The sequence below is a fragment of the Brienomyrus brachyistius genome, chromosome 14, assembly GCF_023856365.1.
Source record: "Brienomyrus brachyistius isolate T26 chromosome 14, BBRACH_0.4, whole genome shotgun sequence".
Classification (NCBI taxonomy): Eukaryota; Metazoa; Chordata; class Actinopteri; order Osteoglossiformes; family Mormyridae; genus Brienomyrus; species Brienomyrus brachyistius.
Window position 1 is genome coordinate 14950969 of NC_064546.1, and position 288358 is coordinate 15239326.

At 46.6% G+C, this 288358-nt stretch overlaps 6 protein-coding genes and 4 long non-coding RNA genes across 38 annotated transcripts; 4 read left to right on the plus strand and 6 right to left on the minus strand.

Annotated features, from left to right (window-relative positions):
• Positions 1 to 6959: 6959 nt before the first annotated feature.
• Positions 6960 to 153755, plus strand: LOC125707122 (neurexin-3a). 14 transcript variants are annotated; one of them, XM_048974053.1, is made up of 23 exons: positions 6961 to 7422; positions 12630 to 13727; positions 19435 to 19557; positions 19662 to 19679; positions 20217 to 20246; positions 49819 to 50120; positions 52653 to 52814; positions 56620 to 57058; positions 58713 to 59096; positions 68309 to 68512; positions 70972 to 70998; positions 74444 to 74563; positions 74840 to 75221; positions 75637 to 75827; positions 76078 to 76251; positions 80960 to 81079; positions 115638 to 115819; positions 134646 to 134817; positions 140323 to 140412; positions 141288 to 141595; positions 147422 to 147509; positions 151270 to 151453; positions 151555 to 151693. In XM_048974053.1, exons 2-23 carry the CDS (start codon positions 13031 to 13033, stop codon positions 151556 to 151558), a joined length of 4401 nt encoding a protein of 1466 aa, XP_048830010.1. In that variant the 5' UTR covers positions 6961 to 7422; positions 12630 to 13030; the 3' UTR covers positions 151559 to 151693. The 14 variants fall into 14 exon arrangements, with proteins under 14 accessions (XP_048830018.1, XP_048830013.1, XP_048830010.1 ...); XM_048974052.1 differs by lacking the exons at positions 151270 to 151453; positions 151555 to 151693 and adding an exon at positions 151834 to 153755 and having other exon boundaries at positions 6962 to 7422; positions 147422 to 147500; XM_048974055.1 differs by lacking the exons at positions 151270 to 151453; positions 151555 to 151693 and adding an exon at positions 150229 to 150503 and having other exon boundaries at positions 6962 to 7422; positions 147422 to 147500.
• LOC125707129 (uncharacterized) lies at positions 14961 to 19397 on the plus strand. Its single transcript, XR_007382191.1, has 3 exons — positions 14961 to 16860; positions 16920 to 16978; positions 17156 to 19397. It is a non-coding gene; the product is annotated as an uncharacterized LOC125707129 (long non-coding RNA).
• On the minus strand, positions 96411 to 104868 carry LOC125707127 (uncharacterized). Its single transcript, XR_007382189.1, has 4 exons — positions 104704 to 104868; positions 102614 to 104533; positions 98955 to 99108; positions 96411 to 98796 (listed from the first exon to the last, which is right to left on the minus strand). It is a non-coding gene; the product is annotated as an uncharacterized LOC125707127 (long non-coding RNA).
• Positions 127500 to 148196, minus strand: LOC125707128 (uncharacterized). Its single transcript, XR_007382190.1, has 3 exons — positions 148042 to 148196; positions 133289 to 133422; positions 127500 to 128158 (listed from the first exon to the last, which is right to left on the minus strand). It is a non-coding gene; the product is annotated as an uncharacterized LOC125707128 (long non-coding RNA).
• Positions 153756 to 169763: 16008 nt separating the features above from the next.
• dio2 (iodothyronine deiodinase 2) lies at positions 169764 to 174186 on the minus strand. Its single transcript, XM_048974064.1, has 2 exons — positions 173724 to 174186; positions 169764 to 171717 (listed from the first exon to the last, which is right to left on the minus strand). The coding sequence occupies exons 1-2, from the start codon at positions 173946 to 173948 to the stop codon at positions 171157 to 171159; spliced, it is 786 nt and encodes a 261-aa protein (XP_048830021.1). The 5' UTR covers positions 173949 to 174186; the 3' UTR covers positions 169764 to 171156.
• Positions 174187 to 193291: 19105 nt separating this feature from the next.
• Positions 193292 to 207047, plus strand: LOC125707296 (uncharacterized). Of its 2 annotated transcripts, XR_007382254.1 has the most exons (4): positions 193308 to 196020; positions 196280 to 196437; positions 199160 to 203106; positions 205632 to 207047. It is a non-coding gene; the product is annotated as an uncharacterized LOC125707296 (long non-coding RNA). The 2 variants fall into 2 exon arrangements; XR_007382253.1 differs by lacking the exon at positions 205632 to 207047 and having other exon boundaries at positions 193292 to 196020; positions 199160 to 199455.
• Positions 196506 to 215571, minus strand: ston2 (stonin 2). Of its 6 annotated transcripts, none has more exons than XM_048974337.1 (9): positions 215044 to 215571; positions 213938 to 214090; positions 212073 to 212569; positions 211270 to 211434; positions 210622 to 210780; positions 208436 to 208585; positions 200951 to 202804; positions 199094 to 199296; positions 196506 to 198312 (listed from the first exon to the last, which is right to left on the minus strand). In XM_048974337.1, exons 4-9 carry the CDS (start codon positions 211361 to 211363, stop codon positions 198235 to 198237), a joined length of 2538 nt encoding a protein of 845 aa, XP_048830294.1. In that variant the 5' UTR covers positions 211364 to 211434; positions 212073 to 212569; positions 213938 to 214090; positions 215044 to 215571; the 3' UTR covers positions 196506 to 198234. The 6 variants fall into 6 exon arrangements, with proteins under 6 accessions (XP_048830294.1, XP_048830293.1, XP_048830295.1 ...); XM_048974336.1 differs by having other exon boundaries at positions 211545 to 212569; XM_048974338.1 differs by lacking the exon at positions 212073 to 212569.
• Positions 215572 to 218637: 3066 nt separating this feature from the next.
• LOC125707507 (forkhead box protein N3-like) lies at positions 218638 to 256624 on the minus strand. Of its 6 annotated transcripts, none has more exons than XM_048974725.1 (7): positions 256333 to 256624; positions 255875 to 256113; positions 240327 to 240883; positions 233396 to 233532; positions 228770 to 228837; positions 222289 to 222397; positions 218638 to 221568 (listed from the first exon to the last, which is right to left on the minus strand). In XM_048974725.1, the coding sequence occupies exons 3-7, from the start codon at positions 240867 to 240869 to the stop codon at positions 221094 to 221096; spliced, it is 1332 nt and encodes a 443-aa protein (XP_048830682.1). In that variant the 5' UTR covers positions 240870 to 240883; positions 255875 to 256113; positions 256333 to 256624; the 3' UTR covers positions 218638 to 221093. The 6 variants fall into 6 exon arrangements, with proteins under 6 accessions (XP_048830682.1, XP_048830681.1, XP_048830684.1 ...); XM_048974724.1 differs by having other exon boundaries at positions 255839 to 256113; XM_048974727.1 differs by lacking the exons at positions 255875 to 256113; positions 256333 to 256624 and adding an exon at positions 244832 to 245027.
• Positions 256625 to 261553: 4929 nt separating this feature from the next.
• On the minus strand, positions 261554 to 276207 carry efcab11 (EF-hand calcium binding domain 11). Of its 4 annotated transcripts, none has more exons than XM_048974741.1 (6): positions 276049 to 276207; positions 275712 to 275807; positions 275358 to 275406; positions 273814 to 273915; positions 272361 to 272451; positions 261554 to 262034 (listed from the first exon to the last, which is right to left on the minus strand). In XM_048974741.1, the coding sequence occupies exons 1-6, from the start codon at positions 276205 to 276207 to the stop codon at positions 261953 to 261955; spliced, it is 579 nt and encodes a 192-aa protein (XP_048830698.1). In that variant the 3' UTR covers positions 261554 to 261952. The 4 variants fall into 4 exon arrangements, with proteins under 4 accessions (XP_048830698.1, XP_048830700.1, XP_048830695.1 ...); XM_048974738.1 differs by lacking the exon at positions 261554 to 262034 and adding an exon at positions 271856 to 271991; XM_048974743.1 differs by lacking the exon at positions 273814 to 273915.
• On the plus strand, positions 275252 to 287231 carry tdp1 (tyrosyl-DNA phosphodiesterase 1). Of its 2 annotated transcripts, none has more exons than XM_048974722.1 (16): positions 275252 to 275294; positions 276819 to 277402; positions 278268 to 278311; positions 278397 to 278452; positions 278633 to 278729; positions 278819 to 278853; positions 279946 to 280038; positions 281327 to 281497; positions 281573 to 281651; positions 281735 to 281920; positions 283221 to 283269; positions 283360 to 283426; positions 283621 to 283728; positions 285502 to 285604; positions 285928 to 286033; positions 286977 to 287231. In XM_048974722.1, the coding sequence occupies exons 2-16, from the start codon at positions 276826 to 276828 to the stop codon at positions 287048 to 287050; spliced, it is 1845 nt and encodes a 614-aa protein (XP_048830679.1). In that variant the 5' UTR covers positions 275252 to 275294; positions 276819 to 276825; the 3' UTR covers positions 287051 to 287231. The 2 variants fall into 2 exon arrangements, with proteins under 2 accessions (XP_048830679.1, XP_048830678.1); XM_048974721.1 differs by lacking the exon at positions 275252 to 275294 and adding an exon at positions 276225 to 276329.
• Positions 287232 to 288358: the final 1127 nt, after the last annotated feature.

A 288358-nucleotide genomic window follows, 5' to 3' on the forward strand; every position in this document is an offset into this window, starting at 1 on the left:
CAGTCACTCTGACAGGGCACATTTTATGTTGGAAAGGGCAGTTTACCTTGTGTACTTGTGATACCTCATATACCCATCAATCCATTTTCCATACCTGCTCATCTGGAGTGGTGGAGGGGTCTCCCAGCAGGGGCAGGCGTGGGGGGGGGGGTCGATAAATTGTCCCAAATCTTGCGTAAACGTCTATTATGAGAAGAGGCACTGAGTAAAATTTATCTGTTTTTATTTGCCAGTCTTATTATGGCCGGGAGAAATAGATGGTCTTGTGCAGATGATCTGGGAGTGCATTTCTGTCCATCAGCAGATATAGGTAGGTTACTTTTTCCTTCAGTGGGCTGTGTTCAGAGGAGCAGAGTGATCTGCAGTTGCCACTCCCTGTCAGGTGACCTGTGCAATAAGAGCCGTATGCGTGTGAGTAACTTGTAAGTTGAGCGAGAATGCGGACAGACCTCACTGCATTCTGCATGTTGCTGCTTTTGGTTCTTCTACGCTCTGTCATTGAAACCCAACAGAAAGTTTGGAAGTTCACTAGTTTGTGACGTGCACCTCAGCACCCCGGTGTCAGATCCGAGGTCCAGATGCACGACAGGACCAGCCTCTGGTGTCATTTCTATCTGCCAGCTCCGCTTGGCGTTATCGAAAATGAATAAGCGCATCGATGTCAATGGACACTTCCAAAAGATGGCAGCTTAATTGTTATAATTAGCATGGAGGTGGGAGGATAGCAAGGCACGGGGGCTGAGGATGTGTACCAGCGCCTGGGAGATGTGCCGCAGTGCATGCGAGCTCCCGCTGTGTGCCGCCATGCAGCATGCGAGCGTCTTCATGCACACACCAGAGAGTCACAGCACGACAGCCTTGGCTGTGGTCTGCCGGCGGTTGCATCCAGCCGCGCCAGTAATGACCACATCAGTTATGAGGCTTCCCTCCATATTTGTAACGTGTCACAGTTCTGCTCAGGAGACTGAACAACGACGTTGATCCAGCTTCTTGTGTCAGAAAAAAAGGTGGGATGAGCTTGCCGTAAGCTTTAGAGAGAAAAATACAAACGGTGGAGAATCGACACCTTCAAGGTCACACTGTCCTTGGGAATAAAGCATATTAACTAAGTGGAGATTGACCTGGTGTCGGACTTTGGTGAGAAATCCTGAAAACGCAAATAATAATAATAATAATAATAATAATAAAGATAATTTCACATGCACTGCTGTTTAAGTAGGTGGTGAATAAGTTCAGTGTAGTTAATATTTGCCTGGTTAAAATGTCTACGTTGGTGTACATTAGTTATGGGCAGGGACTGTGTAACCTGGTGGGTTTTACACGGTCGAGGTCATTTGAGGAGCAGAGTGTGATGCCGCTCTCAGTTAACTAGCAAAAAAACGATTATTCATATATTTCAAATAAATTAACTAATTAACAGGATTTATTAATGGTGTGATGTCTGTGTGTTTGACCTCACTGGCATCGCCGGCATGCGCTCGGCATGTATACCGGTATCTGATGACTGCGTCCTGGCTTCTCGTATATTTCTGAATGAAATCTCCTGTGTCCTTTCCCTCTTCTTTCTCTAAACGTAGATCTTGGATTATGGGTCACGTGGGAGTCGCCGTCTGTCGGTTTCTCTGGTTCCAGCGTCTGCACTCTCGTATTGTTGAAAGCGCTAATTCATTTTGCCCCCCCATTGTGGCCCTGTCCTTCCCTGGGAGCCCCATTCATTGGTGGGATGTAAAGGAGCACGAAAATGAGGTGTGATCACACAGTCTGCCTCCAGTGAATTACACTAAAACTGTCATCAAACATATTCATTTTTTGGGGGGGGGGGGGGTTGCTGGCAGAACGCCCACGTTGTGCCATGAGAGCAGTCTTGCGTAGTGCTGTCCTCCAGGTGACGTGTGACACTGTCACTGTGTGTAAGGTGGCAGAAGTGAAAGCGCAACCCCATGGCAGTTCACAGCATTATTTTAGTTTTTATTTGTTTGTTTGTTTGTTTTACCACTTTGCATTGTAACAAACTTTTGAATCAGCTTTAGACTGAATATTTAAGTTGTTCTCTAGTAAAGCTGTCCTTGGTGAATATAGTCCCAGCCAATCCCAAGCTCTTGATGAGAACAGTCCCAACCAATCCCAAGCTCTTGATGAAAACAGTCCCAGCCAATCCCAAGCTCTTGATGAGTACAGTCCCAGCCAATCCCAAACTCTTAATGAGTACAGTCTCAGCCAATCTCAGGCTCTTGGTGAATACAGTTCCAGCCAATCCCACGCTCTTAATGAGTACATTCCCAGCCAATTTCAGGCTCTTAATGAGTACAGTCTTGGTGAGTATAGTCCCTGCCAATCCCACACACTTGATGAGTACAGCCCCATCCTAACCCAAGATCTTGGTGAGTATAGTCCCAGCCAATACCCAGATCTTAGTGAGTACAGCCCCATCCTATCCCCAGGTTTTGATGACCAGGTCTTGGTGAATACAGCCCCATCCTATCCGCAGATCTTGGTGAGTACAGCCCCATCCTATCCCCAGATCTTGGTGACTATAGTCCCAGCCAATCCCACACTCTTGATGAGTACAGCCCCATCCTATCCGCAGATCTTGGTGAATACAGCCCCATCCTATCCGCAGATCTTGGTGAGTACAGCCCCATCCTATCCGCAGATCTTGGTTAGTACAGCCCCATCCTATCCCCAGATCTTGGTGAGTATAGCCCCAGCCAATCCCACACTCTTGATGAGTACAGCCCCATCCTAACCCCAGATCTTGGTGAGTATAGTCCCAGCCAATCCCACACTCTTGATGAGTACAGCCCCAGCCAATCCCACACTCTTGATGAGTACAGCCTCATCCCAATCCCAGATCTTGGTGAGTATAGTCCCAGCCAATCCCACACTCTTGATGAGTACAGCCCCATCCTATCCCCAGGTCATGGTGAGTACAGCCCCATCCTATCCCCAGGTCTTGGTGAGTACAGCCCCATCCTAACCCCAGATCTTGGTGAGTACAGCCCCATCCTATCCCCAGGTCTTGGTGAGTATAGTTCCAGCTAATCCTCCACTTATGAAAGACGCAGCCCCAGAACATCTCCTCAAATAATGTGGTGTCCTTAAGTTCATCATAAAATTGCGGTCAACACCTTGTCCGCAAAGCCACCATAATACCCCTGAGTCAGCTGGCCCCAGCCCTGCAAAACAGATTCAAACTCAGCCATAATAAGAAAATGAAGCGTGGGTGAAACTGCAAGTGCTCAACATCTCAGAACAAACAGGCAGCAGATTGTATTTTGTGTTAAATGAGGACTGACAGCTAGAGCATTGCAACGGTTTGCAGGATGACATCAGACCTGGATCAACCAGTAAGAATTCAGTTTCATCTCCAGCTTTGCTGTGCTTGGAGATCTGGGAGCACATCTGAGTGGGTTCCCGGGGGGATTCTCAGAGGGCGCGTGGGTCTGGCTGTACCTGAATGGACAGGAGCCCCGGGGAGTACCACAATGCCAGTTTTAAGAGAATGAGAATTGATAGCGATCAGCTAGTCTGTTAATCCCATTTGCATACATCTGTGAATGTCCCAATGGTTTTCCTACCATACCGTAAAAAGTTATCCTTCGGTGAAGATGACAGCCAAGAAAGGTGACGTATTAATCACATTCCCTGAATGAATATGAGGAGGATAAGGGCAGTTTCTGTTGTTCCTTGGGGTTTCGGTGTGACGTTTCCCTACAAGGTGACGAGGTGTGAGGAGCCCCTCCTAGATGGCACAGAAAGCCTGATTCTGGTCGTCTTTTACTTTCCCTACAATAGTATATATATATTTTTTTTTAACTGTTATTGAAACAGCAGCAAACAGGCTTAACATAATCCAGTTGTTACATCGATGTTGTCGGAAGAGCTATTAAATTAATTTCTTGTAGACTGATTCCTATCCATGTATCATTTGTAAATTCCCAAATACTGGAATAATATTGAAATTTGTACAGTTGGTACTGTTTTGATCACCTGTCAGTACGTTGTATGTCATCTTTCTGGACGCCTGCTGCACGCAGAAGACTTTTCTTTTACCTTCTTTAAGCCCCTGACAGTTCCCATCCCCTTGTAAACTCGGCCCTCCCTGTAGGAGCGCAAATGGACGAGGAGGGCAGAAGAGGAGGGTCTTTTGGGGCTCGTCGAGGACACCGGGTCCACTGCAGCTTCCACCAGGTCTCCGATGTACTTGTGCAGACAAGCCTGGAAAATGATCTTGTTGCCAAGCAGCAGGTTAATAGTGGCCGTCGCACCCGGCAGCGATTGTGGATGCTTCTCAGTCTCTATGTGTCTGTCGACGAGAGCTACAGGTAGAACTGTGCGTGTGTGAGATGTACACTCTTAGCACGCACTCTCTCATCCCACTGTTAATTAGGCAGCGCCTGAGCACAGGGAATAGAAAAACAGGTTAACACATATTGTCTTCTTGTAAAGGAACTGAATCACCGGTGATCATATGAGGTGTTCAGGATCTGGTCGTTGTTCGAATACAAATTAGAAGCTGTAGCTAGTGCCGTTCCTGCCAAAATGTTATTAGTGTTTTTTTTCTGTGCAGTTTAATTATCAAGGTGCATAAACTACATGCTGTAGTCATAAAGAAGGATATGAAGGAGCCATGTAACAAGCCAGTCATCTCAGTGCTGGGAGTGGCCTGAACTCCCCCCCCCCCCCCCCCCCAAACTATATCAGCGAAAGTACAGTATGCATCTGAGATTACTGTGTGTGTGATGCAATGTGGCACCAGCTCTGTTACTAAATGCCTAAGTGACTGCACACCCTGTGGGACCATATCAACCAGAGCTTTGTGTCTAAGTTGGTTAAAAGGTTCCCTATAAGGCAAGCATGCTGCCATTTCTTTCATTATGGCTTCCAGGAAAACCGCCTGTGTCTTGCAGCTGAGTTTGCTGTGTTGGGCAGGGAAGTGCGTTATTGTCTGCTGCCTACCTGGGTGTGTCTTTGTGTATAACTGTATGTGAAAATCTGTGGGATAAGCCTGAGCGTTTGTGTGTCTGTGTACGTCTAAGTCTGTGTATATATGTGTGTGTTGCCAGGAACTCTGGCGTGTGGGATGAGTGGCACAGACCCAGCCTACGCAATGACTCAGGGGCCCCGGGAAGACTGGTGAGGACAGTCTGTCATGACAGGAAACAGGCCACACACGGTGGAATGGACATTGGGTGCAGGCGTCATGTTCAGGGGGGCCTGAAGGTGGCGTCTCCTACTGTGCTTGGCGGCGACGCTGTGGTCTCCTCAGTGGATGCTCTGACGCTTCAGCTGAATTCCCAGAGATTTTCACAACATTAGTTGGGTAGTTAATATGCAGGGAGAGTGAAGCTGGTTGGTGGCCCTTTGAGTGGCTGGCTTGCTGATTGGTTACTCTGGCTTCAATATGGAGTTAGCGATGATTTAGTAAGTTGACTAAAGTCAACGGAATAAGAAGCCTTTTCTGGCAGGAGAGGGGACCGTCGAATCTCACTTGTCCATGAGAGATAGACCAGGCTGAGGCTGCACTGACTCCAAACTGAGTAAGCGTGGGGGGGTGGGGAGGACTCCCCCAGTGACGAGTGAATGCCGCACGCCGACAGGTCTGGCCAGGCAGTGTGTGAGCACATCGCAGAGCCCGTTATATCACTCTTCTCCCCAGAGAGCACTCTGTACTCTCATTAGCGGAGCTGCTGATCTTTTTATTAGCTCCCCAGTTTAATTAGTCCTTTAACCCGACTCGCATGTCATCTTTATAATCTGCTCTGATCCTTATACTACCAAAGCCCATATGTCAGACAAGGCAGCGTTTAGTGGCTGTTTGCAAACCGTCTGCGGGGATCTAGGCTTACACCACTGAGCGACCATAAATGTTTATCATCCAGCAGAGATGATTGCGCTGAAACATAAATTTGACATTTTTACTGTAATTTCATAGTTTAGATATTTCTGTTGTTCTGTAAAAAGATTTGTTTGCCCATTTTATTTTCATAAATTGCATATAACTTGTAAAATTATTTCTTTTTTACATGGTGAGAATATAGGCTCGGTGTCTGGAAGATGTGGAAACCGCTGTTAGGTAATATCGATTATAGCGCCTTCATTGCATTGTATACATTTGGCAAGACTTCCCCCCGTTGTCATTCTTTGGGTGTAGCTCACCATGTCCTTCTCTATTGCACGGACCTGTTAATGTACATGCACCCGTAAATCACACTTGCGTAAATGCGAAGTTACGCAAAAATACAGAGTTCCATGGTTTACGGAAGCGCTAACAAAAAAGGGCGATAATACAATGAAAATACATTTAAAATTAATCTCTTGCCATGTATTTAATATATGTGTTTGGCATGTATTACTGGTATATTTTGATTTATGTGTTTTGAATGGCATAGGAAGGTATGTCCGATTTACGTAAAGCTTGACTTAGGTAAACGTTTGTTGAACGTATTACTTCAGTCGAGAACTTTATGACTAACCTTAATATTATAATCGCACGAATTTCTACAATATCTAGACGTTTCATGTGTGGATTTCTGTTGAAAAGCCGTTTACAGATGGATTCCGGACCAGCAGTTACGTCTGTCTAGGTAACTAGGCTGAAATCCTATTTTCACCGTTTAAAAAACGGTCTGTTTTTTCCCAGCCCTATGGCTTTAGCAGGCCTCAGCACCACGGACAGCGTCTGTCACACAGCCTCGCAATTTCACATGCATTCCTGCTTTTTAATGCATTTTTAGCAGGCGGTTAATGTGTTAAATGTTAAAGATAATTGCCTTTACTTATTCGGATGAGCGAATTTTTTTCTCCATCGTTGTTGCAGATTCACGAGATCAAAAGAAGCTTCATATACAAACTGAGAAAGACTTTTTCCCTGCCATTGGTCCTAATTAATTACCGCACACCGAAGCAGACGGCCATCTCGTAATTGGTGGCGTTAGATCGACCCTTGGCATGTTTGATGCAGTTATTGGTGCAGTGATGCAAAGGACACCGTTTCCCTGCCTCTGCCCAGCTCCGCCGTACGTATAAATGCTGTTGAGGTGCGTCCTTGTGTTTGACATGAAAGTATGTCAGTCCGGGTTAACGCTGGATCTCCAGGCCTGCGCGGCTTTCACAGGATACGCCTTTAAATGGCGTGCATGGTACTAAAGGGAGGGCGGACCGCGCTGGCCGTGTGTGAAAATCCCGTGATTGCCCGTCAGGCGCGCCGAGCCAAGCCGAGCCCAGCCGAGCCCAGCCCAGCGCTCTCTGTGATGTGCGGCTGTACGCGGAGAGGGACGGCGCTCCGCTCCGAGACCCGCAGCGCTGCTCCGGACCTTCGCACTCATCGCTGGTTTTAAACGCGGACCCAAAGCGACAAAACATGCCATAGGAAAGTGAATGTGGATTATCGTGCTTTTGGATACCTTTGCTGTAACTGAGGTCAGTCTCGTTTTAAGCCGCACCGTCTAGCAGCGAGTATTCCGCTATTATTCCAACTTAAATAAAAGTTGAAATATAACACAAACGCCGAGAGATTGGAGTTTTGAGGAGCTCTTTTTGATTTTGGTTCTTGAGTATTTTTGTACAACCGAAAAATTTAAAGCATTTTCGCAAAGTTCAAGGGAAAAATGTCGTTGCAATTACAGACGGATTTCATTAACCTAATATTACAGTTTTAAATATTAGAAATTAAGAAATGTATTGTCTCGACGAATTGGTAGATTTTTTTCCTGTACTCGACAATTCTCTTTTGAGATTTTTTTCCCTGTAGTATTTTGGTAGTTTAAATGGATACAATTCCTGAGCCAAACTGGATAACTTTCGTGTGCTTAAATATACATATAAAACCGTAACCGTTTGGTGTGCGCTGTAATAATTCAGAGACTTCCATTTTAGTAAATCCAAAATGGGATGTATTACGGAATTATCTCTCTAAACGAGGGTCTTGATAACAGACCATTGCTGGTCCGTAGGAATCGTCTAACGTCCAAAACGGAGCCCGATAAATAATACATGTGAGCTGGTCGGTGCTCCCAGCCCGCCGCCGCGCAGGAGACGCCGAAACGCAGAACACAGTAACAGGGGAGAGGAACCAGCTTTCGCGTGTCGCTCCCGCTTATCTTACCTCTTTTCAGGAGAAACACGATCTACATTTTAAAAGACATTTAAATTTGCCGTATATATTTTTCCATCACCACTGTCTGCTTTCTACTGATAAGATCCCAGTGAATTTTAATCAAGAGCTTGACCCTAATGTTACAAACTGAATACGGCGCGTGAAGCCCAGTGTTAAGGCAGCGTAGATTTGAGGAGCTCGTCCTCAACACTTATTTAGGTTTCCTTTTATTTTAAAGGCTGGTTTAATTTGCCGTCTCAAGCTTAAAAACAATGTTTTAAAACACTTGGCCCGAATTGTAAAACCATTTAGTCGTTATTAATAATATGGTTGCGAAAGTGAAATGACAAGCCGTTTTAAATATTTCGTTACCAGCGTATTTAGAACGCTGGGTGGATATCCAAAGTGTTTACATGCATTACTTCGAATGCGCAAATTTTTTAGTCGAGATGAAAATGTAACATAGATTTATAAGAAAATGTGGCCTGGATGGATTACACCTGATTTCACGTAATAGAAAATTAAACGACGTTTTTACGAGACAGAATGTCCCAGTGGGACGTGACGATCGCAGGAGTGACCGAGCGAGGTGACAGATGCACATTTTCTGGATTATGAAATGGAATATGATGCGTGCTTTTAAAATGCATCATCCGAATAACACACATACACAAACACGCATTCAATGTTGTCAGTAATATGCTACTTCACACAATTCACGTTTTTCAGAAATTTTTCATAGAAATTGTAATTCCAATGCTGTTCATTTATTGTATTTTCTAGAAGCTGAATTAATACTTACTGTTATAACCTATACGAATGATTTTCTAAAATATAATTTTATTAATGGGAATATGTCCTTCTCCAAATTAACAATACATTTTTTTCCCCGCAGTCTCATATAGGTTTGAATCAGACAATTTAGTCTCTATTAAATAAAAGGTTTGTTCCTGTCCATTTTCATCTATGCTCTTAGCTCTAAAATTACGGCAAAAATACAAGGTTCGTTTGGATTTAATTGTAATTTAACGCGCTGAAGGTTTTACTGCTTTTCAGAGCCATCGCCTTTCCACCTCGCTGACTGCTGTTGTGTAATTCTGTACTCTACAAATAAACAGTCTACAAACATTTATGGCCGTATAATCGAAATTTTAAATGTTGTGAAATATGTATTACCTTAGAATTAATTTAAACTGTGTTAGGCCTAAGCTTTTGAATGTGGTAAATCTTCCTTACATAGGTAAAACTAAATATCAGTTTACAGAATTAACGTTGCACTAAATGCTCTCAAAATGTGCGTTTAAAATAAGAGAGAATAAATTACGAAATGTATTAGTATAAAGGCTGTATTTTACGAATGAAAGCAGACGAATACTGTGGTTTAAAATGTTTAAATCTTAGGTTTATTAGCTATACTTACAGTCAGGTTTATAATACATGTAGCTAACAGCTCAGAGGTCTTATTTTTTTTTCTTGCATACCTACAGTGATTAAATATTTTTGTTGTGATGCAGCACAAATAACCAAAAAATAATTGACTCCTTATTTAAATTCGAAAACGAACGCGTTATATCCTTCCAAAAAACAGGCACGCCTATTAGTGAAATGCATTTCGTTTTCGTTCGTACAAAAAAATGTATTTTTGTAATTCTTCGTAATATATTTTGGCTAGTATACTGTAAGTATAGCATCAAGCAAGAACAAATAATGTACACCGTTTAGGGGTCAAACGAAAAACATATATATATATATATATATATATATATATATATATATATATATATATATATATATATATATATATATATATATATATATATATTAATGGTATATATTGCATGGTGCGTTTTAGTAGAGATGTTGATAAAAAGGCAAAACGAAATCTTCGCTACGAACACATATAAGTATACATAAATATGATCATTTAAATTTAAATTAACTGCCATGGTGCATGGAAAGCAGACGAAAAAACCCGTACTCTTAGGAATTTAAAATATTTAATTATCTGGTCTCCCAACAGATTTTCATGTGTAGAATAATACATTTCCTTATCAGAGCTCAGTTCCAAGCGCAGTTATTTGAATATTTTGGCAAATTGTGTTTTTTCCATCCGCTTTATTTTGCAGCTGTTGACTGCGGACTCCGGTCGTGTGCATTTTTAGTGTGTTTGTAATAATGTTTTTATTGCTATGATGGTGTATGTGGTGTAAGAGGTTTAGCGTTAAAAATGCGTGTTTTGAGGTGGGTGCTGTCTGCTCGGCTGGTCTCCCCTGCAGTGCCCACTGGAATCCGTCGCTCTTCTAGGGGGTGGGGCAGGCAAGGCTGGATTTTTTTCGCTGTTCTTCTGAGCACGGCTCGCCTCTGCAGGTTGGGCCGACACCGCAAAGTAATGACGTCACGCGTTGAGGCCGCTGGACGCCTATGTTTTGGGGACATTTTAGCGGCGTACTTCTCCTGCGGTTTGCGGCTGGAGTGCGAGCCGCTCTTGGGGACATTTTGTGGCGTGACTTCCTTTGCAGTCCAGACGGCATGTAATTTAGGCACCTCAGCGAACCCGCAGCTCTGTACGCCCGGTAATTCGTCGGGCCAGCTGCAGACTCTCCTCCTTAATATGTGTGTCACATTTCACAGCGGGCTCTTCCCGCTTTTGTTACGGTCGGGATCCAGATTTGCGGTTTCCTCTGCTGCGCAGTGTGGCGCTGGGCACGGGCCCTGGTCCAGCTTAGCCTCTTCACCTTTCTGTCGGTTTCCTCTTTCGCCAGGGCCGATTCCAGGCATAGGCAAAGTAGGCAGCTGCTTAGGGCCCAATCAGAATAGGGGACCCAGAAAAAAACCTTGGAAAAAATATATATACATATGGCTCGCTCTAGCTGTACGCAGAATCGGCCTAGGGTCCTCAAATTATCTGCGTTGCGGAGGAATTGAGATGATCAGTTTTGTTGTTAGGGGGGCTTTGCAAGTAAAGCTTTGCCTGGAGCCCCTGATAAGTTCAGATCCAGCCCTGCCTGTAACTCTGGTTAAAACATTAGATGGAGGTGAGGTGCCGGGTGCCTGTTACCGAAACTCAGCAGGCCTCCGCTCATGCTCAGTGAGCTCTGCAGCTCTGCAGGCCCTCCTGACTGCGGATGCTCAGGTGTATCCATGGGCCCATTGTCTCTGGACCTGCCTGTTAGGTTTCTCTGTATCATATTACTGTTGGGCTATGAAATAGGAGACCCTCCATTGTGGGGCTTCTTCCAGAGGGAAAGCGAGTGGCGGGAGGCCGGCCGACCGGCCTCCTCCCCAAAAGCCAATATTCAATTTGAAGTGTCAACAGTGGTTTTAGGTCCCAGCGCAAACATGAATTCATGAATATAATCTGCTCATTTAGGGCCGTGTTGATTTGGAAACCTTTCTGAAGGCAGATATGTAAATGGTGCTGATTTCCTGTGTTCCCGTCCTTAAATATTTGCATTGCGCCTTGTGGTTCGCAGAGGTGGAATGGATCACATTTGTCACAAGTCAGTTTAATATGGTTAAGGTCATGTTATAAATTGGACTGTCAGTCCGCAACATGGCAAACTCTGTGCCGTATTGATGGGCAAATAGATCAGATGAAGGATTTTGTTCGCTGTTACACATTGTAACTGAATGTCTGAGGAATCACCAGATAAATATTTTAATAACAGCTGTGCCAATATTGTGCCAGTGCTAATACCACACTTTTGATAATAATGACTTTTTGTCAATGTGTATGGTCCATCCATATAACGGAAATAAAGTCAATAGCAGTCGGCAAATTAGGTACTGTGGAGTTTCATTACCATTTTAAACGAACAAATACTCAGTACTATGGAAAAATATGATGTTAATATCAGCATTTTTCTATTGTTTATAAATGTGCATAAGGTTAGAGAAAGCTGGCTGCAGGTGGGGGTGTGATAATGATTTTATTGTTGCTGTCATGTTTAAGCTGTTGCTTTTGCTGGAATGTTCTCCCTTGAGGACGTCACTGTCTGTACAGTGGGACTGGGGCAGTCATGCTGCAAACGCTTAATGGGGGAGACTTTCCCCTGGACAGGCGGCCATGCATCTGGTCACTGTGTTTTATTTTGCAGTGCATATCCAGCAGAAAAGCTTTAATTTCCCCATCATCAGATAAAGACAGGCACAGCACTATTGATTGATAGCTGGGACAGCCATGAGAATAGTGTGGGTTATTCACACAGGAGATGACCGATAACACACAAGAACCTTCTGAGAAAATATCTGGAAACTTTTAATTAGATTTTGATACCAACAGCTTTAACCGTTTATTACAGGAAAAAATTTGGATGTGCATTTTGTTGTCTGCCTGATCTTCCACTTCATTGTGCCTGGAGATTTCGTGAACTCTCATCTACGAAAAAAATATCCACCACAGCTGGACGATCGCTCTCCTGGTGTAAGGAGAGTGGCTTGGCTTGACATTAGCCTGCAGCAGTTTCAGAACTTGACCAATCAGAAGTAGTAATGTTGGGTCTGTAACTGTTTTCTCCTCTGTTTCCCATAGTAACGGGATTTAAAGGACATCGTGTCAGTCCGTTGGACTGAGGCACCCTGAGGTCAATATGAGGAACGTCGTGATGCCGACGACAGCCCGAAGACCCGCCTCTACGGGATGTGGCCTGGCACATTTGTGTAGCCTTGGCCGTGCAGCCTGAAGAGCAGGGGAGCCCAGGGCGGGCGGGCTGGAGCGTTGCGTCCTCTCCATGGCCTTAGCTCTGCCACGTGTCTCCCTTCCACCATTCTGCTCCAGCTGAAGACTTCTCTCATCAGATCGTATTAGTGACATATTTCTGTGTGCGTGCCGTGGGATGTACATGGGATCTATCACTCTGTGAGCCAAAGCAAATTCAATGGTATCTTACTGTTAAGGATCATAGCTCCCCACACCCACCGGTGCAACCTACAATGAGTTCCCTCTGCTGTTGGGTCACAGTGCAGCTGCTGCTCAGTACTTTGCTAGGCCTGTGTTCCAGCCTGGAGTTTACAGGGGTCCCGGACCAGTGGGCCCGCTACTTGCGCTGGGACGCCAGCACCAGAAGTGACCTGAGCTTTCAGTTCAAGACGGACCTGTCCACTGCCCTGCTGCTGTACTTTGACGACGGTGGCTACTGTGACTTCCTGCAGCTTATGGTGGTCGACGGCAAGCTGCAGTTGCGCTTTAGCATCGACTGCGCTGAGGCAACCATAGTCTCCAGCAAACGCGTCAACGACAGCAACTGGCACTTTGCCACACTCAGCAGGTACAATCTGCGGACCGTCCTGGGGCTGGACAGCGAGACCAAAGTGGCTGAGGTGCGGCCGCAGAGGCAGTACATGAAAATCGTCAGCGACCTCTTCCTGGGGGGTGTCCCGCAGGACATCCGCCCCTCCGCCCTGACGTTGCCCCTCGTGAAGGACCAGCCACCATTCAGGGGACTTATCACAGACCTGAAGTATGGCACCCAGGGCCCGAGACTCCTCAGTAGTCAGAAAGTAGGCCTGGACATGGAAGGCCTCTGCTCGGTGAACCCCTGTGAGAACGGAGGCAGCTGCTCGTTGGTAGATGGGGAGCCGCTGTGCGATTGCTCAAAAACCGAGTATATTGGGCGCTTCTGCGACCAAGGTGAAGTGTTGAACCCACAAGTGTATGTAGCCGTGTGCCAGCCCGGCCTGGAGGCTTCTCATGAGTGTGATGCCCATGTGCTCTGTGGTCCCCATGTCCTGTCTATCCTTCTGTCGCCCCTGTCCCCATCTCTCTCTCCCTCTCTCTCTCTCTCTCTCTGCTTTCTATTTTTTTGTCACTGTTTCCATCTCCTTATCGTCCCCTTTTCCTGACTCGATCTCTGCATTCCATGTCTTTCTTGCCCCCATTTCTCTGCAGCCCTTGTCTCTCCTGTCTCAATTTCTCTGCTTTTCCTGTCATTCTCCTCTGTATTGGTCTCTTTCCGTATCATTCTGTTTTCCCTCTCTCTGTCTCTCTCTTTCTCCTCCATCCCTGTCTCTCTCTGTCTCTCTCTGTCTCTCTCTTTCTCCTCCATCCCTGTCTCTCTCTGTCTCCCATACCTGTCTCTCTCTGTCTCCCATACCTGTCTCTCTCTTTCTCCTCCATCCCTGTCTCTCTCTGTCTCTCTCTGTCTCTCTCTTTCTCCTCCATCCCTGTCTCTCTCTGTCTCCCATACCTGTCTCTCTCTTTCTCCTCCATCCCTGTCTCTCTCTGTCTCCTCCATCCCTGTCTCTCTCTGTCTCCCATACCTGTCTCTCTCTTTCTCCTCCATCCCTGTCTCTCTGTCTCCCATACCTGTCTCTCTCTTTCTCCTCCATCCCTGTCTCTCTCTGTCTCCCATACCTGTCTCTCTCTTTCTCCTCCATCCCTGTCTCTCTCTGTCTCCCATCCCTGTCTCTCTCTGTCTCCCATCCCTGTCTCTCTCTTTCTCCTCCATCCCTGTCTCTCTCTGTCTCCCATACCTGTCTCTCTCTGTCTCCCATCCCTGTCTCTCTCTTTCTCCTCCATCCCTGTCTCTCTCTGTCTCCCATCCCTGTCTCTCTCTGTCTCCCATGCCTGTCTCTCTCTGTCTCCCATCCCTGTCTCTCTCTGTCTCCCATACCTGTCTCTCTCTTTCTCCTCCATCCCTGTCTCTCTCTGTCTCCCATCCCTGTCTCTCTCTGTCTCCCATGCCTGTCTCTCTCTGTCTCCCATCCCTGTCTCTCTCTTTCTCCTCCATCCCTGTCTCTCTCTGTCTCCCATACCTGTCTCTCTCTTTCTCCTCCATCCCTGTCTCTCTCTGTCTCCCATCCCTGTCTCTCTCTGTCTCCCATCCCTGTCTCTCTCTTTCTCCTCCATCCCTGTCTCTCTCTGTCTCCCATACCTGTCTCTCTCTGTCTCCCATACCTGTCTCTCTCTTTCTCCTCCATCCCTGTCTCTCTCTGTCTCCCATCCCTGTCTCTCTCTGTCTCCCATCCCTGTCTCTCTCTTTCTCCTCCATCCCTGTCTCTCTCTGTCTCCCATGCCTGTCTCTCTCTGTCTCCCATCCCTGTCTCTCTCTTTCTCCTCCATCCCTGTCTCTCTCTGTCTCCCATACCTGTCTCTCTCTGTCTCCCATCCCTGTCTCTCTCTGTCTCCCATACCTGTCTCTCTCTGTCTCCCATCCCTGTCTCTCTCTTTCTCCTCTATCCCTGTCTCTCTCTGTCTCCTATCGTTGACTCTCTCTGCCAACCACCCACCTCTCTCTCTTCGCTGTCCCCATCCCCTTCTCTCCCTCTCTCTCCCCACCCTATCTCTCTATCTCGTTCCTCTTCTTTCTTCACTGTTCCCTGTCTTTTTCTCCACCATTACTGTCTTTCCTCATTTCCATCTCCCCCACCCTCTCTCTCTTCTCGTCCTCGTCCTCTAGTTAGCCTCCCTTTTCTCTTTACTCTCCCCATTTTTCCATTTCTAGCTGCCTCGCTTCCTCACCATTACTCATCAGTCTTTGCCTCTTTTCCCTCAAGTTCTCTTTGTCCTCCTTCTGGAGCCTCACTGGCTACACCTCGTTCCTGTGTGTGGACCAGGCACTATTGCTTGCAGTAAAGTTCCTCATTTTTATCAAAGATCAACAGTCTTTGACGTTGATGTGATAACTTGGTACATTTACTTTTCATTGCATTAAATGTTGCATTTCCAGCACCTGCATTTCATGCCTGAAGTTCTGCTATGGTTATCTGGCGATGACTTGTTGCGTGTTCATTGCCTATTGGGTTTGCGCTGACACAAAATGGCGTGTTGTGGAAATATAGTCCTTTTAGTGCCCCTCTTAACAATATTGCATCCACAGTAAACTGCTGTCCATAGGAATGCGGCGTCGTGATGAGTGCTGAATAACCCCTCATCATTCCTGCATGCGTGTCGCTGTAATAACCTGCAGGGCTGCAGTAGAGATACAGCGACTGTCAGCCGTAGGAGGCTGCTGCTGGCCCCCAGTCCCTCTGGAGTTTGCTGCTCTGTCTCTTTAAGAAACCCCTTTCTGGCTCACTAAAACATAGCATGCGAGTTAAAGCTGCGACTTCCCATTCTTATTCAGGACGATTCATTAGAAGCACAGGATCGCTACTTTTATTAAGCTATTTCAATGATATTTAACAGATATTTTGGTCGAAGAGGTGAAATCACAGCTTTCATCGCTGTTTTTACATTCAGAGAGTTTCGCAGTATTAAGTTCTGCTTTAAACCATCGTTTTGCTTATTGCTCTTGCTGCTGTTGGTTCTGCTTTTACCGTTTTTACCTGAATAACAGTATCTTTCATCATTTAATTAGAAGAATTAAAGGAAATATTGCATATTTTCTTCTCCTAATTGACTGTCCTGTTCATCAGTAGCCCACAACTATTTTCTAAAATTGTGCAGCGTGCAAGAATACTAGTGCAGGCTATCCCAGTTTTTTCACTATGTTTACAGAGGGACATAAATGGGGTTCTGAAGCTTTTTTACAAATCCACTGGCATTCATATTCTCTTCATATATTTTTTTATTTCTACAGTACAGAAATTTGAGACCCACATCTAATCATCTTCACTGCAGACTGGAGTTTTCCTGGGGTTATCTGGCCGGATAGAGAAAATAAAAATGGGTGAATGGGCTATAAATGGACAAGGAGAAGGAGAGAGTTTGTTATTTCTGAGAATAATCGAGCAATTAGACTGTATTATTGGTGGCTCATTGAGGTGGTTGTATCTGTGGGATGTACTGAGCTGTTAGGCTCTTCCATTGGTGGCTCATTGAGGTGGTTGCATCTGTGGGATGTACTGAGCTGTCAGGCTCTTCCGTTGGTGGCTCATTGAGGTGGTTGTATCTGTGGGATGTACTGAGCTGTTAGGCTCTTCCGTTGGTGGCTCATTGAGGTGGTTGCATCTGTGGGATGTACTGAGCTATTAGGCTCTTCCGTTGGTGGCTCATTGAGGTGGTTGCATCTGTGGGATGTACTGAGCTATTAGGCTCTTCCGTTGGTGGCTCATTGAGGTGGTTGCATCTGTGGGATGTACTGAGCTGTTAGGCTCTTCCGTTGGTGGCTCATTGAGGTGGTTGTATCTGTGGGATGTACTGAGCTGTCAGGCTCTTCCGTTGGTGGTTCATTCAGGTGGTTGTATCAGTAAGAAGCTGCATGTATTGCTTATGCTGTCCATCTTTGTGACTGGACATGAGCACACATTTGGGTGGACAGTCATTCCCACCTGATTTATTGCGGTTCTGCTTTTTGTCTAGTTTGCTTGACTCAATGCTGCAGTTTTCTGATAGGGGACTTAAACAAAGTGTAAAAGCATCATTGATGGGCTTGGCCTCTGAACATGGGTTCTGACAATCCAGGAAAATAACCTTGTTTACAGGGCTCTGGGCAGGCTGTGTGGGTGACTGAGAAACCTGCCCTGCAGCATGCAGAGACCTTTCCTTGGATACCTGCAGCTGGGAATATAGGCTCAGTGACTGAGAATGCGCAGTAGGCTTCTCGGTGCTCCTCCAGTCTCCACATTGATTAATGATGTTAATTGTTGATAATGCCACTGAAAAGAATGATGATAATGAATACAATTATGAGAGCTGAAAAGCTGCCAAGTCGAGGCACTGCAGTGCCTCCTTCAGACTAAATGCATCCCTGCAGAATGTGTATCTATATCTGTAGGGTTTTGATTACGCTGCCTGGCATCCTGCGTATCTCATTCTCTAGGGAGAAAAATGTATTGTGGCTCCAGATTTTGCTGTTTCAGTTTTGCAGTTGATAATAACCAGTGTAGATCAATGAACGAGCTCGGTTCTAACTGTACTGAGAACACACTGTAGAAGCTGCAGCAGCCCCATTCCCATTGGCTACAAAACTACATCTGACCAGCGCAGATTAGAATAGCAAATATTTGGCGCCCAAGCGCTGTATATTTTGTCAGCCCTTTTGGATTTTGTCAGATTTGTGATGAAAGATGCGTGGACTTTTTTTTTGGCTAGGAATTGTTTGCTGTGTACTTTTAAGCTAAAATAGAACTTTACGGATTTCCAGCAGGGGATTTTTGTTGTCCAGATGCATTACAAAGATAAATCCCAATATAAGAGTCAGTGGAAGTAAATGAATAAATTGAAACAAATGACATTGAAATAAAGTTACGTTATGGGCATGTCACATACAGACTGTACAGTCATTTGGATGATAAATGTGCATAGATCTGTGCACAATTCATATGGTCACAGATGAATTAGTGCCAAATTCAGAGTAAGTATGCAGTATTGCTGTTGTTCCACTTGGGAAGTAACTGAGAGTAACTGAGAGTAAGTGAAATTTCCTGGAAGACTAAATTACTTTGCTTTATTGATCTGTTTGCTCATCTGGGAATCTGCCTACCGATGCCTTTTTATTTCTCTGTGGAAGCCGTTACATAAATGCATAAAGGCAGATGAAAAAGGCAATTAATAGGTGGAAAGGATATAGAAGTGTTTCATGAAATGGTGCCTGAGAGCCTGGCCGGCAGAATTAGGGAAACACAGGAGAAGATGTCGTATATAGTGAAATAATCTTCCCGTAAAACTGGGTCAGAGGAATAGGAGAAAAAATACTTCTGTGCAGATTAAGGAAAGCGTGCATTGTAGCCTGTGCTGAAGATACGAACGGAGAAGCTCAGTGCCCCAACTGGGGCTTTGTAGGTACTGCGTGTTCCCCATGTTCGGAAACGTGGTTGACACTGGTTTGGGTGATAGGTGTATGGGCGTTACCGGATTTTGTTGTGTATTCTTAAAATACCATGAACCACCAAAGAGCTCTCCAGAGAAACAGATTAAACATACTCCATGACATGTAATGAGAATGAACAACCGTGAGAACATCATGTTCGCCCATCGAATGCCTCAGCCTGAAAGCTTCAAGACTAAATTAATATCTAATATATCTCCAATTATGGAGTACTAAAAGCATTTAATGGAGTTCGACTTAATTGGGTTCTTGTTAATTTCCTCTGTTAATAGCTGTTTGTGCCAAGACTGATTAAGGAGCCTAGCTTGCAACTGCAGTGCAGTTAAGCTGCTTTTTAACTCTGGAGTTCAGAGTATTTGGGTTCTGCGAGGCAATGTGAACAGCTGCCCTTTGGGGTCTGGGCTTCCTAGCTGCCAGTGAACTGGCAGTGCAGATAAGCAGTGTGCCGAAATACTGAGGCCAGTCTGCAGTGAAGATGACTGATGTGATGTGGTCTGGTGTTACCCTCCTATACAATCCCTTTGCCCTGGTACGGCCGGCTATCTGCATCGATGCTCAAGCACGGCGTGTGTCTGCCCACGTCGACTCTTCCCACTACTCTTTCCCTGTACTGTTCTGTGTCGTCAGTGTTGGGAGAGTTCCCGTCTGGTTCCCTGACAGTGGAGAGTGGGACAGATGACATGCAGAAAGTTCCCTGCAGGTTGCCTGCGGGCATGCACAGGGCTGGAGCCTCAGCATGCATGATGACAGGTGTGTTAAGTCTTTGCATGATGAGATCCATGCAAAACAGAGCTGGGTGTTTCTAACGTTGGAAATCTTTCCTTCTATTTCTCTCTCTGCTATCATGACAACAGACGTCAACAGTTTTCCAGGTGAGTGTGACAGTCAGTATTTCTACTCTTTTTTTTATTCACTGGAAAATGAAATCTAGCATTCAGAATGGAAACTTTGCTTTATCCAGTAATAATAGAGCTTAAATGTCTTCAGAATAACGCTGCGGAGCTTAAATGCCACATGAAATGGCAGCAGTTTTGGTTTGTTCTTTTTCTGTTACAGAGCAGTAGCATTTTACATTGACATGGGTCACCTGACCAGAAACCTAGCAAAAGATGGATGCTGCATGATTTCTCTTCTATTTTTTGGATCACGAACCAGCACTATGTCACAAATTAAATTTAAAATAAATTTGAAGATTAACTGTAAACTCTAAATACATTCTGGGAGGCTAGGTGATAAACCTCTAGTCAGCGAGCAGGATGGACCTGCTGGATTACGTGACTAACCCTTACCCCCCCCCACGTATGTCGGGTGCCATGCTTTGCCTCTCAGTAAAACATGTGATGTCACAGTACCACAGAGTATTGTGCGGTGTGTCCTGAATCCCTCTGTCTCTCTCTCCTTCCTCCAAGGTTTCTCACACATGATGATGGCCGAGCAAGGTATGCTATCCTTTTGGCTCCTTGTGCTGTCGCTTGTGCTGCCTGTGCTGTGAGTCTTGCTGGCTGCTTCCTCTCTCCAAATGCTGCATGAGCTTTCTCAGACTGGGAAGCTTGGCTAACCGTCATCCCCCAAACAGTGATGCTGAAATGGCTTGCGGGCCGCGCATCACGCAGTCAGGCTTGCGGCTGTCCATTGCGCATTCAAACTTGCTGCCCACGCATCACACAGTCAGGCCTACTGCCTGCACATCACACAATTAGGCTTGGTGCCCACACATTGCGCATTTAGGCTTTCTAACTGCGCATCGTACAGTCAGGCTTATGGGTGTGAATAGCGCAGTCAGGCTTGCTGCCTGCACATCGCACAATTAGGCTTGGTGCCCACGCATCGCGCATTTAGGCTTTCTAACTGCACATTGTACAGTCAGGCTTATGGCTGTGCTTATCACAGTCAGGCTTGCTGCCTGCACATCACACAGTCAGGCTTGCTGCCTGCACATCACACAGTCAGGCTTGCTGCCTGCACATCACACAGTCAGGCTTGTGACCATGCAGAGTCAGTCTTATTTGCTGCGCATAGCGCTGTCAGGCTTGCTAGCCTTGCATTGCACAGTCAGGATTACGGCCGCGCATCACTTCTTTTACGCTGCTTCACTCACCAGCTGCATAAGGCAACAGCTTGGCTTGATAATGCTTGTGTTATGATCGTTTAGTTTGCCCTCTTTAGCGATAAATAAATAAAATATTTGGATCTTCATATTGATTTAAATACGCAGGCTGCGGGCTGGGATTGACCGGGACCAGAAATGGTTCCGTGTTAATGGATTAAGTGAGTGTGGGTTTGCGCTTCAGACGAGGAACGCCTTTTAAGGACGTGTTCACAAACACCTGCACTTTGCTGTCAGTGATTTTCGTGCTTCTGTTCCTTCTCAGAACTCACGATTATCTGTGTTTTCCTCTCTTCTCTGTCACTTCTCATATACGGATGTCATGCATTCCTCTTTCTGCTGGGATTTCTCCATTTCTATAGCTAAAAAAGGTACAGCTCTTTTTCTTACTATTCCTCAAAACGCTTTGCCCACATAGCCCAAACACAGGCTGCTAGTTAATGCTTTTATAGTGTTTGTAATGCTTGTCTCTCTGTATTTAGCACTCTTTCTGGGGGTGGTGCACCGAGGGCGCGGTGATTAAGTGCTAATTAAATGAGGCATAATTGAACGGCACAGACAAAGTGCACGCTGAGTGCTGCCATGTTAAATGGCTGCGCCGAACTCCCCTTTCTGCGCACCTACAGCCCGGCTAACAGCTGCTTCCCTGATGCTGGGACTTTGACTCCGCAGCCCCCGTTTCCTGTTGCGTTGGCGTTAATGGTGCTGGGGGGTCCGCTTTCTTTGTGCTGTTTGTCTTCTCCTCGCCACAAGAGTCTGCAGCTCACTTTCCGGCTGTGTTTTTTTTTGTTTGTTTTTTTGCTTTTTTGCATACGTTTCTACATTCAGATTGATTTCTGTTGCGTGCCGGTGACTCAGCTCCGAGCTCGTTCACGCCAGTGCTTGACCCGGTCTTACCTGCACGGCCCTGATTGCTTGAGAGCACGTCCGTGTCCACCCAGGGTGCCCCCTCTGGAAGGTCAGCAGGCATCTTGCTGAGGGAGCGGGAGAAATAATCATCATGATGAGCCCCATGGGGGGGAAGCCCCTATTTTAGTGCCATTAAGTGCCACCCTGGTAGTAATTTCTTGGCTTCCCCTGTGGAGTAAACCCTAGATTTAGCTATGGCCTGGAGGTAGTCAGGCTCCCTAGAGAATGCACAGACCTCTGTCTGCTTGGGGGGGGGGGGGGGGGAAGGTCTGCACCCTGTCACTGTATACCTGCAATGCATGGTGTGTCCCGCAGGTATGCCCTGGGCTCTCCTGCAATGAAGAGCATGTGTTTTCCTGCACAAGGATTGTAAATGTTCAGCACATGACTGTTGCTACACAGTCGAATGGATTGAATGAGCTGCCCAGTTGTATAAATCCTGGACTGGCTGCATATGCTCGCATGCCCAGGAGCCCTGGGTGCAGGCTGACATCACAGGCCCCATGCGGCCCCCTCTGGGTTTGCCGCCCCTTTAAGGCCCATCAGTGGCAGTGCTGCGAATCCCTGGACATCATGCAGGCTTCTGGTGGTGGATCTTCATTCCTGTGTCTGCCTTGGAGTGAAACAGGCAGCGCGGGAGGGCCACAGGATGCCACGTGGTTGAGTTCATTCCTGCCGTTGGCGTGCTGACTCACCGCTGTTTACCCCTTTAACACGAAGCGGCCAGCGGCCCCGCTTGAGTCTTTCCCTTCGTTTGTGCGTCTTTCACACCCCGACGTGCAGGATCGGCCGTGTCCGAGCCAAACCGCCGCTGTTTTCACAGGAGCCTCTCATTGTCGTTCAAGTGAGCTGGATTCTGAGATGCGAGCAGGTTATAAGAAAGACGCAGGAAAGAACAGCGGCTTTCCTGTTACCGGCCTTTTCACTGATTGCTAAAGCCGCATTTTCTAGAGCCTATTCTTACTTCTTCCTGAGTCAGTATCATACCTACAGCAGTCTGAAAGGCATCGGAATCATACAGGGAAATCAGAGTGTAGAGTGCAGACCTCCAGGAAGGAGAAAGGGGTCGAGGCATGTGGCATGCAGATGAGCTCACACGAGCGCTAATGAATTGTGCAGCTATTATGCAAATTAAATGCTAATAAGCTAATCAGCCTCAGTTCTATTAAGGATGTGCTCTGCTGCTCACCTTGAGAAGACATTGATAATCAAACCCCGATCAACTGTGACCCGGATATGGCCAGCCAGCATTTAGCTTCGTGCATCCTTCTCGGTAGCACGTTTTTTCACCTTTAATGTCACTTTTCAAAATAAAATTCACCTTATTTGTTGGCAACCTTGCTTGAGGTACATAAACTGTGCTGTAAAAAGTTTAATAACAGCGCAGTGGAAAAGGTCAAAGCTGTTCTTTTTCCCAGACAACTTCCATCCCAGTGGAGGTATTTTATGACAGTTTTTTTTCAGTCCGTGAATTTAAGTTTTGTCGCTGTCGAGCGGGTCATGTGAGAGAGACCCTCATCTGTTAAGGTGTAGAGGAGATGCTTTGGGATTTAGAACTAAGTTAATGTTCAGCTGCTGTTCAGAATGTACTTAACACACACAGATTATCCTAAAAGGAGCTGGACATGGGGGGTTTTTAGTGAACCTCTTGATCGGATTCTAAACATTTGTTAAATACACACCTGGCTGGCTCTTTGCGGAAGCCACCTCCTCCTGTGAGTTTCCGTGCTTCTCGGTACAGTTTTGAAATCCCTTTGATGTCTGCCTCGAGCTTTATCACCCTCTCTCTGATCCTCGTGTTCTTGGCCATGCCCAGCTGGGCCGTAGTGCTGATTAACGGAGGACCCTCGGCAGGTATGGTGACCCGCGAGCTGCGTGTGTCACCCAGGATCAGATCAGAAGGATGTCGCCCAGCGTTGGAGGCTTTTAATGTGCTGTGTAATCCCTATGTCACCTGTAGTGAACCCAGAGGCCGGGGCTGTCTTTAAGTCCTGGAATATCGAGTGTTAAGGCCTTGGGCTTTTTTTTACTCTTGTCTAAACAAACCTTGCAAATACTTGCTGTAGTTTTTCTGATAAAGGTACATTTGTATTTAATGCCAGTAGTCAAACAGTACTGTTATAATGGCCAAAGTGACCAGTGATCTGGCAGTCGAGAGCAGCTACTAGTCGCCTGTGAGCTTGTGGTGCAGGGAGCATGGGCCTCCTCCCGGGATGTCAGAGCGGGCCGTACCACCAACCTCCTGCTGCTTCCTCCAATGTTCCTCCAGTTGTAAATGAAATGATACAGGCTGCTTCTCCAGCACTGGAAAGATAACCCTCCTTACTGCACTTGGCCTTTGCTGAAGCTGTATCGCAGTGACCGCCTTGATTTTTGCTGGACCTCTGCTGGCTGCTTCCACAGTCAGAAAAAAGGGTACAGCCCTGGTACAGTATTGTTTCCCAAGGTACAAACAACACGAATGTACCACCAGTAGTTAAAAAATTTTCCTCCATTTTTGTACCTTAAAAGGTACATTTACCTACAGCTAGCGCACAATTGGCTGACCCTTGAAGGTACAGCCCCAATGACAAGTAATTGTTCCCCCAAAGGTACAATTTTGTTTTTGACGGTGTCCAAACTGAGGGAAATAAGGGCTGATCCATTACGGAAGCTTTCATTTTTGGTCTATTGGCTCCAGAAACACCAAAACTTAAGCCTGTATGAGTTTGGCAGATAATAATAATTAAGCGGATGTCTAAATCGAGTTATTTAAGAAGAGCTGTTCAACCGGGCGAGTTAAGACTAAGCTCATTCACAGAACTGCATCACACAGAAATGTACCATGACTCCTAGATAAGGGATGCAGAGGTTTAGATCAGCTGAAATGGGCAGTGTTAGAGTTTGCATTGTAACAGCTGAGGTCATTAAGCCAACGTGATAGACGCAGACTCAGCCCTGGCTTTCCCCGGGGTCTTCGCATTTAAAATGCCTGTTCGTTTGTCCCCCAGCTTATGAATTCCCCTCTATATTAAGTGTCTCATTCTCCCGAGGGAGAGCAGAATTGAAAGAGTCATTTTGATGTTCTCAGAACGAAGATGGGGTCTGCAGGGCCCCGGGCTGATGTTTATTCAGCAGGAGTCTCGTCGCAGTGGCTTGGAGGCCGTCTGCTGGGCTCCGTGAGCCGTGCCCTGCAGCTCTGCATAAACTGCATTGAGCTGGTCTGTCACTGAGGTCAGCTGCAGTGCAGTTGTATGCGAGGAACTGTAGATCCATTCCTGCAGTGCCTGCCTCTGACATGCAGCCTCATAAATGGTTCCTTCAAGGTTTTTACAGTCACTGTTTCTAAATCCATGCTTTAAACCGAATCTTGCCACATCCTGGCAATTCAGGCTATTTAGTTTAATCTTTTGGCTCATCCAAACACCTAAGTTAGGGGTAAAAAATGTATTATTTGCACTTGTTTGACTTGATAATAGGCAAGGTTTGAGTGGGAGGGTGGTTCTGTTAAGAAGGGGTGGTTCTGTCTGGGTGGGATGGTTCTATTTATGAGATGTGGTTCTGTCTGGAAGAATGTTCTTCGGTCTTGGAATGTTTGTTTTCTGACTACGTTGGTCTATTTTATGTGAAAAGCTGCAATAAAACAGGCTGCTTTGTAGTCAGACTCATCTGGCTCAGTGACATATGTTCAATTAACATTTATTAGCATGCCTAAATTACTGGGTTATTTTCTATTTCTACTAGAATTTTAATATTATTTCTTAATTTGTCCAATAATCAAACATGTGAATCCTTATTCATAAATGGCTAGATGAATTTTGCCCCCCCGCCCCCCCCAAAAGCAAAATGTTTTTATTCCATGAAGACCTTTATAGCATTACAATAAATGATTCCATTTATAATATTCTCTTGCCATTTTTCGTTTTACTAAATCACTCACTAAAGAGTTATTCGGTGTGGGCAATTGTTTGACAACAGAGGAAAGATTCAGAGGTGATATGTCACGGTGAGCTATGAAAAGATAAATCTGCTCCAGTCAGATAGGGGCCTTGCTCAGTGATGTCGCAGTGGCGTAACATGCCTAGATAACGTCATCATTGCAGTTCCTTCCTCTTTGAATACCCACACAGCAGTACTAATGGACACTCAGTACTGCCATGTTTCATTCCGGTCGGCTGTGTAAGTGTCATATGGGATGATGACTCTAATTTGGTTTGATTAGGGCCTGTGGGGGGCGGTATGGTGGTGCAGTGGTTAGCACTGTTGCCTTACACCTCTGGGACCCGGGTTCGAGTCTCCGCCTGAGTCACATGTGTGTGGAGTTTGCATGTTCTCCCAATGTCATCGTGGGGTTTCCTCCAGGTACTCTGGTTTCCCCCCACAGTCCAAAAAACATGCTGAGACTAATTGGAGTTGCTAAATTGCCCGTAGGTGTGCATGTGTGTGTGACTGGTGTGTGAGTGTGCCCTGCGATGGGCTGGCCCCCCCCATCCTGGGTTGTTCCCTGCCTCGTGCCCATTGCTTCTGGGATAGGCTCCGGACCCCCCGCGACCCAGTAGGATAAGCGGTTTGGAAAATGAATGGATGGATGGATGGATGGATGGATGGATGGATAAATAACATTATATAAAGTCATTGTTTGCTCATTGGAGTTTTACTTACACAAAAATGTTCTGAGGGCAGAACGAAAATGTATTGTCCCATTGTTATGTGTTGGTGGCTGGCTGGGAATGAACTCTCAGGACAAGCCCCACATGAGGATACGTACATCTCTACTGTGCCTTTGATAAGCAGCAGTTTTGGATGTTAAGTCCTCATTGACTAAGACCAGTATGTTTAAAACTTTTACAAAATGACAGGGGTCATCGGTAAATATGCACCTGCCCTTGGTGTTTTCAAATCATATTTTGAATAATTTATCCCTGTCACTGACCAATGTGAGTGAACCGCCCATTTGCTGAGAGCTGAGGAGTTCTTCTTCCCAGAGCCCTGGGCTGGGGTTGTGTTTATCTGAATGTGTGTAACATATACCCATCTCAGTTGGCTTTTTTTTTAATCAAGATTCAGAGCGGAAATATGTGTAGCACTTGAAGATAAATGTATCCAGGTAGCAATTGTTTTGTTCGAATGGGAAACTGACTGATGAGCTTGATGAGTTCAGCTGAACTCTGCTTCACAGTTGAGTAAAGGCTTGATAGGAGTCCTAGGGCTATGGCGTCTCTCCTTAGTTTGCATATATGAACCTGTCACGTCCGTCTTGTAGACAGGATAGTAAGCTCATTGACAGCAGAGTCTGCCCCTTTTCGGTAAGCTGCGTGAACCTCCAAAGCTGATGATTCACTTCTGAAGCAGCTTCTTGCGTAAATACACACAGATGTGGTCACTTGACGTGCCCAGCTCTTAGACCCTGGGTGACAGAAGCCTTAGGTTGCACCCCACCCCCCCGGCTGACTCCATGTTGCCTTTCCCTGTGGTGTTCATTTCTCCGTAACGTTCAGGATTTCTGAAGGTGTGTGACAGAGGCGACCCATTCCTGTGGGTAATCGATACCCCTGTGGAGCAGAACGCTGCTGCCATGACGACGCCCCCACGCATCCCCCCCACCCCACCCATCGGCATGTGGGCTGCTGAGCAGATTGAGGTGGAGAGGAGAGGAGAGGAGAGGAGAGGAGAGGAGGGAGTTCGGTGACCTTCATGACCTTCAGCCATGCTGGAGCTCATATTGTATTGGCACAAACACTCTTTGTTCCTCTACAATGGCGTCCACCTTGCATATCAGCAGACCTGGAGCTTGTCTCATGCTGGTCACATTTAACCTTTCTCTGTTGTGGAAAATACTCTATTACTGCTGTATGAAAATGTTTCCACTTGTTTCAGAGCTCAGACCACGGTTACCCACACTCAGTGTAATGAATGTCTTCTGTGTGCAATAGAAGTTTCTATCTGAGCTCATGTTTTCAGCAGAACTTCACAGACTGGCAGGAGAGCATTTACATTATCGCTGAATATTAACTAAATCACCCTAAATCACAAACCCACTGGAGCAGGACAAGCTTGATTACTATAATTAGTGGATGGTAATTTCAAAATTAGGAATCGTGTAGTGTATCCTCAGACCTAACCAGATCATTTGGACACTAAATGCATTTTATTCCCAATTGTTTCAATGTCTTGTAAGAGGCGCCCATGTTAGCGAGAAGGCGCCGTGGTGCTCTGCACTGGCCTCTGACTGTCGCATCCACATGCCGCTCAGGTCCATGAGTCCTAATCGGGACAGGATGCGGCTGCCCTGTGTAACGTACCCCGTGGTTCTGAGCGAGACTCGTGTGGTCATGTGACTGGAGTCGCTATGGCTCCGCATCATGTCCTGTAGCGTGAAGCCTACTGCAAACGCAGGGACGAGAATCTCAAGGTGGGTGGTTGGGGTGTAGTATCTTTCAGCAAGAGATTTGAAGAAGGAGGTCCATTTAAATTTATTTACGATCCGAAGAACAGCGAATTCTGTGCAACACGGTACATTTTACAAGACATGGAAATTACGCTGCATGTTACTGTCATTGCTCTTGTGTTTTCTAATTCCATTAGAGAGTCCATTCAGAGAGGCGCCCTTTGATTAGGGGGCAGTCAGTAAATAGAGTGAGTGTCAGCCAAGTACGTACTGCTGGCCTAAAGACCCGCCGCACGTGTGTCAGATTTGCAGTTCGCCAGCTTTGAGATGCGGCCGTGAGTCTCTGGATGAAATGCTGGCTCAGCTCCAGGAGGCAACGCTAAATGCTAGAAGCAGCTAATGCTCGACTCGTAACACCGAGTGCGGCTGAGACTGGCGAGTCACGCTTCTCCGGGCGGCCGCCCTCTCCCAGCAGTCAGGATCGCTCCTTTCTTTCCTGAATATGTGTTTTGCACAGGCCTCAGCCTTATGAGCTCGTCCTCCGGCACAAGACAAATGCAAGCTGACTGAGCACTGCGGGGCGACCAGCCTGGAGGACGTGTGACTGTCTGGGAGCGTTAGGCTCCGTGTGCGGCTGTCTGGGCCGAGTGCACACGTTGTGATCTCGCGTCGTCCCTACAGCGTGGCGCGGGCCATCATTTAAAGGCAAACCGCTGAATTCTCCTATTCTCACGTGTTTGAATGTGTGTGTCTGTCTGCTTCGGGAGTTTGATGTGAATGAAATGTCCTCAGTAATAATGTGTGCTTGTGTTTGAGTTTCACTTTCGGTTTTCCCGTTGTGTTTCTGCTGCGGCGATGCATTGCCGCTTGTGCTGTTTTTCTGTATGTGTCTGCATGTGATCAGTTGCACCGTAGAGTGAATTTAGCCTGAAAATCTCAGTCGCAACAATCAACCTGTAGCAAACTTCAAATTTAAGAGTGTTGATTTTATTTTTGTTAAAAATGAAAAGAGTGGACCGCAGATATGTACATATGACCTGAGTTTTACATTCAAAAGTACAGCTACATTGCAGTGGACTATATAAATTTTGCACATAAAAGTGTAAATTTCATAGTAGGATCTTTATCTCCTCCCCCTTGAGATTTTGGCTTGGTGGAATCTTCCAAACGAACAAAGAGCACCGCTTGTTTCACATGGAGAAGAATCTCCTTTCGTTTAGATTCTGTCGTGATATTTGCAATGACAAGATAATGAGCTTCCTCACAATCCCTTCGATACGAGTGCACCGTGACACACCACTGTGGGGAGGGGCCCTGCCATCTTATCTCTGACATTAATAGACTGAATCTGTCTGGACAGCCGAAAGTCTCTCTGAGCCAAGCGATGATAAACTCTGACGGCGTGGACTGCGTAATTTGGGCCAAAGTATGGGAAACCTATTGCAATTAGCCAGCTTTACCAAAATGCAGAATGTTTCGTATTTTACTAATGAAGAGTGGGACAATGGAAAATAATGACGAACATCCTAAGCTTGCTTTGAATTAAATGTCCAGTATGGGCCATTGTTTCCTGTATGCGGCAGCGTGCTGGCGGGTGGAGAAGATCACTAGCGTGTAACAGTGAGAGTCCCTCTTATCCTTGAGCGATGGGCTTAACCCAAATTACTGCAGTAAAACATCCTCCTGGATCCACGGACAAAAATAGGACATCGCCGTGGATAAAAGCATCAGCGTTAATGTCGTTCTGTGAATTTAAGAAAAGTTGAGCACACCTGTGTAGGGTCGCGGGTGGTAGGTCAGCCAGAGTGTGTCAGGGCCTGGCGACACGGTTGGTCTCTGAGGTACTTTGGTGACGCACGTCTCAGACCTGGGGAGGTGCGGGTTGTTGGTGGCTGTTTCTGCTTCCACAGGGGCAGTGCTGCGTTATTAATAATTAGCAGCTGTCGTGCTGAGCTTTGGTTTGTCTCATTGACTGCTTATCCCATTGAGCTGCTCCTTTTGTTGGGCGTTTGTCTCAGGACACATTCAAGGTTCGATTGAAGGCACGTTTTGGTCTTGTGGAGGAGCTTCAGACCATCTGAACCTGTACAGGACCAACTACCCACGGTGGCTTTTTTATGGGAACGTTAACAGTTTTGTCAAGCAAACAGTGCCTACGGCAACAATGCTTAAGATTATCTTTTGCAATTTAAGTGAGCTGGTTCCTGGCGCTGGGCTTTCCCATTACCGAGAGTGACATTTCATTTAGCCTCTGTCATTCATCTTCCCCAGGTTGCGCCTCCCTTCCGCCCTCCTCTTGTCTGCGCGATAAACTAGTGTGAGCGATGGACTGTGCCTCATGTTTATGGTGCAACCTGAGATACATTTTTTGCTGCGATTCCTTTGGAATGTTTCTGATGACTTTTTAAAATGGCCCATTAAACGAACGTGTGGCTACCGCACCTTAGCCTGACCAGTGACCAGAAACCACAAGAGAAACGCTCTGCAGCCTGCGTGCAAAAACACCCGGAAAATATCATAGTGTTGAACATTCTCCTTTTGATTAGTCTCTAACAAAATTTTGTGACATCAAGTGGTTTGTAGTAAGTGAAGGTTCTTTGATGTTCGTTTCCTCTTGTATATCAGAGAGTAAGAGAATTATTGCTTTCTAAATAGATATTTAATTGCTCCATGAAACCTCAACTTGACAGTGGTGATGCCAGTTAAGCTGGACTCATTTGACAATATGTTGGGTTTATGAGCAATTAGAGAGATGATAAAGAATAAAGATCATCCCAAGAGGCACTACTGGGTCAGAAAGCCTGCAGGCCTGCGATGGTCTGATTGATAGTCTCTTTGTGTCATGGGCACAAAGGAAGAGGCGTGCCCACATGTCACAGGAGGTAAAAGCAGAGTGTCTCTGTCGCAGACGGAGAGGAGTGTTTGTAGCTTTCACAGAGAGCAGTGTCTGCAAGTTACTGGGAGAGAGAATGGTGTCTATGTTACAGAGCGAGTGAGCCGAATCTGTATGTTATAGAGAGAGCAAACAGCATATGTATGTTAGAGAGAGATACAAACAGAGAAAGAGAGAGAATGGTGTCTATGTTACAGAGAGAGAAAGAGAGTCTCTGTTACAGAGAGTGCAGAATCTGTATGTTACAGAGAGAGAGAGCAGCATCTGTATGTTACAGAGAGAGAGAACAGCATCTGTACGTTACAGAGAGAGGCAGAGAGAGAGAATGATGTCTGTGTTACAGAGAGAGAGAACAACGTCTGTACGTTACACAGAGAGTCAGAGAGAGAGAATGATGTCTGAGTTACAGAGAGAGAGTATGTTACAGAGAGAGAACAGCATCTGTATGTTACAGAGAGAGAGAACAGCATCTGTACGTTACAGAGAGAGAGAACAGCATCTGTACGTTACAGAGAGAGGCAGAGAGAGAGAATGATGTCTGTGTTACAGAGAGAGAGAGAAAGGTCTGTCACAGAGAGAGCAGCCTGTATATTTTATATATATAGAGAAAGAATGTCATCTATGTTACAAAGAGAGAGCATAATCTGCCTGTTACAGAGAGAGAGCAGAATCTGTATGTTACAGAGAGAGAGAGAGGGGTCTGTTACAGAGAGGGAAAATGGGAGGTGTAAATTACAGAAAGAGTGAAAATGATGTCTATATTACAGAGAGAGAGGGCAGACTCGGTATTTTACAGAGAGGGAGAACAGCATTTGTGTTACGGAGTGAGAGAATCATGCCTGTTACAGGGAGAGAGCAGCGTCTATGTGTTACAGATAGAGAATGGTGTCAGTCACAGAGTGAGAGCGAAAGTCTGTATGTTACAGAGAGAATGCATCTGTACATTAGAGAGCAGTGTCTGTCAGAGAGAGAGAGAGCTGTCTTTCTCATATGCACTCACATTTTTTATGCATTAGACTTTGACCCTTTTATAGTACCACCAAGGTGCAATATATGTAAAACATCATTACTTTTCAATTGGTCTGCAGGTAGTTTTTGAGACATTAGTGTCCTGTAATTTTGTGTAAAGTTCGATGCTTACTTCCATGCAAAGTTCTTTTATTTGTGGAATGTGTTTTTGTTCAACAGCATCCCCTAGTGGTTGATTAATGAAAGCATTGACTTCCGGACATTCCAGTTTGGTAGCCTCTGTCTGCTTGGGATAATGCCATGGAGCCTGTCTGTTCAGCAAGGTATAACTCAATTTACTTACAGTGCGTAAAGCCCGAATAAATACAGAGGTTGCATATATATCCTGAGTTTGGCAGTTTGTGGTTTGTATGCAGGTGTTCCTGGCTCATAAGAAAGGGCATTTTTCTGGAAGAAATATTAGGCTTTCTTTGTCTTGCCCTCTCAGACAGCTTCAGATAAGATAATGCTGAAAGACGCCATCGTGCTGCTGAGAGGCAGCCTTGCAGGCTGGGATGTGGCTTATTTTCATATGAACGTGTACAGACTGATGTATGTTCTATGTTGTTAAAAAATGACAGGGCAGCCAAGTATTTGAACAGCGTTAAAGTGACCTCTTGGCTGCCATTATTGAGTTTAGCAAACTGAAAAAAATGTGAGATCGGAGGGTTATGTTCGGTGTAGTCCACTGCAATTCTGTTTCGTTTTCCAACATGCAGTGACTGAGTAATGGCGTCACTGGCCAGTGGTGGGAGTCGTCTGGCTGTGTTTATGTCGCACAGAATAAAGTGTTGGGCTCCCAGCCACATACTCTCCAGTCATTGTAAATGTGTCCAGGTTTCTGCTGGCTTTTCTGCTAAGATAATCGCGTTCTGAAAGTCACGAGTGCAGTCGGCCGTGTCCTTCGCCGCGTCACATACTGCTCCTGCATGGCGGCACTGGGAGGAGTCCGCAGAGCTGCGGCTGGACGGGAGTCAGGTGACTGTTTGGCCAGGTCCGCCCCACCGGCACGCGGCCTGCTGAAGTGCGGGGTCCTCCCTCTCCGCTGGTCCTGTCTGGCCTCGCACGTGACCACCGGCAGTGGCCGTGTTTCACCGCAGCCCTTCCAGGCTCCACATGGCGCCCCGGGGGCGCTGGCACGCAGCTCACTGCCCGCCGCAGGGCTTTTCTTGGCGTTCCCCCTCTCTCTCACTCAGGCATCCTCTCTGCTGACTCCCCTTCCCAGCTACATAAGCGTGTCACAGGCGGATTGACTCTGCTGCGCTTTAGAGAAGCATTGTCTGCCCTCGGGTTCACCTAAAGTCTCTCACGGCCTTGGCTTTGGATCTCTGAAGGACACTGGGGTGTGATTAGAGCGTAGGCGTCCTGCAGACCCCATGTCCTGCAGTATAGCTGTGCAGTGTCGGGGACTTGGCAAGTGGAGTTTTGCTGAGAACAAACTTGGGGCACAGTCAATCATGGAATTGGTCTCGTTCAGCAAGGAGGCAACAGATGCATCCTTGATATTTGGGGCGTGGCAAGAACAACATCCGGGGATGTTTACTGTCCTCTGTACTTCTGTTTTTAGTTTTGGAATTGGTGTTCGGCAATGGAAGGTGATATAGAACGGGTAAACGAGGATACAAGAGTGATCAAGTGCGCATATTGATAATCACCACTAGTAACCCGAAGCTACTTACCCGTAAATATGCATTCCTGCTCTTGCTCCCTGTTCTCAGGACCAATGTGAGTAGCATATGACACGGTGTTATTACAGTACGGTTGCTTCAGATGAAGGCACCCATTCCTTGGCACTCTCTCTCTCTCTCTCTCTCTCTCTCTCCCTCATTCTGTCTCTTTTTTTAATTCACCTCCCGGAGTTTCGCATATGAGACAGATGGGCCTTAGTCTGTTCGGTCCGCACTACAGATGGATTTAAGAGATGTCCGTCCTTTTTTTCTTTTTTTGCAATGCTGCACGGGCGCACAGATACCCACAGCACACTAATTACCAAAGTGCCGAAACGGCTTGGTGGCTGGCAGCCGTCCGCGAGGCGCTTGTTTATACTGTGCGTCGTGAAGCTGTGAGCTGCCTTTTCCCCCCGTGCTGGCAGGCAGGCGGACCACACACCCGGGATGCTTCCAAAGATTCCCTTCCTCCTCTAATGCCCGTGTGATTTTGTACATGCCCACCCCATCCCCCCCCGGGCATCATTTATGTGTCGCATCTAGTTATTTTTAAAGGCCTCTCTGTCTCGTGTCGGGGCGCTCGTGCTCGACACGCCCTCGTCAGATTTGACTAAAGAGCACAGTTGAGCTGAATGGGTTTAAAGAGGCCTGAGAGGTGGGGAGTCAGAGACAAAGGCACTCCTGGGTTGTGGAGCGTCTGCCCTGCGCACACCGCCTGGGGGAGGGAGTGTGGGTGGGGGAAGGGGCTGGGGTGGGGGGGACAGAAGTAGGTTACCCCCAGCCAACAATAACCCCCCCCCCAAGCTCTTTATCTGTACTGTGTGCAGAGCCCTGCTGGATCTGAACTGCAGGAGCACTTTACACCTCCTCTGTTTGTCCATCTGCTAATTTGACTGCCCATAATCCTATTGTCTCGTTCTGCAGACACCTTGATCTACGCGTGGTCACTTACGACAGCCGTCTCGTGGCCCGGTGGCCCTTGAGTGCTTAAGCCCCTTAACACTTATCGTATTGCTGCCCACTGTCAGCATGCAAAAAGGAACTGCTCTGATTGTTGAGAATTTACGGTATTAAGCAGTTTCATTTGTTTTATATTCAGTCCCAAAATGGATTCCCTTCGTCTTCTAACTGTACCAAAAACCACGTCTGAAATTCTTCCCATCTGCCTTTGCGTGATCCCGCTGTAGGGCAGTTTGTAACGCGCAAAGTGCCGCCTCTTTCACTTCCCTGCTCTCCCAGTTAGATATACAGGCTCTGTTCCATACAAGAGGCCCGCAATTACCCATCATTGTGTGCGACTTCAAACGCGCAGCAGCAGAACGTCCCGCCATTGTTCGGGAATAATGCCGCTGACATCACGGCACCCCCGATGTCACATCGCTGCATTACCCATGCGCTTAGCAGACTTCGCAATCAGAAGGCATCGCCTGTGCTCGTCTTTCTGTACTGCGGCGTTTTTAGCTGAGCTGTGCTTCTCGAACCTCACCACGATCCCTGCTATCCCTTTCACATTACAATTAAAACGTGAATCGAATTTGCCATCTGGAGGATTCAATTCATAGTAATAAACACAAATTACCGAACGAGTTGTATGAACTGTGAAATTTTGCCTGAGAACGCTGATCCAGAACCAGATTTCCAGTGAGTATTATCTGGTCCTGAACATGTACGGATCTCTGTACAAAGCAGAGGTCATCAGTGACTGTGTGGCGACACGGTTGCTAGGCATCATGATAGCAGTGATGGTGTGCAGTGGGCCATGTGAACACCCTAATGGGGAATACATTATCATCATCCGATGGGGGGAGCAGTCACTTGGGCTCGGCCCGGGGGGGCTTCATCACAGCGGAGCCGTCCGACACCTGCGAGGCGGTCTGCTTACTCTGAATTAGCCGGCAAAATGCTGCAAGCTAGCGAGTAAAGCGAAGATGCTTCACGAACTGCTACATGTGATAATTAGAAATGTTTTTGTTTAAAATTTTGCAATTTTGCAAAATAATTTTTTTTATTTTGCAGCAGTTATTTTCCAGTGTCAAATACCCACAGTCAGGGAAGATCAGGAAAAACCTGAAAAAAATCACATCGAAACACTTAAGACAGATAATCTGTTTCTTCTAATAGTGTAACAGTCACAACCACAATTTATATTTGGTATATTTACATACAGTAACACTTTACATTAATGGCACCTTCATAATGCATTCATCATGCATCCAAAGAACCTTCACTGCACCTTCATAATACATTCATCATGCATTCATAGGACATTCAACGTTGCCTTACATACAGCACAGTGCCCAGACTGAATACTGACCTGCATTTTCCTTTGTCTCAGTAATCTGGCACATTAAATCTCCGATCTCTGGAATGACTCAGTGAGGTGTGAAACACCGTGTGTGTCCATTCCAGGGTTGCCAACCCTGGTCAGCTGGCTGGTCTGAGATTTTCAATTAGAGACAAGTCTGCACACGGATTTACATGTATGTAGCAGTTTTATTATCTTGTGAATAGTCTGTAGGGTTTGCACACTGCCACGACACTTTTCATGTAGCTAAGATCAGGCTTATAATGGAATAATACAGATTTGCCGTAAGACTCCTTGCGTGAGCGTGAGAGTCTGAAAGCGCGTGTCATGTCAGATGCGTGAGACTTGGCAGCGCTGCCATTCTTACTGCAGTTGCTCCGCTGGGCTGCAGCTGACCTATGCAGTGGAGGCATGTGTCCAGGGGCCTTGTGGGGCTGTTCTCTGCCTGTCTGCTGACATACTGCCTGGTGTGTTTGTTCAGAGGCGTAGCTGCTGTAGCTTTGGGAGCCCACCTTTTACTCAATCCCACTCATTTTGCGTAATCCCTACTATATCCCCAGTGTTCAATCCCCAAAATGCTTTAGGTTGAACTTACCATTTCTCTGTCCATAAATGACACATTTAAATAAATTTGTTCACAAAAGTAAAGTATATTTCTTGCTCTTTTTGAGGTGGCTGTTCTAGACCATTAGAATGTTCTTGCTTAGACTGTCTAGCTTCCACAAGCTTGATTTAAAAAAATATATATTATTAACTCTGCCCTTCACCATCTGAAGCAACTCGACCACCCGGCACACTAACGTTCCATCAAGAAAATGTGCTTACGTTTGTGTTTCGCCTGTTTCCAGCGCACAAAATTTTAGCCCACATATATAAATGTAAATAATAATAATAGTAATAATGCATTTATTTCAGACCCAAGTAGCATACATGGGGGGGGGCATTGCCTTGTTGTTATTTCTAAAATTATACATTGAAATGCAATGATTTTGCAGCATTCTTCATCTAAAATACAGCATTCGCCCTCAATTTTCTCGCTGAAACCTACAAAAGAACCCCAACAACTAGGTACCAAAATAAAGTTTTTAAGAGTAAGTTTTCTCAGGAGATTCCTGTCAAAATACCGCAATCAATGGCAGAAGCCTGTGGCGATAAAAGCGAGGATCCCCCTTTCGGCAGGTCTGGGGTTCCCCCAATATCCATAACTGAAAGTGTTAATGGCTCCAGTTTTTTTGTCTCTCCTTGGTATCAAGACATTCTGACTTATTCAGCATAACCTGGGCCAGTTTAAAATTTTTATCTACCGGTACCAATTGTTAGTGTGTGTTGCGAGGGCACAGACTTCCTGGTAATTATTATGAAATTTTTAATCCATCTTAAAAAAAAATGTTTAATAGCCCTCTGTGACACAATTTAGGGATATGAACAATAGAGACGCAGTTTAATTAGAGATACAAACATTTACGAGTCGGATGAAGACTAAAGTGCTCTTTCTTATGGCCGATATCATGGAAATGCATCTGGCAGCTACAGCTCGAGTCGCCGCTGTGAGGATTTGCTGTCTGTGCTCGCACACTTTCGCCGTTCCTCTATTACAGCGATGCTGCTCTGAATTCCCCACTCTCTAGGACCTGGTGAGAGCCTCTTGAAATGGTTGCATAACTAGCACAATCTGGCCTCGCCCACACAATCCATGATGCGGTCATGATTTGGGATGCTGGTGCAGCTAGCAGGTCTGCTTACCAGCGCTGGGGAGCTGCCTCTGATCTGGGGACTGTCTCAGAGGATTGTTTAGCTGATCTATGACGGGCGGTTTGCAGATATCACGCGTGAGCACACAGGGAGGCCTGTGTTTGGCTCCCGATCCCTGCAGGGTAAATCAGGGCAGACTGGCCTATGAGGACCTGGATTGAAGCTAGGATTGTGGGTTTGCAAGTTTCAGTCCTGAGCCTTTAAGTCTCCCCATTTACATTTATAGGAATGCAGTTTTTGCCATATATGTAAACATATTAAAATGAAACTGAGCATGATAAAAAAAAAATTAAAGCAAGCAAACCAAAACTAAACACCCTCAAAGTCAGAATTAATCTCTCTCGGATGATTGACCTGTAGACTTCCATCTTTGAAAACCAGATCCAGCACCCTCTGCAAGTGTATAGGATAGTGTTTCCCAATCCTGTAGAGAGCTGGGAGGGAGCAGAAATGTGAACTCTCTGGGTGGGAGCAAAAACATAGGTCGCCTGTGAGTCCCCAAAGACTAGGTTGGAAAACACTGGTATATGAGAATGTATTAGGATCACTCTATCCTTCTGTGCTACCTTTTAGTGTTTCATTTTTTCTTCTGTCTGACTATAGCAAACTGAAACGTCCTGGTCCGTAGCGGTCATTCCGCCAAACGCGATTTGATGGATTAACCTCTGAGGTGGCAGATTGCGCGCTGTGCTTCCTAAACAAAAAAACTGGAACGTACTCCCTCGATATGAGAGGTGGAGGTCTGCTTGCAGGGCCGGTGCCGCTCCAGAAACCATCAGAGACCACCAGGGACCGTCCTTTTCATCCATCATACTAGATACAAGGCAAACGCAGTAGAAGAATAAGTGTCCTATTATCATAACCAATGAGTGTATGTACAACCTGTCCTGGATTTTAGCACTGAGTATGTAATACATGTGTCTATTCTTTTTCTGTTCTGTTGCTCTGCTGATATGTTGTTTTATGTGGAGGGTTGTAAGTGGAGAAACAATAAAAAAAAAAAAATTGATAAAAAAAAGAAACCATTAGAGACCAATAACAACGTCTCTTGTTTTTGAGAGAACTTTGCGCACAGGCCACGGACATGAACAAGACTCCCCTCCCCTTTACCAGGAATCACATGGCCTGTGCCCCAAAGGCTGTTTTAGCCTTTAGAACAATGTTTCCCAGTCCGGTTCACCTAGACCCTCAGACACTTCATGTTTTGGGAGCTGGTAGGGAGCAAAAATGTGCTCGTTGCAGCTTTACTTACACAAAAATGTTCTGAGGGCGGAAGGAAAAATGGTTGGTTCAGAAAGATAACCAATCAGATTGTAGAGGAAGTGGGTCCAAGCAACTACAGGAGGTGGGACCAACTAATCTGATATCTTGGTCCCACCTCCTCTAGATGCTTGGATCCACTTTGTCTATAATCTGATTGGTTATCTCTCTGAACCAATCATTTTTTCTTCTGCCCTCAAAACACTTTTCTGTATGTAAATCTCCCACAAGCCAAAAACGTGGCTTGTCTGAGGTTCCCCAAGGACCGGGTTGGGGAAACACTGATTTAGAAGATGACTTACATGGAGAACAAAGAACTGGAGTGAGAGTCATGTGCCAACCTAGGGCTGGGACGTCAGCCAGCTGGCCTCGTGCACGTGTCTCTGTGTGTTAGCTTTAAGGAGGCCCACCAGTTAGCAAATTCCTTTTCCCTTTCAGGAATAATTTCCTGTGGCTTTAACAGAATCCATCCAATTTGCGTCACTGGCACTGTAGAGAAATGGTGTGCATGTCGGCGTAGCTTTTTTACCTGTTTATTCTTTGAATGTTTCTACGGAAGCAATTGAGGTTAAGGCTCTGCTCGAGGTGGCGCTGCTGTCGGTGGGAGTGACGCAGGTGTCACGCTCGTGATCCAGGCTCCCGTCTCGAGTCAAAATTGGTCACTCCAGCCAGCTTGAGACTCGTGCAGCTTTTGCCCACGGCTATAGCTGGTTTCAGCTGGCCACGACTGGCTGCCCGCTCCCCTCACGGATGGGAGGCGGAGCCCACGCTCTCCATCTGCCACTCCCGTAAAAGAGAGAGAGTGTGAGAATGATCGCGTGCAATGGCTGAGGGTTCAGGTGTTGGCCCTGCTTTAGGTGCTGGGCAGAGGTGGAAAGTTCAAGTCCAGAAAGTACAAATCCAGACCGAGATTTTGTTTTAACCAGCCACTTATATAAAGAGTCACATTCACAGAGTACTCACCTGGTTGGTTGAAACAAAATCGTATCCTGAATTTATGCTTTCTGCCTTGTGGGGGAGTGAGGGGGTGGGGGGTCACAATCTGCCCCATCTTTACAGACATCCTACCTCTCCCCAAAGTTCTCCCACAAATTGATAACAGCTGCCTGACACATGTCACAGAAATCTGTGGTTCTGCTATTCAGCAGCTGTAAAACTGGTCAACAAGAAGTTGTACCGGAACAGTATTGCAACATATACTGCAGCATATGATATTTTGATAGTATTTCAAAAAGCAACGCTATTCCAGTATTTCCTGATAAAATTTGCCGGGGAGGGGGCGTATTTTCAGATGGTAATATTGTAATGCCTCCTAAGCATAGGCAGCAACCCCCCCACACACACACACACCCTTCCAGTTTTCACTCATCTGCTTCCCTAAAATGAAAGAGTCTAAAGAGGGATGTCTTTATAATGTATATGTGCTGTGAATTCTGCGTTGCCGATGCATTCCTGTTGATTAAAGGGTGTGAAATGCTAGCTGACTTTGCCCTAAATCAATGGCAATGAAAACTATATTGTATGTTTGGCCTGAGCTGACTCTCAGCCCTCAGTCTGTTGTGAAGATCCTGATGGATTGTGGAGGGACTGAACAGTCAGTGGTCATTCTGTGTGTGTTAATTATTGCATTGTGGGGAACTGATTTCCCCTAGTGTGATTAAAAACCTGTTATTTTTACCTTGTGGGGAAATTTTTTTCAGACCTGAGAAGGGGTCACAGATTCTTTTATAAAAATCAGTGAATTTTCTTATAAAAATCTGTGAATACAATAAAAAAAAACTGAAAATGTCAGAAGTGTGTTTGGTTACTTATGGTTAAGGGTAGGGTTGGGTAGGGTTAAGGTTATTATAGTTGGGATTAGGGTTGTGTCCAAAAACATTTATGGAAAGTCCCCACAAAGATATGAATACAAATGTGTGTGTGTGTGTGTGTGTGTGGGGGGGGGGGTTAGATGAAGTAACATTGGGAGATACCTCCAAAATCGATTGCTTCTGCAGTAATAATTAAATCTCAAAATGGATTATGACACGGTGGTTTCCGACGTGTTGTTCAAGTGAAAATTGCGGGATGACAGTAGCTGCCCTTTTTTTAAATGTTATTGTTCCCTGATTCCTGTGCTGTCATATTCACTCAGGAAATTCACCTTGACACTGATTGCGAGTAAATTGATCGGGCAAATCTCCAGAATATATTCTCTTCAAATCCAGTTTCATCATTCGGTCAATTTAGGCTCGTTGTACTTTCCGCTGTGACGCGACAACACTTCCGCTTTGCGAGCTCCTCCCTGCAGGGCCGTTTACTGTAGGATCTGGGTCACGTACATGAACCATAATCCCAACAAAGGCTCGAAGATCCTGTCTGCTTCTGCTGACTTTTTATAGGGCCTTATTGCTTTTCACAGCTCTTTAGACACGAGGAACAAGGGCGTGTTAGATGTACCTCCCTCAATCAATGGCCCTTGAGTAGGTGCTGATGAGCAGATGAGCTGCGGGTGCAGTGGTGCAGTGCTGTGGTGTGTGACTCAGCAGGTTAGGAATCTGTGCTAGCAAACAGAAGGTCACTAGTTCAAATCCTAGTGTCAGTTGAATGATTTTGCCAGTGGGCCCCTGAGCAAGGCCCATAACCCCCAATGGCCATCTGACGTGTATGTTGCACTGGATAAAGCGGTCTGCTAAATAAGATACAATGTAAATGTTCAGCTGCAGTGGAGATGCTCACATTGTCTTTGGTTAGTTACTAATGAGTCAATAAATAAAGCAGCATGACCCCGATGAGTGGAGCAAAGAGATAGATGATATTGACCCATTATAAGGCAAAATGAAATTATTTTCTTATTTTACAATTAAATTGGGGTGATTGTCCTTGCCAAACTGAGACCCTGTGTTACTTGGAACAGCTTTCTGTGTCCTGGTAGGCTAATTTCTGCGTGCTTTGTGTCCAAACCTGCTTGTATCTGTGTTTGTGTGGTGAATGTGCGCCGGTCTGATTATACTTAATTTGTCTTTGTGCCATTTTTTTTTGTTTGTTTTTTTTGCCAACTGGATCCTGTTTACAGTGAAAATGTTGGAATTAGGAGTGTGTGCATTTTCATGGCCGTAGTGATAGTCACTATTTGTAAAAGTGAAAAGAGCATAAACGGGAATGGTAAGGGTGTAAGACATGTCTGGATGGTCTTTGTACGTGTTCTGCTCTCGGTCACTGTGCAGACAGCCGGATTTCCCCCCATTGCAGCTGAAACGCTATCTCTATATGCCACTATCTCCGCGTATGCTTAAAGTGCGTTATGCAAATGAAGGCAAGGAAATAAATGAGGGGTGTGCCTGTCTTATCGGCTCCTAGCGGAGAAGGATGCGTTCGGCTCCGCTGTCCCAACACTCGCGTCTCCACGGCAACCAGAGGCAGCTGAAAAATGGCATCCAGACATAGATGCCCCTTCATTAAATATCAACATAGCCACTGTCAGCAGAGATAATGGCCAATAATGTGGTATTATGTTCTGAGTAAATGAAATGCCCGTGGGACTGGCTGTCATGCTTCAGGGAGCTGCGTTTGCTTGGCAGAGGGACAGTTATTTACCACACTCCCCCTGTAAACCGAAACACTGAGGCAGTGTTTTGCAAAAGGCTGCATGGTTTTATCTACCGATCGCATCGGCCTTCCAGCAGAGTTCAGCTCTACTCCGGAGCGCGTTACAGCTGACACTCTGAATAGTCACCTGTTTAAATCAGTAAACTAAACTAAACTAAAAAGTAAACTGTGCCTCCATTTTAGCGTATAAGATGGAAATGCTATTGAAATGTATCAAATGTCAAGACTGGGCTGGCGATATGTTTTATATTTTTAAAATGATCCCCAGATAATAGCATATTTGTGTCTTGTGTCGACATCACAGAGAAAGAAGGAGCAGCTTATCTTGGTCCTGTGTGTGTTTGTGTCTCTGCCCAGTGGTGGCTGTAGCTTCCGGGAGTAATGTAAAGTCGCGTTGAGATTCAGAAGTGGATAGTTCAGAATCCAGAATCCAGACCAAAATTTTGTTCCAACCAACCAGTTCAGTTCTCTGTGACTGTGACTCTTTATGCCCAACTGGTCGGTGGAAACAAAATCTTGCTCTGGATTTTTACTTTCTGGACCTGAAGTATCCACCTCTGCTGAGGTACATTGCACACACCTTTACAGTGTGTCAGGTCTTATGTGAGCATTGGCGGATGAAGGCCGCCCAGATCCTGATTGCAGGCAGCATCAGCTACTCTTTCAATTAGACATTGGCTGGCAGGGTTTTGTGGTGCCTTCATAGAATGAGAGACTGTTGGTCACGAATGGGTCACAGCTGTTAATCGCTTTATTGTGAGCCAGTTCTGCAATGTGATACAGTGATGAAAAAGGTACAATGAAACCTGCGCTTGGTTTGGGTTTCTTGCAGTTTGTGGCTTAAATCTGTGGGTGTATTTGTGATGGGATTTTCCATAAACTGTTAACAGATTTATAACACCTTAATTTCTTATAAAATGAATGGTTGCTCTTCTGCTGTACAGATTTTTACCATCCTCCTTCGGGTAAAGCTCTGTTGTCATCTCAGCCAAGTACAGTGCACAGTGAAATTAAATTATATGAAATGAAGTGTCTTTCTGGAGCTACGGTGCAGCCTTGATCACAGTATGGGTTTACCGTGTTAGTTTTTGAAATAATTTACCTAGTGCAAAAAATCCTATACATTTGTCAGTGATTTAAAAGGAGGGAAGTGACCTCCCCGGTACAGATTTCCCCCATCCACCTTGCAGTGCTCTTACTTGTAAAGATTTTCCCCATCCACTCAGCAGTGTCTTTGCTTATAGAGATTTTCCACATTCACTCTGCAGTGTCCTCACTTGTAGAGATTTTCCCCATCCACCCTGCAGTGTCCTTGCGTATAGAGATTTCCCCCATTCACCCTGCAGTGCCCTCGCCTGTAGAGATTTCCCCCATTCACCCTGCAGTGCCCTCGCCTGTAGAGATTTCCCCCATTCACCCTGCAGTGTCCTTACCTGTAGAGATTTCCCCCATTCACCCTGCAGTGTCCTTGCCTGTAGAGATTTTCCCCATCCACCCTGCAGTGTCCTTGCTTATAGAGATTTTCCCCATCCACCCTGCAGTGCCCTTGCGTATAAAGATTTTTCCCATCCACCCTGCAGTGTCCCCGCCTGTAGAGATTTCCCCCATTCACCCTGCAGTGCCCTCGCCTGTAGAGATTTCCCCCATCCACCCTGCAGTGTCCCCGCCTGTAGAGATTTCCCCCATCCACCCTGCAGTGCCCTTGCCTGTAGTGATTTCCCCCATCCACCCTGCAGTGCCCTCACCTGTAGAGATTTCCCCCATCCATCCTGCAGTGTAGATATTTCCTGTCACATTTTGGGGATCGCAGCACCTATGTTTGCATTATCTGGGCCTTTGCTCAAAGCCCTCACTTAGTAAACTGCGTTATAACAGAAGCGAAACAAAGCTGAGAAGTTTCACGGAGACCTGGCAATTTGACACACTCCCTGAGGCAGGAAGGGTTCTACTTATAGCGTGGCCTAAACACAGGTGTTACACCACATTTAGCTCTGGTGTTAGTATAGCTTATAACACATCTTTTACACTGCAGTGTATCATAGTAACAGCAATACTAATGTTTTCCTTAGGAAAACGGGAAGAGTACCTAGCTGGTTGAAATTATTGCAGTTTAAACAAACAGAACTTAACCTTAGGAGAAAACTGTTCATGGCCCTGAAACTTAAAAGCAGGAAAATGAACACAATGGCAATTGAGTAAATCTGTAAATCTGTACATTCGGATATGAGCGTGAAGGCTGTGCAGTGCAGGATCGGGTTGGAAAACGGAAAGGAAAGACGTCCGATCTCAGCATGGTCAGGTGAATTTATTAGCTAAACATAAACTGTTGCTAAATGGGGGGGGGGGGGGAGTAGGGTGCTTTCATGAGGTCAGTTTGCGTCTGTGTCATCAGGACCAGTACCAGCATTTCGACACTTCCTGTTAAGTTAACTTTCAGAGTGCTTTCCTGGAATGAATTCACCGACTGGGTATTTAATCATTTTTACCCACTTCCCAGTGGCAATGTCCCCTGCTCCCATCATTGGTCGTACCTGTAATGGAAAATATAAACGAATTAATGGAATGGCACTAATGCCAGAGATCAAAAGAGCCTACAAATTCAAATTAGCTAGCTATGAAATTGCTTCCACTGAATTGTAAAAGCGGAGTGTGTGGTGACCTGCAGCTTTAAGAAAACGGGAATAATTTCTTTGAAGTGGATGGCAGTCAAAAAAAAATCTTTTTTTTTTTTTTTTAAATTCCAAGAAAGATCTTCAACTGTCAAGAATATTACTAGTGAAAGGACGCCCACCTGTCTGTGAAGGGAACTCTCCAATCAGCACCAGCCATGTCCGTTACACGCACGACCTTGTGTCTGTGATTTTATTTTATTGGCAGGCCACGTCCCTTTCAAAAAGCTCTTTGTTGATTGGAGGAAAGTTTGGAACGGTTGCCAGTATTGATTTATTTGGATTCACCTCTACTTGCTCTGGACATGTTTTGGTAAATACTGACACAAATGCCGATCCTCCTACTTTAAAACATGTAATAAAACGTAACTTTTCAGCAGTAGTTAAACTAGTGTGTCAGTATAACCATTAAAACATTTCGGTGTTTGTAGCTGGACATTAAAACTGTTATTCTGCATTTACAAGGAAAGACCCTGTCTGAGATATTCATTCTGCACTGTACATTTTTTTTAGTCCTAAAAAAAAAAAAATCTGCATATTTGCTGAGGGAGATGAGCAGATGGTGACATGTGGAAATCCTGGAAGATCCTACACTGCATGCTTCAGCTCCCCCTGCTGGCGGAAGAGCCCACGCTTTGCGTCCTAGCGGCAGGGTAGACTGAGCGGCATCTCCGCTTCCCTTCGCCCGCCACTCGCGCTCCCCTCACGCCCCTCAAATGACCTTTTTCTGGAATCTTCCCCCCTTAAACCGCCTAAGATCTCAACAAGTAAAAATGTCAATCTTTGTAAACTAACCATCCAGCCAAATTTCAAGGCAATTTATTTCGTAAGTATTTGTTTTCCAAGTAAATGAGCCGTGCACCTTAAAAATTAACTGTATGAGTTGCAAATTAAATACGATGCCCTGAATTAAATATTTTGGAAATTTCTTTGTATCAGTGGCTGCTTCATTCAGGTGGAGGATGGAGAGGGAGTTTAGCTGGTAATTGGAATTTTATCCTATAATGGCTGACAACTTTTAATTTTAATGATAATTTGAGGTGCGTCAACGTGGTCCGACTAGAGTCTAGACTTACATTAGATGCCGCAAAAAAATCCTCTCTCTCAATCAGGGGCTCCTGACTCGCAGGCCGACGCCATGCCTGGTTTGGCCCGTTTGCTTGTGTTTTAGTTCTTTTTTAAAAAAAATCTTTGTGTTTGGATTGAGAGAAAATGCAGAGTAACAGAAAAGACCAACCGCATTGCTGCGAGGCACGTCTTCCTTTCTTCATGGAGGTCAAGGACATGGAGCCCGTCTTTTGGTTTTTGTGTTGTGTATTATTAGAGGGGGGAGGGGGACCGGGGGGGGGAAACAAGGCACCCCAGCCTGTAAAAATGATCACCTGCTTTTCTGGCGTTCCCACTGGGAGACACAGGTTAATTTTCTACAATCGGTCTGCGGGGCATTGCCGAGCGGAGCTGGGCGGGGGGGGGGGGGTAATGGCGGCGGCTGAGAGCTGCAGAAGGGAGGAGCAAAGCGGAGCGCTGGAGCAGAACGAGGACTGCGGCAGCTTTCTCTTCGCTTCCGCTGCAAGTGACTGCCGCCTCTGTTCCCAGCATGCACTGCTCCTTCAGCGTCTCCCGCACTTTTGCTGTGCTTGGGGTGACTTTCTGCGTGTAAAATGTAGTGTGGCGACAGTCTGGGTGGCTGATTGGACGGGGAGGTCGGAGTTGGGGGCCGCCTTTACCTGCTCCAGACTCACAGATAATTTTTCAGTGTCTTTATATAAAATAGCAATTCTGGGAAAAAAAGAGTGGGATTGTGAATCAGTCACATTCCTCCAAAGAGCCAATTTTGAAATCATTTTACCTTTTGCTGGAGTGCAAGGTTGTTTTTTTTTAATTTTGACATTTGAAAATTGCAATTAAGATATTGCACTATAGATTGAGATTTTAGAATAAAGTTTGCAGGCATGGCGGTGTGATGTAATCAGGTTGATTATGCCGAGTGGTGACCTCACAGACTGGCTCCCACGCTCACTGTTTGAATAATGGCCCCGTATGCGGTGTGTGTGAGAAAGTGCAGACAGACCTCGGGGCCATTTTCACTGTGGATCACCTCTGGCCCTTCGAAAATGAATGGAATATATCGCTCCATAGCTTGTACTTCAGAGTCCTGCTGCCAGTGACACATTTACAGATGATGGCTGCCACGGCTTATCTGCAGTCATCTATCACGGGGTAAATTGTAAGGAAAAGGCATTAGAAGGCCATTAAAATTATGGCTTGATAACAATCGTTCTGCCTGTGCTCGTTTGAGTAATAAAGATTTTTTAATTAAGATTTCATATTTCAGCACAATTGCTATCTTTCTCTTACTCCAGCTTTCTTTCCCTCGTTCTGTCTGTTTTTTCAATCACCGAAGCGATCGGGTCCTTTCAGCTTTCCCCGGGCTTTTCATTAAGAACGAGCACAGATAAGACTCGTTTAGCGCTGTGCTCCAGGGTGACCCCATGTGGACACGTGTGGGATTCCATGATGAGCTCTCGCAACGCTCATGTGACCTGGAGCACAGTCTGAGTCAGTTTGTGATTAGCCCTATTACCTGCATCGTCCTTTTCACAGAGACCGTGCCAGTCTGTTTTACCGTGTAGAATAATTCTCATTAAGTATTAAAGAGCATAGAGTTAATGGATATGGTAACATCTGGTGGTGAGACATGGGAATCTCCGCAGTAAAAACAACACTGGGTTTAATGAATAATTGATAAGAACCTTAATAGAAGCCAGGGGAAGCCTGGGAAGACCAGGGCCGGAGATTCGCTGTGTAGCAGTGGTGTACAGACACTCCTCTACTTACGCACTTTCAACTTACGAACTTTCGGGCATACGAACGAAGAGGACAATCCAAATTGTGTTCCTTGGGCCCCCAGTTTCCTGTCCTCATCATCAATTTTTTTTTTCTGCGTGCCAATTCCGCCTAGTACGACATCTGGCCGCAAAGTTCAATATACTATATCGAACTCAGAAGGCAGGGAACGTTTATTTTATCAAAATTAAGAAAAGCTGCATAGCGTGACCAGAACACAATGATCTGAGGATGGCAGTGAGGTCCCTGTGCTTTACAGGAAGCCTCTGCCTCTCGTCCTGAGCAGTCCGACCACTGAGGCCGTTCCGCGGCTGAGTGCTGAGGTCGCCTCGGCGGTGAATGATGAACCTGTCCTTGCCGAGGTCCCTCCAGAGCTCAGCTCACAGCACAAGCCTCACATCTAGGTTGATGGCACTTTACCCTCATCACGCTAATGTAAACGTCCGTGGCCAAATGTTGGGCTCTGCTCCTGCTGTGGCGCTTGGCACGCTGCCGTCTGTCTTTGTTTCCGCGGCTCCCCCTGTGAATGAAGCATTAGTACCCCCAGTGCAGTCTGGTGTAGCAGCTGTATGTCAATGTTACACAAAGCCTCTGGGTCTGCTTTAGGTTTTAGCCAGGAATGGAGTCCCACGTAGGATGGATGGGAATGAGGTGTTGATGCTCACTGCTGTTTGGGTGGAAACATACCCACAATGCACCAGCGTACATGAAGCATATATTAATAGTGTGATTTTTCTGCTCCTATCAACACCAAAATGTTCACAATTAGTTTACACTTGGTTATTGGGCTGACAATCAGCTGTGCGTTCCTTGAACCAGCTGTAAACAGTCATGTATTGCAGTATTAAGTCCTATAACTTAGGGGTTCACAACCCCCGGTTTTTTGAGCGGTACTGGTCCGTGGGCTGTGCTCCACTGGGCCGCGGCACGTTGTTGGGGGTTTTACAGAGGGGGTTTTTAAGAAAAAAAAAATTACGGATTTTCACTTTTTTTACAATCCTTCACATGTGAGCATTCTGATTGCATCTGAAAAAAATGGAAATGGCTAAATAGGCCAATAGCCAGGATTTTTTAAATACCGAGGTCAGAATTGTTAGCCCATCCTAGGTGTGACCCATAATGGGTTGTAGCTATTGGAGTTGCAGTAAAAATACTGAGAACTTGACCTCTGTGTCCTGAATGGTATGTAATCCAGGTATGGATTAAACTTGTGAAATTGCCGACTGATACGCCTTCTCGCATCGTGACCCAATTTTTACCACGCCATCTCAGTCATGACCCTATATCAAGTATAGGATTAAACAATATGATCAAGCACGCAGTGCACTCTGCAATTTACGCTAATCAATGCCTGTCACACAAATATGATTGGATGTTCCAGAGAATTTCAAATTAAGCATCTGTGGTTTGACGTCTTGGTTTCATTGAACGTTCACTGGTTTTGCGTTAAACAGTTGCAGACCAACGCCCTGGGCTGACAATCGTTGTCCTTTTGTATGTCGTCTTTGCAGATTCCACTCCTAATAAGCTTGATTGTTCTCAAACGATTAAGGCCCTGCCCTTGACTGAGGAATGTGTTGATGTTGATCTTGCTTGATGGTGGCTTTAACATGTCTGTTCTGTCTCCATCCACATGCAGCTAGAGATGAGAATGTGGCCACCTTTCGCGGCTCCGAGTACTTCTGCTACGATCTGTCCCAGAACCCCATCCAAAGCAGCAGCGACGAGATCACGCTCTCCTTCAAGACGTGGCAGCGCAACGGGCTCATACTGCACACGGGCAAGTCGGCCGACTACGTCAACCTGGCACTGAAGGACGGCGCTGTGTCCCTCGTCATCAACCTGGGCTCCGGGGCCTTCGAGGCTCTGGTGGAGCCAGTGGACATCAAGTTCAACGACAACATGTGGCATGACGTCAAAGTCACACGCAACCTGCGGCAGGTAATCCTTAAGGAGAGGCTGTAGGTCTTATCGAAGAAGCATCATCGTCGATTAGTGGCCTCAAAGAATAATTAGAGAATGTTGTCTGTGAAACAGAGCCTTCACCCATTTTCAGACAGGGGTGTAAACACTTCAACACTGCCGTCACTTTCTCACAAGCCTAGTCTGGCCTTGCTTCCTCCTCTGTAAGATGGGCTCCTGCTGACACAGCGGAGGTCCTCTCACAGGGTGGTTTTTCATCGTGGACGCACCAGTTGGCGTGATCCTTTCATTAGACCGTTGTCCCCCTCTCTCGAACCTCAGAGCTTTTCGTAAAAAGGTGGAAAGCCGTCGTAGAAAATGTTTGCATCGCTGTTTTTTGACATACAGATTTCTGTGATATTAGGAAGATACAATATGTGTGAACATTAAACATCCGTGTCCTGGTAAAAGGTCCAGAGCTGGTCTATGTTATGGGATTACAGACTGGGACTTGAGAAACGTTTTAAAATCCCGGTGAATTAATTTAACCCTGTTAGTTTCTCTAGCAAGTGATTGGCAATCAAAATGTCCTTGGTGCTACTGGCTGTGGATGAGTGTGTACTGGCTGTGGATGAGTGTGTACTGGCTGTAGATGAGTGTGTACTGGCTGTGGATGAGTGTGTACTGGCTGTGGATGAGTGTGTACTGGCTGTGGATAAGTGTACTGGCTGTAGATGAGTGTGTACTGGCTGTGGATAAGTGTGTACTGGCTGTAGATGAGTGTGTACTGGCTGAGGATAAGTGTGTACTGGCTGTAGATGAGTGTGTACTGGCTGTGGATAAGTGTACTGGCTGTAGATGAGTGTGTACTGGCTGTGGATGAGTGTGTACTGGCTGTGGATGAGTGTGTACTGGCTGTAGATGAGTGTGTACTGACTGTGGATGAGTGTGTACTGGCTGTGGATGAGTGTGTACTGGCTGTGGATAAGTGTGTACTGGCTTCAGGTTTTCTGTTTGCAGCAGAAGTGCTACTGCTTTGGAATTTTGGCTGTGAGCCTTTTTTATCTGTTCACAGTCCAAGTCTCTTTGGTTCTCCACTGCAAGGCACAGTTTTTGAGTTGAACAATTCGTTATGATTTTTTTTTTGGTAACACTTGACAGGGCACAAATAATATAATATTATGGTGTTACCTAAGTATTAATTAAACACGAAATACGTCTTAGTTATATACTGATGTCATGTTAATTCATCATTAATGTATCGCAAGGCATCTTTTATCTCAAGCAGTCACTATATTTGTTACTGTATCTGTTAATTCTGTAAACCATTGTGAACTACTGAAGGAACAACTAATGAATAACCAGTAAAATACTGATCTTATGTTTGTTCATCGTTAATGAATTGTGACATCTCAAGTAGCAGCTGTATTTGTTCATGCTGTGTGCTTCAGTAGTAACTGAGTTATTACTTAGTATTTGTGCTCCATCAGGTAGTTACCATTTTTTTTTTATTTACCATGTACTACCAAGCTAATACCTTAGCGTTGATTTGATTCATGATTTTGACTCTTTAATTTGCTTTCTCTCCCTCTTTTTTTGCGAAGGATTCGGGCGTCAGACACACTGTGGTAAAAAATCTGCACTGTGTGGTAATATCACCTTTTTCGTCTTTCATTTGCTGTGTCCCACGTCCTTCTTCGGCTTTCACTGTAGTTTGTTGACATGACAGGCTTGTTATCTCCTCGCTCTTCTTGGTATCCCCATGTTCTTTAATTCCAGCTGAGGCCCCTTTTTCCAGTCCTTCAACTTCATAACTTCCACCATATTTCTGTACCTCTTTCAAAATGGTCCTCAGAGACTCCTGACAGTTCCCATTTTTGCTCCCTCCCAGCTCCCAGCACACATGAACCAAACAATCAAGAACCCTGAATACCTGTGTTGGGAGCTGGGAGGGAGCAAAAATATGGACTGTCTAGGGGGCCCCAAGGACTGGGTTAAGAAACTCTGCTTTCGAGGATGTCTTTGCCAACAACAGTGTGTGAGGTGGCGGGAATTTTTCACAGACAGGAGTTGTGGCGGGTGTTAGAGTGCACCTGGAGCATGGCATGTCTGAACTTCTCCCTCCCCACCAAGCCTTATTACTGCATGTCAGTTTGGCCCTATTCAGTGCCCCCCCCCCCCCCACCCAAAGCCTAGCAAGCACCTTACCTTACCTTGCACGACCACTCAGGGATGTATCCCTCTCTTCTCTGCCGTTATGGGTGAATTATTTTGTTCTCTACTTTTGGAGAACAGTTACAGAAAAAAGCTGATGTATTCCTGTTTTAATCGGCTCACAGACGAAGCTACCGTAGCAATTTTGTATGCTGTATTCTCATGAACCTTATTATATTCATTTTGAAAAACCGAAAAGAACCGATATTCTTTTCTCCGTCCGGGTTAAATAAAATAGGCAACTGCAGTATTTTGTTCGCATGGCCCTTGACAAATATCTGACCCAGACCGCAACAGCAAGACGACCACATGGGCTGGGGAAACCAGAACCCAGGCTGACTTGTTATCTCCTTCCAGGTGACCATCTCAGTGGACGGCATACTCACCACCACTGGCTACACCCAGGAAGATTACACCATGCTAGGCTCCGACGACTTCTTCTACGTGGGCGGGAGTCCCAGTACAGCAGACCTGCCTGGATCTCCTGTCAGCAACAATTTCATGGGCTGCTTGAAAGAGGTTTGTGAAAGATGGAGCGAACAAGGCATTTATGAGCAAAGAGAAACCCGAAGTCCTGTCTGAATTGAATGTGATGACAGAGACATAAATGTCTCTTACCAAGACTGAGGTTTTTCAGCAATGAATCATTTACTCTTACGACAAACTATTTGCTTTATTAATTCCTTCTGAAATTCCCTCAAACTACAGGCACGTTGTATTTATTTATCAGGTGCCTGGCTGAAATGGCCTGGAGTCTGAATCCCTCTGAGCCCCTCCCCTGTTTAGTAAGAGCAGAAGTGGGCTGAGACCGCTGGAGGTTTTTGGTAGCATCAGTAGGGCCTGTCTGTGCCTTTTTGGGATCAACTACACAAACGAGGGACTCATCAGTTTCACTGCCATTTAGTGACGCGACTGTCCTCCCCTAACCTATCTGCTCCTCAAGGACCGAGAGGCTACATAATCCCACGGTGCCCCCTTCCTCATCCAGAGAGTCAGCTGGAGTCGGCTAATCTGCCGACTGACAGAGCTGCATGGCCTCTTCTGCGAATGAGCACCTTGTGTGGAATAGCTGACACTGGACTATGGTGTTACTGTGGCGCTTTGGTGATTCGTGTCGATGAACGGGCTCAGCCAGCCTTCAGCTCTTTTTCATGCTGTGCCTGGTGGGCAGAGGCGAAACTGGGCAGAGCGTAGGCCGGTGGATGATGGATCTGTGTGTCACTGAGCTGTCTGCGAGGCTGAGTGAGGTTGGCCACAGGCTGGGCACATGGGGAGGCTCCGTCCTCCATGCAGGAGACGACCCGCCTGGGGATCGATCACCCTGTGTTCTTCTGCTGCTGGTAAGAGGGATCGCTCGACTGTGAAAAGAGCGTGCGGTAGCCCGTGGGTGCATCAGCCCTCTGTGGGAGGAGGCGGGGCCCTGTGCGGTGACTTGATTTTGGGCTGCAGTCTGTCTCTCCTCCTGGACAGCCTCATCTGTGCCGTAAGCACTGTCTCTTAGGGCCCTTTGTGTCTGAAAGCGAGTCTGCTAGCAGAGATAACACTCCCTCTCATTCCATGCGGACACACCCAGCCGGGCGGGCCGTTAATGTCACGGCGGGCAGGGTGCTGCTGTGAGCGTGCTCCTCTTTGTGTGACGTGGGTATGAGGCGCTCTCCTCTGTTGTCTCTGTTCTGCTTCTCGTCTGTTTTCATGGAAAGCAACTGCCGGAGCTGGAATGAGAAACGAAGCCAGATCTTTCATATGAGAAGCCTTTGTTTCACCAAATAGTCCAGAATTTATCCATCGATCTGTTTTAGGAGTTTATGCTGTATTGCCTTTTACTGCGGCTTTTCGTTGGCCTTTTGCTATTGCTGCAGCCTCTTCCCTCCACAGCGAATGAGAAAGAGGATTACAAAGAGGGCTGATTTCCCACCCCCCCCCCCCCCCACCTGGGACGAGTGTTCAGAGGAGTGTGTTTGGAACTGCACTGTGATTGTGCATGAAAAAAAAATCATGTGTTTGATACTTTTGAAATAAAACTATCCAAAACCAGAAATATTCCTGGTTTTCTTGTTTTGTGACATCGGCTGAGCGTAAGATTAAGGCATCCAGATAAGGAAGGATGTGGAGCGCCTCAGATGCAAATGATGGCTTTGAGTCCGGGGAAATGGCTGGCTTTTCTGACGCTTGAGCACCTCCATTTGCATAGAGAATGATGCTTCTAGGATACGAACAAAATTGTAACATACGGTAATGATCCGATTAATAGGTCTAGGGGGTTGGCAGCGAAGTCCTGTTCCCAAGGTCATTTAAACCCCTTGAGCACCTCCGGCTAGCCAGCCATGACTATTCCGGCTGGTAGACACCTTTATTTACTATCTGTGTGACAGTCAGCTACACTAAACAAGTGATGGATGCTCATAAGCTCATAAGAGAAAATTATATGAATCTGAAATGTAACACTTTACTTGTGGGGGCACAAGTAACTTAGTAACTTAGTTACCAATCAAATACAAACCATGAAACAATGTAATAACTGCATGAAATACATGAACCGTTATGATTGATTAGTGATGAACGAACATGGGAGTATGTAACTAACTATTATTACATTAAGTAAGAGTGTACTACTGCATTATTTGTGCCCCCTCAAATACAGTATTACCATCTAAAAATAAAGCCAGAATTTTCTGCTCAGGGTCAATGTTCTGTCCATTTAGGGGCGTAGACCATATAGCACTATAGTCATTAATGTTCAAGTTGATTACAAGCTCAAATCATGGTTTAGACCAGGCATCTCAAACTCCAGTCCTGGGGGGCTGGGGCCCTGTTCCACCACAAATGATTCGGCTCAGGAGCTGTGTGGTAATTAGCACAAGGAGTCGAATCAGGTGTGTTAAATGAGGGTAAATCCAAAACCTATGCAGGGCTCCGGCCCCCCAGGACTGGAGTTTGAGACCCCTGGTTTAGACCACTCGTAAATTGTTTGCTATTACGCCTTCTATAGACCTCTTTACAGACTTGTTTGTGGGCTTTCAGAATTGATCAGCAACTTCCGTCAGTCACTTTGTCATTCGTATTATACATTATCAGATTTTAATTACAAAGCCATTTACCAAAGAAAGCTTTTTTGTTGCCTCCTCTTACTTGTCAGTCAACACCATTCCCAGTCCTGGCATAGGCCCTCTGTCACCTTCCTCAATTTCTTTGTAGGCTGCATATGTTTAGCATCTCAGTAGGAAGACGACGGGCTTCCCTCAGACGCTGCCGAATGGCTGGCTTTCGTCAACACCGCCGTCTTCTCTCCTGCCTTTGTTTAAACGCTCAGTTTGTCTGGCACTGGAGTAGCTGAACGGTGACTCTTCCCGAGCTGTCACTGGCGCGAGGCACCATCATTAAGAGGTCGACTCGTGGGAGGGAATGCAGGTGCGAGGAGGTGTTTAATGTGACTCTTTCACATGGTAACATTCTGCCAATTTGCACAGTGCTTCTCCGGTAAAACCCCAAGTAGCCATAGTGGCTGGTGGCTGTTATTTGCTGTCAGTTTCTCTTTTGGGGCCCCTGCACTCATTTCTTTTCTTATCTTCTTTCTTACTTATATGTATATATATATTTAACTTACATATTGGGCGGTGAGTGTGTTAGCCTTAATCTCCATGCGTTATCTGTGCACTCAGTGCAGGACCAATGCTGTGATCGGGTAGATAATTCCACAGTTGGAACCTGGGAGTGCTGATTTTTCCCATCTGCCTCTGCGGGGAAAAAAAAGGCAATCTTGCCGTCCAGCAGTCCTGCTGGCACCTTGGAGGATGTGTTGATTTACTGTCAAATCTTCCGGGATTATCTGTAATCCCAAAGCTACCAAATCGGTCTGGTGACGGCTATGTTCCCAAACAGGACTGCAACTTCCACAGGGCAGCGTGCTCCACATACAAGGCAGAGGGGCTTCTGGGGAGAAAAGCCTTCAATTTTCCACTTGAGTGAATTTCTATGAGCATATTTGGCCAAGACACAACTTTGACGGCTTACTGTTTATGCCACTTAATAGCGCTTCAAGAGAGCTTTTCTAAGATGCGTGTGTTTTTTTTTGTTCAGTTCATTGCAGGTTTCTTGACAAGGGTGTCCGGCTTGACCATCATGAAGTGTGTAGGGTGCTCTATGGTCCTCTTTCTACAACACGACACTGCCAATCATTGGCCAATTCTCAGCAGTGCAAAAGAGTCATACTCCTTAGCTGTGATCTGGTTATTATGCAACAGTGCAGTTGCTGTTTGCATTATATTGTTAGTTTCATCCACTCCAAATATAACCAGTTCTCAAATACGTTTTTATTTGTTGGTAGGTTGTGTACAAAAACAATGACATCAGGTTGGAGTTATCACGGCTGGCCAGGATTATGGACCCCAAGATGAAGATCCAGGGTGATGTGGTCTTCAGATGTGAGAACGTTGCTACCTTGGATCCAATCTCCTTTGAGACTCCCGAGGCTTACATCAGTCTACCTAAGTGGAACACCAAGCGGATGGGCTCCATCTCCTTCGACTTCCTCACCTCAGAACCCAATGGACTGATCCTGTTCACCCATGGCAAGCCTCAGGACAGAAAGGACACACGAAGTCAAAAGAACACCAAGGTGGACTTCTTTGCCGTGGAGCTTCTGGATGGTAGTCTTTACCTGCTACTGGACATGGGCTCTGGAACCATCAAAGTCAAGGCAACAGACAAAAAGGTCAACGATGGCAACTGGTACCACGTAGACATACAACGAGATGGAAGATCAGGTGAGCTTCTTTGATTAGTTAGAACTCCTCGATGCTGCCCTTCATCAATTCGTCAGGGTTGCCAACTCTGACTCATGTGGCGTGACGCTCACACTTTTTGACTCTCACGCTCACACAAGAAGTCTTAAGGCAAATCGATATTATTCCATAATAAACCTAAAATTAGCTAGATAAAAAGTGTCGCAGTAGTTCGCAAACCATGCAAAGTAGTAAAACTGTCACATACATGTAAATGTGCAGACTTGTCTCAAACTGAAAATCTCACACTGGCCAACTGACCAACACTGACAACACTGATTTCATACTTACTGGTAAAATCGATGTGAGGCTGAGTTTTGGCAACCCCGGTCTGAAAGATCTCCCCATGACTTAGTTTTCCTTAAGGCCCAATTTTCAAAACAGTTTCATGCCCAAGGCTCTTAGTTGTTGATAAATATTTTGTTTTATATGATTTACAGACTTTCATGCTTTTTGTCTCCCTTTGAAATTGCCTGTTTTCCTGTTCTTCAGATGTCCTGTCTGTGCCCATTCTGTTTGCCCCCTTCCGTCTGTTCCTCTCCTCGTTCTCTCTCATCTCAGTCTGTGTCTGTAATTCCATTGTTTGTCTGTAAGATTGATCTGTAATGTTGCCTTATAGCGCAAGACGTTTTAAGTCTCTGGGGATATTCATAATGCAGCCCCTCAGACCCCACAATGCAAATAACACTTAGGCACAGATTATTACTATCGATTTGTAGTCCTTGTGTGTAACTCCCCACCTTGCCCTGAGCCTGACTCAGAGATGCTCAGTCCCTTTAGACTATCATCAGAAGCATGAAAGGGGATAATTCTCACTACACTCAGGTACATTTCCCAAAAGCAAAGTTGATAACAAGGTAAGCAACGTACATAGTTGGAACCATGCAACTGAATGGTTCCAACTATGTAAGTTGCTAACAGGAGCTTTTGGGAAACATACTTCTCTTTGATTGTCTCCAAGGCCTATGATAAAGTGATCCTGGTCTCTCTGATTGTCTCCATGGTGACACGGGGCCGGTGTTAAAGTGATCCTGGTCTCTCTGATTGTCTCCATGGAGACACAGGGGCTGTGTTAAAGTGATCCTGGTCTCTCCGATAGTCTCCATGGTGACACAGGGCCTGTGTTAGTGCCTTTCTGCTCTCTCTGATCATCCCCTTGGTGACATAAGGCCTGTGTTAGCGCCATTCTGCTCTCTCTGATTGTCTCTGTAGTGACACAAGGCCTGTGTTAGAGTGAACCTGCTCTCTCTCTGATAGCCTCTGTGGTGACACAGGGCCTGTGTTAGAGCATTCCTGCTCTCTGTCGTTTGTCTGCATGTTCTTTTAGCTCCCACACCTAGGACTGTTTGCTGTGGGAGCTTAAGAGCGTTCTTTCATCTTATACTGTGCTGTCTTTATAGAGATAACAAATTACTGCCTATATGTAAACTGTTTCTCTCTGCAGACCCAGTAGCCTCCCAGAGTGGGCGTAACATGCTTCTGTGAAACACCACGATTCATTATTTATTTTTTAAAAACAGGACCCATTGTAATTATCCCGACGTCAAAGCCGTCTAGCCTCACCCGAGCAAACAGGCGGAGCACCGATCCTTGGATGGCCTCGTCTCTGTGACCTCCTCACTTCTCCTCCCCGCAGGCACCATCTCGGTGAACAGCCGCCGCACGCCTTTCACTGCCAGCGGGGAGAGCGAGATCCTGGACCTGGAGGGGGAAATGTATCTGGGCGGGCTCCCTGAAAACCGGGCAGGCCTCATCCTGCCCACCGAGCTCTGGACGGCCATGCTCAACTACGGCTACGTGGGCTGCATCCGGGACCTGTTCATCGACGGGCGCAGCAAGGACATCCGGCAGATAGCCGAAGCTCAGAACGGCGCCGGCATCAAGCCGTCCTGCAGCAAGGTGGCGGGGAAGCAGTGCGAGAGTCACCCCTGCAAGAATAACGGCGTGTGCCGGGAGGGATGGAACCGCTTCATCTGTGACTGCAAGGGGACCGGCTTCTGGTCCCGGACCTGCGAGAGAGGTGAGTCTGCACCGGCCCACCGCACACAGGTAAGGAGGCGCCCTCTGATTGCTCAGCACTGCACTCCTAGGGATCTTACAGCTTGCTCTATTTGAGTTAGCAGTTTCTACCTGGTCAGCGAGTTGGTTATTTTTCCAGGCACAACAAGTGTTTAGTTCTCTGCTGCTGATGATTTAATAGACATTCTGTACACATGCTGTGATTGGGGGTGAAATTGCAAATTCTGGGTGGGGGGGGGGGTCCCTCAGTTGAGTCGACCAACCAGGCCCATATACTCTGTTGAATCTCCCAGGGTATTGATGCCCGTCCAGCGCCCCCTAGCTGGCTGTTTCAGTCCCACGCCATGATCCCAACGTCCAGTAGTGCGGATTCTATTGCGTCGGTATCCGTTCGTCTTGCGCAGGGCTTGACATTATTTGGGTTCCCTGTCATTCCAGTAATGCTTTGCAGTGCTGCATGCTGTTATGACAGCTGCATTGGATATTGCACCAGAGGCTGTTGCAGAGAACCTTCTCAGCAGATTTGCTTTCTTGTGCCTGATTTCTGTGGTCATTGGGGCTTCATATGGGTGCATCATTATCAAGGTATTGACTTCCCTGTAATGTCGATATCAATAATTACACAGGGAAGAACACAGTGTTTTATTGGCAAGCATTCCTATAAAATGAATTTCTTTTCCGCTGATATACAGGCTTACAGTATAATACATGTGGAATGGTATATGTGGTCATCTCCTTTGCGTTGATACTGTGTTGTGTTGACTTTGAATTTGTGTACCATAATGTTCTGGGGCGCATGATTACGTACTGTGGAGCCACTATTGAGCTTTCCCTTTGCATGCCCTGGGGGCGATCTGCCTGTGATCACTATTGGTCCCTTGAGCCAGGCCATTAACGCCCAGTTCCAACAGGGACCAGCTGACCCTGCTTTCTCAATAAACCAGGCGTGTCCAACTACAATCCTGGAGAGCTACTGCCCAGTAGGTTTTTTTTATCCTACCTGGTTTCCGATAAGCCACACCTCTTCTCGGGTAAATAGCGTGAAACAGATGTGGCTCACCAGTAGCCAGCTAGGATAGAAAACCTCCTGGGATGAGTTTCTCACAACCCTCTTAACGCTACGTCGTTCGTAAGTTCTACGTTAAAACTTACGAACGACACAGCGTTAGAAAGGTGTCGAGAAACTGGGCCCTGGTTAGTAGCTTTTCATGACCGGAGTTGGAGACCTCTGCAACAAACAAACAAAGAAACAAATAAATATGTATATGTTGTTTTGGGTAAAAGTGTCTGCCAAATGATAATTAAAATCTTGCAGTCTTTTAAACGTAGAACCTCATGCAGTAATATGTAACCCGAAGGTAGCCATCTTTCACGCACTAAGAACGCAAGGCCAGGGGACTCTGGGCCTGCGCCCATGCTCGCTCCGTCAAGCCAGCTGTACTGGTTGTCATAATGAAGGGCTTGAGTGTGATGTTTCCAAAATCCAGATGTTATATGACTGCTTTAAAAATATAATTACTGTAAGTATCACATTGTCCTGGTTATCAACATGTCCCAGTAGTTCAAAGTTGGCAGCCCTTTTACTTCCTAAGAGACACGTTAGCCCATGCCTGTTTGGACAAAGTCCAAATCTGCTATTTATACCTTGCAAACGTACTAACCCTCTTACCATCCACGCCTCTTAATAGTTTCTGGATAATTGCAGTGGTCCCCAGCTAGATTAGCGAAGCCTTGGGACCTCTGGTAGGACGCAGCTCCTTCGCCATGTGCGCTTCTCCGCGGTCAGCAGGTTCAGCACGGGGAAAGTGTCAGTTCACGTTGCTCTGTGCTCCGCAGCGTAAGCGAGGGACTGATGAGATATCCGAACGCAGCAGGGAGGCGCATCCTGAGCATATTTTTAGACGTGACACTTGGAAGTATTTTTCTCGGGGTGGCAGTACATGGCAGAACTGATTAGCTTTGAGAGATGTGCATCGCAAGTCGCATTGCTGCTGTTATCCTCGTCAGGCCAGGTGAGCTCGCGCTACCATCACGTGGCCCTGACATCTGGCCGAACCGGCTTCCCCTCTCCTCACACGCTCCTCCTGCCCAGATGCTCGGCCGGTGACGTGCTCCCCGACACGTGCTCCGATGCGTTTCGCTGCTCATGCAAGCTGATCAGCTCCACACGAGCTTCTTCAGTGCTGTGGGTCATCGCGGCATCCAGTGTCGTGTTATCTGAGTCCATTACTGGATGTGAGAGTCCGATGCCGCAATCACAGCACGCCTGTGAATCCTCGATCGTCACATTCCCCAGGGATATTATTATAAGAGCAGAACCATATGCTGTGTTCTCAATATGATCTACTGCACTAGTCGTTGTAAGGACATGTCCTGTATACGGTCAGATGCCATGAGGCGCTGGTTGTTTGGCTGTCGAACACGTTAAACACAGGTGAAAATGATACCTGCGTGTGATATGGAAAGTTCTGGCAAAGCCTGTTATCAGCCCCATGCATCTCTGTAGACACAGCCAAACTGGTGGTTTCAGAGTGGCCGAATGAGTCCTGATATTCACCTCAGGGTTTTTTATAAGTTTGAGTTTTTAAAGCAGGGGATTCTGGGTAGGATGATTCCTGTGTGGGGCCGTCATGTGTGGTTGACCTGTCTGCCCCTCTGTGAAACCCTCACGCAAGCAATTGGGGCATCCTCCCCTGTGTGGGGCCGTCATGTGTGCGGTTGGGCCGGCTGTGCCTGTGTGGTACCCATCCATATGGGTGTACGATAAAGTCACCTCAGCTAGCCCTGGGCACAGGGGGGGCACTGTGATATAGCGTCACTCATTCTTGACTGCTGTTTGACATGGTTTCCTTACAGAAAAGACTAAACAAATGGTAGTCTAAAGGCCCTAGCTTCACTCTTTCTAAGACTCCGTTATGGCAGCTTCTCCGAGTGACGTGGTGCCAGAGACGAGGTGAGAACGTCCAGGGTTCCTCGTGTCTGCCCATCACTTCAGGCTGTGCCTCTTCTGTTTAATTAGCTCAATCTCCACCTCCTTTTACAGCAGATATGGTGAAGTGGCCTGATAATGGTGAAAAGTGCTAATTGGGAAAGCGGGTGTCCACCGGTAGGTCTGCTGAGGTGCAGGCAAGGACAGGCTGGCGTGGGAAAGATGAAGAGGCATCAGCAGATGCCTCGGTGATCGCTCGATGGCTCTCTCATGTCAGTATGTAAATCTGCCAACCACCCACGTCCTCGCCCCAGTGTGGCGACTGCTGTTCTGTGGGTAGGGACACTGGTATCTGTCACTGGAGTGTCCTGCCCAAGGATGCTCCCTTTTTGCTCCCTCCAAGCACCCTGCCAGACAGTCAATGTTTTTGCTCCCTCTCAGCTCCTAGTTGGCTCCCAGTAGGGAGCCGGGAGGGAGCAAAAACATAGACTGTCTGTGGGGAGTCAGGACCGTATTGGGAAACACTGATCTAAGCTGATGGTCAGAGTGCTAAATTTGGACAGTAGCAGATGCCAACATTGCGATGAAAACAGTTCACTTGCTTTGCAATCACATGCTGTGTGGTGTTACTGGGTTACGGACTCGCTTGGTCTCTTTCCCATTTTACATCCCCTGCCAGTACAGTATGCTTGTGGTGATGGTGGCACTGGTTTTGATGCGGGAAATGATTGCACATTATGCCTGAATATTGCATATCTGAGCAGCATCATTCATAGAGCTCATCCCGCTGCCATTCACCCTCGCCTCTCGTTCGTGAAGTTAAATGGGTTACTCAGGCATGCAAATTATTGATATTCAAGCTTGTGTAAAATTATGTAAGACCGATTGATCTCAAGAAAATGTAAAAGCTAATTAATGCATATTGCAAATGATCCCAGCAGTATTTAACATATCAAACAAAGTAAGATGTAATCTGTCAAATGTAATCTGTTGTCTGGAGCGTCACTGATATAGTTTATATAATCTGGCTTTTTCTTAACCATACGTCAGAGAGCAGGAACTTGGCAGTCAGGCTTTTTTGAGATGTTTTGCTGAATGACGTTTTGAAGAGCTGCTGAACACAGGGATTTGGATAAAGACTAAGCTATCCAGCATTCATCTGGGCTGAGCTCTGATTCATCTGTCACTTAACTAGCAAGCAAAGAACATCAGACACATTTTGAGAGACAAAATTTATTCATTAAAAAATGAATGGTCATTGTGGATTGGAAATTTTTAGAGTATTGTATGTGGGTGATACTGTAGTTGTCCTTGCTGCAAGAGACCGTTCTGGAACAGTAACTGACAAGCAGAGAGCCAAAACTGTTATTTCGCCGGGTCTTACGTCTACACTATTAATTATACACCAAAAATGAAGAGCATCTTCAAAATGCAACGCATGTTCTTCTCAGGAGATATTTGGCTTTCCTGTGCCTGCTTTGTGCGGCTGCTCCTTTGAGTGTGTATGTGTAAATTGTGATGGGCAGGCATGGGGAGCCCAAGCCCCCTCACTACTGAGGAGGAATGAAGGCCCAGAGTGAGACTGTGATTCGCACAGTCGTCCCATCCACCTGGAGACCAGAGCTCGAGTCTCTGCACCAGTGGTCTTACAGAGTCTGTCTGATTCTGGTGAATATTCACACTAAGCATGGCCCAGTAACCTTCTACCCCACCACACCATGTGTTTGTGGCATTAGGCGCCGTTTCACGTTTCCACCTTAGAGGACGGAGACAAAAAGGCATCCCGCTTACCCTACACACGCATCTCTTGCACGTGTAACCTATTATTTTTTTTTCTACCTATAGCAGAACTGCTCAAGGCAGCACTTTTCCAGGTCACTCATGAGATGACGGGTAATGCTTCATTTCATTGGTGACCAACTGGTCGATTACCTTCGGCAAAGTAGCAAAATATACCTGCGGTTGGCGGTAAAAAAACACTGACATGATTCGGTAGCTCTCACAGGTGCAAAGTGGCAGCATAGAACAGTTATAACCTCACAGCACCTATTTACTGAGCCTTAACGGTAAACAACCACAGTCAAACAACTAAACAAAACAAGCAACTGCTAAATCTTTGCATAATAGCAGTTAGCTAGCAAGGTAAAGCACTTAAAACACAATTTACCTAATGCAGAAGAAATTGTCTCTTTTCCCAACTGGCATAGACTAGGGGGGTACTGCCTGCCCGCCCCCCCAAACTCCTTCCATGGTTCCTGGTAGCCTGTGAAGTGGCAGCAGCCTCCAGCTCGTCCCATGGGTGTCCGTGCCACATTTCAAGGTGCTGGCCGAAGTCACTGTCTTCTCCACCCTTCCAGTGTAACATGAAAGAGAAGGCCGGTGTCTTCTGAGGGCCTGCTGTGGTTTGTTTCCAGGACCGGGCCCTTTGTTACTGATGAAAGTCTTGGTTGCCCATTTATGTTCTGTAGTGGGGACATTATTACGGTGCTGCTAATCCTGCCTTTGTTGTTATTATGTGTAGGTTACACAGTGTCTCGCCAGCTTGTTTCACTCTGCTAAGAAGGCCATCAGTACCTTAGTGACTGTGGGGTTATTGCCCCCGCAGTGGGTACTGACCTTCCTTAGTCTCATACCTGCGGGGTTTAGCTCCCCTGGAATGACTGAAAGCCTTCCTTAGCTTAAAGGCTGTAGTGGGTAGTAATGATCCTTGGCATGATTTCTTTAGATTTAATTCCTATAGCCGGGTCAGTGCCCTTCATTAGCACAATGGCCTGCAGGTCTCTCCCTCTAGCCTGGTCAGTGCCTTTCATTAGCCCAATGGCCTGGGGGTCTCTCTCTCTAGCCAGGTCAGTGCCCTTCATTAGCCCAATGGCCTGGGGGTCTCTCTCTCTCGCCTGGTCAGTGCCCTTCATTAGCCCAATGGCCTGGGGGTCTCTCTCTCCAGCCAGGTCAGTGCCCTTCATTAGCCCAATGGCCTGCAGGTCTCTCCCTCTAGCCTGGTCAATGCCCTTCATTAGCCCAATGGCCTGGAGGTCTCTCCCTCTAGCCTGGTCAGTGCCCTTCATTACCCCAATGGCCTGGGGGTCTCTCTCTCTCGCCTGGTCAGTGCCCTTCATTAGCCCAATGGCCTGGGGGTCTCTCTCTCTAGCCGGGTCAGTGCCCTTCATTAGCCCAATGGCCTGGTGGTCCATCCCTCTAAGGTGGTCTGTATCCTTCATTAGCCCAATGGCCTGGTGGTCCATCTCTCTAGGATGGTCTGTATCCTTCATTAGCCCAATGGCCTGGGGGTCTCTCCATATAGGCTCGTCTGCATCCTTCATTAGCCCAATGGCCTGGTGGTCCATCCCTCTAAGGTGGTCTGTATCCTTCATTAGCCCAATGGCCTGGTGGTCCATCTCTCTAGGATGGTCTGTATCCTTCATTAGCCCAATGGCCTGGAGGTCCATCCCTCTAGGCTGGTCTGTATCCTTCATTAACCCAGTGGCTTTGGGGTCCAGCCCTCTAGCCTAATCAGTGCCCTTCATTAGCCCAATGGCCTGGAGGTCTCTCCCTCTAGCCTGGTCAGTGCCCTTCATTACCCCAATGGCCTGGGGGTCTCTCTCTCTAGCCAGGTCAGTGCCCTTCATTACCCCAATGGCCTGGAGGTCTCTCCCTCTAGCCTGGTCAGTGCCCTTCATTAGCCCAATGGCCTGGAGGTCTCTCCCTCTAGGCCGGTCAGTGTCCATCATTAGTATAGTAGCCTGAGGTCCATCCTTCTGGGTTAGTCAGTAAATCTGTTTAGCTTAATGGCCGTGGAATCACTAGATTCCTTTAACAGCTGGATAAACTTCCATGTTTCCAAAGCACATTTTCGATGAGTCAAAGGTGCATTTGCTCTCTTAACGCCTTTTATTTCATCCATTTAATGATATAAACGTCATGGTCTGTTTGACGTAAAGGTTTCCATCTATGGCCTCTGCTTCCACCTTGTGGCAGCATGTAGAAATTTTTTGTAAGAACAACACCAGAAAGTATGCGGAGAAAGGACATTTGTAGGTCAAAGGGCTTTTCACACTACTGCACATTTTTTTCAGCACGGTGTTGTATCATAAGTGCAATTTCCCTTATAATAAACGGAATCACAATTTAAATAATTCTGTTTTGCAACTCTGTTTGGACGCTAACTGCACAAAGTAATAGTAACATGTAAACAGGCCGCTGTTTTGCCAGTAAAATCATTTTCAGCTTCAAACTTCTTATTTAATGTCATACTGAACTATAGGGGTTTAGCCTGGAGCTGAGCCTGTTACTGCTGGGGATGCTGTCTGCCTGGCGACAGATGTCTGGTGTGTTATGAGGAGGGGAAGCACGGGCATGGAGGAAATAGGGAACAGGAGAGCGGTGCCCAGCACGGAGCAGTATTATTAGTCACAGTGACCCAGAAGAGCATATCAGTCCGAAAGCTTGTTTCACATAGTGTTCATTCATTTCTCTTAAAGCCTCTATTTCAGCTGATCGTGATCCCTTTGTGGAGTGCCAGTCAGACATGAGCCTTGGCGTATTTCAGATCAGAACGTCCCACACAGACAAATTCCCTGGGATCCTCTGAAATGTGGTATCTAGGTTCTATATGCTTGGGACTGCGGACTTGTTTGCGGTTGATGCGGATATCGAGTGCCATGCAGTGACTGGAGGTGTTGCAGTATGTCGATGTGGGGTGGTTGCATGGAGGGGGTTGGGGGGGGGGGGGTGGTGGATCCTGCCCCCCCATGATCCCGGATGCGACAGCAGCAGCTGGTCGCCGCGCTGGCAGGGGCCCGCCTGGGCTGAAGACGAGCTAATGGTGCATAACGACATATTGATCTGTGTGTAATCGTACAGTTTCTTTCAGCTCTAGCATGGGCTGCAGGTCTTAGCAGCAGTTTGCACAGCTGGGTTAACTAAATGAACATTTCTGTTGCCTGGATGACACTCCACGTGAGGAGCAACATCGATTTGCTGCATTCATTCACTTTCCGGTTCACAGCTGCTCTTATCTGCCGCCTATGTATAAAATAAACACATTCTTTTTTGCCCTGTTTGTAATGTCTGCTGAGCTCAATGGGATAATTAAACAGTTTCACATTTGTGTGAAAAGGACTGATTGGATGCATTCATTGGTGGGGTAGGGAAGGAGTGATACAGTCTGTGTGACCCACCCTGAATGGCTGATGGGAGGGACCAATCCCAAATGGCCAGTGGGAGGGGCATGGGATAAATGGCCAATGGGAGAGCTCGCTCCTCTGTAGAGAGGCCATTTTATATGGGGATCTCACAATAAGGCCTTGTTGGAAGGACTGTTCCTGGGGAAGGTCGTGTTTGGATGGGTTTTCACCTGAGCATTTTCCTGATATGCAGGGTGATCAGAAAGCCTGAACTGGACATTGTGTATCTTGATACAGCAAAAGATAAATCCTTGCTAGATGACCAGCAGACATCCAGCAGCCTCTCTTGAGGTCTCATCTGGTTTGCTCTGCCACATCAGATATTCATTCAAGTATATAAGCCTTTATACTAGTGTTTCCCAATCCGGTCCTTCGGGGACCCACAGACACTGTTTTTGCTCCCTCTGAGCTCCCGGCCAGACACTCCACATTTTTGCTCCTTGGGAGGGAGCAAAAACAGTGTCTGTGGGTCCCCGAGGACCGGATTGGGAAACACTGCTTTATATAATTTAGAGGTCAGAATGGACACGGTTCCGTTTTTCTTACGTTTTAATGATTGTGAAAGAAGACCAACTAAAAGAGAGTCATCAAGGATGTGAGTTATCTTTGTTGATGAATATGCCTATCAGTGAAGAGCACATGCCTGAGCAAGAGATTTGCTCAGAATGAGTCATGGCTGTTTTCTGTGATGCTGGAGAGTATTTATAGAGAATTGATGGCTTCCTCTGACAGATGGGGCGACGGCACGAGAACAGCTCTGCGTGGCTCTGTGGATCCCAGTTTGTTTAGAAATTATTAACAGTTTTACACTAAATAAATGAAAAATATGTTTCTCCAACGTGACAGCAGGTTTTGTGGTAGTGGCAGCAATCAGGGATCCTGAGGATAATTGCTGTCAAATGATTATTACCTTGAAAAACAGTGGTTCCACTGCATTAATAAATAGGCAGATTTGAAGCTGCATTGGTGATTATTATGGGCTGGCCTTTTCAATCAAGGCCCAGATCTGGGAGTATAACAGAACTTACGCTGCCCCTGAAATGTCCTTGAGTATGTGACACCCTGGGTCTCCTGTCCCCCACCCCACTTTCCACCTTCCAGAAGCTTCTATCCTGAGCTATGACGGCAGCATGTACATGAAGGTGGTCATGCCCATGGTGATGCACACGGAGGCGGAGGACGTGTCTCTCCGCTTTATGTCCCAGCGCGCCTACGGTCTGCTCATGGCCACCACATCGCGTGACTCTGCCGACACTCTCCGTCTGGAGCTGGACGGTGGCCGTGTCAAGCTGACGGTCAACCTAGGTATCGTATGCCAGCCGAAACCCCTGCCGCCTCCCCCCAGGGGAAGCCCGCGGCACCCCCCCCCCCCAGCCCCCCCCCCATTACCATCTCTTGCTCCGCCTTTTCCTTTCATTTCAGCAGAGACACTGTGCCTTCTTGCAGTCACGCGTTATTCATTCTAACTGCATGGGCCTTTGTGAGCAAAATATGGCTATTATTTCTTTAACTGAATAACCAATACGCAGTAACTGTATATTTTGTCTTTTTAATATTGTTTATTGCTACCTGTACTGGCCTTGAAAAATGTACTGTTTGGGCCATCTTTTGGATAGATATATCCATCTTCATATTTTGTAAATGATATGAGACAGTCACAGTACCAGTAACAGGATAAAGTATGTTTCAGTTTAACAGCCGTAGTCCGGAACAGGGCATGATCTTCATAAAGAGCTAGCCTTGTACAGTACCTTATCATAGGACTGTTTTACTGCTGCACAGTGCTGTGACTTTCTGAATGTTTACCTCTCTTTTTCCTTTTCCCATTGTCTAGCTCAGTCCGTACAAGCTGATTTCTTTTGTTGTTTTCTGGTTGTTTTGATCGCTGCTGTACTGTTCTGGATACACATCCCCCTGTCCCATCCCTAGCTCTAGATGACATTTCCATGCTGTCAAAAGATGGTATTCACCCCTTCAAAGGCCCCAAGCCTGCGGCCCGGATGGCAAACAGCCCGAGAACACAGCTCTCAGCTTCACCTGCAGCTGGCGGCACACAAGGGTCTCTCCATGAAAACACACATATGCGGGTCTCTCCATAACAACACACACATGCGGGTCTCTACATAACAACATGCACACACAGGTCTCTCCATAACAACACACACGCGGGTCTCTCCATAACAATGCACAAACATCTCCTTCTATGACAACATGCACACACAGGTCTCTCCATGACAACACACACATGCAGGTCTCTACATAACAACATGCACACACAGGTCTCTCCATAACAACACACACGCGGGTCTCTCCATAACAATGCACAAACATCTCCTTCTATGACAACATGCACACACAGGTCTCTCCATGACAACACACACACACAGGTCTCTCCATGACAACACACAAACATCTCCCTCCATGACAACATGCACACACAGGTGTCTCCATAACAACACATAAACATCTCCCTCCATGACAACATGCACACACAGGTGTCTCCATAACAACACACAAACATCTCCCTCCATGACAACATGCACACACAGGTGTCTCCATAACAACACACAAACATCTCCCTCCATGACAACATGCACACACAGGTCTCTCCAGGGTAACACATACATCTCTCCATGACAATACACACGCATCTGTTCATGACAACACACACATAATTACACACACACACACACACACACACACAAGTGTCTAGAGAGTTTATATAAATAATATATACTCTTATAGAAGGCAAAGAGCTCTTTTCAGAAATTTGTCATATATTTAAAAATGAACCATTTATTTTCGAATTACCGTGTGACACTTACCTGAACACCTCTCTGACACACGTTAAAAAGACGTTTTCCGCACTGCTTTGCTGTGGGTGTCAGTATGTTAAACATCTCGGTACACTATAGGAAGTGACCGGCAGCCATGTTGCACCTTTCGGTTCCGTCTGAAACGGCTCCTTAAACTGCCTTTTTGCGATATTCACAAGCACACACACACGGCGCCTTAACGCTTCTCCTGGAGGGTCCAGTGGCCACTGCACGGTGCTGGTGCTGACTGGATCGAGGCTGTTTGCTCCCACTTTTCTGTTGCGGTTGACGACACATGAGGAACCGAGCCGCATGGATCCGACCCAGACTGACCCCACAGAGCGATGCTCCCGTGGTCTCATGTCAGTCCCCCTCTTGCTGGGTTTTGCCCACCCAGTAGGTAGTGGCTATTTAAATACACCACTAAACTAGAGAACAGTAGTCTGTCTTGCATTCTTATAAGACTCATGGCTTCAGCAGAAATGGTTGGCAGCAGCTTCTTGCTAAATGTCAGACACAAACCTTTGGTGTCCTGCTTAGTCAACAAGCTGCTGTCTGTCCTTCGGGGCCTGAGTCTGGGTTGTCGCCAAACCCTAATTGACCTTTCTGCCACCATTCTCTGGGTTGGAGTTTCCATGCACTTGGTTAACTATGAGCGGCCATTTTATACTTATACAGAACACATTCTCTCTCTCTTTTCCCAAAAAAAAGCTCATGTAGCTGTGGAGTATTGTGTTTACGCTACCCCAGGTCATTGACTATAGGACACGGCATGTCTGTGTCTCACATTGGACATCGATCTGAACACCACTGGATGGCTATGAACATAAGATGGTCGCTCTAATGCATGTGGCCGTCCCCGGAAGGGTGGAGTTCTTGTTATTGGATGTCTGCAGCTGTAACCTTGAAGGATGCGATTTCATCTTTCATTTATTCTTCCCCATCTAGACTGTATCAGGATAAACTGTAACTCCAGTAAGTTAATACTCAAGTTTCATTTTGTTCTTAAATAATGAATCTAACAGAATGTTTGGCGTGCTGCCCTAATTCTGTGTTGAGAGCGTGTGCGTGTGTGCGTGTGTGCGTGTGCACGAGTGTTACGGGCTCAGACTTATCGTGTATGAGAGTTAAGAAGTCCTAAGTAAAAAATGAGGAATGATGGTGACTCGATAATCAAATGTAAATCCGTAACGTAGTCTGCGATTGAGAGCCCGGCCAATTAAGTCAAGAGCGGAGACCTGGTTTTGGGAACATGGCCATGAAGGCAGGGTTCCTGTCTGAGGCTTCAGCTTGAGGTGTCAGGGGTCGAGCCCAGTACTGTTGTGCCCTTTGAGGGTTGGCGCCTGCTGCATTATTGAGTCACCACTCATGAGATGTTGAAGCCAAATAAAGTTCGCTCTATATGCACACAGAGCATGCTTTAACAAACCACAATGAGTTGAAAGTGAACAGGATTCTGACACCTACCAATGAGAACAGGCTGCTTAGCGCCATCAGTAAAAATATGAAGAGATCAATGTTTCTGTGCTGGGCTCTGTTTGCATTGGAGTATGTCTTTGCAAGCCCTGGTACATATCTTTACCTTCCAGCTAAATGATACCACCACATGGTTTCTCCCTGTCTATTTAAGCATTCTGATGTATTTTCAACAAGCATTAACTGCTTTTACTCATAAATAGGTCTTTGAAAGCCTCAGCCGCATGATTGACTCCATGAAACGGCGTTACATCAACGGAGTTAAAATATCTTGCGAAAAGCATACATTTGTTGTAGGAATGTTATGTCATCTTTTTTCAGTCTTGAGGAGGTAAGCACATTTTCTATACTTACCCTGTAATTTTTTATTAATTAGCTTTATTATTAGGGCCTTCAGTTTCAGTATTTGACAGAAGTATGGCTGATAAAACGTGATATCTTCAGAAGATGTCGTTGATGTGTCAGTCGTGCACAAGACTTCAGCAAATGTGAGTGATCTTTGGCAATTATAGATGGATCGACACACACAAGTTATGCCACAGTAGGCTGTACAGGTTTTAAACTCATACTGAAAGGGCAAGAATGAAAATAATCACTATGGAAAAATGTAAGCATCTTTTCAATGATGCAATGTTGTTATTGCAGTTGTGTGTCACTTTAGCATGGAGTGATTCATTGTCAATGGCTCAGTTACTCAAACTGAGTCTGGCCTCATTTATAGTGTGTAGCGTGAGCATGACCTGTAAGCGTGATGTTTATGTCACTCACCTGCATTTCACTCTAGACTCTTTAGCTTGCTTAAATATTCTCAGGCAGTTAGGTTTTGGGTTAGTTATCATACTTTCCTTTCAAGTATATGTCTTCCCACATTGAAGACTCCTGCTTTCAGATTTTGCTTTTACTCTGCACTGCGCCTCAGAGTTATGCGGGAAAAACTGCATCATACCGATATTGACGGACCACTCAGCGTGGTGTTCTGTGGTCAAAGTGATGGATGACTTCTGTATTTTCCCAATAAAAGCTTTCTAAAATGCCAGGTAATTGGTAAAGAGAAACTCACTAGAAAGCACTGGATTTACTTATCAGGATGGAATTTGGAGAGCTGCAGCGAAAACGGCAGTGCCTTTAACAGCACAATGATGCAGTGTTATTGATGCAGTGTAATCCTAGTGTGCACCAAGCATGTACCCACGTATGAGAGCTGATGAAAGCAGGGAGGAAACAGATAATTTGGAAACAGGAAATAAATGCTGTTGTTTCATATTAAATTTCATATTAACCAAAATTGACTCTATGTCCTCTTACCTTCCAGTAATTACATCAGATTTGTGTAAAAGTAATAAGATTTACTTCAGTCGTCATATTTTCCTGATGGTATGTCGCTCATGAAGGACTTGTAGCTCTTCAGGACGTACACCTAGCAGGCCAGATTCTTATCGTCTCCGGCTGCCCACTTTTGTTTTTCTGGTACCCATGAAAGACAGCAGTTATCAGTCAAAGGGCAGAATGCAGACAGAGAGGATGAATGAGTGAATACCTCCCAGTTGGCGCTTTTGGAAACATGAGCTGCCTTAATGATGTAGGACTGCGGGCCGTTTGTGTGGATTGAGTTAATGTACGGGTTGTGAAAGCATGTGTCTGGTCCGCAGCCCGAGGCACTCGCTCCCGCCAGCCCCACGCAGCTTAGCTGGCTCCACCGTTTCAGCCGGTTTAATTATAATCAGCTTCCTGAATGCCCAGCTGAGATGTTTGATTAGCTTGCGCACGACGCGGAGAGGTAACTTGCAGCAGTCTCGTTCTGCATTCTGTCGCGCGTCGCGCGATTGCTTTTCCAAGCACGCTCTGCTGTTCCGCGGCAGACGCATGCTTCCGTTAATGGCACTCTCCTGCATCCATAAGCGGAATTTGCCCCGCTTTCGGCGCCACACTGGCAGCCATTTTAAATGCACTCTTTCTCCACGTTTCCTTTTTATTGTGAGATTTTCCAGTTTGAGGCGGCGGACTGAAGCGCGGCTTTGAGTTAATGGAGTGTTAATGGGGTGTCACAGTGCGAAATCAATCTTTTTTTCTTTTTTTTTTACATTATAACGCCGAGGACTGCCAGTGTGCAGAGCCTGAGAGTACAATAATGCACACATCAGCTCAGCCTCAGCTACTAGTCTTACAGTGTTGGGTCTGACACGCCCTTACAGCTGTGCACGTATTCAATTCCATATTTGACCGATTGCATTGACGTTCGATCCATTTTCATTCCTTGCTGCGACACATGGCATAATGAACTCAGATTAAGCCAGTTGAAATAAAGTTAATAAACTGCGCACGTAACTTAATATCTCACGTCTACAGTAAGAGTGACTGTAATGACCGGTCAGTCTGTGGATTCTCACACGTACGTTGTGGTTCGTAGAGTCCTTCACTTTCTGAGTCTGGCGAGAGCTTCCCGAACTGTGGACACCACCACCATTAAGTATTCCGGAAACATCTGAAGGCAGGCTGCTCTTGGATGGCATTTCAAAACCTTGCTATGAGTAAAAGCTGATTGTTTGCTTGATTGATAGCAGTATTCTATACTGCAAATTTTACAAGAAATATAACAGCCTGGGGAAAAAATGTATCAAATAGGCAGTATTTTGTTACATATGCATTTTTATATTTTGAAATAGATGAATGTAGCCCCTTTTGTTTGCAAACTGATTGTGTACTTCATATATTTAGTTTTTTCTTATGTAACCAAACCTTTGTTTCAAAAGAATGGATGAGATAAATTGGATGTGTAGTGAAGTTTAAAATAAAGCATTCAGACATCACTGGGGAAGCCTAATACATTTTTAGACATGATAAATTACTTGAATGGAATTTGAAGCTTCCTACATAGAAAAGAGAAGCAAAGGTTTGGTTTAACCAGTGGGAGGAAATTAACTTTGTTACCAACCATCATCCTCAGGCAAAGGCCCGGAGACCTTGTATGCTGGACAAAAACTCAATGATAATGAGTGGCACACAGTCCGGGTGGTCCGGAGGGGTAAAAGCTACAGACTGACAGTTGATGATGACATGGCAGAAGGTACTTCCCCTGTTTTTAAACACGCAGACCACACCGTTGGGTTAAATAGGCGGAAGGGTAGCATTGCTGTGTTTAAGCTGAACTGTGGAAGTCATTTTTATTGTAATAAGATGTAAATGTTGGTGTATTACGGTAAGAAAATGTCTTCGGTAATTATGGCTGCAGAGCAGGCTTAGGGTCGTTTTCTGCTGAGCTTCCCTCTCCTCAGGTGCAGAGCGGGCGACCTTTGCTCTCTGCGAATGTCACAGCCCAGTTTCCTGTTCCTCTCGGGCTCAGGTCAGATGGCGGGTGACCACACGCGCCTGGAGTTCCACAACATCGAGACGGGCGTGATGACGGAGCGACGTTTTGTCTCCGTCATCCCGTCCAGCTTCATCGGCCACCTGCAGAGCCTCAGGTTCAACGGCATGCTCTACATCGACCTCTGCAAAAACGGCGACATCGACTTCTGCGAGCTCAACGCCCGCTTCGGCATGCGCTCTATCATCGCTGACCCCGTCACCTTCAAGACCAAGAGCAGCTACCTAAGTCTGGCCACTCTACAGGCCTACACCTCCATGCACCTCTTCTTCCAGTTCAAAACTACCTCCCCAGATGGCTTCATCCTCTTTAACAGCGGGGATGGCAACGACTTCATCGCCGTAGAGCTGGTTAAGGGGTAAGCGAACCCTGGAGTCGTACATGCACTCATGTGCTGGGTCTGTTTTACCACTAACAGAGAGCTGAACTGTTATTATACCTGATTTGGCAGTTTACCAGTGTTTTGTCCTGTTTCGTGGAAATGAAGGCTTCTAACTGGAAAGACCTGTTGTTTCGGTGAAAGAGAACAATTTGCTTTGATTTGTGCTGCATTAGAGCTTCTTGTTCACAGAATGAGCCCTGAGAGGCTGAGAGGAGCTGACTGCCTGTGCACGATTGTTGCTGCGGATTTGTCTTTTTTTTGTCACAGCTAGGTAACACACACACTGCCCACCAATGCCTAAGTGTCGGCTGCGGGCACGGACGAAGGAGAGCTCTCAGTTGAAGCCATTAACGCAGCGAGCGGGAGTCACAGTCGTTCTGTCGCCCCACAGGTACATCCACTACGTGTTCGACCTAGGCAACGGGCCCAACGTCATCAAGGGCAGCAGTGACAGGGCTCTCCATGACAACCAGTGGCACAACGTCGTCATCACCAGGGACAACAACAACATACACACGCTAAAGGTGGACGCCAAAGCAGTGAGTCAGGTGGTCAACGGTGCCAAAAACCTCGATCTGAAAGGTAAGTCCAGGTGCCGAGTGTCTACCTTCTGTCTCGCTTGGCAGAATCCCGGTTTATGTAACGAAGAGCGACAGCCATGTTGTAATAAGGGACTGGCTCTTCGGGCTCACTCAAACTTTCCAGATACATGTAATTTTCACTCTTCCTTATGAGAATTCCTGATGGCTTCTGTTGTTTACAAAACTGTCGATTATCTATGATATTTCTTGGAGGTTTCACGGGTGCATGCTCATCCCTCTCGGCCTTCCAGGAGACTTGTACATTGCTGGCCTTGGACCCGGAATGTACAGCAACCTGCCCAAGTTGGTGGCTTCCCGGGAAGGCTTCCAGGGCTGTCTGGCCTCCGTGGACCTGAACGGCCGGCTGCCAGACCTGATCAATGATGCGCTGTTCCGCAGCGGGCAGATCGAGAGAGGATGCGAAGGTACACCCTCGTCCAACTCCAGCTCTGGGGGGCCCTTCTACCTCATCAACAGTAGCCGTACCTCCCATTCATTCATGCTCCAGTCCATCATACTAACTTTGTTTGTCACGTACCTCACCCAGTCAGCTCACTGTTAAACAGCTTCGTATAGCGTGTTTTCCTACTGGCCACATTGGTCACATGACGATGATGTCACCGGGTGTGTTCCCGGTTTGCTCAGCTGCTCTTCATGAGAAAACTGCACTATGAAGACCCCTCTATAATATTTTTTTCTGTATGGTATGAATATTTAATTATGCTGTATTTAATTATAGTGCTTTATTTATCATTTTTATCCTAGCAGTTTGTTTCTGTGTCTATGTACTAAATGTGTATGGTGCTAATTTTTGGGGGTTAGTCTTAAACATCATTACTCATGAAGGGATGTTGTGTTTACCTGTTTAGGTTTTGAGCAGTATAAAGGTATGATGTTTTCCTGTCTGATTGGTCATTTATTTCTCATTGTCTTGGTTTCATTAACATGTATTGTTTCTCAAGAATCCCACCCCCACTCCTCGCCTGTAGATACGCCCCTTTCAAAGTAACAAAGGAGCCGATATCTGGGGGGAAGCAGGCAGGGGGGGCCATGTGACCTGCTGCTGTACAGCTGCATTGCCGACTGCCGTCCTGACATCTCATGCCACGCTTCAGCTGCCTGACTGATTTTAGATACGATAAGATGTACAGCTGAGAATCCGACATTTATTTGCTCGTTTCTTAGTCTTCTAAGCACGACTGAGAAGGTTATTGACCTTTGCGGATTTTTTTTTATTTCCACATTAACATGCCATCACTCACGTGCTCTGCGATATTCGTTTTTGATCCTGTGCACGTTAGTTAACTTCTCAGTGGCCGCTGACCTTGTAGAGCTGGGTATGTCGATAACCCTAACCTGGCTTTGTCACGGAAGCTCATCTCCTAACAAAGTTCCTGCGGCCTGCTTGGATGTGCAACTTATCATTTTACCTTCAACCATACATTTTAATTTTGTTCACGTTGCTTATACTTTTACACAATTTTTTTTTTGTATCATGTTTTAAAAATGTCCTGTTCTTGATTTTTCAGTTGCTTTTGACTGTTGCTTGGTTTTTTGGCATTCTGTATGTGAAAATTGTGACATCACTTTTTAAATACTGTAAATGATCTTTACATTTTCCACAAAAAAAAATAAATATTCCAATTACGTCTTCCTTACACTTACCACGTTCCAGTGTTTCCCCAGATAATATAACATTAAGTGGTGTTCCCCTTTAGTAATCACCAATATATTACCAGCGTGCAGATAGAACCAGTAAGAGTTTGTGTTAAACAAGGCTAAACTAAAAGGTTTCTGTCTGCGACAGCTGGTAAGGAGTCTCTGGCCGCACGGTCATCCAGGGAGTGAGCGTGGCTGCTGAGCCAGCAGCTTCAATGGCAGATGGGCGAGCTCCGTGTCAGATACGGTTACATGGTGCATGGAAGCCTTAGCGCCACGAGAGGGCGGTGTTGTGCCAGGCAATACGCTGCTGGTGCGGTCTGCCTGCAGACGCGTGTCGCCATCCTCAGTAAGCACTATGGACTTTGCTGTGTAAAAAGTAAGGCACCCGTTATCTCTATCTATTATGGTCTTGAAACCGTACTTAGTCTGCCTTCTTCACTATTACTTTGTCTAACGTAGAGAACTGACGATTAACCTTTCAAAAACAGAACGTCGCTTCAGTTAATCAGAGAATATATGTGGATTTTCACATTTTGAAATAATAAAAAACTGTTAGATATTGCTAACATTTATGCCTTGTATAGATGTTTTTGATGGTCACCCGAGGGTAAAGTTGTTTCCAAGTCTTCATCTGGCGTGTTTCCCTGTCCATCTCCACCGCGTCTCTGGCGCATGACCGTTAGTAAAGTTAGCGCTTTACTAAACACTTTCATTATCCACCCACTAACCTCTCTATTCCATATCCTTTTCTATTTATTTATTTATTTTTGCCAACAAATTTGGTTTCACCAAATTTCACCAAACAGACCCATAACGTAGAAGAAGGTTCAATTCCGTTGTGAAGTGAGCAGACTCCGAGGACGGAATGATTCACTTCTTAAAATCACTGGGATTATCCCACTATGCCATTGAAGGGAAGAGGGTGTCACCTCTCAGGCGAGAACTCTTACAGCAAATTTATATTATTCCATTATAAACCTGAAATTGCCTACATAAAAAGAGTTGGGGTAGTTTGCAAACCGTACGGACTATTTACAAGGTAATAAAACTATGCAAACTCATCTAGAACTGATCATCTCAGGCCAGCCAGCTGACCAAAGTTGACAACCCTGCAATAGGAATCATTTAAAGTATAACACGTTATGCTGTATTTAGCCACCGTTTTCCTATTCAGGCTAATGTCTACAGGAGCTACAACTTGATAAGAATCTTACCGCATTGCGCTTGATGGGAAGCTGTGCTCAGCACACTTACCTAGCGGCCTTGGCAGGATCCACCCCGGGGAAAAATGTTTCTTACTGAACTATGTTTCCCTGTCTTTAAAAATTATAGACAGTTTACTATTGATGAGATGATTATCTGCACTGACGGAATACAACTGCTGACGGATAAGGCTCACATAGTAAACAACACAACAGTTGCAGTTTTAAAACGAAATGAGTTTCAGTAAAGGAGTTTTACCATTTTGTGGCAACTTAACCATGGTGAAATAAGTTTTATTATTCGAAATGGATTAATTTTGTCAGTACGCATCATATCAGCACAGTACTGTTGGGAACAAGTGTTCCCTTGTTAGACTGTGTGTTCCATCTGGGTCAGCGATGCACCAGTTATATCGGCCAAGTTATCGGTATCGGCCTATACAGCAACAATCTGCCATCGGCCTATGGTTGAAAATGAGCCAATATTTACCGCTTATAATTCCCTTTAAAATTGTGTCTATATTGCTTTGCACATCCGCGTACTAAATAGTCAGAATAATGTCTTGCTGTGTAGAATTATTTTAATGTTAGAAACGCAAACATTGTTCTGCTAAAATTTCGAAAGGCGGATCACAGTTTGCTCACCTTAAGGCGAGACAGCGACGAGTATGATGAATTTCTGGAAAACAAATCCGTCCCAATAAAGAAGGCTGCAGCACTACCGATTAACGGTAGTTTGTCAGCAAGGAAAGTGTATGACAGCAAAAGTCAGTGCGAAATCCAAACACATTATTCTGAAACTGAAGTGTATCACACGTGATGATCAGCCCTTTTCTGTTACAAATATATAGGTTCAGTTATAAAATATAGTGCTCTGGGACTGTTGTCGTATGCCAGAGTTGGTATTTTCTTAAAAATAAATACTTATTCATATTTTTGAATATGTAATTCATTTACCTTTTAATTTATTTGTCTGGGCTGTCCCTCTAAACTTATTTAAGCAGAACCTCCCAAACGATTGGTATCGGTGTCATCGGTGAAATAATCGTCTATTTGGTATCGGTCAGAATTTCCTTAGCGCATCACTAATCTGGATATCACACTACTGTTATGTGCTTTTTTTTACTTAGAAGTAGAATAGTTTGCTTAGAAACCTGATTTCAGCTTATCGATACTGATAATACCGATGACTTTGTACTGTAAGTAAGCATACCTTATCATGGCGTACCAGGAATATCATTAAGCTAGAAGGTAAAAGCAGATTATTTAATGTACTCATTCCAAACTAAAGAAAAAGAAAACAAGATTTAAAAATCAGACTTTACCTTTCAGGCTTAATACAGAAGTTGATGAGTTGATGTATTAGTTAGCTGTGACAGCAGTCTGCGTGCCCAGCCTAGCTGTGGTCACTTCCTCTGCGATAGTCTACTTGTTGCTTTGCGTAGAATTTTACTTCCCTAGTCATTTAGTAGTGACCAGTTACCAGAAGAGTTACCAGTGTTTGTCACCTAGCTAGCTGCTAAAGTCGTTCAGGAATGTCAGTGGCAGAAAAAAAAGTAAAAATATCACCCTCACAACCAGCAAAATCCCTTCAAAATCATGTGGACTGCATTCAGATTCAGTGTTGACAGAATGGTTTTCTGATGGCATGGAGATGTAAACATGAATCTGAAGTGAACAGCAATCCCTTGTTCCCTTTATTTGTATATTATCACGAACAGAAGTCTGCAGAAAAGAAAGGGAAATTTGTCAAGAAGTGAATCATTTTAACTTAAAAATATCATCTGTTAGACAAAAGCTATTTCGGCCCCCTGACATTTTGCTTTAAACGGCCCGTTCTACCCTTGTTGGTAGCTGCAGTGATATTCGCAACACCCACAGGAGGCATCTTCCACTCTTGCTGTGGCAGCTTAGCTCACCCGCTGTGCTACATCTTAGATGGGTAGGCGGGATGTCAGGTGTGGCTCTGCAGTGGGAAGGAGCTTTCTATCTCCTCTTTGGAAGCTTCCCTTTCTCTTGATTTACTTGCCAAACAGCTCTGAATACCGCCCCTGTTACCCCTGTTCCTGTATCTAGTGCATCCATCTTGAAAGCGCAGTGCTTTCTGTAGTGTAAGCAGGACTGAACTTCCCCTCAGTTGGAATGCCTTTGAGTGACACGTCTCTTACCCTGCACATGCATGTACTGCTGCTGAGTCGAGCCGCATGCTGCCCAGTTCCCCATGCAGCTGTCTCGCCTGCTCCCACAGCTCTCTGATTTTCCATCTTAGGCCCGAGCACCACCTGCCAGGAGGACTCGTGTGCCAACATGGGTGTGTGCATCCAGCAGTGGGAGAACTACACCTGCGATTGCTCCATGACCACCTACTCCGGCACACACTGCAATGACCGTGAGTACGCCCCCTTCTGGTCAGAGCAGACCCACAAGTGTGTTTAATCATGCTTTTCCACAGTGATGTTATAAAGCAGGGGTAGGCAACCCTGATCCTGCAGTGCCGGTATCCAACAGGTTTTCAATCCTACCTGATGAGTTACTATCTGCCTGAGATCAGGTGTGGTTCATCAGAGACCAGGGAGGATGGAAAATATGCTGGATAATGGCACTCCAGGATCAGGGCTGCCTAACCCCTGTTCTAAAGCAGTAATGGCTATGAGCAGACCTTGGCTGCAAGTGTGGTAGGTACGTTCCTGTTAAGCTCTGAAGATCTGAGCAACTATTCTATGTGGTTGAAGTCTGACATCAAGACCTCAAAAGGTAAATAATGCTTAATCCCTCAATACAGTTTTGTTTTACTTTGTTTTACAGGGGCACAGTCATGTGAGCTGATTGCCTATTGTTGTATTTATAGATGTGTTATATCCGTGGACTTGCAAGTACTTCATTAGAAGTTCTGTTAGCCTGATGTTACTGAGATTTCATCCAGATTCCCTGCTGTGTGCATCTAGCCTTGTGAATCCAATCGTATGCTTTTATTTGCCAAGTATTTGTGTATCAGAATGCTTTAAATAGCCACTGTTTTCTGTCCATTTCAATTTTACAAAGTAGATGAGGTGTATTTTGTCAGCTCTCACCCACCACATTTCGTGACTATGTTTGTCCTTTTGAAATTTTGCTTTTGTGTTGTTGGATAATTGAGGTACCAAGGCTTGGATTGTCTCCATAAATGAACCGCAGTGATGTCACCTCTGGTTATGCCTTCTTACTGGACAGTGATTTATTAAATTGGCTGGGAGCTTCTGTGAGGGAAAGCCATCGGCTTTCTGTTGCAAGCACACTGTGTCATGCGTGAGCTCTGGGGCAGCCCGTCCCAAGTGGCCTCTGCGTTGGACAACAGCCATCTACTCTGTGATGCAAAACCTGACCTTCTGGCGGTTTAAGGCTCCCGGGTACAGTTTTAAATTTGTTCTTCCCGATAAGCCTACGATTTCTCTGGGTCATTCTGCGATTTTGACACTAGGTGGCAGTGTTGCGTCGCATTCTGCGTGAAGAGCACATTGCTGGATTGCTGCAGAAATCATCATTCCTCCAATTTAAAAGCTTTAAAGCAATTTCTTCAAAATGTAGCGTTTTAGTAGTATTATTACAGTTATTAACATAGCTTTCAGCTGAAATGACTGCTCAGAAAATGGCTGGACAGCTTATTATTTTTGCTATATTTTATATTTAGCTTTTTAATTAACGCTTTTACCCAAAGCCACTTAGACTGTGGTACAGTTTGCCCATTTAGAAAACTAGCTACTATATCAAGGTTATAAGGTCTTTCTGATAGTGTAAAGAGAAGGTCTTTGCTCTTTGTTGTAGCAATGTGTATTGTGAGAGCTGGTATATTTTGATTATATAAAACTGCTCTTCGGTTTAAATCTTCCATAAAATGTCTTAAATGATAAACACATCTGCAAACCATCTGAACTTAGGGCAGAAAATTATATTTCACATTTTTAAATATTTTGTGTTTTCCCTTAGATAGTATGAGAGGTTGTCATTAACATCCTTTATATCATGGCGCTCAGGGCATGAGTTAAATTGCTAACGTGCGTCTAACCTTTCACATCGCTTCAGCATGTCTGAGCGGCGCTGTCCATGAGAAGATGCACCAGCTGATCTCGCCACAGCCCCTGTAATGGAGTAAATCCCTCATTGTCCTGCCAGTAATCCGCAAGGTTCAGGCCTGTGTCTGGCATCCCGGACGATGCTTGTGATAACCTGTCTCTAGCATATGCTAAACAGAGCCAAAAGGAAGACGGTTGCAAGTCGTTTTCATTAACTTGTATTTCCTGCAGTTTTCACCACATCATGTTTGTGCTTTTTAGTCAGCTTGACCTTCTCAGGGGCCCCAGGCAAACTTTTATTTGGGAGCTTCCCCCCCCACCAACCAAGAAAACTGATCATCATTTCACTTCCTCCGCAACGCAGGTATTTCACAGATCTTTGGTGTCTGCCTGTTCTGCCTACAGCTAGAGCCGGTCCTCCCACCCCATAAAATCACCAGCTGCGGCAGATTTTCGCCTAGATCTTAAATTAATTATAGCTTTGTTTGTCAGATCATCTCAGGTTCTGTGAAAATACTCCTGAATTTGGAGCATGGCCCTGAAACGCAGCCAGTGATACCACAAACCACTCAGGCTTCCGCCGCTGCACTGGCTGCTTGCTCTCTGGGTCCTAAACCAATGTTCCCCAATCCGGTCCTCGGTGACCCACACACAGTCCACATTTCTGCATAAATGTGGAGTGTCTGTCAGGGAGCTCAGAGGGAGCAAAAACATGGTTTGACTCTGGGTTCCCGAGGACCGGATTGGGAAACACTGTCCTAAACCGAAACGCATAGCGACAGGAATCAGGTTCTCCTGAGGTTTATTAGTCTCTTGGTTTCTCAGAACTCAGTCTTGGTGAGAGAGTTTCCCATAGACGGAGGATTACAGGTAACCTCCCCAGTAGATCCAACTAAGGCACAGCTTCTGATTTGGGTCATACCTGGTCCTGGAAATGATCGTTTTCTCCGTGGAGGCCTTTGATTGCCAGGAAAGTGTGCAATCTCTCTCCTCCGTGTTGATTGCATCATGATGACCTTCATCGTATCAGCAGCTTGATGTTGAGGGTGCAATTTTACAGACTTCACATTCCTGCCCTAAATCATAGGCTGCGAGAGGCACAGCTGAAGTTCTGGGTCTCAAAGTGAGCTGAACACTTAAGTACTCAGGTGTGGCGCCTTTGGGTAAATGTGTGTGGTTTTTTTTTCAGTCCACACACACTTCCGGTCAGTACTTTCTTAATACAGACAGTTATTTTTTTCTGGTATCATTGTTGTGGCTCTAAAATAAAACCAGATCGGATTACCTGAAGCCCATTTTGTTCCCTGCAGCCTGTTGTAGAGCAGAGGAAATGGTCTCGCATTACCTAGTACCTTCCTTCGGGCCCCTGTAATCTTCAGGTTATAAAAGGGGACTCAAGAAGGGGCAGCAGCATCATCATTTAAGTATCTTCATACATAAGTGGAACCGAATGTTTAATGTGCTAGTAAGTTGAACAGCTGATTTATACCTAAAAGTTTATAGGATTTTCTCTAATGGCTGATTGTACTTCTGCCTGGGAGGCATGTGGGGATCTCCATCATTGTGGCAGGAGAGTTTAAGTAAGCATCGCTGTTTTACCGGAGACTATGAGGATGCATCCCTCACGATGATGCGAAGTTCGAGCTGCATATCTATCTTTGATGCAGCAGGTGTCATATTCCCTGACTTTCATGGCATGTAACATGTAGTGTTATATCTGAGTAAAGTTCTTATTTACTGTTACTTCAGAGTGTGGTATTGGATGGCGGATATGTAGTATATTAGACAGGGTCTGTCAGCTGAATTTAGGATCTGCGTGGGTTGCAGTTTCCCTTCTATATGCTGTATCTGCGGGGGGGTTGCTGTGGGACTCAGCGACTTAGCAGGCTGTGCCTGGCATCGGAAGGTCACCGGTTCAAGTCCCAAAGCTGACAGAGTGATTTCACCACCGTGCCCCTGAGCCGGGCCCCTGAGCCGGGCCCCAATCACTCCAGTGACTGGCTGGCCCTGCTTTCACAAATCTTTGATGCTGTACAAGCCACACCCAGTACTTTTTTTTCCCATATTCTTGGGTTGTTTTCTGCAGGAGTGTGGTGATGGTGGCTATGTGAATGGGGGCTAGTAATTAACTAGGGCCAGACTGTAATGTGAACTAGGAAAGATCTCAATTAGTCATGCGTATACCCAAGTCTGCAGCACTTAAAGAACGTTCCCTGGATCTTCAGGATAAGACGCAGAGGCGTATGCCTCCGAGCTACGGATTGATATGGTTATAAAGACAGCTGTTTCTGCGTGGCACCTCCTGGAATATAGTCTGAGAAGATGGATCACTGATTGGTGGCTGTTCATCAGCGCTGTGCCACACTTGTGATGGCCCCGGCGGGGATGATGAATAAGCCAGAGAGGCAGCAGTCCAGCAGACTTATGGAGGCGCGTGTGAAGGATGGATGGATATATGGCATGGATATATATTACCGCGCCTCGGTTTGTGGTCCGTAGGACGGACTGTCACAGTAGGCGTGTGGTGGTGCATTTTATTGCTTTATTCTCTCTTTATGGAATGAAAAAGCAAAGCACTGCATTCACTTGGGAGCAAAGTCCTTTAGGAAAACTGAACGATGGATCCGCCTGATTTAAAATCTCTCAGCCAGACAAGCGGCTTCATTATTTGTCAGGAAGCTTATATATGAGTCAATGTGCTGAGTGTGTGTGTGTGTGGGTGTGTGTGTGTACAGTGGAGCCCCAATGTACAGTGACCAGATAAGTGTATTCCCAGATATCAATGAGGTGTAGAATCAATGCAAATAGCTACTGTACTGAGAGCTCTGTAGTTCTAAGTGAAGCCTCTCTTACCAGTGCAGTGACACCTGACAATAACCATCTCATGTAAAAGACAGTTTGGAGTGAAGAGTACCAGTCTGCAAAATTAAGAACAGTGCCTGTCAGTCTGGTTACTCTACCATCGACCTGAATGAAAGCCTTTATATGCAGATTCGAAGTAATTCTTCAGCATGGACTTTTCAGTCCTTCGAGCAAAGTGCTGTTTCATTCCACAAAATTGAGATCCTTGAAATCACCAAGGAAATGGTGCGTTCAGCTTTTCCCAAATATCTTTATAGAGGCATTTAAGATAATGAGATAAGACATTTCAGGAAAAAAAAAAATCTGGGAAATTCCAAGATGATGTGATACACATGGCTTGAGACCTTTGCTCTTAAGCTTCGTGTCTTTCAAAGATGACACTGCGAGCAGTAAAACTGCCCCAAGCCTCCGAAGCTTGATGGCCTGTGAATTCTCCTTTCTGGTCCCTCTCGGAGTCCAGCGTTGGAACCGGATGAGGTGCTGTGCACTCTGAGGGCATTTTCGAGCTGGATTGACACTGTCATTCAAGGATGAGACTGAGAAGTGCTCCCAGTCTCTAAACTGGTGCCTTCCAACCCACCGCTCCCAGCGGGGACGCGGCAGACTTCTGCACTTGGATTATCGTCCCCTTTTTTGTTGTGCCCGTCACTCGACGCCGTGTTTGTCTGTCCTGGGCTCGGCGGGGCACTTTGCCTCTGCATTATGGCAGTATTAAAATGGCTCCTGGAAAGACTGGCAGGATGCTGAGGAGACATTAATTATAGGGGACAGAGACCATCAATCAGAGGTGTGACAGAGGTACGGAGAGGCTGTTTTGCGCAGTGTCTCTGACAAGGCTGCACCCCTAGCACCAGCCGGCGCTGCTGGAGACCCGCTGAGAGTGAGGAGCCGCGCAGCTAAATTAGGATGCCGATATAATTAAGATAGATTAGGCTAGGGTGTTATTATTGCATTGCCTATGACAGGGAGAGACCAAATGTTCACAGAGCTAAGAGCTCATGTTGTGTCCTGATGTTATACAGTATAAGCCTGTCTGGAATTGGAGAGGAAGATCAGGGGCCGTTTCTGCTAATTCCTTCCTTCTACGCTTTTGTTTTCCCTTTGATTTACACTGCCAGCTATCCTTTGTCATTTTCGCTTAAATTTAATGGCCGCTCTTGGATGTTTTGGAACCTCTCGGCTTTATGTATAGCCGGTGCCTTTAAGCGTGTGTAAGGGAAACCACCCGTGCTCAGTTTCTTGATCAGCTCTTCCTCGCGTGATACCTGTCCTGTTTCCTTGTCTAAGGCAGCAGTCGAGCTGCTTTCTACCGCTCAGCATGTGGCAGCGGTCTTCCCAAAAGTGGGCGTGAATCAACACCTGCACTTGAATCAGTCCCGCTAATTGCTGTCTATGAAGAAATGATGGCCATTCATCCCTGCATGCAATTAAGATGAATGTTCCCTCAACGAAGGAGTCCCGCATTCTGCTGCCTCCCAACTGCATGCTAAACGCCCCCCACCCCGCCAGTTGTGTCCCCGATTGCTTGAGGGACAGGGTTTTAGATACCATGGATCAAGGTGCCCAGGTGTGCCCCCACCCCCCCTCCAATCTCCTGTGGCTGGTGATGCATGCTGCGAAGCTTTTACATAACGGACGTGATGTTTTTCCATGGCAAACGGAAAGTCTCCGAGATCAAGATCAGCTCGTCTTGTGAGCTGATTAGTGCCTGGTGTGAAGCGCATGTGGCAGCCAATCAGCTTTCCGTCACAACCCCTCCTGTTTTTAATGGGTTCCAGTCTGTTGACCCCATGGATCTAAGGCTCCCGGGACTCCGTGTCTGAAAATACGTGATATAATCAAGCCCAAATCATTAAAGTAATTATAGGTAGCAGCTTATGTGGAATGGACATTCAGGGGAGACGTAAAATGGACAAATTCAGCCCGGCTGAGTGCTTATTTCAGGTATGTTGTGTGTATTATTTCATCTTGCCCTTCTCCTCTGGTGTCCTTTACAGTATGTATTAGTTCTTCTTATTTCTTGAATCCCTTGCTGTCAGAGGTCATACCAGCTAACGGTCATGTGAGATTCCTGCAGCGCAATAACCTTACCTTTGTGCTTAAGAGTAGCTGACTTGGCTCTGAATGTGATACGAAAGGTTCTTTTCACATGTTTTTCACCTTTTGGCCTGCTGTCAAAAAACATCAACAGACCCTTTACTTCATAGACCTCAAAAGAGAAAGAGTCCTGGCCAGGTAAAATCACAGCTTTCACATTCAGTAAATCAGGCAGTTCTGACTTGATTTCATCCAAAAAGACTTTCAGATTTCATTTCAGAATTTCTGACTGCGGTGCGTTCTCGCCGCATCTGGACGCCGTCTGTCAGACATGTGTTTAAGCTGGTTGTTTCGCATGCATTCGACTGACATGGCGTGTGCATTTGCCCGCTCTGGCCCCTGTGTCCAAACGGACTGCCTATCTGTGTCTGTAGCGCTCCTCTGCTGCTCCGGGGTGTGCTTTTGGTCGGAGCCCGTTCCCTGAGGACCGGACCCTTTTGTAGGTTAAACCTGTCGCCCGAATGACACCAAAGCTCCAGGGTGTAACTCTCTGTAATTGCAAATTTTAATTTGCGTACGTGTTAACCTCGAGAGTCCCCTGGCTCATTTTCAGACCTCAGGTTGGCACGGTGCGGGACTGAGGGATCTCACTTTCATAGGCCTTCCTTGTCAATCGCAATGAAGGCCCAGACCCGACATGAATAAATTAGTGACTATTAATGTTGAATACAAATCGCCTTAGATGGACGCTACCCCTAATGTCACTGTGCTGGCTGCCTTCCTGTCCGGCGTGTGCGTCAATCGTGCGTGTGGTACCAGTTTGGATGAGCTGGCTGCTGACCGAGGACTTATCCAAAGAACCTCACTAAACTCAGGTTGTTTTCCATAGCAGGTGAATCCTAGGTGATTTGAATTTTGATTGCGCATAATGAAAGTCTCTCTTTACAAACTGATTTAGAATCTCGTACTGAACATGTTTCTTTGTTGCAGCTCTTTGTTTTATCTCTTGGCTGAGGGTTGAACAAAGCAGGTTCTTTGTCTTGTTTGGTCCAGTTTAAGGTGGCTAAGCTTGCAGCAGGTTGTGGGAATAGTGCATGAACGTGCTGCAGCACCTGTCTCTGGGAGCGCAGAGTGGATGCGTCTGTCAGTGTCAAACACCGGGTTGGTGTCAGACTGCTTTCAGGTAGCGCTGCAAGAGACAGAAGAGTGGCGAAGAGCACAGACCCTTTAATGTGCTGTCAGACTGGACGGTTCTACAGCTGTTGTGCACGTGTACTTTGGTCATGTCACTCATCTCCTACCCTTGATGCAGGATGCCTGGCACCTGACTCTCAGGCGAGGAAGGAAGGTTTCTGTCACTATACTTCCCAGCTCGCACAGATCCTTATCTTTATTTTTTATGTAGATGATTTCATAACTGATCTCATGACTTTAGGCAGACCATATAAACCTTCTGTTTTCTCAGTAGAATCTCCATCCAATGCTCCAGCATGGACTGGACATTCTGTTAGCAACCAGAAGTAGTTACACACTAACACAGATGCAGCATTCAGGCATTGTCCTCCTTTGTTTCTCCTCTGGCTTTGAGTGATGCTTTATTATTCTGTAACTATGCTTGTCTAAATTAAAGTCAGGAATAAACCATTGTGGCTGTTTTGGGGGGGGGCAATATAGGAAAATGGGTTAGAGTTAGCCTATGGCTAAAAGTGTTTAGAATGAAGACAGCAGTCTTAAGCCTGCGTTGAAAAAAATTGTCGAAGGTACCTTCAACGGGCAGGTTTAACATAAACTCTCTTTCCCTTTCTTTGGTCTGACAGGAGCCCACTGACCTTGGACAAGCTTGAGAACGCTTGTGAGGTAGTTCTGACGTAGTGACGGCTGGAGTAAAGCCCAGAGCTGCTGTGAGCAATAACTTATCACGATGAAGTTACCTTTGTGATATACCACAATGGAAAAGTGTGCCTTCAAATATCTGAAACTCAGCACTGAGTATCGCCCAGCCGTGTGCTTTAAGCCCTTGTGTGTTGCTGCACTCTGGGAGAAGCCTACTTTCCAAGCCCAATCCCCCCCAGGCGTTCACTCCCTGGGCCGTTGGCGTTAGCAGATTTACCTACAAATTAAGAAGTGGCTCCCCAAACGATCAATGGTATTTATTTCAATTATGTTTACAAAGAAAGCATCATGATAATTTGGCGTGCCATTCGGGTCGCAGACTCCACCCTTAGTTGTGACAGAAGCTTTGATGAGATAGCTACAAGCCAGCTAATGATGTTGGGTCTGCTGCAGACGTGGATCAATAGACTGCGCTGAGCTAAGAACTGGGGCAAAAGGCTGCGTTAAAGCTTACAGCGGGCCAGTTAGAGCTGCTGCCCTGACTGTTTGCATCAACGCTTCGTTTCCTGCTGGGGCTTTTTCGTGCTCAGATTTCCACAGTATTGAGCCGGCCGATTGAGGGTCTCCAGTCCATTATGCTGGCATTAGGTCACTCCGATGGGGTGGAAAGGACCTCTGCATGCAATTTGCTTTTTAATCAGCTCGTTTATTTCTGTCGGGATTGCCGAGCGAGTCGGGATCTGTGGACATTATCGGCTGCAGACGGCTGTTTGGCTTTTTAGAATAAATGCCAGCTGAAAAGTGTTAAATGTCACCAGCCATAAAGATATTTAATTTGCTTCATGCTCACCGGAGGTAAATTCCCGGTGGGCTGCGAGTGCCTTTGTCCTTTCTCCAACCTTCCCGTTCTGTTATTTAAGTAGCTTGTCATTTTAACAGCTGCAGATGTTTTGCGGCGTTCTGAAAATGCACGCCTTATTCTGGAGCTGTATTTGGGGGAGTGATTTACACACACCTGTTTGGCTCAGAGTAACGCAGGCTGAAATGTGTTTGTCACAGAATGCCACTGAAGACAGGGATGAGGACACATGGTCGGACGCATCTCTGTGTGTATAGAAGCACGGGTCTTCTTTGCCTTGGTACTACTTCCCAGATCATAGTGTGTCTCACACACATCAGAGGCGTCAGAGGGGCATGAAGATCCTGACAGATTCATTGGGTCCAGCACTTTATAGGGGCCCCAAAAAGTCCCATCAGGGTCCTCAGGCCCCATAAAATTTACTGGGGGGACCATAACGGGGTAACATTTTCTCAGGGGCCCCAGAATTTCTAGCTATGTTCCCGGTCACACACACAGGGTGAAGGACAACCCCCCCCCCCCTTAAAAAACATGGTTGACACAGCAATTCCACCTACTCATCTCTGAGGAAGCGGATGACTTTGTCGCACACAGATGCATCAAACATGCAGCCAGAGGCTTGACAAGCAAATACACAGTGTGACAGAAACGAGTTAAGATCCGTCCCCAGCCGTCCCTGTCGTACAGCATCGGTGTCCATTTAGTCCCCGGGAACTGAAAAGCCTGTGAGTGCTTATGGTTTTTAAAAAATAACCAACAGAATAGTAGAAATCCCTGATGGAGCCACGTCTCTCTCTGCCTGGGGAGAGACTGCGGCGTCAGGTGGAGTCGAGCTCTTCAGGTAGCTGCGTGGATCGCTGAGGAGACAGCAGCTCTATTTTCTACATCAGTGGGCTTTATTTGAGCCCTGCTGCGTCCCATATCATCCTGATTGATTCCACTCGACCATCATTATGCACAGCAGACCCCAGTGACGGGCAAGCATTCCCCAACTGCCCAGTGAGATCACTGGGGCGTGCCTTTGTCGAAAGATGAGCCTCATCTCAGTTTTTGGTTTTGTGGGTTGAGGAGGGAAGCAAAAGGGTGAGGGGGGGCTGCGGAAGGAGGACGCACACTGGAAGTTTGCCTCGGATGGAAAAATAAGCAGGTGAGGAGTGCCTACTGCAGTGCTGATACAGTGCGATAATGGCCCAGCTGACCTTCACCTTGAGCAATTCCGCCGAATGCGCCGTAACGTGCCGGAATGCCGCGTGAGCATCGAGCAGGCGGCCACCTCTCAGTTCTAGCGAACGTCAGTCTGGAGGCAGGGCCGAGAAACAGCCATGCATCACAGCGGACAGGTCATTGGAGCAGCACTAGGCCGTGTCTGACTGCTCGGAGATTACAGAGGCTAATCATTTGTTAGAGCCATGCTTTATGTTAATGTGGCAGCTCGTGCCGTACGTTTCTGCTGAGAGAGGGCCTTTGTGGTGCTTTATTCCACTTTAATGGAACTGTTGTGTTAGTATCTGCAGCAGGAGCCCTGATTCAAGCCTTCCTGGGATGAGCTGTTTGTTATAGAGGACGTCCTGGCATTATTTACGGAGTGTGTTTGCTGGAAAGGACGTGGGAGGCCGAAGAGAATGGATGCGTCTTCTGCGCATTCAAAGATAAAAAGGTGACGTGGGGGGGGGGGCTTCTCCTGGAAACTGTAACTGAACACTGTAACTGTGAATGCTGATGCAGGACTTATCACGTAAGAATGGCAGCATCTGGGAAGAATTATGAAATGAACCCCTTATCGAGACGGAAAAATTCCGGAAATGCTATTAACAGTGGTATCTGTCGTGAGCCATGTTGCGCTTCACTGCCCCGCCCGCCCGTTACAGCACTGCTTATACTGGAGTGCAAGCTGGCATCAGCGTACTGCTACAGTGAACGTTGCTTTCCCCCCAGTCCGCAGTGTCGCCTCTCTGTCTCTCACATTGTCAGCTTATGCCGTCCTATCTCTGGGTGCCCCTCAAGGACAGAATACTTTGCCAAGTAATGGGAGATAAGATTTTGTGATGTTTCAGGTTCCTTGCTGAGTCACAGATAATTGGAGCAGGAGAGTTATGGGCAGTAAACCAGAATGCCTGGATATCTTAATGCAACTGGCTCTGCTAATAAACGGAATATATTACTGGCTGTTTGTTTAAGGACAGGGATGGTGCGTCAGGGAGCTAGTTATAGTGTGACCAGAACCCCGAGCTCCTCTCTCATTCCTCTTCTGTAGTTTAGCTTCGCCCGCAGCTTGTTGAAGTGACATTGCTCAGCATTGATAATGCATTACGGGACAAATAAGTCATGAAAAGAACCCAAGGATTGCTTCCCGGATTGGTACATTGTTGGGGAAATGCGGCATTCGGAGCCGCGTCGCTGCGCTTCACTGAGCTTTTTTGTTTGACGCAGGCAGCTTCGCAGAAGCTTTGTCATTATTTGTTAGCAAATGATGTAAGAAGGGCGGCAGGCCGCCGCGACTCTCCGCCAGCCGAAAGGCTCCTCCAGCTCTGTAGGCGACGGAACGCGGCTCCTCCTGCGCAAGCGGCAGATAAAGGTCATTCGCTCTGGGAATGTTTCATTAGCCAGTCACCCCTTTAGCTGCTCACTTGAAGTGGGAGACCTCATTACGGCGCCCCTTCGCCTTCTGTAAAGCGGCTCCCCATGATCCGTATGCATATGAGGCTCGAGAAGCATTTAACGGCAGGAAATGCCAAAAAAAATGAGCAGCACGACTTTTTTTCGTGCAATTGGGTTTGTGCACCATGCGTCAACCGTGGGCTTGAATTGTGCCTGTAAAGTATGAAATTGGGGAGTTTCTGAAATAGGGTCACAGGAGTCGGGTGAGTATGAAAATGGTCAGGCCTGACAGCTCACTGCTGAAGTGGCCCTATGTTTCTTTTGGGCGGAGGGCCTGCCTGTCACGGCTTCAAACTGCTCGTTCCACCATCGCTCATTGGATTCCTTTCACAGAGACCAGGCGTAAGATCGACCCCAGTGTATCAACCAATCAATCTTTATTTATATAGTGCTGTTTTAACCATGGGGTTTTCAAAGTGCTATACAGACATTTTCGAAAAAGAAAAATAAGGAAATCAAAATAAGTGCACAAGAAGTTAAATATAACCATTTGAGAGCACTCTTCTCAGTGGATGACTCACCGTGAACGGTCTGGTCTTTTTGAAGCAGTGTTGTTTGACCTAGAATTGACCAGCCCAATGAGCAGGTAGCAAGCAGGCAGGTTGGTATGTACTTCAGCTTGTTGCAGGTCCAGAGTGACATGAGCTTTGTGTTCTTTTAGAAAAGATCAAATGAAGAGCATGAGCTATGATCTCACCTCACAGGGAGGCCAAGAACAGCTCAAGGCAGAACAAAAGTGAAATGTTTGAAAACCAACCGTCAGCTAAGGACTCGCACTCCATGTAACTCTGGAGACTTGTGGGAAGTTTCACCTCCAGATCTCCGAGTGTGTGTTCAAAGACCAAATCGGGGCCTGTGGTTCAGTACCTGCTCTTTATCCAGCAGTGATTTAACATCTGGACTCGCCCTCTGCTGTGAAAAAATCATGGATATTCATTGAGCAAATGGTGGGTTCCATTGATAGATAGTTAGATAAATTATCCCATATTAAATCTGACTGCCCAAACTTTGCATTGTACAGTCCGCACAAGCCAATTAGCTGTGGACAGCTTAGACTTAGAGGATGAATTTCCTAGCTGATTTTAACAGCCAGTTGGTCAATGGATGGGCCCATTCCCTGTCAGTCTAAACAGATTGAGATGAAAGTAACAATCTTCTCCTCAATCAGATGCACTCCGTAACCCTGTCTTCCTATATCTGGGTCATATTTTGTGGTCAGAAAATGTCAGATTGCATCGTGGAAAGAGCACTTCGGCTTCTGTTTTGCTACAGTTGGGGTGTTGGAGTACAAATCAATAAATGATCTACTGGATGTATTCCCTGTACCTCCCCTAAATGACTCTATTAAAATCAGTCCAGAAGACTTTTTTTCTCTTGCGATCCACACGCTGACTTGTGCGCCTCAGAGGCCTTTGTCCTGGTCCCGCGTGCATACCTGTTCAAGGATGGCAAAAGGCAAATCAAGAAAGTGCACCCCAGGTGGAAAGGCAAAATATGTTATCTGTGGGCTTTGGGTAGGACCTGAATACTATGGAGGACTAAACTTAAGTGTAAATAAATATGTAATTTACAGAAATTAATTGTACTAGATTCCACCTCTTTAACCAGTCCTGCACTGACCGAGTTTAGGACCACCTACCTTATTAACATAAGGAGAAAGAAATATAGAAATTAACAAGTGAAGGTATGTGGAAATACAGAAATAAATAAATGAGTGTATAATACAGAAATGCAGAACTAGATAAATGAATAAATGTAGAGCTAGTTATGCTATTTTTTCATGACCAAGATGTATGAATGTTTTTTATTTGTTTTTAATTATTTATTTATTTATATGTATGTCTTGTTTAGTCCTCTCTAGAATACAAGTCACTTGGGTGCAGGTGAATAAATAATGAAATAATGAAAAGAGTTTGCAGTGTTTTTGACACTATGTGTAGCCTCTGTCAAAGGGAGGCAGTAAACATTCCAACCCTGAGAATTGAGTTTGATTTATTCTCAGTGTAAAATGGTTCATACTCTGTTCTGCTTCAGATAGCTTTACGAGATCATTGCAGGTTGCTAACTAGAAAAGACACGGTCTTTGTTGGCTTTCTGGCTGGAGAAGGGTTCTGTGCCGGGATTAGCGGCTCGGGAAAGTGTACCACGTCACACTGGGTTTTAGAGAAGTCCCTCTTTTCAGGGATTAAGTGAAAACAAAGAGGGGGACGGTTTACGGGACAGGATTAAGGAAGGAAAACACCTACAATGTTCATGGATGAGACTTAGGGTGGGAGTGGAGCACTTAGGCTAGTTTGTCAACTGGTTTACTTTGCTGTGTTGTTCTGTCAGCCTCTAGTTGACTCTGTATGTAGGCAAGCTTGAATCAGGGCTTTATGTAAATGTATGTACAGTATCTGCTGTGGGATGATTCATCAAAAGCAGCCATCGGTATGTCACCTGACTCCCATGAAGAACAGTGCCTGAGCTTCCCCCAGTCTGACGCCCTAAGATATGCCTGGCTTGTAACATCCATCCATCCATTTTCCAAACTGCTTATCCTACTGGGTCGCGGGGGGTCCGGAGCCTATCCCGGAAGCAATGGGCACGAGGCAGGGAACAACCCAGGATGGGGGGGGCAGCCCATCACAGGGCACACTCACACACCATTCACACCTATGGGTGTAACTCTAATTAGCCTCTAAGTTACTCTTAGTAACTCTAATTAGCCTCAGCATGTTTTTGGACTCTGAGGGGAAACCGGAGCACCCAGAGGAAACCCCACGACGACATGGGGAGAACATGCAAACTCCACACACATGTGACCCAGGCGGAGACTCGAACCCGGGTCCCAGAGGTTTGAGGCAACAGTACTAACCTCTGCACCACCTGGGTTGTAACAGAGTCACGCAATACTGTTCAGAAAATGTGTTGTGGATTCTTCCCTAGAATAGTTAATAACTCCGTAAAGGTTTTCTTTTTCCCCTTCCGTCTAAATGTAGTGTCACCATCCATAATCTCAATGGGTCTAAATGGCCAGCAGTCTAGGTGAGCCTTGTCAGGGAAGGAACTGCTGTTCATTTACGAGGAGAGAGCAGCTGGCCCTACGCCTAATTAACTGATTGAAACTCGATCCAATCCGGTTTGACTTCAAGGTGCCATGATGTAGCAGTTGGGTCAGTGGTTTTCAGCCAGCAGCTGTGATATACAGTTAAAGTGGAGACAGTGTTTAAAGCTGATGGTGTAACTAAGATTTCAGGTGACATCTCAGAAGGGTCATTGTATTCTTAAGTGTCTACCTTTTACATCATGTCTAAATGATAAATCTGCTAATGCGACACATGTGACCTCCACTTGGTGGTCGGGGACAGACTTGTATGCTGAAGGATGCCAGTCTGATCGCTAGTAGACCTGACAGACTTTAAACACAGTGCAGGCTGAACAAGCGCGAGTAATGCATCTAATGGTGATAATGGTCTTCACACTTAGCTCAAGTGTCTTCAGAGATAGCAGACTGTTCTTAGATCAATAACAAGGAAATTTAATTTATATAACGCCTTTCACCAACTCGCGGACGCTTTGTAGAGGGATGATAAAAACAAACAAAAGGGTAATTCTTACAAATATAATAATGGAAAAAGCATAATCACAAATAACATGGGCAAGAACAGCAGATGAACTCAAACCATGGTAAAAAAAAAATTATGCACAACAGTCAGTGATCAGGAAAGGTGGGCTAGTAGAGTGAGAAAAAGGGACTTGAGTAGGGGTCAGCTTGGGGACTGCAACCCCTAAATGCCTGAGAACCCATGGTGGTAAGTTTAAACCTTGGGACCAACAACAAAACAGAAGATGAAGATCTAAGCCTGCAAATGGGAGAGTAGGGCTGAAGTAATTCCATAAGATGGTGAGGAGCATAGCCACGTGGAGGCTATGAGTATGTGGGCATGTCATTCAAGTTTACTGGGTACCTGGATAATGATCCTTCGCATAATTACAGAAGGGAACCTTGAATGGAAGCGAGGCGTCTTCATCCCTGGCCAATCAGAGCTCCTTCACACGCCTGCAGGCTGACCTTTTCACTGCAAGGAGAAGCCTGTTCCTCTTGTTCTGCTGTTTTTCTTCAAAAGTCCCGGCAGTTTAAAACATGGCTGCAGCTCAGCATGATGCACTTGTGCCGCGCGCCATCTTTGCACGTGCATCATTGTTTTGGGATTCAAAGTCGCGGCATGTTTAAGCTTTAAGGACAGTCAGTCCTTTAAGGACACACAGCGCCATGTGCAAACAGTATATATTATTACTGAAGTTGTTCGATTATGATTTATCTTTCACAAATTAGGATGGAGAGATGACGGGACATAGCCTGCTTATCAGAGTATTGGGGATTGGCTGTGGAATGAGAGGCGAGGAGCCCTATTGTCCTGATGAAAATGAAGGGTTTAGTGGCTGCCAGGGAATCTCCATCCCGTAACCATCTCTCTCTGATACCGCTGAGCTTCTCGGCTCTTATGAAACAGGAATATCTGTTTCCTGCTCATGTACCCAACATTCATATCTGTTAGAGGATCTTAAACACTAAGACCGTGGATTTTGACAGCATTAATGTACACAATATGGCTACGGTGAGTAATCCTGCCGCATGATTAAGATTTTTAAGCTGAATTTGCTAGGAAATAGAGCTACTCTTTTCAGGACAACAACTGGGTTGCCTGATTTACTGAGAGGATTTTTTTTTCTCCTGACTTTACCAACTTTCTCCTTTGTTTAAAAACCTTTAGTCAATAACTGCTAAACAGACACCCTAATCCTGATGTCACTAATGGAACTAACTGGGTGAACTACTAACCAGAGGTTATGTGGTTAACCAGGAGGGAATTTGGGATGAAAAACACCCTACTGGGTACATTCTGTAATGGTGATAAATGTTTCAGTGAGGAACTATGATGGGATTTCCTGGAAGTGTTTTAATTATTTTTTTTTTTACATTATTACTTAATTTGTTATTAAACAAATTGTTTCTAACCTGGGGACACTGAAAGGAAGACCCCTTTGTGTCTGTTGGCCTGCTAGAAATGGCCAGCTCACTCTACAAACAGGGCCCTTAGATCATTTAGTTTGAAGGCACCTGCAGACAGTGGCTTCATAGTACCAAGAAACACTCCAAGGAGATCATGCATAAGTCCCTCCTAGGCATAGTTCATTTGAAGCCTGCAGTCTAGGTTATTTCTCCTCTTCCTCAGGCCTAATTCACAGTAGAAAGTCTATGGCCAGGCTGTGATATTGTTCACTTGTGGTAGGCTCCAGTCTTTTTAAACCCCTGACTTTTCCATTGGGCCTATGATGTCACATCGGGGAACAGGAGAGTGAGCTTCAGTCTGCCACTCTGAAGAGTATTCCGTTGTCAAGAAGACGGCCTCTTTGGTGTGCCAATGATTGGTGTTGCCTTCCAAGATGAAGGAGGGATGCAGAAAATGTAGGAAAACAATGGCTGCGTGGGAGTCATTAGAGGACTCCCCAGTTCCAAACACACCTTCATCCATCCCTCTGACTCACTGTTTGCCTCACGAGCAGGGCAGGCTCTCTGAAGTCTGTGAAGTAGCTTTCTTAAGTGGAGCTCTGTGTTGTGAGCATCTAGTTACAGAAATGAAAAGCAAAGGATTCGACCTGCGAGGGAAGGAAGCGGCGTTGTTCTGAAACCTGCTCTCCTTGTTGTCTTGCCTCTGCGACTCCTAAACTCCACAGTTGTCTCTTCTCCCAGTAACGCAGCAGTTGCAGTAAAATATGGGTAGATGAAAACACAATTACACTCCTACATATTCATGAATGTACCTGTGGAAGAGCATTCGAAATGGAAATTAGTCCCCAATTTTCCATGGTATGACATTACAAGACACATTACTAGGAAACCAAGACAAGTAAGTACAAATTCTGGTGATTGATTGAACTTGTTAAATGTCTAAGGTAAAGCTGGCTGGGCAAAATCTCACCTTCTAATTGCAGGTATGGTTCAATTGAGTATTTTTACATTTCGTGCTAGAGGGCTTTGGTGAAGAGTAGCTGGCAATGGGCTGGCGTCCATCCTGGGTTGTTCCATGCCTTGCACCCGTAACCTCTGGGATAGACTCCGGACAACCCGGTACCCTGAATAGGGCAAGCAGTTTCAGAAAACAGAAGGATGGATGGAATTGCCGACTGATGGATTAGTTTTTTTTGTGTGCGTGTTGGGCTGACTATACTTATCTGGTAAGTGAATCTTGTGTCTTTTGTGAGTGAACAGTAGCAGCTTGTGGTATAATTTCCTTCAGTGCACAAAACCCCGATTTCCAGCATTGCGACAAACACAATCTGTACCTTTCAGCTCCACCCCAGAGTTCAATCTCAGGATCCCAGGGCTTAAAGTCTTTATTAGCTAGGTGAAAGGTTTGATAAACACACCATGGTATCAAGGACTGTTTCTGAGAGACTGCGAATGGATCATCAGTCATTTGAGGGAGAGTTTCTAGGTGGAAGGAAGCCAGTTGGCTAACTATTTGGAGGTAGTCCAGTGCAGGTTTAAGGTATAAATACTTTTGTGCCAGTATTGAGAACAAGCCTTTATTAACCCTGTTTTGCTCTCTACACCCCCTACCTGAGAAATTGACTTGAGTGGTTTCAGTGCTCCTCGCGCACAGACCATTTTGTGTGGTGGTACCGTAACTGTTTATAACAGTACACCGTTTCCATGGTGATCAGAGGACTAACTGCAGTGGACTGTGCTTTGCGATAATGGCTTCTGGATTGACATAAACGCATCATCTCAGTCCCTGGATAAAGCCAGTAAATGGTGTATGCGGCCTTTCGATCTCAACTGGCTTCACTCCGTTTCCTCCAGGGCTTCTCCTGCCATCTCACCTCAGACACTGTATCAGTGCAGGGGCTTAAAAATCCTCATGTCATGCAGTAGCAGCGTCAGGAACTTGACGTGTGTGTTGGACCTCACTGGCTCGTCTGGTCCCTGACATGCAGGGCTGACCTGTGTCCCTCATGCTGCTGGTCTGGACTCTTCTCTCTTTCCTTTTCTTTGCAGTGCACGATATACTGTAATCCTGCAGTCTTCATACCGTAACAAATATATCCATGGAGTTTGACTCATTCTCTTTCAGTAAATGCTGGTGGTTATATTGCATTTTTTTCTGGGTTTATGTTCCCTCAACGGATCATTCATCAGAGTCAGGAGCAGCTGCAGTGCTGAAAACTATATTTGAATGCAGTGCTGTGTTTCGACGCAGAATGATACTTTGAAATGACACTGAAGTCCTGGAATCAGTCTGCCACATTCACTTTTTTTCCCGCTATTTTAGCACTTTCTCTCGTACTTTCACTGTTCCCCGCTCCAGCTGTTTCATTTATTAATTCAACAAGCTGCGATTTGCAGAGTAAACGCCCTCACTCTTCTGGGCTGGCGGCTACGGGCTCCCAGCGTGAGGATAATGGTTCTCAGGTGAAATGGTTTATAGCTGGTCTGCGGTCAGCACGGTCATTACTGCCCTCTACCCTTAAAAATGAGAAGCTACTCATTTCCTCTTTCCTTTGTAGCCGAGAAACAGTCCACAGCTGTCCTGGTGACTAGATCCCCCAAAGCGAGTCAGGGAGGGAGCTCTTTACTGCTCTCACAGTTTTCTCCAGGTGTCTAATGAGACTGAGTCTATGCCATTGTCCCTGATTAATCTGGCCACTCTGAGGGTGTGGCTGACTTGTGCATCTGATTTGGGCGGGCTGGTGTCCCCAAGCTGCCCTTTGAGTGTATCTGTGCTTGCCCTGTGATAGACTGGCATCCTCTGCTCCCAGACTCACTGTAACCCTGCTCTAGAAAAATCTGCATGGATAAAGCTGCCAGTTTGCCTTTTAACACAGCAGGATGCGAATACTTCACTGCCTTCCCAGTTCATTTATCAAATGCTTAACATCCTGTCATTGTTGATTGACAGTTTTAAAAATTTTATTTTTGGCAATGGCTCTAGCACACACACGTGAATGTCCCTGAGGGGTTAGGGTTAAGATTCCACACTCAGCGGTAACTCAGGTAGCAGCCTCACTCATGCTGTAAGCTCCCTATGGCCTCTTGAATAAACGGCGCGCTTTCTGCCTGTCATTGAGGCATTTACGTGCAATTAGCGTGTCAAACTTCAATTAGATTCACACTGATGAGGATCCTGGAGTACATTAATTATCAATGAAGCAGAAGTCAGACATCTTTCGTAAATGCTTACTGGAGTCCTGCAGTGCAGGGACTCTAGGTAGGTAGGCTAAAGCCCACCTCCAGATTGTCTAAGACCTGATTAAATTTGGGGAGATTTCAGAATAAATAGGGTGTGTGTGGGCAGATGGCTGTCAGGACGTGCAGCACCTGGCCATAGTGCCACTTGTCCCATGAGAGCTTAGGCTTGAAAATGATGAAAGTGGCAAGAACACCCAGAGTGAGGCAGTGTGGCACCAGCTGGCTATTGGTTCGTACCCTAATTAGTCTGTGACCATAGTTATGGTGTATTTTAACTATGCACTTTTTGCAATTATGGGTTAAAGATGAGTTAAAGATATTTGGTCTGGGTTTATTTCAGATGGCAGTTTATTGCACTGTTAGTGTCTTGGCTCCAGGTTGTTCTCCTTCGAGAACTTCGCTATAAAAATGTGACTAACTAGCTACTGTCCATCAGAGTTTGAGCTTGGCAGAAAATCTGCATCATGATCGTGCTTTTTTCTGGAAAGAGGAGCCTCAGCTCTCCATCTGGAGCATTAAGGTCCACATCTTGGTCAGCCTGGCGCAGGCTGCATCAGCTTGGTGCTTCTCTTTTGGGGCCACATTTGCTTCCCGCTCTCTCCTTGATGGACCTTTTGCTTATTTACTTGTCTATTCCAATACAAACGTGCTAATTACTTGATAAGTCAATGCTGACTCTTGACTGTTATTTGTTGGATGTGGCTTATTTAGTGTTGGTGTAGTCAGTGTTAGTGTTGGTGTAGTCAGTGTTAGTGTTGGAGTAGTCAGTGTTAGTGTTGGTGTAGTCAGTGTTAGTGTTGGAGTAGTCAGTGTTAGTGTTGGTGTAGTCAGTGTTACTGTTCTGTGTTCTGCCTGGGCTGGCTGACATGTTGAACCTGTCTGCAATCTGTTCAGCTTGTACCAGCTCAGCAGGGATTCATGCACTACTAATGGTAGATTCAAGCAGCTGGAAATTACTGGGGTAGATCTCCCACGTGGCCCTTTGCACTCATGTCCTTTTTACAGTGAAGGGCGTTGTTGAGGGGTGTCTGCATCTCGTGGAACCAAGACATTCATGTGACACATCAGAATGATTAATTCTCAGGGTAAAATGATTAATGCATACGGTTGAGTTATTTACAACAAATGTGCAACCAAACACATACATTACCTGTGAGATGCACAGTAGGACGTAATGATTATCCTGCACATATCACCTCTTAAGCACCGTTTTCGTGCAAAGGCGAAGTATATTTAATGCACAGGCTCCTTCACACCGATTCAGTATCGACATCATTACAAACTGGCACCAGTTATTTATACTGAAACAGCTTTACTTAGTGTCAGCGTCACTGTCAAATGTGACACAAATATATTCCTACACTCATTATTTAAGCACAGCCCATTTACCATAGGTGCCGCATGTCGACTTTTCTTTCATCGTGGTGGAACTGGGTGAGAGAGAGAGAGACTAACTTGGGACATGAAGAGATGGTAGGCGAAGGAGGTGAGGAGAAGACTGACAGGAAATGAGGGGAGGGAGCCAACGTGCGCAAAGCAGAGATGCGAGGACAGGGGACTCAGCAGACAAGGTAAGACGGATGGCGGTGGAATTAAAAGTGGTGGGAAACAGTGTGTGGAGAAACAGGAAAGCAGTACAGTGTGAGATGGACCAACAGTGCAGGGTCAGAAAGCGACACAAGAAGCTGGACAGGAGGGGCATGTACAGTAAGAGATCGAAACTGTAGCGAAGTTATCCCCCTCGGTGCGTGCTACCCTTCAGGAGTCGTGTGACTACACACTGCGGCAAACTGGCCCCTGCTGCTTATCCCAAGCCTTGTCACTTCCCTCGTATCATTTATCTTTGTAGTACACCTGCCTTTTTTGTTCCATAAATAAGTCTGAAATAAGATCCTTCAAAACACCCATGAAAATCCATGGACCAAATGAACGTGGATCTGCTCAGGATACAAGATCAGACAGACTGTGGCGTTTGAACTGAGTCCCACTTGAATACAAAACCTATTTTTCTGCTATTTGCTGCACAGTGTCTCAACCAAGCGACAGAGCTGTAGAATACAGCTGAGAAGCCATACCCTGTACGTTTTGTAACTATGCTATAACATCTTAAAGTGTGCAGCCATATTGAATTAAACCTTATTAGCAGGGATAGTATGAACTAAAATGTAGTATCAACTTCTATGAGAGGCTGTGCAAATCCAGGCCTTTCTGAGACTATAACCTCGACCAGAGTTTGTCCCATCTTTCGCCAGCAGGGGTCAGTCTCACTTGCACAGATTGCTCTGCTGTAAGGTTCAACGGAGCGCATACAGTAAATACTTTAAGGCTTTTAGTTTACTCATTACATTCAAATTAGATGTTTTTTAGACAAAATTAATCAATAAAAAAAAATTTAATTAGTATCATTAGTACATATCTGGACTTTTCCCCACCTGTGTAGGTCAGCTACTCATCCTCAACCAACTCCGTCACAGATGCTGTTTGATTTGAGCTCCCAGGCATCACTGCTAAGTGATCTTTGATGTTTGAGTGGTACTGAAAGGAAGCAGTTCTGCAACGCCCTCCACATCCTACAGCACTTATAGTCTTATGCTCAGCAGACAAATGAATTTCCAAGCATCTCTCATCCATTGTAAGCACCAATCAGGTTGTGGTCCGTGGAATTCCCCACTTTGTGAGGACATAGGCCTGTTATCAACGCTTTCTAGTTCGGCGTTCTGCTGCTTGTCTACCTTGCCACCACAAGGGGGTGCCGAAGCTGGCACTGCAGTCTCACACCATGTGCAAGGAAGGGCTGTTGCACAATACCCTCACCCATTTTTACTGGGATAAAATTGCACACTGTCCTGACATTTATCAAAAGGGGCGCAGCTGATGTTAAGCCATAAGCCATATTTATTTAAGCCAAAGTTATTAGACTACTCAGTCTACAACAGAAATTTGTGCAGTCATGAATTTTAATTAGTGCATGGTTTTAAATGCTAGTTATAATAAGTAACAAGCACAATTTATTCTAAAAACATCCTTTTCATTTTTTTTTAGTGCAGAAATTTGAACTTTAGGGTAGCAATTTTTTCTGTATGGAGGAAGTGACAGATTCATCATCTGTTTATGCAGCTATTCCTACAGATGAGATGCAAGAGCAAGAAAGTGAGTTTGAATGAAAGCACAAGCTCTGAGTCATGGACTCTTTGATTAGTCAGCACAGGTAGAGCGAGGGAGCTGACCAGCCTCTCTCACGTAAGATGGGTCTGCTGGCGCTCTCTCTCTCCGGGGGAGAGCTTCCTCATTATGTGTCTGAAGACCGACCTGGAAAATGAAGGCACATTGCTTATTTATTGCTATATTGTATGAGCTTCTATCTTTTTCTTAGTCACATTACTTATTCCCAACTTTTGTCTGGTTTAGTCACATGGAACAGAATCCACAGGATCGACGCATACTGTCGGTTTATTTCGTTATCTGTGAAATCGGCATACCTTTTTATCTGGCCTCTTCACATAGTATGTTTGCTCTAATAGGACCTAGGAGAAGCTCAGAGCCAGACAGTGGGAGAGATCGTGCTGTCTTCCATTAAAACATTCCCCTCAGTCCTGCTTTGCTGTCGCTGGAATAGTGGCAGTATATAAATCTGATTCCTGTGAATGCCTGAATGAGCTCCACGAATGAGACTTAGCTTTTTAGTTGTGGCTCTCTCTCTCTCTCTCTCTCTCTCTCTCACTCACTCACTCCCCCCGCCCCCTACAGCCAGTTTAACAGAAGGCTGCTACACTGCAGTCTTTCTGCCTCCCTGATTTGCTCTTCCCTCCGAGCATTTGCATAGGCCAGCCTATTTCATATCTTTTTTCGTCTTTCCCCCCTCCACACTATCCCGTTCTCTGCTCACTTTGACCTGAGTCGGGTGTTTCTGTCATCCGTTTACCTCCCTCGCTCACCTTCACTGCCAGCGCTTCTTTCTAGGCTTGGGGAGTGCAGTGATCACGGAGTTAACCAGACCTCTGTCTGTAGGACAGGGAAGGAGGGAAAGGAGGCACGGCGTGAGCCGATGCTGGCTACTACCCGCACGAGTGCATCAGACAACCCAGCGAGGAGGGCCGTCTGCTTTAGGGGGTCTCCTCGGGATCTAGCAGGCTTCCTCTAAGGATCTGACTTGCTGAGACTCATGGGGGCCGATTAGAGTCCTCTGCTGAGTAGGAAGCCAACTCATCGTACCAGTAGAGGGACAGCGTGGGAAGTCCAGCATCTCTGCTTTTCACCAGACGGACCATCAGTTTGACGTTTTGGGCCCCGTGTGATCGCTGGTGGGGATCACGAGTCCCGCCGTCATGAGCATGCTCTCCTCCATGCACCCTGTGCCGTGAGCCCAACTGTCATCTGGGCGTTGACCATGCGCCCCCCGTGCCGTTTCCACTGGACCCCCTGGCTATGGTCCCTGACCTTGGGCTGGATGGTGGGCTCCACTTGGATATCTTCCGCCAGTGGCCGCAGGGAGCTGCCCCATCTGGAAAAGCAGCTCCGGGGCCAACACACCTCATCCGCATCAGTGTCTATCTACCGCTTTCCTGCATTGCTGCGGGGCAACCACGGTGAGCCCCTCTCCGGCAGCCCAGCGCGCAGAGTTGCTCACAGCACCAGCAGCTCAGCTCCGGTCTTTAAAGGGTCTTGTTGCAGTGTTCCAGTGCGCAGGGGATCAAGAGGGAATTAGTTTACCAAGGAGAGCTAGTCTGGGTGCTCTACAGCTCTGCTGAGGGAGATATAAAAATAAAGCTTTTTTTGTGTGAGGGGACCTTCTCTGTGCTGAACCCCGTGAAGCATTCTTCTTGGGCGTGAAAGCAGTTGCTTCCCAGTTCCACAGTTCTGCTGCTTTTCTAGTTTATTTAAACTCCTATCAGTGGACTGGCTTTTAAAAGATGCAAGGCACTGCATCTGGTGTCACAGTGACACATTCCAGGTATGTGTTGTTTTGTAGAACATGGCTCCACTGCTTGTAATGGGAGCAGGGTGGCTGCAACATGTCAGCTGTGGAGTGTGGTCTTTCCAGGAAGACTTCCTGAGTCTTTTCTGAGCTGCTCTTAGACAGGTGGGACGGGTGGAGCAGCATTTGGAATTGTCTGTATGTAAAACACACTAACGATGTCAGGAAAAGTCGCAGCTCCAGCTCATTTGTTAAAGATTTGACTGTCTGTAGGCACCATGCAGGTAATGTTATTAGAGGGCAGTGGTTTGGCTCACAGCCATAGGTGATCATATGCTTGGAGAGGACTCTCTGATTCGCAGCCAAGTATGAATGTGTTCTTGGACGAGAGTCTTTGACTCACAGCCTTGAGTGACCATTTTCTTGGGGAGGACTCTCTGACTCACAGCCAAGTGTGATAGGGTGGTTGAGGAGGACTCTCTGACTCATAGTCAGGGGTGACTGACAGATGTGAGTGATCATGTTCTTCATGAGGACTTGATAGACTCTAGTCATTAAAGTCATGCATTTTTACTGTATATGTAAGGGCTCCATGCTTTACTTTGTATTATTAATCTGGCCATAAATTTGCTGGACTTGTGTCCTCCGTGTCTATAGTGAACAGAGTGAATTTTCACCAGTATCTGGTGTGTAGGGTGTTTTTTACTGGAGTGTACGAGGTTCTTTGTGCAGGACAATCTGTTTTGCTCAGGGTACGGTTTGTAGCGTCCCATGTATGATTACAATTTCCATTGTTTTCTGCTAGAGGGTACAGTGTCTGGTATGGACTGCCCAGCAGCCCAGAGGCAGCCGGGTAATGCTCTTCATCAGTCAGGTTATCCTTTCGTATCCAGCAGGTCCAGCAGAGGCTTTGGTCTCGTTCTGCCGGAATATTCTTGAACCTCACCTTTGGTGAAGATTTCCTCTCCTGCACGGAGTGGATCTGGCTGCCGAATAAGTGACCCGTGTGTGCTTTTTGATCTCTGCTCTGCCTGAGTACCTTCACGGTATCTGCCGCAGTGCTTGGGGTTGGCACTAATAAGTCACTTTAAGGTCTGCCAGCATGGCGCTGAAATGACTGGGTAGTGTTCTGAACAAAGGTGTGAGGGTAATAGGGAGGAGTGGGTAGGCGGAACAAAGGCTGTTTGATGCTGGGTGATGTCCTGGTTGGGACGCCAGCTGAAATGCTCACTGGAAACTGTGTAAAGCTACGTTCCATCGTCGTTAAATGTTCGATAGTACAGACTCTTCACCTGCAGTGGCTGGTATGGTGCTATCTGATCAGCAAACTGCAAACTGTATGCAGTCACAGTCATGGTGACTCATTCAAGCCAGGCCTCAGTCAGAGTAGCCTTCCCGCAGGAGAGGCACCCGGGTGAGGGGCTTGTTGTAGGGTAGGATACAGGGCACTCTAATAGGAAGAGAGATGAGCTGACCTGTATCAGCAAACAGAAGGCAAGCTGAGCACATTGCTCCGTGTTCGCTTTCATGCAACCCCCAATTCTGCCTGAGGGGGGGTGCAGCTCCCATCTCGTTGCCTTTTCATTCAGAGGCTTGTCTGATGCCCGAGATTGCAGAGCAATCTGTAGTGTACAAGGGTAAACTGACAAGCTGCCTCCGAATGTCAACATGAGGAGTACAGGTCTCTGGTGCCCTTTGGAGTGTAGTGCTGGGGCAAGTTGCAGGAACCAGCCCAGGTCTGACCCCACAGGCAGAAAGAGTAGCACACGAATTCAGCTTGTTAACCCTGTCATGTTGCGATTGCAGAAAGAGCCAATGCTGACATTAGAATTATGAGTATGAGATGGGAGCGGCGGCCCTGTGCTGTGCTGGCGATGCTGTGAATGGGCTGGCTGTGAGTATCTCATAAAGCTCAAATCCCCAGAGGGGACTATAGTCTGCTGTGTTTGGGAGTGTCGGTGAGGAAAGACCTGATGATGCGGTTCCACATTAATAACCACGCTGGTTTTGTAGGTTTTTCAACACTGAAGCCCTCACTGAATTGAGGTCCACGAGGACCTGCATTTTTATCCGAGAAGTTATCAGCCTCTTTTACTCCCCATGTAGAAAATGAAATACTGAGCAAGGAAATGGGCAATTGTCGTACAGTATGCATGGAGTGACAGCCCCCGCTCTTCCCAAACTTCATCCTGCACTTGAAGCATCTGGTCGCTCCTCCCCACAGGTACAGCTGATAGACTGTGTAATGTGTGCCGTCTTCGGGCATCGTAAGCCACACATCATGATTACGAGGTGCCTGCTTTCCGTTCAGAACCAAACGTGTGCCTATCTGTCTTGATGCTGAAAGTCTGTTCGGTGACTTGATATTAAATTGAGCTCTGCTCTTTGCTACGTGCTTCTCTGAGACTTAGGGGATCTAGACTCTGCGCCTTTTGCAGGCGGCAGTTAGCCTGCGGTTCATTTACCATCCAGCTGGGTTATTCTAACACAGCTACTATATCACAGTTGTCAGGGATTAACTGATGTGACGCAAGGACCATGTTTAATACATGCGAGCGGCTCCCGCAGCACAGTGACCTGCCTTGATCTTTGATGGTGACCTTTTGGTAGAACAGGCACCCGGCAGGCGAGATGTCAGGATCATACGTGTGCGGTTTTCCCGCTGCTTCATGTCCTTTGGGTGTGGTACACAGCAGAAGGTAGTGACGCGCATGCAGAGAGACCGTAGGCAAATAGAGGGGGTTTGCCACGAATGAAAAGTCCCAGTTCGATCTACTGAGACAGACCATGACTGTTTTACATGCTACTGTGCGATGCTTCAAGACTGACAAATATTGACAAATAAGAAAGCCGTGCTGAATGAATTACAGGGTGGTTTCCAGTCTGCATATTGGATAATGTCATTTTCTGTACTGTTTAAATGACATTTCTCCTCTTTACATACGTTCTCCAGATGGAGAGATTAATCCGACTGAGCAAAGATAAACAGGCATGCCAGAATTTAGCTCGGTATCTGAAATGTTCTCATCTTAGGAATTTTATTATAGGAATACTTGATTTTTAAAGGTACTGGATGTTCGTGCAGGAAATTCGTTTTCTGTAGAGTCAGGTATTTAATCTAAAAGGAGGATAATACTCGAGATGAAGTAATTGGTGTTTTGATGGAGTGTATTCAGTTTGGAAACACTGGCTGGTGTTCCCCCCCCCCCCCCCCCCATGGAAAAATGGGAGCTTTCTGAATAGCACTTCAGCAATCAGAGCCAGCAGCCGTCTTCTTGTTACAATGAATTCTTGAAAAGAAATCCATGTGGGAGTCTGAGGAATCTGATGTTTAATAGATCCCAGTGTGTAGCAGTAGGTACCTGTTTAGCTTTGAAATCCCCTTGTTTCTGATTTCTTACTGTCTTTAAAGTGCCATGACAGGGCAGGCAATCCCGTTGGCTCTGACGAGTGTGTAAATGTCTGCTGCAGGCCTTTGATACTGGTGTTAAGGTAATCTCACATCCATAGGGACACTCGGGGAGAGATCAAGATCGGCGTCTGTGTTTGGACCACACTGATTTACCACATTCACCAGTTGCTTGTCCCTGATAAAATTTCCATACAGAGACCTGTTCTCATAAGCCTGATCTGAACCAAGTGTTGGCTACTCAGTTTGTACATCATGATGTTATGGGCACGGGGGGGCGGGGGGGTATGGAATGTGGAACCAGGAGCATGGATGCAGGCTAACCAGGTTGGGGTGATGGAGAATATGGCCGCGTGCTGGTGCCCGCTGAAGAGCTTGATGTGGTGCTTTACCTCACTCTGCCCAGCACATAATGAGCATGGACGGCCTGCTCGTTAAGCCTTAGTCTCCCTCCGTCTCTAAATCCTCCCCACCTCTGTTGTGCTGAACATGATTTGTAGGAAGACCATTAAGTGTTCTGTGCCTGCTGAGTTGAGCATTTCTGAGGACAGCGCTCATTGTAGTATGTGAGAGCTGCTGGTCGCTGTTCAGGCTCTCCTGACAAACCCCAGGCCTCGTGGAGAAAAGACTCAAGCTTTTCTTTATGATGCACAATGCTGTCTAGTGTCAGTCTGTTCTATTATAAGGCTACACTTGTAATTTACCGATAATCATTGAAATTCACTGCAGATATCTTGGCTGCGACGCCCTATTGCCAAGACTGTATCTGAGACAGAGGTATGGCTCACCAGCTATTGCCTACTGAGGCAGAATAGTCCCAGGAGGGAGGATGTAACAGTGAAGTGGCAACTACCTACTGAACGGCCAACAGCCCCCATGCCCAGGAATGTGAGTCGAGGGCAGAGTAAGGAAGGGATACATCTTCCCACCTACTACAGTATGCAGCATGAAGCCCCAGTGGAATCACACAGGAAGAAAGTCATCAGATTTTTATATTTGGTTATTTAACACTGTGGTTAAATCAGTTTTCAGGTGAAATGTGGATGGAGTGATAATGTGAGATTTCTGTCCCCCCTCCTCCGCCCCACACACCTTACTTTCAGGTTCACAGCTTTACACCTGAATGCAGCAGGAAAGCACCCTCATTTATTTTCTTTTGACCCTCAGACATTGCATATTCATGGCCAGCTGTTAGACACGATACGAGGTTTAAAAAACAAAAAAAAAACAGACAGATCAGCGGAAAAGGTAACAGCGACACTGTCTGCAGTGTCCTCCCTGCATTTGAGTTTATCTAGCACAAACTAGTCACTGCTTCACATCAGTCTGGCTGGAAGACAGTGCTTTCACAGATGAACAGAGCAGCACACAGGTGCTCATACCCGCATGGCTGGCAGGTTTTTGTTCTTTGGGGGCCCGTCATGGCAATCTCTTGATGATGTTTTTCTAAAAGAGACACAACAGCACATCTCTTCTTGGCACTTATACTAGAAACCACCGAGTTACAAGTTAGTACCTTTAACCGTCAAATGCAGTCTGCTGCTTATTAAATACAACCCGCTCAACTGTTCTCCTCTGAGAAACCAGAAATAGCCAGTGACAGATTTCCGGAAGGATTTCGAATGGTTCTCGAAAAAGGAAGCTGATGTAATGCTCCTGTTATACTCAGTATTTTACTGAGGATTTCAGGAGTTGTTCTCAGAGGAGGATGGTAATTGGCATGTTTTCTTTTCCTGGTTCTTCTGCTAGTGACTCTCTGCATGCGAGTCACTACCTGATAGATCTTCTGTTGTTCAATCCGTCGTGCCATAAACGCAATGAAGCATTGAACACCCTCTTCCAGTTGATGTTGATTGGGCTTCATCTTGAGTTGAAGTGTGTCATAAAAAGCTTGCCATGACCTCACCTCTCTTCCCCTTTTGTCCAAGAGGTAGTCTGACCTCCTTATATCCGCTCTCCAATCAGGGCCATCGTGGACCTTTGTACACTGCCTCCGTGGTGTTCCTGATTGCTCTGATCCATCAGCGTTGCAGGTGCTGATACCTGATCCATAGTACTTTGTGTGGCCCAAACAGTGATATGTTCTAATAACAGAAAACTCTGTAACATGAGCATAAATGCAGCTGATGGTCTGTACCACAGAGTTACTCACTTCAGTTCATAATGTTACTTTTTTGCATCGCAGTAGCAAGTGCGCTGTTGGGTCTGGTACCACCGCTGCCCGTGTCACTTGATTTGCAGCTGACAGGAGCCCAGCAGGCACACAGTCCGAGTTGTGAGCCCACCTGACAAATTTTTGGACTTGTGATGTAACTGAGTGTTTGCCACAAGGGACAGAGTAAGGCACACACCGTTACTTGGGTCAAACGTGTCAGAATAGAGAAGTGGGCTTCCTGCTGTCACTCACGCTAATCTCCTGGCAGGCCACAGTGCGAAAGGAGCGAAATGACAGGTACAAGCAAAAAGCCCTGGAAATACGATGCTTATTATGGAAAATGTCATGCTCTCTATCGGGCTTACGGCTATAAAAACCAGCATCTCCCTTTTGGGGCCATTTCTGGAAACTTCATCGCCTCTGCTAGCTCCTCTTTGCACATTAGATGTGATCCCTGTTAGGCAGGCCTGAGATGTGAGTGGATGTAGCTCCTTAGATCAATATTCCATGTCATGTTGTTTTTAAAGACTATTCTAAAGAGAGGATCAGGGATTTGTGTGTAACGGGCATGTTTACTGGAGCAGCCCAGAAGGAGCACTTTTCAACATGATGTTATTATTGGCTTCCTTCCAAGGTGTAGTTAGCTCACCTACCTTGTATCCTTGTGAGAAGTCTTGGGATTACAGGGGAGTCGTATTTCATGATTATTTTTTCCCTATCTGTATATTTGATGTTTTGGTGCTCATTTGTACGTGGCAGGATCCGGCCAGTGGACTGTAGGGTTTCATTGTGTCACAGTCCCGTGTTGTCAAAAATCTGAATCTGACAGATGAGTATAAGAATCACTTCACCAATTCATACAGGCACACAATGAAATGAAGGGCTCTTTGTGCTGACTTGACAATGGCCATAAAGTTCATAGTATCTCCCTCAACAACAAATTATATTTTTGCAAGCAGCATTTGGCAGGGGGGGGGGGGTTGTCATGGGAACAAGAGGGCCAAGGGTGGTGCCATGTCTCCCAAAGGCCAGGAAACCAGAATAATCAGGATAGATGACATATTGTAGAGGGACAATGAACATTAACAGGGATAGTATAGAGCAGCACATATTACACAAAGCATACATCAGGCTCTGACTTTGCACCAGAGGATTTTACAGAGAGCTGTCCTGAAGCTGAGCATGTTTTTCTATATGCTACCCTGGGTGAATCCAGTCTTGCCCCCCACTGTAACCTTGTTCATTATTCACTTTCATTTCATTGGTTTTATTGCTACGTGTTACTTTTCATTCTTGTCACCCAGTTGTCTTTCTACTTTATATGTTCTCAACATGACATACTTTGAGTAGTCATAGCTAATGCTTATTTTCCATCTTTTTCCTCATCTGGCAGTAGGTTGTGTGTGAATTTCACAGTGATACTAATTCCCCGAATGGGATTTTTGTCCTCTTCCAGATAATGTGCTTTTAGGCAGTTGAAGTGGTATTCACTGAGGCAGAGCCAATGAAACGGTTCATGGTACCATGATCTCACCGGGGCCCTGCGTCGGCATTTTGGGATGCGTCCCACCTGTTCATTCAGGCAAACATGCCGTAAGCACCAATCTGACGTGGGCACAGCCTGACCACTTCTCTTCTTTGTGGTGTTTAGACTTGTATTGACAGTAGAAGCATTTGAGGGTGTGGATTGGCTGCATGCAGCAGCCATGTGATATAGGGAGCCGTCATGCTGATTTCCTAGGGTATCATGAGGCTTATACTTCCGTAATGTATAATAATTAAAACATAGGTATACAATATGTAACTGCAGAAACACTTATGTTTCACTGTACTTGATGGGGGTGTGAGGGAGGGGGGCACAAGGTGATGCCTTTATGGTCTTGCTGGGGCACTATGGCGCGTTCCTTGAAGCTGTGTAGAGTGAGGATATAAGCAGACGCAATGTGGGTTTAGGTGTGAGATGCGTTAGATGTGTTATTAGTGAAACTGTGTTTATTGATTTACTCTGGCTTGTAAGTGACCCAGTTTCTGTACAGCAGTCTTCAGTCATGGTAAATGCATAGGGATTCCAAAGAGTCCGGCTCCCAGGGTCTGTCTGTGTCCCTGTTGATCAGCTCCTCTGGTCCCTCCCCTCAAAGGCCCATGTTGAAGCCCTACTTTAATCATTCTCTCACTCGTGGAGCTTTTCTGTTATCGCTCAGCTGATAGATTTCTCTCTGGCGACTTTCCCCTTAGAGAATAGCACGCCCCCCCCCCCTCCAAGACTCCCAAGCTCTTTAAAGTTGGCTGTTTGAGATATAAATGGAAGGATGGGAAACTGATAGCAGGAGCTCTGGCAAGCGCTTGATCAAAGTGACCCAAATATACTATTTTTTTTCCTGCATTCAAATGCAGTGTCTGCCTGATGTTTGACGTCCCCTCCTGGTGAATATCCACAGAAGGGGTGTGGGCAAGACGACAGTGCTGCTATCACTGCCTGCCTGGCAGTGATGTCTTTATTCTATGTGTCGGCTTGTGTGATTCGGTTTCCCCTCAGCACTGCTCCATTATTCATGCCGTTATACAGGTTCGATCATAGGCTGGTCATGAGTGAGGGCTCCTGATTCATCCACATGCTGAGCTTGTCACTGGCACCCCGGGTCACCACTGGCATTGGTGCGCAGTGAGGAAGCAGCTCAGAATTAATGTCATCATTAATAAACCAGGGGCTGTAAACATGACATCAGACAGCGTGCCAGTGTAACCATCGCTGCATGTGTGCCAATCCTGCGGGGCCATGGGTAGCAGCCAGTTGGGCAGAAGCCCCACTGGCCGTGGCACTGGGATGTGTGGAGACAGCAGGCAATAAGGCCTCTCCATGCACTCAACAAATGTACAAGATGGTGTTGACACAGCTGGTGGGTCTGTCAGACCCTCTGCTGCTCCGTTGTAGCCTGACGGACACAACAGTGGGTTTCATCTGTCTGCACCCTTTGCTATCTCTGCAGCAGTCTGCTCCTGCATTAATGAATTCAGCAATTACACTGCAATTTATCAAGAATTAAATCCAAACTATTTGTTGTGAAGGAAAAAGAAGGATGCAGGTGAAAAGATTTAGTTGCTGAAAGTTGGTGTGTTTGATTGTTGTGTTCCAAACCCTTCACACTGTTTTTGGCTGAAGTTGGAGCAGCGTACCAGCTGATTGGCTCAGACTCAGACTGCCGTTTTCTCCCCTATCCCCTATTCAGATGACTGGCTCAGAGATGCTCACATGGGGCCCGTGTTCCCCAGATTGCTGCCTTGTCCCGAGGTCCCGCTTCTTTATTTCTGCGAATTATCAAGTTTGCTTGACACATGCTGCTGTTCGCAAGGTTGCTGCTTACCTTCTCAGTGCCATGAGCTTTTATCCTCTTCATTTGAAATGGTGACAGAAATCTGCTGTTATGTTTCTCTGACCATCTTCTTTGTAGACGAATGTAAATCCCTTTTTAACCTTAAATTACAAGGACAGGTTGTGTTGGTCAGTTTAAACAGGGGATTTGCTCACTGAGTTGTAGTGCATACGCCCTTATTTGGCCGTTATTTTAACTGAAAACTAAGGACTGGGTTTTCCCCCCAAAACCCAAACACTTACATTGTGTAAGTTCTTGTAACTTTGTATACAACACTGCCGAATGCTGTAATACGTGCTTGGGGTTAGCGGGAGTTATTTTGCACACAAACACGGTCTTGTTTTTTGTTTATAGGTATAAATAGCAGAGAGCTCAGCATATTCTGCCTGTTGTATTGTCTGTGTAGATTATGAGACGCAGGCAGACGGGCAAAATGACTCAGATGCAGCCACCAATATAGGACTGGGAGGTGGCATGTCTGCAGACAGCTTCCAGTCGTCCTGCTTTAATGAAGCATCACCAATATGGTTTCTGACCTGGGCTTCTGTCTGGCGTTTCTCCAGCTGGCACCACATTCATCTTCGGCAAAGGCGGAGGGCTCATCGCGTTCACCTGGCCTGCCAATGACCGCCCCAGCACTCGCACGGACCGCCTGACCGTGGGCTTCAGCACCTCACTGAAGGACGGCATCCTGGTGCGCGTGGACAGTGCCCCCGGCCTCGGAGACTACCTCATGCTGCACATTGTGAGTAGGCCACGTGCTCCGTGTCTTGTCTGCACCGCTCACACTCTCCCGACAAATCACCGCGCCTCTAATAAAGCCGAATATAAATTGCTCAATTAGTCGACCCTGGCGGATACTGTAGAGCGTGGGGAAAATTAAAGGCATCTTAAAGTAGGGCTATGAACCAAAAATACTCCCCAGGCTGCTCACCGCTAAGCCTTTCAGCCTGCGATTCTTTCTCCGGGGCTGCTCTCCGGGACCTGATGGTTGTTCCCGAAGGGGTTCAGCTTGGTGGGATGTGCAGTGTTTTCCTATGAGCAATACTCTCTGAAAAACTGACCTTGTAGGGATGTCTCAACAAAGTACATGTCTCCTTTTAGTGAGCTAAACTGAAGTGTAAGAATTTTCTTATATATTTTTGAGTTGATACAGGGGTACTCCGGTTTCCCCCCACAGTCCAGAAACATGCTGAGGCTAATTGGAGTTGCTAAATTGCCCCTAGGTGTGCATGTGTGAGTGAATGGTGTGTGAGTGTGCCCTGTGATGGGCTGGCCCCCCATCCTGGGTTGTTCCCTGCCTCGTGCCCATTGCTTCCGGGATAGGCTCCGGATCCCCGGCGACCCAATAGGATAAGCGGTTTGGAAAATGGATGGATGGACTTGATACAGCTAGTTCTGGAATGTGCAAGTGAGTCTTTACACATTAAAAGGGGAGTGAGTGTGTAGTGCATTCATGTGTGTCTAGTAGACTGTAGGATCACTGAAATAGTCAGTGATCTGTGGCAGTAGCTTTATGCACAATTATCAGCTGAAGCACATGTGCACAGCAGCCTGCCCTCCACTCGCTTGGAGCTGAGAGGGAAACTGTTGAATGTTTTACTCTTCACATGTTTTGTTTCATTAGGGTCCTGCTCCAATCTCAGTATTGATCGCTGGTGTGTTCATAGTCCCTGCTTCCCCAACCCAGATATGTTCCTTATTAAAGATGCATTCCCACTGAATTTAACTATGGTCATTCCCTTATCAGAAAAGAAAAATCAATGTGAGTCAAGAAAAAAACTTTGTACAAGCATGTAAACTTCAAGGCTAACAGAAAAACGCAGAGGACCAGCACTGCATGCCCCTCTGGCCTTGATTTTGAGAAGGTGTCACATCCTTTCTTCCATGTGTGCCAATCTCCGGTTCAGCTGTAAAGTTGGTGTTTGGGTTCTGCAGTCACACTGTAGTATATAATCCGCAGAGTGGCTGTCCTCAGTCTGCTCTGTTCCGTGGGAGCCATGCTTTTGTGGTTTTTATTTAGACTGAAGAGTTTATTTCCTGGTGGCGACATCCTATTCTTTTGAAACGGTTTTGACTCCATCTGACCCCATCCAACAAGGTTTTCTTAGAAACTCTGAGCTTGCTTTTTTTAAAATAAATGCAACTCCAGGCTGTCTTAACAGGGAACCATGGGGTCCCATTTTGTAATCCACACCCTGCTACTTTTCTGCTAAAATATGCTTTAGTCTGTTAACCCATGGAAGAGACTCACATTACCCTGTGACTGACATTACTCTGTGATTGACACTACTCTGTGATTGTAGAATTACTCCAGACATGGTGCACCTGAAGACCTTTAAGCCTGGTGTAGGAGAGGTTCTGGTCTTAACTGATTGTTCTGCTCTGTGAGCCCAGGGGCCCAGCCTGTTCCCTAGGCTCCAGGCTGCCATTTTCCAAGTGGACGTCCATGCTTTAACATTTGTGGGCTAAGCCAGGAAACCCACTGAGGGACACCTTGTTGAAGATCCTGAGCGCTAACTAAATGTCAGCGATCTTAAAATGGGTCACCTAGAAAAGGCACTTAGCTTTACTCTAAGAGAGTCAGAGCATGAAAAATAAGACCTAAAGATGCACTGGACTCATATACCAACTGTTTTGAAAATTGGCTCGGCTCTCCTTAATTTTAAACCGGAATATTTGTGGGTAAGTCTGTGGAGTATGTTTGATTCCCTCATCCGCTGAGGACAAGATGGAGGCAGCCCTCTACTCAACAGCCAAGCCACGCATCTGTGGGAAGAAGTCTTCTGATCATTAAGAGCAAATGCCTTCTTTTCTCTGGTGGCCAAGCTGCAAGCCGGTGCATAATCAGGGTGGAGGTGTAATGCTCTCTGGAGCTCCCCTCGGTGGGAGGCCGAGGGATTTGGGCACGAACGTGGTGTACCGCCTTAATTGGTATGGCCCGCCGCTATATCTGTTCTCAGTCAGGCCTTGCAGACCAGCCTCTATGCCAAAGTATTCAGCTAGAGCACCAAGGCCATTTTCAGAGAGCACTGGGGTGCCATCAGTTGTGTGTTGATGTTTCCATGCAACAACTACTGGCTTATTAGGGTTCTCTCCATGTGCCCTGGCAATATGGTTGGCAAACAGAAACAAAATTTCCCCAAAGGTAATCCCACTCCCCAGGTTAAATATATTAACATATTAGTGCGCATTTCTTTAAACATCTAGGCACTGGCGCAGTGAGTTGTAGTTCTTGGTACATGCCTGCAGACTGAAAATTTTATAAAAGTACACGTTTACTATTACACATTTTTTTGCCTGACAGTGAAGAGTGTTACATGGCTGAAATGTAAGAGGTATGTGGCCAAAACTGGCCACCGCATGATACGTAGTTAGGCTGCGTTTCTCAAATAGGTCCATGTCCTTTGACACAGTATGTGGCATAAGAAGATAAATCGTCTATTATGCCGGAGGCTGGGTTAGGATAAGGTTAAACTTGCATGTTTGGGTCAAATAAGCTTGGTTTGCAAACACACAGGGACCGATTTGGAGAGGTAATGTACTGCATGATGGCATTTTTGTTTGTTAGACTGATCTGGAATGACTGCGTGATAAAGGTGGGAGAGGTTAACACAGAGAAAAGCCCTGCAATGGTCAAAGCATTCCACATGGACCCTCTGAGTCCCCTTGTGGCCACATTCACATCCGCACCTAGTGTGTGAGGGTGGGATGGCGAAACCCTGGACTAATCTGGATAAATTGGAAGGATTCCTTCACACCTCAGTGAAACTTGTTCTTTCCCCAACCCCTGTGACCAGCACATACTTAAAGTACTTAGCTAAAAGCAAGGGACAGAATAAATGCATTTATAATAAATTGTGTTTGCAATAGGAATGCATTTTCAAAATTAGGTGTCTTACAGGCAGCGACTTTCAAATGAATACAAAGGTAGGGAAATGAGGTCAAGTAATGTATGTAGTTTTGAAGATGAATCATCCTGCCATCTAAAGGGTGTCCATGCAGAGGGAGAACCTCTGAGATCTTCCTGCCTGTATTATTCGGAGTTCAGTTGGACAGGTCTGTTAGAGGATCGGGAGGTAGAACTATGTCGATGTCCTGCTCAATGTTTTTGAATATGTCTGTCCAGAACTCAGATAATCGAGGGGCAGAGCCAAAAACATAGTTCTATCTCCTAATCCTCTAACTTATTATTAAAGTCGCTTTGAAATGATAAGGCTGGATGCTCTCTCCTTACCATTAGTTACCCACAGGTGTATACTTGTTTAATAATAAGGTGGGGGGGGGGCAATGGTGTTAACCACTACCCTACCAAGCCCCCCACAGGTTGACAGACAGCTCATGTTGTAGACTGGAGATCTGGCATTTATTACCACCCTGCATCATTACAGCAGTCATTAACGGTAAAATGAAGCTGAAACCAGCAACCTGAACATACAAACAAAACACTGACCGAGGTTCACATTTCACTCAAACCTGGATGTGCTATCAATAAAGAAATCAATGTATGTAAAGAAATATTATGGCCAATATCTATAAAACGTTGCTTGGCACGAAGCTCCTCAAAAGAGGGAACGCAGATTAAGATGTAAAAGTCAGAGAGATCTCACACATCTGTCCATAAAACAGCCATTGCTGAAGTGGGGGTGTGCGCAGCAGACTGAAACATGGCCAGCTGGAGGTGGCGGGGGCTGGTTTGGGAAAGTCAGCATGTTATAATCCATGTCTCAGAGGGAGCGAGCCTGGGAGTTCGAAGATAAAAGTGCTACTGGTCCATTTGGCACACTGAAGAACGTGCCATGTGGGGTCTTTAGGCGCTTCAGCGACTACAGCAGCACGCTTGGGCACTCGTGCCTCTAAAGCCGGGGGGGTGGAGCTCATTGTGGCCAATCAGCGGCCCCGCTGCGCCCCTCGGACGTCCCCCGCTGGGTGAACTTAATGACACTGCCCCTACTGCGGCTTTTAAAAATTTCATTAATTTAATTTCCTATTATAACATGAGTGTCCATATGGCACCTTTTACCCCATCAGGTTATAAGTGACAAGTGGGATGGTAAATACATCCATCCATCCATTTTCCAACCCACTTATCCTACTGGATTGCGGGGGTCTGGAACCTATCCTGGAAGCAATGGGTACGAGGCAGGGAACAACCCAGGATGGGGGACCAGCCCATCGTAGGGCACATTCACACACCATTCACTCAGGCAAAGTAGTATCCCGACTTAGGCCCCCCCCCCAACTTATTATTAAATAAGTATGAGAGCTGGTTCAAGCTTCAGGCAGAGTAGTATCTGTTATTGCGTCACGTCACCTGGCAGATCATTACCTTGAACCCTTAAGGGTGGTTGGTCGGAGGATGGCGCAACACACTGAGCGACCGTGCCTGCGATCGAGGAGGTCGCTGGTTCAAGCTTCAGGCAGAGTAGTATCTGTCATTGCGTCACGTCACCGGGCAGATCAATATCTTGAACCCTATCTTTAAGGGTAGCTGGTTGGAGGATGGATGGTGGCACAACTGCAGGACTTAATAATAATATACAACCACTTAAACTCTCATCTTTTCCCCCAAACTCATAGACATGCCAAGGCTGGGCTTGAACCTATAGCCACCTGGTCACAAACACAGAGGCTTAGCCCATTAAGCCACACAAGCCAGTAAAGAAACTCACCAACTTGGTCTCCTAGTTTATCCTGAAACAGCACCTGTGGGTAACTAATGGTAAAGAAAGAACATCCAACCTTCTCATTTCAAAGAAAAATAAGGGTGGGAGGTGGCTTGGTATAGAGTTAGAAAAGGTAAGTATCCACACTTAGCCCCCCCCACCAACTTATTATTAAATAAGTATGAGAGCTGCAGGACTTAATAATAATATACAACTCACATCTTTTCCCCCAAACTCATAGACATGCCAAGGCTGGGGTGAGCTGTCTGTCAACCTGTGGGGGGCTTGGTAGGGTAGTGGTTAGCACCATTCCCTCACACTCCCAGGGTCAGGTTTCAAGTCCCACCCCAGGTATAACACCATGTCGAGGCTAAGACAGATAGGATGGGGTCTGGATCAGAAACCACCACCATCTCCCCCCCCCCCCCCCCAAACATTACAGTTAAAAAAGGTAGATGGCCGCCCTAAGCCCCCCCCCCCCCCCACACCTTATTATTAAACAAGTATGAGAGCTGCAGGACTTTCTGCTTTGAAATAAATGAAACAGAAGTTTCTTTGGCATGTTATGCTTGACTGATAGGATGACTGTTGCAAACACCCCATCCTCATATAAACTATTAAAAGTGTTGAGCCAATTTTTTTTCTGGCCATTTAAGAAAGGCAGCTAAAGTTTTTTTTATACCTTTAGACATTAACAAAAGCCATTACTGTCTTTTCTTTAAAATTTAAAAGTCTATTTTGTTTGGTTTTTCGTAATAAGACTCGTGAAGACGAAGTTAGTATGTTTTAGGGTCTGACTATACACATCACGGTCCTATACTTTCACCGACCTAAAGTTAAACTCTAAAGGCCCTGACCACCAGTGTGTGAATTTCTATTGAAGTTTAATGGCAACCCTTATCTCTCAAGCCATATGGCCCCCTATCAGCAACACGTGGCATAAGCATGTATGATACCATATATGGACATAACCCCTCGACCAATCCGAATAAGGGACCCCCCCCCCACTTATGACGTCAGAAGCTAAGCCAAATTAAGCTCCGCCCAAGGTACCAGGTAACATCTCTGGGGTATGCAGAACGGGGTATGTGGAACGTGGTGCTGAACCTTCAAACACTAAACAATGTTGTTTTGCCTGCAAGAGAAACCTGCAGATCAGCGAGCCTTTTAATCACATGAGGACGGATAACCAGCGACAGGAAACGGGGTATATCAGTTATTCCTCTGTATGCTAGATAAAGCTGTTCTCCTGGACTAGTCCATGGATCAGCTGTGGTCTCCTAAATTCATGATGGAGATGAACAAAGTGCTCTAGGCGTAAGGCCTATACCCCAGACACCGTATGTGCTTATTGGCATGCGTTGAATTTGGTGGGACTGCTCTCCCAGATCAGGAAGGACCTTGTGCTTTTTGTACAGTCCCACTGCTGAGGCACTCTGTGTTTCTGAAAGGGCAGCTCTTTGCCAGAGCAGTTCAGGTGGATAAAGCGAGTGTCTCAGAGGTGAAGGTGAACCAGGTCTAATATCCCCCCCTGCCAAGCAGTTCACCCCTGAGGCCGTGGTTCTATCCCATTATCTCTGATTCATGAATCAATACTCCAGTTTAATATTAAAACTTCTAATTCCTAGAGCCCCCCTTCACCTAGGCATGGTCTGCCCAGTCATCCAACTCCAGCCCCAGGGGAGAAACTGCCCATGCCGCCTTTCTCCTAGTGATTAATTAATTCAATTTAGCCTGAACTGTAATTCTGTGCTCCCTCCTACGGTTGCTGTGGGGCTTGAGCGAGGTGCTAAACGGCAGACAAAGTGGTGCAGGACGATCATCCGGAGGTAAGCGAGTCGGTTTGGCGCAAAGTCACAATGTTTCAAGTTGAGCATGATGGGTCCTGCTAGGAAATGAAAACACAAGCATCCGCAAATATGGCAGCAGTCACAACCGGTTGGGCTATACTTGGGAAACACGTTGAAGCTGGGAAGAGCAATGGCTTCCATGCTTGTTCATAAGATTAACTTTTTTGGCCAAGAACAAATAAAAGGCAATCATATTGGTCAGTGTGTGTATAATACACATCAGGGGTAACCCTGATATTTCGAAAAACAAAGTATCGATATCATGTTAATAATACACATACTGTATGATATTTTCGCAAATAATTTAGCACTAGTAACTATCTGATTTACCAGGTGACGGTACTGCTCCTTAAAGCCTATTTCCCAGCAGTTGTTTCATTTGTAAACTTCGAGGTGGCAGAGCTCATAAAGGGCACAGAGACCAACTGCAACCACCTTATATGAGGGGACATGTGTCACACACACACACAATAATAATAATGCACTATTAAGTACTAAAACACACAACAATGCAGTATATTCTATCAACCTCTGTTAGTTACATCAAACTAAAAGACAGACTTACTGTACCCTATTTGATGAGTGTAATGACCCAGACGTTAACTTAATCTATTTTATTAGCAAAAGAAGTGGATTTTTCTGTGCACATGTGGTGTGGTTTTTCCCTTTTCAAGTCAAGTCAGATAAGCAAAACATGCTATAAAAATATGCTGCCGTTTTATGGTAAACCATATTGTTTACATTTACAACAAAATAATGTGTCACTTTGTTGTTTAGCGACAACCGATATTAATGATTCCATTGAGTAGAAAAATCATTTTGGTTGTCTGTGCCGTTTTTGGATTAACACTATTACCTAAATACCCCAGATCTTAAATATTGCTTTACATTTCCATCATTTAAATTGCTGGAATTTGGCGACATAGTATTTTGGTGGACTTATTGCTTTGGTTTACTCTGAACTGAAATATGAAGTTTGGTGTATTTTGCATTCATTACAGCCACATTTATAACACACCAAAAACTAAATAACATTTCCAGTGAACCTGATGTTGTTAAAAGAAATATTGATGGTGACACCACAGGGTTTCATAAAAAGATGAGATGTTAGACACCCCAGTCTGCCAGAAGTGCTGATCGGCAGTAAGCACAGAAGGGGGTTTAGCTCTGGTTGACTTTTCACCATCCATTAAGCAGTGTAATTGTTCCTTTTTCATGCTTTTCTATGGTTTTACTTAAAAACTCTCCACCTCACTACACTCATATTTTTAGTGCAATTCATTTGCCAAAGAGGAGACAAAAACACACAAGCAAATTTAAATATGAATTTAACTGGTAACATTATTATAAATATTTTGTTAAAATTTTCTGTTAGATATTGTGATAATATCGTTGTTGTGAATTGTTTTGGCCACAATAATTGGGTAGTAAAAATCTGATGCTGTGATAGCCCTAGTACATATACAATATAATGCATGTACTGTAGGGCTCAGTGTTCATTAGTAAAACTTCTAGTCCTTGTGTTACACGCCCTGTGTTGTTTCTAAAATGCGACTTGCAACTTTAATGTTAATCCTTTGGTGCCCTAGTGTGTGTTGCGGTCACATGCGTGAGTGTGCTACAGAGCAAGGCGTCCTCCCTATCGATCATCTCAGTGGTCACGCATAGACCTGACAGAGTCGTGTGGGACCCCAGAAGCGTGGCTTTGTTAGTTCTTAGTAGAGTCTGTTTTCTTCGGCAATGTCGGACCAGCTAGCTTCGTAAAACAATCCGACTGCGTTTTTCTCTTTTCAGTTCCATCTATAAGACATAGCTTTTTTTTTTCACAGGGTCTTTCAAAGTTTCAAAGGTTGATGCTCTTAAAAATCAGAATGACCCCCAGCTCCTTTCTGGTGAAGGAGCATTTCTAAAGCTCGGTGGTTAAACACAGGGGTTCTTCTGCTGGCCACCGTGAAGTTTGATTTCCAGGGTGAGTGGACAGGAAGGGTTCTGGGGATAAAAGCCCTGTATGCCAAGTGGTCCACAAGAGCCTATTACAGCTGCAAGGATCCAAGGGAAACTGTTACTGGAGTTGAATATGCCGCCTCTTTGCCTTCCTCCAGTATCAGCCTATTAAATGATGAGGCATTTTGACAGGGCCAATTACAGGAGAGGTGGCCCAGGGGAGCTGTCTGAGGTACCGTTCAGCCATCTCAACCCTCAAGGGGGTCACATCCCTGTCTGGCGCTGCCGAGGTGTAGCTGTCCTCCATCATTCCCCTGCTGTCTGGCTTTACCCTGGACTTTAAGCTATAGAAAAAAATGCCGTAGCCATAGAAGGTAAGGTAATTGGCACAACTTTGTTTGCAAGGAATAAAAGGACCTTGCACTGAGCCATAGTCCCCTTCAATAAGAGGAGCTTTAGGAACACTAGCAAACGTGTTGGACTTGCGTTTTGGGGTATCTCCTGTGCTTCACAAGCTGCCAGTCCTGTGACTGGGGATGGCATTCTCTTTGTAATTAGAGGTCTTGGTGACCTCCTGTGCTAGGGCCTTTCCTCTAATATGGGAGCCACTTGTAGGAGCACTGAGGCTTGCATTTAGTAATCCTGGCAATCTTTGGCAGGAAACATCTGTCGAGTGTAGGTCAAAGGCTTGAAAGATGATATTTGTGAAGGCCAGTGATATTTGACAGCGGGCTTTTATAATTGGGAAGCCTTAGAGTGATACCACAGTACTGACAGAGTAAATGAATGAATCACCATATTGCTGTGACCTGTAGTCAGCAGGGCACTGACACTAAGCCTGTGGCCAGTGGCTCATGCATGTTTTGTCTCCAGGTCGTCATATTGGGAGCTTAGTGCTAGCTAACTTCAGGGCTTGGGTGACTGGCAAAGAGACACCTACAGCTGCTGGGGGCCGGTCGCTTTTGGGTGAGGAGGAGGGGCTGCCTTTGTTATCCCTGTACAGTCGACTCGTCTACATCCATCATGTCTATAGAAGTTTTGGGGCGGGATGGGCCTTTTATCTCTTGGAGGCACCTTGTTAAAAAAAGCACCTTGCAGCTATTCCACCAGTGACTCACTGGGGATCATTCTGATGATAAAACCTGGCCTGAGATTTTTATAGTGGAATGTGGGTAGCCTGTTAATTAAATAAACTAATTGAATTTTATTAATCTATTTCTGTATATGTTATATTAATAGGACATGGAGGAGCAATTTAGTCTTTATGGCCGTATTCAACATGATTGCAACGTGGGGGATTTTCCAAAATTATGTTTTTCCTTTGGTTGGTTCTCAGTGTTGATCTGCAGACCACATAGCACTGAATAAAGGGGACTGTGAGCAGAGAACTTCTCTTATGAGAAAGCAAATACTTTTTGAGGAGACACATTTTCTGTTTGTAATAAGTAAATGGAGGAATGTTGAAATGCAAATCTCTAGCGACTGTTTACTGTGAACAGTAAGGCTTTTCCCCCTGGAGGCAGCAGGAGCCTGTAGACTCCCTGCCTGGGAAATTCACAGTGAGGAAGATGGATCTCAATTCTGAGCGTGCTGAGATGGTGACGGCTGAGCTCTGTGCTGCTGCCAGCCCATGCTAACTGCTGCCCTCCCACCTGGCCCCGAGACGCAAGTGTGTCAGAATCTGCTTCTCTGATTTGCCAATGCAAGGGAGTCTACTATATTTAAAAACTAAAAAAAGAGGCAGTTACAGCCATAGATTACCTCTGAGCAAAGAGGAGTGGCAGCATGTGTCAAGCTGGCCATTGTCTTCAGCAGGAGCCAGAGTTGTGGCAGTGAGGACCATCAGTGTAGTAATCAGAGACTGCAGTGGAGCGACAGAGAGCGAGGAAGCCCACCTCTGTAGAGCCATTCATGTGTGAATGTGACTCGTTCAGAACATTTAGATTGCATCTTACTGGCTGCCGTCCTGGTTCCACACCGTGTATTAAAGCGAGCCGTGGAAGCTGACGCGCTCTCCTGCCACCTTCTATTCATGCCAAAAGGGATTGGGATTCAAAGTCTGCAGGCTTGATTTGAGACATGGAGAAAGGACAACCTGTAGTGTGACGCCACCACACGTGTAAGTGCAGAAGGTGGTGAACAGCACCACTCGGGGGGGGGGGTTCATGGTCGTTTCATCCAATATTATGCTCAGCTATAGGACTTTAGTGAATGGTTAAATAAAAAATTGCACAAAAAGGATGCCACTTGTGGGGCGGCATAGTGGTTAGCACTGTTGCCTCACACCTCTGGGACCCGGGTTCGAGTCTCCGCCTGGGTCACATGTGTGTGAAGTTTGCATGTTCTCCCCATGTCGTCGTGGGGTTCCCTCCGGGTACTCCGGTTTCCCCCCCACAGTCCAAAAACATGCTGAGGCTAACTGGAATTGCCCGTAGGTGTGCGTATGTGAGTGAATGGTGTGTGAATGTGCCCTGTGATGGGCTGGCCCCCCATCCTGGGTTGTTCCTTGCCTCGTGCCCATTGCTTCCGGGATAGGCTCCGGACCCCCCATGACCCAGTAGGATACGCGGTTTGGAAAATGGATGGATGGATGCCACTTGTGAGGCAGGCCTGCATTTAGCCAAAAGTACATGAATCCGAATCCAAAGCAGATAAAAATAAGGTAGTCCCACATCACAGCCAAAGGGCTTGAAAACTGGACCATCTGCAGTTGTTCTAGAGGCAGTTGTGTGCTATGTACCTGACTTAGAGTTGCTTTGATTTTTACATGTGTTTGTTCCACCTTGCGTAAATATGTCATCCATTGTGGTATGAATGCATCTGTTTCACTATGGTTATAGGGTTAGCAAGTTGAATGAAGGCGAGAACCCAATTTTGGGGACTACATCCAGGCTTAAGGGTGAGGGTGATCATCTCCTTCTTGTGATCTGGATGTCATGTTGCCAGAGATGGATTACAGATCGGCTGCTGTGAACAGCTGGAGCAGAAAGACACTATTTCCTTAATAAATTGTTTGCACTAGATGGGTTTGTAAACATACCTCCCAATTATACTCTCAAGATTTGAAAGGTGTAGACTGAATGAGAGGATGATTACTAGTGTAGATGATATTTTAATAAAAACTGTAGTCACAGAGTAATGTGTATTAAATACCTACAAAACAACAGAGAGTAGACTTCAGTATAAAAGTTATTGATGGTTTAATCTGCGCTTGTGAAGATAACAGTCATGCTTGCTTCTTGTGTGACCCCTTAATCTTCCTTGTCTGCTTTCTTTCTTTATTCTGTGTTGTGTGAGGGTCTTTTTTTTCTTTCTTTCATATAATCGATCGTATTTTTTTTTTTTCTGGTAGTTTTTTGTTGTGCTTCCATCCCTGGGCCTGTGAGACAGATGAAACTGCTGGACCCCTCTTGAGACTGTAGGCTGTTTGCCTCAGGCAGCTGATCAGCCTTGATGGCTCTGAACTAGTTCCATCCCTTTGAAATCCCCATAATCCTCTGCTCAGCCACGGTTGTTTTCCCTTCATCTGAAGCTGCTGGGTGCTGTGCCAGGGACAACCTTGAGATGTTTCACTGGGAGCACTGCCTGCACTGAGGTGACCGACACGAATCCCCCTCTGTGGGTCTGTTGAGAGAGAATGTCAGCGTTATTCTCAAACTTCTTCAAAGCAGAGTGCCATTGAGCTGCAGGTTTGGACATTGTTGGTCAGAATGGACCTGGGGCCTTCTGCTCTGGCCACATTAAAGCCCAGTTTGAAGAAGGATGTGTCTCTGCTCCTCATCCTCTAAAGCATTTCAAACATTGACTCTCTACATCCTCTTATGGGTATACTGAGTTATACTGGGTCCAGGGGGGGCATTTAACATGGGCGCCTGATGGGATGAGAGTGAACATGGGGGGGGGGGGGGTAAAGGGGAGAGACAGCTGTTTTGAGGAGAAACAGGTTTCTAAATCTGACATCAGGTCACGAACTGCAAATAGGCTACAGCTGCGGACAGAGTCGGGTATTAGGTTTGGGCGTGTTCACTCTGCCGAGAGTGAGTAGCCTTGTCATCTAGCTTCGACCAGTTCCAGCATAATGCCACAACACGTAACAATGCTGTGAGTGTAGAATTACAGAAGGTACTCAATGAAATTGAGCTCCGTATGAATAACGGTAAGGTTACATGCTGTCTGTCGATTACAATGAATACTTGTAAGGAAATGAGCTGAATTTACACTGTGAAGAATTTGTTTATGTAGCAGGTCCTCTGCTCCTCAGAGACTCTCGCTGCAGCAGGATGCCGTTCCACTTCAGAAAAGTCCACCCCGACGTTTCACTGTTCTAAGTCATATGATGTAAAGTGTACGGAGATACATAATTCAGTAAATACATTGGTGCTTTCATGAACTGAGGGAACAGAGATGACAGGGTGACCTTGGCATGCCTGTCTGAGCAGCACTTTTGGGATGCTGCTCTTGGTACCGCAAGTGTGAACAGTGTGACACAATGGGAGACTGGCGGGAGGGAATTTTACCAGGCAGCTGTCCCATGTCTCTCGGGGGTTTGGCCCACCTTAGAGTCAGATTTCCCAGAGGCTGCGGATGTTTGGTGCCTTCATATCTTACCTGTCTCTAATCACCAGTCACGCCCTCACAGCACAGTAGATCTGGCACTTCTTATGAATGCTGGGGAGGGGTAGTGTGTTTAATATTCAAGCCTCGATCTCGTCCAAATGAATAGCGGAATGGTCGCTATTTTATTCCCTTAATTACTTTGCTTGTATTCACCGGCACATTAAATTAAATATCTGCAGAGAAGATTCCATTTGATGAACAAATTGTTTCAGTTTAATTTGTGCAGTCCCAGGTGGAGCTCTGTGCCTCTGTCTTCTGAACTCCAGACTGTGTTTAGCTTTTCCGCCAGTGAACCGCAGATAACAGTCCTCCTTTATCACAGAAGAGGCTCCATGCATTATCCTTGTGTTGTTTTATCCTCCCTTAAATTAGTGTTAGAATCTCATAATCTAAACAGAGAACTGTTTCAGAATGATGCCATGCTGAAAAAAATTGGGCCACTGATTTAACTGAAAGACTGTTGGTCCCTAAAGACAGGCAGCTGTTGTATCCAGTTGATTGACCGTTGAAATACAACCACGAATAAATAAAAGTATATAAAATTAAAAGCCATCTACTGCCCTGCTGTCTGTCTGCTTGGATAAGAGGAGGCATCTTCTTAATGATGCAGTTGGTCCTGGTCCATTGGGAATTCTGTATTTGATTTGGAGTCAAAAGAATTGCTGGCCACAGTTTGTAATAAGCCTAATCACAGTTTAGGAGGTGGGATTCCTCCATCTAACACAAAATCCTGTCAGTGGTGATTTGCTGTTATGTGAGTATTTTGATCTTTTAAAAGCTGCTGATGTTTTTTTTTTTGTCCCCAAGAGCCCTGTACAGTCGGCCCTCGTTTATCGCGGTTAATCAGTTCCAGACTCTACCGCGATAAGTGAATTTCCGCAAAGCAGGATTCTTTATTTATAAATCGAATATTTTCGTAGTTATATCATAGAAAACCTGTTTACAACCTAAATACGGTTTTTAACATTCTTAGACATGAAATAACATCCTGTAGCGACCATTACTGTTATGATTGGTGAACAAGGAATAAGGAATGGGGAGACGAGGAATCAGGATTGAAGGATTAATTTGGAATGACTCCAAATGCAGGACACAGGAACACGTAACATCAAAACGTCAATGACAGACCTGTGGTTACAGACTCTGACGTGGACGTAAATACACCGCACAAAACATACTGACAGGAAACAGCTGGTAACGATCAGGGCTGCACACGTGCTTAATGAGGGGGCGTGGCACACAAGAGGATCGTACAGGCAAGTCATGACAATTACACTCGTATTACTCTATATGTTAGACAAAATAAGAGAAAATAAGACATATTAGACGTTAAATATATAATTATTATTGTACATTTAATTATAAAAAGCAAAGATGCTTCTGATGCGTAGTGATCATTTTCACTGTCTCGATCAACTTTTTAATTAATATACAAAAAAACTGCGATAGAGTGAAGCCGCAAAAGTCGAAGTGCAAAGTGGTGAGGGGTGACTGTAAATGAAAAGATATTACACACCGCTCCATCATTTGTATTGTGGCTAACAGTACGTGTCTGATATCTAGCAGCAAGTGTCATGATGTTGGAAATATCACATGCGCCTCCATCACATGACAGTGCTTGACATAAATTCTGTCTACCTGTTCATCATTGTTTTTAAATACAATTGCGTAAACATCTGTAAACATAACCTCAGAGTTTACTCTAGGTAAACAATATGACCACATAGCTGTATTTAACATTGAAGTTCTTGGCCAGTGTTTTTATCAGAGATGCTCACAAGTCATTTGTGTCATTTTTTCAAGTCCAACTCAAGTCTCAAGTCTTTGGTCACAAACCCAAGTCAAGTCCTTGCAGCTTGCTACAACAAATAACATCATAAAAATATAAAACTTAATACCCATTTAAAATCATTTCCCAATCAAAATAATATGGACCAGAGTAAACCGCAGAAAAATGAAACCCTGTATGCAGGGGTTACATAGCAAAGCCCTCACCTCTCAAAATATGCTGACACCAATGTTTATGCCTTCATAAGGGTCCAGTGACCAAAATCCATCATCGTTCTTTTTCCACAAAACAAGCTAAATTGGGCAAATACTGCAAAAACTTCTAATGTTTAATTTATTTTAAATTAATTTAATTTAATTTAAGTTATTTTCTTAGTAATTTTAACTGAGGGAGATCAAATAATGGGGGAAAAGCACATCATTGTTCGAGCACTCTCTAGAAATGCAATACTTAGAAAGTGCATGCAAAAATACTGACTACTGCGTTTGCTAGCCACCCAGTACTTTTTGGCATATAGATGACCAAAAAAATAATAATTTCAAGCTACTGCTCATGAGTCCCAAATTTCGAGTCTCAAGTCTTTTGAGAATGAGTTTCAAGTCAAATCTCAGGTCACTGTGTGCCTCACTTAAGTGCAACTTGTTCAAGTTACAAACTCGAGTCCCTATCTCTGGTTTTCGTGACTTTTGACGCCACAACTGATCCCAGTGGGAAATGACTCATTAAAGTCATTGCAGTTTATCTGCCGACACTGATCTGGAGTCAGAGCTCCCGAGTTTATGTATGGATCAGAGGTTAATTTTCACTGGCACTTCTGAACAGTGGACTGCCTATTTAATCCTCTGGAGTCGATGGCACCTTTGATGCCGCGTATCTTTCTCATGTATTCATAACTCGCTGAAATCTTATTGTAAAAACATTTTTAAAAATCCGTAATCTGTCTTCTTTTTAAAACGTCCATTGTCGGAAGTATTAAAGTTTTTAAAATTAGGTTAAATCAGCAAAAAAGTAAACCATGTCACCTTTCGCCGCCCCCCACCTGAAGATCGTTATTCGCATTATAAATAGCCACATTTCCGTGTATTCAAATCGCATTCGCATGGTAATTTGATGAACAATCCAATGGTGAAACACGATCCAGAAACACCCCAACCAGCGCCATAAAGGGGGGGGGGGGTGACCAGGTGTAAATGGCTCATCCTTGTGCATGAAAGCTGCTACATATTCAATGAAAGGAGCCCAGAAATAGTGACATGAGCTAGATTTTTCTTATTTATTTATCCAACTGAATGTTGCAACTACACCATTTAGTCATCTTCATGTAGCCAAGACTTTGATGATCAGATATCTGGGATCAACACAAACTTCCACTATTGCTTGGTATGTACTTTTATAATGTTTCTGCAAGTGTTCCAAACTGCATTTTGCAATGTCTATACTTTGATGTCAAATTACAAACTTCACATAAATCTGACATATTTACAAAGTACACTAAGATTAAGATGAGTTTAATGCCAAAATCAATGTATAAGAAATAATTTATTTGCCATCAATTAAATTTATGATATTGAATGAAATATGTGACCACGCCCAGTCAGTGAAAATGTGTTCCCTACCCTTAGACCTCAGAGGGTTTAGGCAGCTCAGCTACCTAAATTAAGCAGAAAGCACCATCTTATTCTGAGTGCAACAAATGCCACAGTTAATCAGCATGCTCACCAGGGCCTGGCCTGCTGGCTCTCATAAAGGCCTTCAGTTGGTCATTCTCACAGCTCACTCAACATATTCTACAGATATTTTAATAAAAGCTTAATGCCGTGACATCCCCCATGATTTACATTTTAGAAATTTACAAATATTTCCACCTCTGTTCTGTTCACCAAAAATCAATTAACAAACTGTTTCTGTTCTTACCATTGCAGTGAAATGTCTCAAACTGTGTAAGGTGCAGTTAAAACTGGCTGTGTATCCAGTGTATTAAATATTATGCTTTTTTATGCTGTATGCCGAAAGGTTTCATTCATCTGTGTCACTGTAAAGGCATCAGATTTATAAAATTTATATAAAGTGCCTTGTAATTTTCTTATTTTTTTCTTCACACCTTCCAACTTAGGCCTGTTGGTGACTGATGTATCACGGTTGTGTAACGTAGCATGTTTGAATTTATTGTATGAATGGTTTGCCAAGCACAATGACATAGTCTGCCTGCCTCCTGGCGGCCCTCAGAAAGAGGCCTTATCCCTCAGAATTGGGCCTCATTTACAGGCTGTCGACATCTAACTGGCATAAGCAACGTTGGTCTGTTTCTACGACAAGTCTTCCAAATGAACTTGAGACCAGTGCCTTACCCACATCGGCGCTGAAAGATTTGCAGCATGGTGATGTGTAACTTTCATGGGGCACATTTACGACCCACTGCTGCCCGTGGCTGCAGGACGTGATGTGCAACATGGGGGCCATTAGCCAGGTGGTGTCCGAATGGCTGAAAGGCAGGAAAGAAGGTGGGACATAACAAAATCTCCAGACCAGCCATCACAGACAAGTTCAAGTACACTTGAAAGGAAGCACAGATTTTAAGAGGGCAGTTTGAGTTACCAGCCTTTTATGAAAAAAGAAATCTATAAAACTCTGTGAACACATCCTTTCTGGTGCCACTGACTCACTGATTCACATCCCGATGGGATACACTGTTTTATCACTCCACAGACACCTCCATATCACTTAACATGAGTGAAGAAGAAATGCTTTGTTGGAAACCTTTCTCAAGACCTAGACTACTGGAAGAATAATGATGAGGTGCCATCATTTTGTGTCCTTCTGTCTTCTACAAACACAACTTTAGTACCCAGTCCAAACCGAATGCAGTGAATGACAATGATGTCTGTCTTTTGTGACTGAGAAAATTTAAAAGTCGTACTGCACAGATGTTCTTGATTTTTAACAGGTGTCCAATCCATTTTTTTTCAGTGCATGTTTTTTTTTTGTTTAGTATAATATTTCTCTTTTGAAACAATCTTCCACGATGGGTTGTACAGTATAAAGGAGTCTGAAATACAACCAAGAAAGTCAATGGAAAATTTTGAAACATAATGAATTTTAGCCTCGGTTGAGCTGCATTAGCTGTGGAGAACACCTAGTCTGTATCACTGTGTATCATTTTACATAACATCTGGTCTTCTTGCTGCAGTTCAGCGTTAAATTTGACCTTATAATAAATTACCAGTTACCTCCCGCCTTGTGTGGTGAGGGGCATTTCTAAGCGGTGTACTTTTTGGAAGGTCAAATCCACAGCCAAGTGGTTGATTGTGAAGTAAATAATTGAAATGAAAATTTCCTAAATGAATGTTTTGATTGGCTATGTCTTTTGCGTTCTCTGTGAATACGTGGGGGCGGACCATTAATTTTCCTTATCGCTGCTGTTTTCTTTAGTGCCATTGATCAGGCTTGCATTTTCTGCCTCATTTAGATCAATGAGGCAAGTTATTTGATACAAAAGGCAAGTGATAAGTGATGAGCAATTTTAATTAAGCAAACGAGTTTGTCACAGGTCTCAGGGGAGCACATGAGGGTCCTCTAGGGGGAACAAAGGCGAGGGTCAGAAGTGTCATGAGGCTGCAACCTGTGTGACCTTGAAATCCAGACACATGCGGCTGAAGTGTTTGTAGGGTATGGCTGCTGGAAGTTAACCTGTTTCTACCTTCTCAGGAGCAAGGCAAAATTGGCGTCACCTTCAACATTGGGATCATCGACATTAGCGTGAAGGAAACTGGCGTTCCGGTGAACGATGGAAAGTACCATGTGGTGCGCTTCACCAGGAATGGGGGCAACGCCACTTTGCAGGTGGACAACTGGGCCATCAATGAGCACTTCCCAACAGGTGAGCCGTCACATGCTAGCCATTTCAGCAAAATGTTGTCAGTCTGGCCTGCTGCACAATATATGCTGCTAATCCACCATCAGAACCGAAACAAATACCCATCTGAAAAGTTTAATCTCACCACTCTGTTTCAGTCAAGAAATGACCATAGGTATTAATTAGCAGAAGAAGCTTTCTTTCTAATTTTCGGATCACTCATACAGGCCGATGAGGTATCAGATGGCTGTTATGGCTCTTTCTGGCTGAGCAAGGACTCTCCTCATCAGTGTGCTGGGTCCTTAAGCCTAGTTCATACTTTATGCCATCATGGACTCTTGTGTGTATTTATCCGTGCATGAGAACACTGATGATATTCCACCAGACCAGATGTTGTCTTATTGGGCTGAATGAAGCTTTGGTCTTTTTGCTCTTTCAATGATGCTAATGTATATATATGCAGGTACTTCCGTACCTTGTCACATTGCTGATCACCGAAGGTGTCCATAATACAAGAACTCTTCTTCTACTCTTTCTTTATTGAACTCTGCTCTGTGAAAGTCAGTAATGCCACCTACTGGAAACACCTCGACATGCACTGTCTATTTCCTTGCGCATGCAAAGTCGACACTCACTGACACACGAAAAGCCTGCTAGACCCAAAATCTTGGCTGCATGCAAACAATCCGTGTGGACACCCATCATGGCGAAATATACATCAGTTGCACACTGTGCAGATCGTAACGGCACATGTAAAACTGAAATATGAATTGGAATTCAGGGATCCGATCTCCTCACTTAATGTGCTCATTTATACTGTGAGGAGTCTGTTTTTGGTCAATAACCAGCCCTTGTTTCATGTTCTCTGACATGAAGAGAGGTGCAGAATGTAGATGAAGACATTGCAAATGGGCCCCTGTGATTAACACCTCGTATGAAACTTCCCTGACTGTTCCTGAAAGCCTTGAATGTGACCCTGTTTCTAACATAACATTGTGCAGAGAGTAAGTTCTCTGTGCTTTAGTTATAGAAGTGTAACTGTAGACACAGTAATCTGACTTTAAATTGTAGTTCGTGGTTATTCGCATATGTCAGGGCTGTTTCACATGCTGCCTATCAGGCTGCTTGCACATCAGTCACCAGCTGTACTGCAGTCTCACGTGTCACTGCAAAGTTATGAAAGGCCTCAGAGTGCAAGCCTGTGGGCCATGGGGAAATGCCTGAAAGCTCAGGGATGGCGTGTGGTGCAACATAAACACTTTGCTGTTAAGCCGTGCATATGTCTGTTTGACGATTACGTGTTTATCTCTAAAAAGAAGGTGCATGTCTTTCAGGGTCAATCAGTGAGATCGTACAGCTTGTGAGGTTTCACGGTGAATAGTGCCACTTTGATGCTTCTGAAAGTGTATGAATCGGGAAGTGCGTGAGTCAGGAACTGCTGCTGCCTAAGAAGAGCCATAAACAAGCTTGGATGCAACACTCCTTCCTGAAGTGTCTCTCCAGAACCACTGGAAGCGCCGCCTGGTCCTTCAGATGACACTACCTTGACCCTCTGTTAGAGGCATAGGGAAAGCTTCACGAGTTCTCCTGTCTTTTAGTGCTACAGGGGCTGCTAACAGGTACATGACCAGTTATTTATAATCAGTGGAATGAGACATCCAGCAGAGTATGTGACTTGATGGAAGCCTTGTTTGACCTCTCAAAGCATCATGTGAACAAATCTACTGACCTTGGAGAGTGGTAAACGAGGCGCAGCGATGTCCCTCGATACACCACGTCTCTAGCATCGTTTTAGCAGCGTCAAACATCTGTGCCCCGTTTCTGGTTCGTTAGCATGTCTATATCAGTGTCCCCCTGCCAGCCTGGCCTATTGGGAAACATTTGAGTCTCAACTCTTTAGGTGTCTGTGGATTGCAAGGGTGGCTCAGCGGAGCACTGCGGCTTTCAGCATGCAAGCCTTGTATGCTGACCCAGCCCATTTCCCTTGCAATAATGCAGCATCAACTCTTTTAATATACAGCCTGTCATACAAGAATAGCAATGAATTTGTATTCTATTTCCGTGATCCTTGCAGGTGGATTTCTGGAAATTAGTAGATACAGGAGCTTGTGAAATATATACATTCAAATTGTGAGAGCTGTATTCACACCGGATGGTGAATTTATTCGATACATACGTCAAGAAGATTGTCATCTCCATTTAATGCTGTTCCCACCCCCCCAATGCAGTTGAGTTCAGATGCACTCTGACTCATTGGGTTATCATCCTTGTGCCACAGCCAGGATGAAGAAAAATCAGCTCTCCCCCTACAGGAGTACGATGCCGCTCCTGGCATCCTGTTTAAACGTTTGACATGAGGTATAACAGCTGGAGGGGAAATGGGGGCCATCCTTGCCAAGATACCTGTTAAATGTGTGCCATAATTGAGTGTCGTTGAAAAATGGCAGTCGGCATAATTGCCAGTTTCCAATTAACAGTAGCTCAGGCTTTCAAATGAAGTGCAAATGAATCCCGGAGTCAGGCAGTGTGCAATCAGCCAGGCTCACTCCAAAATCACATGGGAACATATGGGAGCGTGCAGATGTTCCCCCTCTTTGTGAAGGCAGTATATGAAGATGATTCTGGAAATGCCTCTGAAATGGGGGTGCGAGTAGGAGTTGTCCTCCCAGAGGAAGGGCAAAAACACCAATGTGGACACAAAGGCGGAAAACTGACCGGAGCCCACTGTAGCTTTGTATTGTTTGACTTGGACTTTGCAAAAGATCTCAAACCCTAGCAACACTGGCAGTGGAGATGTGGCCATCCACATGTCATGTTTGATGGATATACTGTAAGTGATGTTCCCTGTTTGGTGCACAAGTCAGACTATGAGTCTCATCTTGATTTTGTGAAGTCCATCATCTTCAGCCCCATCCGTGCTGCTGAGGGCTTTGATCAGTCAGCCCTAAAAGACGCCTACGGTCATTTGAAGGAGAAACACGTGTACATCATGCTGAGCATCTCCTCTCATTGGACTTATTTGTCTCTTTGCCCCAGACTCTGTACCTCACCCTGCCTTTGTTTTTCCCCACCTTGTATTATATGAAGAAGCCTGGGGAATTTTTAAATGTCTTTGCACAATCCTGGGAATACCTTGTTTGCATGGAAATTTGGAACCATCCTATAGACACAACATCCCTTGAACGCCACACATAAATTAGAGACAATCTCTAGACTGGCACCTCATGGAAATGAAAGGAAATAACACACTCAAGATTTCTCAGCTATTTCCCTGGTATTTAAATATTTTGATAATGCACAAACATCTCCCTGCTTGGCATAGCACAGAGATGCTGTCTACCCGCTCAAGTTTGCAGCAGCCGGCACTTACAAGCGCTGAGATGCGCCTGCCGTTATTCCCAGCGGAGTGTCACTAAGGTAACCAGCCTGCTGTGAGTGATGGGGCCCAATATCATTCAGCTTCAGAGATGCTGAAGTCTCCCCAGATCTGTTGCCAGGTTCCTCTATCATGCTGTGGTCTGGGGTGCAGTATGACTGTATGGTTTGATTTGATTGGTCTCTCCCAAATAAGGTCTCCTCATCCTGTACAAAGCTGAGAATATGTACTTTTAGACGGGCTTTGTGGCAGCACAAGTCATGAATAGCAGAGTGTTTTTCACGATCGGGTCTCGGCAAGGGTTCTGGGCAGCCCTGCCTGTCAGATGGTACAATTTGCATGCCAAGCAGATGTCTCTGTTTAGACAGGGACTGCTGATCCAGGCGGATGTGTCCATCTAAATGAGGGATAGTCAGTAAATTGGGACTGTATATATGGAAAAGGGTAATAAAGCAGACGTGTCTGTTTATATGGGAAGCGGTAATCAAACCGCATCACTCTCAGATGATTAACAGTAATCGAAGGAATGACGTTCATCACAGAAACAAATGGCTCAGTGCCAATTATTTGGGAAGTATAAACCATATCAAGAGTGTGGAGCAAAAGCTATATGGCCGAAGGACATCCGGCACATATAGTTGCCACTGATTGAATTTCAGTAGTGAGATGGCTTCCTCGTGAAACCTGAGCAAACAAAAAGAGTCGGAAATGTGACGGAAGACCCCAGCCTGTTGTGGTAACGCATACACCTGTTCCATGTGTGCCTACAGGCTCTTGATGTGTGGTAAAGGGCGGTCGGTTAACCCCCACCATTTCATAGCAATCAAACACAAAATATGTCTGCAAAAAATGCAGCCTTGAATATGTAGACATATGTAAACTGCATGAAAAGCAGCCAGCTTTGTTTATAGACCTGCTATGTGTCTGTACTTCAGAATTTGCCTCCACACGACCACACAAGATCCATCCCTCAGCAGCAAAACATCTGCCCTACGCACCGATCGCATCTCCCTGCATAAGCGACAGCTCGCATGAAGATAACATTTTAATACCAGGTGTGATGAAGACGGCATCCACCTGTCAGTCTGCTTCTTCCAATGGCGAAACATAGGTGATTGTAGCCTGTAGTCATGGCTTTGCTCTTTTATGCCAACTCTCTAGCAGACTGTCAGTGGTTTGAAAATGGCGTAACCCGACAGCGCAAAAACCTCCTGCAAACAAAACCCCCCAGGCATCTGCCCGGCCCCTAGGTGCCCCTAGGTCTCCTAGCAGGGTCGGCACTCCCAGCACAATCACATCACCATATGTCCCTTTTGAAACCAAATCAAATCTGCACCTTTCATCTGACCTAGCTGTATTCCCCAGACGGCAAACACATATAGGTTCAGGATCAATCCACCATTACAGACACGTCTTGTTAGCAAAAGTATTTAACAGACCTTTTTCATACTTTGCAGGCACATTGTATGAGTGAAGATCTGGATCTAGTCAAATTCTTAGACAAATCACACAAAAACAGAAGCAGGGCCTCACAGTGGCAGTAAAGAAAGTGCAGCCACTGGCACGATCTCATTAGCACGTTATTTCTAAAAGTATTTGTCATATCTTTCTCAACAGGAACTTTGTATAGGACAAGGTCTGGAACTGATTTCATTCTGAGACAAAACGTACCAGAATTGTTGCAGTGTGACTTGTGGTGGCACATGAAAGGACAGACACAGACCTGGTGAACCTAATTACACTGAAACGAGACACGCAAAGTTGAACTTTTAATATTGTTTTTTTTTTTTGGGAGAAGTAGGGAGAGTGTTTAGGGGGGCTATAGATTGTAGAGGCTGGGGAGGAGTGTGGGACGAGTAGGGATTAGATTGGGGGGGGTGCCGGGTCCATCTGGGGAATATGTTCTTGTCGTTCAAACAGCATCTAGTTCTGTCTGTGAAACAGCAATGCGGAAGTATAAGTACGACTGACAAGATAGCAATTTACATAATAAACTGAGCTCAATACATTAAGGATTTCTGGAAATGTGCTGTGGTAATGTTGAGACGTCAGTGGTCTTATACAGTATATGGTTCTAACCTGAACTAAAACATGGTTAAGCATCTGTTCACATAAAATTTGCTGGAGTTAACTTTTTCAAACTGTTTTTAAAGGCAACAGTGATATTGAGCGTCTTCAGATGGCAAATAAGAAAATCCCATTCAAATATACCCGGCCAGTTGAAGAATGGCTACAGGACAAAGGTAACCTTCAATTTCAGAGCCGTTTTTTTCTTTCTGTTGCTTTCGACTAAGGTGTATGAGTCAGTAAGCGAAAAAAATGTTCCTTTACATATAAGTGAATGTGTTCATTTCTGCTCTGACTGGTATTGTGACTGTCATTCCTTATCACACTCAGAACCATGGCATGACAAATTGATCCTTAACCTCAGTCGAAGGGACTCTAAAGATACACCATTCTACCTATTCCTTCACACCAACACATGCCACATTCTTGTCTTATGGATTAACCCATACTCTCTATCTATAAAATTGTGCATAAACTTGAAATGGAGTAAGTCCAGGAATCCCGACCAGAAAGTATAGAACACTGGAGCATTTCGGTCGGTACCACAAAAGTACCAAAGTTCAGTACTCAGGCCTAGTCCTGCTACTTTCAGCCTGCAAGAGGGGCTACAGTACCTTGACTTAAAAGAGTACATTAATTAGTGCTTAGTGACAAACTTTCAAGTCCGTTTAACGATCCATACAACACTGAATGTATGCCAAGTGCCCTTAGTGATGCTAAACGCATGAATGTTTGTGCCATTTTCACATCATGCCAGTAGGAGTTGTCCTCCCTGGGGAAGCTGTCTTGACACATAAAAAGTAGTGTGTGAAAGCATGTGAGATGCTGTATTTAAGCACCGCTGTGTTGGACTGTGCACTGTGGTCTGTGCTATAATCAAAAGACCATGTTTCCTTTCAGAGCCGTACTGTAGGTAGTCATCTTTTCTCGCTTTTGATGCTTCAGAACACGCCATAAAGTGATATTCCATTTACTTGCCATCTTTAATGGGGGAGAGGCCACAGCACTGTCTGAATCTCTGTCCAAAGCTGTCACTTGCTTTTCCCTGCAGGCCGCCAGTTAACAATCTTCAACACCCAGGCCACTATCACTGTAGGAGGAAGCGACCGCGGGAGGCCGTTTCAAGGTCAACTGTCTGGTCTCTACTACAACGGGTTGAAGGTGCTGACCATGGCAGCAGAAGGCAACCCCAACATCCGGACCAATGGCAGCGTGCGCCTAGTGGGCGAGGTGCCCTCGGTGCCAGGCTCGGGCACAACCACCTCTATTCCACACGAGATGTCCACTACCTTCATCGAGACCACCACCACCATGTCCACCACCACCACACGCAAGCACAGGTCCTCCCCCACCATCCAGGTACGCAAAGTTCACTAAAGATTCCTGATGTGAATAGCTGGGGGGGTCAGGTCCAGGCAAAGCTACAGAGCTGCGTTTAAAGTGCTCGGGTAGCACATATTTGCATTCCCATTTGTTTAAGGTCAGACTCTTTCCTACAGCACAAAGGGCGCGTCGATCCCATTTAAGATTTAGCTCACCCAAGTCGCTCAATTCTTGTGCTTTGTTGAGCTTTCCATGTGACACATGCTGGATGTCATCTTATTGACTGTTTTGTGCACATTGACTGTTTTTTGTGCCCCAGTAGTAACAGTACTGAAGTTGTGTCTCTAGTCTAAGGGTCCTAGGGACCTGCTTGACACCAAGAAAACTTATGCAGAACTCCACGATGGTCAGAAACCTGAGGGCAGGACATTACAGAAGAAGTGGACTCAATTGTCTCGAAATAACAAGCCCGTCTGTAACCTGAGATTTACCTTAACGGTCACTTAGTCCACTGGGTTTAGTCATCTGTCTCAGAATTGAAAGGGAGAGGAAGTTGGAAGGTGACTCTCAGGGGTTTTCCTAGAAGGCCAGGATAAGGAGAATGGCTCCTGGTGAGAAGACATCATTAAACTGAAAGGCAGAACAGCAGATGGGAGGGGGTGGGGCTGAGCTTGTGTCTCTGCTTGGTTGGTTCCATATGACATTACTCACATTTGGGGATGAGTTTGTCAGTACATTGTTTGCTTGGTTTGGTTATTCTGTGGTTGGACCTCTAGCTTGTAGCTCTTCAATTAAGAAAGGTGGTTTTGGACATATCACTTGTCTCTCAAGTGGCACAGGTCATCCCAAGTGGGGGGGGGCAGACTGTCTGACACAGGGATGTATTCTTTTGGCACAAACTGGAAACCTTCCCTTCAATGATGAAAGATGAATGCTTTCATCAACCTCTGGGAGTCGAAGTATATCTGTAATGTCACAAACATTCTGAAAGGATATGTTCTCTGGGAATCCCCATACAATCACTGGAGTACAGTGAAAAAGACACTCTCAGTGATGACCTAATAGGTCAGGACTGTCCTTTGGTTGAGATGCACATGAACCAAGCATCTTGAGATGATCTACAGTATAAGGAACCAGAGTCTCTTGGGTTTTTTTGCACATGCAAGCGGTATGTTCCTGGGGCTCTGCATGCATATCGCTGACTTGGTGGGGACAGCTAGAGAAGATTTGTTTTCTAAAGGTTTAATGTCACGTGACTCACGTCTGGGATGAGCAAAAACAAGGCAGAGATAAATGTGCTGGCCTAAGTCTCCAAACTGCCATCACTGATGCCACAAGTCCTAAGGTGAGTAACTCTGAGATATCACAACAAACATACTTTATTGGATACAAAGGATGTACTGGCAACAAGATCACTAACAATGTCCCTATAATCACTGTAGACCTTGCCTGAAATCAGTATGATAAAGAGAAATGTAACCATGTTTGAATGTTTTCTGATAGTAATACACAGCAGTGACCACCACTTTAGTTTAGTTTAGGCTGGCTTACATCCTGGAGGCAAAATGAAGTATCATACCTCATCAGGTCCCGACAAGGAGCCAAGTAGTCATCACCACTGGATCACAACGGACGTCATGTAAATGATGGTGCGATGTGCTGTGCAGTATCTCTGAATAAACCATTGATGTGTGCATCTCTATACAGCCCTACAGCCCCATTCGGTTCTATTTTTGGCATTGGCCAGAATTCCACGTCTATCAGAATCGCCACGTGAGACGACAAACGACACACTATCATCTGTGGTTTCCCTTTGAATATCGTGCTTGTTTGTTCTTTTTCCTACAGATCAGATGGCACCTTTCGAGCAAACCCTGTTTTGAGTATGACTGATACATCTACTCAGTCCATGTCACACTGATGTGGCATCCAGGAAAGCTCTGTCTTACTCTCTACTCCATCTTTACTTACTGCCTCACGATAGTCAGCACAGTGTTTACTGTTCTCTCTATAATCCCTCACATTCGAATGTTTATCTGTGCTACTCTTGTTATGAGTTTGTTTTTTTTATTTCTTCAAAGTACAATCCAGCTGCCAATGAAGGAACTGTAAGCCTCACCTATTGGTTGCGGCTTTTGAGTACTTTTCATGTAACTTCTGCCAAAACTGTTGAATTGCCAGAATGATTTTCATTTCTGGTGCAAAAGTTTATAGGCATGAGATACAACTTGTTTAAACATGTTAGTTGGCGGTGCTTTATGTTGGTTGGTTGTGTTTTAGTCGTTGGATCAGTTAGACAAACTGGGTCTTGGTGGTCTCTTGGGGAAGAGAATGTGCAGTCAGCAGGGTTCCGTGGTAGCTGCTTCAGGCTAATGCATACGCATTCATTTTTTGTTATCTCAGGATGTCAGAAAAAGCCTGAGCCTCACAGTATTTTGTGAACTTTTATTTGTGAACAGTAGGAAGTTTTGATTTTGACAAGACATTTCTGTCTCGGCACCCACATTTAGGGCTGACTCTGCAAAAGTTGAGCCAACACAAGTAGCAGGAGCTGACAGGGAGACGTCATAGGTGATGGTACCTGAGGGTAGTTGTACTCGTTTGAGTTTTTTTTTTTTTAGCAGTGATCGTGGGTTCTGGTTCTAGATTAGTCATCAACATATGAATTAAAAAAAATGATTAGCCACCAATATGAAATGGCTGATTTTCAGTCTTAATTATTCGACTGGTGGCCTTTAATTTGGCGAAATACCAGTTTTGATTATGGTAGTGGTCATGCTGTTGGGGGAATGTCTCAGCATGGGAGGTGTCACTTGTTCTGTGTAGCTCTTATGTGGTGTGTTGTTAGGGTGTTGGTGTGTTGTGTAGGGATTCTCTTTTTATTGAAGTGGTTGGCCAGACTTCAGGGAAGAGTGTCCTGCATATGTACTAAGGGCAGGGGACAACTGAGGAAGTGTATGCAGATTTGGTATGACACCCAAAACTAACATATTACCTAGACCCAGTAGCCACCACACAGTGCACCAGCACAACATCACCAGCTCCAAGTCCACAATTAAACTTACACTGCTGAACGCCAAAAATCATCAGACATAGACAGGAACTTACAGCTAGACAAGCATCCCCAAGGCACCCAGGTCTTCAAGAGCCCAAACTACACAGAGGCCGCCAAGACCACACAAGGCACCACCCTTGATCAAGGCAACTATACAGCCATCACCTGCTGACCAACCCTAATGTCCTGCAAAAATCACCACATACAATAGTTACTTTGCTGACTGTGCCTACACACATGTACCTAAACAAAGACCAGCACAGAGAGGTCAAACTCCACATCAATACACCTTCAATCACAAAATACCTTCCACCTCTCACACCATCATACTCTTCCTTACACACAGCCATACCTCTCACATACTGATATTCTTACACAAAGGCATACCCCTCGGACACCGTATTAAATTTTCCATCACACACTGCCAAACTGTATTACATGCACCATCAACCTCTCCTTCACGCAATGTCACGCTTGTCACAGTTATCACACACAGACATACTCTCTTAGACAGCCACATTACAGCATGCCTGACAAGTATGACTGTGTCACGGACACTGTAACAGACTGTCTGACAAGTATGACAGGTTTTAGCCTACGTGGCCCTCGCTATACTTTCCGCTGTCATCTTCTGGGAACTGGAACTGCAATATTTTTTTTACACTGCCTCATTTACCAGACACAGTTTCTTAGGAAAACTCACCAAAACATGCCAAAATACAGACAGAGATTCACAAAAGCCGATCCTAAATCAAGCACCAACCCTTAATCTGGCTGCAACCTTCTTTATCTTACTTTTCCCCTTGCCTGATCCAAACATAGGAGACATCTAGAGGGCCTGTACTGTAGCAAAAATGCCCACACGTACACTTACCAACTTATCTACATGACATTCCCATCGCTTCCTCTATTACAATTTTGGATCAAGAGATATTCACTGGGGCGGCATGGTGGTGCAGTGGTTAGCACTGTTGCCTCACACCTCTGGGACCCGGGTTCGAGTCTCCACCTGGGTCACATGTGTGGAGTTTGCATGTTCTCCCCATGTCGTCGTGGGGTTTCCTCCGGTTTCCCCCCACAGTCCAAAAACATGCTGTGGCTGATTTAACTTGCTAAATTGTCCATAGGAGTTGGTGTGCGAGTGTGCCCTGCAATGGGCTGGCCCCCCATGTTCCCTGCCTCATGCCCTGCAGTAGGTGCCTCGTGCCCCCCAGTAGGATAAGCGGTTTGGAAAATGGATGTATGGATGGTCATCACTATCGAAGTATAGTGCTTTTTGCCATGTGACATGTAGGGGACTGGAACGTTTCTTTTATTCATAATGGGCAAATGCATTTTCTAAGCTGGAAAACCTTGGGAGTTTGTTACAGCCATACTTGCCAAGTCATCACTGTGGGCTGTTTGCCACAAGGACGATGGTCTAACTGGTCCGTCTTCCTAGAGGCACGCTGAAACGGGATCATTTATCTTGATGGTCACAAGAGGAAAGCGGGCCAGCTAATATAGGACAGCGATACATGGCAGGTTTCAATTATAGATTCCCATCTCCAGGCTCGGCACAGTGGAGAGGAAACCGTGGGGATGGATAAGGGGTGAGCAAACTGAAAAGCAAAGCAAATTACGACTCATGGGATGGGGCAGATGACAGGTAGACAGCACCTTCCTTTGAAGCATGGTCACAGTAACTATACACTTAAACCCATCCTCCCTTTTGACATTACTGTAGGTTGAGGGTGACCAGAGTCTGACATCCTAACCACATTCTCATACTCGTGCCCAAGGTGGACCAGTGTGAAAAGCCTTCAGGAAGGAGAATGCAAAAGCAGAAAGTGGTTCTTCTCATTGTGCTGTCTGTACCTCATCATAATGAGATAAACTACTTCCGTCAAGCAGAAGGTATTACAGTATCCGGTCCTGAACCAGCAAGCTAAGGGACAGCTATTTCCATCAGGCCATCAGACTACTGAACACTGACCACTATTACTTCATAGACACATCATTGACATTTTTTCGACACTTCGACACTTTATGCTCTCCATACCGCACATAATTGCCTTTTTTTCGGACCATTCTCTGTAAACCCTAGAGATGGTTGTGCGTGACAATCCCAGAAGATCAGCAGTTTCTGCAATACTCAGACCAGCCTGTCTGGCACCAACAACCATGCCACGTTCAAAGTCACTTAAATCACCTTTCTTCCCCATTCTGAAGCTCAGTTTGAACTGCAGCAGTTCATCATGACCATGTCAACATGCCTAAATGCATTGAGTTGCCACCATGTGATTGGCTGATCAGTAATTTGTGTCAACGAGCAGTTAGACACGTGTGCCTAATAAAGTGGCCAGTGTGTGTGTGTGTGTGTGTGTGTGTGTGTGTATATATATTTATATATATATATATATATATATATATACACACACACGCACACACACACGTACACACACATATATTTTGTATTCATATTCATTCATGTGCATATTTATTTTATATATATATATTTTGTATTTGTATATTTTGTACACCACTACTGCTTGTGAAGCTGGCACACAAGAATTTCACTCACATGTACTGTACCAGTGTACCAGTGATGTGATGTGACAATAAAAGTGATTGATTGATTGATTTATTGATTGTTGACGTAAATGTGAGTCTTTTGGCTCTCTCCCCTCTCCGTGTTCCACAGCACCAGGCCTGGCTCCACACTTATCTTCACCCTCCTCCCTCTATGAGGTCAAACAATAATGACCAAAAGAGGTGTTACCCCAGGGCTCGTCTCTAGGATCAAACATTTCCTCTCTTTCTGTCAGACATCAGATGACATTGTATCATCAGCCGAGTGCTCCAGCGATGACGAAGACCTGGAGGAGTGCGACTCGGGAAACGCAGGTGGGCTAGGTCAGTTTCCCGTCCGTTTCACCTACCACAAAGGAACCGCGCCGACGGCATCGGCCCTCATGGAAAGAGTGTAACCGACTCACCCACCGACTGAATCTCAAAACTAAAATACAAAATTAATGAACAGACATGACATTGGGTTTCGAGGCAGTCTAAACAATGAGCTACACTCAACCATGGGGTGTTGAAGCGGTCAACACGGTCGCGGACCGATACCGATTTTGTCTTCTCTGCACCTTTTAGCCACAAGAGCTAAATCGGCGTCGCCGCATGCTGTGTTCTCCGCACGGATGCTACAAAATGTATCGCGCTGCTCGGACTATGACGCGATACATTTTGACACGACAGATATCGTATTTTCCCTTCCCCTTTTTACAAAGCGCTTCCGGCACAATGACACACAGGGTAACGGCACTTCTCAAACTCCATTTTCCTCCCCCTATGTTTAACTTCGGCTTGTAAACAAACATCTTAATAGAGAACAGATGTCATCGAATTTCTGTGTATGGTGTCTCCCCTTTTCATTCCTTACCTTTTTTCCCTTTCGAGAGAAACTTTCCTCTCGCTGTTGGTCCAGTTATGTTCCACGCAAAATATGAAAAGGAAAGAAGAAAAATCGAGGTTTAGTGTATTGTCACCCCGTAAACTGCTTTTGAGAGGACTTGGGTACAGCTAACAGAAAGTACAGGGATGTGGGGGGGGGGGGGGGCGGCTTCAATTTCAACAGCAGAGATGAACAAGTGAACCCAGCCAAAAACCAAAAAGGAGCCTCATCCCGCCTGGGTCTCGCTTGTACTGTATGTGCTTTGGCCTTGCAAATGCAAACGGCTCAAAAAGTCAATGCAGTCTCACCAGCAGCCCCAGGCTCAGCCCAAGTACTCTCAAAAAAAAAAAGACCGTACCCTTTTGTAGCCCTCAAGTTTCTGTATATATATATGTTATATATATACAGAGACATTTGGGATCGATCGATCATCCGAGTGGTCGCATTTACACAGAAATTCACACCGCCACATTCTAACCCCACGCCATTTGACGGTGAAGGCTACATGATTTTGTTTCTATGTCTGTCTGCACAAAACACGCATGCCTGTCTCTCGTTTCCCTTTGGTTTATTTTAGTCCTCCTTTTAACACTCTTCACGTCTCGCCTCATTTTGCACCGCATGAATTTCTGGTGGCTGAAAACATTCTGCGCCTCCGCCTTTTCTTTAATAGTCTCCGTGCCGTGAATGTTTCCAATTTGATAAGCAAAGGCAACAAAATCTTTTCTTGCCATCAAACCCTTTCTGATCACTCCTATTCCAACGTAAGAAAGTTGTGTTAAAGAATGATTTTGAATCTTGCCCCCACCTCAAAACATTTAATGCAGATGGCATAAAAAGAATTTTCGTGCCACACAATGTTCTGCTTCCCTCACCATTCGTTTGTCATTGCACAATCCAGCAGAAGCCAATTAACCCCTCTGGTGCATGTGCTGAGCCTGGCACCACAGAAATGTCTGTCCATCACAGAGTCTTAGTCTGTTTGTTACTTGTTGGATCTCCTGCCTCCCTCCCTTCACCAGCCACGATGGAATTCCAGGGGATGGCCAGTGCTAGCACCAGAGTGTATGTGGTATCCTCACCCTTTTATCAATTAAAAATAGTCTTCTGGAACAAGAGCCACAAGTACAGAGCAGGGGGTCACATAATAACCATAGACCTCACAGGCTTCCATCTGGGTGACACCTCATCTGAAGAGTAGAGGAACCAAGAGAGAACAGAAGAAAATACAAAGTCAGAGGCTATACCGTTTACTGAGTTTTAAGTTTTACCCAGTCTAGCATAGGCCTAACCTGAGAACGGACTAAGGAAGGACTAGCCCAGCATCCAATTCTGTGGCACTCTCCTAGGATTCCTCTGGCTTCTCCCCACGGCACTCGAGCAAAGGCCACGAGAACAGAGACGACAGCCTGGGCAACAGAAAGAATTAGCCTGAGCTAACGTCACCTGCGGCCTTTGGTCAGGCCACCGCTCTGACCTCTGTGACCCCTGCATGCTGTACCTTCTGCTTTCCCTAAACGCAACTTACTCGAAGTGTCAACGCGTCGCGCCACTAAACGATCCGCTTCCAGCCAGTTTCCCTGACTCACGTCCAGGCTGCACGCCCTATATGTGTTTCAAAGCTACTAACCAGACAGACAGACGCATGACCGAGGTGACGATCGGCCAGACCGTCCCTCTCGACTGCGCCTGTTTCAGTCTGTGCATCCGGTCGTTCGTCTATGACAGTGTGTGAACCTTTATAGCGCTTTACTCTTTCTTCATTTGGCACCTTCTAAATTGATGTCTAAATGACATATTTACTATCATCATTGTTATTCTAATGAGTTTCTGTTTTCTGGAACTACTTTGGGCATGGTCACGTGGGCTCATTATCAGCTCCTTTCAACATAAGGAATATAACGGGACTAAAAAGAATTGGTGGGGTGGGTGACTGACGAGATAAAACTTCAAAAAGAGCCCACAAATGACCAGCACAGAAAGTGGTTCCAGACATGGGTTAAGCTTTAGACTTTTTAGATTTTATCCTGAGAGATAGTCAGAGCTGATTGAGCGACGACGGCCTGAGAAGTTGCAGTTTAGGGTTGGTGAGCCGTCAGTGTTAGATTTGTGTTTTCTCTCCTCGATGGGCATGTATATGCTCATTGTCTGTATATCCCCATCCCTTCCTTACAGCCAAAAGCTCTAATGCCGCCCGAGCGCCTCGTACCGCCTTTACATGGACATGGCAACTGACTTACACATTCAGCCCCCTCATCCTCATCTCCTATGTAGTCTGTTCATAGGTCCGACTCTCCTCACAGCTGTTGGGAAAATGTACAGCCATGCATTCATTCGAGACGAACACGAGCGAGTCAGTCCACTAAGCAAAAACTTTACTATTATCGCAATCGATTTAAAAAAAAAACAAAAAACTATGTAGATATCTATCAAACAAGCAAAATGTTCTAGATGATGTACAGTTTTTGTAAAAGATATTTATCAGAGAAAGAAGGCACAAGATGACAGAATATGGGTCACACTATTTTTCACGTCACGTGGTACGGCTGTATGTGTTGTCGCCTCCCCGTACCACGTATCCAATGACGATGACAACGACGACTCGGTTTCGCGGCGCTCTGTCTAAACTGAACTGCACTTGTTCACGAGCATTCTCACACAACTTTCTTTTGTAAATTTTCTTTCTTCATGCCAAAATCATGCGGGCAATTTGTTGATGTAAGTTGACCGAAAACTACCTGGTATGTTCCCTTGCCTCCGCCACTTTTTTGTTAGTCTTTTAAAGGTTTGCTTTTTTAGTTTTTTTTTTTTGTTTGTTTTGCTCAAAATTTGAACCTTATTACAAAGCCTTATTATTTTAGTTATACTCTTGCCTTCTTTACTTTGTGAATGCCCATTTTCTATAATGTGAGTGCCTGCTTCATCTGTGTTTATCGTTCTTTTCTTTTATTCAGTGTGTTTTTATTTAACACCATTTACTGCCCTCTGTGATGATTCAAATTACTAATGTACGCCCATGGGGCAAACCCTCTTTCACATGTCTCAGAGGGCAGTAAGCAAAGATGGCAGCTAGCCCTTGGATGCCATTTATTTATTCCCCTATCTGTTCGTCTGCTTATCTGCCATTTGAGTTGCTGTATGTATGCAATGTGTGAGGACTCTGGTTCCTCTCCACCTCACACCCTAACGACACTTTCTCGTCTCTTTCGTTCCCAGGAGGAGAGTTGTTAGTAATCCCCATAATCGAGCCCTTAGATGCCGGTCCCCTAGCTAGCCGTGCACCTTCCATCCCCCTCCCCCTCACCGTTACCGAGAGCTCCAAAGCGTCCACCGAGGCGGGCTTACCTCGCGTGCCGGACCAAGGCGCCGACGATTACCGCGATGGCTCGGTGATATCTGGGTATGGCTCAGGGCGAGCGCTCGACTCTAACCTACCCCCTACCGATGATGATGATGATGGTGACGATGAAGATTTTTACACCACCTTCTCCTTGGTAACAGATAAGACCTTGTCCACGTCGGCCTTCGAAGGGGGCTACAAAGCTCATGCGCCTAAGCGGGAATCCAAGGACTTTAGACCTAACAAAGCCGCTGGGTCCGGTAGGACTACCACTACCATGGCCCCCAAAGCCCCTGCGGGCAAAATGAATAACCCAGAGCTAAAAGCCCAGCCAGACCTAGTGTTACCGGCACCTCCCCTGCCCACTTCCCGCCAGCTAGACAGCACAAAGCCGAAGAAGCGCCTAATAACCTCCCCCGTGTTCCGTGATGTACCCACAGCAAACCCCACGGAGCCGGGCACCAAGCGCGTTCCGGGGGCTTCCGAGGTGGTCCGCCAATCTAGCAGCACCACGGGAATGGTCGTCGGAATTGTTGCCGCAGCTGCTCTGTGCATCCTCATTCTCCTGTATGCCATGTATAAGTACAGGAACAGGGACGAGGGATCGTACCAAGTGGATGAAAGCAGGAACTACATCACCAACTCGGCACAGAGCAATGGTGCTGCTCTCAAGGAAAAGCAGCAAAGTGGAAAACTCAGTAGCAAGAAACAAAAAAACAAAGACAAAGAATATTACGTCTGAGAAAAAAAAAGACACACGCCAAGCGACTTACGCAAAGGAGCTAAAGGAGTCGGCAAACTCGCCCTGTAACATAAAGCACCCTTCCTTACCCACTTACTTAAACTACCGCCAGCGTACTGAGAAAGCCGATAGCTACCTTAGGCATTGTCAATATCTTCTATTGGGCCCGAGACGTAACCCGCCAATTGGCTTAGATTACTTTATGGTTCCATGATTCAAGTGACTATTAGAGGTACGTCATCCTTGGTGTAAACCTCATTTGTTGTAACCCTGTACAAAGAAACAAACGATGCAAAAAAAAAAAAAAAACTTTGGCTGTTTCGAGCATGTATGAGACATGTAGCGCCGGTAATTTCAAAGTGTGGGTCAGGAAAACAAAAAAAACTTAAACAATCATTGTAGAAGAAGAAGAAAAAAATGACTTTTGCCATAACAAAAGATGACTAATTTGTATAGTTTCTACATTACTATAAAGTGTGGTGTCTCATTTTTGCCACGAGCAAAAATATATCTATCTATCTATATATACACACACAGACATACTTAAAGAGAGCAAAGGATATATAGAGATATATAGACAGATCGTCTAGGCTCAGACAGTACGTAACTGGACACAACGTACGACCGGTATAGTGCCCGATCGCTCAAGCGTGCCACATGCCATCCGCGTCGCTACATGAAACCACCGGGCCAAATAGACACGACGGAGTAAACAAAAGGTAGATTCCTTTTTTCGGGCGGGGCCATTCACGCCTACGTCTCCCCCCCCCCCCCCCCCCCCCCCGTCTCACTGCGACGGGAACGACGTCCGTGTCTACCGGAGGACCGTGACGACTGGCAGACGGGATGTTTCGGCGAATCAATCTCATGTGAAAAGTGTGAATTTTATCTGGTGTCACAGTCGACTGTGTCAAACAACAAATTTGTTTACATATTTTATTACATACTAGCTGTTGTACTTTGTAGGTAGATATTGTACATAACATTTGAGTTGTAATTTTTTTAGTAATTTTATTGTACAGACGACTGATCGTTCCGTTTATCGGTGTATTTCATGAAGAAAAGACAATATCTATCTACGACTTATCTGATACAAAGAGACTTTGAAGCCAAGAAGAAAAAATAATATTACAGATAATAAAGACACATATTTTATAATGAAAGGAGAAAATAAATCATTATTGTTAGGGATAGAAAATTATTCTTTCTTTCTCGCTGATGTTTCTAAGTCGCATGAATATTTGACTACTGAAAGCTGTCCGACAAATACAAAATGCCCTTAATTGTATCAAAGCTTCCTTGTTACTTTTAACAATGTATTTATTTTTCTTTTCAAAAATATTTAGAAAACCACACTAAAGAGCGAGTATTACGGATGCCACGGTGCACTCTGGGCATGCCGCTCCTATCGGCCTTTCTCCGTCATTCCGTCTACCGCTCGGCTGTCAGTCTTCTCCCTATAGCGTTTTTTCCCATCTGTCTCCCTACCAAATGATGCGTGCACACTGCAAATGCTCGCTTTTGTTTTTTAACTGAATTCAAATCCATGTATATTTATTTTTGATTATTTAACTTCTTCTGAGCCCAGCATCTATTCAAAAATAAAAAGTTTTAACATCAGTGTACAAAATCCCCTAGTCTCTGTGCGTGCGCGCACACACACATGCACGCAGATGATACAAAGCCTCCCACAACACGCCACCAGTAACCATTGGTTTTTGGCCTCATTACACAAAGATTAATTGAGGTGCCTGATGTGGCTGCCTTGTGTTTACCATGTGGCAGACCAACCTCCACAGTCTGACTGCTATTGGTTTACATTCTCTGATAATTAATTTACAACAATATTCCCAGAAAAAAACATGTTTAACACAAAAGGCCCATCTCAGCTCCAGCCACACAATCCACACGCCTCCACAGTCCCAAAGTACAGTACGGATCACTGGAATCAGTTAGTTTCCTCCTGTTTCACAATAATTTTAGCTAGCTGTAATCTTGGCTTGCTTTTGTCATCTATTTTAATAAACAATACCCGAGGAAATCAAATGACTCACATGCAAAAAAAAAAAAAAAATGGTCTTAATGCCGTCTCCTCACTGTTTACACTAAAGGCCAGAATGTGACTACGAATGAGGTCAATTATGCACATGGAGCTTTAAAAATGTAAACATTTACTAAAAAATTACAACGGAGAAAGAAATACATTTCACGTGTTTGCAGACAGACTGCAGAAAGGGACTACTTTCTTTTTTATGATAATTTTAAAAAAAGGCAATAAAGTAATAAAAACGTAACTGACCATCTACAATCAGAGACTGGCTGTATGATATTGACCAATAAGCATTAATCTGTTTTAAATGATAACACAGGATAGGCCATCATTGATGTTTCCTTACTGCCAACGGTCATCGATGTTCATACCCGTTCGTTAACCTTAAGGCTGGCTACCCCGCTGGGCTACCAAACAGATTTATCTATAATTAGGATAAATAATGCTGCTAATGCTGTTGACTAAACTGCCCAAACGTGAGTCAATATTTACTTACATGTCATACTAAAATCAAAGAGAGCAGATACTGGGTTATTAGAAGAACTATTCCCCCTATATGCGCTGTGCTAAACACACTCAATACTCAAAACCCGATATTAAGGGTACAGTCTATACAAGCAAGCATGTACTGTGCCGAAAAGAAAATGAAGCCAACTCTACGAAATGCACCGGGGACAATGAGGCTCCAAAGCTTAATGGAGGCTTGACAACTACTCTTTGCTATAGACACACCTCTTCTGAATAAATATACACGAGGTCCTTTGGTCGAGGAAAGTTTACCACAGCAAATGACTACCGCTCATATTAACACCCATCAGTGGCACTGGCTTCTACAGACTTTGCCTTGCGCATGGTGCCCTACCCATCTCACTGTCACTGGAGGCCTAGGTTCCCATTCAAGCTCATCTTTCTTTGGTTACTCTTGATAACCAAACGTTACTCCTCATTCATTTTCATTTTGCATGTCGGATATAAATATACACATTATTGCACACGAAAAAAAAAAAAAAAACAACACAGACTCTAAACAGAAATATGACATTTTGAAAACTTGTCATACAAGCAATATCTGATAGCAATAAAGGCGTCCATCAGATGTTACCTGAAGGATAAATTTCACAAGCTTCTCTGGTGTTCCGCAGCATGAAAATAAAGTGAGGACATGATTGGAATGACAGGATCCCTCGAAATGTCAACATGTCTTATTCTGGTAAAAATCTAACAGCAGCCCTGACATGCAACACCTTTCAAGACCAACAATTACATTTTATGTAGCGTCTCATATTCCACCTTATACTTTGTCACTTTTGTGCGCATTCAAAAAAAGCAGGTAAGACAATCCTCTTCAAATTGTAGTGATCACCATAACTCTGCATCTTTCACTCTGTGGATGACGTCATATCCTCCCAGAACCATCACAGAACATACCAGAGCCAGGTGTGAAAGCTATCACAGGCTACTGCAGGGGAGAAACAGGCTGTGCTGTTCCCACTAATCTCTCAGGTCCTTGGATCGCTATACACTACCAGACACACATGGCTCCACAAGTCACCAAAGCTTCTGAAGAGCAGGCCTATGCCTATCAAAGTAACATAGCCACACAACTTGCAAGAAAAGTGTCAGACATATGTGCATTAATTTCCCAACCAATCAAATGCTAACAGAACCTCTTTATATACTGATACAGAAGAATCCTGCGAAAGGTTTTCTGACAGACAATATTTGATGACTGTGAGTGATACTCCTACAAACAGTCTCCAGCTGGTCTAAAAAGCCCTAAATACTGTAGGTGAGCCTTATACGCAGATGTATATGCAAGATGAGACAGCCCCCTCCAATGTAAAAAGCCTGTGCACCAAATAATATTCTCCAATCCAGTTTAACTGCGATTAGGTTATACTCTGTCACAAAGCAAAAATGGGATTAATTCTGAGTTTGGGTATGACATGAGAGGAGAAACCATCTGTGGGGATGAAGGCAAGCAATGGATCTGGTAAAAGCAAAGCACAATAGCTTATTACAGGGGTGGCTGGGTTATTGACCCAAAGTGACAAAGACCAGCCAAAAGAGGCTCAGACGAGCTCATTAAAATTCTACCGATGGCAGAAAAGTCAATAATCCCTCCACAAGCGACAGATGAGTTTAGCTACTCGGGAACATTCATCACAGCTGCATTTAATTTCTTTGTATATCTGTTGGGCCCTCTTGGTGGGGAGCTGCTCACATGGTCACGCTCCATGCCTGTTATTTACTCCACATTTCAGATGACTTGAGAGGAAACTCTGCTTAACATACTAAATCTCTAAAGACTCACTTTAGGTTCCCGACACTGATGTTCTAGAGGCCACCGTACAACGTCTTACTAAAATTAGTTTTGACTACAAAATCCTACTGAAAGTAATTCCATCACCGATGTGGCAACAACAGAGGGTTACTGAACATATAACCCCAGCATCACCTATATCTATATGCCCTACAGCACTGAAATGGAGTAACACTAACACAGTACAGACCCTCACTCAAACAGGGAGAGAGGAGTGAAGAGGGGTTGCTGGTCGTAAAAGTTGCTGACTGGGGCTAGAGGGTGGCAGTAAAATTTCCTGACTAGGTGGGGCGAGGTTGTGGTGGTAAATTCCTTATCAGCTACTTTTAATGCTGCTAAATAGCAGAACTACGGATTTCTGGGACTGCACGCTAATTGAGGGCATCAGGGAACTGCTGTCAATTTGACGAAGACTTCTGGAATTTCCAAGAGAGGTAAGACGTCTGAGTAATTCACATTTAAATGCATCTGTTGACCTGTAGAAACTATCCATCTGCCTGCTTCTGTTTAACTGTTTGATTTAAAATACACCTACTGTATATACCATGGCCTCCTCTAGTTTGTAAATTTCTTATGTTCTTTATGCATGGAAAGTGTCCCTTGTTTTCTGGATTTTTCTTTGTTTCTCTCGGCTTTGTGATCTGGCCAATTTTTTACGTGAGAAATACGAGATTAGCAATATTAGCAGACTAATTATTCCAGCCACAGATCAGTTAATTGTATACCTCAAGTCATCTGGATCATTGTATCAACGCCAGTTTTTGTTACGTGAGTTTGGGTACATCTGGGATTCACTAAACTTTTTGACACTATTGCAGTTTAAAACCACACGTTTAAGATCTTAAAGAAGAATGTCAATTAAAGTACAGCACTATAATGGTGGGTAAGTGACCCACTAGGGGGCAGCCACTGCTGCGAAGGGCAGGCCTGATCTGGATTGAAACTCATATAATGCCAAAGGGTTGTTACTTTGGAAACAACGGGCTCACTACCTCCTGAAATGTATATGTAACAGACAACCATAACGTCTTTACCCCCTCATTTTCTGAAAGCCAGGATAAGCTGCTTAAATAAACTGCTTGAATAAGACTAAAAGCATTAACATTTTCGACTGATGCCATGTGTGGTATTTATGTAGGTCATGTATGTAGAAATTTTTTTTATTTTACTTGTCTTCTAACTTAAAGATGTACTAGGAGATGAGTCACAGAGCCACACTTCAGTGTGCATGGGGGGTGGCCCACAGACATGTGATCCTTCACCTTCACCTACCAGCTGGTAAAAATGTGCATGAGGCTGCTTAATTAAGTAGCGGGTTTGAGGTCGGTGGTGACCCTTTATCTGGGTTTGTTTTGGCCGGAATATAGATGGAGCGCCTAGGTAAACATAAAGGTGCTTGCATTCAGAAGGTGTGCTTGCATTTCCCAGGCTTTGAATTCATAATAGGGAGAGGTAACCTGTAAAAAATAGTCAGCATATGTTTGCTGACAATGTTCTCTTTCTGTCAACTCGCTTTGGAAAATTGGATCGTCGGGGAGTGTAGCGTTTGGCTAAGTATTTGCAGCTAATCACCTGCAACCTGTCTTTCAGTTGAGGGATCTGCAGTTCATGCTCAGTAAATACATTGCCCTCCTGTTGTCTTCCAAGAGATAGCAGCTCATCACTGTCAATAAAGAATGTTCTTATTAACTGGCATGGTCATTACTGGAACTGCTGTGTAGTTAGGTGTGGATTGATATGGCCAAACTGTCACATCACATCATTTTTGGTTATGATCACATTTAGGACTGTGGAATTTTCTCACCACCCAATAAGAAGGATGGCACTATCATCTCTGACCCCTTTCCTAATCGAGAGACTTCGGGACTTGACTTTCATTCTTGCCCAGGACATCAGCTTGTCCATCCTTTTCTGCAGCCTCGATGCACATGGCACTATCAGCAGCAGGCTAGTAATATCATTCATGTAGCTTCTCAGGGGGGCAGATTCTATCCTGATGGCAATCATACTCCTCCAACTTGTCTTGATCCAAGGAGTATTACCTCAAAGGCAACCACAAACAGAATGGGGGAGATCGAGCATTTCATGGTGATTCCTACCTCCAAATGCTGCCATCCGCTTGTGAAGTTCTGGAGGGCAAAGCCCATCTGCACGTCCTGGAAGTAATTGGAGAGGCCTCTGATGCTGACAGGCTTTTGGAAGAACTCTGCAAAATAATCAATAAGTTTGTGTGGCATGGAGACATAAGCATTTGCCAGGTCAAGCCACACAACGTGGGTCTTTCTTTTTCTGTCTAACCTGTTGAAAGTGTTCCACACAGCCTGGGAAGCCTGGGACCCCCACCTTTTGGCAGTTGATGTCGAAAAAAGCAATTCTCCGTGCCAAAATGGAGATAACGACCTTTCCTTCAATGTTGAGTTAGGCAATACTCCTGAATTGGCCGATTTCCCTTGAGTCCTTTTCCTTGGAGATGAAAACCGCCACTGCTCTTCCCCACTCCTACAAAATACATTGCTTTTTCCATGCAACTTGCATGACGGTCCACATCAGCTTCAAAACTATGGGGCAGTTCTTATATAGTTTATAAGGTATTCCATGAGGCCTTGGGGCTGCTGATGATCTGGCCTTTCACAGTACCTCTCTGACTTTGCTGAGTTTGTGGGGGGGGGGGTATATGTTGAATTAGGATATAGATGAGGTTGGGTGAAGCACGCATGCTGGCAAACCTAATGGCACATTCCTTGCTGGGTCACCATGCTACCACCTGGTGTCTTCTTCCAACTTCCCACTCTTTGCTTCCTCTATCAGCTGCCTAGTGTGCCCGAAGGGATTCTTCTAGAAGTTAGTTTGTTCCTTTTCCTTCCTCTTCCTGTGCTTTCAGATGCGCTCAGCTTTCTGCAGGCTGGCTAGCCTCGGCTTAACATCCTCCCACAGTGCTTTCAGACCTTCCGTCTCTCTCGGTGTTACCTTCATGCAGTTCTTTCTGAGTTGTCATCGATGTTGCACCAGCTGTTCTCCCTCTCTCTCGCCTCCCTTTCTGTATTAGAACAGAGGTTTTCTTGGTGGTAATTATGCCAAACCTAGCGTTGCTCTCTTGATAGAGAATATGTCTGAATAGGTTAAGCCTAGACTCTGTGCCCCTCCCACAATGATTTCTGCAGAATCTCACTAAGGCCTGCGTCCAATTTCTCCCATACTATTGCCTCATTGGCCACCTAATCTTATCCCTCATAGCTGGTACTTGCTTCTCTGATATTCTTGGCTCTGGTCTTTCAGAATAAGCAAGTGCATCTCCAAAGTGATTACACAGCAGATGACTCACCACTGAAGGGCCTTCCTCCTCATCCGACTGCCTTTCCTCACTAGCAATGGGTCCTTCCACACTGAGGTGTTCTACCTGGCTTCTGGTCACTCTTGTCTGCTGATGGCCTTTCCCTCCACATCTCACTTTTCCCTAGTGAATTTGTAGTCGACTGAATGTAGTGACCTTTTTCCCACCCGCATCCACATATCCACAACCTCTTCACATTGTGTGCGTTCATTCCTGGTGTTTCTATGTGATCCATTCATTTAGGCCTATCTTTTATCTCTCAGAGGGCCTGCAGGTCGACTTCTTTTTCTAGACTTCATGGTGAGAGTTGGGTCTCTCAAGAGAAACTAGTGGGTTTGCAAATTACAAGAGGTGCACCGATCCGATATTCAGATTTGTATCAGAACTGATCCACACCTATTTGATGGATCGGGTATCGGCCATGTGTTTCCGCGCAATATCAAACTAAAAGCTTTTTTTGGAATTGATCCTTCCTCATAAGCCACACCGCACACTGAGTATTCGACGTATGTGACCCATCTATGGACTGTTAGTTTTTTACAATGTTACATGAAAAATAAATATTTATAGCAGTCTGACGGTATATAAAATGTATTTGTTTTTAAGATAGCTGATTAAAAAAAGATCAAGTTAGTGATTTATATCTTGACCCAAAAGCTAAGTTGAGATCCATTGAGATCAGTGGAGACAGGCCTAACTGAAAAAAGGAGAGAGACATACATGCAGCACTTAGACGTTATGCAGGCTGACATTCCTTTGTTTCACATTGGTCTGTTTTTGTTGTTGTACTGTTGCAGCCTCCAAATAAGCAGATATCACGTGATAGGCACTTGCCAGTTCTGTTGTTACAACAATAGTGTTAAGTACTACACTTGTACATTTTGGCCATTCATTGGAAGCTTAGTTTAGTTGAACTTATACCTAGTCAACTCCTTGACATCGCACATGTTTGTAATGCACTATTTACCTTACTTGTACTTTGCTTTGGACAAAAGCATCTGCTAAATAAAAGTAAACATAAGTATAGCGCTGTATTGTGCTGAGCTGGCCCATGTTCAGGCTGTTTTGAGGCTTGATGAAATGTGAACGTGAACCCATAACTGTTTGACGGGGTGTGTCTGCACTTCAGCACCTGCCCAGTCAAGCCTAAGTCATTCTGAAAAGGAACAGAAAGCAGTCAGAGGCAGGGACGGGGAGTGGCGCTGCCTGTCCTGAGCGGTCCTGCACAACCCGCCGTGCTTACTGGTACCGTGGAACTGAAAGAGAGAGTAGAGTGAGTTTTAAAACTTGTCTTTGTTCATCAGCATAGGAACGTGCTGACACAGCAGAGGCGGACACTCCAGGAGAGCCGAAGCTGGCTGATTAAGGGTCGAGCACTGATGAAGTGCTGCCATTTCCAAGCAATGACTAAGCTGTGCTGGAGGCAGGCTTCGGAGGTGATTTACAGGACTAGGGAGAGAACGGCTTTTGAATAACATAACGAGATGAAGGGGCTTCTTAGTTGTTCTTTCAGCTAGTCCCCTTGTTGCAGGGCTCCAGTCAAAAAAATTACTTTAGGAGCCACTGGCTCCTAAACCCAAAATATTAGCCACATAGTTTTTTAGGAGCCATAATCTGCATTACATGCCAAATGTGAAATAAATAAAAAATACTTAAATGGCATATTTTAACTCTGGTCACACTGCCTTTTCTTTCTCCTATCTGAGATATCAGATCAGTCTACTGTTGCCTTCTGCATTATTATACATAACAACAGAAGAATAAATAATATGGAAATGTGCAATATGTAATATGTAAGGAAGATAGCTCAGCTATTTAACATGAAGTGCACACAGAAGCACTGAACAGGGTTGCCAGCTCTCATGCATCTGGCGTTACACACTTTCAGACTCTCATGCTCAGACAAGAAATCTTACGGCAAATCTATATTATTCCATTATAAACGTAAAATAAGCTACGTCAAAAGTGTTGGGGTAGTCTGCAAACCATGAAAACTATTGAGAAGGCAGTAAAACTGTTACATGTAAATGCGTGTGCACACTTCCGTTGCACTGATAATCTCACGCCAGCCAGGAGACCAAAGCTGGCAACCTTGATTTAAATAATAAAAATTCGGCTGGAAAGAAATCAGAAAAACCAAGAGGTGTTGCTTGCCTTTGTTGAAATATACTTCAACCGTAAAACTCAATATAAAGCTAACTTTCTCACGGTATCATAGTTAGGGTTTAAACCTGAAACCACTGTTGAGTATACCTCCCTCTCGCTTGATGATATATGTCTGTATCGTTTAGGTTTGTACTTATTAGTGCATAAATAAATTCCATCTTTTGTATTTCAAATGTGCACGGTGTAGTTATTAACGGTAAGGGAGAAGCGCGGTGTGTTCTCCCAAAAGTCTATGCCTGCCGCCTTTGCGAGAGTCAGTTTTTTTCCCAACCATCGATTAGTTTTTTCCCCGATCCATCCCCCTTCCGAGGCTCCATACTCTCTGCTACAGTTGGCAAGATGGCGTGAAGAGTTTCCAACGCAACGATTTGACAAAACCCGCCAAATCTGTCAACACTGTTCTGGATCGAGCCATGCTTTAATCACGTGATAATATAGCAGGAAAGACAGAGGTGGGTTAAGAGTGCACATAGTTAAAAGCTGCCGCTTCTCTTGCTTTTTTAGTTTTTACTTTTTCTTGGACTGTGAAAGGCAGTTGCCACTGGTGACTGATATGAAAAAACTAGTCGCATTGGCGACCATTTTAGTCGCCATCTGGAGCCCTGTGTTTGTAATTTATACCCTGGTGGGTGACAGTAGTACCATCAGTGAAGGGCGCCGCTAGGATCAGAGCTCTCCAAGTAAGAAACTGTCATAATGTGTTTTAACAGGTCAGGCCAGAATACCACCAGAAAGAGGTTAAGTCACCTTTCTATCTGTATGGTCTCATTCCTCCCTCTGTATTTCAATGGGGGTCTATACTGTCTCATTCCCACCCTGTCTGATTGAATCAGGCTGTGCACAGTCTCACGCCTACTTTGTCTGTGTTTGAATGAAGCTATGTACTGTCTCACTCCTACTCTTTTTTGAATGCGCGTTTGTACTCTCTTACTGCTCTTGGCGTCTGTGTTCAAACGGCAGTCTGTAATGTCTTACTCCTCCACATCTGTGTTTGAATGCAGGCCTGTACTGTGCAATTCCTACCTGTAACTGCTTTTGTGTGGAGTATGGTTCACCAACCATTTGTGCAGATTAATTTCAAAAACATCAAATATTACTGCCAGTACCTTAACATCAACCTAACCCTGCCAGCAGTAGACATAGGTAGTACTAACTTTTAATATCACTATACACACACATTATATTGCTTGGATATGTCATTTTGTCTGTATTTTAAAAAGCAATGTTACTACAGTACAGTGCCAAAACAAATACCGTGGCCACCCAATCCTATCCAGCACCCCCACATCTGCCTCCCTGAAATCAATGCACATAATGTGGAATGTCTGATTACTTTGGAGTATTGTTCTGAGCACACCCAGTAAACGTGTTATTAGACCATATTTACAAGCACATTCGGAATTAAAAAAACAATTACGATGGTGATAACATTACAGAAGGAAGCTTTGGACTTTTTTACATGTCGGTAGCATTTTGTCTGTCATTTACGGCACTTACTGCATCACATAAAAACCTTGCGCTGGGTTGAAAATGCGAGGGCAAAAGATTATTACTTGGGCTGTCGATTATTTTTAATCGCACACTTTTTAATAGTTTACAGCATCAAAAAAAGAATATCAAATATATTCTGTATAGAAATTATATGAAAATTCTTTGCTCATACTATTGTCCTATTGGAGTACCAGAATTAACGCAAACTGCGCATTTGTTTTGGCATCAGCGGTAGTGGGCGGGAGTGGGTTCGCCTCAGGCACCACATGGCCTTCGACCGACCATCCAGACTTTCTGAATAAAATCCACAATCAATATTTCATTCCTTCGCATCGAGAAGCAAAGAAATGATGTCACTCCAAGCCTCCGGTGCTCTCCACTGTGAGGCCCATCTAATTTGAGATTGACCGCTGCGATGAAATCTGCCGTTTTATTGATATCAAAAATATTATTAAATTGATTTCTTTCACACATATTCAGATAATTAGTAGAAATTGTATGCATAACGGCAATAACCTTACACAGTGTTACTAAAACCCCACAGAGTATAGAAATCACTGAAACAATTACACTGTTCATAACTGGAAAAAGTAACTGACTGGCAATACATTATATCATCCTCACATCACTGCAGTTTTGATATGGTACAGTGAGCGGTGGGATTAAGTGTCAACCCATCCACATAAACAGCTCCCAGACAGGGAACTGGAACCTGTGGCAGCCAAGCAGGTCTGAGGATGCTGTCAACTTGTCACACAGCGGGACAAGAAGAGGATCTACCTTTACGCATTAACACATGACACAATCATCTGTTTCTCTTGCTTCTATTATGAAGGTTGCAACCACCACAAGTTAGTTATTCTAGTGCTGTTGTCCTTCACCTTAACCAAATGCAAGCCGGTAGCTGAAACGCAAGCAGCGCTTTCAATTAATTCAAGAAATAATTCAAGGAGGGAATTCAGTAAAAAAAATAATAAAATAAATAAATAAACTCCACTGTCAGGGCTGACACGACTTGAATTGTGCAGTTAAGTCATTTTTAAGACTTTTACATTGAAGAATTCTTGGAGAAAAAAGCTGTCACTGATTGCAATTCAAAATTAAAGTTTAGGATTCTCCAATTGTGCCAATCGCCAGGAGAGGTCTCTGTAGATTTCCCAGGGCAGAGGACCCAAAATGGTAGATTTTGTGACTTCTATGCAGTGCTGGACCCCCTGAATCTGCCAGGGTGTCCTCTGACACCCCTGGGACTCTCCTCTGTGGGATCAGTGAGATTCTTTCAAAGTTCTGCACAATCAATGAGCAAAGAAATTATTGTTGTAATCATATTTTTCTTAAAGAAAAAGCATTTCTAATAAATACGGTTTCGTCATGTCAGATTATCCTGTCCAGCGCATGGCGCCCTCTAGGGTTTGTCTGGGAGAATGACAAAAAGCCATCTTTTGGAGAACAGCTCCTAGCAACAGCAGCTGAAGCCTTTCTGGAATTAAACCAAATTCCCGCAGTAGGACTAGAAAGGGATTCTGCCCAAATTCCGGCTTTGCGGTGTGGTACCACAGCTCTCCTAAACATGCCGAAATGAGCGGGCAGTGAAGAGCAATTCATTTACCAGGCTGCCACTTTTAAGATATCCTCTCTCAGAGGGAACTTGCAAGGGTGTCCCCATTTTCTTAACATTGCACCCATTTATGGAACTGGGCTCAAAACAAACAGGCATTTAAATATTTGTATTATATTTCTATTGGCCCAAAATGAAAGCAATGGTGTTCCAGGGGCAGTCCTTCTGTTCCCAAGAGTAAATGAGGACGGCGAGCCGTTCATTTCCCCAGGCAAACAGTATGGTAAAGAGCAGCATAGCACCAGGGAGATTTGAATCTCCTGCTAATTACTGCAATGCCACGTCACCTATTGACAACACGCCCCACCAGGCCCGAGCCTGTTCCGGGAACACTGACGCTCAGCTGTGGGTTCACTCATGGATCACGGCCTCCTCCTCAGGCACAGCACAGACCCCGTTGCTAAGCACACTACAAACGCACTTAACATTTGTCATGTCTAGGCTCTCATCTTCAAAAAAAAAAAAAAACTTACAATTCGGCCTTTCCAACAACACCATTGATAATCCGTAAGGTATTTTTATGACCTCACCAGGGAGGAATAATTTGTTATAAAGTATTGCTAATCAGTAAATGCAAACATTTGAGATAACATTGCACCATTCCCTTCTTAAGACTGAGTCAAAGTATTTGACAACACAGTGCCTAAGAATCTGTCCAAAGCATCCTGTGAGAGCTTTACTATAATACTCTGAAATAAAGTCACCACATTGCTTCCCTCAGGATAATGAATCACCCCTTTCCTTCTGTGCCCCGTATTGCCTCCACTCCCATAATATATTTGAGCATCAGAATATTTATAAAAGCAAATAAGTCATAAACACTCCACACATGAGTAAACCGGTAATGGCACACGGCCTCACGCTAGGAGCCGTTACACACAGACAAAACACATTTTTACAAGGCGTCCATGCGCATAGCCTGTAAAACTGAAGGATTAACACATTCACAGTTTTCACTGTGGCTTTTCACTTTCAGAGTCTGGGGGCCTGACAACTTCCAGTAAAAGCCTGGTCAGGACACAAGGGACAATCACAGTAACACGTGTCTGCTCTTCTACTCCTCTCCTCCAGAAACTCCGCAGCTTCCCCTTATAAATATACCACCATGTCACATCCTTATCCTACTAACATTCGCATCAGAGAAACTTGTGCCCAAAGGTCTGTGGCCTGTGCTGTGTGTTGGAGAAGCTTGGCACAGATACCACCACTAAATGACAAACGGCATATTCAGCTTGAAATGATGTGTGATGACATTATTATTGTGGTAAGTGGTGTTCAGACCAGCAACTGAACAAAATGCATTTTTGGACACATTCGGGAGTCAGGGCTGTGGGCTGTAAAAAACATTATTGAAAAGGCCGACATATCTGAGTACCACCCATCTTTGAGAGTACGTGGGACAGCAACACAGGCACTGACTTTTATGAAGCTTTCAGCTTGTACGCCCTCTCTCTCAGGGCCTGGAAGACACAGTGCCATTCCAAAGTGTAAACAAAGCCAGCATTGAGCCCAAAGGCTTGCATTTGACTCTGCTCATTTCAGCAAAGGGAACCTTTTGTACACCTAAATCTCTGGTGTCAAATCCCACTGCCTTAAATATGCCTCCTTGCCCTACATGTGGTGATTTGCATTGTCACAATACAGAGAGCAGCTCAAACTTAGGTGCAGTTGGACATAGTAGTTAGGCAGAGGAAATAAATACACTCCCATTTCATCGTTTTAATTGACCAGATATTCTTCCTTGTTCCAAGAACTGTTGCATTAACCCAACAGGACAAAATGTAATTTGGATAATGTTTGCGTGTGCAATATAGGTAACTTAATATGAACCACAATAGCAGGGGCTTTCATGGGTAGCAGCAAAAAGGGAGACACTGAGGTTAGAATACAGAAGTGAGGGTTAAATCACACCAAACAGTGCACTACAAGTTTTTAAAGGCACGGCTGCATAAGCAAAGAACCGGCCGCAGTGCATTAACCATTAAGACACAGAAAATATGACGATGACCAAATGCAGGTAGAAAAGAGATGAATAAAGTGTTTCCTGTACCCCTCGCCCTAAGTAATATGTAACCCACATTTCTTACACTGTGTCCCGGCAGACTCCACGTGTTGTGTCTTTAGCTTCGTCTCAGTTTTGAAAATAACAGATGCATCCCAGCTTTGTAGGGGAGCAGCTGTGGGTAGCGCAGGCTGGGATTCAGCTCCCATGACAATAATCAAATGAGCCAAACGCGTCAAGAGAGAAAGAGGCTGACAGACGGATGACACCAGTAAAAATCTCCAGCGCCATTGTCAGTTTACGGCGATGGTTATCAGAGGGGAACTAAAATATGACACATCTAACCAGCATTATTTGAGAGGCAACTGACACTTAAATTCGCAATAACTACTTTATTTTATATATATAAAAAAATAACAGCAAAGTAGTTCAGCCAAGCAAGCAACCCAGGCAACCATTGTTTCTGGGAAATTTGCTCGTGATCCCAGTTGAAAAATAAAAAAAATATATATTGATTTTTGTTCATGCAACCGATCAAGTAACAGTATATTACATAGCCTTGTATTACAACGATTGAATGTATTGCATTAGTTTTATCATTCAATGCGCAAAAAGCAATACCTTGCATTCTTTTCTATAAAACATCCACGCCGTTTACCCTTGGGGTCTGCCAGTACCAGGATTGCACTACAGCCGGTTAACCAAGATAAACATGGACGATGGCCGCTCGCTGCGGTACTCCTCCTCCGTTAATGCCGCTTATAAGGCGAGGCGGACTGCAGCAGGCAGGTGTCCATCTCCGTGGCGGTAACCACGAAGGGACACTATCAGCAGCCACCTGAGTAAATGGACCCAGGGGATGTTTGGTCCGATCACACAGATTGTTACCACTGCTTCACACAGACACACACCAGCAGACTATCTACTCAACCAGGAGGAGAGCCGCCACAGACCACCTCGTAGTCCCTTTTACCAGAAGTTCTTCACCCAGCGGCGGGGTTTCTTTCCACTAGTCAAACTGCCAACTAAGCCGCTTAACAGCACCTCACCCGACATTTTAATGAGTTCATTTGAAAACTTTGCCAGCCAGTGCCGAGATCAGAAGAATATTAGGGTGCACCTAAAATGAGTGAGGAGGCACGTTCCGTGCAATCATGACGTAGTCATAAACAGACTGACTTCCACTGGAGGGTTTAGATTATTAATCTGAGTGCGCAACCTTGCAACCCTGGGTCTGTCGCCAGCTCCTCCACCACCGCCTCGGCTCCGCATGGTTAACACCAGCAACACGCGATTTACGCGTTCCGAAAACTGAAAAACATTTCACTTTGATATATGTAACATTAGCTCAACAAATACAACAGCAGGAAAACCAAACCAAGTCAATTAACAGCCCCGCTATTTTGAGGTCAACAAAGAAAGAGAGATCTAGGGTTGCAAACTCTCACGCGTCTGACGTGACACTCGCGCTCACACACTGAATATTACGACAAATTTAAACCACAAACGTAAAATTAGCTACACCAAAAGCGTTGGGGTAGTTTACAGACCCTACAGACTATTTACACGGCAATAAAATTCTTTCATACACGTAAATTCGTGAGCAGACTTGTCTCGAATTGAAAACCTCACTCCAGCCAGCTGACCGAAATTGGCAACACTGGGGAAGCAGCGCATCGTACAGATTATTCTCAAGTCTGTCACCACAAATCAGCCTAACCACGAGTAATGTGGGTGCACGGTGATGAGTAATGCAGCCGTGTGAAGTGGCCGCTTAAATGAAATTAGAGACTCACCACACTCTGCCTTCTCGCGCCATTTAGGCTTCCCGCCACACGCCTCTAACGGCCAACTACATCCGGGCGCTTTGCCACGCACTTTACGTCAGGTGCTTCAGGATCACTACTGCAAACTTTTTTATTATTATTATCATCTTACACTCTAATATTTCATCCTAAATGTATGCCTTCGATGCGACCCCCGGACACTTTAAGAAGAGGATCAAAGTAATTTTGCCCCCAATTCTCCTAAAGTTTTGCCTGAGCAATGTCCCTGTTAGTGGCCAGGGGGTGGCCAGTAGCCTTCTCGGTGCTCCATGGCGAGGGCACAGGGTTGAGCTGCTTGTGATTCTGCACAGTACATGCCTACCGCGCTGTGAAAGACTCTCCTGGCCTGTGCCGGTCTGAACCTCCTTTTCAAAGCCAAGGCGAACATGTCCCCGTTGGCAGCATCCCGCCTGGCCGTGCTCCGGTCTTTCCAAAGACGGAGACGAATCTGTGAATGAGGCCTCCGCAGCGTGCATTCACCAGTTCCGCTTGGCTGAGCCACACTCAGCCACAACGAGGGCTCTGTTCCCCACGCCGCCTCCGGGCTGCGCTGCCGCGCGCTCACGGCTCTCTGGCAAACGCCAGGAGTCTCACGTCCGCATGCAATGGCCTGTCTCGGCACGTATGTTTCCTTTCATTTTAAAGGGAAGAAAAACATTTTTCTATAGTGCCGTCAGGCTTGCGTGTGTTTCTCATCTTTTTTCAGTCACGCACTTAATCGTCTGATTCCAGATGCACATCATAAAATAAATAAATAACATTCCTCTGGATGACTCCAGTAGTTGACTGCCAGCTAACACACAGGAAGCACAAACTACAAGTCAGCATTAAAGTTTTGTTTTTAATTTCTTTTTCTCAATTTAAAAAAAATGCAACTATTTGCCCAATACAATACAAAGATGGTAGGAAACAGGCATTTCTGGATCTCAGAGAAGGACTTTTAAATGCGCTTTTGAAATGCAAAATCGCATATGGGTTCAAGTCTGGACAGGGGTGGTGTGGTATCGCATCCGACCGCTGACAGAGCTTGGTGCCCTTTCATCAGTGGTTTTCATTCTCACCCCGGCCCCATCCAAACCTGAATCGCCATCTCCAGACAAGTCTTCCTCACAGCAGGATTCTAACCCAGTTTTGGATACAGGCCAGCATGACCAGCTTGCAGCTTGACCAAGATGCTTCCCGGAAACATCCGATGGCATAGGGCCAGTCCTGTAAGGTGTCTCTAAAGCTGCTAACTCTCTATATTAGCATTTGTACCCAACTCCATATATTCCCCAATTGTGTACTAACAACAGTTCATTTTGTAAGCATTTGGCATTAATGTTTTTCGGCACAAAAGAACAGTGTACGGTTACGTAGAAATCCTCTTACATTCAGATTCATGTCACACAATGTTCCAGAACGACGAGAGCCAGCAGCTTCCCAGGAAGAAAGGGGCTGACTTTCCATCATGTGCTCTGTAATCCACTTTGATTTTGTGCTGTTTTTAAAACACAGACTGCCCTACAGTTCTGAACATAACCTAGGTCTCCTTCAAGTTGTCCGAAAGGGGCTTCTTAAACAGTGTATCGATGTCCATTAATGTGCAAGTGCAACAATGCACAAAGATGAGCACCTTAAACATCTACAACTTTACAGGACAATACAGAGGATCGTCATCTTAAATAACAGTTCTTATTTGTACAAAAACAGGCATCAAGGCGTAAAAATGACACATTAAAAATCTCCGTATCCAGAAATAAATTAATACCATTATTATAAAAGGTGGTTACCTGCAGGGGCAGATTAATGCATTGGCTATCCTAGGCTGTAGCCTAAGGCCCCAGCAAACATCAGGGGCCCATTTTGGGAAAAATGGAACGGTTAGTCAAATCGGCAACACCTGAGTGTCCATGCTGATCTCAACCTCAGGACCCCAGATACATAATCCGCTCCTGGTTACCTGTGCTTTCTTCCTCTTTTAAGTAATTTGGTTTTGTTTTGTAGGGGATGATCATTTACTAATATGTCGAAAGGTTGACAACCAAGGTGCAGACCACATGCCGGCAGGCACCCACTGGACACTGGCATCGGCAGTTCAAGGCCAATTCATTCATATGAAAGTTATTAGGAATGTCGGCCACTGCCTAGGTGTTCCAACTGGAAGCTTCGCCGGCAGGACGTTCAACTGGCAAGAAGGTGCGTTACTTTTTCCATGTGTGTCGGTTTCAGAGTCTACCGCTTGCCATAGCTCTGCTCCAGCCAACGTCTCACATCTTTCAGGTGATAGAAAAATGGTCCCTTTCCACCCAGATAGGCAATTTTCTTCTGCTGCACGATGCAGACCCTTTCAAAGGATACTCCATAGGCCACGTTTGCATTATTGTCCATACAGTCTGTCACTAGGTGGCACTGTGGCGGCAGTGCAAACTGCTCCAGCAGTGCGCGGGCAGCCAGCATACGCTCCTCCAGACTGCGGTGTTTCCTCACCTGAAAGGCATTTGACTCCATGGGGGACACCGCCCAGCCATCTGAGGGGTGGGCCTCATCGATGTATACGACAAGGAAGTCTGCCACATCCGAGAACTCCTCCACCAACCGCCGAAAGGCCGGCAGGTGGGTCACAAAGGGGGGTCAGGAGGCAGAGCCGAAGTTGACGATCAGAGGGCGGTCAGACGACTCAAAGTCAAGCAGGTGGCATTCGTCGTCCATCCTGTTGCCAATGCTCCGCCTCTGGTCTGACGAGCCGGGGACCTTCACTACCTTGGAGTTTGGGGCCTCACCTCCCAGCTTCACCTGAACAAAGAGACCAGTGACAAGCTCCTTTCAGTATGACATCTTTCAGCTGCCTTTGTTCATCTAGAGTCTTTAAAACACCGGGGAAATGTTCATTCTCTAATTCACATGCATTTCCAGCATCATCTCCAGAACAAGTATGTTCAAGTGCATGAAACTTAAGGCTTAATAGCACTTCTTGCAACCACAGCAACTTTCATACAATGATACATTCTCAAAGTCCGAATGGTTTCACGTGAGGTTTAGGTATCAGACAGAAAACAAGACTTTAAGCTCGAACAGTGTCCAAGGTTATTTCTGCAACGTCGATAACTGCCCACAACCAATGAATGAAATGCGGCAAGACATCAGATTGAACGTCACTTTTATATATGCGACTGATAAGAGATAAGGGGTCGCCAATAGGAGCTTGAGCATTTGTCGACAATTAGTGATGCTATTGGAAATATTGTTCGGCATATTACAGATGTGGGGACAGCCCACTGGGCATCAATTCAAGCTAAAATTTTCTCAATGTGTTAGTCCATTAGTTAACCATGTATTAAAGGCTGTGATTTTGGACTTACAGATAAGAATAGACTGGTAACATAACCATGGTGATGATCTTGTTACTAGATACTTGGAATTACAGCCTCCTTGACATCTGCATGCTTTTGATATATCTGCCTCACTTCTACGTTGGTATGAACAAAGGCATTTGCTAAATAAACAGAATTGTAAATGTGATGTAGAAAAACAAATGAATTACGTCTACTGCCCATTTCAGTAGAGTCAGCAGTACAATGTCAATTGATGCTACTGTTGGTAGCGTAGAACTTTACAATCCATCTACTGAACGCTTCCATTAAATTGGCCATTTTCCACTGGAATGTGAAGTGATGTCCTACCAAATGAGAGCTGTATTTCACAGAAATCTTGAAAATGCTGCTTTTTAAAATCTTGGAGGCAGGATGAGTGATGTAGTCTGTCTGATGACATCCACACACCAGCACACACACACACACACACAAATATCTGTGGTGACCCTTGTTCTGCAGTAATGGAGACTTCTAGTGATGGCTGTCCACACTGCCATATCTACACATCTAATACTCTTGTCCTTCCTCATCATGATGAGCCTAGATTGACAGTATAATTCTGTTATGACCTCATGTGGCAGACTACCTTAGAACAACAGTACCAAACCAGGGTTCTAAGGACCAGAACCATAAAAAAAAAAAAAACATCATAAAAAAAGTTAGAAAAGACAGATCCAAGAAGAGATCCACAGTCATGGTACAGGATCATAAATACTCCATTTGAATACTTGTGACACTGAACCCCCCAAATCCATATTTAAGGGACATTTAACGCAACATGGATTTATTTCCTATTTACATAAAGTTATTTAAGGTCAGGGAGACTGGCTTTACAGTGTGGCTAAACAATACATAAAACATGTCGTTTAAATGTCAAATTCTGTTGAAATCAATAATTAGATGACGGGACACAGATAAAGAACCTCGAACACTGTGACATCACTAATTCACATAAAAGGACATTTAAGCTCCCTTAAACTGCCATTGATGCCGTCAAGCTAATTCCATGTGCACGCCGCGGTGAAAGGTGAATGCTAAAATGCTCCTTTGACAGATTTCTGTCTAAAAATAACAGCGAAAAGAGCATCAGTATTTGAGTTCCTAGCACACGGGGCAATGGCCAGCTGGTCCTCACACTAAGTAGTATCAAAGTTCAAGTCAGTGCGACAGGTGGGGATTATGCTTAAGAAAGGCATCCATCTAAACGCGGATTGCCTTCGCAGACAATTACCAAACAAAACAAGAACGTATCGTATAAAGTGTATTCTACCGTTATGTTAACAATTAGTAAAAATATTTGTTTTAATTTCTTTATTTTTATACTTATTGTGGCCAGCCCGGTGAAGTCTGTACATACTCCGCGAACTTATAAACGCACACGTGAGATGCCCGGGTAGATCTGAAACCTTTTTTTTAACGCATGGTTACCTGCTTATAGGCATCGAGAAGGAAACTGTTCCACACAGACCGCAAGCCGGCAGGAGTCAGCATGCGATGCCACTGTCCACCGGCGGCGGAGCCGGAGCAGCTGAGGAGAGACACTGCACGCTTCAGCAGCACCACCGAGTCATACAGCGCCAAGAAGAGGCAGTTCGAAAAGAAGCCCGGTAAGATCTGCAAGGTTACCAGCAAGTCCACACTTAACATGCCCATTTTCACCCGGCCCTCGGCTCACACACGTCTGTCCTTCTGAAACTTATCTCTCCGAACCCATCCTGCTCATATCCGTATCTTCTCCGCTGTACTGTAATCTACTCAATGTTCCCGTTCAACGACCCTCTCAATAATCAGATAGACGCAGTTGCCGCCCCCCCCGGCTATCCCTTCCACATTCCTCCGGCAATTATCGGGCTGCCCGATGAGAGCCCGCAGTCTGTCGCTGCGGTTTATATAGCCCGCATCATCGGGCTGTGTAATAAAAGTGGGGCTTATCTGCCCTAAGATCATGACGTCAGGGCGAAGGCTTCACTCGGGACGGGCCAGCGGGGAGGAACCTCGCGCTCTGCCAAAGGAGCCCTGTCACACGCCACGTGCAGCTGCTCGCGGGGGGTGAGAGCGCCGGGCACGGCTGGCCGAAGAGTGACACATCCCGACTCACTCTCTTCACCCACAGTCACCCGCTTACCCGAATAGCGTAATGCGTGGATGATAAATAACTCCGGGGTATAATTGCGTCGACGCAGAACATACGGTAGGTTCAATGTAAACTTTAGTGAAACAACTTTAAAACAAAAGTAAACTTTTAGACCTTCAAGTAGGCTGTGCCGCTATTTATTTATAAAATTTCCGTACACCGCTACAAATAATAGTCTCAGTGATTAGATTACTTTGTTGTCTTATTATCTGAAAACATTTTTTTAAATGACAAAATGCTGCCGCTCCCAGGTTAGTAATTTCAGTGCTTGCCCGGGTTATATTCCTGAGCCTGAGATCACTTACACCAGCCGCAGAAGCGGACTGGGCATGCCTTGCCGCTGACCGCGCCTGACGCGTTTCCACCGCGGAGTGCGGACCAGAGCCCTGGGACACTCCTACCACACCCGAGTATAGCTTCGAACACGGACTGACTTGCGTTGTGCCCGTGGCCCCGAGTACCATCAGTAGTTTCAGATACATTCATTTTAGCAGGGGTGTTGCTAGGATCTTAAGACATCAGCGCAATCTGACCCAGGGTCGTCATCATCGTCATCATCATCATCATCATCATCATCATCATCATCATCATCTCTCTCTCTCTCTCTCTCTCTCTCTCTCTCTCTCTCTCTCTCTCTCTCTCAAGTTACTATGAGCATACTTGTTATAAACACCTGAGCTAAACCAACCGTTCGAGGCTCGTTCGGTTTCATTCGGGGGTTTCAGCCCCGAATACCCTAGGCTTGTGACATGAATGAATGAATTTTAGTATGTAGCAAGTTCTCCATACTTTCACAAATCAAGATAAAGTCCATTAAAACATTACAAAAATATCAAGACTATGCGATATCTTAAGTGATAGATAGCAGTTCTGTCTGCATGTGATACTACCTATACGATGGAGAACACTTTCTTGAGAAAACTTGCATACAGATCGCATTGTCTGCGGTTTTATCACTCAAAGGGTGTTATCTTTGAGTGGGCAAACTGCTGTGGCAGGGTTAGGGTACAGACAACATAGCTAGATAAAGCAGGAGGGCAATCCAGATTAAATCATGTCACAGATGTGATGCTCCAGGTTGAAATATTACCCAGTCTGGATTTAAAAGCCGTGCATGGCAGTATCGAGAGACTGGGGCACAGTGACAGGGAGATTGATCAACATGCGCTTTAAACAAACTATTTTTAAATAAATTAATAGAATGAACAAATTTGGCAAAACATTTTCAGAGACAGGGGGAAGGTCCTATGTAGGAGAACCAGGCTGTGCCACCTACCAAGAGATGTGATCGCCCCAGGCCTTGTGAATCATCGCCTCCACATTGCCGGCACTCCCTTGGTTTACCGTTGCTAGTTCACCAACCCTTCTTCAGACTGGTAACCATTTCTGTTAATGCATTCTTTACATACTCAACATGGCTATGCAGGTTTCCCCACAAAATTGGTATAAACGCATGTTTCCAGTCTGCTGTCAGGTGGGCGTACGCTTGGCATTAGCTGACGGCGAGCACATTTTCCAGAACACCCATCTCGTATGCCATCTATCATTACATGCCATGAGGTTTCGTCTGGTACACTTCAGACACGACATGCCATGGAGAAAGAATGCCTTGCCTCTGCCTAACAAGCAAACTTCAGCTCAGTCATTCTGCATTAACTTCTAGGCATTTTCTGTTTGTAGGTTAGTCTTTTTCTCATCCTTACACATGTTATCACACGTTCGGACTTACATAAGTGTCCTGCTGGGCCAGGATGGGTTGGAGTGCAGGTTGGCCTTCTCTCCATGGACCCCTAAGACTTGCTGACACTAACTGCCCAGGGGAACACGCCACAATTAGTGCGTCAAATACCTTATATGACACCAATGGTGCTGTGGATCCTCACTGTACAGCGTATTCTGCTATTAGTAGTGTTGTCTTTTTCCTCTAACTGCAGTGTTTCGGGGTGTGAGCCTTCTGCCCACATGACCGTCCTCCTAAGAAAGATGGACTCACTGCAAGTAGCTTTACAGGTTCTTTGGTTCCCTTGATGTTATCAGTTCGCACCAAAAAAAAAAAAGTATGGCCTCACACACCTATTGGCAGAAAATAATCTAACTGCTGCTGTATTTAAACCCTTTGCTCAATGAGTAAAACTTGCCGGTGGCCCGTGTTTCATTAGGAAGCACCTTGTGGACGACCCCACCCTGCGGCGAATCAGAAATGGCCAGTCGCATCAGAGCCGCAGAAGTCGGCGTGCAAAGCATGTGCCGGATCAGCGGTGCGCATGCAGCACCAGTGTAAGGTTAGGGAACGGGACTCAACATGCGATATTTAGAGAGAGACCGTTTCCTTTATGTGAACACTGTATCAAATGTCCATCAAAATACAATAAAGTGAGATTTCCGTGAAACGACATTCCAATGGACATTTTTGCAGGGGTGTGAAATTTTAGGGTAAGTCCAGTAACTCCAGGTGCTAAATAAAACAAAACACCTAAGCAACTTGCCTTTTCATGACTGGTGTTCTGTAAAGTACAGGATTAATCTACTCAATTTACAAGGCTTCGATATCAAATGTCTTCATGAAATGATTTAAAGGTTCCTTCATTCACAAATTAATTCTTTACAAAACGATCTCAATATTTAAATAACAGATTCGCATAATGAGCACTGAAATATTCCTTCACATTGACTGTTCACCAAGAGCAGTCTGTACTATGAAAAAGCCCATTTCTTGCACTGGGCCATGCAGGTGAGACTGGGAGTTTCAGGTAGTAAACCGAGGAGCACCACAGACACCCCTGCGGGGCCCACATCATTCAGCCTCGGTTTCCTCGGTGCAAGTCCAAACACCGTGCTGTTTTGTTGTAAATACTTTATCTGTTTTTACTGTGTTTGTGGAAATATCAGCAGAAACTGCCATCTAAAAAGGCATTAACACCACATAAAGTTCAGCTAAGCAAACACTGGATTGATCATCCCCTTAAAAAGCTCAAAACAGTATTGGGGGCATCGTGGGCCTATTTTTCCATTGAACTTAATTTCACCCTTCGCTCGGTATTCATCTCTGAAGCCAACCAGGTTGCCCGGCAGCAAGGAGCGCTAATGTGTAGGGTCACCTAGCGGTCCTTCCTTCCACAATAGGTGTGAGTTCAAATAACGCCAATGATCAGATTGAGCCTGAATAATTGACGTCTACTGTTCCTTTCTCTGTGCACAAATCGTCCATCATAAAAAGAAAGGTAAATTCAGTAAACGGGGATCGATGGTTACATTACATCCACGAAGACTGGTTACAGGCCCACTCTCAACAGGGTTCCTGTAAGATGAAGAGACGTCATGTAATATGGAGCCAGAGAAGACTGTGTGTGTCCAGCAGGGTGTGCAAGATGGGTCCTCGCTGACGCAGGACCAGTCAAAAGGTTTTGTCTGGCTTCCATCCTCACCTATCCCACCCTTCCCCCGGCAGTCAGCCGGGCCTTTCCGCGTAACGCTGGCAAGCGGCTCCCAAACCCACTACCCGTCTGTTTTCAGTCTGCCTCCTTATCAGTTAGACAGTTCAAGCAAACACGCTCGTCTGCACGGAGGGCCAGAATTCCAGGGGGATCAAGTGCCACTCCGGAACCGTCGGTTCAGTCCCGTACAGAGGACGAGTCACTGGACAACGGGAGTCTGGGACACGTGTCACCACCATCTGAGGTGTGGACGGTAGCGGAGGATGAGAGTGCTGGAAGTACCATGTTCCAGTATGGGAGCCGGGATTTCTGTTGCTGACAGGGAAAATTCAGAATTGAATTTAAACTTTACAGGCCTTTCAGCAACAGAAACCAGGAAGTGATACACAAGTGACGTCAAATTGAAAAAAACTGTGAAGAAACAGCAGAAGAATTTGTACAGCAGGTGTCATGAATTTGCAGAGGTGGTTTAACACAGCTAAACAGGCAGGTTACTTTAATTATATATTACTAAGATGGAGTTCAGCTGCAATGACTTAATTCTTATGTACCACTTCATCTCACGAATGGACGACAGTGACTCAGCGCTAACATGTGAGATGACATGGATCACCAGGAGGAACGACACACAGAGAGCAGTCCAGATACTTCAGACAGCTGCTCAGAAAAGGAACAACCACTCCCCCACCCCCCCCCCATTAACAACATGTCAGTAAATTGTTTTTAAAGGATAAACTGTACTATCCAAAACAAAATGCTCCCTGGAAAAATAAATAAATAATTTCTTCCACAATATTCCTTAAGAGTTCTTGTTTTTCCCTGTGAGCAAGAAACAACATCTGTGATGAACAATGACATCAGAATTTGAAAACGTGTCTCTCATCACTTTTTAGAGTTCTTTACCCATTTCCTCTCTAAGGACAAGAATGTAGCTCGAACATAGCCATTTACCACAGACCCTGCAGGTGGTCATTGAGTCATATGTCTGCATTTAATATTCTTGGCGCATACAGGCACCAAGGGCACCGTGGAAGGCTTGCCACTAGGCCAGTCAGGCAGCTGCAGATTCCCTGACCCCCAGCCTGTAACTCGCAGCCATAGATATCAGAGCTGTGGCCTTCACACAGCTGGTTCCGTGACTCAGACGCAAGCTGCCATCTTGAGGGAATGATTAATTACACAAATGAGCCGGCAGGTGCCACAGCTGCTCTTACGCAGCCCCCAAGGATAGGAGCAGCGAGTAGTCAGCGTAGACGCTACTGTCAGACTGTCAGGCAGCAGTGGGCAGACTGCAAAAGCGGCTGGTCCGTCACACGGCAACCAATAGACAGACAAAGAGGACGTGCGGCCACAGGTGGATCCAAGCTTACTGACCCCTCAGCCCCAGGCCATAAAGATACTTTCAGGAAGAGCAAACATGGTGTGTTTGAAAGCCATCCAGGTGCTTCACATAGTTTGCACATCAGCCCCTGTGAGGCTTGAGGTGGATCGGGACCAGCCTGTGGGCATTCGCTTACGGGGATAAAGTTGAAGGAGAAGTCTGGCGGACACTCTGTTGTAATCTAAACATAGATCTTTGCTCTCCAGTCAATGTACAAACAAGGAACACGCTCTCTGAGTTCTTGAAAAGATCAAGTGTAAGCAAGGAGCAGCATCAGTTTGAAAGCCCCGATAATGAGCTCTGTTAGGGTGCTCTTCTCTGTGAGCTTCTGAACTGAGGAGAGCACCACCACAAAATGGAAGAGCTCTCCACCATGAGAAGTACCTAGGGGCGGATAACGGCCCTCAACCACACACAGCGCTGGATTACTGGCTTGTGTTACAAGGCTACTCTTGGAGCACATTGTAGGCTCCTCCCAGGCTAGAGACAAATGGTACCGTCCACCTTGTCTATACAAGCAGTCATTAAAGGCTAATTACTGGAAATGCAATGAAGGCAAAGTGTCTCGGTTTTACCAAAGCTAATTATGGCTAATTACAGTGGTGGCTCATTAAAACGGATGCCCTTTGAATTAATGCATTCAGACAGTGCTGTTTGCAGATTCACACGGCTGCTTGTAGGACAGCTTATCAGCATTTCAACATTAAACTGACACAAATTAGAGGCCATAGTGCATAATTAAAACTGATAAGAATCAGTCCACCTGCTCCTAGTTCCCCGCGTAGGTATAACTTCATGTTGTTTTCATTTGTTTCTCTCCGCGGATCAGCTGCTGCAGTTTGTGTTGTATCTGTCACATTTCTGCCTTGGCTCCTGAATAGGGAATCATCTCAGAAACCTAAGACTTGCTCCTCAGCTCAACCTTTGTCACATGGTCCTGCCCACTGTCCTGCCCAGACAAGAGTAACTCCAGTGACAAGCCACTGGAATATTTGATTAAAGACGGCACAAAATTAGACCGTGGGGATCATGCTAACATGCCACTCCATCGCAAAGCATAAATCACTGCCCTCATGTACAGTACTGTGCAAAAGTCTTGTTTAACGCTATTAATCTGGGTAGTGAGTGCACATTTTCTTAGAACAAAAAATATAATTTAACATAAGAACATATGAAAATTATGAGTAACACAATAAAAACTAGTAAAAAAAAAAGTCTTCTGTTCTCCAAACAGTTACTGATATCTACTTGGACAGCTAGATGAACACCACTTCAGTTCCCAAACTTCTCCTCAGTGGCACCCGAACCATTCTACGTATTTATTAAATATCACCACCAGCTCGCTTAATTAATTAACATAATTAGTTAAAAAAGTGAATGAGATATTGAATAGATATATGAGGTGGGCTAGTGGTCAGGTCACAAAACACACGGGTGTGTTGTATGGTTGCTGGAAATAATAGGGTTATTTTAGCGGAGGTTTTGAAATGGCGAAGCTGACACACTTTGCTAGGCGTAACAGCATAGTTTTACACCAACATGACAGTTATTCAAACATAGTTTTTTTTTTGCCTGCCTAAGACTTTTGCACATTTTATAGTTCATTTGGGTTAAACGAAAGCATCAGCCCACTGTTTTAGCAACAAGACTTCCAGACATTCTCCATAGGATTCAAGTCAGGCTAATGACCAGTGCAGAGGTCTCCAACCTTTTTCACAGTCAGGTCAGGTCAGGGTGGGAAGCATGCACTGGTACAGCGCATTGCCGCACCTACCACATGATGAAACATCTCAGGATCCCAGGTGGCAACCCCACAAGCCGACACAGAGTTGAGTACCACCCTCCGGAAAAGGCCATCTATCTGCTACAGCCAGGTATTACAGGGGTGTCCCCTTGGCCTAATCTAGCCTCTCGGGTCCGCAGCAATGAGGATCCTGCGATCACCCTCAGAAAATTGCGCCACATGGCTGTGACTGACACTCCCTCACAATGTAGATAATGTGCCTCATTTGGGACTCCCTGAGCAACCACTCGTTCAACAAGTCAAACTAGAGGTACCCAAGTACTCCCTGAAAAAACAGAGTACCAAAGGAGTCCAGTTTCTGTCTCCGGTCACTGGATAGTGCCCATGTCTCGCAGCCTTACAGCAAAATATGCACCAGTATTCTAAAGATTTGAGCCTTTCTTCCACTTACAAAGACATTGGGAGTGCCACACATTCCTTTGTAACCATGACCCCCCCATGCTCTCCCAATCCATCTACTGACTTAATAGGAAGAGTCACCAGATACAGGAATGTTGCTGCCGAAGTCAGTGAACCTCTTTACACTATCAACATTCCCTCCATTGACAGACACCCTCCTGTTGGCTGTTTTATCATGGATACTTACAGGCCCCGACACTCAGACTCCTCATTTAGTCTCTCGAGAGCCCCAATCAGAGCCTCCATTGACTCTGTGAAGATCACAGCATCGTCAGCAAAGTGAAGATCATTGAATCTTTCTGCCCCATAGCCACTGGACCCCACAACCCTGCCCAACACCCAGTCCATGCGAGTATTGAACAGAGTAGGAACAAGTACACACCCCTGATGAACCCCAGAAAAAACTGGGAAGAACGCAGAGGTTCTGCCTCCACTCTGAGCAGCACCCATAGTACCAGTACCAGGCCGGCCATGATGTTCAGCAACTTCAGAGTATCCCACAAAGTCTCAGGATATCCCCCGGGGCACGGGGGTTTTGAACGGTTTATGAAAATCGACAACGGCTGCAAAGAAACTCAACCGATATTCACATTTCTTAACACAGATCTTTGCTCTACAATCAAAGTGCAAACGAGGAACACCCTGTCCAACTTCCTGAAAAGATCAAGTATCAGTGAGGACCTGCATATGTGTGAAAGCTCAGTGCCAGGATGCAGTTGATGGTAGACTTCTTAGGCGTAAAACCAGACTGCTCTGGTCACTGGCAGGTGAGCAAGCGATCACGGATCCTTTTGAAGATGATCCTAGCAAGGTCCTTACCCGGCACTGAGAACAATGTTATCCACTTTAAGTTGATGGAGTCCAGGCAAGAATCAATCCCTTTCCAGATAGTGATACCAATGTCCCATTTTCCCCATCAGTTGGGATGACGCCCATCTCCCAAATGGAACAAAGACTGCTTGCAATCTCAGGTGGACAGAGTTGCTACCCACCTGAAGAAGTTCGCTCCAGGTACCACAGATCCCTTCCCTACCATCAGCTGGTTCGACACCTATGCAGTCTCAGTGAGACTGGGTAGTTCACAGCTAATCAGAGGATCAGCCTCAAGAGCTGTGGAGCCAGCCCCTGTCCTTTTGTAAAGTCAAGGACCATGGACCCACCTTCACCATGGTCACCAGTCCCATGGGGACTGACACAATCCTCATAGCCAGCCCTGTTTCTGCCAGTGGTTGCACTGAAGTATCCCAAAACCAGAGAAATGTCACCTCGTGGGCGACATCAATCACTGAGTAAAGTTGTGAATAAAATGTCTCCCTCACCAGTGTCAGAGAATACACTGAGACAACAGACAAGACACCCAAAGAGTGCCTTAATCTGTGTCTCATAATATGGCGCTCATTGAAAGGCCTTACATCAGACACCCTTGGGAGGAGCCAGTCCACAACAACAGCAGCTACTCCCCGAGTATGGCAGCCATCAGAGTGACTGGACCAATAATAGGTGTACCCACCTAGAGAGATTTGGCCACTCCCCAGTCTGTGTACCTCGGAGAGTGCTGCCACTGAGATGCGGAGTTTACGAAGTTCCTCTGACAACGAGGAAGATGGTCATCATGCTGGAAAGACAAGATGTCCCACAAGCCTACTCAGATCGGCCCACTCAGGTTAGGACCCGAGGTCCGCCATGCAGTGGCAGATGCCTCAGCATCACACGAAGTCCCAATCCCCAACAGGCCCGACTCCATTGGCTCTCCAGCAGTTTTGATTCTTCCAGGGTTGAGGCTCCCAAGGGCTTTCCTCCATCCCCTTCATGGCGTGTGCAGCCTTCCTGTGGGTGGCTGCAGCAGAGCAACTCCCACGGAAAGCAGAAAAGAGTTTTATCTGCTTCATTGGAACTCTGAGAAGTTTTCTGCAGTTGCTGGACTGCCAGTCCAGCCACCAACCCCCAAATTTTCCCCTGCAAGTTGGACAATCACTTGCAGTGCCAGACGTCATACTCAAGGCACACAGTGAGACCTATTTTTGCCAAATGAAAAAATTGCAATCTGAGTAGCTACCAGGGGGCTGTCGATGGTAAAAGCCACCAACTGGAGGGATGGAGGTAATATTATTTATGCTTTTGTGTCCAGTCTTTAGTGAGCCATGACATTGCAGCACTCACAGTCCAAGACAAAGTCAAATACAAAAAGATGTCTGATTTCTAGTGTTGTGTGGGCCACTCATCGGCTCTGTGTGGGATACTAATAGCCATTGTTAAAGACATGGCCTGATAAAATATGGGTTAGGGTTTTTTTAACGTCAAAACAGCATTAAATTAAAATAATTTTACTTAGTAATTAATAGCACGAACAAAAAAAGGTTCACAAAACCTACTTGAGAATGATGTCCAGATGAACAAACGAAAGCCTGCTTAAGGAATATAGCAATCAAAAGAAAAATGATTTACCTGTCCGACAGTTTTCTCTGACACAAAACAGCTGCCAGATAACTGTAGAACTATGTGATGCTTTGGACCATACAACCTAATTCAGATCAGATGTGGGTGGAGCAGTTGTAAAACAATCATCTTTCTATTACCAAACTGAAAAGAAAGTAATTAATTATCAACACACCACAGAGGACACAGCAACAAGGTGTGTCCTCTGCATTTAACCCATATGTGACATAGTGGAGGGAAGCTATTATTTAGCACCTGAGGAGCAATTCCTTGCACAGGGTACCTGAGTAGGACTTTACTGGTCAGGGATTCAAACCAGCAACCTTTTGATCACAAGCATACTTCCCTAACAATTAGGCCACCCTGCCCTGAAGGCATCGGGCGTCAGGAAACAGAACAGCTGGGAGCACGGTAACAGGAAGGCCACCAGTCAGGGAACATGCTCACAACCCACCGGGCCCGAAGGAGACCCGACGAGACGGATGTGTTTGTCTGTGAGATTGTTGGTCCGCACGTGGCCCATTTAAATGGGGGTCAAACACTGGTGTAAATTTTCTGTTCCATGTGAGATTCTGTGGCTGATAAAAACACAAATAGCGAGTATATAGTACTGTGATCCCCTTCTGCCAGTCTGCTTTTCCTCCGGTTGTCGAGGTCATCAAGCCACTCCCACGGCAGAGTTTAACACGTCCAGGACAGCAGGTTTTCCAAACCTCCGAAGTGTTTCCACATGGCCGACCTGCTAACCAAACTCTTCCAGGTAGAGCCATGATTCTTAGAACACTCCGGTTCGGTGAACTGCTTTATTTTTAACAGAAATGTGCTCACAGGCGAGACAGACAACTGCAGTGTCTGTGTACTCAGTAAACTGTTTGCTTTACTTTAAAGGACAACTGGATTTCTGGTTAAATCCCCTCTGGGACAGGTGACCACTTGTGAGTCTCACTTACAAAGAGCCCCCCGCAACCCCTCCACCTGTTAACCACAGAGCAATGGGCCTGTAAAATCAACCAGCATGGAAGATCGGGGTGGTTACCCTTGACATGTTCAAGACCACGACGCTCCCCTATAAGGAACCGCCCCATGCAGAGCATATGCAAACTTGTCCTGTTATAATGAACCAGTTCAGAACATCCAACTTTTGGAAGTTTATACCATAGCAGAAGCATATCAGTTACCCTGAAAGTAATAAGACAGCAGTGACCAGAGGATTCTGGGATTTGAGCAGGCCAAACGAGACACAGTCATGGTGCTTCACATTACGTCACAGTCACAACAGAAGCATCCTAAGTGAAACTGCCCCACCCCCCCCCAGACAACCTGCAGCAGTTATGTAACATCCAGAACACCACGTGCTGCATGATGTATGAACATCGAGGCTGCATACATTCCGTAACATTATATAACCGAGAGACACTCGATGCCAACACTCAAATACACAGGGCAGACAAACATAACACTAATGGCTCCTGGCTACAAAACTCTATAGGTACTCAAAATGTGTGTGAACTCAAGAACGTCTACTAGTGTGCTTTTCTTTCGTATCATCAAGTAATTGAGCAAAAACAATCTGAAATGAACAGAGAATATCCACCTATACATTGTCAAAAAAAAGAGTACCAATTTGTACTTGAAACTGGGGATGTACCCTCAAGGGCCTACAAGTTGTAACCTAGCTGCAGGTAAATGTACCTTTTAAGGTACAGAAATGCACTGTGAGGAAAATCCCCAAGGTACCAACAACATGAATGTACCCCCAATCGTACAAAAATGTTTCTCAAAGAAATATCTGTTTCTTAAAGGGTACAATTACCTCGATCGATAGGGTACAACTGGCAGACCCTTGAGGGTACAACCCCAGTGACAAACAAAGGTACAAATTGGTACTTTTTTCTGACAGTGGAGAGACATAGCCTGAACACAGTAGATCTCGCATGAAGAGATTGGGTCTGAACAGCATAGCATTTTGCTATGACTACAATAATCTGTACCAAAGATGGTCAGTCTCCACTCTCTTTAGCCTTCCTTTACTTCTTGTGCCATTCTGAGTGCCCTTTCCTTTATCATCTCTTGGTATATTTGAACTATATCTGCTGGTGCTTCAGGTACCGACTTTCAGAGGCATTTACAAGGTATCTTATCTCCCTGATATAAGAAAAAAATCTTAGTTTCTATACTGGTGACAAAGTTGCCTGGCTATCGCTATTGAATGTGGCAGAAAATATTCCCTTCCATAGCCGTCAATTAGCTAATCTTCAGATCAAACACGTAGGAAATTCCTCCAGCACTACAGTCTGTGACCTAAAACTCTACTTGGACAAAACTAACCCCTCTGGAGACGTAATTCCCAAATCTTAATTCCAATGAATTTGACAAAAACAGCTAATTGAAGCAAATCCTTTTAGTCCAAAATTATTCCACAAAAATAGTAGGAAACATTATGACCAAACTCTAAATCTGACTGTTGGACTTCAAGGAATGTACCCAGAAGTTTTAGCAATTTCATGTTCTGAGAAGAACCAATCGATGCACAACCGCGTGGTCGAGATGGACTGTGGGACAGGTCTCCGTTGCCAGCCTCAGTGAGAGATCCACGCTGAACCTCAGCCAATCACAGGAGCCACAGTTAGCACCTGACGGCCAGTCAGCATTCGAGCAAGAGTCCCCCCCTGGACCTGTGGGCTTGCCTGTTCTCCTGCAGCACAGCCTGTTCCCTGTCGGCCCTGAAAAGTAACCGACCCATCAATACGCACAGCAGGACTCCAGAGCGGCGTAGCTTCCGCCATTTCCGGTGGCCACATGGAGCAGGAATGCCGGCATTTTCTCGTGCACTGAGCGCGCTTTCAGCCCGTTACTTAAAAGCATTAAAGAGCTGAATGCACGAATGCGAGCACACAAACAGTATGACAGGACACGGAGTGCCACGTAACACAACGGGCTAGGGGGGCTTGGCAGGTGCCCGCACCCCCTCGCTCCTTTCTCTCTTTGTCCCAGGCTACCCGACACGCCAGTCGTCCCTGGGGGTAGTCTGCTTGGAAGAGGCTTTGCTTGAGCCTAGAAGACATCGCGTCCTTGTCCCCTCACAGCCAGTTCCACCCCTGGCCCGCTGGAACACTTCCGCCGTGCGCCACGTCCAGCGCCAGCCCAACACAAACATCCTGCCCGACCGCGGTGCGTTTTCTGCCCGAGATCACCACACAAAAGGACGATAATAACCACCACCACCACCCCCGCGGATACTGGGATCATGTTATTCAGCATCAATAAAATATGTATTTATCTGCTTTCAGAAGAAGAAAGCCCACAAGCCCTTTAATAGCTGCTGATGGTTCTTGGAGCTGCCCGAGCCCCATTGTCACAATGGCCTTCTGTTTTCGCCATGGGAATTAGATGATGTCTGCCGTTGCCAAAGCGCTTCTCTGGCAATGAATCGCCTTCTTGTTCCTGTTTTGTGTGAATGTTGTAATGAGGGGGGGGCTGTCTTCCCTCCATGTTTTCAGCCATCGTGGTCGTAGCTTCCCTGTACAGGCGCAGCCCTTCATTACTAGCAGCGTTGGGGAAGTTACTCACAAAACTAATCCATTACAGATGAGGGTGAAAAGTTCAGGTCCAGAAAGTACAAATCCAGACAGAGAACTCAGCTGGCTGCTTGAAACAAAACCTAGGTCTGGATTTGTACTTTCTGGAACTGAACTTTCCACCTCTGTCTGTAATGGAGTACTTTTGTGAGTGTCCACGTGTGTATCCCACACATTGGTAATGGCACATGCTTTATCAACAATCACAGACTGCCAGGTGAACAAGCAAGCACGAGGTGCACAAGACACACTCAGTGCACCAGGGGGTCCCCATAGTGTCCACTAGTTATTGTAAATTTTTTCTCATCATGTGCCCTTTCACTGCTTTGACTCGGCTATCAGTCTTAGACGGATGACCATTTCCTTCCTGTCAGTTTAGCTATATTCCACCAGGACATGCCAATTCGACCAGATTATTCTGCCTGACTCTTCAAAATCTGAAAAATCAGGCGGGTTAAATGCAACCACCCTCCACTCACTGCCGTCTCACAATGTATGTATGTGTGCTCGCGTGTGTATATTAACTTAATTGCGTCCGAAATAGGTCAGGGTCGTCTGTCGCTGTACACATTACTATCTTGGTAACCTTTGTCTAGACAGTTTGGGAAAGGATCCAGGCCTCTCTGTGGCTGTAAGCATTCTCCACACATTATGCAATGTTACACAGTATAGCAAATAACAGAGCGACTTACGCTGGGTGCACTTTCCGAGGGTGTTTGGCATGGGCAGGCAGACACGTCTCTCGCAGACGTCCTGCTAATCCAGCGGATGGCGCTGGGAGGACCCGAAGTCCTTAAAGGGGAATTCCACCCAAAAGCATCTTTCATCACAAGCAGGTTTGCAGTGTATGCAAGTCGAATCAGGACCTGTCTCTACTTTCATCAAGAAGCCCGTCTAACACATTATGGGTCGATCACTTCAATGGTCGATAGGGTAAATTATACGGTGATGTTTTTAAAAAGTCTACAAACATGCAATAGTTTCATGAACTATATGGTCAGAAGTGTATGTGAACCAGCTTGTCGTACATCTCCTTCCAAAACCAAGAGTAATTAACTGTTACGGTAGCCTCGACTATTTTGGGAAGGCTGTCCATTGGACGCTGGAACTTAACTGGGGGGATTTGCTGCCATTCAACTTGGGTATCGGTGCTCAGAAATGTGCCAAACTGACTTGCTGGAAAGTGTGGACCCTGCGATGGGGCCAAGTGCAAAGTCACAAACCTCACCTGTACAAGCACCTGTTGCTGGAGATTGTAGGGCCATGTGCTTAATTATATATCTGTGGCAGCAATGGGTTTGGCATAATTAGGCCATTCCTGTAATCAATAGTATCCAGTCACTTTTGGACACATAGTGCATGAAGTAGGTGTCATTTTTAAACCATTTAAGCCTGCTCCCCTTAACCCTGCCACTAATTGTTTTGATCTCACATCAGCTCTGAAGAAACGTGGGTCACATGGCAATATCAGATGGACAGAGACCACCTGGAGATTACCTTGGGGACAAGAACGATGGCCCCCTCACGTCACTCAGCTCTGCCATACCGTAATTACCGCTAATATATTACACTCATCATCTCCAGACAATTACCTTAATACTGCTGCTAAGTACAATAGTTTACCTAATTACTTATTAAATAATGGCATCACCTACATTCAAATGTAAATGTCATTAAAATAAGTGTATTGGTATCTATGATATATTCATAAAATACAGATTAGGATAGTCTAATCTGTACAACATCCTGTTTGTCTGTGGAAGTCCAGGTGGATTTTTACAGTGTTAAATATACATTCAGTCCAATCTTATAATTGCTACATAAATTAGCAAAGAAAAAAATGTGATGTTTCAAAATGGTACGATCCACTTCCACTCAGGATGCAGAGCACACTGCTGTACACACAGATCCTTCCACTATTTTATCGCCATCTGGGGGATGCCTTTGCTAACCTGGTATATTTTGCAGATCGCGATCAACCATTCGCCTATTTAATATGTGGTCCTCGCAAGGATTTTCTTGCCATGGGCCATTCAAACCCTGTGGAGGCCAAAGAGGACATAAGGCTGAGGTGTGTGATCTGGTGACTCATACAGAAACCGCCTCTCTGAGGGGTAACCGTGTCTTTAGTGTATGACAAGGGGTGAACGATGATTTAAAATCGGCCCAGGACCTTGGGGTCCCCCACAGTAAATTTTGCCGACCGGGGATGGGATTCCCCATGATAAATCTTACCGCCCCACGTCCCCATTGGTCCACTGAGGAAATTCTTGGCATTGCCAGATGGCCCGTCCAGCCCTGGAGGGGCAGTCAGTGGTGCCGAACAGAGCAGACAGGTCAGGCAACGCTAGCAGAGCTGCTGTAGACCTGACAGTAGACTTGCTCTGGGGAGCAATAAAGTCACTGTCCCATACGCCACAGGGGCAATGGCATTCCCAATTAAACCATGGGAAAGATAATGACTCATCGCCTTCTGCTTGTAGGGGACAGACTGCTGGCAGTGGCCCTAGGAGACAGAAAGGACAGGGGGAAGCCAGTGGACAGACAGAGCATCAGCACTGGCTCCACAGCAGCACTGCCAGCCAGAATGAGACATCAGAAAGGTTAATATTGGAGCTGGGCAGTCAGTGGGGCTGCTTTATCAGCTGAACTTTTATTTATTGAAAGCTGGAGAGTCTTTTGCGGAATCCTACATTCACGGAATCCGATTGTACAGCCTGGCACCTTCAGAAGGGTGACCGCTCACAGCCTTCCTCCCAGCAGCCATTATCATCAGCAGCAGCCCTGCACAAATGCAGCCCTGCTCCACCTAGCACAAATGCAGCCCTGCTCACTGCCAATGAGAGAACACACACACACACACACACACACACAGGCGCAGTTCAACCTTCACGCCTTCAAACGGCGACTAAAAACCTACCTCTTTCACAAGTACTTGAATTAGCGCTCTCAGAATTATATTTATTATTATTATTATTAACAAATGTATTACTTGCCAACAGAGTTTTTAGAATGATAATATTTTTAGCCAGGTTCTATTGAATCCGTATTGAAATGTATTCACTGATGAGGCTTCTAAGCACTGATGTAAGTCACTCTGGCTAAGGGCGTCTGCCAAATGCAGTAAATGTAAATGTAAATGTAAATGCAGGGTTGGGGTTAGGGTCCATTCATTTCTGTGTTTCTATTGGCATATCCCTAATCCTACCTATAACTGTAACCCCTACCCAGCCATAACCTCAACCAGCAAAAAACTCTTCTGGCATTTTTAGCTTTTTTTATTGCATTCAGATTTTTCTAAAATTGAGTTTTATATTGTGGGGACTTGAAATATGTCCCAAAAATCTAAAAGAAAACAGGTTTTTCCGCATTGCAGGGAAATTTGGTCCCCACAATGTAATAATTATAAGCAAACACACACACACAGACCTTTGTGGGGACTGCTCATTCATTTCTACGGGAAAAATGTTAATGCTATCCCTTAAAAAAAACTCTTAAATGAACCCGGTCAAACTGTTAGAGTGAAGATATCAAGCCGCCAGGTTCACACACTCGTGGCATGTGGCAAGTCTTCAGCAAGAAGGAGCCACATGTGTAGCTCACGACAAGCATAGGCAAAGAGTGTGACAGTGCAACACGGCAGTGCGACAGACACTGCAACCTGGATGACCACTGCAGAGATTCACCCGCTAGGGTGTTCTCTTCACAAGAGCACACGGCTGCTCACCCAGCTGGCAGAGACGCAGCCAGTCAGGCAGCCAGGGAACTGGAAGCTGACCTTCCTGCCTATTTGGTCCAGCTCTGGCGAAGGACGCCATTCTCCAGCCCCTGCTGAACTGGAACTGGAAGCAGTGAGACCAGTGCACCTGTAGACAGCTGTCAGCTCAACATCTGGCCAACAAACAGATCTCCTGCTGTCATGCAGCACTACTGGGAAATGTCCGATTTGGGACTGGCCAGACTGGGGAAGGGTAATGTCAAAGGCCTTAATATACCCTGACCTCGACCGTTGAACAGGATTTGGCAGTGTAATGATGAACAACGGCACTATCCTAAAAACCTTCTTGGCATTACACAGCGAGCTTTTTACAAACCCTTTTATAATTTCCTCTGGGTGAAATACATGCCGTATTATGTAATATTATAACATCAGAGTGCTTTGCTGTATCCTCCTTTCTTTCAAGTTTGTTACTCTTGGCTTTATTCCCACTTAATGGTTCATTCCTCCTCCAATCAGGCAACGATTCGAAACTGGGGTACAGACACATTCCAGCACACAAGCAGGGGTCTGTGTTAGTGGCTTATGTAACCCTGAGGCAGAGAAGGCACGGAAGCAGGGGGAGCAAGGACAGCCATCTTCATTTGTCTGGAGCTCTCCACCTCATTACGGCTCCCCTCTGCACTGACTGTAAGCATGTTTCAACCCCCCAGGCTATTTCTGTTACTGTTAGTACCATTGGCAGTGTCAGATGGCCAGGGACACTTCTGCCCCCTAGTGGTCATAACTGAGCAGTTAAGTCACCTTTGAAAGTATGACTGCATTACTTGAGCATAGAGTCACAGTCACAGAGAACTCAAGTGGTTGGTTGAAACAAAGGCATGGTCTGGATTTATGCTTTCTGGACCTGAACTTTCCACCTCTGTTTAAAAGAAATGACAAGTATGCATGCAAAATACAGAACTGACCTTCACAAATGGTGCTTTCTTGGCCGAGCAGATAGGTCTGTCATGTTCTCCAGAGAGTAGGCGTTCCATCTCCCTGATCCTGGGCACATGCACATGGGAATTAGACTGATGATCTTGCTTCCATCCAGGTCTGACCATATGGAAGAGCAGCAGAAGAGGGATCAGCTGGGACACATCGGTCCGTTTCCATCAGATATCCTGTCACACCAAGTGCATGGAAGCAGCCCTATATGATCAAATCAAGCAGCCCATTATCTCAGCTCCCTCCGGAGCCTGGCTGCACCATTTCTTAGCAGCAAAGTATCTGCATTAAGGGATTACGGGTATCTCTGGCCAACTTGGCGACTCCGCGTCGATAATCTTGTGCGAAAATAGCAGAAGGTGTCAGGTAAAGGACAAGCGGTGTTGATTTTTAACTTTAAAGATTGTAAATGAAAACGGCCGGGCTAAGCTGGCAGGGTGAAGGAGTTTGGGTTATTAAAACCAAACAAAAGCTAGGCTCTCCTCTGATAGGCGTAGCGCTGAACCTGACCCAGTAAGAGAGAGATCTGGAAAAAGAAACCGCAGGGGGTCCCAGGCCGTATGACTGCCTCATAGCAGCCCAGCACCGACCCCCATCGGGGGGCCGACCCTGAGGGCCAAGCGACCCAAATTCCCTGGTGGCAGAATCTGAGCAGAATACCAGGCAGAGGAAAACGTGGCAAGGTCATGCCGTAAACAGCAGGCATAAAGACGAAGTCAGAGAAGGACTAGGATGCCCCAGAGTGGGCAGTCACCAGGATGAGGTCCGTAACGGAGCCAAAGCAGCAGCAACAAGGCGGAGACATCAGGGCGGACACTGTCACCTTTCTGCAGTGTGGGAGCGAGCTGTAGGGAGATCACATGACCACCCTCAGGCTCCCATAAGCTCTGTAATTACAGTGCGCTCATCTAAGAGCTCCGTCTGCCCCGGGATGGCTGAGAGTCAGAGGCACCAGACAGAAATGAGCAAACTGGCAGCATGCTCTTCTCAGCCTGAATAAGCACTTTAACCAGCACAGACCCCCCACGTCTTCGTGCAGATGCTCATGACCTAAAAAAAAAAAAAAAACGCAACAAAAAGCAGAACCTGCTTACGAGGGAGCACTTTCAGGAGCTTAAAAAGTAAGCAAAACTCTCACGCCTCGGGGGTCCAGCTCGAAGCCTTTTACAAAACGATACAACAGACGTCCTCAAACTTTTTTGGACGAAGTACCATTTTGGATCAAACCAAAGCAGTCAGGTACTTCATAAGTACCACATAACAGAGAATATGAAATATATCTTAATAAACCTGGAACGATTAATTGTTTTTATCAATTCGATTCAAAAGGTATCATTGTTGACACAACAATGAAATATGTCCTCTGCTTTTAAGCCATATGTGAGATAGCAGCGGACAGCTAATCCAGCACCAAGGGAGCAGTACCTCACTCAGGGTGCCACAGCTTTACTTTGCTGCTTGGGGATTTAAACCAGCACTTTTTCAATTACAAGAAGCTGCCCGAAACATTCAGCCAGCACTGCACACCAAAATGCTCACACCTCCTCCTCGGGAAATCAAAGCAATACAGTTAAAGAGGATGTACAAAAAAAACTGACAGAATCACCCCCTGGGTTATGGGCCCAGCACACTTCCACCGTACTACTACTAACAAAGCCTGAGTGCGAAAGGACTCGAACCCACAAACTTCTGATCCAAAGTCAGATGCCTTATCCATTAGGACACACAATCAGCACATCATAAAAGGTTTTAAATTTCTACTTTTTTTCAGTGCACACAACGAAGTACCATGTTCATCTTGCACACCGCATGGGGGCACCACAGTTGAGAACCACTGCAACATATTGTGTAAATAGTTTATTTCCTCATGCAGGAAGGCACAGAATGGGTCAGAGTAGATTAGGTGTCCTGGTTGAAAGAGGGTGGACCAGTCTCTCAAGGTGTCCATAGATAGCCACAGGTCCCACTGCATGTGCTCTGAAACGATGTTCTGCTTGTTCGGCCAAGTGCTGATAAACCATACCCTACTCTACTATGTGAGACAGGACATGAAACAACTTACCCTTTAATCCCGTCAAGACAACAGTATTTTTCAGGAAACGTAGCAACTGATTGACAGAGCCCAGGACACGGCTGGGGTCACATGCCACTTGCTCCACCACAGCCAGATCCACCCCCACGCTCAGATTTGGCACTGTGCTTAAAAGGACCGCTCCCAAGATGTAACGGACACACTCAGGCATGCAGTCTGGGTAAAAATGCAGGCCGACGGTCTGCTTATATATGAACAGGGATAGCAAAGCAAAGCTAATTGCCATTCAGAGTCTCAGTGACTTCTCAAAGCACCGGGTCAGACCCTAATTACTGTGTCCCTTACAGAAATACTTCGGTCAGCTGGCTGGCGTGAGATTTTCAATTCGAGGCAAGTCTGCGCACCCATTAACAGGCATGTAACATTTTTATTACCTTGTAAATAGTCTGTAGGGTTTGCAAACTACCCCATCGCTTTTGATGTTGCTAATTTTAGGCTTATAATGGAATAATATAGATTTGCCGTAAAATTTCTTGCGTTTTAGCCTGAAAGCTCGAGTGTCATGCGTGAGAGCTGGCAACCCCGGGTCACCGTGAACTGAACGCTGCAGATGCCTTTAATCTCGTTTACCGCTTTCGTGGATAGTAAAGTAAAATAATGAGATCTGAAACTAATAACACAGTGCAGTACACTGGATCCGGAAAAGCAGTATTTGGAAACGTCTTTAAAATGATTTACGTGGCATCCTAGGGACAAAACCACACGATGAATTATTCATTATGCTTAGAATCTTTGAAAAGCACCGTCACCAATGAAAGCTCCCATTTTTGTCCAAGTGAAATGCGTTTGATTGGAAAAATGAAAACCACATGCAAAATAAAAAAAAAAAACGGCAGAAGATCAACCTCAATGGAATTCAAGCATTTTATGAGTACAGATCAACCAGCGCGTTTTTATAGATCCTGAACACATCGATTATGCTGCCTACAGGATTCAAAAATAAATGCTGCCCCCTTGTGGATTTATATTGAACTAAATAGGAAAGGATGGATTATTTAAAAAAACAAAAAAAAAACGATGCGTTATTTTAGTGACTGCAATCCCATATTGTAAACCATTTATTCATCGTTTGACTCATTTCTCTAACTGCACACTCTGCCTTTGCTAAAAAAGCCTTGGTATCGAACCTAAAATAGAGAGAACAGAGGCCGTTCTCAGCTTAACCAGTGGTCAGGTAAATAGGGCAAATATGCTGGTTATGAAAACACAATTAAATTGAGAAGGCAGATCCAAACATCTTAGGTAGAAATTATGCCAATGCACACCCACGATTCTTAAACAGGTTTAATTAAACTCTTTTAAAGAGCACATAGAATATTCAGAAATCAAGAACTGGCCTTCAGGCAGATCGACACAGCAAGTCCAGGCCGCATACAAGCAGATCTCTGCACACTAATGCAATCCGGGCCCGTGGCACTATCAAGGCAGCTGGCCGGCAAAACGGTGGAAGAAGCAGTTGCCATCTGTCAAAGCCTGACGAGGTGCTCAGGGGGGGCCGGGGTCGACTCCAACTGGAACTGCTGCAGCTGGATAACATTCAGCGCAACACAGGGCCCTCACCCGCAGCGGGATCTGGCCTGCACACAAAACCACCGCCCATTTGTCCCACGCTTCTACATGACAACAAGAGGCAGGTTTAGCCTGAATGAGGATGTATGGTTTTTAAAATAACACCTACGGCACCGCAGCTCAACAGGAGGACTCTCCATGTTGGCTGGAGCGGGGAGAGTGGTGATTCATCAGAGAACATCTGGAGAAGGTACACTCTGTCTTAAAATGTCTCTCTTATTCTAGTTGTAACCTTAGTCTACAAAAAGAGCACAGAGTGTTCCTCTGTGATATAAACAGCATGTGCTGTTGTAACCTGTACTGTTCATTAATGAGAGTTAATGATTTCATACTGATCCCACAGATTGAGGCAGCACGGCCATACATAAAAGTAACATTAATTAAGCCTGACCTCACTGAGCTGCTTGAAAGATAACCTACTGGTTTGGGTTCTGCGGCTGGATTTGCAGGTTGTTGTGGTGCCTCCACAACATTGCAGTGCTCCACTCAGTCAGGATGCTGAAGACCCTCCACCGCGGACCTGTACAGTGTGGGCTTAGTACAGACATCCGATCCTGGACAGGGGAAGCACCCGGGGTTCAGCTTGGAGTCACTGAGAGGATTTAAGGTGAATTGACGAGGGTGCTGGGTCAACACGGGGGACAGAGTCAACACAGGGACACACACCAGCCAGACTTACGTGAGAAGAAGTTCTCATTTATTTACGTGTACAAAAGAATGGCTTTTTCAGCAGATCCATAATCGCAAGCGTGGGTGTCATCCAGTGCAAACTATTTTAGCTCCACTGTGTCACCCCACCCATACAGCACATATGCAGTGAACACCCCGGGGAGTCACAGAAGGAGTTACACACACACGATTCTCGTCTGCAGAAAAGAACCACAACATTACAGCATCTCAGAAAGCCACAGAAAAGCAGAAGTGCCCTCAGGATTAACAGACAGTATCGTCTATTTCGAAACCACAGTAAGGCTACAATCAAATCCTCTTCCCAGTCCAATTGCATTTCAGCGATTTCAATCTGAAATCTAAATGACAGCATTTTGCCCAAAAAACGAGCCCTGGCCAACATCAGCTCAAGCAGTCAAAACAAAGGTCTTTCTCTTTTCGATTTTTGACATTTACATCATCAGTATAAAGGAAGTAGAGCATTAAGCTATGAGATGTGAAAACGCTAAGAGTTTAAAGTGAGACATCACCTTTCCTCAGTCATCCTCCCATCCCACGTCCGGAGCTTCAAACCCCATCTGTCTACCGTCATTCGTATCACCTCATCCGTGACGGAAGTGACAGGCATGATCTATTGGTTTTCTGTTCGATTGTGTTTAGAGTTAAAATTCACTATTAGTGTTCAACGTGTCAATCACTTCCATTTTTATTCACAAATGCTCTTTGCAGAATATTTTTAAATAATATTTATTAGCTTGCATTAGATATCAGTAGTTTTAATGCACGCAGTATATCTGAATTTAGCAGAAAGTTACAGTGAGGAGCAGAAAATTAATCCAACAGATATTTTCCTGCAAAAGTCCAAAGATGTCACACTTCATGTAGCTAAAGAAGTAATTATGTAATAAAGATTTGACATCAAAATCTTTATCAAAACAACTTAGTATCAAATTTTTTTGTAACTTCTTTCAAACGCACCCAAAATGAATAATTTTGGGTACTATGCTAGACCCCTTTATTTCCTGCTCAGAAGACAGGAATACATTCATTTCATCGGGTTAGACAATACATCTTAAAAAAGTTTGCATTGCTAGGTAACAGTTTAAGACCTGCCGGTGACTTGGCCCCGAAACATGCATCATTTAATCCGACTTCACACCTGGTTTAAAGCTCTAAGGGAGTTTAGACCCGGCCCCTTGCATCACTAAATAATTTTGAATTACATGCGATTTGAGGCACACGTATTTCAGCACACCGCAAATAAGGTGCAATACATCATTAAAACATGGGCCAGCTCCACATGTTGAAGGGTGCCTGACACAGGCAGGCACAGGAGAAAACTTTCAGCTTGAAAAACTTCTAAGACAAATGACCCAGCAGACTTACTGTACTTTACCTGACCTGTCAGTTTTGGTCAACTAAAGGTTCCCATATCTGAAGGTTGTGACACAATCTGTGGCAGCCTTGACGCGGCCAGATGGGGGCGCCATTTTCCTGTGAATTTATAGGAACAGCAGGAATATTCCTGAAATATTGTTCTCCCATCAGCCCACAAGCCTCTCTGCTGCCAATTGTTACGTAACCAGTGAAAGTTAAAGCTCTTCTTACGACCACTGAGTCTAAAAACACAAGGTTAAGGAGAGATTAAGGCCAATATCTGTCTTGTACTCTACAGTAGAATAGAGTCAATTGTCCAGAGTGCAAACTGGCTTTTGATCTTCCAGCCTAAGAGTCCTCATTGCAGAGAACATTCCCCAGGCCTCTCCGTGTGCAAACCATCCAACTTGGGGGTGTTTCTCTGCTCCATTTCCACCTGGAAGAGGAGAAGGTGCAACAAACATCAAGCCCTTGCTCCAAGCGCTTAAGCTTCCAAGCTTATTAATCATACATGACGATTTAATATGCTTCTATTTTTATTTAGTAGACAATGTACAAGAAAGGGAAGTAGCACATTAAAAGCATACACACAGTCATGGAGCTGACATAGGGTTAGATGTGGCTTGGCTGAGCCAACAGTGGATGCCCAGCTAGAAGATAATAGCAATACTGGATATGTTTAACAACACTGCATAGCACTGGAAGTCACCGTGCTGTAGGACATACTGAACCGTGTGTGCCTGTGCTAACACAGCCTTTGCACTGCACCGTCATGTCGGTGCAGTCTCCTCCCATGTATGCTGTCAACTATTTGCTACCGCCCGATTGCTGATCACGTGGCAATTTCCAAGTTTGCCACATACGCAGTGAATGCCTCTGACCATAAGATGGCGCCAAAACACAGGTTTCCACTACATTTCAAGTTCCTTAAATAAAAGTACCTGGAAATTACTGAGGCTCCTCCTCTGAACAAACTAAGAAGAAAGATACTGATCTCAAACACACACTCACACACATTCATACATACAGTACATACATACAAATATACACCTTTCAGATCCTGTTGTATGTGCTATATGTGCATAGATTTAATTCTAGAAGAGGAAGTGAATTGAAGCTTTAACTTTCGATGCAAGATTTTATGTTGTAGCACTTTAGAAGGTGTTGACGGCACCTGGAAGGTGTGGTGTTATTAGGAGGCAATATGCACACACTACCTGGTACAAGAAGTGTGCCTTATAATTGACCCACTTCTTGACGTCAGTTCTATCTCCCACCGACAGAGATCGCACAGTGGTCCTGGATGCTGAGGCAGCTGGCATGTCAAACTCCACTTCCAGGTGGCGGTGGAACTTGGTTGGGACCTCCCAGTCAGACCCCAGCTCCAGACGACAGAAGAAGGTGTGGGGGTGACCCAGAGCTGGAGAACATTGGAGAGAAGGGTTACCAGGATCAAGGGCAGGGAAGCTGGATGGTATAGCTGCACAAAATGACGCTTCATGAACCATTCGCTGTATTTTCTGACCCCACTAGATGGAGCTCTCTGCTCAAAAAAAGGGCCCAAAGCAAACCAAGAGCATATATATAGCAATATAGCAAATGCTTCATGAAGTGTCATTTCGTGCATCACTACTGGATGAATGGATGCCCTGCGTGCATCTCAGTAAGGAATCAAAGTCTTATTTTAAGGGAATGAGGCCAAGTGTTGGAGAGATACAAATCTACCAGACTGTGCTGGGTGAGATATTTTTGGTAGAAAAATACCAAGCATTCCCGGGTGCGTTACCTGGAGGACAGGAACCTACTGGCCCAAAGTTAGAGTGAAGAACAAAATATACGTTAGGATATTCTAACGGAGTAGAATATACTGGGTCAGTTATACTGAAGAGCAGAACATACTGCTTGGGATATCCTAACTGGACAGAACATATGGAGTCCAAATGCACTCAACATGACATCTTGTTCCTTTATGTTCCTCCATCTCCTATGGCTGTGAGGCAGCCATTAATGTGCCTGCTGGTTTATATTTCAGGTCATGAGATTCAAGGGTGCCATTATATTACAGCGCAGATCCTCAAAACTCACCAGCAAAGTAGTCAAAGGTGACTTGTGTAAGCTTCCAGGATGGCCTCATCCTAGGCCAATCTGATGGCCGACATGTCGTCAAGCGAGATCGTGGGCAGTAAGTTAAGTGCTAGACGACACTTGGACTCTCAGCAGATAAGCTGGAGATATGCAATCATGCGCGATCAAAGTACCTCACAGATGGTGAAGAACATTTTCTACTTTTTTTTTTTTTTTACGTGGAACTAGAACGTGAAACGTAGGCCTCACAGGATATGTTCTGCCAGGAAAGGCATAAAAAAAAAAATCTTACAAAAACATAGCTGCTAATCACACTCAGGAGTGAACCACCAATCGGCAAAAAGTTGATGAAGGGTAACAGTTGCCTTTTGTCCAATCACACACTAGACCAGGGGTGGGCAATATTATCCAGAAAGGACCGTTCTGTATGTGGGTTTTCACTGCAAGTCCTTAATTAGATCACTAATTAGAGGACTGATTGGCTGAAGAGTCCTCACACCTGGATTTGAACAGCTGACCTAAAGGTTATCCAAGAGACCTGCATACACACCGGCCCTTTGCGGATAAGACTGCCCACCCCTGGACTAGACCCTGGCCTTTTGCCTGTCTAATCACACAGCAGAGGCCTTGGCCCATTGACCTGGAAGTAAAAACTCACAAGGCAGTGATTTATGTGAAACTGAAGATTAGAACCGGTTCAGGGTAGACTGCTCCTCTCCTTCTTGCTCCATCAGTAACACAATACATCGTTGTCACTACTTCATTCATAAAAAAAAATTACAACAAACCATCCATTTTCTGTATCCTCTTATCCTAACTAAGGTCGCGGTGGTCTGGTAACCGTCTTGCATTTTCACATGTATCCTCTGATTTTAAGCACACAGCACTGTAACCTTGAACATTACTGGTGACTTCATGAAGACGGACCACTGTAGTAAGTAAACAGGGTGATCAGCATGGTTTTAGCAGAACTGGTTCATCTGCCCTACCTGAATTCTTATCAGGGAGAGAGTTTATCCTCCACACCACAGCCCTGAAGGCATGCTCATATTTGGCTGTCCCCAGCGTGACCCGCATGGCTGGCTCCTGCCCTGATGTGATGGTGGACCCAAAGTTGGCCCCCTTGTTGAAGCGAGCTTTCAGAGACTTCTCGCCCCCCAGGCTTTCCCGCCTGAAGTTCTTGGCCCAGAGCTGGGGGATGGGATAGCGGATCATCACATTCTCACAGGGGATCAAAGTGAGGGGATCCCGGTTGGAGGAGAATCCAGTTGACATTGCCAGCCAGGACTGCAGCTCTACCTCCGCGCCCTTGACGCTGGCCACCGTCCTCAGAGTGAAGGGCAGGCTCTTCTCAGCAAAGAGCGAACAGAAACGGAGCAGCTCGAACCTGCGACCTGCCGGGGGTGTGAAGGAAATCGTTCTGGTGCTCGTGAACTCTTGCTTGTCTGCGCTACTGTGCAGCCGGCAGTCTCGGAGTCGGACCCAGCGTGTGGTGGTGTTGGGGATGATGTCATGCAGGGATACCACCTCGTTCCCTTTCACCTGGACGTCGTTGAGGCCAATCTTGCAGGCTGGTGACCCCGACGCAAACGCCAGCACATAAATGTGGGTCATCACCAGCTGCTGCACAATCCTGCCATCGGCCTTGGACACAACACCATGGAACTCATCTCGTACATCCACGAAGACCTCCTCCTCCTGGTAGGATGGGGAACTGCTTGGAGACTCTTGTTCCACAGGCAGCAGCATCAGCACATCCCTCAGGGCATGGGTGAAGCTCAGGAAGTCTGAGTAGTTGACGGTGCCCAGTTTCACCAGCTGATCCTTGGCAGGGGCATGCACCACGGTTACCTTGGACTGGATCTTGCGTTTCTCCTTGTAGGTGACGTGATCGATGCTGATAGTATGCACCCGGTCACTTTCGTTGTAGCTCTGAAGCTTATGCTCGGAGAGCTCATGTCGGCCGTCTAGCTGAAACTCCTTGAAGGGCTTCTCCAGACCCTTCTCATAGAAGAGCTGCAGCCGCCCGGCGTCAGACACCTTCACAAAGATGGGCCCCCAGTGCCGGGACGACATGATGTTCTTTTTCTCTGGGATGCGCAGCATCATGGGCCAGCCATCCCGTGGGGTCATGTGGGCCGGCTGATACGGTGGCTCCTCCAGCTCCCCAGGCTCCACAGGGTCGTCCGGCAGCAGGGCGCTCTCCTGCTGATCTGATTCTACCATCCACAAGCTTTGCCCACCTCTCTCAGAGGGGGGCCAGGGCAGGACACCTCCTCTAGCTGGGGTGTCCAGCTCAGTTGACAGGGGTAACAGGGATTCCCTTTTAATATCTGCGGTGCTAGGAGGGACTGGAGGAGAGGTGCAGGACTGCTGGGTGTTCTCTAGATAGCAGCCATTGTTCGGTGTCACCTTGGCTTCTACTTGCTCCTGGAAAAAGTCAACGAAAGGGTTGATTGGAGATGGCTGCACATGTGATAGACCCTCGTCCAGGAAGGGGTTCTTCATGCTGGGCAAGCCAATGCTCAACGGGGGACCGTCCAAGGCGAAGAGAGGACGGACTCCTTCCGGTGTCAGGTCCAGGAGGTGCTGTATTGCATCTCGGGTCTGGACAGAAGGGGGAGAGGCTACGGGGTTCCCATCGACCTCCGACGTGGAGCTGTCATCGTGGTTGGACTGCGGCAGGCCGCCAGGACGGCAGAAAATAGGTCCGTCGTCATCGAAGGTCACCCAGCTGGCAAGGCGGGCCACGTGGCTCTCCGATTGGCCGTTCACGTGCTTGGGGGCCGGTGGCCAGTTCTGTGATTCCATGTCTATGCCCTCATCTTGGAAGGTGGAAGAGTCTACAAATCAAAGACATGGGCATATTAGAAACCGCTATAAACTAACCTGGACAATAACAATTTTCATTGGGAATTAAAAATGATAATCATTATTATTCTCCTTATACGCTCTGGTGCCCCCCAGCCACTACTTGCTGTGTTTGCAGGTTGCCCCCCCCCCCCCCTTTGCCGGGCTGGGTGTGGCGCACACACAGACTGCCTACGCGACACGTGAACCAGACCAAGGCATGGTTCATTTTGGTTCCTGCGCCTAGTGCCGATTTTTCGCTGACTAAGGAGGTCCTTTCAACAATATGTGGGAGGTAAGCACACTGGTGTTAAGCTTTACTCAGAAATACAGCATCCAGTAATGTGCCCTAATACCAGGCTGCCTCCTGTCCACTGTGACAGGACTTAGAACTTAGAAGTAATATCAGAAAACTAAAAAGTCTCTGCAATCAGTCCTTGAGCAGCCGGAAAAGCTCTTCATATTCCTCTAGAGCAGTGGTTCTCAATCTCGGTCCTCGGGACCCACTGCCCTGCTTGTTTTCCAGCTCTCCCTGTGTGTAGGGCAGGGATAGCTGGAAAACAAGCAGGGCTGTGGGGCCCGAGGGCCAAGTTTGAGAACCACTGCTCTAAATGAATGTGGCTCACTTAAGTGCGCCATGTCATATCACAGACATAATTACAAGTTCTGCATGTTACACATGTGGCTTCATCTTAAAAAGGATTGGGAGTTTTCACCCAATCCCCCTGCGAAAACACCCTTGTTCTGCGGTGCGAGATCAGGCTGTTCCTTCATTTGAATTTAATACTTTTTACCAATGGAGGGGAAACATCTTCACCTGTTGCTAGGCACCGGCATTCCGCAGCTCGGCCCCGAGATCTCCTGCCCTGGCAACAAAGCATGACATGAATTCACTGCCAGGACAGGAACAAAAGGGCCAGAGACAGGCAGCTTGAAGCAGGGCCGAGCCGCGCGGATTCAGCACAACGGACGACTCTCACGGTCCGCACACAAGCATTAGCTTCTGGCATGTTCACAAAGAGGAACAGAAAGGCCAGGCATTAATATTCAGGTCACGCGACGCCAAGCGGCTGGAGACAGCCACGTCTCTGTGGCTTACTGGGGGGAGATGTCACCTTTCTCATACACTTCCAACACACTGTTTGTCATCCAAACATGCATTCAGCTGTGCTTTGCTCTCTGCTCTGTCGAAACATGAAGGTTTTGCACTTTGCAGAAGTCTCCCAGAATTCTAAATGGCAATTTTTCTCGAGAACAACAGATTTCCTAGATCTTACCAAGGAAACACTCATGAGGTCTCATGAATAAACTTCTCTATCCACGAGCGTCACCGTTTGCTAATCAGCCAGGAGAAAACAGGATGTCAGCGATATGCCGACCACAGAACATGTCGCTACCCGCCGTCCAAAAGGAGGCCCTAACACGTTGCGAAATTCCAGGGAAGGAGAAGCTGTCGCCTTCTCAGCCGTGGTGTGGGAACAGAGCGCCAGAGCCCGCACTTGTTCATCCTGACCTCCGCTGGCTGGAGCGCCCCCACCCACTGACATCAGGCTGCTGTGTGTTTCATTGGGGAGGGGAGAGCTTTCAAATGGGGCAGCCACACCAATTTACGAGCCACCCAGGGAAAAAAAATAAAGAAAAAATGAGCATGTTGCTAGGCACCGCCTTCTCTCCAGAGGGACAGACTTAAAGAGAAAAAAAACCCCCAAGATTAGCGTGACAGCGGCGTGCGGGGCCCAGCCCAGCCCAGACCCGAGCCTCAAGCAGAGACATGTTGGCCGTCCGGCTGGCTGGCTCGCTCACTGTCTCCATTCAGAGCAAAACGCATCAAATGATCAGGACGGCTCGGGGGCGGGGGGATCTCGGAATGCTGTAAACGTCTCATAAACTCGCAACCTCGTGTTGCCAGTTGAGTCGTGTCCACACAGGATGGCGCTGCAGTAAAAACACAGAGAGATTTCAAACGCATGACTTGCTTTAAATGTCGACTGCTGTTGGGAGTCCATCAGTAGCTGTGGGCTGAGTCTGAATACAAAAAGTCTGCAAAGAGAGGAGCTGTCCATTCAGCAGCCTCTCTGAGGGACCAGACGTCCCATTCAAGCTGGGTGTCCTGCCCACTCCATGCCCCGCTACATCTACAGCTCTGGTCCAGGCACTGGTCCGCTCATGCTTCCCCACAAAACCCTACCCCGTGATCCCCAAACCTAAATCGAATTTGAGCAGCTTTGGGTCCCCCGGCTCACTGAAAGCAGACGGCAGGCTTACCCCCGGAGCTGGTGGCACGCGAGGGGGCCGTCAAGGCTTGGACAGAGTGCCCCGACGCCACGGTGCTGGAGGGGGGGTCATGTGACTGACTCAGTGCCCTGCATTGCTGAGCAGGGACATGTCAATGCCTGTCTGCTACCAGCCCCGATCCTGACCAGCATGGCCTCCCGGCACGGGAACCCGGCGAGGAGCAGAAAGCAAGGGAGCATGCTGAAGGGGGGGGGGGGGTGGGAGGAGGCTAAAGAAATCACTAGAAAAACAAACCATGGGGGGGCTGGTATTACAAGGTGAGAGGGGTTTCCGGCGGGCTGCCCAGTAACAACACTAACTGGAATTTATAATCAGACTAGGCTGCTGTGACACGATTAATGAGGTCAAGTGTAAGTTCACACGGGCCAGAGGATGATGGAAAGTTACGAACAGACCGACAGGCTCCTCCTTAAACCATGATTCAAGATTCTGTCCCACATTGAAGCCTCTGACCATGTTACCGCAACAGTGACTGAATTCTTTTTTTTGGTTTCCTGACAGAATCCCTTAAAAACTACTTTTCAGATTCCGGACCCTTGCCTGGGCAGCGGCTACATGGAGACACCATAACAGGCCGCGCTGAAAACGTGAAGACAGGAGCTGGCCGTCGAGATGCGTGACGGGGGCCTTTAACTGACAGCACAGGTGTGGTTCTGGGCTGGGGGCAGGGGGCAGCAGGGGGTCACCCTTTGATAAACATTGTGACAGCCGTACTGCAGGGCTGCAAGACCGATCCACAAGCCTGCTGGCCTCCCAGGACATGGCATGTGAGCACAGAGAGCACATCTTCTCGGCTGAACCTCAGCGACTCATGGGGGTTTTGATAAACAAGCTCAGAGCCACCAAATCCCACAGCCGCTTGATATTCCTGCCGGCAATGACTGGCAGCTCAGGACCACACGCCCTGGCAGGCTGGAACTCAGATCCAACACCAGCTGCCGTGTCCCTTTAACAGCGCCATCAGGCCGGCTTCCGCAGGCCCGCCCTGGGCCGCTCAGTCTGCAAACAGGCATGGTTCCTCCTTCTGACACAACAGGCCTGATGACAACATCCTGAGGCCTTACCGCTTCCAGCATAAACACTGGGCTAGCCTACTGGTCTGAGACTCACTCGATGACATCATCTCAGAGGGGATCACAGCACAGCTGCTGGGTTCTCAGGCCGCAGGAAACACGAGGAAAAGGGGGGGGGGGGGGGGCAGGTTCTGATGGATCCACACCCTCAACCCCAAACCTAACCCCTAAATCCAACACAGAACACATCATAACAAAACAAATGCTGTGGCTCCATTTCCATGGCAACATCGCTCTACGGCAGCGAGAGTGAGGGGAGGACATAGGAGGCCATGAGAAACACATCCAGCAACCTGCAGTCCTGCAAGTCCTCATCACCGGGTCACCAGGGAGTTACCTCAGGACCCTGCTCTCTGCATCATGGGACTAACAGTCACGTTTTAGGGTGCATTTCCACTGCACCAGGTACCGTTCTTTTTGTACTTCAAAATGCAAAATGTGGCTGTACTAAATTATAGGGCTGGACAGTGTGAGATAATACTAACATGGCATATTAGACATGTGCGAGAGTCAGCCGGTGTGAGATCAGGCTTTTCCATGCCTTCATACTGTACGGACATTATAGGGCGCGGGGTGTAAGTTTTACTAAAACATTTTTACTTTGCCACCAAAAACAAAACTTAGCAAGGCAGTGCAATTTTAATGATCGTTCATTTTCAAGATTATCTAATGCAGGAGTGGGCAATCTAATCCACAAAGGGCCGGTGTGTGCAGGTTTTTGGGATAACCTTTAGGTCAGCTGTTCAAACCCAGGTGTGAGGACTCTTCAGCCAATCAGTCCTCTAATTAGTGACCTAATTACGGAGTTGCAGTGAAAACCTGCACACACAGCGGCCCTCTGCGGATAAGACTGGACGCCCCTGATCTAGTGTATTGTTGAAAAGTCTAAAAGTCTAAAGTTCAGTTTAAAGTTTACTGCCGCTGATTTTGCATGAGCTCTGCACCTTCTCAGCCAATCGTTATTATTTTCATTCATGCAGTTTAAATCACTCAAAACAAAATCACAGCCTGACATCTGAACTTTTTCCAGTGTTGCGGCAGCTCTAGAATATTATAGGAAATACTTGTTAATTTCTTGTCATGCCATGCAGATCATCGTCTGGTTCTTCTCACCAGATTGTAATTACAGCTTGGGTTACTTCATTCGTCCATGAATACTTTTACTGTATTACTAATTTTTTTTTATTATTTTAACTTTGTTTATCATTGTGTTCTGGGTTCGTAACTTTTTTCAAGATGCCCGTTGTATTGTGTTTCAGAAGCAGGCTATTTGCATAACCAATCAAAAATAAACACACGGAGTACACCAGAAAACCAGTGACCCCTGTTTCAATCCAAGGGGTCGATGTGGACATAGTGGAGGACTACAAATAACTCGGAGTTTACACTGACAATAAACTGGACATGGTTAGAAACACAACTGCACAGTGCAAAAAGGGCCGGAGCCGTCTCTATTTTCTGAAGTCCTTTAACATCTGTCAGACTATGCTCAGCATTTCCTATGACTCTGCGGTGGCCAGTGCCAGACTCTACACTGTTGCATGCTGGGGCAGCAGGCTGAGGGTAGGACTCTCTAAAGGGAGCTGGACTCTCTAAAGGTGGTGTCGGAGAGGCGGATGTCGTCCAAGATGGACAATACCTCCCACCCACGCCATGACGTGCTGGCCAGTCACCGGGGCACGTTCAGCGAGAGACTAAGATTACCGAAAATCACCGCTGAAAGACACGATCTGTACAGCCTCCAAGTCCAGTTCAGGTATGGTGTATGCGTGTATCAGTCTCATCACTGACGTCATTTGTGTTTCATATTCAGGCAGGATATTAATTACACTAGATGCGTACAGTGCCTGAGTTCAACTAACTGTTGTTAGTCATTAAGCAGGCCCAGGCATGGTTAATCATGCTGTGCCCGGGTACAGTAGGAGCAATCACACTAGTCAAACGTGCTCGGGCACAGTACGGATCGGACAGTGCGAGTACACCCTTAATCAGCATGTTGGTTCCTCCGCTTCGGCCCTATCCTGCCCACGCAGCTCCCCCGGGTTTTTCAGCACCGCCTGCGGGCGAGGCTACCTCCCGTGAGCGACCGGGGGCTGGTCTGCCAGGACTGTCACATGCTAAGTTTACCGCCCACGAAGCCAGATGAACTCCTTCAGCAGGTGCACAGTGACGGTCTTTGTGTAGCAGAGAGAGACTCTTACCAAAGGAAGGAGGGAAAGTGTGTGTGAGAATCATGGTGGGTGGGGGGGTACTCACTGGGCGAGTGTGTGAGGGAGGATGTCTGGCTGGGCAGGGGGGGCAGGTCTCCCAGCGAACTGTGGTCTTCTGACTGGCTTGTCCCACTGCTCTCTGAGGGGGGGTCGCTGCTCCAGAAGCTAGGTGAGGAGCACACGCTGTGTCGGGTGCCTGGGGTGGGGGGGGGGGGGGGGAGTACAGTGTGAAACAGCTGCCTCCCACAGGGCTAGCGGAGGACATTCTTTTCCCACATGGACACAAGAATCCAGTAAATAGGCTGAAGGAAAAGCAGGGCATGTGAGGTGAGGCGGAGTCATCGAGATGCCATGAGATCAATCAGCTCTCTGACACCCACAGTTCCGGCTGCTGAGCCATCTGTCAGCCATCGTCCCCAAACAACAACAGACACTGGCGAGGTATGAGAAACCTGCCCAAATTGCTGTTTATCATGGAGTCCGATTCATGTTCAGCCCTGCTGTCTCATTCAGTCATCAGCAAACCGACGCTTGTGTTACACGGAAGAGCTTCACATGAAGAACTGTCAACTCAAAGTCAACACCAAGATTTCTCAGGGTGTGGCCTGCAGAAAGACAACTATATGACTATAATCCATGACCAAGCTCCAAGCCAGTCAGGCAGGACAGCATGAACATCCATGAACATCCACACTGAGTTCCTCCAGCATGTTCTTCACTCTCCCATCTCCCAAACTCATTGTTAACGGCCTAACAGCCTCTTAACCATGACAGCACACACCCACCTCAGCTGACTGACTAGCAATGCAGTTTATTGAGATCTCCATGGCAACAATGTACTCTGCCTCTCTAACTGTGAGTAGAGATGGGCGGTGTTGTTATCACCCTGCAGCGTAGTTGCTAGGGTCCTGGACAAAAGATGACCACAGCTCTTACTACTACGAACATCTACTATTTCTGGCTTTGCATAATTTCTGCACTAAATGTCTGCTGCTACACATCTATACCATATTTATTCTTCCAGATGCATCTATATCGCCATTTCCATACTTATACTGACATATTCATATTTACACATATTTATTTTGCCTTAATGTCCTATGTCCTACGTGTTTGGCCTATATCCTGTTATTGTCCTATGTCCTAAGTGTTTATCCTTTGTCCTAAGTGTTTATCCTATGTCCTGTTATTGTCATATGTCCTGTTATTGTCCTATGTCCTAAGTATTTGTCCTAAGTGTTTATCCTATGTCCTGTTATTGGCCCATGTCCTGTTATTGTCCCATGTCCTGTTATTGTCCCATGTCCTAAGTATTTGTTCTTTGTCCTGTTATTGTCCTATGTCCTACGTGTCTGTCCTATGTGTCTGTCCTATGTCCTACGTGTCTGTCCTAAGAGTTTGTCCTTTGTCCTAAGTGTTTATCCTATGTGCTGTTATTATCCTATGTCCTAAGAGTTTGTGCTTTGTCCTAAGTGTTTGTCCTATGTCCTGTGATTGTCCTATGTCCTAAGTATTTGTCCTTTGTCCTGTTATTTTCCTTTGTCCTAAGCCTGTTATTGTCCTATGTCCTACGTGTTTGTCCTATGTCCTACGTGTTTGTCCTAAGAGTTTGTCCTCTGTCCTAAGTGTTTATCCTATGCCCTGATATTATCCTATGTGCTGTTATTATCCTATGTGCTAAGTGTTTGTCCTATGTCCTACGTTTTTATCCTAAGTCTTGTTATTGCCCTATGTCCTACGTATTTGTCCTATGTCCTGTTATTATCCTATGTCCTAAGTGTTTGTCCTTTGTCCTAAGTGTTTATCCTATGTGCTGTTATTATCCTATGTGCTGAGTGTTTGTCCTTTGTCCTACATGTTTATCCTAAGTTTTGTTATTGCCCTATGTCCTACGTGTTTGTCCTGTGTCCTGTTATTGTCCTATGTGCCAAGTGTTTGTCCTATGTCTTATTACCATATGTTGAATTACCCAGTCTGTAGTAGGAACCATGCAAGTAAACATCTCATTGTACTCAATGATTTTACCAGTACAAATGTCAATAAACCTTTTGAATTCTTGAATACTTTGAATCCCAAGGTACCTGGTTGCTCAGGGGGTTACTGAAACCACGCGAAGTACAGCATCATCTGCGCTGACAACTATTACTCTCTGTTATGTTCATCACAAGATGAAAACACCTGTTCGCAGACGGAATCATTTTGTGTTCCCGTGGTATTCTGATAATGTCTCACCTTTCACTTGTGGTTGTGAAGGAACAGTTTGGGTCATAGGCCTATCCTCAAATTGGGCCCAGACAGTCTGCCGTGTGGACACACCCACTGCAGTCCTGCCCCCATGTATGAGGTATGGGGCTTCAGTGGGGCGGGGCTTCACTGCACTGCCACCACCGTCTGAGAAGGTCAAAGGGCACAAACAGGACACCATCAATAACACAGTCATTCATCTTGCCAGCTTCAGCGCTGCAAAGACGCAGTGTCTAAAAATAACCTCTTGGACTTTCTGTTGCCAATATATTTCCCGTATTATTTCCACAGTCCCTACTGCTAAGTTATTTTGATGGGCACCGTCGTGTCCCCAGCCGTGTCAGAAACACGGGGAGACCGATTGTATGGAAGAGAGACGGGGTCTGTCCTGGGAAGCCACGTGTCATTTCAGGAGCGTCACCGTCACAGGTCCCAGCCTTGAATACACAAAGGACTTGAAAGGAAATCCAGCCTGGCTTTTTTTCTCCCACTCACGTTCACTGCATTCATTTCCTGAGGCAGGAAACGTGCCGTAATGGGCGAAGAGAGCAAAGTCTAAACGTCTAGAGCAATACCATGCGAGACAGGCTGAAACTGGCTGCAGGTGTGTCAGGTAACTGAGCCCCGGGGCCATACCTGGGTGGGGCTCCAGGCCGGGAGGGCTGGGGTCGTCATCTGTAAATACCACCCAGCCAGGTCGGGGTGTGGAGACACTGCTGGGGATCGCCATGGAAACAGCAAGGGAGGGCCGGCGTGTAAACTCAGGGACGACAGCTCAGGCGCAGTGTGTTGCTGGAGAACCTGAGTGCATGGAGAAGAACATGGCAGCTAAAGGAAGCCCACCACCGTAAGCCATTCCTCCAGCACCAAAGAGGGGGGGGGGACTCGAAACACTCAGATCAACTCCTTACTTAAGTCGAACGGATAGCTGGGTCAGTCTGTGACCCAACACACTCAGGATAGAACCACTTTCAGGCAGGATATGCTGTTTCGGAAAGAAGATGAAGCCTGAACCAGATAAGGAGACCAAGAATCCACAAAGCCCATGAGAGTCTATGCACCATGTGACAGGCCATGTGACAGGCCATGTGACAGACCATGTGACAGGCCCCACGGTCCCACTCCCTCCATGCTGATGACTTCCATCTTCAGCCATGGAGCAGCATGTTCAGTGGGAGGATCTGGCTCACTGTGGCAACGGGAAGCTGCCACCACACTGCAGTACACATTTACAGTATTTGGCAGACGCCCTTAGCCAGAGCGACTTACATAAGTGCTTTAAGATGCTGGGATGAATTTTCCCGATACTAGCTCAATAAGGACCCAAGCTATGAATACCATCTATCCGAACACTGTTGAGAAAGTTCAACAAAAATTTTTTTTTGTACACATACACACACACATACGGAAAAGAGCTGAGTAAGAATACAGAGTACTACTTCAGGTATTTCTGAAAAAGGAAAGTTTTGAGTTGTCGCTTGAAGACAGCCAAGGTTTCCGCTGTTCGGACATCAAGGGGGAGTTCATTCCACCAACTAGGTGCCAGGACAGAGAAGAGCCGAGATGTGTGTCGTCCTTGTGCCTTGAGGGGTGGTGGGACCAGTCTAACAGTGCTGGAGGATCGGAGAGATCGGGGTGCAGTACAGGGTGTGATGAGGTCTTTTAGATAGGATGGTGCCAGACCATTTTTGGCTTTGTATGCGAGCATCAGTGTTTTGAATTTGATGCGGGTGGCTACAGGAAGCCAGTGGTGAGAGCGTATCAAAGGAGTGGTGTACACTGAGCCTTGCGCCACCAGGCAGGACGATGATGAATGCAAGCAGCACGTCAACTGGATCGCCAGCAGCACTTGGGTGGCACGGAGCCGTCAAACGCAATCCACGCACTGCGTGCTTAGGCCAAACCCGGCACCTTTTCTCTGTGCATCACTGTACACCTACAAGAACAGATAAAGAGTCATTTCATTTTCCATGTCTAAATAAAGAACAATGGAAGTGCCCCTCCACCATGGCGAACTGGCAGGAAACACAGAATCCTAAGAGGAAGCAGTCCCTGTCTTTCAGCGTCCCGCTATGACAAACCGTGTCTCTTTTCCACACATGCTCTCATCACCAAGTTACAGACCCGGATCACACTAATCATACCTTCACACAGAATCAACAGGGCTTTCCTCATGACACAACATGTCCAACTACCACATTTACCGAATTTAAAGCTAGGTCTGGATTAACTCTACGACACCAGGCATGAGATTTTTCAGCATGCTCTTTGTGTAATTCAAAGTATATTCAAGACGGACACAGGTCGTGTTTTTTTATGAACAAGACGCGTCACATCTGCAGTTCGCTTTAATGAAAGAGTGTATATTCTCCAGGTTTCCACAGGCCGTGGGACTTTATCTCTGCGGGCGCAGGGGCAGAACACGCAGCGGAACTGCAAACCGAGAGCTGCCAGAGTGCCTGCATTTTTATAGATTTCACTCTTTCCTGTTTTATAATCGTCACCGACTCCTTCTCAAGGCAGCAATGCTGTCACCCCCATTACCACAACGACCGTGTGCATGTTCGTAAAACACTGTTAACACATAGGGCCTTAGACTCTGCATTTAACTCTGTCATTCTCAATAACAGCGTAAAATCTATATGCTTTAGACCAGGTCCACAAAGACAGGATCATTCTTAGCTGCAGTCTGACTGTCACCCCCCCCCCCCCCCCCCACCGCCGCCCCAGACGGGCCCCGCAGGCAGTTCAGACCGAGGCTGCAGCCCACAGCCCTGATCTGGTGGACACACTGCCAGAACCCTCTCTTGGTCCATTCTCACTGGTGGCCAAAGGAGGGCGCCATCTGGACTCTCAGGTAACCTAACCGTCTGACAGCTGATCATTGCTGTGCTCCTCCTCACCTGTGGAGAAGCACACTCCTCCTGTTCTCCTTTTCCCATAGGGGTGCAATGAACTCTCACATCTTGTTGAGCCCAACACTGATTGGGTACCAGCTTCCTTAATGTGAAGCAGCAGTAACACTAGGTTAAGGTGACTTAGTCATTCAGGTGACTTAGACCGGTGCAATGGGGGATGGGTGGGGGATAAATACTGAACACACATTAGGTAAAGAACTCACTGAAATTAAAGAACAAGGCTGAGCGCACATAATGAAAGCTCACATCTCCACACCCCCCGCCCCCCGAGGGCCAAATCAGCAGTCTTACTAGGATACAGCTCGTATTTTGTCAAGCTTCTCACATACAGCTCAAGATCCCACTACAAAGAGCCAGATGGTAAACTGTCAGATGAAGAGACAGACCTCTAACTCTGAGGGGTGTGTTGACGTGGATCCACACAGGGCGAGTGGCTGGCTCGAACCCGGAAAACAGAGCAGGAACTGAACAGGACGTTAACGCGGCCGAAGAGAATACAGGCGGATTGTGTCCTGCTGGGACCAGTCCAAGCTGTGACTCTGAAACAGAGCAAACCATGGACGGTGTGAGACCATTACTAAACACAAATAGAATCCCAGTCTCAGCCAGAGAACCCCCCCCCTCCCCTCCCAGGAGTGGCCCCCACATCCCTACCATGTGGAGGGCAACAGCTGAACAGTCCACTCAAGGAGCACAAACAGACCCTCTCCTCTCACCTACTACCAATACAAGTTAACACCTCAACATGTGGTCACACCACGGAGCAGCAGCAATCTCAGATGGTGGACAACTCTGAGATCACCCTAACCCTGACTGATCACCAGGAAACAGTCGTAGGAGTAACACCCCACACACCTATCCATTAATCTTAAGGGCTATCCCTATGCTTATGAGGGCTGTGCAGAAAAGTCAGCATTTGTGACACATATTTAACCTAGGCAAAGTACAGGTCCACTCGAATTCACACAAAGGCGTTGCCTACAGATATGCTTTCATGTGTCAATATTTAGACACCTACTGTTTAGAGTTTAGCGCACTAGTCTTATAGTATATTAAACAAATTCAACCAAGTTTTGAGACTAATCACACTTTGACCAGTAGTGACGCAATCCTACCCCAAGTACCATCATGAAACTGTGACACCCTTACCGTAAGACTCCCCTCCCGATCACCCACCTCCCACGTCAAACCATCGCAGGCGCCCGACGTCCACAGGTAATACGGATACACAGAAACATCCATCCATCCATTTTCGATACCGGTTTGTCCTTGCACGAATGTACTCCTGCATGTACCTCGCCGCCGGCCCAGTTAAAGGCGATGACCGTACGCACATTTCCCTCGAGTTTTCTAGTTTGTAATTCGTCACCGATTAAAAAACACGTACGTATGTTAAGCGGTTAAATGCTCTTGGATGCCGGTTAAAGGTGCGGATTTATGCATAACTATAGCGATGAAAATCCGCGACACGTTTTGCAGCGATCGTAAATACCTCAGGCAGTATAAGGCGCTTTCGGCTCCACCGCTTCCGAGAAGCGCAGCACCCTCCGCATGTGAGCTCCGGCAGAGCGCCGGGTCCCGCACTGTACGGACGCACTAGGCGCACCGAGGCCGGCTAGGCATCGGCAAGCCCGGCAGGCAGAGAGGCAGTTCCCCTGCCCGACTGATTCTGGCTCAGATTGTTGGTCCACCGAAGCCCAGCTTGATGTTACGGCTGCATGACCGGTATTCCGGAGAAGGCTGGGTGCACGGCGGACCCTGCAGCGCTATAAGCCAACAGCTCAGTCCTACAGCCCGACGTGTGACACAAATGTGCCCGGGCAGGTTGCTCTGACAAAGTCTTCACATCAGCGAGCTTAGGAGACACTCTAACCAGCCTGATACGATATTTATAAAATAAACTCAGAAAAACTTCAATCCGGATTGATACCATAAACGACACTTGTCATCCACACCCAGTCCGCCCCTAATTTCTTCAGTTATTCCCGTAACTTTTATATGAAGTAGCTGGAGGTGGGGCTGAACTTGTCAACAAAACTGGGATTTGAGAGTGCAGTTCGCTGGTTAAGCCCCAGGCGGGTATGGTCTCTATCGCCACCAGCTGGAAGTGTAACAAACTGCGGGTAGAGTGTAATACGGCGATCCAATTAAATAGTGTGATCACCAACTATGTAATTATAAAACCCATAATCCGAATCTTTATTAACATTTCACGGTGACTAAACCTCCATTGATTAAAAACAGGACAGTCGGTTGGCACGACAAAATTAGATAACAAGGAAAAATACATACACGAGTAACTCATTACCGTTTTGCTAATATCTGAATGAACATGTTTGTATATATAAACAATACGAGATTGCAGCATTTAAAATACCATGCAAATCCCAGTATTGAATGGGCAGACGGGTAATTACGTGTTTCCTACCAGTAGATGGCAGGAGAGCTCATGAAATGGGAAAAACCGGCCATTCCATTAGAGACGCCTGGTGTGTTTAACGCACACAGACACAGTCTCGATATCGTGTGTCAGACATTGTATGGACGGTAACATAACCCAGGTGCAAGGATATTCTCAATGTCACTGTGCCGTTATTTAGAACTTTATCCAAACTAATGTTTTCTCTTTTTTTAGAACCACATGAGCTTACTGGCTACTGAGATATGACTCGGGGCTTCGTTCTGCATGTGTGTTTCGTGATTCATGCAAGTTGTAGTCCCTGTGCAGATCGTCACTGTACACGGTGCGCCGAGCAATTTTGTGCGATATCAAACCTGCCCAAGGTCCAGAAGTCTTCAACTTCAACCCAACTTGACAATGACAAGCGGCTTGTGGCTTAGAGCCTGTACAGCTGCATCTCCCATTTTGAGAAGGAAAGATGGAGCTTCTGATTCGGCACAAAACCCAGGTGTCTGGGAAGCCTGAGACATCCAGTCAGCGGGGCCCTCCAGGGACAGTGGTGTCCCTCCTATTGGACTGGCTTCCTCAGGTGCTGCAGGAAAATGCTTAATGAGAGATAAAAGGGTGTTACCATGGTAAACTCGACATGTGGTGGCTGCAGTTGGAGGCTCCGTCACCGAACGTTAATTTTACTGCAGGCTGATTCACAGAGGTGAAGACTGATGTGACTTGCGGAGGGAGTCACACTCAGCAGATCGGGTGAGGGGGAGCCCAGAGGTGGGATTGGGAGTGCACACAGCGGGATTATTCACACGCCACCACGCCCGTCCTTATCGAACACAAATCCAGGTCTGCGGACCAGCCAGGCCGAACCATCTCGTAAACACGGGCTTGTGGGTATAAAATTTGTCACTCTCACTGACTTCGAACCGCCGGACAGTACACTGGCGGATTTGGGCAACATGGGCAGCCACCAAGGGCGGCTTTTACTGGGTGGGACCCAGAGTGCCCAGAAAAAAGGAAAAAACAAATGGGAATGGTGACGTTTGCACAATTGGTTCTCGTTCTCGTTTTCACATCATGTCAGCGATATCACCCCACTGTGTGGGTCAATTAACTTTGTCAGAGTGGCTGCACGGATGGTAACTTGTGATCTAGGCAGGTGACCACTCAGCTGTTCGAGATGGGGTGGGGGCGGGGCTGGGGGAGCGAGGGGATCTATCAAATAGTGCATCTCTAACTCCACACAGTACTCATGCAATTAGTCAAAACTATTTTAAATTTTATCATCATTTATTTGTGTCATTCCAAATATCTTAATTAAAATGCAAAAGTGCCAATTTTTTGTTTTTTGGCAGGGGGTAGGACCACAATTTTTGTTGCCAGCTGGGGGGGGGGTGGAAGGTGGGTATGCACAGGCTGCCGTACAAGCTAGAACCACCGCTGGGATAGCAGATGCAGGGCTCTCCACACAGCCACACTACGGAGTGAGGATCCTGCACACGTCTCACCTGTGCTCCCTGCACCGCCCACAATGCAGATTCTAATATTTCTTAACCCCCCCCCCACCCCACTGAATTATCCTCACAAAAGAGATGAACTGACTTGTGCTGCAAAGTTTGAAGAATAAGGCCGGCTATCTGCGGCAGGCTCATATCTGGTTTGACAGAAATGGGACAATTTAACACCAGACTGCTGGGTATCTGGATGGCCATCATCTCACAGAGCTCTGCTATCGATCTGCACAGGTGAGCAACACCCCGACCCCACGCTGCCATGGAAACCTGGCTTAGCAGTGCACACCGGATGCTGCCGGACAGCAGCCCCTCGGCCAGGTCAGCCTCCTCTCCTTGCCATTTCGCTCCAACTCACCAGAGGCTATGGTACTTCATGCCCTCTGAAAACATGCTTTTAGAAGGTCCCTCGCAAGGCTGAAGACCAGGACAAACAAGAAAGTATGAGAGAAGACAAGTTAGTCTTTTCCAAGCTGAAAAACAAGTGCACTTTCCTGACGAGCTTGGTCAGTGCTCCAATCAACGGTCTCCTGATGAGGGCTGCACTGCAGGCGTACAGTGGCACCTGGACGAAGACACAACTCACTCCCACACAGGAACCTGCACTTCAGAGCTGATTTAGGACAAAGAGCAGAGGGGGATACAAGAAACGCAACAAAACTGTGTACATAATGCGCTTAGTTAAACAAGCCTGGAGTCAGTGCAGGGGGTCTAGACATTTCCCAAATGTTGCTGAGCAGGAAGGCAGGTAATATTTCCATCTTCATCATCATTCATGCCTGGCTAGAGACCCTCACCTGATCATATGAGACAGTGAAGGTTACTGGAATACGAGCACACACAGAATCACGCACACAAGCCACATTCTACGTGTGGGTCACGTGTCCTCTCTGTTTCTGTTGCATAGCAACCGAATTAAGCAAGGGTGTGGTGCTGTGTTGTCTGGAGTTATTAAGATGTGCATCATGCTTATAAAAGGACTGGTGTGTCAAGAATCCAAGTGATATGGATGTGGTAAGCGGACAGTGAATTTCAGAATGTGTTGCATCTCTGGCCCGGAGCCCCACACCCCAACCACGCCGTCAGGAACAGGTCTGGCTTGTGATATCCACGATCATCAGAAAACTGGACTCAATGGACACACGGTCAATGAAGAATGTGCACCACGATGGACGTCTGCAACTTGGTCTTTTTATTGCAACTGGAAGACAATACATCACAGAAACTTCATGGTAGGTTTCAGAAAAATAAAAACAAGAACTCTTTTTTTGTCATAGTAATGGACAAAGTTATATTTACATTAACTGATGAAAGGATTTGTCTTTGGCAATATGGTCACATATCAAGGAATTATAGAATGCAGGTGACAGACACGTGGGCCGCCCACGTGCCTCCAGACCGTGTTTGATTAACGAACACAGAGCGAAACCAACCACTGCCTTCTCCTTTCTGAAACCCCTTAAGAGTTACCTCTTAAAAAGGAACACGAGAGTGAGTAAAGAAACTGGCCTCTTTAAAAAAAAACAAGTATATACAGTTAGTCTCTCAAACTCGAACCCATTTCCTACCACGCGAATGAAGAAACGAGTTTGTAGCGAGTTGGAACACGATACAAGGCAGTGAACAGGATAAACAAGCGACAGCTGCTACATAGAGTGAGGCATGTGTATGTGAAGAGCGTCCTGACAGCAAATGCTGCGTCAGAACCCGGCATGTACCTCCAGCACACCCAGTGTGATCCAGTTTGCCCCACGTGCTCTCCCGGGACCGGAGTTGGACTCTTAGAGCGTGAGAAGGTCGAGATAACGCCAGGGGCATCTTCTGATAGTCAAGGGGTGGTGAGGGATACCAAACCACCTTCTGTACCTTCCCCAAAAGGTGGAACACCCTCAACAGGTGGGATGGATACTGGTTTGGAAAATCTGACGCTTTCATGAGAGAAGCAGGAAGTGTCCTCACAGGGATGACACCGATGCTACAATGTGACAAGGATTACAGGCTTTGGCACTGCACCTTAAACACGGAGATGGGCCGCACGTTTCAGCGGGATCGGGCCCCCGGGGTCGCCCAGACGCCACTCGGCAGAATCGCGTCACACGCTGCTACCTGACAGGAAGTAATACTGGGACCTGAAGTGCTACAGCGCACGTGGTCTGAAGTGGCACGGATGAGAGGAACAGGAAGACCACGAGACACGGATGTCGCCTCGACATGGAGACACGAGCAGAGTGCAGGCAGGTCATGGGGACACTCCACACGCACGCAGGCCGAAAACAGCCCCCCCCACGGACGGCGAAGGAGGGCCAAAAGCGAGCAAGACGGGGCAGTTTCGTAAACCTCCCCAGCCCTAGTCGAAATTTTAAGTCTTCATATTGCAGAGACGGTTCCCAACAGTCAACGAATGTCCCTGAAGGTGTGAGCCTGCTTCAAAACAACAACTAGAGGAAAAAAATAACGATAAAAAACACAAAACCATCTAGGCCTATGGGCATAAAAATTAGAGGCCAAGCCTTATTTTTTTCTAGGATCTATATTTATATGAAAATAATTCATGCTTCATGCTAAATACATTATTTACCTTACATGAATAAAAAACTGTTTCTTTTAGTTTACAGAACCCATGCAACACGATTTGGAAAATCCCGCTGGCTACATTGCTTAAATTAGGAAGGGGGAAAGTCTAGTGTAACTTTTATACAGCACTGTCCTGACTGCGTGAAATTGCTTATTACGTCATGAGGGCTGGAAACGCAAAACAAGACCAAACCGAAAAGAAAAAAAAAAAAAAAAAAAAAGTTACTCCACAGTTACTTCGACATTTTTGTTGCTAAAACTTGGCAGGTTTTGCTGCACATTTCTAATACTCTCATCAAAGTCTGGCTGCAGTTTAACTGCAGATAAACGGGGAAATGTCCCTGTTTTGTATCACTTGATTATAATTCACCAATTCAGTCGGTAAAAACAGGCAGTTTTGAAGATGTTTTGATGAGTTTCATTTTGGTTTCTTTTTCCCCACGTAATCATCTGGAACTACAGCTAATGGCTTTAACAGTGACCCCCCCCCCCCCCCCCCGCCCAGCCTTTGTAGTGGACGAAATTATGGAAAACTGGACCCAGGTCACCAGTCGCAGAGTGGAGCTGCAAAAGGCTCCCATCCCCACAGCAGTTACCGCTCGGGATTGTGGGAGCGTGACCACAGCTGTTGGGTCAGATCTTGGGGATTAAGGCCTGGAGGGCGGCGCTCTCCTATGTCTGCATGTGGGTCTCTCAGCCACAGTAGCCATTGAAGAGGCCACCCACAGCTGCAAAGCATCCTGGGAGCGGCTGCTGTGGTGACAGCTGGTGACAGGACTGCCTGTCCCGCCTGTACCCGTGCCAATCAAATTTGGGGGGGTGGTTGCTTTTCTCTCCGGTGCCTTTGTTTCAGCCAACAAAAACGTGGTCCTACATCAGCTGAACGTCAGTGAAGGTTTTCATATGGCTTTAATCTCCTTTAAAAAGTAACAAAAACTAAATTAAAAACCCTCAGACACAGTATCTAAAGGATAGGAAAACAAAGTGATTCTTGATATTGCCACAAATCATTAGGATTGACCTGATGTCCTGAAACACAAGCTAGCAGTAAGGTCAGTTCTTCAGGGACTCCTTCTGGCCTTTGGCGGCTCGGTTGGTGATGTTGTTGAGACAGGCGCGCACGCCGGCCAGGTGCAGCAGCGAGCCGGCCGCCTCCTTCATCTCCTCGTCGTCGCTCTCCGGCGGCTTCTCCGTGTGCCTCTTCTTCAGGGGCAGTGACTCACTGGGGCAGCGCGCTCTCATTCGAGTCCACTGCTGCCGCTTCTTGTGCAGGGCCAAGCCGGCTCCTTCCGGCGGTCGATCCGCGGGCTCCTTCTTGAGCCGCCCCCTGTCCTCGTCATCCGCGTCGCTGCCGGCGTCGCCCCGCGGCGCCCCTGCCTGGCCGTGCGGACAGGGGCTCCCTCCCTGCGGGGGGTTGGAAGATTTGGCGCTGCTGTAGGTGTGGTCCTCCTTGGGGTCACTGCTGACCAGTGGGGAGTCACAGGAAGGCTCGCTGTCGCTGCATTTGCGACAATCATCCAGGACCGACCTACGTGAGCACACATACATAGTCACACACACACGCACACACTCACACGGTCACACTCCCCTCTTACCCTCATAGTGCCATGACCCGCCCCATCCGTGACGCTGTCAGCCTCTTTCAGCCCGTCTACATCCTGCATTTATGACTCAAACCCCCTGTTGCTACACAGCACAGTCAGGGAACTCTGTTTAATAATTAATGTGTAAATGTACTGCCTCCTGACACACAGAGGGTCGACTTTTTCCTGCCTTTACACTGAGGGAACATTCAGAGGATTCAAAGGGCCAAGAGCTGGTCCATTACCCGACCCCAGGGAGGGGAGCGGGCCAACATAGATGTGTGTGTGTGTGTGTGTCTGTGTGGGGTCCAGGTATACATTATGTTGTGGGGACCAAACATCCCTACAATGTGATAAAAATCTGTTATTTTGATGTTGTGGGGACCATTTTTTGGTCCCAACAAGGGGAAATTCAATTTTCTAAAAATGTGTGACTGTAATCAAAAAACTAAAAATGCCAAACATCTTGTGTTTTGTTTGGTTACTTATGGTTAAGGTTAGGGCTGGGTAGGGGTTAAGGTTGCCATGTTGGGATTAGGGTTTTGCCCACAGAAATGAGAGTCTCCACAAAGCACAAAGATATGAGTGCAGGCCTGTGTGTGTCCCATTCTCTGCATGGTGTTAGAGAGCAGACATGGAGGTGTGGAAGAGGCTCTGCTGCTGACCTCACAATGGCTGTCCTGGTCCCAATGGGGTTGATGGGAATGGATCGGATTCCGGGAAACAGACCTTGGCTCACTATGCGGGCTCCGTTCTGGATCACTCCCTGAGGAACTGGAGGGAGAGAGAGAGAGGAAGGCAGACCTGAATCACCCTGGAAGGTCTACAGTGCTGCCAGCTGTACGCCTGTGTGAACCTGCAGGGGGCCAAGCAGCATAACAATCATCACCACCACCATCACACACTTTGCATTTCCTAAGTCCACGTCCCCGTCCCCGTTTATCACTGATGAAACTTCAGGAAGACGCCACAAGTGTGATGAGAAGATTTCATAATTTATCCCCTCGTTTGGCAGTAAAATCACTTTCTCGGGGTGATAATGGACAGATCGCACCCATAAAATACAGAGGAGCCAAAATAGGATTCCTCTGGGCCCAGGAGTCGAATGGAAACGCTCCATGAATCTCTGAGCAGAAAAGATCAGCCGTGGTCCACCGGTGACCCTGCGGGGCTGAGCTGGGTTTTGCCTGGAATATGTGACTGACAGAGCCAGTGGCTGGATTTCAGAGGCCCTGCGGTGACCGAGTTGGAAATAGATCCCGCCGACTGGACCCACCGAACAGGAAGCCAGGTCGTTCCGGACAGCTCCGTTATCATTGCCGAAATGCCGCGACTCCCTTCACCTGCTAAGTGAGAGATATCGACGGTGCTCCGAAGGTGAAATTGACCATTAAAGCATCAGAGATTGGCTGGATCGATGGCTCCTCCGCGGCGCAGGGCGGCCGGCATCCGGGCGGCTCCAGTCTGCTCCCTGACAGCAGGTTCCAGACCCCCACTAACCTGCTGCTAGCAACACGGAGGAGGGCAGGGGCCAGAGGCTGGGTAGCAAGGTGCTCCATAGAGTGCGAGGAGCTGCCCATCGCCATTCAGTGCTGCTTCAGGAAGACGACCCTAATCTCAGACAGATGGCCAGGCTAAAATACCACACGCACACACACCCTAGTTACTCCCTTTGGAGTTTGGCACACTTTTTTACGCTCGTCAAGCAGCAGCACTGTTTCCATGGAAACCCTTCTCCTGCCGCCTTGGAGACGATATACAACTCATGACAGCCGCTGAAATGAGCCGAGAGAAACATCTGCCCTGGTGGGGTGAACGGCCCCACCGTTCTGCCTTCCACACACCCCTCCCCGCGCTCCCTCACAGTCAAGAAGTGTAGGTACAGGCTGCGTTTTATGTAGACCGCCTAACTGGACAGTGAGCCCATCGTAGACAGACCTCATGGGTAATAAGCACTGTCCACTGAGGCGTCCAGTGAAGCCTGCAATCCGAGCACCGTGAATAAAGGGCGAAAGCCGCCTGCTTTTAGGGGCCAAGCAAGGGGAACCTGAGTTGTGGAACAGGTGCTGAACTCTCTAAAGGTCTACAGGGTCAGACCCTTGCAGCTGAGGGGAGAAGGGTGGGGGGGGTGGTAGCTTAGGCTCAGCCCACTGACTGCCAATCCCTCTTCAAAGGAGGGAGGAAAGCAGCACTGTGCCCTGAGCCCCAGCAGCCCTCTCTGCTGTCAGGGTGGCACTGCTGGCCTGCAGGGCCTGACAGCCAACCGAGCATCACCATGCAGATTGGACTCCTAAATGGTGGGGCATCTTCGAGCTGCTGGATGTGGCTGGACAGAAATTCCTCCCTTTTGCAATTATGAATAATTTATGGACTGCTTCAATTGCAAGTCCACAGGTGGTGTTTTATTCTAACCGAACATCAATTTAGGACTGGGAGTGGACCGAAGCCACGGGCCCTATGGCTGGAGGAAGGGGTGACTCCTGCTGAAGCACTAGGTCAGCATGCAGGATGCACAAGACCAGGCCCTGAAGTGGGTGGGCACTCGTAGGGGTCAGCATCACTGGGATAGATAAAAGTTAGCCAATGGCTATCACAGGGTGTCCAGGAAGTGACACAGAGGAAAAGGGACACATGACCAGTAAATCTTGAGGTTTATAATGCTGCAGGCGCCTCTAGCCTTGTGGACACGCTGGCCCACGTCTTTGATCTCATCCCATCTTCTACACATCACTCTTTTCCTTACCAAGAGGCAGTCAGGAGCAGTTCATCAGCCAAGCCATATTCTCTGGGATTTTAACAACTCTGAGCTATTAGTTATGTTCTCCCCAAACAAGCTTGATGGGTCAAATGGCCTCCTCTCATTTGTAAAATTTCTTTTCAAAACAATGGAGGATAAATACAAATAACTAAATTTTGTTAGTTATTTGTCACTGGGGGGGGGGGGGGGGGGGAGAAATCGATGGCGATCAAAACAAGACACAACCTTTTATTTATATTTCACTTATATGACCCCTGACATGTTCATGACTCTTATTAAATCTGGCCAGCAGATCGATCTTTCGTTTTCCACAGAATAAAAAACGGTGTAACATTATCCCGCTAACAAGTGCTGGCAAGTTTCACTGCCAGCACCGGCGACATTAGACAAAAGTATATTGGTCAAATTTTCCCATGCAGAAATAGAGAGGCGCAAGCAAAAGTGTATTAATTGATGCATTAAATGTAATTCGGGTACAAAAATAATTCCATCTGCTCAGTTTTTGCTCTGCTACATCGCTTATCCCCACTATTTCGCGCCACGTCCAACTTTGCATCGATGCTTGTGGTCAACCAATCAGCAAGCTATCGCAGTAAACACCTCTCCCCAATAGTTTGTGTTTGAACGAAAAGGTACCCAATCTACCATAGGTATGAAAAAAACGGTTCTGGAACTGCCTCTGAGGAACTATAATCAGGCCGAGTTCCTACAGTGTTAACACAGCAAAAGTTCCTGGTCCTGGAAAAAGGTTCTGGCGGTGTGAAAGTTCCTGTCATCACATCTGACTTATTCTCTGGGGGCTTTGGGCAGGGATAATGTAAAATGCTTGCGACAATGTAATGTCGTGAAGATGTGCTATATAAATCAAACTGAATTGGAAAATGTTATATGTTATTGTTTCGGAGGCCCCCGGGCCAGATTGGGGACCCGGGGTCCAGAGGCAACACATGTGTCACACAACTGAGTCACTCTGTAGCCACGAGGCCTTCACAGCAGAGCAGAGGTCAGAAAGGAGCTACACGTCCTGGCAGACTCCCCGAGCTCAGGCATGGAGCCAAGGGTCCAGCTACAGTTACAGGGCACCACGCTAAAGGAGGGGTAAAGTCCACACCAGGGTGACACCCCCAAAACCACGCCCTCTGCTCTCCCACCTCCCCTGTCAGGGACATGTGACCTTCAACAAATACAGTTGAGCACAGTGACTTTGTGTTTCACTGATATTAATTACCCAATTACACTGGGAAGCCTCCATCACGAGAAGTATGTGATAATGAATAAACATTAATCATACAGAGCAGCCTAAATATAACTCCGTCAGAGACACTCTGTGCAAAAGAGTATGTTTGGCCCCCAGTTATTATACACCAAACGAGCTGATGCCATCGCGCACACACACACACACACACACACACACACACACACACACACACACAGAATGATCTTTCATCACACACATACAGTATGCCCTCATACATGATTATTGTGCATGCATGCACAGAATGACCTTTCATCCCACAAACACACACGATGGTCTGTCATCACACACACACACACACACACAACAAATGACCTTTCATCACACACACATAAAACATAGAATGACCTACTGTTATCACATATATACAAAGAATGATCTATGTTATTGTTCACGCACAGAATTAAGGTTATTACAGAAACGCAATGTGATCTGAAGTTCACACACACACACACACACACACACACACACTTTCAGAGGATAAATGTGCAGGTGTGTGAATGTTACTAGGAAACCAGCACTCTGGGGTCTGTAACTCTGAACACAAATGGGATTCATCAGCTCCTCCAGGCTATGGTGTCTCTGGGGATCAGGGAGAGCTAGATCACATCACATTACTGGTGGGGGGGGCAGGATGACCCCCTCGCTTAGCCCGATGGGAGGTGTTGTGTGTCCACGAGGGATCGATATGGCTGTCGTGGAATTAGTGATAGTACACTCAGGATAGCAGCGTGGGTCAGTGCTCATAGACCAGGCGGGGGGGGGATCTACAGCAGCACGAGTACGGAGCAGCATGCGCCGCTCCGCTCAGGAGAGCGGGTCCGGTCCCAGGCGGGCCAGAAAGACAGTAGAGCCTCCCAACAAAGTCCTGGAAACAGCACAGGCTCCATGACTCCATGCTGAATGTCCTCATCAGCGACCATCCATGGGTATAGCGAAATCAGACGACGCTCGTTAGCCTGTTAGCCCATGCCCCCTGCCTGGCCTGGGCCCTAGTGCTGGCCCCCAGCACTGGCCCCCTCTGCAGCCAGAGCCAAACAAATCAGGTATCGAATCAGCATAAGCATGTGTCCAGGGTTCCAGAGCAATAGACTGGTGGATTCACAGAGTTCTCCCACAGTTACAGAAAAGGCAGTGAGGAGAGCAGGGCTGGGGTGCTGAATCTGCCAGAAATGTCCCGTTTCCCAGCAACCAGATGCCCCAATAACACACACACACACACACACACACACACACACACACACACACACACACACACTACTGTCATTTCCATATGATTTCACATCCCCAGATTTTGTACAGGAACATGACTCTGCTCCAGTAGGCAGACCACAGAGACAATGTGCTATAACAACGTATAGTGCATCAGACAGCAACAGCGAAGAAATGTTAGCAAAGGTTAAGGAAATGTTCCTTTAATAGAGATGGGAAGCTTCCAATGACTGGGCAAACCATTTATATGAACTGAGCTTCAACAGGACAGGTCACATTACCCGGTTAACAACCTTTAAGAATGTCTAAAGTAAACCCACATTACACATAATACATTTTTTCAGAAGCTGAAATCATCCCAGAGACCCCTGTGAGCTTATGTACAACTAGCTGCCTAGTTAACGGTAAAGACCCTACATCAGGGGTAGAGTACGGGATGCCACGTGCCAGCAGGAGGCGTACACATACTGGTCTGGAGAGCCATCTGTCTGTCCTGCATCTCAGACCATAAGATCACAAGACAATCAGGAAAAAAAGGTCTGTCACTCCGGAGTCCCCATGGAGTTTAAAGACAGACGGTATTTTCCCACCATGCAGACAGACAGACAGGCAGGCAGGCAGGTAAATCAGCAGTCACAAGTGACAGGACGACTCACCTGGGCTTAAAATACAACACGAGTAGGGTTAGGGATGGCAGACAGAGATAATCAGGTCAACGAGGACTCCTGAATGGCAAACGTACAACCACACTTTGTTTAGCGACTGCCTTAGCGACCGTTTGCAAATACTACAGTAATTTAAAAAAAATTAAATAAAAATTTATTATTATTTTTATTGTTATTTATGCACGCTTTTACTGCAAAATGTTCAGCCAGAGCGAAATCGGCTTTGGAAGGTCACGCCTAGGCTACGGCGGTTTTCGCTTAACGGCTTGGTCGTTGGACCAAAACTCGGGCGCTAAAGAAAGGCTGGTTGTATATATCAGACCTCATGTGCTGCTGTTATTTTTAAGAATCACCCTACAAGCCCACAGTCATTACGCGCAAACCCAGCCATGCTGACCAGCCCAGGTTCCCCGTTCTCTGGGCCCACACATTCCTCCAGCAGGTCACTCTTCCCCACCTTCTCCCACTTATTTTCCTGTGTGTCGTTCTTTTGTTTCCACAACAGAGCAGGGAGTTCCTCCGCCAGCTCTAATTCCACTGTTTAAAACAGATGCTTTGTCCCTGAGCCACTACCCATAATGCCCCTGTTCCCCCCTGCCATACACAATAGCCATATTAAGTTCTGCTTGCTAAATTACTCACCCAGAGCCGGAGCCTGGAATACTGATGAACTGATCAAGTGACAATTAAACAAGTGTGATCTGTACTGTATACAGAGCTGTGCGCGCTGGCCGCTGGAGGCTCTCCGTACGGCAGACAGAAAGGCATTTCACAGGATCACACACAACCACAGCCAGGACATTAACCGCACGTGGCTGCCAGAAGCAGGAAAATGTGCATCTGTTAAACCAGGAACCTATAATGCAACCGCTGCTCTAATCCCCTCAACCATCTCGCCAGGTGTTCAGCCCCTCTGCTGGGGGAAGGAGGAGCCCTCAGGGGAATCTGCCAGCCCAGCATCCAGCAGCTGTATGTACAGTGGGTCATACTAGCCTGTTCCAGGGCAGGCCGCCATGGGACAGTGCCACTCAACCATGCCACTCAACCTGCACCACACCTGTACCAAACATATTTCAGTCAACCTGCACCACACCTGTACCAAACTTGGGGCAATCTACCTGTACCAGTCTACCTACACCTCCCCTGTATCTAGCCATCTGTATCATACCAGTGCTAGACTATCTGTACCCCTCCGGTACCACACCTTTACCAAATCAGCGTCAGTCTACCTGTACCACACGCCGGTTTCACTTTACCTGGCAGGAGGACTTCTCCATTTTTTCTGAAGAAGGGACTCCCTGGCCAAAGAGGAGGGCTGGACATGCTGGAGAGAGAAAGAGAGACAAGGTAAATCTGGTATCAACACTGGAACCTCTTAAAACGCCAGGACGTTCAAGGGCGACCTGCAGGACAGCCGCGGCCCAAACACACTCGCAACTGGAAGACATTTCCATGCTGCAAGAGCCCTAAAGTCGGGAAGCAACTTTCCATCATGTCACCTGTAGTTGCAGACTCTGTTGTGGCCCCATCTTAAATCTTCTTATGGTGTATTAACTCTGTTTCTGAAGCCAGCCTTTGGGGACCCCCAGACAGGCCTCCCAGCTTCCAGCACACCTGTACCAGGTATGTGGAGTTCTTCACTGTTCGGTTAAGGTATGCACAGAGCTGGGATGGACCGTCTACGGCTTCCCAAGGGCTGGGCTGAGAAACACTGGGACTAGGAGAGTAATCAGCAGTCTGGCTCATCAGAAACCAGGCTTTTACCTTCAGGGAACATGCCTCTCTCTGTCACATCTGCAAGCCAAAACAGGGCATCGCGGTCTAGTTAAGAGCACCGTGCGTAACAGCTGAGACACGCAGCCCGCAGCAGTGACGGGGATCGGATTCCGACCGACCGATTTGTCAGGTCAGACAGGAAAGCCTGATCACAGGGCTGTCACTTCCCGGCCCACTGATACTGTAATTACACAGTTCTGAGGGTCTTGTCTGACTTTTGCTGAGAGCGATTAATCACGCCTGAGCCCCATCTCACCAGGTACCTGGGAGGACTGATATCTTCATTAGCATATTAGTTGCCTAGAAACCAAACGTTTAACTTTTTCCCCCCCTTGCCGTTTTGGGTGCTATGAGCACACCTGATCCTCGTTCAGCGCGCCACACGCTGCTGTGTGCAAGCTTAGTAAGAAGAGAGCAGCGAGCCAACTGCTATCCCAAACTCAGAAGTGTGCCAGTGGCTTACAAACAGGGCTGTTTAACCCTACACCGCTGGGCCACTCCAGGCCCGCCTGCCAGCCCAAACATCTTTTATTATTCCACACGCACATATGCCTGGTGTCGGGTTACGACTATGGTATGTGTTGCCATGGACACCACATGCTTATAATACAGTGCCCAGTTTTTTTTTTTTTTTTTCCCAACCAGCTGTAAGGGCCGAGAAGTACAGCCATAATTTTTTAATTTCCCTCCCCCACATTCCAGCATGAAACAGTACACACTGGAACAGAGTCAGATTATAGGGCTGAGCTGCCCAACTGAATGACACAAACTCCACGGGGCTTTTGGAAAAACACCAAAACAGCATCTGACAAAATCTGCGCCCCGAAGTGCAGCGTCGGCACGAAGCATGCGACTCGCGGAGCGGCCCACCCCTTAAAGGGCCGGCGACACACGGAGGCAGGCTCTGCCAGGAGCAAGTGTGTTGGCGTACGTGAAATCCAGCTGACAGGAGGCTGCCAAGGGCCAGCCCCACAGACGCACTTTTCTGGGCCAGGATGTGCCACCTATTCACAACTGGATTGGTGGAATATCTCAAGTGTGACTGTAGAATTATTGTCCCAATCACGCAACCCCCTTCTCTGGCCTGCTGCCTTCCAAAGTGCACCACCCCCGAATCACAGCCCACCAGCTCAACGCAACCCCGGTGCACTTTTCACTATCCTCATACTGGGTCCCTCACCCGGAGTGCATGGCTCACAATGACGCCTTTCTCAAGGTCACATGGTCAGCGGGAGATATTCCATAAGCAGGAAGGTTACTTCACCTGCGGCTGACCTCTGCTTACAATAAACCGCAAAGATTAACTGGCTTAGCCATCGCAACCAGTGAACACGCATGTTAGGTGGCATTTGCTGTCAGGAACATGGGGAAGATCAGTGCCCCAGCCAATGGGAGGCTGACTGTGATATGTGTGCATCATGACACACAGAGGATTGGCATCCTGATGTAGGAGGTCACCAAACACAATGGCGGCTTAGTACACTAAGGACAGAAAGGCCTTGTCTGTCTACTGACCCATGTAATCTACAACAACTCAGAAGGTCAGAGGTTCAGGATTCAGAGGGACATCAGCGAAAGAGGAGAATCGGAAGAACTCCTATGAGCACGTATAGGGTTAGGGAAGGAAGAGGAACACCAAGGAGAAGCACAGGAGGGGTACGAAAGAGGGAGGAGCAACAGTGAGGAGCAAGACAGAGATATAAAGACGGAGGAACAAGCCAAAGGGTACAGAGGAGGGAGAAGCCCCAAAGAGGAGCAGGGCAGAAGTATGGAGAAGGGAGGAACATCAAGATGGGGCAGGGCAGAGTAGAAAGGAACAAACAGGAGCAGAATTTTGTACTGTGGAATGAGAAATGGTCTCATGTATTATGAGGTGAATGCATTGTAGTGCATAAGTGAAGTACAGCCAACAAATGTTGGGGAGTATCCAATGCTTGGATTCAAAAGGAAATATTTTCCATTGGACAAGGCAGCGTCTACAGAGTCTCAGACATACTTTAGGCAGCAGGAAACTAGCAACAAACACTCAGCACCGATGCCCACAGGGGCAAAAGGAGAGACATCCAAAATGCACATCGAACTTTTCTTCAGGACACCCTTGTCCCAACAGTGGTCAAACCAGCACATTTAAAAACACTGCAGTCCAATCTGGTCCGAGGACAGAGAGTAGAACAATGAGCTCTTCTGCGACCCTAAATCTGAGCTTTAAAGGTTTTTTTAAGTGACTGTGAAGTTGTCTTTGGCTGGGGGCCATGCTTAGAGTCTGCCCTGAGTGCAGCCCCCTTTCAGGCAGACGATCCAGACAGACGCATGGGAGCGCGGCGCTCTGAGCGAGCCCTCGGCTCCTGTTTCCAGGGGGATGGAACCGGCGTCACGGGACCTCGTGGGCTGGGAGAGAGGAATGCAGTGCGGAATGGATACGGGTAGCAAAGCATGCCGCCGTACTGCCCTTCAGAGAGCTACTGTAGCCACGGCAACAAACAAACCAATCAGAAGCACAGAAATAAACAGGCATATACCTTTATTTGCAGATTAGATTTTGTATTTTTTTTTTTGTTTGTTTCTTAGACAGCAGCGCCTGTTTGACATTAGTCAGGGTTACTCTTCCACACTGAACGCTTGCTTGCCCTTTCCTTTCAGAAGCAGGTTTAAAAGGACGCTCCCGGAGCCAAAGGACCACCAGTTGTCATCTCCAATAATTCACAGACCCACTGATTTTTATAAAGATGGACAAAAGCAGGTACAAAAACCCTAAAATAAGCTCCAAGCCATCTGGTGTTGCCATGGAGAGCTGTGTTGCCAGGGTGATAGCGTATCTCTCTGCGCTAATGGCCTGTCCTTTTGCCAGGCAACAAATAGCCCTGTGATGCAACTGCACCTGTCTCAGCTATGTGTTACCATGGAGGCATTCCCGTTGCCGTGGCAACCATCACGCTAATCACCTCACAAGGGCAAACATGCAGCAGTGAACTCCTGAGCACAGCTGCTGTTGCTGATCACCCCTAAAACAGGCTGGCCGAGGCACACGGGGGCTGTAAGTGGCCCTGAGGGGAACTTAAAGCAGGGCGCCACCTGTCAGGGCAGCAGCAAACATCAGCACAAAGCCAGTCCCTGTCCCTATCAAAGCACTTGCAAATACGCATATACTACACACAAACTTTAACACAGCCATATAGAGGATGCAAAAAGTACATTCATCTCACCATACGAGCAGAAAGACAAAAGATCAGAACTAATGATGAAGGTGATGGTCTAGAGGGGGTCACTGTTACGACAGTGTGTGATGAAGATGATAAAAAATAAAACAAGTCGGTGTGACGAGATGATGATTGAGATGATGACGATACAGGTAATGAGGGACAGGCCAGTGTGAGGAGCTGATGAAGAGGAGAGTAACCATGGTACAACCCGACTGGCCTCCAGGACCTTGGGTGTCTCGCAGATCTGCTGCAGATGAACTCTTCATTAGACTCTGGCACTCAACTCATGCCATCTGGCCTGGTGGGGGCAGAGAGCCAAGTCATCCCCCCCCCCCCCAACCGCCAATCACTGCTGCTCTCTCACTGGAAGCCCACAGCCAGCCAGGGCACCGCAGCAGGCAGAAGCACGTCTAGTCCTTCTGGAAATGGACCTAGCAGGACTCATCCTTCTTCTAAGGTTAGCAGAACGCGTCACCTTTAAGAAACTGTCAGGAGCCTCAGCCTTGAAAGGACGCAAGGCGAGCTTAGAGCTGCAACCTTGAGGAACTCCCAAACAGCTCTTCCCCTGCTGTTCATGACTGCTTGAGAGACTCAAAGTGACATAATGACTCAGACCTACGAGGCAGAGAAGCAGAAAGCAGCACACGTCAACTAATTCAAGCATACAGTGAGCCCAAGTTTCTGCACAGGTTCTGGTGGGAAAGCGTGTAGAGAAGCATGTCGGACCCTAACCCAGCACAGACCTGCTGGGTAGTAAAGCTTGGAATGGCGTGTGAATGAGCCATGTGGCATGTCAGGGTCAAACAATCCCATTCTTCAGTTCTCCTGCCCTCTCAATTAAGGCGGAGAGATGATTATACCATCTGCCCAACTGTCCTGCTTTGCTACCAGGAGCCTTCTGCCTACCTTTGACGTGCCTGAGGCGAAGCGGGGGGCGTGGCCAACACTGGGCTGTAAGGGAGGCAGGGTGTCTTCTTCAGGGCCTGGATCAGATTCTGCCTGTACTCCGGATCTATGCACCACAATGAGCCTTTCCCGATATTCTGTGGAGAGAGAGAGAGAGAGAGCAACAGGGAATCAGGCACCTCAAGAACAGCACGACGATACCGTATAGTGGAACTGAAGGAGTCTCACTTGGGTGACCTCGCTCACCTGCTCAGATGGGGGAATCCCACTGTTGAACCCGAGCAGCAAAAAGTCCCATCAGCAAACAGGCTTCACATCCACCGGCCGGCTGTGTGGACAGCGTATTCTCGCACCTAAGTGTCCACCTGATGCGTCCTCACACCTACTGACATTACGAGAGTCTCTCGAAGCCAGCTCTTCCCACGGGAGCTTCCCACGCCCACGTGGGGCGAACCTGCTTCATCAGAATTCCGTGTCATTGACAGCAGAGCCGCGCCGGCCGGGATTCCCCGCACCCCTCCCCCCCCCAGCCCCCAACAACGAGCGCGGTGTGGCAAGTTAATGATTCGCATGCCAGTGAGATAAGAGTCCGACTGTAATTTGGAGTCCAATCAACAGCGTTTCAGCTCATTTTGACTGTGAGGGATAACAGCGGTAACCCTAAAAACATCGCCGCAGTGTGCGCGGAACGGTGACCTCACTGGCCTTGGGCCAGTGCAGGCCCATGAGTCGAGACAGAGTCACTGTATCCTGCAGCAAGACAATCAAATTCATCCAGAATCAGAAGCAACTCATCCTCCTTCTGGGAGGACGAATATTGTTTTCAAATCAATAACGATGACCTTCGGAGCTCCTGCCCTTTCTCCGATTTCCTACAGTCTGGAATTCCTTCGCTGATGTACACATTCTCTACCTCTCTGCACCATCACTCCCTGTCCAGGATTTTCCTTCCTCTTGGAAGAGAGAGGTTCTGCCTAAGGACCTGCAGGATGGCGGGATTCAGTGGACAAAGCTACAGAAAACACCACCACCACCCCCCCCCCCACTGCTGCCACAGAACACATGTCCAGAACAGTACGACCTTGGAAAAGACCTCAGGTGTACTCATCTACTCTGTGTTACACTGTCAGCATGACGTGCTCCTTATTCTGCTTCAGCGCAAACATTTCTGGTTCTGCTCGGTGCTTCCTGTGCAGAACAGCACATGGACCTCCTCCTATTTAAGGCTCGTGTCTTCCAAGAACTCAACAAGGCTTCAGCAACCTCCAAGGAGCCATCAAAGGTGAATATATTCGTGGGCTAGAAGTTTAGAAGCGCCGTCACACCGTGTCATTATTTATATTTCCATCCATGTTTCCAATGTGAGCAAGATGGGCTGAGGTTCTAAAAACATCCTGTAATCAGGACACACTGGTGGGCTCCCGAGCGCCCTCCCCGTTACCCATCTCAACATCCTAGCAGCAGGGGCATCCGAGTGACGACGGCCTCAAGATGGGAGCCCCCGTCGGAGGCAGAGGAGGGTGAGAAAAAGGAAAAATACTTGGATTACACTGGTCGCCAAGGCAACAGGCAGCAGCAGAGCACATGGGAGCTGTTTGATAGTCTTGGCAGAGGGATGCTTCCTTCACATTGGAAGCGGGGGTCTCAGAAGATGCCCCACTTCATCACCATCAAGACAGTTAATCCTATCAGCTCCCATGCAAAAATAAAAGCCTTCCATTACACAGACTCTCCCTCCCCTCAGTCCCGCAGTCTGCCTGAAAGGACTGTGAAACATGGAACTGGTGAGAAGCATTTGGTATAAGCTGCCTTTCAGGAGGCTTTGACATGGGCAAAGGACCGGTGTGTGTGTTTAATTACAGTATTTGTCCAGCAAAAAGAGGAACAAAGAGGATTTAGAGCTATGAGACCCATCCTTCTGCTTTGCAGTCAAAGCAGATTCTTTCTGCAAGACCTCCGATTTAGGGCCTCTGTTAACTGCATGTACACTCTGAGGACAGACCCCTTAGGGATCACCATTAACTACACGTTCGCTCTGCCAGTGGATCCCTTTAAGGGCTTCTGTTAACTGCATGTACACTCTGAGGACAGACCCCTTAGGGATCACCATTAACTACACGTTCGCTCTGCCAGTGGATCCCTTTAACGGTCTCTGTTAACTGCATGTACACTCTGAGGACAGACCCCTTAGGGATCACCATTAACTACACGTCCGCTCTGCCAGTGGATCCCTTTAAGGGCTTCTGTTAACTGCATGTACACCCTGAGGATGGACCCTTTCAGGACCAACCCCTGTGGAAACACCATTAACAGCATAGACCCACCATAGCCTTGCAACCAAAGGCAGTATCTAGGTTTGGGCACTATCTAACTCAGGGCTGTCACATCACCTTAATAATCAAAGTAAATCTACCAATTAATAAGAAGATTTATCAAGTAGTATTCACACACACACACACACACACACACACACACAGAGAAAGAGGAACCAACCCTGAACCAAATACACCACCGTGCCACCTTCAATACCAGACCTGCGCAATGTGCGATTTTAATATCAACATTGCATGTTATGCACATGCAACTGTCACATCGCAAGGACTGCAATAGTCAGCTGGGTTAAGACAAGTTACACCAAAACATTTTTACTCTGTCAGTGGAAACTTCGCGAGCTATTTTAATGATGATTCCTTTTGCACAAGATCTGCATGCGCTGAATCAATCATAATCACTCGCCCTTGCTGTCGGACGCACTCATAGAAAGTGTGGCACGTTTGTGACCAACTTAACTGAACGAGTGAGGAAGAGAAAAGCAAACAACTAGTCACCAGAAGACATTCGCCTTCTGCTGTATGGAAATATTTTGGATTCTATAGACTTAATACTGAGCACGGCTTTCTGACAGTTACTGCAACTCACGGCAACACAACCAACTTATTTGACGTACTCAATTGGTAGATAACTTATTTGACTATGCATTATTTTGGGTAAATTTTCAGCCCTTTTTTTGTTTCATATAATCAAAATATTTAATTAAAAAATAAATTAAATATTGCTATGTGGACTTATTTCAACATCATTTAGCCCTACGCAATACACACATCACATTAAAAAAATAAGGTTTATACACAGCTGTCAGATATATAAAATGGTTATTAATTAATATTATTACATATTTTATTATGCATTATGTCAGACGATGCGACTAAATGACAAGGCTAACCTAATTTTAACCGCGATTATCTTGAGATAAAGGAATCGTAGAACGTAATTTAAGCTAAATGACTTGACTCAGTGATGACAAAGATAGGGTAGGATATTCCAAGATGCTAAAGGGCACGCATCTTATAGTTATCTATGGTTAACCTTGCATTACTGGGTGAATCCACGAATGCCTTCTTTTAAGCGGTTGCATTGCAGTCATGCTGTGGTGCTATTTAAGTTCTGCTTTGCAATACTGACAGACGCATACATTTTTATTCACTTTTCATGTGAAGAGCTTCCACATAACTGAGGCTTTCATTCTTTATTCAGACCCTAATCCACCATTCTCCATCTTCCTTCCACCATATTGCCAAGTAATGGAGAAGGCACACTGAAAAATTATAATAATAATAATAATAATAATTATCATGACAGCTCTAATCTAATTCTTTCATACCATTCAGACATTATACCATGGTAAACAGTATTGCGACAGTATTTTCGAAAGCAACACAATTCTGGTATTCCGAAATCTTGGTCATAAAATACATGATACATCATGCCAGTTGGGGGCTGGGGGGGGCATTTTTTCATGATGGACCCCACCCCACTTGGATCATTTTGTCGTCAAGAGCTCAAAATACTGCGGTACACCGCTTTACCGTAGTACAATCCCAAGTCTAGTGGTACTAGAGTTAGGCAGGTACCAAGACAGGAGTCCTACTGGGACTCAAACCGATTACCTTCAGGCCACTAAGCTGTGTCCTTAACTACCAACAACCTGCCTGTCTGCATTTTTAAAGGTAGCAACCCAGCTAAAATTAGATGATGACGCTTCAAAGACAAGAATAGTCATGAACAAGCAGACAACTGTGGGTACAGTGGGGCCGAGGCAGGGAGAGGAGGCAGAAGCTCTGTCGGTGCACAGCGCTCTGTTTACCGCCAGGCAGCTGCAGCATGGCGAGAGATTTTCACAGGCAATATGGCGTCCCCCGCAAAGCCGGCATACGGCGGGGAGCACTGGGCCGACCACACTGTCGTGGGGGGGTGGCCTCCTCACGCCATCACATGCTTCACACAGCTACTCATGCACAGCTTAGATTCTGTGGCTTGTGGTTCAAATACAGCACACACTTATCACCACTGGAGGTGGCTCCCATTCCACCAACTACTGAGCATCCAGCAGAGCGACCCCTGCAGGGCGACGGGCTGTTTGCACTGGCCGTGACCACGGTATGTCAGCAAAGCTGCTCCCCTCAAGTAACGTCCAGCAAGAAGACAGCAGGTGGCAGCATTACGAACAGGGGTCAGTACTCATTCAGTCAGAACCAACCACAAGCCCGCTGCACTGTTACATGAACAATAGGGCGGCGCTCTAATCACCTTGAGAAGCAAGTCCAGTCGCTATCCAGCGGGCCCTAGCTAAAAAGCATTAGGCCACTCTTACCATCTCAAAGACCACTTTTAACTGAATGGATGTCTGATCCAAATACCAGCACTAGGTGACACACACTCAGATGTGAAGTGGTCAGACTGCCCCACCCAGGCTCAATGTGGGGCATCCACGGCTCACACTAGGGGCTCCACCTGGACACCGATAAAGAGGTCACCCTCAGCAGGATGATCACTCCGCTTGCTCACTCTCCCGGCGCCTTTCCGTCCCCGACGTGTCAGGCAGCGCTCCATCTCCATGGCGACCGCACAAATAATCAGCAGCGTCCCACGTGCCGCACGGCACCGTATTCAGTCCTGGCAGAAACGACGATGACGTGACTATCACGTCACGGCCCTAAATTATCCAGAAGCACGGAATGCGACGGACCGCCCCACTTGCCGACGTGCGGCATCATGCGCGGGGGCCCATGCGGCAGAGCGAGACGGCGCTCACCGATCCGCCTCAGCGATGCCGAGCCGATGATCCCGAAATGGCAGCGGGGTGTTTGTAAACAATGCCATGGAAACAACAGGCCTGCCAATGAGCGGGCGGCGGAGTGCAGCAGCAGCAGTGAACCGGCTCATTAAAGCTTTTCAAACTCACCTTCCGATGTCTGGGCTCCATCCTGCAGGAGAAAAGCTCCCCTGTCCCTTTTCCAGGTAACGCCTCACCATTTCTCTACAGCCAAACCAACGCAAACTGGGCACCTGTGTCGTGTGGGTTTCCTGCCCCATCTGTCCAGTGATGTACTAGCATCCTGCTCAGGGTGGCACCCCAGCCCAGTGCTACGCGGGACGATCTCCAGCCACCCTCCCACCCATCCCTGACCAGGAGAAGAGGTAGGAAGATGGGTGGATATCAAGTATGCCTCACACAAGTGATCTCACTGCCAGTTATAGTTAGACCACGCATTTAAAATTATGGATCCATTAACTGAGTGGTAATTTACACAGCCTGCAAAGGATGTGACCATATGCCAGGTACAGATTTTCCTGTCACTGGAAGAGCCTTTGCTTTTCAGCAGGAATGTGGTGGACAATGCCAAGTGCAGAGCCTCAACACCGACATGCTCTTGTGCTGAGAAACTGTGCAAAAGCTGGAGGGCTTGGTCCTGAGAGGACGATGCCAAACGGACTGAGCAACGGGGAGGGGAGACTGCTCCAGTGGCTTCACATCAGCCTTATCCTGAAACACATACACGCTCAGGCATTGGTGTCCCTGTTGCCACGGCAACTGCTTTCTTTCCATGTCAACTGCAACCCAGTTTCTATGGAAACGCATATACAAAAAAAAAAAAAAAACCTTCGCGCTGCAGCCGAGGACCAGATGGCAGTGAACTGTAAGAGTCACGTGATCAGCTGTACCGCTCAAACCGGCGCGTGCGTGCGTGCGTGCGTGCATGCATTTGGACACACATACAGTGACACGCGCGCACACGCACACAGGTGCACATAGTACCACTGGAAACGTGCTGAGGTTCCTCCTGCTACAGCCCTGACTGCTATTAGGTTAAATCCTAACGCACTGCACTCCTCACCCTCCACTGAGGTAACCCTCACACCTCAAACTCTTCTCTCTGGTTGTGATTCACTGGTGCTGCATGCCTCACACAGGCTGCATTCCTATGGTCTCTCCATGTCTCACATAAACCTTCATATGGTCCAAAAAAATTAAAAATAAAAATCAGCCACATAAGACAAGCTCACCAAGAATACCGTCCGATTTACATGAGGCAACCCAAAACCAATCCTGACCTACGCAAAAAAAAACAGGCCCACTTATTTCATTAAAGCTTTGAAAAGTAGGTCACATCTTTGCACATGTACTAAAATGGCGTTACATTCAACAACATCCTTTCATACAGAGAGAATAGAAAGCTTGAATTTGCTGAAAAAACACACTTATCCCTGCCAGGCCAGAGGGCGGATCACTCCGGAGCCTCCATAAAAGTGACTTTACTCAGCGCACCTTTCAAAAGCCCCGACCTGTCAACACACTGCATCGCACTGCGGGTTTACACCCAGACACTCTCCTGTGGCCGTTTATACATCCAAGCTTTGAACAGGAGCGGCTGAGGTTAAGGACATCTCTCCAAGGTGCAGGAGCAGCCCTCCGTGAAGGCATGACCTTTTCCTTGACTGAGCTCTGAGAACCGGCATACAAAGACGCACCTTTTCAACACAAACACAACAAAGAGAGCCTGATAAACTACATGTGAAAGGGCCAAATTCCACAGGAGCTCAACTGCGCCGACCCCCACCCCCACCCCACGGACCACACACATGGCCTCACCTGACTTCGGTCCTTGTCCACTTTCTTGAAACACTTATTGAGGGATAGGTTGTGGCGGACAGAGTTCTTCCACCCTGTGGGGGCGCTGGCAAAGTACGGGAAGTGCTCCAGGATCCAGCTGTAGATGTCCTTGACAGGGAGCCGCTTGGAGGGCGCGTCCTCGATGGCCATGAAGATGAGGCAGCTGAAGGAGTAGGGCGGTTTGCAGTTAGGGCTGTGCCTGGCACCATGGGGCGGGTTGCAGGGCACGGGGGAGGGTGGTCCGTCGTCCTCCAACTCCTGCAGTGGGCTCACACTACGCAGCACCGGGTCGCCAAAGCTGTTCAGGAGGTTCTTGCTCTCGTGCAGCCAGTTTAAGTTGGTTAACTCCTCATCGTCCATGTGGGGGCGCTCGGGGCGCGAGGCCGCCAACCCGGCTTCCATCTCCTCGGCCTCCTGTGGGGTCCTGGTGAGCGAGCGTGTCCCGCGCAGGGGGCTCAGCCCGCTGGCCACGCCCATGCCGGAACATTCCGGCTTCTTGCTGGGAGGCATGACGGGACCCATGCAGAGCTAAACACCTGTGGAGAGGCAGATCGTGTGATCAGCACAGCTGGGTCAGCCAAGGTCAACGGGGTTCAACCAAGGTCAACCAGAGCTACCTGGGGTCATCCAGGCTTCAAGTTCAGCACTTCGAAAAGGCGTGCACTCGCTAGGTCGTAATGGTTTCAGAGATAATGTCACCCAGCTAACTACCTGCTAGTGCTCCTCCAACAGCCCGGCTTTGACCCCACTGGGTATGGCACAATCAGGGGATTACTTCAGCAACCACGTTAAATCACTGTCATCATTGTCAATATAATGATCCTGAATAAACGGAAGGGGTTCCTTCAGGGACAGCAATTAAAAACAATTGTGCGGGATTCATCCTGCAATGAAGCTGAAATCTTTGACTGTTACCTTATGATTCCACTGGCATTCTGATGGATTAGCAGCTGTCATGGGCTCTCTGGAAGCCGGCCTCACTGTCTATCTAATTAAACCAGTCGTCATATGCCTTAATCCCTCCATTTCCCTGGATTTGTTAATCACGGCAGCTACTGAAAAATATCCGCCTGTGATAAAACTGCTCAGTGCGGCATCGTTTCCGGACAGAGGACAGCACAGGGTTTTATATAGCGGCAGGATGCGACGTCCGCTAAATGAAAGAGCAGCGAGGGGTGAAAGCGCGCGGCGCATGAAGCGAAGCTTTCCCCGTTCGTTTGGGATCGACGACAGCACAGACGCAGCCCTGACACCGACGTGAGCCCGCCTCCATCATACAGGCCCGCCTCCACGAGGTCCCTGTGCTAACGGGACGCTGACTGTACACCTCCATAGGATGACGTGCACTTCACAAATGACAAAGGCCTCATGATTTATTTACGAAAACAAGCTTTCCAATACATTGCCACCAGTTAAGGCTTCAGGAAGGCTACAAAGAATAATAACCCATTAGATAATGGACAAGGAATTAAGCATTTTTAACATAATACAGAAAGTAATGAAAACGGTTTCATGTTAAATGAGACCATGTTTAAAATATCCTTAAGCAAAGTGATATCGTTAACCCAGGCATAGATCTTTGCAGAAAGCTGCCGATCCAACATTGTCTCCAAATGGGAGCTGTGGTCCCGTGAGTCCTTGAAATTATATTATAGCTGACAGTAAAGTCATTTAATTGCACAGTTGCTATGACAACACTTCACTCTGTTTGGGCCTAATTTGCTTAACTGCCAATTGCATCCCCTAGGGAGCCCATACATCATTCTTCTCCAGTCCTTTGTGCTAAACAAACTTACAAACACCACCGCAGGAGCACCCCTCGCCTCTGGAGCCCCAGACCGTGGTGTACATGTAGGTCCGTTACTGATCTGCGCTTCTAGTCTACCTATCGCTATTAAACCCCTACGTGGCGTTTCCATCCCGCACATATTAAAGAAATGCCGTTTATTGACACAGGCAGTTTGGCAATGCGGCCGCGAAGCGTCACTCTGCATTCTCCTCGAAGTAAAAGTGCAAGCTCAGAGAAATTAGGGAGAGAAAGGAGCAAAGCGCAACCCCGAAAACTTTGTTTCGCAACATCTGACGTTTCCTGCATCCTGCGGAAGAAATGGCATGGCGCTGGAAAGCAGAGCCCGGGGCTGGAGTAAGGGCTGGGGAGCGGGGCGGACGGACCTTCCTGCCACGCGTCACGGACTGCGAGCCCCTTCCTGCACGCCCGTCAGGCTCGGCCGGCTTGGTCCGGACCACGGTGCTGCCCAGTGTGTTAAAACCCACTAAAACCATGCGAGACTGGGGACTGTAGCGTGGCATTTCCAAATGCCTGAATGTCACGACCATCAATGTCACATGGCGTAATGAAAACAAAGTGTACGATAAGCGATCGTTACGGAAAGGGTAAAGAAATATTACTTTTATACACGCGCACGCACGCACCCCTGCAATATCTCAGAGCCCAGGCATCTCTCGGTATCCTATAGCATGCCGCTTCTAAAAGGACGACCATACCGTCTCTTTACCTTACCTGGGTATAAACCGAACCGGCTGCACAAACTGTCGCTGCGATCAACGTTTCTGCGAAAAAATCCTTCAAAATCTTCCATTGCATTCTTCAGAAACTCCGACCTCCAGAGTAAAAACCCGGGAAGGGGGACGAAATCCCGGCAGGCATCTGCACGCAGCTTCGGCACACAGAAAACCCTCCAACCGCCCCTGCTGTCCCGGCCGCCAGTCTGCCTCTGTGTGTGTGTGTGTATGTGCGTGTGTGTTTTGGGCTCTTCTAGCTGTGAGAGGAAAAAATAAACTGGTGGACCGCGAATGAAAAGTGCACACATGAGCAGAGGGGAAGGCTGCGGGTGGGGCGTCATCGCCGCGGCTGGGTTTGCGGAGCCCGGCGGCGGCTGTCCGCGCCTAAGCGCGCTCTGCCCAGCAGCTGTCCGGTAAAGACCGATTAATTACTCCCTCTCTAAGGAAGGGGTGGGGGTCACGCAACGGTAAACACTCTTCGGATACTAACCTTACATCTTTTCGTGTTCATTTGATTTTTCGCGTTGGAGTTCCATCTAACGACCATATCTTTCTCATTAAAATCCCAAAAAGGCGAAGCAACTTAATTATTACTGTCAGCGTAGCGTTAAGAATCTACTCCAGTAAAAATTCCCCGAACGAAACCATTTGTCCTGCGTTAAAACTTTATGTATGGCACAGGCGGGCAACTCCAGCAGCCGAAATAAGACAAGACCACTATTCCAGACTAGAGTAGGGGGTTAGAAAAAAATGCGGCAGGGCAATAAGTGCCAAGTAAGAACTAGAATAGCTACAGTCGTACTGAGCCACTCTTAAATTAGCACTAAGTGTGTGAATTGTCTTCTAGTGTGCAGACCACCCATTTGTAAAATAAATTGAAACGATAACGCTGCCCATATCACATGAATAAGTTATCCGACATATAAAGCGTCCTACTTACGATAGTTCATATCCTTTTGGCTTTGCCCCACAAGCACCTCTTAGGGAGGTTATTGGTAAGCTGGGACAATTTTTGTAATTTTACTCTCTCACTTAAAAAATATGACCCTAATTATAAATATTAAAACATGAAAGTATCATTGAAAGCCCAGGAACTGAGTTTAAGTTCATAGACCACAGAGATGTGATGATGCAGAGTATGAAGCATGTGTGTCCCCGTTTAAACTTTGTTCCACCTAACCAATATTGACCCTACTCCTTCATATTTACTTTTGGTACATCTTCTGGTACATATGTGTTTATAGATGTTCAGTTAGTGGTTCTCCTTATAAATGGTTAGTGAACACCAAACAAGGCTGTCAGCGGGTGTCCATCATGTAAAAAGGGCCACTTCAAATTAAGACGGAACATCTTTCTCCATCAGACAGGCAAACGAGTGGTTCACCAGCTGGAAATCCAGGCTGGAAGAACAGAGACCCAGTCCACATACTGCAGCAGCAAGTATCCTGATGAGTACTCAGCTTTTGTTCACCACACTTGAAATACATACATGCAGATAAATAACAGTAGCTTGCAAAAAATTCTGGTCAAACATAAAACTCAACGATTATAGTTAAAAGAACCAATGAAAGATGCTGGGCTTAGAACATAGACATTTTCACCACAAACTCTGAAGAAAACCATGGCTAGAAGATAAGTACCAGTAAGCCTGAACACATTCAAAATCTGAACATAGGCTACCAGGGCAGGTGAGTTATGCTTAGAGTTCTAGACCACAACAGAGCACCCATGTTGGCATTTAAACTGAAGAAGCAGAGAGCACCCCCAGGACATTAGTCATTTTGACTCTCTCACTGCAGCCCCGTGTTTCTCAACCCAGTCCTTGGGGACCCCCAGAGTGTCCCATGTTTTCGCTACTTGCTAGCTCCGGGAGCAAAAACATGGACTCTCTGGTGGTCCCCAAGGGCCAGTTTGAAAAATACTGATGTAGCCCAGACCTTGACACATAGCAGCCTCCCTACCTGGAATTCTGCTCCCTCTCGGACTCTCATTGAGGTGGACTCCTGCTTTGGCCTCCTCACCGTTTCTCCGTGACAGGTTGTTTATAGACCTTGTGCGTCTACACCTCTCAATTCATGTGACAATGGGGCAAAAAAGCACAGAAAGCCTTCCAGATCTACGTCAAAGCCCCAACAAGCCCTGACTCATACGTCTACTGTTTACTTGAGGAGCTGTCAGCAAACTCCTCCCTACACAGGAGTCACGTATTTATTTACCTGAAGACCTGTCAGCAAACTCCTCCCAACAAAGGAGTCACGTGTCTTTTCCGAGGCCTACCTGTCTGGTGAGTCTAAACTCTCTTGCATTTCATTGGAGGAAAACTGTGGACTAATTTCAGATCAGAGGAGTCTCACTGTGCCAGAAGCAGACTTTAGGACAATTGGCACAGCTTCAGCAGTAGAATTCATAAATATATGTCCTAATAAAATTCATAGTACAATTAAAATGGGGGATGCTAGTAGTACCCTCCTCAGAAAAGAAAAGGGGGGTGGGAGGTGACGGAGGATGTAGGTCAAAAGTCATATTCTTCTGTAGCTTAGGTAGTAAACAGCTCAAGTACAGCAGTCTGTGAAGTGGGTTTCTTATCTGCAAAGGTAGAAGACAAAGGATAAGAGCCAGCTTCACACCACCCGAGCAACCTTCCGCAGCCATCTTCAGTTTCAGCTCCAAATGCAATCTTGTCATTGTCACCCAGAAACATCCCGCCTCAGGCCTAACTGCATCATGATTTATCAAAAATACTGTTTTAATCATGGCTGAAATGTTTAGTCTCTGTTTTCCTTTTATTTTCCAGGCATATAATAAATTCACACACGCAGCCAAGTATTGAGTCATGGTTTCCGAGACGTAAAAAAAGAGGTTAATGTCAGTTAGTAGCTGCTGAGATTATTTATTACTCTTTTATGACAGACCTTTGAGAGTAGCGATTTATACACAAACAGCCCATGGTGTCTCTCAGGGTAAACTGCCCTGGCAGAGTCTTGTAGCTATTAAACCCAGCAGAGCTATTTAACAATGGTAGGACATTTTTAGCAAGCTTTCCATCTAGTTCTTTAGTAGAAGGGGAGTGCCTCTTCGTGCAGTTCAGTCTCAGGGGAGAACCCTGCGAGGTGAGAGAAGACACGTCCCCTTGCTCTGCACAGCAAGCCAGTAGATACGCTACCTCTGAGGGTGTGACTTGTGCCCATTACCTCTGGGGAGTCTGATCACAGAGCTCTGTGCTAACTGCTGCGGAGGAAAGGGGGGGGGGGGGGGGACAGGCATGGAGGGGCACCCACTCCACCATGAAGATCAGTAGCTCACTTGACTGATGGTCATCCATGTGCAGTGATAGGTGAAGTTAGGGATCGTCCTGTTTGAATGGACTCGCGACTGCCACAGCACCGCAGTGTAACCTGACACCCCAGAGACTTCTGGGTAAAATGCTTGCTGAGGCAGAGGAGGTCACTTTTCTACCGCCCTTTAAAGGAGAGGGGGGTGCTCCCTCTCTACCAATCAGAGACTGAACAGATGGATTAGATCACTTTTTGATACCACTGGAGAGAATATAGCCATTGTTGATATATTTTGACCGTCTGCTAAATCCAGAAGAAGACAGACAAATTCCTCAGCCCAGGAAGATAAAGAAATCCCAGGATTACAGCTGCATTACACTAATGTACTCAGTATTTTCCCTCCAGTCCAGTGGGCACCTAGCATGGAACACAGCTCATTAATACTGAAGCATTCACTTTTTATACATTTCTTTTGACCTAAAAGTAGATAGTTGTTATTAGTGGGAGTAATTTGCAGAAATGAGAACTTTGAATCAATTACACTTAGAAAAGGTATGTCAAACTAAGCCAACTTCCAACTAGCAGTATAAAAGAGGTCTGACAATCAGCACTTTTTAAGGCAACTCACAGTGTTCCAAAGAAGGTGGAGCTGATGCCCCAATCGCTGGTACGTCACTCACAGGAACGCTTTATATGTCAAATAACTTATTCATGTGATATTATTTAACATGTCAGGGGGAAAAATGATGACATACATCAAACACACAAATGGCACTGGCACTAGCAACTTAAATGACAAATGGCACTAGCAAATCAAAGTTCACCAACAGGCATGGGACTATCACTAAAAACTAAACATGGTTTCAGAAATGACTACAGAAATAGGATCTCTGTACCCCAGTCTCAGTAATAACCAGACACTGGCTTCAAAACGTTCAAATGTACATCCGAGCCATCGCTTGGAATCTGCTCATATCCATGTCCACTACAGAAGTCATAACCCAGTGTAAGATGCACAAAACCGTGACATCTAAGGAAAGAAGTATACCAACACAGTCAGAGTCATCTCTCACCGTTTTCCCTCCATCCAAAAAGGTTAGATTTAGTGATTAATTTAGATTAAAGGTTACATTTAAAGAAAAGCACACCAACAATGTCTATTGGTATGGGGGGGGCATCTCATTGGGGGCATTAATCCAATGACAGCTAATGCTTAGCTACTTACAAGACAACAAGACTTTATTTTGCACGGGCCAATAAAAAGATATGAAATGACTTGACATGGAAAACCTATAATTCCGGAGGCTAATCATCCAGACGCTCATGCAGTCGTCATAAGGGAAAGCAGACCTGTGTCACAGCATCTTAGGGTGTACGAGGCTGCCCCTGCAAGTGTGTCACCACTGTTAGCGAGGACAGAGAGCGCTCTGGTTTCCCTGGCAACTGGAAGAGCCAGGGTGGAGTGACAAGCTGTGTTAATTCTCTCACCCATGAACTGCAGGGATCACCACCATTCATCTTCATTTCCATCGGTCTGTGTCACTGAATTAGGGGTATTAGTCTACTGGCATGGCTGAGCTCAGTATTCCAGGGCTGTTCTCTCTGCTGACTTCATGTAGAACATACTCATCCCAAACTAGGAGTCCACGGCTGTTCCCTCTCCTGACTATGCAGAATGTACTCACCCTCAGTCAATGAGATTAGTGTCGACACCAAAAATCATAGCTGAGTGAACGCATCTTATAACGGCTATGACACTAGTGAAAGTTTAGGCTTGGATCAAGATGCTTATGCCCTCGTGACAGAGAGGAAGCTGGGAGGCATACTCCTGGGACGTCTGCAAGGACATTGTAGACAGGAGGTCAAATTTGGGTTATAGGCTAGGGAGGCCCACCGGGACCTCCAATGGAAAAGGTTGTAGCCCCAGGCTCCCCCAAGCCAAGCGCTAATGCCTCTCCCACAGGACACATGCAGCTCTTCCTACAGGACATTTCAATAGCCTTTAAAGCTCCCAGGGAGACTGCTGGGGTTACACACCCATCTGCTGAGAAGAAATCAATGGTGAAAATGCATTGTTTGTGACTTCAGGTTCTCCCTCTTTCCATGGTCCTACACTACTCAGAGACAGCTTAAGAGTGGAGATCAGCCAATAATACCAAACCTCCACACAGCAGCTTACCCATTTTCAGAAAGGTACACAGCGATGAAGGAGAACAGACAGCACTGGATGCGGAATTAGTGCCGAGTACACATAATAGTAAGCATGGAGTAATAGTAATGCAGCTGAATACAGTAAGAGTTGCACATCAGAAATAGACAGTGCCGAGTAAGTGTAAGCCATTTCACAGTCACTTTGGCAGAGCAGTGCCTTGTGGTTGTGACTAAGGTAAGATTACTGGTAACATAAGGACCACCATAGATCTGATGGCAGATCTTCAAGGTTAGAAACATTCTTTAGGAAGACCTGGTGGATCCCCAATGCAGGCTGTGATACAAGGGTGATCATTAACCTCATATGACTACACACTGAGCCTGGGGGCGAGCAGTCAGTAGTTCATGTGCATGGATGCCATCTCTAACAGGGTGGCTAATTCGTGGAGCACCCAGGGCAAGGCCAGGGCACATCAGGCTCCATGCTGACTTCCTGGCTACCCATGGCCCTAATCCTTAATCAGTGAGCCTGAAAGGAAGGCCTTGGGTGGTCACAACTCCCTTCTGCACTGCTGCGTCGTCGCTGTCACACAGCCAGCTATTCATAAAAGTGACATCTTTAGTAATGGTGCAGTCTTTGTTTGATGGAAGTTCAGCATAAACTGTCCACGTGTTTTTAAATTTTCACCATTATAAATGATGGCTTGGCCTTCCACACCAAATGCAATTCACAGACGGAAGTTCTCCTTTGGTATTAGCATTCCGTTGGCTTTGTCCGAGCGTGTTCCCTCTACCTGCTCCTGCTATGTCAACATGCCAGTACAGACACAAGTTCTGCAGAAACATCATTACACTGTTATTTCCTGCTTTCGATTTGCTGTTAATGTTAAACATTCACACATGGGTTATGCCTCAGATAGTGTGCAAAGGTGAATGCTATTATCTGGTAAATACTTACATTAACAGTAACCTCAGCAATTATGGAGGAAATGCCCTCCACCTCAACCTAGGAAAACCACAGGCCCGAATGTGAACACATGTATGCTCCAGGTCAGCCGCTCCTAACCTTTGTATGTCCACGACTGACCTTGATCTTAACATGCACCATAAGGAATACATGCTGATGATTTGGCGTTTGACGTAAGCTGAGCACACAAGTCCAGGTCTTAGGGCCAGAGGTTCTGTGGTCAGAACTGACTGGTCCAGTCAAGAGGCATAGCTACTTGATCGGCGACTGGAGGGGGGCTCTCAGGCCAGGATAATCACACTGCCCAGCTTTCAAAATCAGAAACATCACAGATTCTCTACTGACAGAGTTGCCCGGCGTCACACATTTTGGGGCCAGAGCTGAAGGAGACTGGACTGATGAGTACTGAGGAAATCACACTGAGACCCCCAGGGGTGTAGCAGGAACTCTGTGTTCAACTATCGAACTGAGAAAGCAGCACCTGCAGTGACGTAATGCACAACACATCCCAGGTGCTGATGTTTGAGGAGCATGAGATTTCCCTGCTCCTCAGGTGAAGTTCAGCTCGGAAGGCTGATGAGCAAGAAAGATCGTACAGTCTGAAGAAATAGGAAACTTGTTCCACCATAGCTATAAGATATTGTTCCCTTTCGACAGGGGACAGACTGATGTCCTTGTGGTCTGGTACCATGTGTGAGGTACACAGTGTCTGCAGGTTGGTGGTGGGAGGAACAGGGAAACACGAGCTGCAGTACTGGAGTTCTGCAGGAGCAGACAACTGTTCCGTGTCACCTTTTGCAGTCCTTCCTCAAGCTCTGTAAGAGTCACAGCAAGAGTCCACGAGTACAAACAGGGACACTGCTTGAGTCAGCTGCAATGTGTAACAGGGAGCTGACGGAGATAATTAGGAATAAGTCTAACACCACAAAGGACCCCACTACAGCACTGCCTAAGCCTGCAATATCAGTGCTGGGCTTGCATACGCCGGGTCCCCTAGACTCCACCCTCAAACAGCTCTTAAAGCTTTAAAGTGGAACTATGCTCCACATGCTCTTTATTGTGCATTCAAAGCCCCTGAAACTCAAAATAAAACTACATGTAGAAGGAAAGGAAGACATCACAGTGTGGGACAAGGCAGTGCAACATAATTAAGGTATTAATGTTCTCCATCTTTCTGGGTTAGGCCCCAGAGTCAGTCAAGGCAGCATACAGTCAGTGCAGAAGCAGCCTTTTCAGTTCTGACACAAGTTAAATCAGAAAACCCAGAAAGTTATCCCCAGCAAAGCCTAGAGGGATGTGTCCCACTGCAGAAAACATGGCAGAATCTAGCCCTTGTTTTTAGATGGTGGCCATCTGAAAGCACCAGCATGGGTTGTTGACGGTGCCATAGCAACAAAGACTGGCAATAGGTCCAGAGGTGATCCCAATGGCGCACGTCACTCAGATGACAGTGACAGCATGGTTACAAAGAAAAAATAGGCCACAGGTCTCATAGCAGAACATCATTTCGGAGAAATGTTCTAGCACATCCAGTTACATGATACCCAGAATGGTGCACCACAGAGGACTGATACCATGAGACTGTTTGGCAAGGATCTTGGCCAACGTGTATGCGATCTGTTTTCTGAGACACACTATTCCAATTTGTGAGATACGTGCTAATTTAAACAGTAATGAATTCAACATTCCTTCCATTAACCCCAGTACAAGTGGTAAACAACCATTGAAAAGCATGTTTGTCACAACGCAAGTGAGCTGTGATACGGTACGACGTATTCCCCATCTCCAGCGATTCAGCTACGTCTTAGCCAGCCCAGTATTATGTGAGCAATGCTACACTGACTGAATAAGGCAAGGCACCTCATTCATTAGCTAACTAGCAACATAACCCCTTCACTTATTGGACAAGACCATCTAGACAAAGTCAACTGATAGAAAGCAGTCAAATAACATGACGGACAGCTTTGTTTTCTCTGGTGAGCTGACAAGCACAAAAGACTGAAGTTCTCAGTCAAGGAGTTACGAAGTTAACAGCTTTCCTTTCAGGATGTATTCACAGTCTCTAAAGGCTTTTAAGTCAACGGCCAAAAGGGCAAGTGGTTTCTGGGTCATTAGTCCTTTTGCACCATCTCCATACCGTACCAATCACCACCAGACTGGGGTGGTATTTCAGTATGGAGAGTCTCTACGTCAGACCAACCCAGTCTCTCATCCCAGTATGTTTTCAGGCCAATAGCAGCACATACACCCTTCATATCGGCCTGGCAACCACAGTGTCAAATCCAGAAAAGGATGAGTGGAATCCATGTCATTTGTTTTCTATACATGCTGATGGGTTAAGGGCTAATTGACAAGACCAAGTAATCTGGGTTAGCTTAGATAAGATGCATTAAAGCCCTCAGCTTATAGCTGTCAGAAGGGATCTCCTTCATCTGGAAACCTAGGCAGAGACACAGTGAGGTCGCTCAGCGGCGGGAATGTGCCCCCCGGTGTTCTGATGCATTTTATTTAGACCTTTCGCCCTTAATAGGAGAAGGGCCTCTGGTAATGTGATGGTGGTCAGGGACCGCCTCCCCCCTTGGCCTGGTGAGTAACCACACGTGGCCCACTTTGCCTCCTCTGATTAGCGAATTCATGGATCTGAATGCTGGGCTGTGAACAGCTATTGAGAGAAGGCTGGTCAAGTGGACCCCGGGCAATTCACTAAGTGGGACTGAAGAAAAACCCATTATCTGCGGCCAGTAGAAGAGGGGGCTGAACTGAAGGGCACTTACCGCACTGAGAAGCAGTACGACGGGAGGCCGTGTGCACTGATGGCTGTCCCCATATTACTACCTCCATGCCCCTGCAGTGACAGGTATTCCAGCACCTGGTCCCCAAAAAGCACCAAATATATGTGCAGCTGTGTATTTTAGGTGTGTGAGGCATTAAGTCAGCAAATTGTTGCACTTCAATGGTGGATAGGTCTGTAGCACAGCTCTGAGAATATAAACTTCAGGCCATGAACACAGCGATGAAGCACAGCTATGATGGGCAGCCAATCCAGGAGGGACACCCGGGAGACAACCAGGAACTCACAGCTCTGGGGAACGTTTGTATGGGCAGAGTAAATCAACCTGGCAGGCTGGTAAGAAGCGCTTGGGCTATAGATTTAGCCTGTCTTCTCAGCGACAGTGCAGAATGAAATCCACATCAATGGAGAATGACACTGATAACAGGCTGGCTGAACAGACATGAAGATGACGGGACTCTCCTGAGGTCTCCAAGAAGCCAAGACAGGCAGCCATCAGTACGTTTCCCAGAAAGCCACCCTGCCTTCAGCCTGTCACTTTAGGCTGCTGGGGATTTCTCAACATTAACACGGATTTGAACATGTCAAGTCTGAGGCCACCGCTGTGACGGTATAAAACCACTGCCACAACAAGGGGGTCTTTATTTGAGAGCATGTAGCAATCATCTCCCACACTCCATTTTCAGAAGTATTTTTTAAAATAACAGAAAAAGACAGGGAACATTCAGGATGTAGCACGTCTGTGGTGTGTCTGTCACCTTCTGATGACATCACAGCTGCCGGGAGAACCCTTCCTAGGGAGCGATGGGCCGGTTTACCCAGGGTTTTCATGCATCCTCCTACAGATGTACAGGATTACCTGATCTTGGAGCAGGTCACAGAACACTACGACTGCACATGGAGGAGGATGTTTTCAAGGACACCACCCCGCACCTCACAGCTGTCCGTCTCTGGTGCATTCTCAGCTCATAGTTCAATCTCCTTGGCTGAGTGGCCACGTTCAGAGGAGACCTCAGAGTTTCCATCTCACGTGAGGTCGTCATCCCCCACACAGGGTGGCTTCAGAAGCGTTCTAGATCCCGCCGGCTTATAGTCTTTCAGGATCGCGGATGATCGGAATTACGTGCCTCCCTCGAAGTGCTCAGCGACACCCTCAGAGTGTCCACAATGCTGTGTATGTGTAATTTTCTGGGTGACGATCAGGTCACAGATGAGAGAATGGGAACTCTCATTGCTGAAGCTGCCCAAATGGCATCAATGTCTGTCATCCGTCTTAAGTACACCCCGTTTTCACCCTTGGGTCCACATGAAATGGAATGGAGATGCAGATAAGCCACAGAGATCTTGGGTGGATCGCATTCCTCCAGACAGATGAATGTTCACAACAGCCCCTAGTCAGGTGTTCCTTTTATTGTTATTCCCTCACGTCTTGCCATTTTCCTTAGCCTCACTGCTCCCCTCTTTGGTCTACGGTTTAATATTCATAAGGGGTGGAGTCACACGGGGACCAGCCGCTGGCCACCGTCTCGAGTTGTCAGGGGAGATGTAGAACAGAGGCAGCGCTGGCAGGACTCCCACACGCCAATGGTTAAAAATACCTCCCATTCATAGTCGTCTGCTGCAAGACAACTCCTCCCACTTACACACACAGCCTGGAGAGCTTGGACTAAATAAACACCGAGCCAGTGCTAAAAGCAGGGAGGGCTGCGGCCGCCTCAATCAAGCAAGCAATCTACCAGCCATCTGAAGGCAAATACTTGCTGCAGAGGTGGCCTGGAGGCTTCAGGACTACAGAGTGGGTTAAACAGACCAGCCCTGCTCTACAGCGACACCCCATGTTGACCAGGGGCCGATGGCACTGCGCCTCCAAGCATGTTAGCGTACACGCACCACTTCTCATATGTGTGAAAGATGCAGCCCCTTCTGATTTTGCCCCGTGCATGATATGTTCAGTCGACAGGCATGGCTGAGAAGCTCAAAACAGAATGGGCTACAACCTGATGGACAGGACAAACTGAGGAGGTGCCCTGAGACCACGCCCAGCATGCTTCAGCTCCGCTCTCTACCGACCCCACCCACAGCCTCCCTTTCTCACAAGGCAGACACACTTCCTGCTAGCAGGCTTTCCTCAGATAAGAGCGTTCCCAGTCAACAGGAAATCCTTTCATGGCGAGCAATGCAGCGCCAAATGCTGTCCTATCAAAGAAAACTCCTGGCTGGAGAAGGGCAGCCTGAGGACTTGAGACCGTGGAGAAGAGAGGCATGGACTGTGGACTGGGGAGAGCGAGAACAGCTTCCAATGCTCTGGACTGAAGACCCTCCTGAAGTAAATTAGCAACAGTAACGTAATGTCTTACCACCACACAGAACATTTTACCAAGAATCCAAGGGGAAGGACAACCTCTCTGGACAGGGACACACGGGATAACTAATGGGGGAGTGACAATCAAATCATGTAAAAATAAATAAAAAATTAAAAACAGTAAGAATAACACACTCACAGGGCCCACCTGAGAAAGTGTGTGTGTGAAGACCAGGCTGGAGAAAACAGTCTGCAGACTGCTGCAATGACATGCAAACAGGGCTTTCAAAGTGGGAGGGGGGGGGGCTGTCTTTGTCACTATGGCAACGGTGTCTCAGGGTGGCCGTTAGAAACCCTGAACTTCCTGTGTCTGCACACCAGCAGCCAATCGGCAGCAACGTTTTCATTGGCATAAAGAACTCATGCTGTAAACATGCCGTTGCAGGGGCCACATGAACAGATCACAGAGGAGTCACGGAAAAAAAGAGGCTGCAAGTTGGGGGCGGGGGGGCATTCGACATTGCGGGAATTCAGCTGGGCCTCACTGTTAGTAAACATCCCGCTCCAGCCGAAATATCACTGAGCATGTCACATGCCTACTAGCTACTCAGAGGGGCCTTCTACTGGGTATCAGGGGGGGCAGGCGGGGTTTAAGCCTGTCACTGTCGGCACGTTCCTTCAGCTGATTCACTTTTTCTAGGACTGGCGACGACATAACCAAAGCTTGGCATAACTGCAACACAATCACGGATAGACCGTCACGGGAAAGGCAGCCTGACACGGCTCACTGCTGCAGCCTCGGTGATGGACCCAGGTCAACAGGACCGAGCAAACCGGGCGTGCGGGGGGGGGGGGGGGCAACCTAAGATTGACAGCTCTGGGGCCCGGCTGTGGAGCTGATGCGGGTCTCATGAGTTTAATAATCTGATTAAGACAGACAGACAGGCACAGAGAAGCTCACCAGCTCTCTCTCTCTCTCTCACACACACACACACTCACACACAATCACTGCTGCTGTGTAATGAATGACAAGTCAGTTTGTAGCGCAGCTTCACTGACGCTCAGAGCAGCCTCCAGTTTACCGCCTGACTGCGTGACTCATCTGCCACCAGGTACATGACATGTATCGCATACTATTGCTGCTGGGTTTTCCTGAGCCCGGGGACTGGCTGTTCCATATCACAGTGAGAGTGTGAGGAAACTCTCACGAATACGAGTTGGGAGCTCGGCGCACATGCCCTCGCACGCTCCCCAACACACGGGAGCATGCACAAGACACCTGGACTGCACACTTCCCGAACTCTTACACTTTGACAGGAGACCCCCACACCTGAAACCCAACTCGACATGACCCCAATGCTGCCCCCCCAAACACACACACACACACCGCGGTCCATTGTCCTCAGCCAACCGGGGTATACCGGGGACTCCCACAGAAGAACAAGCCAAGATTAGAGGAGGAATTAACAATCATACAGTAACCTTTTAATCCCGATCTTCTCTGGACAGGTTCCTCACCATGAGAGCGCTCTGAGCCTCTGCACGTTAAATCCCACTGGTTAATCCCTCCATTCTGCTCCGAAGCAGTGTTTCTGCAGTGACCACTAATCTCCACTCTCCCCTCTCCTTTCAGACTCCTTCACTGTGCTGTGGAACGGAGGCTGCTGACGGCGAGGGCTGCAGGCTGCGGACTGTGGGCTGCCAGGTCCTAGTGCCTCCTGGGTTCAGCCGTTGCTCATTCAGTCTGTGGCACAGAGCTGAGAATGAATGAAAGACAGAATGAAAAACCCTGATGAAACACTTCAGCTGGCTTCAGGGTTAAATATTATAGTGCTCATTAAGCACTTGTTTCTATAGAGCACACACTGTACTGTAATCTGCCCATGGGAGAGGGCAGTGCTGTGGTGCCCACTGTTAGGGGGGGGGGGTATCCTTGTGAATCACTGACCCATGGAGGAGCTTCTGTGATTTCATACCGCTTTTTCAGGCCGACGCAGGAAGGGTCCCTCGATGCCATCAGTGGTAACAACCCCGGGGGCTGCGATGGCTCAGAGGTGGCATGCCATCTCTCTGGGGGGAGGAGGAACCCTGCCGCATGTCCCCTCCTGTAACGTCCCCTTTTAAACCCCAGTAACACATGAGCACGATGGTTGGGGGGGACAGAGACAGCCACCTTCACACTGAAATGGAAAAGCACAGGCAAGAAGCAGGTGCCACGCAGCCGTGATAAAGAGGTCTCCCTCAGGTGGGCTTCACACTCCGCGGTGAAAACGTCCTTCTCTCTGCGGACGTCTGCAGATGTGTGCCTGATTTGCAGACTCAGTGAGCCAGAGCCTAGCGATGTGGCCTTAATTTAGCATACAGTACAGGAACACAGTCATTCAATACAATCTGAGCACTTCGCACTGTACACTGTCAGAAAAAAAAAAAAGAGTACAGCCCTGGTACAGGTTTGTTTCCCAATGTATAAATAATATAAATGTACCCCCCAACAGTACAAAAAAATGTTCCTCAGAATCAAGGGCATAAGTTTGGGTTGAGGTCAATTTAAGGGGGTGTACTGGCTGGTTTTGATTATAATATAATAATTTGCACCCATGCTCAGGAGACCATTCCTGTAATTCAAATAAAACTGAAAGGTACATTTACCTACAGCTAGGGTACAATTGGCAGACTCCCGTGACAAGATTTTTGTGCCCTCAAAGGTACAAATTCACACATTTTTTTCCCCTCACAGTGTACAGACCAAGAATTATACTTACGTCGGTACAAAGGGTGTTCTACAAGGAAATGTACAGCAGCAGAAAAATGCATGTCTTTCGGGAGTAAACCAGAATCGGGAGCACTGGATTACAAGCCATCCGAAAAAGCAGTGTCAAGCTCAGTGAGATGCAGTGAGCCCCATCGCAATCCATGGTTCACTGATCAGTCATCCTGGTCATTTAACATTCATCAATGATCAGACTGAACTGCCAAGGTCGAAGGCACCCTTCTCACTGGAACACACTACTCTGTACAGCATAGCAAAACCAGGGGACCAGGCATCTGGACATGGAATGAGACCACAGGTGCAGTGAAATCCACACCACTGATTCGTTCTGCAGTGCAAGGCTGGTAAATACAGGAAATCTGTATTTTTAGCACTCAGGCTGGTAGCGCTATAATACTTTGGCTCCTAATACAGCATACATCATTTCCAGGTACAGCCATTCTGCGGCATGGCTTGACTCAGGGTAAGGAGAGGGACGGCAGGGTGTCAGTGCTGAAGGTCAGTGCTGCAGCAGAGCGGGCATTCACCAGGAAGCCGTCCACCGAGACAGAGGTGGTGTCTGCACCCTGGGGTCCAGCGACCTTCCCTAATGACCCTGTACCTTGTATTCAGAAGAAGCTGGCAACATATCTGTATATCCTCTTTTCATCCCCTGTGTGTCTATGCGACTGTGTCTGCCTTAAAGATCTATCAGTGTAATCAAAGCCCAGCTTTCCGCCGGCAAAGTAGTGAGCAGCATTCATGCGATATGCAAACCAAAGCGGAAGCAATTTTTCTTTGGCGAGAGAGACATGTCTAACCCGTCAGTCTTTGTTCTGAGAGGTACGCGTGAACTGTTGAACTCCGCACCAAAGCCCTCAGCAGCTAACCCTGCCTGCAGTGGAGTGACAAACAGCGCATTCATGTCACCCTGTGTCGGGGTCAGACAAGGAGAAGGGGCTTACGTTATGAAAACGGTGTGCCGTCAAATCACACGCTACAAGCCAGACTACACTCTGGAAGGCGGCGGCAGCAGAGAATGAAGCACTGGAGAAGCAGAAGTTCCCAGATGACTATAAAATGAAGATGTCCGCCCGTTTTGTAAAGACAATTTTAAACTCAAGGAGCATCAGTTGTTCTGCTACCCAAGGTCAGCTGCATGGGCTACAAGATCACAACTCATGCATTAGAGTAGTTCAGTCCCACCTAATGTTACTTAAGAGTGCAAAACAATGGCTGCTGTGCTGTGGTTGGCCGGATGTGACCTGCGTTCATTTATGACCCAGTGGATAAACTGGGAGTCTTCAAACAGCTTAAGGCTTCAGAGAGAAGGCCGTGTCACCTGAGATGTTTCGGAGTAAAGCTCAGACTGAAGGATAAAAATAGCTTCCCCAAGCTAATTTCATTACAGAATGCACATTAAATAATGCCTTTGAACATTCACAAAGTCAGAGGCGTCGACTTCAGATGTTATAATGAGACTTTGTTAAATTTGTAGCACAGATCTGGTCTTTTATCCCGAGTTGGGCAGTGTGAACACGAGCAGCACTGTGATATAATTAGACTGAAATCTTCCAAAAGTTACAGGGCAGCGGAGAGGAGACCCTCCCGGGACCTCGCGTGTGAGAAGCGGCTCAGCGTCGCCAAGCATCTCCATCTCTATAGCAACCGCCGCCGGGCGCATTTCACAAAACATCCAAACACGAAAACAGTGTTTTGGCAGGACAGACAAATCCGAATAAGGTGGGGACAGTCCGGCTGGGAACACTACTCAGTCAGAGGGGTTGTAGGTGCTGGGCTGAGATGCTTTACGAATAGCAGGAGGAGCATCAACAATGCAGAAGCGACGAGACAGAATCTCATCGAGCTGGTGGACGTTCAGCAAGTGACCTCTACCCTCTCTGCCAGCTCTGGGGGGGGGGTCCAAGCCCTTCACCCCTGTGAAGTAACCAGAAATTGCTCACCAGGCCTGTTAGAGCATCACTCTCCCAGCAGATTTACACACATGGGATGCGGACATACACAGTCCACAGCAGGTCAGCTTGTCAGGCGTACAGCTCTTCAGGATGGAGACAGAGTCACAGAGGAGTACATTCTGACCAATAGGACCAGATATCTTGCAGACCTCTTCAGTCCCCCACGAGCCCCTTCATGCACTCCCAGGCAGCGTGTGTTCTGACAAGGGTCAAACTCTCTCTAACATGGGAGCTTTTATCAGGCCCAAGTGACTGGCACCTGTTTCAGTCACAGCCACTTGATGGTTTATATGAGACCTGATTTTATTTACCAGTGCTGTCAAGCTGCATGTTTGATTATGGGCTGTCTGAAAACAGCAGGTACGTGCTCAGTTCTGCTGAAATCAATATGTCCTTTAATCCATGAGAAACAGCGTTCAGCCAAGTCTAGGTAAACCCTGGGGGGGGGATGGCGGTGACGATGTCATAGGGCCAAATCAAACATCAGAGTAAATTTATGGTCATCCAGCACAGCAAAGTCCTCCAACTACCCACAGCAGAACAGACTTCTGCATCTGAGTGCCTGAAGGCTCCAGAGTCTCTACAAAAGTGGGGGGGTGAAGCCTCCACCTACACCTCGGACGTGGCACAGCAGGGGGGACGAGGTCCACATCCATCATCCTGAGTCCCGACCCCCATGTGGACAGGCATATTCCTGCACTTATCCTGCCCCCCCGCCCCATCCGCAGAGGTCACAGCAGACTAAGGCAGAGTCAAGCATATGCCAGAATTTCTCTCGTGAAGTGACAAAGGTGCAAGCAGAACACTGGCATCCCAGGATGCTCAGCGAGCTGCCTGCCCAAAAAAAGCATGTCACCATTTCCAAAGCTATGTCTCTATGACAAAATGACTAGAGAATCGTTCTTCTCAGCATGAAGCAATCTGTAAGCTGACCTCCAGTTTCTATTGAGGGCTACGTCGCTCACAGTAATCTTATACAGCAGAAAGCCGTAGCAAACGCTGGGTACTATGTGCACCGGGCAGCACGCGCCGGGAAACACCGCATAATCGTACCCTCTTAATGCTGTGCCAACACGACTGGCTGATAAGGGCTCTCAAACAACGGCCGCACTGTTTACTCTCGCTAATTGAGCCCCACTCCAGTAATACAGCTCCAGCAGGTCACAGTCTGAGCTTCTGCGCAGTGCTCACTGAGGGAGCCAAACAAGGTTGTGGGCCCAGGACAGCCAGACCCCCACACACCCAGGATGGGATCCCAAAAGAAGGAGGGGGATCAGAACAGAAAGCAGCTTCCCCACACTCACACAGTCAGAGACACATGCACACGGACGGACAGACACAGACAAACACTTTCAAATATCAGAATATTTTGTGAAACAATTTAAAACGTTTCTTAGATATTTAACCTTTAAAAGTTGAAGAATACGGCCCTCTCGCAAGCGACCCTGACCACAGCACACAGAATACCCACATGCCACTGCTGTAAGTCATCATGAACCTGACAAAGAGCGCAGTGCTGAGGTCAGCAGAGCCACGCAGAGAGGTGATCTCCACACCCGGACTGTCAAGCGGCAGCGCAGGCAGCTGACAGTCGAACGCGCGATACAGTGACGGCATACACTGGCAGACTGCGTACAGGCTTTCCCACTTCCATATGAATCACACAAAATCCCTGTACAGTGCCATCCATTACACAGGGCTCTGGAGTGGCTGTACCGGGCTTATAGGTAAGAGCAACAGACAAGAATCCATATATCATGTTTAAGAGTCTGCCCGTTGGAAAATCAATGTGCTCGTACGGGCTGAGAAATCACACTCGGAGACAGAGTTTATCAGAGATTCATGGCCCCCCCCATATCAGCCTGACCAAAAGCATATTTTCAAAAATAATTTCAAGACAGGAAGTGACAATACAACGGTTTCCTGCCTGCTAACAGTGCACATCACAATACTGCCGCGACACCTCCGTTTAGGTTGTAGGTTGGCAGAACAGACGCGGCAGAAAAAGGCAGCTCACACTGAGATTCAAACAATGCAGCAACGTGGCCTCCCTACTCACCTCCCCAGGACTGAGAACATGGAGCAGGAGACCCTGGTGGGGGGGGAGGGGCAGGTTTATCCATCCAAGAAGCCAGGAGCGTATCCCAGGAAGTACAGGGCACAAGATGCCTGGGATGAGATGGCAGTTAATCCCGCCATTTGTTTTTATACAGTTTTTCAGAAACATTTACAGATCAACAGACACAGGTGGAGGAAATGCAATCTGCCATAGGGAGGGGCTTAGAAAGTGACATTTTAACCTCTGGGTGGCAGCCCACCTCAGGGACGCACGCATCTGCAAAGGGCAAACACTCTTCAATGCGGGCTGGCCTGTGGATTAAAGAGCTCTGCGTCTGCGGCCAGCATAGCACTGGGACAGATTTAGAGAGCGCGAGCATGCAAGCACCGTGCAGACGAAGACCCCAGGCAGAATATAGAAACAAACATCTTTATTTAGATGGGTGGTGAAGCTCACAAGCATTATTTAATACACAACTCTGGATACGCTGCGGAAACACGCCGCGGCTGCGGTGAGTGGCTTCTATAGAAATGATTAAAACGAGTCTGATTACAACACCCATTGTTTAATTTGCCCCAAACAGATCTACCTTTCAGATGTGGACGGATGTAGCGCAGGGAAGCCTGGTGACCGCTCACAGATATCTCGAGTGCCTTCCTCACCGCACTAGGCAACACAGACGCTGAGCCAGCAGTGTCAGATAAGAGCGTAAATGCAGATGCCATTACTCTGCTTGTGCAACACATCTTTATCATTTGCTGGGTTCCACGACTGGTCACGATGACTACTCCGATTTGTTCAAAAGATGTCAACTAGGGCTGGTCTTCGGGCCGGCCGACCACACGTTCAAAGTCCTGGAAGCTGACGTGTCCATCAGAGTCTTGGTCCACTTCCCTGGAAGGGGAACAAAACCACAGCACCAGCCTTAGCAGGAGCCCAGTTTAGCCTCCGCAGTTGTGTTTCCCACCAAACAGGCAGTCCCCAAAGCTTGTCCCCCTGCCCCCGCCGTGTGGCCCACGAGCCTCTGCACGGCACCCAGCCACGGCATGTATCCACCTACACCCGGACTCCTTGGGAAACCAAACAGCCTCCGCTGCACTGATGCGCCCCTCAGATTGTGGATGCAACAGATGTCGGGGGAGATTCTGCAGCAAGGGGATTAAACAAGAAAAAGCAAAGTAGCACGCAGATAATCAGCCTTCCACGCTCCATAAAGACGCCGTCCATAAGAGTTAAAGGCTGGCGGCGGCTTGTTCCATGTTTCAACTTGGGTGATCCGCTGAGACCATCTTGTCCTCCAACCACAATCTCTCTACAAATGCATCTCCCCTGCTATCCCCACTTGTGAGAGGGGACCAGGAGACAAATAGCTGATCCACCTCCAAACGATCATGCGATTGACCCTGAACACCTGGAAAGGCTGGATCAGAGTAACAATGTCAGCCTTGGGGACGCTCAGCTGATCCTCTGAGGACCTGTCCTCCATCCATCCCATATAGTCCACCATTACCAGCTTCTTCATCCACCTTCTAAGGTCCTCAAGGCTGCCAAGGACAAGGGGAGAGGCGCTCACAGAGTTTCATCACTGTCAGGTGACAGGTGGTCTGGGTTCCCACACTGGCTAAGCAAGGTGAACATTTCTCTTGGGGGAGATTCTCTGCCAACAGTCTATTCTTTTTGATATAGTTTCTGTCCCCTCTGGATACTGGTGTGATACATGCCCAAACACAGAGCAGGGTGTGCTTCTTTAATGGGAGCGGCAGGGCTGGTGGGGGTCTTTTTACAGTAAGCATAAATCACCAAGCCACACTGCCATGGCAACCAGACAACGCCGTAACAACATCTGAAAGAGAACAGTACTTTTTCCTGCCTTGAGACTCATCACTCACCTCAGAAACACACTCCCACATATCCATCCACATACATACATACATACATACATACATACATACATACATACACACACACCCCCTTGTGTCCACCCCCCCTGTTGCGCACTATCCTGATTTTTGCACTGTACTGTGGAAACCCTCCCCTGGTCATGTTTGTATGTTGCAATGTGCTCCAGGGGAAACGCTCATTCATGCCACTGTATAACTGTATACGGATGTTGGACAATAAAGTCGACTTGACTTAGGCTGACAGGCCAACCTTTAAGAGCAGCTTCCAGGGATGAAAGGTTTACCCCTCACTCCGTCGGGGCTCAACTCTCCGCTTCGGTTTGCATTTTTGATCAGAATCCTCACGCTATCCTCACGGCCAGAGCCACCTTCCACCTCATATGGCTGTCATTTTTCCCTCTCATGCTCCTGCTGAAAAACCAGTGTCTGACACAAAAATTAATGCAGCGTTCAACCATCAGTTACCGGACAGCCCAGTTTTTTGCTTCCTCTCAGCTCCCAGCACACCTGTACCAGGTATTCGGTGTTCCTGATTGGCTGGGAGCTGGGAGGGAGCAAAAACATGGACTGTGCAAGGTTCCCCGAGGACTGGGTTGGGAAACACTGACTTAGAGAGCTCACTATCTCGCATATCCCAGTCCATTAAGAGGCTGCAAAGCTTTCAGAGCAGAAGCGAGGATGAGCTTGTTGAAGCCTTGCCCTTCCTGCGGGAGATTTCCGGGCACAGCTATGGAAAGTGATAGTCATGGCGGTACAGTGACAGTGATGGAAACCGATCTGGGGAGCGGAGAGTTCACTGCAGAGAAGCCACAAGGATGGCAGGCTTAGAATTTCCCAGTCCTGCTGAAAATATGAAAGTAGCAACTTTACTACCAAGGCGCCTTCACATGACTGGGCCCAACACTGTTCTAACCAATGTTGGGGGACTGACTTTCACATAAAAGTGGGAGTCTGGCTACTTAAATGTTGAAACCCAATGAGGGAAACAACTACATGTAGCAGTACACAAAAAAAATAATAATTCGCTCCAGCACACAGCACCCTGGGTACCAACGATGCATGCATTCCGGTTACAATTACAGCTCAAAAGCAAAGTCACTCTTTCTGCTTCTCTACTGGGCAGGTTTTTTTCTGTAGCCTCAAACAGGAATGTCTGTCTTCTCCCAGTACATCCCAACAGAAAATGTCTTCATCTCTGCACCAGTATCACAGACTGTGGAGACGCAAAGTTTATTTTAGAATGTACGTCTTTAATGCCATTTTCCTATGGGCTGCAGATGCTGCCCTAGAGAAGGATGGTTATGGGACACTCAGTGATTCCACCAATACGCTGATGCTTCCAGGAGTGTAGAAGTAGTTCTGCCTGACAGCTTCCCTGAGACACTGCGCACCCTGAAGAACCAGGTGCTAACCTTCCTGGCTTGGTTTCATGAGGGAACAAGACATCACCCCCTGCGGGCCACTTTACGGACGGCATCACCCAGTATAATTGAGTCCTTCCCACCACGTGTTTAAACTTGACTAAGTAGTGAAGATGCTGGTCAAGTAATTAAGAGACAGTGAGATGGTGTTGAGAAGAAGTGCCGGAAGGCTCCGGAAGGCTGGAACCAAGCCAGGAACAAGGCAGAGTCTGACTGAAAGGCACATCATGTTGTTCCTACAGGAATACCGCACCTCAGCCAGTGAAGCAGGCATCAGCTGAGACGTTTATTACCAGCATGGAGAGGACATCACTTCCCCATTTCCAAAGACTTACTGAGGGTTACTTCTCCAGAGAGAGCATGAAAGAAAAAACACAACAGAAAACACCCAAAAAGAAGCACCAAAACTTTACTAAACATCTAAGATGTACACAAAGCAGATCGAAGACCCAAAAGGGCATGTGAGTGCCAAATAAAGACATCCAACATCAGGAGGGACCGTGTCCTGCGGCCGAACTCTGGAATGCCTGACTCAGCACAGACAGACACAGGTGCTGTGGCCAGGTGGGAGTGACCCCCCCCCCCCCCCCCACCCGCCCAGTGGGAGGATGAGTGAGAGGTGCAGCTTTGGCCAAGACCACAGGAGGGCAACAGAAAGCAGCAGTAGGAGAGGTGTGTGGTAAGAACAAAGCCAGCGTTGGACGGTGCGCCTGGGAGCGCAGGCAGGGGGAATGAGAGGTATCCCTGGGATGCTTCCTCAACTGCAGCGTTTTGCTTTAAAGCGTTTATGTTTTCCACAGATTCACAACAGGGGCCTAAGAGGCCCGGTGGCATGGATGCATCGGCCGGCTGGCTTCTGTCAGATCCGATTACCATCTGCAGCGAGCCGTACTGGCGCACTACGCCGCACAATGCAAGCACACAGCTCCAGGATCCCTTCATCAGCACCCTAACGGGCCAGTACCTTCCACAATGCCTTGCAGGTAAAGGGGTTCCATTGATAAAGCTTTTCTTCATTCGCTCAAATTGAGTCATCACTGAAGGTGAAGGTTTGCCTTCTCCCCCTGGGGATCACTGTCCTCCCCCCAGGGCTAGCATCAGAAGGACAGAAAGTACACAGGTGTGATACACAGAATCCAGCCAGAGCCCATTATCAGGACTCCCATTCGTGCAACTCAGATCCAGATCTTCAGCATGGCTACCGGAACCTCAGAGCCTTTTACAGTGTGAAACAGCAGCAGCTGGTTACCCTCACTGCTGGAGTCTCCATAACTTACTGGTATGAAAATGCATGGCAAACACATGTCAGTGCTCTGATCATGAAAAACAGGTAAGGTCATTATCCCTTCCGGCCATTCATTCCCCTTTAAACAGAGCGTTTCATACCAGCTTGAAAGGGGCACAGTAGACGACACAGCAGGGACAGAATGCAGAGGCTGAGAGGAAGGCTTCGCACTGGACTGGGCTCTGGAACATCGCTGTATATGTATCAGGGTCAGCGATCTGACGGGAAACCACATAGCGCCCAACATCAAACCCCCAGGACACGCAGCGACTTCGGCCCGCCCACGGGGACCGGGAAGGGAAGCGGGTGCCACATTGCCATGTGTCGACCTTAGACCCCTGGTCCTGACCTAAATTCCATTACCGAGAGCAAATCCTCAGGGTCATGGCTCCCACACGGCCTGACCTCTGAATATTTGTGAGAAAGGAAAGAGACAGTAAGAAGCAAGAACAAAGGCGCCCTGAAACCTGGATAATTCGGCACATCCGCAGTGAGCCCGTAATCACTTCACAATAGGTATCTAATGCCATTTTGAACTTGATTATAAGATCGGTAGACGATGAGATGGTAATCGTTTAATCCTCTCAGAACCGAGAATGACTACTCATTCCTCAAGCACTTCAGCATTTTTCCTAGGATAAAACGGACAGGGGTACAAGGGGGGAACAAGCCAGAAGCAATCAGAGCAGGAAGCCGCCTTGCCTGCCGCGTCAAACATGGCCGCGTTAACAATAACGATGTGTGTCTCCGTGTCCTTCCTCCATCAGATCCAGCGTGACTTTCGCAGTAGCAGATTGCCGCACTTTCCGTGGATAAACACGCTGCGCTAAGGGCTGCGGGTCACCCTGTGCTTCGGAGCGACAGATTGGGTTTTTTTAAGAGGGAGCAGCAGATCCCTCCACGCGGGTCTACCTCATCTTTTCGCGGTGACCCGACGGAAAGTGGAAACCCTTTACACTGAGAATCCATCTGTTAGCGTATGAAGAGGCGCAGGAGGGGAGCGAGGTGCTGTGAAAAAACAGCAACGCTGAAGCGGGCCTGTGTCAGGGGGACAGATGGAGCACTGAGAGTCTCATCTCCGGCTCCGGTCCTGGCCATCCCCAGCCAGAGTGTCTATTTTAGCATCTCCAGAATGCTGCCGGTCATCACTACACCGTTGCCCCCGCACGTTCATTGGCCGAGCTGTCGATCCCGAGCTTAACAGGGAGGCTCTGTGCATTTGGGCTTTGGGGGACTCAAAAGCAGTACAAGAAAAAAAAAAAAGGTGTGAGAGAAGTGGCCCCCCTCGGGAAAAGCTGGCTTTAAACGGGCCAGCACAGCACAGCAAGGCACGTTTCCACTGAACGCGCTGTTCTCTGTTCCGCCGGAAACGCCAGGGCTGTGATTCACCAAAATCTCCTCGTGTGTTTATTCATGGCCTCCCTGCAGGAGCGTGCTGCCGTCAGTGTTCCGTGAGCAAAGCACCGAAGCATCATTCACAAGCCATTGAAGGAGAGAGAATGCCAGTGGATGTCACACCCAGTTTGGCCAGTAGGGGGCTCCTTTACCAAAGTCGCACAGCAGAGTTTCCTCACTGCAGTTCATCCCGATAGTTGCTCCCACATCTCAGTAGGGTGCTGGGAAACACCGCCAAGGGGCAGGGTGCCTTCCCATGGCGTGCCTCAGATAAATAAAAGAAGGAAATGCCCAGAAGTGGGTGGCTGACCAGTGGAGCAGACGCCATGCTTCTGGGACCGTGGTGCCACATTCAACAGACTAAACCTGCTAAACCCTCAAAAGAGGGACCAGCAAAGCCTCTGGTGGTGATGTCATCTCCCTCTGCAGTTCACACTAACACTGATAGAGAGAGGAGTCTGCTTGGTCCATCTTGCTTGTGTTGACATTTCGCAGCTGTTCCTGAACTTTGTCCAATACAGGCTTGAATGAATGTGCCATTGCAATTTTACCAGGGAGAAACAGAAGAATAAGCTGGACAAACAGCTTCCCGCGAGACCAACCGACAGTGCCGCATCACACGGCCCGCAGTGCCAGCAGGAGGCTCTGGGAAGTGGTCAAAGCTGGCAACGAGTCTCCTTGTGGAGGCAACCCGGGAGTAAAAGGCATTGATAGCACTGTGGATACAGCAGCACAATAAGGGAGTTGAAGCCACTTTGATCGGTACATAGACAGGACAGGAGAATAAAGAGCCACTGCGATGTAAAGCAGGTCATCCGGTTGGCCGGCCGGCCCGCATGCTTTCTCCACACGCGATCCCAGTGCTCCACTGGGATCCCTGCTTTATTATCACCAGCCAGCAGCCTGCTCCTTCCCTCACTTTGCCAGATGGATTAATTACGCCATTTATCGTGTTTATTTGTCCGTCTGAGAGGCGGGAAAGTTGTGCGGAGGGAGAAGTGGGCCGAGGTTGCTTTGTTCACTTTTTAATTAGCTTGAGATCGCACCCCCCCACCAGCTAAACCAGCCCGACAGGCAGCTGCCGTCTCTCCTACAGCCTGGGGCAAGTGTGTCAGGTTTAACGCCTGCTGTCCACATGTAGCATATCCAGAGCAGCTAGCGGGAGGCCACCAGCATCCCCATGCAGGAGGTGGACATGTTGGCCGCAGAGGCCCCTCTAGTCCTCTTCAGCTTCTCATCAAAGGAGGGAAGAGAGAGAGACATGGCAGGTCTGTGCGTCCGCTCTGGAAGCCAGGGAACCATGACTGATCTGTGGAGCAGGGCTTTTTGGCGGACACGGCGGAAGGGGATCACTTAGATGCCGGTCCAAACTATTTTTATTTTCTACAGGAAAAAACAGCCCGTGACAAGAGGAACGGTCTTCCGCTTCAAAGCTCACACAGGCCTCCTCCCAGCAGTCCGGCAGCCCACATTTACAGTGAATTTCTGCCTGCCAGTCAAACACTGGACTCAACACCCTTCGAGGTTCCGGATGGAAGTTCTCCAGAATTCTTTGCTTTGACCGTGTGCCACATCTAGTTAAACTTTTTTTCCTCTTTGAATGCCAAGACAACAAGAGAAGTTTAATGGCTGATGCTTCTACTATTTTATATTGCCGGACGTTTTACTAACTCAGGCACAGTTACACCCCCCCCCATGATCCGTAACTCAGATCACGAGTACTCTTATCCGCAGTGTTAATGGCAGGTGGTTATGTCCTGTTACATTGCAGACCACAGCAGGTCCGGCCTTCAAAGAGACTTTCCTTGCTACGGAACGTGGTCATACACCTATAGTTCTCTGTCTATGACACGCCGAGGTCAGTGTTGGAAGGCCTGTAATCTGTCTGAAGGACCAGAGGCCCCGCCCCACAGAGAAAAGCCTTCTCCAGCTGTAAAAGCATACCTCAGCCAATCATGGCACAGAATCCTGCAGCTGAGTATCTAGGGATGCTCAGAAAAATTCTGCACCCTCCCCCCCTCCTCACACACTAATGAGCTCCTTAAGATGCTCCAGGAAGTGCGAGCTTGATTGCTCATTTTGTCCAATCAAAACTGAAGTCTGGAGTTATTTTTGGAGAGGAAAAAAAACATAAATAAAATAAAACAATCCACAGAGGCGGCTCTTTGCCGGCTTGTTCCTGCTCTCCACTCCAAGTCGGAGGATGAGGTCCCCTGGTAGCACACAGGAAAAATTCAGGCCAGCAGCTTCAAGGCCAGACTAACTGGCTTGGAGAGATGAAAGGTAAGCCATCATTCAAAAACAAAATTAAATAAATAAGTAGACAAAGAGACTCGTTCTAGCACTCGAGATGCCTGGGCTATATCCAGTTAGCTAGGATTAACACGCAGAGCTGTGGAGCCTCGGAGAGAGCTCACCCCAGCCAGCTGCCTGCTTCCCTTCCCCTGACAGGTGCAAGACTCTGAAACGCAGCTTGGAGAGGGAGGAGATGCGACCCTGTGGATGAGCAACTTGCCACAATGGCCTGTCGCCAACGATACTCTTTTTCTTTCTTGACAAAAAGGAGGAAAGACCCGTTTGGTTTGATGCTTGAGCACCGACCACAATGGGCAATCTTTAAGAGCAGTGTGTTTGGGTGAGAGCTTACCCCCATGAGCCCCAGATGGAAGATTCCCAATACTGTCTTTAAACTGCATTCTGCCATATGGAAGACGTCCACTGTAAGACAACTCCAGGGACTTGCTGTCTGCTGGTTTTAAAGATTAGTCCCCTTTTGACTGCCTGCTCTCCCCACGTCAGCCATAGGAGGGCTATGCACCAAACCGTCAAACACGTAAACTCAATTCTAGAAAAACAGAAGGTGTTCCGCTCTTTGGAACCTAATGGCCTCATCCAGTGAATTCCACAGCAATCCTGAGCTGCTACAACGCTGTAAACCATCCTTCGGTCAAAAGTGTCCACTGTCTCTAAATGGTCATCCTGTTTAAAACAAGTAACTGTCATATTAAAGTTAGCCAGATACATAGTCAGGATTCATTTAAAAACATGGACTGAGGATGACTCAAGTGTACTTGCAGAGCCTTCAGGTGACCACTGTGCGGGCAGAAAACCAAAAACAGCACTTACTGTACCACTTATGAGATCAAGGGATAGATAAGAAGCATTGATTGATCATTTTAACAATTCCGTGTGCATTACAATGTGACAGGCTGGCTCCAGCGGCCCGCCTCTCTGGAGGATAACTGCATACAGTCAGCACAAGGTGTCACTGACTCAAAGTCTTAAAATGAAGAGTGGAATTCTATTTGGGAGGCCTGGAAGCCCATGTAGGAAGTTGAATTTTCCCTATTCCAGAAGACAAGGGAGATGACATGCATGTTGCATGTCCACATTGAGAAAGCAGAGGAGCAGAGGGAGGTGAGTAACAGTGCAGAAGGCAGCGAGAGCCCACTACTGTACACCAACCCACTGTAAACCAGCCCTCTGCACCAAATCTATTGAACGCCACCACTCTGCAAAGAGTCGACCGTACACCAGCCCTTCGCACCAACTCTACCATGCACCAGTCCACTACATCAAGTCTACTGTACACCAACCCGCAAGACCAAGTCTACCATAGACCATCTCTACCGTACACCAAACCAATCAACCCTACACAAGTCCACTACTATGAACCAACCCTCTAAAAACAGTTTCATGTAAGAATGCAAATCAGCCATACGTATTTCTCAAAATTATATTAGCAGGACCTCAATTGACATAACTGTAGCAATAATACAATTTAGAAAGCCTGTGTACACGGCGGGGGCGGCATGGTGGTGCAGTGGTTAGCACTGTTGCCTCACACCTCTGGGACCCGGGTTCGAGTCTCCGCCTGGGTCACATGTGTGTGGAGTTTGCATGTTCTCCCCATGTCGTCCTGGGGTTTGGACTTGCTCCCCCGCAGGAGTGCTTGTGTGAGTGAATGGTGTGTGAGTGTGCCCTGCAATGGGCTGGCCCCCCATCCTGGGTTGTTCCCTGCCTCGTGCCCATTGCTTCCGGGATAGGCTCCGGACCCCCCGCGACCCAGTAGGACAAGCGGTTTGGAAAATGGATGGATGGATGTGTAGACTGCCTGTACTCTTTACAGTAAAACACTCTACAATACTTAATTGCATTTTGCTTTGATAAGAGCTTTATTGTGATGTTTTAATTCAATTTACATAGTTCACCCACTTTCCCACACAAAGAAAGATCACAGCTGCTTAATTAATCACTTTCATAAGAACACCAAGGCTTATCTTATCTAATGAATATTAAGCAACTTGGTCAAGCCTGTAAGACTAGAGAGCAGGAAGAGCTTCTTGAAAACACACAGGGGCCAGCTCTGCACCCAGCACTCGTGATGCCCCGCATTCAGATACATGGCTACGACTGCAGGGCGGTCCCATGACCGCGAAAGAGTCAGTGCGGAGTGTACAGTTGAGCAGATGGCTATCAGGGGAGTGATCTCAGTGCCAGTGTTTATGGGAAGCTGACAACAGAAATTTGTCATGGAGACTGAAACAACAAAAAGAGCAACACTGCCAGCAGCAACGCTTCAGGTGTGACATCCGATGGCCCTAAGTCACTCTGCCGCGATGGAGACAGGGGAGCTGCACCCTTCGGGGGGGGGGGGGGGGGGGGATGGGGGCGGCCTTGCCCTCGGAGACCTAGCACGGTACAAGCTCCATGCCTTCATGTACTAGATTAGTAATGTGGTCCAGTAATTACATTACTAATATTACTCTTACCCAGACACTTGGGGTTAAACAGATACAGCATCCTCCCACAGCTGAGGTCAACAGCAGGCCACCGAACAGCGCCCTGTCTGCACAGGAACATGAAAAGGCAAGGCCTCATTGGCGAATTTCTCACACTCGCGGCTCAGCACTTGTGGTTTGGCAGCTTTGCCAACACGGGACTTTCATGTCAAATGTGGTTGTTGCTGTTAGCAACGGAAAAGCTCAGCCGTGGTGTACGCAGCCTGCCCCTAAATGTGCAGCACTCCAGGTGCCCAATGCCCATCCACTTTAGGGCACCCCCTTTCACCTGCAGGGTAAGGCGAGTACAGCGGGGCTGTAAGCTGTAAACCTTACACCCTTTGCTGAGGTCACCAGGACCTCCTGAACCAGGAAGTATTTATGCCAAGAATGACATAGCAAAGGCCGCAAACTTCTGTAAACAGAGGGCGACTTACCTGAAGGCCTCTTGTATGGTCCGGTCTGGAAGGTGGGGAGCCAGGCGAGAAAAGACTCTTTTGAAGTCCTCCGGGGTCAGAAAACCACGACCTGCAGAAACAAGATTCCGAAAATGAGGGATCCATCTAAAACTACACCAAGTCAAAGACAGGGCATACCCCAGGAAAATCAAAACACTCTCCTCAAATGTCAGCTGATGCCACGAGTTACTTTGGCCAAGGGAAAGCTGCTCACAGTCCAAGATCATGCCTTTGGTTCTGTCACAGTCTTGCTTGGATTCCTGCTTTTGAAGGTTCAGCTACAGACAACCCTTCCTTCAGACCCTAGGGGACACTCCTGTTCTGGGGCAGTTACTCTGATTACTGTCTGAGGCAGAAGTGAACTGAGATGTCCAGCCAACCCATTACTCCTACATACAGCTGTGCAATGATGTGATCATGCAGAGAATGCCATAAGTAAAGTACGATTTTAAGAGGAAATTACGCATAAAGGTGACCTGAGCGGCAGGTCGGGAATGGCCAGGCCCAGAACATAAGGTGTACTATGACTGGCCAAGTGCTCTGAGGCTGCACAGAGGCTATCTGGAGCTGCTCTGCTATGCTACTGCAGCAACCACTTGAATGTTAGCACCCTCCAGTGTTTATGCCACACATCAGAGTCACTACAGACATGTAGCAGAGCCCAGACAGCAACGCAGCACAGACGCCTGTATGAAGATCAAAAGGGCACACTGGACCAGAACCATGGTCCACGCATGTCGGGTCGGGGGTACTCCTTGAGAGCGACTTCATCACAAGGTCTGGCTCAATTTGTGGCCACACCTGGGTGACACTGGCAGGGGGTGGGCTCATGGAGCTGAGGCTTTGCTGCCGTTTGGCGACAGGCCAGGGCCTCCAAGAGGAACGAGGCCTGGTGCACTTAAAGCCCAAAGACCCAAGGGCATTCTGGGAGAGAATGACTAACACATCAAACAACTCGCCTGCAAACAGCCTGACTACAAGCAGACATATAGGAGACACTTTGTGTTTGGGCTGTTTCGGTCACACTTTCGGCACACCCCAGCATGTGGGGGTCATTAAGCAGACCTACCCACACTGGCACTTTGGCACACCATGATAAGGCGTACTTGCATGCTGGGGAAAGGCACAGATCTGACTGGAATGACATTATTCTGGAGGTTACCTGACAGCTTCCAAGCCAAAGATGACTTGAGCCCCACATGAAACTGTTGAGCCTGAGCCATCCAGTAGGGAACGTGACAGACGAAATGCCCACAGGAAGACACTTTTGCTTGGTTAGATAAGCTTTCCTACTGCTGGCCTGGGGTTCTTAGTATCCCTCTTAAGACAGCCGCATGCAGTGCTAGTTTCTATCTTGCACATAGAAGCGAAATCATAATATTCATGACAGTGCCCCCTACTGACAGAAATGTGCCCATAAAGAAGAACTCACAGTGTGCATCGAAGACACTGAAGATCTGCCTCGTTCTGTCATAGGGATCTTGAACGGAGAGCTTCCTTCCCATCAGCGACACAAAGTGGTCCATGGGGACACCTTTCCAGAACAGAGAGATCAAGAGAGACATAGTCTCAGCCCTGAGGTCACCGCCACCGCCATCTGTACTGGCATCTTTACGGCACCATGCGTGCGACACAGAGCGCGATTCAGGGAAAACAGCGACCCGCACGGTGCGTAGAAGCTAAGGGACCATGCCGAGTGACGGTGAAACGGGGAGTCCAGCCTGCCGAAGACACCGAATGCGCTGAACGAGTCTCCAAGGGCACCGAGGTTACGACACAGGGAACAGAAAAGAGCTGATACACTGAAAAGTATGTGAATTATGATTCATTTTTCTGAAAATTTAACTAAAATAACCTCACACACTTCACACACATTTTTAATTAAAAGGCTGCCACCGAAGGTAGATCTCACCGGGAGGGAATAATTCATTATAAAAGTGCTGATTATTCTTTCATTAACTCCGATAATTCATCATTAGACGGGCACTACACCGTCCACGGGGCCGACTTGCGGCTGATGCCACGGGACACAAAGGGACCAGCAGTGGAGCAAAAGCCAGTGACGTGGTGGCCTTTCATCCGAGATCGCACAGCCTCCCTCGCTACCGCAGGCCAGCCCTCTGAAGCTGGACCTGCAATGATGAGTCAAAATATGTAGGGAGAAATGCGAGATGGCTGCAGTGACTGGCTGCGAGTCATGGCCTGGCATGTTGGATGCACACGCAGCCGGCACATACTCCCACCAAACTATTGCACCCGCCCACCTCGCAGCGGGACGTCCACATGCAATAAGACCATGTTGCTGGCTCTAGAGTACAGCAAAAGTACCCACCTAGGCTTGAGAAGTGAGGCAGAACTCTTTGGGAATACACCACTAAGACTCTGACCTCCAAGAGAAATGTAAAAGGTGAAAGGCCACAGACACTGAGCACAAGGGGAGGATGCGGTACTTCTGGCCATGTGGTCTATCCAGGAAATAATGTTGCTGTCCAAGCATAAACAAGCCTCCACAACATCTCATTGTCACATTTCCTGCAGGAAAACCTCATCAGAACAGCACAGCCCTGTGCCTACCCTGTACACTGCACTAAAGCAATCCATTAAACAGAGAGACAAAGAGACAAATTTCTTATAAACCTATGTCAATTACTTAAACCATTCCTTAAAAAGTAAAGTTTACTTGTTAGGGGCAATCTGAAGCCTGTATACCTTTCATGTCAACATCACATCAGCCCCTTTGTGTTCTACGCTGCAATAAGAAGATGCAGTGCTGGCTGCAACGAAAGTAGTCACTGGCAGACCAGCCCAAAAACACCTCAACAGAAGAGCAACACATGGAATATAAGCATGGAGGCAAACAGATCACTGCGCAGAATGGGAACGGCCCTTGGACATGACTGTGCAGTGATCAAGGTAACACAGGCAGGCTGAATAAGACATACAGCACAGCTGTAAATGGCACGGCTTCTACGTTACCTGGTAAACTGGCTTTCAGGGCTGGCTCCATGAGAGTGTTTGCTTCTAGCTTTAACAAAACACACCATTACATTAGTTTTATGTATATCATAAAACGTCATAAAAAACGCAGTTGAAAAACGATTCACTGTTAAAAGTCCGACATTTCACAACTAATATTGACTAAATGAAATATAATTGAATGATTTCTTAATTGCCCGTAAAATGCAATTGATCTTCTGAGACCAGGGTGGAACAACAGTGTGGTACTGCCATCTAGGGGGCGCGGACCGTTATCACACTCACAGAGGTACGCGTTCAAAGGTTTTTACGAACAAACCAGTAAAGCCAGTAGAGTCACGCAAAACTAACTACCTTGGAGGGCTTATAGCCAAACAGCATGACCACGGCCATCTTCAGGTCTTCTCTGCTCAGGTAGCCTCTCTGTCCTTGGTCGCAAAGACGGAAAACCTGCGGGCAAGAAAATGCTGAATCAAACAGCACACACCAATTCAGATATTTCAATTCACCCGTTTAAATAAAACCATGACGCTGCGGGTGGAAGACCTGCAGATACGTATTCAGTCAACCAGACATAATAGTACTGTAGACATTTTAAAGCTACCAGCCGAGACTTCAGCGCTCCGAAGACGGTGGGTAACAAGAGCATGTCCTCGGTGTTAAAGACATAACTATGTACGAAGAGTCTTACTGTGGCAAAGTGTCTTCTGTCAATGTCTGTTATAACCTTTTTTTCTGTCATTAAATATCCTTTTTTATACAATGACATTTCTATCGTTTTTCGAGCGCTACACTTAACTAACAAGGAAACCGTGCAAAACTGAAAAAGAGAAACAGTTCCGGGCGCCATGGCAACACTAAGGCCTCGAGCGTTTGGCTACGAGTTGAGGCCCCGCCCACTAAAATACATTGCGGGATGCAATTGGTTAGGCAACGCGGTGCTAGCGCACGCTGACTTTCGGCGCTATTCTGGTAAAGTTATTCTAGTATATATATTAAAACTAACTTCTAATAGACATATTATCGTTTGATTAGCGGATGCATTTAAGTAATCAGAGTCGACTGCGTTATCTAGCTCTCCGTCCGCCATGTTTCATGGGCCTTGTCCAGCACATAGGCGGTTTGCTTTGTATCAGTGTTGCGCGTAAATAATGATCCGCTGATATCTATTCACCCCATCATGCAGTATTGTGTAAATTGCATTTCCATTCTTCTGTTTGCATTATAAAACGCATCCTGTACTGTCTCACTCATGTAACATCTGCGAAGTGCGCGGTTATTTGACACAACTGTCTAGCTTGTGCACGATGGGCAACGTGCAAAACAAAAATGGTGTATGTGTACGCGCTCGCCAAATGCATCCTTAATAATTAGTGCAATATTTTTTGTTTGGCTGAGTATTCGAAATGTTACTATGCTTCGTGATTACAAGCTAAAAAATTATTTAAAACATGTTCACAGCTGCACGATGTCTCAAGAGAGTCAGCACGGAAAGTGGACGTTGTCCAGCAGCGATGACGAGGATCCGCCTCAGCAAACCGTATCTAAAGCCTTGAATCGCCCCATCCCCGCTTCTACAGATGACCACCACTCTCCACTGGGGGTGCAGCAGGAATCCACCTCCTCATCGAGCCCAGAAGCAAAGACGGAATGGCCCGCAGAGCCGTCAAAGCCTGACGGTGGCGCTATTGGCTCTGAAGCCAGGCAAGCAGCCCATTATAACCAGCAGAACCCAGTAAAGTTTGAAAACAAAGCGCCATCTGCCTCCACAAAGAGAAAGAGAGAGACGGAGGATTCAGGCTGGGCTCTGTCGAGCAGCGACGACGAAGGTGCCGACTCCAGCGACAGAAACCGCAAGCAGCCGAGTCCCAAGAGGACAAAGGTGGAAGACAGACCGAGTCCCCACACGGAACCGGCCTACAAGGAAGAACCGGAGGAGTTCTACGAGACCAGTTTGCCTCCGAGTGACGAGATATTCCGTTTTTACCTGAATAAGGTGTCCGGCGTAGAGAAGAAGTACAATATGGGGGCTCTGCACATTAGAGGTGGGCTGCTTGGGCCATGTGGCAGCTAACCTTATTGCTAGGCCTTAACCAGGGGTCTCCAGCCTTATTAGTGAGAGCTGCCTCTACAAGGAAAATGATAGAATTTCAGTGTATATGAACTGGGGGATGGTAAAAGATCTCAACTGGAATGGTGTGGATAATGATATTTGCTGAATGGATTGATTGACAGGGATCCGGGACTTTAGAATTATGGGCTATGTGCTTACCAGTATTAAACAAAACTCTGACGTTTTATGTACATGTGCAAGAAATACAACATATCGTTCAACCCAGGACCCCAGGAATACTTAGGGAGTAATTTATGAAGTTTACATTTGCGATTGGAATCACACCGTGCCACCCTAACAGCGATCTTGGTACCTTACCCCTCCCCATACATCATGTGGCTGTTCTCTGCAACACTGCAAAACACGGCAGTACGAGGAAGTGCAACTCCTGGTACTGCCCCAATGCAATACTGCCCCAATGCAAAATTTAAAAAGGAATTAGGATTGTAGAAATAGCATGGATTAAGTGTTATGGGAGTGACTCACTGGCTTCCCATGAGCTACTAGTCAGGGGTGGGCAATCTTATCCAGAAAGGGCTGTTGGGTATGTGGTTTTTCACTGCAACTCCCTATTTTGATTACTAATTAGAGGACTGATTGGCTGAAGAGTCCTCACACCTGGGTTTGAACAGATGACCTAAAGGTTATCCCAAAAACCTGCATACACACCAGCCCTTTGCGGATAAGGTTGCCCACCCCTGAACTAGTAGCTTGTGAGCAATGTTTTTGCATCCCTGCCCTAAGCCTCGTGCTTCAGTGTAACCACTTTCTGCTCTCCTTTCTCCTCATGCTGGCAGACATTCTATCACCACTGTTCGGGACCTTGAAGGAGTCAGTGCAGGTAGGAGCTACAGTTGCGACTCTCCCACTCTCTCTCATACCGATGTGCTGTAATAAGCAGCCATCTTTCTTTTCACATCTTCCAGTTTAATTACTGCTTTGACATCGGTTGGATGGTGCAGCAGTATCCCCCAGAATTCAGGTAGGACCCTGACTGAATGAGTACTTGTTATGGGAACTCGGTGTTCCCTCTCATGCCCTGGTCATGTTATCACATTGTGTAACACTTCTTTGGAGGTGGAGGGATCTGGAATGGGTGGGTGTGTCTGTGCGTTGATCTAACATGCTGTGTGGGCTTAACCCAAACGTCGGCCCTCCAAAGGGACAAGCCCCTGATGATCGTTCATGGAGAGAAGCGGGAGTCGAAAGCGAGGTTGATACAACAGGCGCAGCCTTACGGACACGTCCGCTTCTGCCAGGTCTGCATGTCACGCATCTGGCCAGAATTCATTATCCTAAATCACTGAATGCCAAATAAGTAGATAAGGTTTTATTTCCGTCCTTCTAGGCCAAACTGGATATCGCCTTCGGAACCCATCACACGTAAGTGGCACTCGCCGATAATCATCCGTCATGTTTTTACAGCAGAGGGCAGTGTGGAGTCTTAGTGCTCTTGTCAAGCGTGGCTTTCCTGGCCATTGGTGTGCTGTAGAGATCTGGAGATCCTGGTAAATGGAAAGGGTGTCTGGGTAATCAGAAAATGACAACAACCCACACCCTACACAGCACTACCCTGTATGAGAGCGAGGGTCCTCTTATCACATACGTAAGACTCCTCATAGGTGCAGGTCTGCTTCAGATTATATGATTCATCCTCCATTAGTTTTTAGGACATTCTGTATTGTGTTAAAGCATCAGCTCTAATACGAGCAATTTAAGGACCTTCTGTTCATAAATCTGGTTCATTAGCCGGAAGACCATCAGAAGCAGGACAACCTGTTAATATTTAATGGGCTTTAGGGTAACACACACAGGTGGCTTTCAAAGTGAACAAACACAGTACCTTCTCAGAGCCATGAGTAATTCACTTAACGCTAATTTGTACGTGACATTTTAATCAGACTGAAGGGGGGGGGGGTGATTTGTTTGGTTCACAGTTGGGTTTAATCCATTAATAACTGCTGGGACAGGATCTTCTCATTGCACGCTTTCATATTTATAAAGGGTGTTTGGTGGGTCTCGTATTTTGCATGTTTTATTTAAGGTGTAGTGGACTGATGGAGGCCAGGTTGGTATTTGATGCGTTTGATCTTCCTGGTAAACACAGCTTGACTGAACTTAAATCGAGAAAATGACGGAAATGCCATAATCTTATTTTAACACCTAGGTTGTCTGTCCTCATTTTCTCACGTCATCCTAAATGGCTGGTAAACGTTCTGCGATTGGCCGGCCTAGCTGCTTGTCACAGAGCCGAGCTTCGTGATTGGTGGAAATCTTCCTCATCGTGCGACGGTTCTGTCGCTGCAGCCTGGAAATTTAGAAATGGGGGGGAAAAAACCCAAGAGTGCGCTTACTAGTGCAGGCTGGTGGCTTTCAACTCTCTGCCTGTGTAAGCCAGTGCATGGCGTGCCTGTGTAAAGCAGACGTTCGCTGGATGGTGCGCTGACAGGCTGCCCTATTCCCCCCCCAACGCAGGAAGATGATGCTGCTGTGGTATGAAGAGGGGTTCCGGGTGGTCATCCTGACGTCCAACATGATTCCACACGACTGGTACCAGAAGACACAGGGGTGAGAAGGGCTGAACAGTCGCGGAATGATTCAGGGTTCGGCTATGAGTGACGTGCTGCCGGAGCTGGTCAGTGCCTCTGAAGGGGCGCATGTTAGGTACACAAGGAGAGAGAGAGAAACCAAAAGCAAACTGCAACAGCTGCTTGACTGCACTGAGTTCCCATTCTGTTGCCAAGTGTGATTTAACATCCTTCACACCTGTATCTTACTGGAAGGACTGTCGCGCCAGTGCCACTGGTTTTGGGCAGACGTGGGAGCAGGCCCGCTTCGTGTCCGAAAGGGATACTGCAGCAATAAGCAAAGTTAAAAACAAGTCTTTGTCGGTTGCCATGACGATGCGGCGAGTAGCTATTCCCAGATCAAATGAGGCGTGTTTTTTTTTTCACCCCTAAAAACAGAGGAACTCGCAGCGTCAGAGGCCGAATAACCCACTTTCAGGTCGGAACTTAAAGCACAAACCCAGTAAGGGGATCATTTTAAAATCCTGAATACATTGGGGGAGTTGTGTGATGGCTTTGCGGACCATCGCGACTGTGAGACATTAAAGAGATGGTGGCATCAGGAGGTCTTGGTGGGACCTCCAGCAGGACCCAAGGCTCTAAAAGTGCACACACCCTACCCCTTGCCTGGGAGGGTGGGGGCATGTTCTTATGGGCCCTGGGTGGGAAGGGGCCCCATTATATATATATATGACAGGAGCTATGTATAAGATATACATGATGGGCCGAATGGCCTCCTCCCGTTTTGTAAATTTCTTATGTTCTTATGACATACGAAATGTTGTTTGTCATGAATAGAAAGCAACAGTAAATAAATGGATGAGGTACGGAATATTAGAGGTGTATCCAAAAGTTAAAATAAATAATGTTATGAAAAGAAAAAAATCCTGCTGTATATACTTGCACATGCACACCTGTCCGTCTCCTGCGAGGACCGTCTGTCCGTACACGACACGCTAGGTGAACATCCGGCCGCACTTGGGAGTTTACTCTGTGCGTCACACAGCGGTATGTGACGCACTAGTGCTTCTAATGCAGGGGTAGGGAACCTGATCCATGGAGAGCCGGTGCAGGTTTTTGGGATGGCCTCTCAATCAGCCAATAATAAAGCAGCGATTCTCAACTCCAGTCCTTGGAATCCACTGTTATTGGCTGATTGAGAGGCCATCCCAAAAACCCGCACCCACACCGGCTCTCCATGGATCAGGTTCCCTACCTCTGTTCTAATGGGTTTACTGTTAGGCGGTGGGTGACCCTCTGTATCGCTTTGTCGCCACTCCCACCCCCAGGCTGTGGCTGAGCCCCCTCTACCCCCGGCTCCCTGAAGGCAGCCCCTCGTCGACAGGAGAGTCCCCCACCGGCTTTAAGCGCGACCTGCTCGACTACCTGCGCTCCTACCGCGCCCCTGAGCTGGAGGAGTGGACCCAGCGCATCCAGGAGCATGACCTGTCTGCCACCAGGTGGGCTGCGCTTGACATACTGGGAATAGGGGCCACGGGGCAGGGACTCACCCAAGGCCGTCTGTGTCTGTGCAGAATTTATCTGGTGGGCTCCACCCCCGGCCGCTACCTGGGGGCTGACATGGACAAGTGGGGCCACCTGAGGCTGAGGAAGGTGAGCGACTCTGTAGCATCAGGACGCTAACCCCATCCAGGGGGCTGCGCGATATCTGCTGACGGCCATCTCCTTCCTCCAAGCTGTTGAGGGAACACGCACAGCCGGTCCAGAGCGAGGAGCCCTGGCCAGTGGTGGCCCAGTTCTCCAGCATCGGCTCGCTGGGCGCGGATGAGACCAAGTGGCTGGCTGCAGAGTTCCAGCAAACGCTTACTACCCTGGGCAAGGGCGGGAAGGTCCTGGGCAACCGAAACACACCCATGCACCTGGTGAGGGCCACGTCGAATTAGGTCTTTATATGTGGATTAACAACTTATCCAGGATTTAATTGCAGAGGATTTGACTATATCCCGGATTTCCTGGTTCTTCAAAACTCTTGTTGGATTGTTAATCCTGGCAATCAGTCTGTGAGCTCAAACCTGCTTGGATCTTAATATTATTGTCGCATAATAATATTACGTTACATTTATATTACATGTTAGGAAGTTTGTGTAGTTACTACGTTGCAGTAAAATGAAGAAAAAAGGTTTCACACCATTGAAGTTACATTTATGTGTAAAGTATTTGGTAAATAAGAGCAGCAACTCAAAGTCATCTTCTCTGTAAGAATGGTCAGATACTGTGTCCTCGTCCAACAAATATTATATTAACATATTAAATATATACTATTATATGTGTCATCATATAAACAAGATGTATAACTAGATATTAGGGCTGCACGATTCAGAAAAAAAATTTGACTCTATTCTTTTGCTTAGAATTGAGATCATGATTCTCTGTAGTGATGCTTTTATTCTTAAGTTTAAAACGTTTATTGCACTAAACTGCAAAAGGAAACAACAAAACATGACTGTGCCAAACATATGATAGGACTGGCATATCACCTGACAACAGAAAGGAAACGCTCAATTGGCTATTCGATTAGGGTAACCAAAATAACCATTCTAGAAGTTCCAGTACCAAAAGTGCCAGTTGGGTACTTTGGGGTGGAACTTTCTTTGTTGAAGTACGAAAAGTAAGGTACCTGGTGTGGTGGAAATTACCCTTTAAAGAGAATGCAGAATTAAGGAGCACTTGAGGCTCAGTACAGTGCAGAAGAATAACTGTAATTTAGAAATGAGATTGCAAACGGGTGTGAATCAAGATTGCTTTTTTTTTTTTTTTAAACAATTAATTATGCAGCCGTACTTTCGAAAAACGTCGAAAGCAAGAAGGCAATTCTTACAGGGCCTGCAAAGTCCCCAAAAATAGGCAAGAACTGCACCCTCACTTTCATTGTCCATAGAAGTGCACAGTTATCTCAGATCATTTAATCCAATTTGGCTAATCCGATTCTCAAGCGGCTTTGAAGAATCGAAATAGCCGGGTAACCATATCCACAGTTAAAAGGACTCATCCTGGATCGACCATCCTGGATGTTTTAATCCAGGAACGAACGCCCCGCCAAGTCAGGCCAGTTAGTGATACTGGGTTGTTTGTTTTAAGGAAACAAATTAGGGAGCCAGGAAAAATGTTATTTTTAGCAATAAAGCTGTGGAATAATAAAGCCTGTGAATCCCCCCCACCCAGGTGTATCCATCCGTGGACAACGTGAGGACCAGTCTGGAAGGCTACCCAGGTACACTCATCTGCTGCCGGCCAGGTGATGCTAGGTGTTGCGCTCACAGGGGCTGTGCCCCCACCCCCTGATGCTCTCCCTTCCCCGCAGCCGGGGGGTCCCTGCCCTACAGCATCCAGACGGCCCAGCGGCAGCTCTGGCTCCACTCCTACTTGCAGTGAGTATAACGGCTGTGCGACGGTGGCTTTCGGGACACGACAAGCATCCAGATATTAGGTGATTCACTGTAAAGGAAAAAGAACCACCAAAGGCTGGTGAGCATGGAGTAGGCCTGTGGGACAGAGGAGCCCCGGGCACGGGATACGACAGGAGCTGGTAACGATCATGACTTCCCTGGCATGTGCGCCGTAGCCGCTGGGTCGCCATGGGAACGGGCCGAAGCCACGCCATGCCCCATATCAAGACCTTCATGAGGGCCTCGCCCGACTTCACCGAGCTGGCCTGGTTCCTGATCACCAGGTAAGAGCCTCACCCCGGTCCGCGTGACGCACTCAGAGCTGCTGCTGTTTGGAAGAAGCCAAAAGTGGTGGGCTCTCTGGGTACCTCACCATCAGGGAGTCAGTGGAATGGAGGGGGGGGGGGGTCCTAAATCAGAACTCCAGTAATCGGTCCAGCCTTCACCAGCTGCGTTTGGTCCTCGGGGGCTGAACCGAAAGGTCTGCCAGGGCTGCAGCCTGACATAAAGCTGGCAGTCTGCGAGGTAATGCCAGTGAAAGCAGAAATTCCCTTTTAATAGTGGATACCTACCTGTCTGGCACAAACAGCAGCACAGGGTATGTTCCTGCTGGAGGTGATGAGGACAGGAACCCAGCTGAATGTGTATACATGTCATCTTCAATGCTTTATATTGTTGATAAAACTAAGAAGGGACTACAGATTCCCAGGATACTGAGTATGGGACCAATTGCGAAGCCTGTCCAGTGAGTCAGTCCCCGCCTCCATCCTGTGATTGGCTCCCAGAGCTGTCAGTGTATCGTGACTTGACCGTGTTTGTGTTCTTGTGTACCCTTTTTATGTCATCCTCCACTGCCGAACACCAGTTCCAATACCAAGAACACAAGTACAGAGGACTGTAAGAATCCCTGGATGTCGTTCTTGCCCCAGCCCAAATATGAAGGATGCACCGGTTGCATCCTTAACACAAAAGACCGATCTCATAATTCATTGCGCCCCAAGTTCATTCTTGGGAGGCAAGTTAGCAAGACTAGTCTTGCCAAGACCACAAGTACGGTCTGCGTTCTTGGCATAGAGAAACACGCTCGGACTCGGGAAGCACAACTTCAGCCTTTGTCTTCCCACACCAGGAAGCCCTTACAGGTCCTGCAAGCAAACATACAAGCGTGTATTCTCCAAGCATGTTGTGCGCGTGGCCCTGTCGCTCGGCAACCGTTGCCAGGCAGCCAGTGTCATAACTAGGCTCCATTTATGACAGCCTCCCATGAGCCCCGTAACACTTCTGTTCAGCACGTGTAGAAAAAGCTTTTAGTGAGAGGGAGTCAGAGACCTCTTCCTGTACCAGTTGGTGTTGGGTTCAGTCAACGGCACAAAGCCTTGGAGCCAATGCACGCTGAAGACGTGCACAGCCTGTCCCTATCTATAATCTGACATCCCAAGAGGGTTAGGGTTAGGGTTAGAAATCACAAACATGTCTGTTTTGGGTTAGAGGCTCCTCCCTGTATCAGAGGTTAACTGGAGCCAAGTCAACCATCACGACTCCATACACACCCCATTCATTCATAAAAACACACTGCTATACTATTAAACATTCCTGGACAGGTGTGTTCAGTCACTGAGCATTCATTGTTAGTGTGGGATGATGCTCAGTCTCATGTTTAAGCATAAGGAAAGGTCACGGTAGCACACTGAGGGGTTAATCAGTTCTGGGCCTGTCTACACACCACCATACCTTTCTGCTCCACCTATCTATGGCTCCGTGGTCCTTGCAGACTGGGCTAGCTTGAACATTAGAAACGCTCTTTCATGAAGATGAAAGCCACATCAGATGCGGACCAGAGCACATCTAGCTTAGCGGCCAGCAGCCATCTGAAACCTAAGTGTAGCTTCAAAGGGACCCAGAGAGAGTCTCCCTGTTGGGCCTCGACCCAGTCACCTGCCGATCAGCCTGCTGTTGCTGTCTCACTGTTCCTCACGTGTTGCCTCTCTGTGTGAGAGGCAGCATGTTTGCGTGTGTGAGTGTGTGTGTCAGTCACAATGATCCCCCCCCCCCCCCAGTGCCAACCTCTCCAAAGCGGCCTGGGGTGCCCTGGAGAAGAACAGCACCCAGATGATGGTGCGCTCCTACGAGTTGGGAGTCCTGTTCCTGCCCTCGGCGTTTGTGAGTATTCCCTCAGTGTTCGACGAGCGCAGACTCAGCCGACAATCAATTGCACTTAATTAAATCCTCAGCTGGAACAGGCATGCACTGGAAGGTCGCTTAAGTACAGGTTCTGTGCCTGCAGTAGGCTGTGTTAAATTCAGAGAGGGTCTTTGTAAACATAAGCCTTGGAAGCCCTAACAGTCAGAATAAACAGTCAGCCACCCCTACGTGATATGTGGGCCATCAGCACCATACAGAGAGAGAATGGGTTCACTGAAGTTCATTGGTAGACATCTCCAGCCTTTACATTTAAACAAATTCTGCATTCTTTTGTCTTCAAGAACATGAAAACATTTCGAGTCCAGAAGAATCCATTTCCCGCTACTGGCACCTCCACTTCATTTCCAGTGCCCTTTGACCTTCCCCCCCAACGCTACGGAAGTAACGGTGAGATATCTGCATTTCTCCATGACCAGTCTCAAAGAGGCATGTCCTTTTGATTGATCATGTTGACACTGCTTCAGTAAAAGGGATAATGTACATCCTAACCGAAGTAAATTAATGTGAAATGAAACCAGTAACAGCTTTTAAACTAAAAAAAAAAAAAAGACAGGCCCAATGGTGCTGGTTTTCAGGCTGAATCGGAGATCCGTCTTAGGTGACCCACACGGTGTGCTTTGAGGTCAGGTAGTGTGGTGGGTTTCAGGGCTACACCAATGGTAGCAGACATACATGAAGTCAATCTAGAAGTAAAATAACTACATTACTCATCCTTAGTGACGCTGCACGAGCACAGAGCTTAGAGTCCCAATGGAGCTATAAACCCACGAGTCTCATTTCCTTCAGCACTGCACAGCGCCTCCTACAGGGAGGTCCATCTTCTTCGATCAGTGTGCTCTGGGCTAGCTCTGAAGCCCTGTCCGTGACGTGACAGCCCCCCCTGGGTCATCCCCCCATCGTCACTGCCCCCGCCCTCATTTAGATACGTTGCTTTGCTAATTTAGTTTTTCCATAGCTGACTGATTTTGCTTTCCTCCCCCTCCCCCGGGGCCATGCCCAGATTTGCAGTGTCTGTTTCCATGGACACTGGTTCTCTGTGTGGGCCTATAGGCCATGAACAAGTTCGGTTCTGCTCTGCTCTCCTCTTCATGTTTTACAGGTTCTGTTCCTTCTGATCCTCCGGAGCTCAGCTAAGCTTGTTTTTAGGTTTCCTACTTGCCAGGGCAGCTCAGGGTGCAGTTTACATTCGCATGAACTTTACAGTGAATGCAGGAGACTTATCCAAACTTGAAACAAAGTCTGTTAAATGTGTACTTTACGCCTCATCCAGGTTTCCACGGCATTTTGCTACACATGGTTACGGTTGTCAAGGCCTCTCTCGCATTTTCAGATCAGCCGTGGATCTGGAACATTCCCCACACGCAGGCCCCGGACACACATGGGAACGTGTGGGTTCCATCCTGACCTGGATCCATGTTCAGCGCTAGAGGACTCAGGACAGTGTCGCTGCGGTTCACCTATACTCACTGCCTTTCGTTTAATCCTAGTCCCTTAGGAGACCTTTTCTGCTGTATATTTTTTTTAAATGACCCACTGTTTATCATTCTCAAACAAAATAAATGGCCATTTTTATGTGCACAAAATACTTACAGGCTCCTAATTCTTTCAGTAGATCAGAAACAGTGTTGAGAGTCCTAGTCCCACCTGTTTGGTTGCAACAGCAGCCTAGTTCACACTTTGTGCCTGTAACTGTTTAAGATCATGTTGGTACAATTAACAAAGGAGACTGCAACTGTTAGATTAAAGTTCTTTGCCATAGGAGTAGTCAGGGTTGCCAGCAGTCATGCATCTGTCCTGACACTCACGCTTTCAGTCTCTTATGCTCACCCCAGAAATCTTATGGCAAATCTATGTTATTCCATTATAGACCTATTTAGATGTAAATTAGCTGTATAGCTAACTCTGGTACAGGGTTTGTTCTGTGCATGGCCCCTGTTAAATAAACTAATAAACTAAACTAGTTAGACACATTGAAATCGTTGGAGTAGTTTGCAAACCCTATACTTGTGCATGACTTGTTTGGAAAATCTCACTCCAGCCAGCTGAATGAAGTCGGCAACCCTGGTTAAGGTGATGCGTTTTCAGATCCAAACGCGCTGCAGTTGGTATACGTTAATGTCTCCGCGTTTAAACATTAAAGAAACGCGGTCGTGCCGGTGTAATGGAGGTATCCCTCGGCGTAACATTTCTGCAAATCAATGCTGCGTATTACGAATTTAAATGTGGAAACCAGCTGATCAGAGGGGTCACCCGGCATCGTTCTTTCTTTGAGATTGCGGGGCTTCAGCGTTCGGCCGAACTATCTTCCAAGCATCGGCCAGGTCGGGTGGCGCACAGGACATCGCCTCCGGCTAAACCAGGAATGCCGAAGTCTTCCGAAATGTAATACATATAGATTGGAGCTTGTCTGAACACATCGTATTGTATCGTACACGCCTTCCTTCCTCTAACAATTTTACACACAGTATGAGGTGCTGTTACGGACTCCGGTATATTTTATGTGTGGAAAAAGGACTGATCTGCGTAACTACCGAATATCTCGCCAGTGTTATGGATACTGAATACCAAACAGAAAAGGCCCTCCCCGGAATTAAATTGTTTATTTTTAATTACTATACGGGTACACTAACAAATTGATAACACGGTTCTAGTAGCCTAAACAAACTCGTTTCGCTCAAGGAATTAAAACTGCCCTGAAACTTATTTTAAGGA

Excerpts from the sequence above, each read along its gene's own strand:
- LOC125707122 (XM_048974048.1), top strand. The coding sequence starts at position 13,031 with ATGAGTTCCCTCTGCTGTTGGGTCACAGTGCAGCTGCTGCTCAGTACT. Across the intron at positions 75,222-75,636 it reads GCCGTAGAGCTGGTTAAGGG|GTACATCCACTACGTGTTCG; the intron begins GTAAGCGAACCC and ends GTCGCCCCACAG. Across the intron at positions 147,510-151,269 it reads GGGAAACGCAGGTGGGCTAG|GAGGAGAGTTGTTAGTAATC; the intron begins GTCAGTTTCCCG and ends TTTCGTTCCCAG.
- efcab11 (XM_048974738.1), bottom strand. The coding sequence starts at position 276,207 with ATGGCGCCCGGAACTGTTTCTCTTTTTCAGTTTTGCACGGTTTCCTTG. Across the intron at positions 272,452-273,813 it reads CAGTGTCTTCGATGCACACT|GTCGTGGTTTTCTGACCCCG; the intron begins GTGAGTTCTTCT and ends TTGTTTCTGCAG. Across the intron at positions 271,992-272,360 it reads ACCATACAAGAGGCCTTCAG|ACAGGGCGCTGTTCGGTGGC; the intron begins GTAAGTCGCCCT and ends GTTCCTGTGCAG.
- LOC125707507 (XM_048974725.1), bottom strand. The coding sequence starts at position 240,869 with ATGGGTCCCGTCATGCCTCCCAGCAAGAAGCCGGAATGTTCCGGCATG. Across the intron at positions 228,838-233,395 it reads TCGCCTCAGGCACGTCAAAG|CATGTCCAGCCCTCCTCTTT; the intron begins GTAGGCAGAAGG and ends TTCTCTCTCCAG. Across the intron at positions 221,569-222,288 it reads ACCAGGACAGCCATTGTGAG|GTCGGTCCTGGATGATTGTC; the intron begins GTCAGCAGCAGA and ends GTGCTCACGTAG.
- tdp1 (XM_048974722.1), top strand. The coding sequence starts at position 276,826 with ATGTCTCAAGAGAGTCAGCACGGAAAGTGGACGTTGTCCAGCAGCGAT. Across the intron at positions 281,498-281,572 it reads CATGACCTGTCTGCCACCAG|AATTTATCTGGTGGGCTCCA; the intron begins GTGGGCTGCGCT and ends GTGTCTGTGCAG. Across the intron at positions 286,034-286,976 it reads CCAACGCTACGGAAGTAACG|ATCAGCCGTGGATCTGGAAC; the intron begins GTGAGATATCTG and ends TCGCATTTTCAG.
- ston2 (XM_048974339.1), bottom strand. The coding sequence starts at position 211,363 with ATGGCGATCCCCAGCAGTGTCTCCACACCCCGACCTGGCTGGGTGGTA. Across the intron at positions 199,297-200,950 it reads TCTCCCTGATAAGAATTCAG|CTCTGGGTCACCCCCACACC; the intron begins GTAGGGCAGATG and ends AATGTTCTCCAG. Across the intron at positions 198,313-199,093 it reads AGGCACACTTCTTGTACCAG|GTGGAAATGGAGCAGAGAAA; the intron begins GTAGTGTGTGCA and ends CTCCTCTTCCAG.